Source organism: Anomaloglossus baeobatrachus, chromosome 1 (assembly GCF_048569485.1).
Source record: "Anomaloglossus baeobatrachus isolate aAnoBae1 chromosome 1, aAnoBae1.hap1, whole genome shotgun sequence".
Lineage (NCBI taxonomy): Eukaryota > Metazoa > Chordata > Amphibia > Anura > Aromobatidae > Anomaloglossus > Anomaloglossus baeobatrachus.
Window position 1 is genome coordinate 488670477 of NC_134353.1, and position 288358 is coordinate 488958834.

A 288358-nucleotide genomic window follows, 5' to 3' on the forward strand; every position below is an offset into this window, starting at 1 on the left:
ATGCATGCTTTAAAATCCCTGTAAAGTACTCCAACTGCATCCATTAAGCTTCTCCTCTGTATTTCTAAGCCTTTTGCCATCTCTAACGGCACCAGACAGGGGTGTCCCTTGTCCACCCTACTTTTTGCATTGTGTATTGAGCCCTTGGCGACTTCGGTTCGGCATAACCCAGACATCTCGGAGGTCCTTGTTGGGAGTTAATCATTTAATATCTCGCTCTTTGCTTTTTTCGATGTACTCCTTACACTTACTAATCTACATGTGTCCCTTCCAAACCTTATGCGCACCCTGGGGGAATATGGGAACCTCTCGGGGTATAAAATCAATTCCAGCAAAACAGAGGCAATGCCACTGAATCTCGACCCGGTGGCGCTAGATTATCTGCGATTGAATTTTAATTTCTGTTGGAAAATGGACATGGTCAGGTATCTGGTTTATTTGACATCTTCTTATGACTCCCTCTATAGTCTCAACTTTTCTACCCTTTTCCGTGAACTGAGGGCCCTTCTGAGCAAATGGATGCCCCTCCCCCTCTCTTGGATAGGGCGCATTGCGGAGGTAAAGATGAGCCTATTGCCCAAGCTATTATATTACTTTGAAACCCTTCCGGTCAGGGTCTCGGCGAAGGAATTGAAGGCCCTCCAGGCAGCTATCCTTAGGTTCATCTGGTCCAATAGACGTCACAGAGTAGCCAGGGAGGTGTTGACGGCGCATAGGAGTAGGGGTGGGTTGTCTGTCATGGATATTCTAAAATACTATTGGGCTACCCATCTTAGGAGGATCCCTTGTTTGGTGTCCCTCTGGGCATACAACAAGTGGACCGAGATAGAGAAACTTTGGCTGGCACACATACACCCAAATGCGCTCTTATGGCCCCCCAGCCCGATGTGACTCTTTCCGCCCTCTCCTGGGTCCTATGCAGTTCACGAGGGACCTTTGGTCATCCTGTGCGAGGAGATTTCCACTGGCGTCCCCTTGCTCCCCTTTTGGGTCCTTCATATATCAACCTTTGCTTCCAAATAGTTTACAATCGGGTATGGTTCATCCCTGGCTCAAGACGGGTCTATTCAGATTTGCAGATATCATAGATGCAAACACAATGCAGATCCACTCCTTTGAGTTTCTCAAGGATAAATTCTCCCTTACTGACCAAGAGTTTTTTCAATATCTGCAGATTAGAGACTTGGTCGGCTGTTTGTTTGGTAGGGCGGGGGACCTCCATCCCTACAGAATTTGAGAACATTTGTAGGAGGGGTACTGACACCAGGGGTCTGATCTCGGAAATCTATAGGCTGCTATCCAATCCACAGGGCGGGTCCAGAGGAAACTTTCCTTATATGCAGAAATGGGAGTCTATTGTGGGAAGGCATATTCTTCCTCAGGAGTGGTCAGTAATATGGAGTAATGCTGCCAAGACATCAATATGCACCCTATACAAAGAAAATATCTACAAAATATTGATGGTTTGGTACCATACACCGGACGTCCTCCACGGTTTAGACCAGTCATCATTGCTTGTTGCTGGAGGTGTGGGGGGAGCACGGGTACTACCCTACACATATTCTGGACCTGTCCGAAGATAATTCCTTTCTGGGAGCTGGTTAAGGAGCCAATCCACAAAGTTTTGTACACAGAGGTAGATCTGGACCATTTTATTTATATTATGGGCCTTGGGGTTAGGGGCATGGGAGGGGTGGCCTCTAAACTTCTGTCCAACATCCTCACAGCAGCCCGGTGCCTAATTGCAAGGAACTGGAGGCAGTCGAGGACCCCGTCACTCCAGAGCCTTAGGAACAGAATATTGGACGTCAGATGTATGGAGCACCTCACAGCATTACTAAACGCCACAGTGGAACGCTTCCAGGTGGTTTGGTCACTTTGGGACTACTACTGGTGTAGGCCTGTAGGACTAAGTCCCAATGGTTTTATAAACTACACCCGGCTTTCTGTCCCTTTCCTTTCTTCTCCTCCTTTCCCTTCTCACCTTCCTTAACCTCCCCTTCTTGTCTTGTCAATGTACGTCTAGAATTGTAGGTTATCGTTCATCTGTCTGAGAGCATTATAATTTGTATGGCACCCATCAGGCCATAGCAGCCTTATGCCTCAGACTTGAGCATCTTGCCAGGCTCTTCACATTTGATTGTGGGGTAGGCGCTACGGCACAGAAAGTTATCAAATTAGTTTTGTAATTCTTACATGGTCATTGTTTTGATAGGGTGCATTTTTAATGAGGATGTGATTTTTACCCTCTGTATGAAAAACTCCAATAAAAATTTTAAAGTTAAAAAAAATATATTTTATCTATTCCAAGATGGAATCAATAAAAACATTGTCTTTCCCTGAAAAAAAAAAAAGGCTTCAAACAGCTCCATTAACAGAAAAATAAAAATGTGATAGGTCTTGAAATATGGCGACACCACAAATAAAACTTTTTTTGTTCTTTTTTCACTAGTAAAATGATTTTAGTATTTCAATAATTGTATTGATGAGGATAAGCATATTGCAAGGACATTTTTTATTAAATGTATGCCGTAAAAACAATTTCCAAAAAACAATGTCAGAATTGCGTTGTTTTTTACACAATTACACCACGCTTAGAATTTTTTTTTTACCGTTTTCTAGTACACTATGTGGTCAAATGAGTGGACCCATGCAAAAGTAGAGCTTGTTCAGTAAAAAATAAGCCTTCATATATCTATGTGGACAAAAAATAAAAAAATTATGGCTCTGAGAAGAAAGGGAGGAAAAAGTGTTCAACACAAAAATGGAAATTGGCCACATTGGGAAGGGGTTAAACAGAATTTTGTTAGTGAAAATGTAATCTTTTGTTTTCACATGTAAATGTTATAAGATTCTGTGAATCACCTGAGGGTTAAAAGTGCACAACACATTACTTAAACAATTCCTTGGGTTCCAAAATGGGGTCACTTGTGGGCAGGGGTGGGATTCAAACTTTGCACAGGTTCTCTGTGTTAGGAAACTACACCCATTTAAAACATGCCCATTTGAATTTCACACACATTTTGTTAACCATGCCCATTTTCACACATTTTCCTCAACCACAAAATACCAGTAACAGCAGCTAAAAATAAAAGCAGTTTACCCTTCTTGTACTATTTATACCTTCATTTATAGTCTCATTGCCTCCTGTCAAGACCAAATTGTTCCAGTCACTGTCAGTCACTTCTTAGTATTTTGAGATTCTGTAAATTTTAAAAATTAGCACTAAAGGAACCCTGTTGAAATTGGAAAGGATGACATCTCTGGCATTAGTAGCCACAGGCCAAATATATGCAATATATCAATATACCCTGACCAGACCACATAATACCACCACACAGTGATTGAATAATACCACATACAAGCGAGAAATACAATTATATCATGACCAGACCACATATTACCACCACAAAGTGACTGAAAAGTACCACATACAAGACACAAATACCACCATTTCATGACCAGACTGTCATGATGACTTTGGGATAGCAGGGAACTGGGGATCCTAAGCTGTCCCTCAAGCTAGAGGGCCCTATGCTATCATTATTCTCAGGGATACTCTTAATGATGGAAAGGCCTGAGTCTCCTTCCTGGCCCTACTCCTGAATAGTCATGATCTTATTTCCCCTCTCTCAGGGAGGGACTAAACAGGGAAACCACAGAAAAAGACAGACAAGGGAAGATTTAAAGAAGCAAGCAGTTATTAAAGCAGTTATTAAAGGAGCAAGCAGACTAGCAGAGATTAACTCTTACTAACCTGCTTATAAATCAGCAAGCAGCAGGTTGATCTCTGAGTCTGCCTGTGTTGAGCCCAGACACCAGAGAAACCATTGGGCAGAGTGTTAGAATCTGCACTCTGAACAGAGTCCAATGCTGCCATGTCAGTCAGCAAAGTTTGTGCAAAACACAGACCACATATTACCACTAAATGTGACCAAATAATACCACATACAGGGGACAAATGTCGTCACATGGGACCAGACAACATATTAACACCACATAGTAAATTAATAATACCCTATACAATGGATAAATACCGCCAAACTATGACCACGCCACATATTACCACCACATAGTTACTGTATACTACAATACCAATCATCATTAAAGGTGTTGTCTGGTCTAAAGTGATAAGTTTGCAGTCACTCTATGTGACTGCAGAATTCTGAAATCTCCCAGCGCACACACTGTAATTTTAACAACAGGTTCCCCCGAACCAGAGAGAGCTGGCTGATTCCCACCCCTGCTTGTGGGGGTTTCAGTTGTTTTGGTGACTCAGGGGTTCTTCAAACAAGTCATGGTGTCCAAATTTGCACTCCAAAACTTAAATTGTGCTGTTTCCTTTCTGAGCCCTGCCATACACACAAGCATTAGTTTTCGACCACATGTCACTGCGTTCAGGAGAACTTATAGAACAAATTGTGGTATACGTTTTTTCCTTTTATCCCTTATGAAAATTGAAAATTTGATGCTAAAAGAGTATTTTACTGGAGAAAATATAATTTTTCGTTTTCACATCTAAATGTTATAAAGTTCCACAAATCAACAGTGGATTAAAAATACTTAACACTCCCCTAGATGAATTTCTTAAGGGGTCCAATTTCCAAAATGGAGTCACTTGTGGGAGGTTTCTGCTATTTGTGCACCTCTGGGGTGTTGCAAATGCATCATACAATCAACAATCTATTCCAGACAAATTTGCACTCCAAAAATCAAGTAGCGCTCTTACTTTTACAAGCCCTGTTGTGTGTCAAAACATTAGTTTTTGACCTCATAAGATATCCCTGTTTTAGGGTGAAATTGTGTATTATATTTTAGGGTCCATTTTCTTCTACTTCTTTTTGTGAAAATGAAAAATTAGCAGCTAAAGCAGTATTTTAGCGAAAAAAATATAGTGAAAATATTTTTTTCATTCCTTTTTGCTTCAATTCCTGTGCAGCATCTGAATAGTTAACCAAATTTTTAACAGCCGTTTAGAATAGCTTGAGTGGTGCAGTTTTTACAAAGGTATCAATTTCGGGGTTTACAATGTTTATGCTCCACTAATAACTTCAAAACTGAGTAGGCCTGCAAAAAATAGGATTTGTAAATTACCTTGAAGAAAATGAAAAGTTGCTGCTAAATTTTATTCATTCTAACTTCAAAACAAAATGACAAGACATTTAAAAATGAATGCTGACATAAAGTGTATACATGGGAAATGTTCTTTATCATCTATCTTGTGTGGTATAATAAGGTGAAAGGATAAGCATTCGCATTAGTTTATTTTTTATTATTGTCTGTCTGCACTCACATGGGTCAGTCATGCTCTATGGTCGTGCGCTGTGACTGAGCTGTAGCTAATAATATTATGACCCTTTAATATACTTGACCCTGTAGCAGAGCTGAATCGCCGTGGGACCTCGTGTGGATTACGTCCGACCTGCAGTGGTGTTTAGGGGTTTAATAAAGTGGTGAAAGAGGGTATTTTTTTCTATTTTATTCCAAATAAAGGAGTTTTCTCTGTGTTTGTGATTATTTCTTTTTACTTATAAGATTAGTGAAGGGGGGGACTCATAGACCCCTTCCCATCACTAATTTTGGGCTTGATGACAGTTGTGCACTGTTATTAACCTCTCATTACCTCAATTGCCCCCACACTAGTGCAATCAGGAAGAGCTGGGTAAAGCGCCAAGCTTGTCGCATCTAATGGATGCGACCATGTAGGGCGGCTGCAAGTTGCTATTTTTAGGCTGGGGGGGCGACGTAATAACCATAGGCCTCCCGAGTCTGAGAATACCAGCCCCCAGCTGTTGGGCTTTATCATGGCTGGGTATCAAAATTGGGGGGGGACTGCACGCCATTTATTTAAACACTGAAAGAAAAAAAAAAGAGCCGCCTGTGGTTCCTTTTATTTTGATACACAGGAAAGATAAGCGCAGGGCTGTGGGCTGCAGCCTGTAGCTGTGGGCTTTATCTGTGCTGTGTATCGTAATATGGGGGTACCATACATCAATTGTTTTATTTATTTTTATACCACAATACTGTTCCACAATCAGCACCTGTGATTGGAACCAATCACAGACGCCCGGCCGGTGGGCGGTGAAAGCAGTGCATATGGATGAGTAATGATGAGCGGCCCAGGAAGTGAAGCAGAGGTCACAGGAGCAGTGTGCAGCTGAGCCTTGGTAAGTATGAAGCGCTCACTTCATTCTTATTTTTTTTTATTTTTCCATGATTTTTTTTTTATTTATTGAGTGCTGGATCCGTTTTGAACACCCGGCCCAGGCCCGGCACCAAGGCACCTTTAACAGTCACGGTCTGCCCATCACTAATAATGAGCTCTCACATAGCCTCTTATATACATTATGAACCTCACATAGCCTCTTATATACATGAGTATCACATATACTTCATGAGCCCCAGACATCTAGTATATACAGTACAACAAAATTCCACACATACATGACTAATTTGTCAGAGCCATGTAATCAAAAACATTCAAGTGAGCATATAGAGCGGCAATATTCCAAATAACAATGATTGACAGGAGAACAGGAGTGTAGAACCACAAATAAAGTAGAAAAGCAATTAAGTGAAAAATTACAAAAATGTTTTTATTGATAAAATGCAAATACAGTGGAACCTTGGTTTACGAGAACAATCTGTTGTGGGAGTGTGCTTATAAACCAACTTGCACTGTGTTTGCGGCCATGTGACCGGTTTCGCAGTCACATGGTTTACACCATGTGACTTACTCACTATTTTCATGATGGTTACACATTTACTTCCTGGTGCTGCGGTTACGTGTCCGGAACTCCGGTCATGTGATCCCTGTATACCATTATAAAAACCCAGGATTGTGAGTGAGTGCTATGACCTCTGATGAAGCTGCACACATCTTTTAAATCTTAACACGCGAAACATACGTTAGGTCTTTTCTTTGGTCTTTCCTGTGACCTGTCAGTTTTTGTTACGATTAGACTCTGTGAGTATGCCTTTATGGGGTTGCCTAATGTTCTGATTTCTGGTCGGTCCATTTTACCTTATGTGCACAATGCATTGGGTATTTGTATTGCATTTTTGGTTATGTACATAGGGATGGGCGAACCCGAACTGTAAAGTTCGGGTCTGTGCCGAACACATGGTGTTCGTGCACACGACCCCGAACACGAGCTTTCTGGGACGTTCATGTTACAGTTCGGCTCCAGGGGCTGTTAAAAAAAAGCACGTTATTAAAAAAACATGATCATACTTACGCAACGTCCTGCAGACTCTGTCTCCCGGCACTTCTGCATCCGTCCGATCATTGCTGTTCCCCCCGGTGAGCACCTCTGGCTAAAAGGACCTGCCGTGACTGTGACGTCATACCCACGTGACCAGTCACATGTGAATGTTGTATTACCTCATTGGCTACAGACTGGTCACGTGAGTATGATGTCATCAAAGGTCCTGATGCGCCGTGATGCGAGTGTCATCGCATCACGGCGTACAATTTCCCGACAGCAGCGGGTCAGCTGCATGTATTTCCACAGCTGAGGCGCTCTTGTTGGGAGTGGGGTGATGCAATGCGAGACTGAACAAGTCATACCCTCACTGTCAGCGTCTGCTTCATCGGTCTGTCCAGAGCAATGTAGCAAACCTGACATGGCTCTCTGTGCTTCTCACTATTTATAGACACTGCCTGTGCACAAGATGAAGCAGAGTTGACTTTGCTCTTTGCTTCTCACTGTGTATAGACACTGTCTGTACAGAGTGATGAAGCTGACATGGCTCTACCTGCAGATTACGTTGGACTAAGGATTTTTTTATAATAAAGGTAGAGTCTCTAAATGTTTTTTTGTTTTATTTCTAATAAAAAAATGTCTCTGTGTTGTGTTTTTTTTACTGTTTCCTAGAAATTCATGGTGTCCATGTATAATTTGGCGTGACACCATGATTTCGGGCTCAGTACCATCTGAGAATACAAAGCTGGTATTAACCCCTGTATTACCCAGCGAGCCATCGCCATCACGGCCGCTGGACGAGCAGAGTAAAGCGTCTGGAAATGGCGCTAAGAAACAATGCGCCATTTCCAGGGGCTGCGGAGAATCCCAGCCCCCAGCTGCCTGGCTTTACCTGACTGGTGATCAAAATACAACGGGAGTCCACGCATTTTTTTTTTAAATTATTTTTTTAAATAAAAAAAAATTAATGGGCTTTCCTGTATTTTGATTGCCAGCCAAGGTAACGCCAGGCAGATAGGGGTGGCAGCCTGTAGCCATTTGCTTTATCTGTGCTGACAATTAAAAATACCATGGAGCGCTACGTCATTTTTTTTTATGATTTATTTATTTTTACAGTACTGTGATGTCAGGCAATCAAAATACTGGGAAGTCCATTTTTTTTTAGTTATTTAAATAAATGATTTAAAAAAAAAATGCGTGGGCTCCCACTTCATTTTTTGTATTGCTAGCTAAGAGTAATCCAAGCAGCTATTGGCTGCTGTCCCCCACTGCTTGATGTTACCTTCACTGGCAATGGAAAATCCAGGGAAGCCTTTTTGGTTTTTTTAAGTTTTTTGCCAAAAAAGTAAAAAAAAAAATGACGTGGGCTTCGCCATATTTTTGTATGTTAGCCAGGTACAGCAGGCAGGTATGGGCTGCCCCCAACCCCCAGCTGCCTATATGTACCTGGCTGGGAACCAAAAATATAGGGAAGCCCTTTTTTTATATATATTTCATGAATTTCATTCAGTCCTCAGCTGCCCCAGAAAATGGCGCTTTGATAGAAGCGCCATCTTCTGGTGCTGTATCCAACTCTTCCAGTGGCCCTGGTGATGGGTGGCATGCTGGGTAATAAGGGGTTAATACTAGCTTTGTTTTACTAGCTAGTATTAAGCCAGAGATTCTTAATGTCAGGCAAGTTTGACCCGGCCATTAAGAATCTCCAATAAAGGGTTAAAAAAAGACACCACACAGAGAAAAAATACTTTATCAGAAATAAATACACAGACACACTTAGAGACTCCATGTTTATTACTCCCTCTCACCCCTCCACGATCCTGGTCTTCTGTCTTCTTTCTCCTTCAACCCAAGCAGCTCTGCTACATCAGACAGCACTACATGGGAGGAAGACGCTGCTGCTCCCGTGCAGTCTAATCACTCAATGAGTGAGCATCGGCTGCGGGTTGGTAAGCGGTGACGTCACCGCTGCCACCGTTGCAATTGTAACCTGACAGGCGGGTTGCTATAGCAACGGTGATCTCTAATCATCTGATTCCCGGCGTTGCTATTCACCGGCTGTGGCAGCCAGTCCCTGCATGTGGGCTGACTCTGTGAAGAGCGCCGACATGCAGGGACAGAGAGCCAAGCATGTGCCCGAGTATCTCGTCGGTACACGGCACTCGCCGAGTATACTGAGTACTGAGATGTTCGGGTGAGCACCGCATACTGGCGAGATGCACTGACAGGACCTAGCATGACGTTATAGCCATGTGACCAGTCTTTAGCCAATGAGATAATACACACTGGTCACATGCTATGGCGTGACGGAAGGTCCTATCATCAGTGCTGGTTACCGGGAGAGTACAGTGATGATCAGAAGGAGAAGCGGCGGGATACAGAGTCTGCAGGATGTGTTGCAGGACCTGTAAGTATAATGGCAATGTTTATTATTAACTGTATTCTTTATTTTACAGCCCCCGAACTGTAAAGTCCAAGTTCGGTGTTCGAACGCAAGTTCGTGTTATATCAGAACCCGAACGCAAACTTTACAAAACGTTCGGGCGAGTCTCCCGAACACTGAACATCGGTGGGTTCGCCCATCCCTATAAATGTACATAAATGATTATTTATAATTCAATAATATTATGACCCTTTAATATACCTGACCCTTATGCCATGTGGTTGTGTGCAGTTCCAAGGATTATATTTTGACCAGCAATCAGACGGCATATGTATTTTAGGCACTCACTAACCTTTTTGTCTATTTTGAACAGTTTTGGATGGTCTGCTGTGTAACAATGTTATAATCTTTCAATTGCTGAACTTGGTCAATTCTATTCCTATATTCTTGGATCAACAATTATTGTGTTGATATTATTGTATTTGCATTTTATCAATAAAAATATTTTTGTAATTTTTCATTTAATTGTTTTTCTACTTAATTTGTGGTTCTACACTCCTGTTCTCCTGTCAATCATATAGTATATACAGTATGAGCCAATTCACATGAAAAAAAAACCAAAACACTAAATACTCACCTGTCTCAATCCATGGGATGGACTGGAACAGTCAGAAGGCCGGATGTAGCCTGCAGGCCACACTTTATCCAGACTTGCGCTAACATGAAGTACAATCTGTCACACAAAAAAAGTCTCAGAATCATTGGGATTTATAGAAGCATTCCAGATTTACTACCATATAAAGTGACACTGGGCAGATTTGAAAAATAAACCTTGATCATTAAGCTTAAAATTGGCTCTGCCATTAAGGGAGGCAGACTGTGCTTTAGATGCGGACTGAACGATCATTAATAGACTGCCATGGATCTTGAGTAGATGAATCATCTGAACAAAAATGATGGAGAATATAATATAATAACATAATGATTCCTACAAAAATAGTGGAGTCAAGAGCCCAGAAAATTATATAATAAAATTTCAAACTTGATTAGAATAAAACAATGAATAAATAGCAGTACGTGGATAAAATAGTGGTCACAATAGGGGGAAAGTAAGTACTTGATACGCTGCTGATTTTGCAAGTTTTCCCACCTACAAAAAATGGCGAGGTCTGTAATTTTTATCGTAGGTACACTTCAACTGTGACAGACAGAATAAAAAAAAAGCAAAAAACAAAACAGAAAATCACATTGTATGATTTATAAATAATTATTTTGCATTTTATTGCATGAAATAAGTATTTGATCACCTACCAACCAGCAAGAATTCTGGCTTTCACAGACCTGTTATTTTTCTTTAAGGTTATGTCCACAGGATCGTTGTCCACAGTATTTTGGACGCAACATGCTTTCCCTGTGTCCAAAACGCTGTGTTGTACAGTAGAAGCACAGTGGATGGGATTTAAAAAAATCCCATGCCCACTGTGCTTCTTTTTTTCTGCAGCGAAAACTGACGTGCTGCACTGCTTCTCGAGCTGCAGCATGTCAATTTATTCTTGTGCAGGCATGATTGTTCTCAGCGAGGAGAACACAGTGAAAGTCTGCAGCACCCAGAAGCCTGATCGTAAGCATAGACCGCCGCATTTTCCTGCAGAGAACTGTCTCATCTTTGCATGAAAGCCCATCGTGTGCACATACCCCAATGTGCCCTCCTACTCTGCACTCATTTCCTGTATCAATTGCACCTGTTTGAACTTATTACCTGTATAAAAGACACCTGTCCACACTCAATCAATTACACTCCAACCTCTTCCCCATGGCCAAGACCAAACAGCTGTCTAAGAACACCAGGAACAAAATTGTAGACCTAAACAAAGACGGGATGGGTTACAGGACAATAGGCAAGCAGCTTGGTAAGAAGGCAACAACTGTTGGTGTAATTATTAGAAAATGGAAGAAACACAAGATGGCTGTCAATCTTACTCAGTGTGGGGCTCCATGCAAGATCTCTCCTTGTGAGGTAAGAATGATTCTGAGAAAGGTCAGGAATCAGCCCAGAACTACATTGGAGATCTGGTCAATGACCTGAATAGAGCTGCGACCACAGTCTCAAAAATTACCATTAGTAAAACACTACGACATCATGGATTAAAATCCAGCAGGGCATTCAAAGTCCCCCTGCTCACAGCAGAACATGTCCAGGCCAGTTTGAAGTTCACCAATGACTATCTGGATGATACACAGGAGGCATGGGAGAAGATCGTGCTCATATGAGAACAAAATAGAACTTTTTGGTATCAACTCCACTCGCCATGTTTGGAGGAAGAAGAAGGATGAGTACAACCTCAAGAGCACTGTCCCAACCGTGAAGAATGGGGGTGGAAACATCATACTTTGGGGGTGCTTTTCTGCAAAGGGGAATGACGAAAGCACTGTATTGAAGGGAGGATGGATGTGGTCATGTATCGCAAGATTTTGGCCAACAACCTCCTTCCCTCAGTAAGAGCACTGAACATGTACTGAGCCTGATGAAGAAACCAGAGTAGTCTCAAAAGCTTACTATCTTTTCTGTTAGCCATTAAAAGCTTTCAACCACTGAGGAGTCTCAGTTCTTTTAAACATTGAACATGGGTCATGGCTGAGTCTTCCAGCATGACAATGACCCGAAACACAGCCACGGCAACTAAGGAGTGGCTCTGCAAGAAGCATTTCAAGGTCCTGAAGTGGTGTAGCCAGTTTCCACACCTGAACCCAATAGAAAATCTTTGGAGAGAGCTGAAACTCAATGTCGCCAAGCGGCAGTCCTGAAATCTGAAAAATCTGGAGAAGATCTGAATGGGGGATTGGGCCAAATCCCTGTTGCAGTGTGTGCAAACTTGGTCAGGAACTACAGGAGACGTCTGACCTCTGTAATTGCAAACAAAGGTTTCTCTACCAAATATTAAGTTCTGTTTTTCTATTCTATCAAATACTTATTTCATGCAATAAAATGAAAATTAATTATTTAAAAATCATACAATGTGATTTTCTGGATTTTATATTCTGTCTATCACAGTTGAACTTACCTACGATAAAAATTACAGACTTCATTCTTTGTAGGTGGGAAAACTTGCAAAGTCGGCAATGTATCAGATACTTTTTTTTACCACTGTATGCTCAAGCAAAATGGCAAAATGAAAGCAGAGAATACATCGAGTGGCAATCACATAGGACACAAATAAATCAATTGACACAAGTGCCAGAATTACGAGTGGGGAGACTTGTAAATATGTGAAGTACATATAGTACTTATACTGATGTGTGACATAATAATGACTACACAACTGCAAAGAAACAATCTCCAATTATACAAACGGAATTAAAAAGTCCATTATGGGCTTACCCTTTACTCTGTGTGCCATATGCAGTTCAAATTTGGAGAGAAAAGGGTTAATAGATCACGCTGCCTTATAAAAGAGTATCCATGTAGAAGAAATTATTTTATTTGTCTATGCGTTTCAAAGCTTTGAGGCCAGTGACTAGTTGTGAGGGATTTACTTCCCTTGGCTAGTCGTCCTCCTTAGCATGTTAGTATGCCCTGAATTTTTGGTCATGCGCACTACATGGGTTTGAAGCCAGGACTTATACACCCAGCTTCATAGTGCGCATGACCGAAAGTCCGGGATCATGCGCACTGAGCCGAAATCAGGATTTGGACATAATGGCAGCAGAGAGGTGAGTGCAACCATCCTCTGACGCTGCGCATTCATTGGCATGTCAGCACGCCCACAGGGGCATACTAACCTGCTATGGGGTCCGATCAGCCAAGGGAAGTAATGCCCTCATGACTTGTCTCTGGCCCCATTAGAATATCATATGGGATCTTTAGAAATACTTTTTCTAGAGAACTCTTAATCTATGCTAGTGTATATAGGGACAGTTAGGCAGGGATTAGCAATATGCACCGAGAAATGCTCGTGGCTATGGGTGCATATTGCACCTGACAGGTTCACTTTAAAATCCAACATGTCTGATTCCTCTTTCTTCTGACATCAGTCTGCGCCAACATATTCCGCAGCGCTTTACAATTCAAAAGGGACATGTACAGACAATTTGAGACAATACAAAAAATCCCCCAAAAAAACAAAAAAAACCCCAAAAATTAAGATACCAGGAGGAGTGAGGGCCCTGCTCGTAAGCTTACAGTCTATGAGGAAATAGGGGAGGCACAAAAGGTGAATGGTGGAGAAAAGCTTGTTATATATGGTCCGGCCATCGATTTAAAAGGGTTAGGGTTAGGCCCACCCCTGCATGTATAGCCAGCACACTGATGTCCTGTGAAACAAAATGTAAATGCCTTGTGTAATATCGCCACCAGGTAGCAGTGTTCGAGCACAGTTGTCCTGGCACCTGGGTGGACAGGGAGAAAGTAGTAGTAGGAGTAGGATAGGGATATATAAGAGAGAGATAATTGGGAGAGGGGAGGAGAGTCCCTGGGAAGCTGTACGAGTAGTAACCCCACCATGAAAATTCTGATCCTATGGGTCACCCCTGCAGCCGTGACACGCGGTATCTGGTCCAGATTGGTCAACCACATCCCCCAAGAAGAGGGGTTGAGTCCTACTGTCAGGGGTCTGGCATCCATTTCATCTAGCTGCTAATACTCAATGAATTCCTCAGTAACTGAAGGTTAGTGCGCCCTCTAGGAGAAGAGTATGGCTGGATGGGCTGGGCACGGGTGGGAGAGCCCTGTCTGTTGCGGACTGAGATGATGTGAAGATAATGGAAAATAAAGTTGGCTTGTTTTGAGAAAAGAAACTTTGACTGGACTTTATTTCCTGAGAATGTGAATGTGGTGTTGCCTGAAACTGATACGGAGTCCTCCTGTATGTGGTGCGGCGACGGGGAGGCGAGGGGTTGATTACAGGCGGTGCTGTGACCTGTTGTTCCCCTACACTCATGACTACTACAGCTGCCTGCCCCGTGCCCTCCACCACAAGCTATTGGGGGGAAAGCAAAGACAACCTCACCAACAGTAGATCGTCTGGTCCAAGAAATATTGGCAAATTCTGCCACCATAAATATAATGTTATCCAACAGATTGTACATATTGAAAAAAAATGTGTAGCCCCCTTTTTAAAAAAAATAAAAACAACAAAAAAACAAATTTGCACTTATTGCTATAAAGTAACAAATGAAGTAAAACTCATTTTACCCATCTTCTCTGGCAGATGTTTGGCACTGACAGTCACCGTCTGTACCAATGACATCTCATTTTACCCATCTTCTCAGGCAGATGTTTGCACTGACAGTCACCGGCTGTACCAATGACGTCTCATTTTACCCATCTTCTCAGGCAGATGTTTGACACTGCCAGTCACTGTCTGTACCAATGACCTCTCATGTTACCCATCTTCTCAGGCAGATGTTTGCACTGACAGTCACCGGCTGTACAAATGACGTCTCATTTTACCCATCTTCTCAGGCAGATGTTTGACACTGCCAGTCACCATCTGTACCAATGAAGTCTCATTTTACTCATCTTCTCAGGCAGATGTTTGCACTGACAGTCACCGGCTGTACCAATGACGTCTCATTTTACCCATCTTCTCAGGCAGATGTTGGACACTGACAGTCACCGGCTGTACCAATGACGTCTCATGATACCCATCTTCTCAGGCATATGTTGGACACTGACAGTCACCGGCTGTACCAATGACGTCTCATGATACCCATCTTCTCAGGTAGATGTTGGACACTGACAGTCACCGGCTGTACCAATGACGTCTCATGATACCCATCTTCTCAGTCAGATGTTGGACACGGACAGTCACCGGCTGTACCAATGATGTCTCATGATACCCATCTTCTCAGGCAGATGTTGGACACGGACAGTCACCGGCTGTACCAATGATGTCTCATGATATCCATCTTCTCAGGCAGATGTTGGACACTGACAGTCACCGGCTGTACCAATGACGTCTCATGATACCCATCTTCTCAGGCAGATGTTGGACACGGACAGTCACCGGCTGTACCAATGATGTCTCATGATACCCATCTTCTCAGGCAGATGTTGGACACGGACAGTCACCGGCTGTACCAATGATGTCTCATGATATCCATCTTCTCAGGCAGATGTTGGACACTGACAGTCACCGGCTGTACCAATGACGTCTCATGATACCCATCTTCTCAGGCAGATGTTGGACACGGACAGTCACCGGCTGTACCAATGATGTCTCATGATACCCATCTTCTCAGGCAGATGTTGGACACTGACAGTCACGAGTTTTACCAATGACTTGTCATCATTCCATTCATTGAACAGAAACAACAGAAACTAGAACAGGACTGAAGAAGTGTCTGCAAGGGAGCTGTATTATTATGTTTATTTTATTTTTAAATATACTGAGATTTTTTTTTTTTTTTGCAACAATTTAAGTGGCTGACAACCCCTTTAATAGCATTTATGATTAGTATACTGCTATCATTAATATTAAAATTGCAACACCAAGAAGGAAAAGTAGTACTGTGAAGGGGTCTTTCTCCTATATCACACAATCAACAGAGCGAGTGATGGATGAACAATCCAAAGCATATTTATTCCATGCAAATCAAACGGTCCATAACATAATCCACAAAACAGAGGGTAAAATTGTCCACTAATGGCATCAATGTCACAGGGATCAGTCACAATCCTCCAGCAGTCCTGGCCGCAACCTCAGCTTTTCCCTCCCAGACGATCAATCTTCTTACTTCAAGTTCTCAAACAGACTGCCTCATCCCCCCCAGGTAAACAAAGAGGATGGTGGATTCTAGGCCCCCTTCCCTCAGACCTAGGGACTACAGGGGGTGATTACCTAAAGACAATACTATGTACACACAAGCAATACAGACAATGGACAGTAAACCAAGCCTAAAATATGAATCTACACAATATGATATACAACCCCCCATATTCCACCATCACAAGTACAATTATTAAACTCACAGGATTATATAGACATGTTAATGATATGCAAGTGAAAAAATGGAAACAACATTTTTAAAACATATCAATCTATTCAGTATCGAGTATGAGTGCCACATGCAGAAATACACACATTCACACACCTTGGCTGCTATCAACAAGGTTATTAATGGTTGTCTCAGGAATGTTCTGCCACATTGACTGTACTTGGGCATGAAAATCATCACATATTTTATTAACCCATACACACCCGAGCGTCTTTTCACCTTCATGACCTGGCCAATTTTATAAATTCTGACCAGTGTCACTTCATGATATTATAGCAGGATAAGGCACAGCCACAGTGTAAGAGATGTTCAGGTGGACTTGTAGGTTTCTACACCATATGTCCAGAGAATTAGAAACAAGGCACTCTCAAATGGTGATACAAACGAAGAATTTATTCCATAAGTCTTAAAGCAACATGTGACGTTTCGACCAGGTGGCCTTCATCAGACAACTTGTTATTAAGACTGTCAGGGTAGTGGTAAAGGCAGTGGTGGACCTGGAGGTCATCATGGGTTGCCATGGCAATGACCGGTACCCCATGATCAAGTGGTGGGATTCCGATTGGTTGGGAGAGAGAGCACACTCCCCCTCACAGCCTTTTAAATTCTGTGATCACCATTGATGGCAACATTTAGGGCAGGGGCGGACGCTGACAGCTTGAGGCCCCTGTGCAAGAAATTGTAACTGGGCCCCGCCCCTCTTCTATGGCGGCATTATATATATATATCACTAAATCTCCATATACTACATCACTGCACCCCCCCATATACTACAACTGTAATATACTACATCACTACATCACCATATACTACAACTGTAATATACTACACCACTACACACCCATAAACTATACCCCTATATACATCACTACACCCCCCATATACTACACCTCTATATACTATACCACTATATACTACACCTATAATATACAGTAAACACAAAACCTTGTAAATAGAGTACATAGCCTGTCAAACTGGATAGATATTGCAACGCAAAAGAACACCAAAGTATTAGGCTAAAAAATTGGATTTTTATTAATATTAAATACACTTTAAAAGACAAAAAGCAAAAAAGGTAATTAAATTATAAATGAATAACACTGCATAAAATCCAGACCTGGTGCAAAACAAATATATATATATATCAAAGTTGATTTAATGGAGGGTGGATCTAGATGGCAGCAAGATAAGCCCTAAAAAACAGGCAAAAAAGGTCAAACATGCAAAAAAGCTAAAAAAGACCTTAGTAAAGTGCCCAATGCTGAAAAATATTGCACTACTTTAAACCAAAAAGAGTTTGGTATTTTGTGTTTGGGTCAAAAAACGAGAATCCCACCCAGTACATGGTGTAAACAGGTGGGTCCCGATAGAATGGAAAGACCAGTGCAATTACTAAATGCAAGCAAAGTATACATAGAAAGGGCAGAATTAGTCAAAAAGGATCCATTACCTCAGAGAGTAGAGCACCAGGACTGGCAACCTCAACATATGTTTCCAAATGGGTCTTCGTCAGGAGGTGTGGCTTATTAGTGTAACGCAGGTTTATTTATACAATTAAGTAACCAATCCAAAAGTCAAAGGGCTATCATATGACCCAAATCATTAGAAACCATCTGGGGCAGACAAAGGGTGTTGGGAAAAGAACCAATAGCAGCAGCTAATAATGCCTGCGTTTCATTGACAGCGGGGGTGAGCCGCAAACGTCATGTAGAAAAGGGAATCCCATTTAATCCGATCACGTCACTGGCGCATGCGCACTGGACCGCAAACCATAAAACAGGAAGTGCCGTGCTTCCCCCCCGCTGTCAATGAAACGCAGGCATTATTAGCTGCTGCTATTGGTTCTTTTCCCAACACCCTTTGTCTGCCCCAGATGGTTTCTAATGATTTGGGTCATATGATAGCCCTTTGACTTTTGGATTGGTTACTTAATTGTATAAATAAACCTGCGTTACACTAATAAGCCACACCTCCTGACGAAGACCCATTTGGAAACATATGTTGAGGTTGCCAGTCCTGGTGCTCTACTCTCTGAGGTAATGGATCCTTTTTGACTAATTCTGCCCTTTCTATGTATACTTTGCTTGCATTTAGTAATTGCACTGGTCTTTCCATTCTATCGGGACCCACCTGTTTACACCATGTACTGGGTGGGATTCTCGTTTTTTGACCCAAACACAAAATACCAAACTCTTTTTGGTTTAAAGTAGTGCAATATTTTTCAGCATTGGGCACTTTACTAAGGTCTTTTTTAGCTTTTTTGCATGTTTGACCTTTTTTGCCTGTTTTTTAGGGCTTATCTTGCTGCCATCTAGATCCACCCTCCATTAAATCAACTTTGATATATATATATTTGTTTTGCACCAGGTCTGGATTTTATGCAGTGTTATTCATTTATAATTTAATTACCTTTTTTGCTTTTTGTCTTTTAAAGTGTATTTAATATTAATAAAAATCCAATTTTTTAGCCTAATACTTTGGTGTTCTTTTGCGTTGCAACACCTATAATATACAGTACTACATTACTACACCCCCCGATATACTACATCTGTAATAAACTACATCACTAAACCCCCCATATACTACACCTTTAATAAACTACATCATTACACCCCCCATATACTACACCTGTAACAGTTTTGGGGGGAAAATAAGTGCGTCTTACAAACTGGAAAATACGGCATTTTTTTATTAAAGATTTGTCTGCGAGACAGATGCAGCCATCAAAAGAGCCACATCTGGCTCGCGAACCATAGGCTTCCGACCACTGATATAGAGAAACATTCGGAAGAGTCAAATCGTCTTTTATCATTAGTCGCTAGAAGCACTGAACATTTCTGTTTATCCATGATATGTACCTGCTCTAATAAATTAGTCACAGTTGGCATGAATTTGGGTGTGTGCAGTAAAGTTGATTTTTTTGTGGAGTCCATCCCTTTCTGCTTGCACCTCCATTATCTGATGGCTTAGTGCACTTGCATTTATAAATATCTATCTTCTTCAGCGATGAGTCCTGCTTTTACCTTGGAGGGAATAATAGCATTAAAAAAGCCATATTTCCAGCTCACCACTGTCGATTCAATGTTTCAGGAGATGACCACCTGATCCTGCACGGAAATCCCAGGTATAAAGATCCAATATAAACAGAAAATTCCAGTGGATCACAGTCAATGGGTGAAATAAAATTTCCACTTTATTTTCACATTAAAAAATTACAGACAGTATCCACAGAGATACAGGAAAAAATCATCCAACGCGTTTCGACATTACGCAGTGTTGTAAAGTTTTATTCATGAATAAGACTCTACGACACTGCGTTATGTCGAAACGCATTGTATTCATGAATAAGACTCTACGACACTGCGTTATGTCGAAACGCGTTGCATTAATGAATAAGACTCTACGACACTGTGTTATGTGGAAACGCATTGCATTCATGAATAAGACTCTACGACACTGCGTTATGTCGAAACGCGTTGCATTAATGAATAAGACTCTACGACACTGTGTTATGTCGAAACGCGTTGCATTAATGAATAAGACTCTACGACACTGTGTTATGTGGAAACGCATTGCATTCATGAATAAGACTCTACGACACTGCGTTATGTAGAAACGCATTGCATTCATGAATAAGACTCTACGACACTGCGTTATGTAGAAACGCATTGCATTCATGAATAAGACGCTTCGACGCTTTGTTATGTGGAAACACATTGCATTCATGAATAAGACTGTATAACGCTGTGTTATGTCGAAACGCATTGGATGATTTTTTTCCTGTATCTCTGTGGATACCGTTTGTAGTTTTTTAATGTGAAAATAGAATGATAGCATTGGTCTGGAGACAACGTAGGCAACATCATGAAGAGGCCTTCACATGGGAAGATTATACTGGTCCTTCTCCCACAATGATGGCGTTTGGTAAAATAATGTAGTCTTTTTTTCCGATATACTAATTGATTAATATTACTTTGATTTAATTGTTGAACCAGTGGCATGTTTGTTTCTCCACACTGACCAAGGGCCTTTATTCTACAGAATAAGGCTAGACCTCGTCTTCCTCGTACTACTGTGAGCAGCCTGCGTGTCTAAACGTGCTACCATGGCCTGCAGCATCTCATACTACTATGGCCTGCAGCATCTCCGGAGTTGTCTCCCATCAAGCACATCTGGGACCTCATTGGTCAGCAAAGGGAGCTGCCAGCAGCGGATCTTGATGATTAGCCCAAGTCCAGTCAGGATGGGAGAGCATTCCTCAGACAACCATTAATAGACTCATTGATAGCAGCCAAGATGTGTGTAGGTCTGTGTGTGGTGCTAATACGAATAAATCTAAATATATTGAAATTGTATCTTCCATATTTTCATCCATTGGAGATTTCCATAACAATTAGTAGTAGGCTATCAATCTTGTGGTCTTGTGTGGGATGGGGTGGTGAATATATATATATATATATATATATATATATATATACACACACATATAGATATATACACACATATAGATACACACACACACACACACACACACACTTATGTACACGTGTACATACACAGACACAGATAGGCTGAGCACTAGAAGGACACAATGTCGCACAATGACTCCAGGGTTAGATAGCAGTCCGCTGGCCACAATGTGGAGCTCACATAACAGGTGGTGATATAGGACTGCACACAATGATTCCCAGCACGTTTCGCCATCGCGGTGTTCTCCCTCCAGCCCGCAGCATCTCATCATCTGCTCAATACATCAGCAGCCGCACAAGGAGGAAATGAGCGAGGCGGGCGGGCCCTAGAAGCGGAGTATCCAGCGTGTGTCAGGCTCCTTGCTCCTGAGTGTCCCTTTGTCCCTCCTCTCCCTGCACAGCCCCGATGACAGCGGGGACCCCCGGACCCATGCCATCCTGATCCCGGCCCCAGCATGCCGGACACAGAGCCGGACAGAAGCAGGAAAGCCCAGCCAGAGGGGGAGAGGGCAGACCCGGCTGGCAGCCAGCATGGCACGGCTGGGGTCCTGGGTAAGACTGGGGTATTTGGGGACAGGGTATGCGGTGTATGCGGTGCTCCCATAGCAGATGACCAGGCATGTGTGAGGAGACTGGGCACAGCTTGGCCTCTCCGCAGTGCCCTGGCCATGCTTTGTGTGCACAGTCTGCTGATGGGCACTGCTAAATCCAGTGTTTGGGGTTCCGGGCTGAGGAGGCGGGAGGGTGAGATGTGACATTCAGGTGTACTGGCGGCTCACGAGGCTCCCTGTAAAGTCATGCTTTGTGTACGGTGTGTCCGTGACGTGCTCCGCAGTGTTACACGGCGTCTGCAGACACGGCTGTGTGCACCGGCTGGGACTTTATATTGTGTGTATGGCGCTGCAGTACCGGAGAGAGCTCCCTGCAGACTACATGGCAGGGCTGAGACAGGACACTGTATGGCCGGGCTGTGACAGGACTCTGTATGGTCGGGCTGTGACAGGAACACTGCATGGCCGGGCTGTGACAGGACACAACATGGTCCTGCAGAGGCAGAACACTGTATGGCCAGGTTGTGACAGGACATTTCATGGCTGGGCTGTGACAGAACACTATGGTCGGGCAGAGACAGGACACTACATGGGCTGTGACAGAACACTACATGGGCAGAGACAGGACACTACATGGGCTGTGACAGGACACTACATGGGCTGTGACAGGACACTACATGGGCTGTGACAGGACACTACATGGGCTGTGACAGGACACTACATGGGCTGTGACAGGACACTACATGGGCTGTGACAGGACACTACATGGTCCAGCTGAGACAGGACATTGCATGGCCGGGCTGTGACAGAACACTGTATGGTCGTGCAGAGACAGGACACTACATGGGCTGTGACAGGATACTACATGGGCTGTGACAGGACACTACATGGGCTGTGACAGGACACTACATGGTCCGGCTGAGACAGGACATTGCATGGCCGGGCTGTGACAGAACACTGTATGGTCGTGCAGAGACAGGACACTACATGGGCTGTGACAGGACACTACATGGGCTGTGACAGGACACTACATGGGCTGTGACAGGACACTACATGGTCCAGCTGAGACAGGACATTGCATGGCCGGGCTGTGACAGAATACTGTATGGTCGTGCAGAGACAGGACACTACATGGGCTGTGACAGGACAATACGTGGGCTGTGACAGGACACTACATGGGCTGTGACAGGACACTACATGGGCTGTGACAGGACACTACATGGGCTGTGACAGGACACTACATGGTCCGGCTGAGACAGGACATTGCATGGCCGGGCTGTGACAGAACACTGTATGGTCGTGCAGAGACAGGACACTACATGGGCTGTGACAGGATACTACATGGGCTGTGACAGGATACTACATGGGCTGTGACAGGATACTACATGGGCAGAGACAAGACACTACATGGGCTGTGACAGGACACTACATGGGCTGTGACAGGACACTACATGGGCTGTGACAGGACACTACATGGGCTGTGACAGGACACTACATGGGCTGTGACAGGACACTACATGGGCTGTGACAGGACACTACATGGGCTGTGACAGGACAGTACATGGTTCGGCTGAGACAGGACATTGCATAGCTGGGCTGAGGCAGAACACTGTATGGCCAGGCTGTAACAGGAACACTGCATGGCTCGGCTGTGATAGGACACTGTATGGTTGGGCTGAGGCAGAACACTGTATGGTCAGGCTGAGACAGGATACAACATGGCCGGGCTGGGGTACGACACTCTATGGCTGGGCTGGGGCACTACACTGTATGGCCGGGCTGAGGCAGAATACTGTATGGTCGGGCTAAGACAGGACACTACATGGGCTGAGACAGGACACTACATGGTTCGGCTGAGACAGGACACTGTATGGCTGGGCTGAGGTAGAACACAGCATGGCCCGGCTGTGACAGGACACTGTATGGCCAGGCTGAGGCAGAAAACTGCACTGCCAGGCTGAGACAGGATACCACATGGCCGGGCTGGGGCACAACACTGTATGGCCGGGCTGGGGCATGACACTGTATGGCCGGGCTGAGGCAGGACATTATATGGCTGGGATGAGGCAGGTCACTGTATGGCCGGGCTGAGGCAGAACACTCCATGGCAGGGCTGAGGCAGAACACTACATGGCAGGGCTGAGGCAGAACACTCCATGGCAGGGCTGAGGCAGAACACTACATGGCAGGGCTGAGGCAGAACACTCTATGGCAGTGCTGAGGCAGAACCCTACATGACTGGGTTGAGGCAGGACATTGCATGGCCGGACTGAGACAGGACACTGCATGGCTGGGCTGAGGCAGGACACTACATAGCCAGGCTGAGGCAGGACACTACATCACTACATGACCGGGCTGAGGCAGGACACTACATGACCGGGCTGAGGCAGAACACTACATGACCGGGCTGAGGCAGGACACTACATGACCGGACTGAGGCAGGACACTACATGGCCAGGCTGAGGTAGGACACTCCATGGCCAGGCTGAGGCAGGACGCTGCATGTCCAGGCTTTGGTAGGACACTACATGACCAGTCTGAGGCAGGACACTACATGGTAGGGCTGAGGCAGGCCATTGAAAGGCCAGGCTGAGGCAGGACATTGCAAGGTTGGGCTGAGGCAGAACATTATATGGCCGGGCTGAAGCATGACCCTGTATGGCCCTGTTGAGGCAGGACACTGCATGAGAGGGCTGAGGCATCACACTGCATGGCCGAGCTGAGGCAGGACACTGCATTGCTGGACTGAGGCAGGACACTGCATTGCTGGGCTGAGGCTGGACACTGCATTGCTGGGCTGAGGCAGGACACTGCATTGCTGGGCTGAGGCAGGACACTGCATGGCTGGGCTGAGGCAGGACACTACATGGCTGGGCTGAGGCAGGACACTGCAAGGCCAGGCTGATGCAGGATACTACATGGCCGGGCTGAGGCAGTACACTATATGGGCTGAGACAGGACAATACATAGCCAGGCTGAGGAAGGACACTACATGACCGAGCTGAGGGAGGCTACTGCAAGGCCGGGCTGAGGCAGGACACTACATGGTCAGACTGAGGCAAGACACTGTATGGCCTTGTTGAGACAGGACACTGCATGAACGGGCTGAGGCACCACACTACATGGCCAGACTGAGGCAGAACACTCTATGGCCGGGCTGATGCAGAACTCTGCATGGCCAGGCTGAGGTAGGACACTGTATGACCGGACTGAGGTAGGACACTACATGGATGAGCTAAGGCAAGACACTACAAGGCATTGCTGCGGCAGTAACTGTATGACTGGGCTGAGGCAGGACACTTCATGGACAGGCTGAGGCAGGACACATCATGGGCGGCTGAGGCAGGTCACTGCATGGCCGGGCTGAGGTATAACACTGTATGGCCGGACTGAGGCAGGATACTTCATGGGAAAGTATCACCAACAGTGGAGGAACATGCCCCAACAAACCTGTCTATCTAATCATAGGATCTATACACATGATCCACTCCGTTACAGATAGAATACCAGCTGCTTCTTCCCTAAATAGTTCATGCATAATTTGGAGGTGTGCTTTGGGTCATTGTCCTGTTGTAGGATGAAATTAGCTCCAATCAAGCGCTGTCCACAGGATATGACATGATGTTGCAAAATGGAGTGATAGCATTCCTTATTCAAAATCCCTTTTACCTTTTACAAATCTCCCACTTTACCAGCACCAAAGCAACCCCAGACCATTACATTACCTCCACCATGCTTGACAGATGGCGTCAGGCACTCTACCAGCATCTTTTCAGTAGTTCTGCGTCTCACAAATGTTCTTCTGTGTGATCCAAACACCTCAAACTTCGATTTGTCTGTCCGTAACACTTTTTTTCAATCTTCCTCTGTCCAATTGCCCATATTAATCTTTTCCTTTAATTAGCCAATATCAGATATGGCTTTTTCTTTGCCACTCTGCCCTGAAGGCCAGCATCCCAGAGTCGCCTCTTCATTGTAGACGTTGACACTGGCGTTTTGCGGGTACTATTTAATGAAGCTGCCAGTTGAGGATCTGTGAGGCGTCAGTTTCTCAAACTAGAGACTCTATTGTACTTGTCTTGTTGCTCAGTTGTGCAGTGGGGCCTCACATTTCTCTTTCTACTCTGGTTAGAGCCTGTTTGTGCTCTCCTCTGAAGGGAGTAGTAAACACCGTTGTAGGAAATCTTCAGTTTCTTGGCAATTTCTCACATGGAATATCCTTCATTTCTAAGAACAAGGATAGACTGTCGAATTTCACATGAAAATTCTCTTTTTCTGGCCATTTTGAGAGTTTAATGGAACCAACAAATGTAATGCTCCAGATTCTCAACTCAGTTTTATAGCTTCTCTAATCAATAAAACTGTTTTCAGCTGTGCTAACATACTTGCACAAAGGTTTTCAAGGGATTTCTAAACATCCATTAGCCTTTTAAAACTGTTAGCAAACACAATGTACCATTAGAACACTGGGTGGTGGTGGTTGGAAATTGGCCTCTATTCACCTATGTAGATATTGCATTAAAAACCAGACGTTTGAAGCTAGAATAGTCATTTACCACATTAACAATGTATAGAGTGTATTTCTGTTTAATGTTAGTGAAAAAAAATGTGCTTTTCTTTAAAAAATAAGGAAATATGTAAGTGACCCTGAACTTTTGAACTGTAGTGTATATACACACAGTCATGGCCAAAAGTGTTTGCAGTCTTGAAATTGTTCTGGAAAATTAAGTATTAATAATACACCCCCTACACTGCCACTCTCCATATTCACCCTCTACTCCGCCCCTCTCCATAATACACCCTCTACAACGCCCCTCTCCATAATATCTTTCCTACACTGCCCTTATGTATAATATCCCCACACACACTGCCCCTATGTATAAAATCCCCCCCACACACTGCCCCTCTGTATAATATCCCCACACACACTGCCCCTCTGTATAATATGTGCCCACTCACATACACACACTGCTGTTCTGTATAATATCCTTACACAAACTGCCCCTCTGTATAATATCCCTCACATACGCTGCTCCTCTGTATATTATCTCCCCACACACACTGCCCCTCTGTATAAAACCCTCACAAACACACTGCCCATCTGTATAATATTCACCCCAAACACGCTGCCCCTTTGTATAATATCCTCCCACATAGTGCCCCTCTATATAATATCACCCCACATACACTATCCCTCTGTATAATATCCCCCTACCACACACACACATACGGCCCTTCTGCATAATATACCCCTTAGACACACATTGCCCCTCTGTCATGAGCATGGTAGTGTTCACTCATCACTACTTTGTTATGAGTACCGAGCACCCGAGCATGGTAGTGTTCACTCATCACTACTTTGTTATGAGTACCGAGCACCCGAGCATGGTAGTGCTAGCTCATCACTACTCGTTACGAGTACCGAGCAGCCAAGCATGGTAGTGCTCACTCATCACTACTTGTTATGAGTACTGAGCAGTCGAGCATGGTAGGGCTCACTCATCACTACTGGCTACCCACTGGTGATTTTTGATTGTACAAAACAGATATAGAGAATTGCTCTCCACTTGTTAACTTTTGTTGAGTAATAGAGATTATCTTGGACAATGATGAACCCTTAAAAAAAACTTTAGTCACAATCTGATGTATTGGATTAATGTAGATGTAATGTAGACTCTTTGCTTCATGCGTCCGATGAGATATTCTACACTTCTACCAACTATTTGTACTGAAATGGGTGTTAGGTGGTACATAGAAACTCACCAGTATTGTAGTATTGCAGTTTTATTATTTACTTTCATGTGTGCATTTTCATTACATGTAACTAATGCAACATACTATGTAAGAATAATTATTTTTTGTATTTTTAAAGTGAAGGACAAAGAACTATCGGTTGATTCATTATAGTGTTTGTTTGAATTCTGGCGTAAAATATTTTAATAAGTCACAATACTATTGTGCAACTCAAAAGTGGCACAAAAATATTGCATTTGGGCCCTGATTCATCAGAACAATTTCCCCGAATTCTGACGTAAATTGCTTTAGAAAAGTCTCAATATTTTTGCCTAACTTATAGTTGCGCAAAACTTTTGTGACTTTAGTGTTCTCACAGCAGTTTGTACCATCTCCACTAAAGTGGGTGGAGTGTGACGCCACAGCTCGTCCTATTCTTGGTGAGCTGTGGCGTTAAGGGTACCTTACACACTGCGATATCGGTACCGATATCGCTAGCGAGCGTACCCGCCCCTGTTGGTTGTGTGTCACGGGCAGATCGCTGCCCGTGGCGCACAACATCACTAACACCCGTCACACGGACTTACCTTCCCTGCGACGTCGCGCTGGCCGACGATCCGCCTCCTTTCTATATCGTTAGCGATGTCGCAGTGTGTAAAGCACCCTTAAGAAGCACGCACCTTGTTAAGACCAGCATGAAAATTGCCAGCCTTGATGAATCAGCCCATGTCATGTCCCCAAACGCGATTGACGTACAGATATGGGGATAGCCGTCAGGTTAATAGTGTTCTGACGCTGCACTCGGACCCCACTGCGGGGAGGAAATTAGCTTTACTCCTTCCGGCAGGCTCGGGCTTTCAGTCAGGCTGTAACCACTGACAGCTAGCTCAGCAGTCAGTACTGGGGAAGTACTGTAGTTGCAACCTTTGCTCTTTATTAACTTAGCAGTGACTGAAACCATGCCAGCTGGATCCCTATGACTGAATGCTGGAGGCATCCAGGAGGAAAAAAAATAATTTCCTCCCGGCAGCTGAGCTTTCAATGCAGAGGCCACACAGCGCCAGACTGCTATTAAGCTGCAGATTAGCCCCATCTCTGCAGGCTAATAGCATTTTTTTTACATGACATGTTCCCGTTAACTGTCATCTACAGTGCCATAATAAGTAAAACAATAGAAATATGAGAAACGATAGTCCAAATGTATAACACCTCAGAGCGTGTATTAATATACTCAGTCAGTGTTTAAAATGGTAAACATTGGTCACAAAACTGGACTAGTTTCCTGTTCATGTGGCTTTAAGAATACAGTACTTTAGATAAACGCTTGCTACATTTTTGTTCCAGTTAAAAATAATCACTAGAACTGTATTCCATATGTAATGTCGTTGTCTCTACAGAGCGTGCAAAGCTCCATCTTGATGAATGAGATAGGGGCAGGACTTCCTAAAACAAATCTGCCATATGCAGGATTACTCTTCAGCTTTGTTCCCTATACTGCCATGACACAAATAGTCAATGATAGTTAGTTTGAACAGACCGGAACACAGCACTTGAATTCGGTCTTGAATACTTGTCTCTCAGAAGAAACAAAAGTTAAGGAAATGCGTGTACGATAATGGGGTTTGTGTGGGGTTACCTTTTTTTTAAGGAGACCCACATTGAGCTAACAGTGAGGTTTAGATGCAGAATGATTGGTTCTGTAGACATCTGGAGTTTGACATAAAGGAGTAGGCATGGATGGAGTATAATCTATCCTGCAACTGCTTCATATACTAAAGCCCGCTTTACACGCTACAATAAATCTTACGATGTGTCGGCAGGGTCACGTCGTAAGTGACGCACATCCGGCATCGTAAGTATGATTGTAGCGTGTAAAACCTCCGTGCAATTGCGATTGAACGAAAATCTGTTCATTGCATGCACGTCGTTCATTCCTCAAAAAATGAACGTGAGGTTGTGCAATGTTCCCGAGGCAGCACACATCGCAGTGTGTGATACCCCGGCAACATTGAACGACAGCTTACCTCCGTCCGCGGCTCCCGCCGACAATGCGGAAGGAAGGAGGTGGGCGGGATGTTTACGTCCCGCCATCTCCACCCCTCCGCTTCTATTGGCCGGCTGCCACGTGATGTCGATGTGACGCCGAACGTCCCTCCCACTCCAGGAAGTGGACGTTCGCCACCCACATCGAGGTCGTATGGTAGGTAAGTACGTGTGACGGGGGTGAATCGTCTGTGCGGCATGTTCAACAAATTGAACGTGCCGCACATACGATGAGGGCGTTGCAAATCGCATACGATATTGTATGTGAAATTGCAACGTGTAAAGCAGGCTTTAGATTGTTGCTTCCATGACTGGTATTTGACTAATTGCTTAAAGTACATTTACTTATATCATTTTCATTTAGTATATAAGCTTTTGGGGTGACAACAGTTGTTAATATTACAATAATATAGTATAATGGATACAGTCATTTTGCTGGCAAAAACCTTTTAAAGTGCCACAGTCAGTGTAAACAGAGGATTATTGTGCGCAAGTGATGTATGCTGTAATGTTTTGCATTATTTAGGTTGTATGCACACACGGAAAGATTGACTAATCCTGTGTAAAGCCTGCTTTACACCTTACGATATCACATACGATATCGTATGCGATCGTACCCGCCCCCATCGTATGTGCGGCACGTTCAATTTGTTGACCGTGTCGCACAAACGATCATTTCCCGTCACACGTACTTACCCTTCCATACGACCTTGATGTGGGTGGCGAACATCCACTTCCTGGAGTGGGAGGGACGTTTGGCGTCACACTGACGTCACACGGTAGCCGGCCAATGGAAGCGGAGGGGCGGAGATGAGCGGGACATAAACACCACCTACTTCCTTCCTCATTGCCGGCGATACGCAGGTAAGATCTGTTCATCGTTCCCGGGGTGTCACACACTGCGATATGTGCTGCCTCGGGAACATTGAACAACCCGACGTGCAATTTTTAGGAAATGAACGACGTGTATGCGATGAACGGTTTTACGTTCAATCGCAGTCACACGTAGCTGTCACACGCTACAACACCACTAACGATGCCGGATGTGCGTCACTTACAACGTGACCCCGCCGACACATCGTTAGATTTGTTGTAGTGTGTAAAGCCCGCTTAATAAACATTATAAACGAAGGGTGCATTTACACTGACTGATAATCGGGAATGAGTATTCCTAAGATTACTCTCATTTCCCAATTAGAAGGCAGGCAGGCTGCCGATGACCCGTCGAATGGGCAAAACACTTCTTGGGTGAAATTGTCTTTAAGCATGCTTAAGAAAACATTTTCGGCAGCACATTGTTCTGTGTAAGTGTCGCGGGCAGGGAGGATGCCGCCGCTGCTGCGCGCTCGCTAACGATCGGGTCCGGCGCTGCTGCGGTTGCTCGGTGACTCGAGCGGTGGGCCGGATCCGGGTACTCGAGCGGCGCTCCTCGCCCGTGAGTGAAAGGGGTGGTTGGTTTGGGGGATTTAGTCCGTGACGCCACCCACGGGGCGTGGTGAAGATGGGCACCACCGCTGCTGGTGACGGGGATCCCGGGAGCGATGGTAGGAAGCAGCTGGGATGTTGTTTTCCCCCTCCATGGGTAGGGGTCGGTGGTCCCGGGGCCCGATAATGTGACGGGGAGGCAGGGTTGGTGAGGTGCAGGGTTGGAGGGACAGCGCGGCGCGGTGCCGGATGGCATAGGTGTACTCACTCAGTAAGAGATGCACAAAGTCCTCGGTAAACCAAACGGCTGGATGGATGGGGTGTCTCTCCCCGGACAGGTGATGGCGGCTGTCTTTCCCTGCACCTTGATGTTCTCGTTTGACTACTATGGATCTCCAATGGTAGTCCACTCCCCGGTGGATGGATGCCGGAGGAGCCCGTTTGCCCACAGGCGCTGGCCCTTGGGTCTCTAGCCTTAGGCGGTAGCTGTATACCTTCATGGTGTGGACTGTTGCCTTCTATCGGGTCTTTGGTTGTTAGGAAACCCCTGGGATTCCGGTCATATTCGGATTTGACTATTGTCGGCGGCTCCAAGCCTGGTCGGGGTCCGATGGCCCTGCCTGTGTGTGCTGGCTTCACTTCGCTCCCCGGTCGGCGGGCCAACGCCTGACCCCGGTCCTATGGTTCCGCGTTGCTTCACCACTCCTGCAGACGGCCACCGCCGTCTGCCAACCTTGCTGTCAGTGCCTGGGCCACAAACCCAGACACCGAAGTGTTTACTCCTCTCACTTCCACCTCCTGGACTAAAACTGTCACTTTTCCCGCCTCCAGGCCTGTGAACTCCTCGGTGGGTGGGGCCAACCGCTTGGCTCCGCCCCACCTGGTGTGGACATCAGACACTGGAGGGAGGCAACAAGGGTTTTGTGTTTGGCTGGTGTCCCTGTCTAATGGGGGTGGGGGTGTTTGTGTGTTATCTGTGACGACCTGGCTAGTCCAGGGCGCCACATTCCCCCTTGGTGAAATGCAGACCGTCCGCGGGCTGCCCGTCCATCACTGGTTTTATTTTTTTTCAAAAACTGTAGAAATATAAATAACATGTAAACATTTAAACATATAAGCATTTTTGTGAGGACACGTCAACGTTACACATATAAACAAAAACATTTTTAATAATGACGGACGGACGGATGTCTTCCGATCTCCCACCCAAGCAACCTAGCCCTGATGCTGCCCCTAAGAAGTGGGCAGCACCCCTTGACCCCAGTCCAGGTTCAGGCTGCCCGAGCGGGAACGGGTACGCACCCAGCTGTCACTTCAGGGGACCCCACGTCCAGGGGGACCCCTGACCCCCGGAGGATGGCCACCGGTCCTGGTGGTGGCCAGGCCCCAGCCTGCTCTGCTGCGGGTCCTTCCTCCAATCTGCCTCTCCGGAGGCGGCAACGGTTTCCATCCCATAAAACTTATTTACATGCCCACCAGTTCGTGGGTGGCCTGCCAGTTATCGGCCATGTCCATGAGTAGTCTCTCATGCAGGTGGTACAAACACACAGAGTCCCTCCGGGGACAACTTGCGGGCAACGGCTGGGATAATCAGGTAGACAATCAGATGAAGGTCACGGTTGATTAATGTCATTCATTGAAACTGCTGAGGGTCCCAACGGGGGACAATTGCTTGCAACGGCGGACCGCTGCCACTACTTGAGGTCGTACTCCTCCAGGACCTCTTCTAGCTCCACGTCCGGACGGCTTGGTGGAGGAGGAGGGGGCTGGGGCCGCATCTGCTCACTGCGGCTCTTCCTCTGCTTGACGTCCAGGGTGAACCAGCCCCTCTCCCCGCAGTGGCGGGTGTAAGTCACCAGGTCTCCCGGCAACAGATCACGACCTAGATGGCCCGTGGGGAGGTGCGAATTTACATCGCGGCGGGCCACAAATACTTCGGCCTCCAGGCCCGGCTCGTAGATGAAGCCGAACCCTCTCCGCTGGTCAAACTGCCGGACTTGGCCCTCGTACACCGGGCCCCGCACCCGAAAGGTGGCATGGCGGAGTGCATCTTTCTCTCTGATCACCCTCGCCATCACTTCGGCCCTCTGCTGATCCCTGGCGGCAATTTCCCGGCCCGACGGGTTTGGTTACCTGTCCCAATAAGGGGCGTTGGCAGACCCCTGCGCCCGGGTCGGGCCCCGCTGGACCGCGCCCACACCGGCCACTACCGGTACTCTTTCGTGGGGGTCCTGCGGTGACGTGGCCTGTACTGCTGCTTTGCAGTGGCGGCCCGGCACAGCCTCAGCCGAGGCGGGGGATTCAGGGTCAGTTGGCCTCACCGGTTGGGCCTTCGGGCCGGCAGTGGCCGGTTCTTCCACATCCGGGCGGACTGCCGGAGCCGGGACGGTCTCGGGTGCGGCCACTTCCGGGGTCGACGGCTTCTCATCGTGGACGGCTACTTCCCGCGGGGCCTTCCATGGTAGCGGGAGGGACACAGGCCGTTCCCGAACAACGCCCCCAGGCAGGTCCTCTAGGGCGGACGGGTTGGATTCCGCTACCAGTGTTGGGGGTAGCGGACCGAGCGGAGGGGCAACGGCAACCGGTACGGATGGCGGGGGAGGCGGAGGGTGAGCGGGCGCAGGCCGGGCCCCTCAGCCGCAGCGGCCGGTCCTTCTCGGACACAGGTGCGTGGGTCGCTTACCCGCTCCTCCAACTCTGCCTCCACCTCGCGTCTCCGCACGGCCGCCGCCACCTCCTCCATCTCGGCCACCGAGCGCTCCATCAAGAACTGGACCTGGGCTTGAAGGCGGCAGCACATCTGTGCTGTCCGGGCTTCCACCCATGCCGCTGTTCCTGGCGTGGGCTCGGGGATTTCTGCGGTGCCGGACGGACGGGACATTGTGCGTGGCCGTGTTCCAGGAACCAATTGTTTGCAGAGTCCTGGCATCCCCGCTTTTATAGCCTCGGCTACATTAGGCAGACACACACCCGCCCCCCCTTGGTTCTCTTCAGCACTTCCGTTTGTTGGGGGCGGGGCTTCGCTTTCGCACCTTCCCTGCTCGGAGAAGACGCTCGAGCGGGAGATTTTCGCACCAAGATGGCGGCGCTTCAAAATTTTCGGCCGGACACCGCCGGCAGAGATCACAAGTCGCACTTCTACTGGTAAGTAGAGGGGTTCAATCCTGTTCGTTACGCCAAGTTGTCGCGGGTGGGAAGGATGCTGCCGCTGCTGCGCGCTCGCTAACGTTCGGGTCCGGCGCTGCTGCGGCTGCTCGGTGGCTCAAGCGGTGGGCCGGATCCGGGGACTCGAGTGGCGCCCCTCGCCCGTGAGTGAAAGGGGTGGTTGGTTTGGGGGATTTAGTCCGTGACGCCAAGATCAAGCGGACAGCTGGGGGCTGCATTCTCAGGCTGGGGAGGACCATGGTTTATTGGGGCCTCCCCAGTCTAAAAATAGTAGCCCGTAGCTGCCCCAGAATTGTCGCATCCGTTAGAGGGGTTAATGAGAGCTGGGTTTACGTCCATATTATTTTCACATTGAGTATTTGGTTGCGTATATTTCTGCACCAAATCTGCATCTTGTGGCAGAAAAACACATCGACACAACATGCAGTTTCAGTGCATTTTTTTGCCAGGAATTACAGATTTGGTGCAGAAGTGTTTGCAACCAAGTACTGAACATGTTCACATAACCTAATCCGATAATCCGCCATTGATTTCAATGAGTTCACCTGAGGTGAGGTCACAGAGTTCAGTGAGTTAACCTCAGGTCAGTTCACCTCAGGTCACACCTTGGGAACCCCAGCTGTGACCTCAGGTGAAGTCATTGAATTCAATGCCGGATTAACGGTTTAGTAAGATGTGATCTGAACCCGCTGATGTCACTGCTCTCACAGCTGCAGTTCTGTCAGTGTGTCCCTGACGCCAGAGTGCTCGGTCACGTTTTCTAATATGACCGCACACTGAGACCGCAGATGTAGCACAGCTGGCATCATTGCGGGACCTTGTGTGGATTACGTCAGACCTGCAGGGGTGTTTTGGGGGTTAATAAATTGGAGAAAAAGGGTTTTGTTTTTTTTTTTAGAAATGCAAAAGGATGTTTCAATTCTGTGGTGGCTGTGGGCTGCTATTTTTAGGCTGGGGAGGGCCCAATAACCATGGGCTTCCCAGCCTGAGAATACCACCCCTCGGCTGTGTACTTTATCTTGGATGGGTGTCATAAATGATGGGGACCCCACACCGGTTTTTTTTAAATTATTTATTTTAATAGTAAAAAAAAGCTACATGGGTCCCTCGTATTGGGATACACAGCTAAGATAACGCCCACAGCTGCAGCCTCCAGCTGTCTACTTTATCTGCACTGGTTATCAAAACACGAGGGACCCTGCACCATGTTTTGCAATTATTTATTTATTTTTACACTCCACTCTGAGAACCCCGACAGCTACTGTGAGGGCAACCAATCACAGACATCGGCACACCGGCAGTTTGACGACAACCAATCACAATTATTGGCAGAGAGGTGGGTGCGGGAAGCAGTGCATATGCATGAGGTAAAATCAGCGGACCCAGAAGCAGTGGAGACTCGGTAAGCATAATTGTTCTGTTTTAATCCCTATTTTGACTTTTTTTCTATTTTTTTTTTATCCAAGTGGCTGAACCAGTAACAAGGACTTCCCTGAGAAGTCAGAGTTCGGGGGCCTGGCACGGACACTAGGTGTCCGTCACGAACCCCGAACTTTACAGTTCAGGTTCGCCCACTACACAGCAACATTTAGCAGAGTCAGGGAGATAGAAGGGAGTCGGGCGAGGTAGCTACCAGCCAGCCAATCAGACAGTTATCCAAAGTGTATGGGTGTCACGGTTTCCCCTCCCCGTCCACATGGCTAGGGGGTGGAGCCTTCTCCCGGACCTCACTTCCGGAGCTGGGATGCTTTAAATACTGTCATCTCTGGTGAACCAGCACCAGCTATAAGCTTAGCGCTGCTATGCCTGTGAGTGCTGGTCCATGTAAGTGTGATCCTGATCCGTTCCCTCTCTGTGCCCTAAGCCTCTGTCTGTGTTCTGTCCCCTAGTCGTTCTGACATTCCTCTGTCCCACCTCCTTCCTTCCCACAATAGCCCCGGTTGTTCCCCCCCCCCTACCTCCCCACTCGGTCTGACCTCGGCCTGATCTCGACTCTTCCTCTGCTAGTTCCTCTGGTTATCAGTCTGCCTGTACTGTGTATGACCCGGCCCGTTTGACCATCCCCCACATGCCCCTCAGCTTCAGCTGTCCGGCTGATGCTGGCAGACACTGCATCAGCACACACTGGGAGTTCCCCTCCTTGCTCATTCAACTCCGTGTAGTGTCTTTCCCTAGAGGACCCCAGCTCCCCCTGCTGACAGCCTGACAATGGGGGCTTTAGTTAAATACTTGTTCAGCTGACATATATGGCCTCATTCAGATGGCTGTGTTTTCAGTCTCTGCGTTGTACATGTGCATGAATGCATTACCAGAGCCACCGTCAGTACATGAAAATAGCATTAGACTTACCATCAATACATAAATAGATCACCTGCACATACAAGTGTATCGCATGAACTTGTAACTCCCAGTATGTCCTTAACAATGGTATTTCACTCAGAACCAGATCCCCTACCGATCTGCTCAGAACTAAAGGGTCTAAAGCAAGGGTCAAGAACTTATTTGGCTGAGAGAGCCATGAACGCTACATATTTTAAAATGTAATTCCGTGAGACCCATACTCACCAGGGGGGAGCGGCGGTGGTGGATGCGGCTCAGAAGGTTCCAGGAGGTAGGGTAGGCAATGCTGCGGGCACGGAGTAGGGGGTCAGTATGCAGAGGGTCGGCAATACTGCTGCGGGCTCGTGGGGTGTCACGGTGGCGGGCGCCATTGATCTGCCGGCGGACTGCTTTGAATCTCTTGCAGTTGACGAGATCAACTTCAAGAAAATGGCAGCGGCGCGTGCACAGATTGACGCGATGGACTTCAAGAAAATGGCCGCAGAAATAAAATATGCACACGTCGCCTCCGTGGCCATTTCCTATAAGTTGATCTGGTCAACTGCGGGAGATTTGAAGCAGCCTACTGGCTACTACGGGCTCGCTACAGCGACACCCCACGAGCCCGCAGTATTGCCGACCCTGCGCCACCACTGCCGCCCCGGTAAGCCATATGCGGTTTGTAAGTTGCATACCCATTTTTTACCCAGTTTTGGGGGACAAAATGTGTGTCTTACAAACCGGAAAATACGGTATTTTTTTTTATTAAAGATTTGTCTGTGAGCCAGATGCAGCCAACAAAAGTGCCACATCTGTCTTGCGAGCCATAGGTTCCTGACGCCTGGCTTAAAACATATAAATAAGCTCTCAAAAGTTTAGTTACTTTCTAATGTGCATCTACAAAACGTGTCTAACACCCTGAAATAACATGGCACGTGTCATGTACATCAGACTCAATTTGACACAGAGTTTTGGTGTATTTTAGTAACTATACCCCACAGTGATTTTGCTACATTTGTACTGCTGCTACACATTATCCTGTTGTGGTATGATGTTACTCTGTTATCAGTAGAATTTTAGGAAACCTCATTCACACAGTATGACGTTCTTGGGGTATGCTGTGATTTTGCTGAAGACAGTTGATCATCTGTTTCCCAGAATTACCAATTACAATCACGTCTTCCTTTTTATATGATTATTCATGTTTTGAATGGAAATCCTCTTAATTACCATGGCCAGTCAGCCGAGAGGGCTCATAGTGCCAGGTCTAGCTTTTCATTCCAATTTTTCATTTAAGATAAGCCCTCTTTAGAGTGGTATTAAAAAGTGATGGCATATTAGTAACAGAGGCCATCATCTGTACGAGTCCAACATCTGGGACCGGAAAATTAGGTGGTCATTGCACTGGGCACTGTTGTCCCTTTCACTGTTTTTTCCTTTTTTTTTTCAGTTGACACCAGACATCAGTGGACAATCTGGTGGCTTCCAAAGGCATTACTGACATGAGTCATGCACGGCTCTGCCGTTCATGAGCTGGTGCATGCATCCTGCCTCCAGGAGGGGCATGTTTGCTCTGGCCGGGGGTCATGCCGCCATATCTTGGTGCTGCTGTCTCCGGGACGCCGCCAGTGATATTTCCGGCTCTGCTGTGTGCTCCGTTCCTGTGAGACGTTCTCTGTTTCTTGTCCTGCTACCCGGTATTGTTTATCCTGACCCCCGCTCCACTTGCCCGACCTTACTTCTATCCCTCTTGCCTGACCTGACCTGACCTCCGTCCCACCGAACTGACCTCCGTTTCTCCGGCCTGTCCTGACCTCCGTTCCTCTTACCCGACCTTTCCTCCATACCTCCCTGTCCTCCAGTCTCCTGTGTTCCCCACATCCTCCCCTGTGCTTACTTGCTCTCCTGGTATCCGACCTCAGCTCTGTTCTTTGACTTTGGCTTGTTTTCTCCTCGGTACCGAGTGACATCCTGGCTTAGACCCTGACTGATTGACTATCCCTGCTCTTGTGTTAGCGTCCTCTAGTGGGCTTCTATCTAACTACACTCAGGAGTTCTTTTCCTACCTAAGTCCTTGCGCCCCCTAGTGGTAGCTTGACATTTACATTATGGATTAGTAATACCAAAATGTGATTTCTTTAGACTATGAAATCCAAGAGCACACTTTGAGCTTTTGTTTTTCATATCTCAGTATTTTTAAGCCATAAGTTGGAGTGGAAAAGTATACTAGAAACACTTTTGTATTTTTTACCCACTCCTGGTTTTGGCTTACAAATACTCATGTAAAAACTCACCAAATACTCAACATGTGCACAGGGCCTAAAAAGTACGACCAGGTACATGAAGCTGAGCATCATCAATCATTCTTTTGCTATGATGGTTTTATTAGCGATGCTCCTGCCACTGTCTAATAATAATGTCACCACTGTTGAATTCTATGACAAGGACATATAGCAAATGTGTATATGCTTTAGTAATCAGGGGGAATTAATTGCCTGGGATTTGTAATCCAAGGTTTAAATACATTGAATGGTTTTTGATGTGTAAAAAAAATACCAGACTGTGCTTTAGGATATACGCACGTTCCGCTTTGAAGTGCTTGGATGTAATTTCACTGCTAGGATTCTGTCTCTTGGATATTTGGAGCAAATTGCTTTAGCTGTATGAGGATTTTGTTTTTTTTTAATAGTTGTAGGTTTTCCCATCACCTCATATGTTCATGATATTTAACAGCAGTTCCATTTTCTCATCAATTCCTATTTTTAAAGGTAAACAAGGAGCCCGGTAAATATTACCCTTACACAAGACGGAGCCGGCTTTCAATTTCAGGGGCATTCGATGTAATTGCAGCACGTTTTTCAAATCAATAAAAGGCCTCATGCACATGAACGTACTTCATTGATTCCAATTATGGTGTGACCATACATACCATGGTATCAACACGTGCAGTTCGCTAAGAAAAAAATTAAAGGTAACATACTCTATCATATGCATTTTGGACCAGTGCAGCACTGTGTCTGACTCTTGAAACAGTTACAGCCTCGCGTTTAGGCTCCGTTACACGCTACGATTTATCTGACGATATGTCGTCGGGGTCACGGTTTTCGTGACGCACTTCCGTCATCGTTAGCTACGTCGTTGCGTGTGACACCTACGAGCGACTCCAAATGATCTTAAAAATAGCGAAAATTGTTGATCGTTGACACGTTCAGTTTAAAAATATTGTTCGTCGTTTTGAACGCAGCAGACATATTGCTACGTTTGACACCCTGCCAACGACGAACAACATCGTTAGTGCGTCAATCATCAGCGACACAGGCGTGTTGTTACGAGCAATGCTCCACGCCTCCTCCACTCTGATTGGTGGTCCCAACTGCATTCTGAATTCGCAGCCATGGTTGATAAGGCGGACACAAAGTTTCATTGACGTCCTTTGTGGCTGCCCGCGGTCCTGTGTGCGTTTCATTACAGAGCTCTGCTGTCACGTGTGTGTTATTTCATTTTCGGCTACTATCTGTTGTCCTGGTTGATTGTATCTTTCGGGTAGGTTCATATTTGTTTTAAAATTAATTTTAGACCTTGTTTTTGTGCATACTTCCGGAGTTAAAAAACACTGAGCCCTATCCTGCATTGTTCACATGTTCATACACCTGTAAGCACATGTTGGCCGCATTTTTTTTTTTTTAAATTTAAAAAAAACAAACAAAAAACCATACCTTGGAGAAGACAGAAAGGCGTAAAGGATGCCACACAGACACCAAACAGATCACACATGCGGCACCAGTGGTTGCGTCACACGAGGCAGTTGCAAATGCGGCCTTTTATTTCACAGACAACCAATCACATAACAGAATACCAGAGGAGATTCTGACAGTATGGAAGTTGGGGCGTAGAGAGGGCGAGGCAATCACACGCCAAGGTGTATGCTATGGACAATTATACCCCTCTGTCGTTGCCGGAATCGTTGGGAGGAATGCTGTGTGACGGTGTCCACACGACCGCCTTGGTCAAACAATATACCGCTGAATGATGTAGCGTCGTTTGTGAGATGTGTACGTGTGACCGCTACAAAACGACCTATGAGCGATCTCGGCAAATCTTAGCAACGATCTGGGCGTGTCACATCGCTAACGAGATCGCTAGCGATATCGTTGTGTGTAAAGTGGCCTTTAGACTCATGCAAAGCATACAGTATGTCCATGATTTTTAACAGAAGCACACAGGTTATTCACTTGGGTACACATGGAATTTATAAGAGTAAATTTATTGTGCTCCCCCTATACGATATGTCAAGACCCGGAATGTGACTAACAGTCCGTAATCCAGAATCATAGGGGGTCATTGTGCTGCTGTGCAGGCTGCATGTTCCTTAATAGAGCTATTGTGACTCTTTACTAAATATTTACCGGATGTATGACTTGTACTATTAGCTGATGCCCAATATGATGTTCAATATATTGAGAAATATATGGTAAATGTAAGTGTTAAAATATTTGGTGTCTATACGGTTTTGGGAAAGAAACAAAATTTCTAGTCTTAGAAAGACACTGTATTATTTATATGGTTACATTGTGTTTGTTGCATTTGTTTTTGTTTTTTGTTTCTTTAAATAAATGTCTCAACATTGAAACTGCAGCATCAAAAAGAAAAAGTCATGTTATGATAGAAATCTCACAACTAGCTTCTTTTCAATCCTTTGTTTTCTTTGATTTACTGAAAGCTTTCCTTTATACATGTGTATTTTCAGCTCCTGACTGTTTTATTCAAACCTGCCATGGTGTGGGGTGGTGTAATGTATGGTTGCCAGACCCCTACAGTCTTTTTTAGGTATACTAACAGATTAGCATTCCATTGAATTGGTTGTATAACTGTTACGTCCCCACCGGAGTCCGCTCCATCGACTTGTACTTCGATCACAAGGCGACGTCGTGTTCCTGCCGTGGATAGTGCTAGTGATGGGAGAGGATTCGATGTCAGCGGCGCTGGTGGGACCAGCCTCCGCTCATCCACTGGGCTGGGTTTCCTTAGGATCTGCTGTACCACTGGCTGACTCTAGGTGGTGTGTGTCTTCCTGCTGAAGTTCCCATCATTCAGTTACAACCAATTGGAAGACACCACACCCTTCTTATTCCCCCTCCTGTGTGCTGACCACTGCCAGAGAAAGTTCTATACTCCTGGTTCCTGTTGTGTTCGTATAGTGATTCCTGTGTGCTGACCACTGCTTGTTTTCTGACTACCCTTCTGTCTGTTGTTTTTGTACCTTGCTGCCAGTCCCAGATTTGGCCTCTGCATTGTTTCCTCATTATGCCCTTGCCTTCCGATTCTGTTCCTGTATTGCATTTCCTGGTTTTAGACCCTTCCTGACTACCACGGACTACAGCCTACCACAGGTAGTGATCTCTGGGGCTCTGTGTAATTACAAATCCCTGTATAGGGGCTAAAGGGTTGCAGAGTTCTCGGGGTCCTACTTTGTGAGCGGCTTTTCTCTAGCCTCCCTTTACAGCCAGTCTGAGTCTGTGGCTCCAGGCAGGCGTTACAATAGCCAGTGGCCATTTCTCCAAATGGTCTCAGGAGCCGTTTTTCAACACGACAGTGCCTGGCAACATGTTGCTTGTGCTACTGTGAGATGGCCTTCACCATCTCCATACTTGTGTCCCATTGAGCACATCTGTGACATCAATAGTTGGCAATTGCAAGGGGAGCTGCTAGCAGCGGATCTTGATCATTTGCATGCCCAAGTGCATTTAGCATAACAGAACATTCTTGAGACAACCATTAATAACCTCATTGATAGCAGCCAAGGTGTGTGCGTGTGTGTATTTGTCACAAGGAGGCTATTGCAAACGTCGCAGACTCTCATGGCGGTGTCAGGATCTGTGGAAACGCCATATTCTTGCACTGTGCCTTCCAACTTTTCTGATGTCTGTGATCATCTCACGAAGACTTGGGCGTGGACCCATAGACTCGTAGTTCGTAGACAGGCTAGCAAGAGTTAAGGCCGCTTTACACGCTGCGACATCGCTATCGATTGCTAGCGATGTCGAGCGCGATAACACCCGCCCCCGTCGTCCATGCGATATTTGGTGATCGCTGCCGTAGTGAACATTATCACTACGGCAGCGTCACACACACATACCTTGTCAGCGACGTCGCTGTGACCGCCGAACAATCCCTCCCTCAAGGGGGAGATGCGTTCGGCGTCATAGCGATGTCACTGCTGTGTCACTAAGCGGCCGCCCAATAGAAGCTGAGGGGTGGAGATGAGCGGGACGTAACATCCCGCCCACCTCCTGCCTTCCGCATTGCCGGCGGGACGCAGGTAAGGAGATGTTCGTTGCTCCTGCGGTGTCACACATAGCGATGTGGGGTGCCGCAGGAACGAGGAACAACATCGCTACTTACCTGACAACGATTTTTTTGTAATTAAATGACCTCTCCAAAACCAACGATTTTTATCTTTTTTGCGATCGTTTTAGGTCGCTCCAGCCTGTCAAACGCTGCGATGTCGCTAACGACACCGGATGTGCGTCACAAACACCGCGACCCCGACAATATATCGTTAGCGATGTTGCAGCGTGTAAAGCACCCTTTAATCTCTGTTGGTCTGCTTGTTGGTCTCCTTTAGTCCCAAGCTATGGGAAAGCCAGTCCTATTCACTCCCCTCCTATATACTGTATGCTGGCTGGACACTTCCATTAGTGCCAGCTATCGCTTGTCTATACTGATCTGGAGAGGTGGTTGAATCCAGACTTACTGGTGGTTGTAGTGCATTATTGCTGTGAGCGGTTGTGGTGTTAACTCTTGTTGTTCTTTTGTTCCTGCCTTCTCTTGCCTGTTTCTGTTTTTCCCTGTCTGTTTAAATCTTGGTTTCTATGTCACTCCTGCCCCTTCCTTTCCTGAGGTGGGGGCAGGAGGGCGACAAATTAGCTCTGGTCAAGAGTATAGCCAGGTGCGAGACTCAGGCATCTCCACCATTAGGAATAACCCTGAGGACAGGGACAGCCTAGGGTCCCTTAGCATGAGGGACAGTATAGGAACCCCCTGTTCCTCGCTATCCTGCAGCCCCATTGTGACAGTATTTCTACACGTTGCGCTCATACTTATCGAAATGTTAGGAAAATTGGTTTCCATTTTCTCAGCATTTGCATAACATTAACATATCTGTCCATCCTGTGATTTCCATAATCCCACGACTTTCCTTATTTGTATTGCAGTTTCAGCATAGAGGAGTGTATTTATTTGGAAAAATATCATCACGACTCTGGGTGAAAATAAAAGACAAATTTTACGCATTTTGGATTGATTAACGGGAATTGAATGTGGCTTTACACAATAGATTCTAGTAAGGCTTTTGAGATTTGGTATCTGGCAGGTTTATATAGCACGGTCAGGAGCTGAAAATACACCTGTATAAAGGCAGGCTTTTAGAAAATGAAAGAAAACAAAGCTAGATGGAAAATGGCAGACTTTTATCAGCAGTTATCTCTCCTGTATATCCACGGCACTCGGGCTGACAGGTTGAGTACTGTTGTATCCATCTACTAATGCAATTGCTGATCGCATAATTTTTCTTTAACATGATATGTCAAGTAAGATCCCTTATGGGCTCATCTGTCCAGTCGTCATTAAAACATTAACTTCTGTATACCTGTATCTATTGAGTAGGATAAATGTTATATATCGCTGTTGAAAATTAACTTGTTTAAATGGTTATTATGGGTTCACTCTATTATGAGCTATTATTTTCCACGTTTACCTACTGAGGAAGCCTTTAAAAACACCAAATGAGTCTGACTTAAGCCAGCTTTACACGCTACAATGTATCTTACGATGTGTCGGCGCGGTCATGTCGTAAGTGACACACATCCGGCATCGTAAGGTACATTGCAGTGTGTAACAGCTACGTGCGATTTAACGGTAAAACATTCATCGCATGCACGTCGTTCATTCCTCATGAATTGCACGTCAGATTGTTCATCGTACCCGGGGTAGCGCACATCGCAGTGTGTGACACCCCGGGAACAATGAACAGATCTTACCTGCGTCTTGCGGCTACCGGCCAGCAATGCGGAGGGAAGGAGGTGGGCGGGATGTTTACGCTTCCGCTTCTATTGGCCGGCTGCCGCGTGACGTCGATGTGACGCCGAACATCCCTCCCACTCCAGGAAGTGGACGTTCGCCGCCCACATCGAGGTCGTATGGACGGGTAAGTACGTGTGACGAGGGTTAATCGTTTGTACGGCACATTCAACAAAATTGAACGTGCCACACATACGATGGGGGCGGGTCACATCGCATACGATATCGTATGCAGAATCGTAACATGTAAAGCAGGCCTTATTCATATTTCTGTTTTATTGTAAGAAATAAATACCCAAACTAGCCATATTAATGATTTACACTGGTAGTTCCATAGTAATGAAAAACCAGCAGTGTGGCAAAAACTCCAATTAAATCAAAGACGACAGGAGTATACTGTGCCAAATACAAAAAAATATATTTTATTGAGACAAAGACAGTGGTAAATACATACTCAGGTTAAAAAATACGACAAAAGTAGCAGCAAGATAAATTGAGTTATGGATGTAAAGACTCCTGCAGGGCACAAGGTGGAAATAGAAAATCTGCTATCAATAGCAAAGTGCTCAATAGTATGCCATGCCTATAAGGACAATGGTAAGCAAAAGTAAAAACCCCATATGTCTGCCCATAAGCAAGAGTAAGCAATCAAACGTACATACCCATCACAATGGAAGTCTAAGATTGCGTGCCCACGATCAGTGTTTAAAGCGTTTTGGACGTAGCAAGCTTCAGCTGTGTCCAAAATGCTGCGTTGTACAGTACAAGCATATTAAATGGGATTTCAAGAAATCCGGTGCCCACTGTGCTTGTTTTTTCCGCAGCAAACACTGACCTGCAGTGCGTCTTTCCAGACTGCTTCATGTCAATTGTTTGCTGCAGATTTGCATACACTCCCCGTAGGGAGAACACAAGGGAGAGACCGCAGTGCACTGAACCCTGATTGTGGGTACAAGCAGCTGCGGTCTCCTCCATTTTCCTGCGGAGGAGACTCATGGCCCTGCAGGTCAGGACCCTCTGCGTCCAGGACGCAGTGAGTCTTGATCGTGGCCACATACCCTAAATGAATGAAATGCTGCCACCACTGTATCACACACCCCAATGCATGTTTCGCATTAGATTTGTAAAGTCACCGCTATGGCCATCGCACCCATCATTGTGACACGACCAATTAAATGTCTGATGTCTAAATGAGCCTTTAGGGCTCATTCACATGTCGTTAATTTTTCTTGTACACAACAAATGGATGAGTTTATTCACTATTTTTTATCTGATTGGGATCAGTGTTTGGTTAGTATGAGTTTTTACTGTTACATTTTTTACTATTAAAGTTTTTAGCAGCATTTCTGTGATGGGGAAAAAAGAGGTTTCCCTACCTTTTCCCATCTACAAGCCTATGAAAACGGACAGCACTCGTGTGGCATCTGAGTACCGTGATTCTTTTTCATTGACTCATAGACTTGTGTTGGCAAGTTTGATTTGACACTCGGATCAAGATAAGACAACTGTCTTTTGTGTGAACCACTTGGTCTGCTGGAAAGAAATCACACATGTGATCTACCCTATAGAACAAGGAAGGGCAGTTAATTTTCCCGAGGGCACACATGAGAGACCATGACTGGTGTGCAGGGCCAAAGCAATAAGCTGAAATTCATTCTGCTCAATATTAATATATTCATTATAATAATTATTTTATATGAATTTTAATCGAATGATTCAATATTCAGAAGAATTAAGTATACTGACATTCCCCTATATACTGTATGAGTTCACACACAGACCCCTATACACAGTATGAGCCCCAACATTGCCCCTCTATATACAGTTTGAGATCAGACATGGCCTCTCTGTATACAGTGAGCCCTCACATAGCCCCTCATATACATTATGAGCCCCACAGAGCACCATATACTTTGAGCCCCCATATAGACTCCTATATAGATGAGCTCCACAGTCTCCTATACACATGAGCCCCACATAGCCTCCTATATACTTTATGACCTCCTAAATACATAAATAGCACTGAGAAAAATGGATATCTAAATGACATGTGGGTATAAAGCGGGCTTTAGACGCTGCGACATCGCCCGAGCGATCTCGTTGGGGTCACAGAATTTGTGACGCACATCCGGTCACTTTAGCGATGCCCTTGTGTGTGACACCTCTAAGTGATTTTGAATCGTCGCAAAAACGTTCAAAATCGCTCATCGGTGACATGGGGGTCCATTCTCAAATATCGCTGCTGATCAGTGTACGAAGTAGTTCGTCGCTCCTGCAGCAGCACACATCGCTGTGTGACACCGCAGGAACGAGGAACCTCACCTTACCTGCGGCCGCCCACAATGAGGAAGGAAGGAGGTAGGCGGGATGTTACGTCCCGCTAATCTCCGCCCCTCCGCTTCTATTGGGCGGCGGTTCAGTGACGCTGCTGTGACGTCGCTGTGATGCTGAACGAACTGCCCCCTTAGAAAGGAGGCGGTTCGCCGGTCACAGCGACGTCGGTAGGCAGGTAAGTAGTGTGACGGGTCCGCGCGATGTTGTGCGCCACGGGCAGCGATTTGCCCATGTCGCACAACCGATGGGGGCGGGTACGCACGCTAGCGATATCGGTCACGATATCGCAGCGTGTAAAGCGGCCTTAAGGGTGTGATCTCATTGTGCTTATAGTTCATCTGATCAGGTTCCTGTTCTATTTTAAAATATAAACCAGTGGGATGTTTTATACTATAGAAGCCTCATGATTCTCAATATCATGACATGGGTCTGTATATGCTGGTACCAAGGGCCCATGCATGTGGTGGTCAAATTATGGTATTGTGTGGTCCTAAATTCTGATGCAAACTCTGTAAAGGCTGAGTTCACGTGTCCTGTAATCATCTGTTAACACGGATCGTGCAGAGATTATTTGGGTAAAAAATTGTGCAAACACAACTTTTCTATCTGTTTTTAAAAAACTGATGTCTGCTGGATCCATATATTTAACATTGGAGTCTATGGAGAACGGATCCGTTAACGGATTGCTATTTAGCCATCCATTTTTCTTGTATTTGTAACGGATCCATTTTTTTTCTCACAGGAGTCGCTTCAAATGGAAGATAAATAGTAATCTGTTACTGCATCCGTTCTCCATAGACTCCCATATTAAGCAAAACTAATCTGGCAGGAATCATGTTGCCAACGGATCTCTGCAGGATCTGTTCTAACGGATGATTACTGAACATGTGACCGCGGCCTAAAAGGGCTCCTAAACTTTACATGCAATTTATAAAACTTGTATTATTTTGGGTGGAAGATGACCACTGGTCCAACTAAGGCACCTATTCCAAGGTGCCCTGTAAGGGCACAAACACATCAGCGGTATTCTGCCGCACTGCTGGATCCGGCATAAGGGCAGTACAGTACAATACAGTTCACAGACAGTGCGGCAAGCCCCGGTCACACGCTGTCACATGCTCCGGTCACATGACCGCATATGCCCGGAGCTTGCCAGTGAACTTTAATGTACTGTACTGTCCTTGTGCCGGATCTGCGAGTGCGGCAGGAAAACGCTGATGTGTTTCTGCCCTAACTTCTCCATCTTTTACCTGAACTCTACTCAGTATGTCCGGGGTGAGGTGTCTGCACAGGAATAATTATTACAATGATCTCACAGAACATGTTTAAGGCCTTGATTCCACTTGCGCATAGCTTGTGACGTGAGAGTATCAGAAGCGATATGCTAATGACCCTCTGCTGCGGGTGTCAGCCCAGGGTCATGTGACTGTGATGCGATCTTGCAATTGTATATTGTGTATCACAGCTGCGGAGAAGAGGGAGGGAGAACTTTCTCCCCATCTCCTCCGCTGCCTGTCTCTGCATACATCGCACTGCAGTCAGGTGACATGCGAGTGCAGTGCGATGTTTCACACGCTCCCATAGACTTGTATGGGGGTGCGTGAACCGGGAATCGCTGCCAAATGCAGCCTGCTGCGATTCATTCCGCATACCAATATGGCATGAGAAATAAATCGCAGATGGACCCTGACCCATAGTTTTGCACTGGTGTGAGTGCAGTCTAATGTTTTATCAGATTGCACTCGTCCATGCAAAACGCAAGTGGAACTGTACCCTCGTGCACACAATAGCATCCTACCTGGAGGATGTGACACTACAGACATGGTAAATGCAGTTTGTTATTGTATTTATTTATTTGTATTTGGTAGCTGCAGCGTTGATGAGAAGGGGGTATATGCAAAAAAGTGACTGCTATTCTGAGCCTAAAGTGCTGCCTGAGTGCTTTGTTGTCGTTTCAGCAACTGGGCAATTAGTCTAAGTGGAGTTTTCCTAGCATGAATAGTCTTTATAGATTTGATGTCTAGCTGAAAAAACATGAGGGGCCCAAACTCAGGACCTTGAAAAATTGATTTATAAACTGTTTGAAAATATGCACGGTGTGGACAAAAGTATTGGGACACCTACACACTTCACCTACAGGAGTTTTAATCACATGCCATTCCAAAGCGATAGCAATTAATACCGTATGAAGTTGTCCCCGCTTTGCAGCTCTTCTGAGAAGACTTTTTAAGGAAGGTGGTGAAATATCAGCATTTACTTGCACCATCACTGCAGGAGCTCGGCTTAGTTGCCAACTGAGCTCCTGCAGTAACAGCCAGGTCGGCTTGCATACAGCCCCTGGCTGATTAATCCTTTCGATCAATAGCGATTGCAGCATTTAGAAGGTTGGGGGAGGGAGGGGGCTCTTTCTATCACCCCCATGACGAATTCACAGGGAGCCAATGGTTGTCAGGATACCTTGATGTTGAGGAATGACCTCCTCGTGTGCCAAGTATTGTGGCCTGTTAGACCCAGCCATAGGCTGGGTCTAACAGTTGTTCTGTCAGTGTAATCTGACAGGTCTCATGAATTGTAATAGGTGTCTATCGCAATGCATGAGTCCAGCGATCAGAAGAATAAAAGTTAAAGTCCCATACAGGGACTGTATAAAAAAGTAAAAAAAAAAAAATTGCAAAAATTATTAACACCTCCCACGCACACAAAATAAAGAGCAAAATAATTACACCAATAAATAGAAATATTTATGGAAAAACAAACTAATAATGTACATATATTTGCTATTGCAGCTTCCAGAACAACACGATCTATAAAACTGTCACACTATTTAACCCCTATAGTGAATGCCGTAAAACAAAAGTGTCATAAACATTTTTCATCATACCTCCAAAACAAAACGCAATCAGATGTAGATAAAAATGATATACCGTAGTTAAAAACGTCATCTTGTCCTGCAAAAAACAAGCCTCCACACGGCTGTCAACGAAAAAAATAAAAGCAATTACTTTCAGAACACAGCGATGCAAATACAATACTTTTTCTATAAAATATATTGTTTAAAAGTGGCAAAACATAAAAAAAGATATAAATGTGCTATTGCTGTAATCCTACTGACTCAGGTTTTTGTTCATTCTGCCTCCCAAAAATCTGAATAGACAGCAGTCAAAAAATATTATGTGCCTGAAAATAGTACCAATAAAAACGTTAACTCATCCATCAAAAATCAAACCCTCACATGATAGCAGAAATATAGAAAAAATGATAGCTCTTAAAATGAGGTGATGCAGCTCTAAAGAAAAACAAAAAAAGAAGCTTTTTTTAGTGTGTGATAGTTGCCAAACATAAAAACCAATATAAATCTGGTGTCTCTGCAATCGCAGCGATCCAATGAATAAAGCCATCTAATCACTTATACCGCATGGTGGACAACGTAAAAAATAAATAAAACCAATTCTTAATTTGCTGTTGATTTGTTCATTCTGTCCCACAAAGATTGCAGTAAAGCCCGGTTCACAATTATCCTGAGCTCTATACTGAACTCTTACATGGGGGTGTAAATCTCTGAAATTCATGATTCAAACAGAACCCCCAATGGAACATTTACTATAATGAGGCAGATGGAGTCTCTTGGACTCTCTCTGTCCTATGATCCGTGTGTGCCCATCTTTTTAGGCGTGCATAAAAGTGCAGTCTACCATCTCTTGTGTGCACATCTTTAAAGTCGGACAGACGCCACACAGAGTCCAGAGTATCTCTGCTGCCTCACTAGTGAATGGATCCATTTGGGATTTCATCTGAATCTCATAGTTTGTACATTTAGATGCAAGTAAAATATATCTGTGTACCGTGTTAGCCAGTAGAGATAAAAAAATTGTTTAAAAGGTATCAACCACTGAGGATTTTTTTAGATTTAGATGGAAACCCAGATGTAAGTACTCAGTATACAGCATGTGATAAAAGTGAACTGATTCAAAATGTTTTGTACCCCAAAATGCCACCAATAAAAGATTAAAGTTTCTACTCAACCCACAACAAACAAGTCCCCACTCAGGTTTATCATCTGTTAACATAAATATAGAGGGCTTCCACGTTACTGGTAGCACCAAGGCTCTGGAAACATGCTACAGATCACCCTCTCAAATGAATTTCAGCAAAATCTGTGCCCTGAAATCCAAATGCAATCCTCCCTTCTGAGCCCCACATTGTGCCTAAAGAATATTTAGCATGTTTGGCATTCTGAAATGAGGAGAGTTCGCTGAATTTATGGGGTGAAGGTCTCCAGAAGCTGAAGTTGGGCACAATGTACAGACACTACGATGTACTGGGCACTACAATGGCAGATTTCCATTTTCAATCTGAAACATCCATTGCTGCTTGTTTCTTGAAAACACCCATAGAATCAAAATCATTACTACACCTGTAAATTAATTCCCAGAGGGGTGTAATTCCACATTGGGGTCACTTGAGGGGGTTTCTGTTCTTATGGCAGATAGGGGCTTTGTATATGGAGTCCATGAACTATTCTAAGAAACTCTGCGCTCCAAAAGTCAACTAGCGCTTTTTACTGCCCAAATCTCACCATATGTCCAACGGTACTGTACATTTACATATGGGGGATTGTATGTTCACTAGAAATTGTGTGGCAATAATGAAGTTATTTTTATTTATTTCTCTTTGTAAAAATGTAAAATCTGTGTCACTGGCAGTTTTGCTTAAATCTCGCCAAGTGTCATGGCGGCATCAGACGTTGGTCACAGAACAGATTCTGACACTCTACACTATGGTTTCTGTGGTGTTACTGAGTTACACAGGCAGGCTTGGGTGTTGGCCAGCTGTGTACTCATTAATGGTCAGGCTAGCAATAGTTAAATTTTGCTAGCCTGCTGTTTTCATCTGGGATCACATGTTGTTGGGAACCTATCACATTTACGCCGTGCTTTTTTAAGATGTTGGAATCTGTCTTCCCACGCCGACTATAGTCTTATGCTGTGTTAGTCTGTATGCTGTTGTGTCCCAGTCCTGCTGGTGATTGTGTTGCTTTGCGCCTGGTGTTGTTGTGAAAAAACCTGGGTTCTTGTTTCCTCCCTGCTCTTATTTTCCTCTTATGCCTTTATTGTCTTACACCTCTGTGTGAGTGTGCTGTGAGATAGAGTTTTGGTCTCCCCTGTTTGTCTATCTCTGTTGATGTTATGGGCTCGTGTAGAGTTAGTGTCATTCCCCTGATGATTCTCAAAGGAGAGGGAACGCGTCAGGAGACACCGTGTTTGGACAGCCTAGGGACATTTATGATTTAAGGTGTCAGCTGTCAGGGCAGGATTACTTTTGGACTGCCATTGCCAATGTAAGATAGGTCCATAACAGGGCATCAGAATCCTCCATCTGACTGTATCATTGGCAGGACTGGGATGAAGAATATTTTTCTCCTGGACCAGCATAACTGGTTAGATTTGTGTGATTATATTCTAATTGTAGTTGATATACTGTGTAGTGGAGTTTTGTTTGGGCTCAGTCCCACTCTATGGCGAGCATGATTTCACCATTGTGACTGGTGCTGCCTACATAAATACACTGGAGATGAAAATTAGAGATCAACACATAATTTCCTAAATGTTGAGGTCATTGTGTAGTCCTATGTGATTATATCCTAACATGAGTAAACTAGCAGTATATTAAGCTTATTTCATAAATTGAATTTATATTAAAGCACAAAATAAAAATGTAAATGAGATAAACAAAAAAGAACACGGATCAAAATTAAAGAACACTTTCAGATACCTGCAAGTTATTGGTGTTAATCTGGCACCTGGTGCTAATTTCCTTAATTATCTGACAAACCCTATTTAACTGGCAGCCTAACTTTCCAGTTTGCACTGACTTTGCAAAAATGATATGCCGTTCCAAAGTGACTGAAACCCTCCGGCAGCAGGTTGTCCGGATGAAGGCCAAAGAGCTGACCCTATCAGCCATAGAAAGAGAAGCTGGTTGTTTCAAGTCTGTAATTTTGAGAATATTGCATTTTTACAACATCACAAACTCTTTCAAGTCACCCAAGAAGGTTGGTCGCCCTCGAAAACCAAATGCAAGAGAGAACAAGATAATGCGTAAAATCTCCATGGGTAATCATTTTAACACTGCACTGTTCTGCACTGAACAGGGTAAGGATCTGTCTCATCATACAGCGTCACCACATTTAAGAGCATTTGGACTGAAAGCCCACTCAAGTGACCAAACCTCTCATGAGCAGAAAGAATCAAAAGGATAGACTCACCTTTGGTGAGGAGCATGTTGTGTGGACAGAGGAGAATTCAGAGGAGACTGAATTCAAACCTGAATTCAGTGCTTAAGAGGTGTGTCCCAATACCTTTCTCCATATAGTGTATATTAGGTAAATATGTTCCTTAAGAAACTTAGTTACTTTTATTGTCGCCTATTTCCCATAGAAAATATATGATATGATCTTGTTGTAAATTTGTTTGTATCCTGTGTATATATATATATATATATATATATATATATATATAATCCGAACAAGAAGGAGAGTCGTACTCCATAAAGATCTCCATGTTATTCCATCTTTATTTTATAAAAGCATGCAGGTACAGGCGGTGGGGAGGGTGAGAGAAGCCATTCAACGCCGGACGACGGCGTGCCGTTTCGCTAAATCTTAGCTTCCACGGGTCCAGTGCACTCCACTTCTTACTCTCGCATAACCCTACTATGTGTCCTAGAAGACAAGTGGAGATTGAAAGTTGCACTGGAATACCAATTTGTAGGTTATGGGAGCTGCATGGGGCAAGACTGGCAGACCTCTCATGAGCAGAAAGAATCAAAAGGCTAGACTCACCTTTGGTGAGAAGCATGTTGTGTGGACAGAGGAGACGTGGTCCACAGTTCATTTTAGTGATGATAACAAGTTTAAATTATTTGGGTCTTATGAGAAACATTATGTTTGTCAACAAACTGGGGAAAGACGGAACCCAAAGTGTATTAAGAAGTCAGTGAAAGGTAGTGGAGGAAGTGTCATATTTTGGGGAAAGTTTTCTGCTGCAAGAGTTGGACCTCTCATACAGAATAAATGCAAGTGTGTATCCGAAACTTCTTCAATAACACGTGGTTTCTTACTTGCGTTCATCACTCTATCACCAGCAATTTTCATGCAAGACAATGCCCCCTGTCACACAACAAAACGGGAAAAGCAGTTCCTTGAAGCAGAAAATATTGAAACAATGACATGGCCAGCCCAGAGTCCTGATCTAAACCCAATAGAAAACCTCTGAAAAATCCTTGGTGACAAAGTTATGGCCAAGAAACCCACAATAATCAAAGAACTGTGTAAGAGACTGGAAGAAGAGTGGACCAAAATCACACCAGAGCAGTGTGAGAGACTAGTGATGTCCTGTGTCCGCAGATGTACTGAAGTCATTCAAAACAAAGGCCTGTACACTTCCTACTGATTGGTGACTGTTATTACCTTTAGAAAATTTCTCTGTGCTACAGTCATTGCTGTTCTCGAATTATGATCATCACGTTTTGGGCACATTAAAGGTTTTATATTGATGAACTTTGGATCTTTTGTAAAACACTGTTCTAGTGGCATGGTGCACCCCTTACAAAAAAACCCTTCAAATATTGATCAATGTAGATTATATTATTTCTGATAAAAAGCATTGTTCTCTAATTTTGATCTCCATTGTATATTAATCTTTAAAAGAATGAGGTTTCGGAACCACTGCCCTTTCCCTATTTTAACCTCAGCCTCAATAGGTTATATTTTTTGTATTTGTATGTGCTGTTCATCTGTTAACATTTGTTAATTTTTAAACTAAAAATGAAACGTTGTTTTACATAATAGGTTCATCTTTGCTTTTCCCAAGTCCTGGATTTTTCTATATTTCTGCACACCTGTCTCTACTTCATATGTTGTTTCCTGCTCTGCTTTTTTGTTGGCCTTTCTGCATATCTTGATGTTCTAGTCCTTGATGATCCAAGTGTTGACTATCTGGGCTCGCTCCACTGCTTCATCCCTCTGGTCTGTGCTGCTCATTGTGAATTTAGCTTATAGAATTTACCTCACAAGGTGAACCTATAACAGTAAAAAATATCTTAGGATGCTGAAGCATTTCCTTTTGATGAAACTAAGGGGTACTTTGCACGCTACGACATCGCTAGCCGATTGTAGCGATGCCGAGCGCGATAGTACCCGCCCCGTCGCAGCTGCGATATCTTGTGATAGCTGCCGTAGCGAACATTATCGCTACGGCAGCTTCACACCCACTTACCTGCCCTGCGATGTCACTCTGGCCGGCGAACCGCCCCCTTCCTAAGGGGGCGGGTCGTGTGGCGTCACAGCGACGTCACACAGCAGGCGGCCAATAGAAGCGGAGGGGTGGAGATGAGTGGGACGTAAACATCCCGCCCACCTTCTTTCCGCATTGCAGCCGGGACGCAGGTAAGGAGATGTTCCTCGCTCCTGCGGCTTCACACACAGCGATGTGTGCTGCCGCAGGAACGAGGAACAACATCGTAACATCGGTCCTTCCGAAATTATGGAAATGACCGATGCTACACCGATCATATGATTTCGACGCTTTTGCGCTCGTTAATCGTAGTAAAAAGGATTCACATACTCCAATGTCGACAGCGACGCCGGATGTGCGTCACTTTCGAATTGACCCCACCGACATCGCACCTGCGATGTCGTAGTGTGCAAAGTACCCCTAAGGGTTCTATGCCAACTATTGAAGATCCACCCCTTAGGCATTATTCTTCCTCTACCAAATTTTACAGTTGGCATAATACTATCAGACAGGTTACATTCATCCATCAGACTGTCAGAGCAGCTTGATTCATTGTCACTCCACAGAATGTTTCCATTGCTCCAGAGTTCATTTGTGGGATGCTTTTCTCCACTCTATCTGATGATTTGTAGTATGTTTTGTGATGTAAGACTTGCATTCAGCTCTGTGCCTCAGCACACGGCACTCCTGTTCTGCAACTTTGTGACTTCAAAGTGGAGAGGGAGAAGGGGTTAAACCCGCGCAATCCGCCAGTAATCCAGAAAGGAGATGTTGATAAATTAAACAATCTTTTATTCCATGGGTCTACGCGTTTCAAGGTCTAAGACCTCTTCTTCAGGACCAGTAAATCAACACTGCATGTACAGAGAGATGAACCCTTTTATACATATGGTATCTACAAAGTACCGCCTCCCGGCACTTTGAAAAAAGTCAGAAAAAAAAAAAGAGGCTCTGCATGCATGATGCAGCACTTTCTGCAGACATAACAAAACTCTGTTAAATGTTCATAGAATGGTCATCATAATAGTTTACATGAAAAATAAACAATAATTGGATGAAAAATCAAGAAAAAAGAAATAAGAAATGAGAGGAATAGTATGAAAAAATGTCAATTTTCGGGACAAGAACTCCAAAGTAGCAGTCCCTAATTATAAGGTAAAATTCGACTTTTAGTGGTGAACGCCACCAGTGATTTATATATCTGTGTACCCATAAATATGTAACACAGGTAAATTATATTGACATCTAGGTGAAAGAAGAAAAAAAAATATATATAAATATATGTATGGCAAAACATATTTTATAGAAAAAAACAATAAAAAGTAATAGATAAGAAATAATGAAAAAATAAAATGCTGTGATATGTTGAATAAAAATTGTAAAGGAATTTTTTGCCCAGGAATAAAAATATAAATATAAAATTGTAAAAAAGTGATGTGAATCTTTATTATTTGTATTGTGGGTTAAAAAGCTTTTAAAATAGTAACTCCAAACAGTTAGGAGGAGGAGGACATATTTGTATTCATTATTCCTGGAGAGGCCCAAGCAAAAAAGGACTCTAGGTTATTATCGGGCATAAGCGTGGAAAAAGCATCTATACGCATGCTCCTGAACCTGCCATGAGGACACACAGAGTAGCGGTACGGAGTAAATGCCAGAACTGAGACCGTGGGAACAAAACTAAAGCACCTGCGCCATGGGTAAACCTGGTTCAAGGGGCCATGTGTATGTTTCAGAAAAGAGAGATAATGACAGATTAGTACAACAGTGTATAGAAATCATTAAAACCCTTTTGCCGCAAGAGCACCAGACCATGATAAAAATTGAAAACTAAAATTCTCACATACATAAAAAACTGATCACAATGTAATGATAGAATTAAATACACAGATCCATAAAAACTATAAAAACATATAAAAGGGATAATAAGGATAAGATAAAAAGAGGCAGGATGACCATCTCAAAATTTTTTAATACAAAATCAGTAGAAGAGGTCTGTCACTTCATTAAGTCCTATCGGTTTTAGTGTATTTAATCTATAAATCCAGAATGTCTCTTTTTTATTTAGAGCCTCAATTCTGTTAGGAGTATTATTAGGGATTTGTTCAATTGGTGTTATAGTGATGTCTGCCTTTTTACCATGTATTAACGTGCAATGTCGGGACAGACCATGCAAAAGGAACCCTTTCTTGATATTGTGTCTGTGGGAATTTAATCTATTATGTAGGGGCTGTCTGGTTCTCCCTACATATTTTTTTCCACATACACAATCAATAAGATAGACAACAAAATCAGAGTGGCATGTGAGGTGTCCCTTAATAGTGTATTTTTCTGGTTCTTCTGCTGGACCAAATGTCTTTCTTTTATGCGCAATGGATGTGCAGCATAGACAGTTTTTACTAAAACACTTTGAGACCCCGATTGAGCATTCCCTTTTGTTACAATTGATAGGGAGTCTCAGCCTACTGGGTGCCACAATATTCCTAATGGTGGGGGCTCTCCTGAAAGTAATGCCTGGAAAAGGTGGAAGGATGTTTTTAAGCACAGGGTCCTCCAAAAGGATCTCCCAGTGCTTAGTAAGGGTCTTTTTAATAACAGCGTTGTCATGGCTAAAAGTGGTGATAAAATTAGAGCTAAAATCAGAAGGACCACTATGCGGGAACATCTTTTTAGAGGTTAAAATCAGATCATCCTGTCTCATATGCTTGGTTTCTTTAAAAGCACGTGTTAAAAGTTTTTTGGGGTAAGTCTTTTCATTAAAACGGTCATATAAAACACCAGCTTGTATCTTAAAATCATCATCCAGTGTACAATTTTTTCTATGGGTACACAGATATATAAATCACTGGTGGCGTTCACCACTAAAAGTCGAATTTTACCTTATAATTAGGGACTGCTACTTTGGAGTTCTTGTCCCGAAAATTGACATTTTTTCATACTATTCCTCTCATTTCTTATTTCTTTTTTCTTGATTTTTCATCCAATTATTGTTTATTTTTCATGTAAACTATTATGATGACCAGTCTATGAACATTTAACAGAGTTTTGTTATGTCTGCAGAAAGTGCTGCATCATGCATGCAGAGCCTCTTTTTTTTTTTTTTTTTCTGACTTTTTTCAAAGTGCCGGGAGGCGGTACTTTGTGGATACCATATGTATAAAAGGGTTCATCTCTCTGTACATGCAGTGTTGATTTACTGGTCCTGAAGAAGAGGTCTTAGACCTTGAAATGCGTAGACCCATGGAATAAAAGATTGTTTAATTTATCAACATCTCCTTTCTGGATTACTGGCGGATTGCGCGGGTTTAACCCCTTCTCCCTCTCCACTTTGAAGTCTGAAACACGTGGGGCCGCTGCAGCTGCCATTATCTCATGCTATCTGTGGTGGTTGTGACCTCTCACAACCTCAATCGGTGAGTGCATTTACCATTTGCTAACCGTGTGTTTTATCTGGTAAAACCCTATCGGCGCTTCTCTTTTCTAGTTTATCTACTGCAACTTTGTAGCTGAGTTGCTGTGGTTCCTAAGTAGAGATATGCGGACCCGTGTATGTTTAGGTTCTCTAGATTCTGACGAACTTTAGTTAAAAATTTGTTCCAGGAACCAAACTTGATCTGAACTTGTTCCCTGAGCCCGAACCCTATGTAAGTCAGTGGGGACCCAAACTAACGAGCTCAAATCTAGTAACGAGTATAATGGAAGTCACTGATTGGGCAAATCGGCTCACCACCCACATACAGCCAGCCATAAACAGAGCATTTCCACGGGAGGGAGGACAGGAGGTTTGTTTTTTGGGGGGACACACACAGCAAACGTTTTTAGCCTCAGTGAGAGCCAGTCAGAGACTGCAAGCGTCTCTCACTGGGCCGGGCATAGAGCATACCAGAGCACCCCAATGCTCGATCTAGTGCAGTGTTTCTCAACTCCAGTCCTCAAGACCCACCAACAGATCATGTTTTCAGGTTTTCCTCAATGTTAGACAGGGAATAATTCCATCACCTGTGCAACATTAAGGAAATCGTGAAAACCTGATTGAAGAAAACCTGAAAACATGATCTGTTGGTGAGTCTTGAGGACTGGAGTTGAGAAACACTGATCTAGTGGTTAGCATGCAAACAGCATGCAAACTCGAACACAGACTTTTTTTTTAAAAAAAACATGTTTGTGTTCGAACCCCAACCTTTACAGTTCGGGTTTGCTTATCTCTATTTCTAAGCTCTTCCACTTTTCAATTATACAACTAACAGTTGATTGTTGAAATTTGGGATGGAAGAAATATCATAAAATGACTTTTAACAACAATAATATCCTTTTACATTACCACTTTCAAATTCACTGATCTGTTTTGAGCAAGCCATTCGTTCACAAATGTCTGCACTGGCAGACTGCAGGGCTAAGGCTAGATTTGTACATCTTTGGTATTAGGAATGAATGAAAAACCTGAATTCAGTGCTTAAGAGGTGTGTCCCAATACCTTTCTCCATATAGAAAAAGGCCAGCTCACCCAATGGAGACCGCTAAATATTTGATCGGTGCACGGAAGAGAAAACAGGATCCCTCTGCAGCAGGACGTAGTGTAGGAAATTATCCAGCATCCAGATCAGTAGATTGGTTAAAAATCAATTTTGCTTTATTCCAAACTTCATAAAAGCATAAAATTCTTCATCATGATGAAGAACGCATCACAAGACGTGTAAGGTGGACGCGTTTCGGGCAACTTCAAATCGAAATCCTTTCTTCCGCTGTTCAAATTAGTGGAAATTAGTGACTTTGATTTGTGTTACAATTCTACATATGCGTATGTGCATTTTCAGTTTTCAGAGCAAAAACTGAGTGGAAATTCCAAGTTTTTACAAAGTTTTGAAATTTGTAGAGTTTATGCTTTAAAAACTCCTTGACAAACCCTGTGTTCACATAATCTAATAGTCACCTGAACTTAAGTTTTTGGATAATTAAACTTTTTGTGGGCAGGTTTGGAAATGTGGAAAAGCTGTTGTGTTAACCCCTCCACCTGTGTTATCCGCCTTTGTCCATTATGAGAGTACATGCTGATGTCTCTTCATACACTGGAGATGTACTCTCATGGGATTTTCTCAGGTCTATTAAATATTTTTAGCATGAACAAACAACCATTGTATCAAAAGTAAACCTTTGAATTACTGAGGCCTATTTATCAAGGTCCTGTCACGTCCCCACCAGATTCTGCTCCTGCGACTTCTGCTCCGATCGCCAGACGACCCCATGTTCCCACCATGGATAGTGCTGGTGATGGGAGAGGAGTTGGTGCCCATGGCTCTGCGGAGCACAGGTTCCGCTCATCCACTAGGCTGGGTTTCCCTGGAACCTGCAGTACCACTGGCTGACTGTAGGTGGCGTGTGTCTTCCAGCTGATGTTGCCAACATTCACCTGCAGCCAATGGGAAGACACCACACCCTTCTTATTTCCCCTCCTGTCACATGACCACTGCCAGAGATAGTTCTGTACTCCGGGCTCATGTGCTGTTTGTATTGTGATTCCTGTGCGCTGACCTTTGCTTGTTGTTAACTACTCTCCTGCCTGTCGTTTTTGTACCCTGCTGCCAGTTCCGGATTTGACCTCTGCTTTGTCTCCTCACTACGCCTTTGCCTGCCGATTTTGTTCCTGTTTTGCATCTCCTGGTTTTTGACCCTGCCTGACGACCACGGACTACAGCCTGCCACAGGTAGTGATCTCTGGAGCTCTGTGTAATTCCAAATCCCTGTATAGGGGTTTAAGGTTTGCAGAGTTCTTGGGGTCCTGCTTTCTGAGCATCCTAACTCTAGACTCCCCTTACAGCCAGTCTGAGTCTGTGGCTACACTCAGGCATAACAGGTCCTTACTCCAAAATCTGGCATAAACACCTTAAAGAGATTAAACACTACTTGGACAACCCCTTCTCATTCCCCTTGTTCACTCCCATAAAAATAAACAGGCTTATACTCACCTCCGGTGTGGCCGCAGTTCCAGTGATGTCTAAAGCCGCCTTCTCGGGACTCACATGACATTAAGACACGCGTGCCCCATGACCAATCGTACTAATATGGATATGGCATGGATGGGACATGGTCACACCCAATTCTCAAATTTATCTGAAGCTATGCCATTAAGGGCCGTTTCACACATCCAGCATTTCGCCGGATTACCGGATCCGGCACACTCCAGTACAGTGTTAATACTGTACAATGGCATCGCAGCAAGCTTCGGTCACATGCTCTGGTCACATGCTGTCATGGAGGTTGGCGCGATGCCATTGTACTGTATTACACTGTACTGGAGTGTGCCGGAAATGGCCCTAAAGTGGCAGAACTTATTTCAGAAATGCATGTCAGTAATGTAATTGCTGCTTATGAATCAGGTTAGGATACTGCACTGAACACTTCATTAAGACCAGCATGCGCTATGCCATTCTTAATGAATCACCCCCGCTGAATGTTAGAATGGATTTAAAAAATGTTTTATTAAAGAGGTCCCCATTAAGCTGCATTTGCTATCCTGTGTGCATCTATGGTTAACGAGAAGACCTGTGTCTGTTATATACGTATTTAGTTTTTTTATGTTTAGCACGGACTGCACATACAGCCTTTATAGTCTGAGGGGCATGTTCACATGTCTATTTCCTTTCTCGCCTTTTCATTGGGGGACACAGACAGTGGGTTATATGTTGTCTCCAGGGGAGGCTTGACACTAGATTTAAAAAAAGAGTTAGCTCCTCCTCCCACAGCATATAACCCCAGCTAGGCGGGAACTAGCCCAGTTTGGTGTAAAAGCAGTAGGAAAAGGATAACCAAAACCACAAGGGCGGGAGCTGTGTCCCCCAATGAAAGGCTCCAAGAAAGACATTTTACGGTGAGTACACAAAAATGTCCTTTCCTTTCTCGCCGTTTCATTGGGGGACACAGACAGTGGGACGTCCCAAAGCAGTTCCTGGGTGGGAACTGAACTATTAACAGTGTATAACATCAGACTAAGAGCTGACTAACAACTGCAACAGCAGTGAACTCATATAAAAACACTGTCAGAACCGAGCAGTGGCCACTTATAAATGGGCCACTGCCGCCTGAAGAACTTGTCTTCCAAGAGCAGCATCCGCGGAGGCATGCATATGCACTCTGTAGAATTTAGTGAATGTGTGCACACTGGACCAGGTTGAGGGGGAACGGCACCTCGTGCCTTGTATGCCTCACAGATGGCAGTCCTGATCCATCGGGAAATCGTGGATTTAGATGCTGGGTTGCCCTTTTTGTGTCCTTCTGAGAGGACGAAAAGGGCATCGGACTTGCGCAACGGCGCTGTCCTGGAAATGTAAATCCGCAAAGCCCTGACAAGATCCAGATTGCGACCATGGAAAGACTAGAGCGTCGGAGCCTAACGCTAGCGGGTCTCTCGACCGCGATATGAAGGGACGTATCTTGGCATTCATTCGAGACGCCATGAGGTCCACATCCGGGAGCCCCCAACGAAGAGTGATCAGATGGAACACTTCATCGTGGAGGGACCATTCTCCCGCCGCTAGACCTTGCCTGCTGAGAAAGTCTGCGGCCCAGTTGTCTACCCCTGGGATATGGACAGCTGAGATGATGGGGATGTGCTTCTCTGCCCAACGAAGAATTTTGGATACCTCCTTCATCGCTGCCCTGCTGCGAGTTCCTCCCTGACGGTTGATGTAAGCCACGGCCGTGGCATTGTCTGACTGGATCCGAACAGGGAGGGCCAGTAATAAGGGTTGAAGATTCTGAAGGGCCAGAAATATGGCTCTGATCTCCAGAACATTTTTAAATCTAGTGTCAAGCCTCCCCTGGAGACAACATATAACCCACTGTCTGTGTCCCCCAATGAAAGGCTCCAAGAAAGACATTTTACGGTGAGTACACAAAAATGTCCTTTTTATTGTGGACTGATTTTGTGTATGTGTTTTTTTTATATCTATATGCACTCAGATGTGTTTGTTCTTGATCTTATTTGTGGATCAAACTTTCTCATGCAAAGGAATTGGTCCCCCCCCCCAACAAAATTATTCCACTTGGATGTCATCCTGCTGTTATTGTTTACTATGTAATGGGTTTGAGAGGTTTGGAAAGTTTTTTGTTTTTTTTTTTATTTATATTTTTGCATATGAGAAAAATGGAAACCACAGTAAATAATGGTAAAAATGGATAGACCGACCAAAATTTGATCAAAATTGGATCCAGCACAGTGATGAAAAATGGTTCATCTTTTTGAAGTACAGACAACCCCCCTGACGTCTGAATAAGGCTGCTTTCACACTACGTTTTATTAACATGCGTCATGAACGTTTTTTTGCTGTAAAAGTGGATCCTGTTTTTACAAAGAAAAACGCATGCAAACGCATGTGTTATTTTGCAGGATCCTGCCACTTGAAATTTATGGGCGGGCATTGAAGTCATGTAATTGGGAGTGAGGGGAACTAAACGTGATAGACTGGGAGCCGGCATCTGGAAGCTGCAGATGCTGGTAACCAAGGTAAACATCGGGTAACTAAGCGAAGTGCTTTGCTTGGATACCCGATTTTTACCTTGGTTACGAGCGTCCGTAGCTGCTAGGAGCCGGGCTGCCTGCTCCCTGCACACGTAACCAAGGTAAACATCGGGTAACTAAGAGAAGCGCTTTGCTTGGTTACCCGATATTTACCTTGGTTATGAGCGTCCGCCGCTCACAGGCAGGGGAGAGAGGGAGGGGGAGAGAGAGGGAGGGGGGGAGAGAGAGAGGGAGGGGGAGAGAGGGAGGGGGAGAGATAGAGGGGGAGAGAGAGGGAGGGGGATAGAGGGATGGGGAGAGAGAGACTGATCATGCCAGGCTGGTTTCTGGGTATGCTCAGTAGAGCAAGCAGGATCCTGTCTATCAGCATGCCAGCGTTCACATACGTTTGCATGCAGTATAGTCAGTATCCAGTGAAAAACAGTATTTGGACGCAGCTCAAAAACGCTACAAGTAGCGTTTTTGAAAAAAGTTAAAAAACTGCAATTTGAAAAAAGTTAAAAAACTGCAAGTCGCTGGATCCTCACTGTAACGCTCGCAAACGCATGTGAACGCATGTTGATGCGAGTCCATTGCAAATGCATTGAAATGAAAACGCATTTGCACTGGATCCATTTTTGCGTTAAAAAAAACGTTCATGACGCATGGTAAAAAAACGTAGTGTGAAAGCAGCCTAAGGCATAAAACGAGTGCATTAGGACTACACAGCTCTGCGGAGTAGTACTCTATCGCTGAGAGCTATGGACCTTTCCATGTTATTAGCCAGCATGATAAATATTATATTGAGAATCGTTTGCCTGAAACTTTATAAACCCATTAACCTAACTGTCTGTTAATTGTTTGTTCTAGACCATTAAATTCCCTGTGTATAAGCAGCAGGAGAGCTCTGGGGTATATAGAGCACTTCAGACTGACGGGAAATTAGCCCTGGAAACAGCGCTATGTTTCGATGTATTTTCTTCCTTTTTTACCCCATTCATAGGGTGTCTGGAGAAAGGTTGCTAAAATGACATGGTGCAAAAAGAACACTCCGGATAAACTGAAATTAAAGGTTCCTGTTATGGGTTATATTTAGCCTTTTTAGACACCCGTAGCATTTTTAACCCATGGATATCTTTTTGTGTTTTCTCATGCTGTTGTTATTTTTGCAAGGTGACATTCCACTAGAATAAGCCTACAGTGGATATTATATCTGATTATAGCAGTTACAAAAAATATGTTTTGTGATGTTGTGAATGATAATGAGATTTTTCCAAATAAGCCCATTAATGTGGACACGCTTATATGTGTATCATATGCTGCAATTACAAATGGAAAGTGTCTGGATTATTATCTTCAAACGCTGTGACCTAATTTATGACCTAGTAGGATATGAGCTTAGATGTGTAATTTTTCTTGGGAACGAGGGAGATTGGTAATCTGCGTGTGGCAGATTTCTGCCAGAGCTGGGGGCCTGCATGATGCAGCGAGGGAGAACCACAGCTCGTATGACCTTAATCCGAGAAACCAAGGTGAGTTAGGGGCTTCAGAGGAGGGGATGGGTTTCCGTGCTGATGAGCAGCGTAGGACCACAAGCAAAAAAACATAGATGGATTCTCAGTAAAAGTACAAAAATGTTACAAAATAAAATGAGAACATTGACACAATACATTGTAACATTAACTGAAGGGTAGAAATGAAGAGGCTCTTCTGACAGGTCTGGAGATATCAGTCAATTCCATATTAGATCTGAATGCATAAAACATTTACAGTGATCAAATGCCGTATGTGCACAGTGCATATTTTATTACATTCTCTTTGTACTACATGTGCTAAAGGAATGGTAAATGTGAAGTCTCTCTCCATGTTTGCAGTGCAGTCTATTAGGCCTGTAGTGTTCATGAAGGTAGTCTGGCCTGTAATCCAGAAAAATGTCTGCCCCCCATGATCACTGTGTTCTGATTCTTTATGCCATATGTATGTTAGAAGCTACAAACTTACACAAATATTTTAGAATGTCATAACTAGTAATGAGCATACAAGATAGGGCAGAGAAGGGGTTAATGCTGCACATCAGCCAAATGAAGACGTATAATGTTGATGAAGATGAGTATTCTTTTATTTCATAGGTCTACGCGTTTCGAGGTGAAACCTCTTCCTCAGGACCAGTGCATCAACAACAACATCTTTTTGGTGTTACACTATCAGCGCTTCTTATTTTCAGATCTATAACTAGTGATGAGTGAGCACTACCATGTTCGGGTGCTCGTTAGTCCTAATGAGCAAGCATTACCATGCTTTGGTACTTGGTACTCGTAACACGTAGTGATGAGCAGGGGCGCAACAACCGCAGACAGAGATTGCGACCGGGCCCGGCAGGGTTAGGGGCCTAGCACCCGTCCTGCAGAGAAGCAGCCGACTCCTCTCTGTGAGAGAGGAGCTGCGCTGTTCAGTGGCAGACCACGCGGCCGCTATGGGGCCCGTGAGTTATGGGGCCCCAGTGTCAGCAAAGGCACCGGGTCCCCCCTCGCCCGTCATCGCACACAGCAATGATGAAGGATGGAGCTGAGCACTCGCTCCATCCTTCCTTATTCTCCCCCTGTGCTTGCGCTCGACATCTCTGCCAATGGGCGCCAGAACCAGTAAGAGGCCCATGCTATGCTTCCCTGCAGCTCTCAGCTCTGCTCAGTGGTCTGCAAGAACTCTGCCCCTCCTTTGGCTAAGAGCGCAGGGGTGAAGATACCGGCACTCACCACTCAAGAGAGGATGGAGGCCGCAGCCAAAAAGGAGCTGATTCCTAAAGTTATGTGTGTGGAGCTGATTTCTGCAGGAGTGCAGAGCTGAGGGGCAGCAGGAAGATGGAGGCCGCACAGCTCCACATTCACAGCAGGAGAGGAAGAGTATGACAAACTCCACGAGTCATCAGCAGCTTATGAAGAAACGTAGAGGTGAGTATATACTTATTGGATTTGTCTGTTTGCTTTTACATACATACAAATGTTGCTTGTACTGTATATAATGGTGCATGCATGTGTCTGTGTATATATAGTATGTGTGCTTGTGTGTATATGTGCCTGTGTATATATAGTATGTGTGCTTGTGTGTATATGTGCCTGTGTATGTGTATATAGTATATGTACCTCTGTGCATAATAGTATGTGCATATGTGACTGTGTGTACTGTATATATATATTTTCTGTTGTAATGCCCTTAGTCTTGTGCTAGGGAAAACAATAAATTCATGGTCACTTATCTTCCTCAGGACCAGCAATTCCTCTTTGCTACTGCTCTGGTCTCTGTTTGCAGCAGTGATTTCATGACTAAAAGATGTGACTGCTGGAGCCAATCACTGATCTCAGCCGTCACACCAAGGTAGATGGCGTTAGTTGCGGAGCCCTTTGATTGGCTTAAGTGGTCACGTCTGACATTTCTCCTGCCTGTAAACATAGACGGAGCAGCAGAGAGACATCACTGGACCAGGTAAGAATGAGTAACTCTGATTTTATTATTTTTTCCCAGTGCAAGATGGTGAGCACAATAAAACTTAAAATGGTAAAATGGAATACCCCAACAGGCAGGGGGGAGGTGTGGGAGGGAGCGGGCATGGTGAATTCTTGCACTGGGGCCCTTTGCTCTCAGTGCCGACCCTGGAGGACTTGTTTATTTGTTTAATCAATAAGTACTTGGTGGCCAGAGGCCTATGGGAATGCATTAAACGGCATGGGGGCTGCATAATACAATATGAAAGAGACCTTATACATACTTTGGGGTTGCATTATAATACATGGAGGCCTAAGGAGTGCATTAAATGGTATGGAGGCTGCAAATTACAATATGAAAGACTAATAGGCTGCATTTTAAAACATGGAGGACTATGGAGCTGCATTATAAGACATTGAGGACTATGGGGCTGCATTATAATACATGGAGGCCTATGAAGTGCATTAAATGGTATATGGGTTGCACAATACAATATGAAGGAATATGGGGTGCATTGTAAAATATGGAGGGCTATGGGGGCTACATTATAATATATGGAGGACTATAGGGGCTGCATTATAATATATGGAGAACTGTGGGGTGAATTATAATACATGTAGGACTATGAGGGTGCATTATAATATATGAAAGATTATGTGAAACCCATTATACTATATGGAATGCTATGAGGGGCCATAATAGTATTTGGAGATCTGTATACAAAGGGGGACAAAGATACAACCATGGGATTGGAAAGTTGTGTGCTGAGGGAAAGAGGCTCCTTCCCTCAGCCCCCAGCTTTCCATTTCTCTGCTATGCATCTTTCCCTTAGCACGCAACTTTTCCATGCTCTGATATCATGGGAAAGCTGGGTGTTGAGGGAAAGATGTATAGCAGAGCATGTGACAGGTGGCTGCTGAGGACAAGATGGATATCAGAACATAGGAAAGCTGGGTGCTGATAGAAAGAGAGATTTCAAATCATGGGAAACCTTGGTACTAAGGGAAAGAGCAAACTGTCAGCCACACTATCACCTACCTCAAGTGTCAGCGTCATTATCCCATACCTCGAGTGTCGGGAGTGTTGGCGACATTATCCTGTACCCCGAGAGTCGATGTACGATTGGGGGGGGCCCAGATCAAAACTTTGCACAAGGGCCCATTAAACTCTAGTTACGCCACTGGTGATGAGCGAGCACTACCATACTGGATACTCTTAATGAATAGTGATGAGCAAGCACTACAATGCTTGGGTGCTCAATACTCATTGCGAGTAGTGATGATGAGAAAGCACTACCATGCTCAGGTGCTCGATGCTCATAACAAGTAGTGATGAGCGAGCACTACCATGCTCCGGTGCTAGGTACTCGTAACAAGTAGTGATGAGTGAGCACTACCATGCTTGATACTCATAATGAGTAGTGGTGAGCAAGCACTACCATGCTTGGGTGCTCGATACTCGTACTGAGTATTAATGATTAGCGAGCATTACCATGCTTGGGTGCTCGATAATCATAACAAGTCGTGATGATGAGCGTGCACTACCATACTCTGGCGCTCGATACTCCTAATGAGTAATGATGAGGAGCGAGCACTACCATGGTCGATTCTCATAAAGAATAGTGATAAGTCAGCATTACCATGTTAGGGTGCTCGATACTTGCAATGAGTAGTGATGAGCGAACACTACCATGCTCGGGTGGTTGGTACTCGTAACGAGTAGTAATGAGCGAGCACTACCATGCTTGGTATTCGTAACGAGTAGTGAAGAGTAAGCACTACCGTCCTCAGAACTCATAATGAATGAGTAGTGATGAGCGAGCACTACCATGCTAGGGTGCTCGTTACTCGTAACGAGCAGTTGAACGCTCAGATGGGAGTGATTCGAGTAGCAAGTATAATGGAAGTGAATGGGGAACTGAAGCACTTTTCTGGGAACTCTTCCAGAAAAATGCTCGAGTTGCTCATTGACTTCCCTTATATTCTGTCCCGAGCATCAACTGCTCATTATGAGTACTGAGCATGGTAGTGCGCGCTCATCACTACTTGTTACAAGTATTACTAGTGACTAGTCATAACTAGTCAATTTGTCGAAAACTTCATTCAGACTTCTGAGATTTCTCTAGTACACAAAAAATGGTCTGTTCTTGATCCGGTTTTCATCAGTTTTTGGTCAGTGTGTCAGTTTATATCATCAGTGTTTTTCTCATAATAATTAAATGGTTTCTCCTAAACATTGCAAGGTTAATCATGCACAGCACATGGACTGCACACTCATGCTGTGTGCTGTGTGTAATTTTTATGGACGCATATACTTGTATAGTTTTGATTCATGACACTGATAAAAAAATGGGTCTATCTCTGCGATTTATTTTGCAGACACTCCGTTTACAAAAAACACATGTTCCCCTAGACTATAATGGATGTGTTGTATCAGTGAAAAGCACATACATGAAAAATTAATGGCAAATGAGGCCTAAGAAAGATGAACAACCAAACAATAACTGCTTGTTCTTGATGTTAATTGAAATGAAAGTCCTCATTTGTTTAGTATTCATGTTGTGATGAAAATTGTATTACTACTAACATTCACATCACGTGAAATGGAAACTGTTTCTAATACATAATGTAGTGATTTGACAAGGTCAGAGGTTTTTTTTTTTGCAAAAGTCACTTTCTAGATGTTCTCCCTTTGGGAAACAAAGCTTTTGTTAATGCAATTCTGCAATTTTACTATCACATGGAGGCGATGCTATGAGTACCTCAGACACTTGCTCCTTTTATTCTGAAGTACTGTGCCATCACAGATAAAATATCATTTTAAAAGATGGCCAGGGACAATGCGTCTAGGTTGACTAGCTTCCCACCGCCCTGTTCCCAGTGACTGACAGGTCTTTCTCTGTGTTGTGTATGTATAGAGGCGGACCAGTTAGTCTAATGCCATGTGCACCCATTGAGTATATGATGACTTTTATCCTCAGTATTTGTAAGCGAAAACCAGGAGTGGAACAATTGGTGGAAAAGTATAAGCCTTGGTTCCATTTGCGCATAGCTTCCAATGCGAGAGTATCGGAAGCGATATGCTAAAGACCCTCTGCTGCAAGTGTGAGCCAAGGGTTATGCGACTGTGATCCTATCTTGCGGTTGCATCACAGCTGTGGAGAAGAGGGAGGGAGCACTTTCTCTCTCCTACGCTTCCTGTATCTGCATACATCGCACCCATAGACTTGTATGGGGGGCGCGTGAGCCGAGACTCGCTGCCAAACCCAGCATACTACGAGTCATTCCGTATGCCAATATAGCATGAGAAATCAATCGCAGATGGACACTGCACCATTGTTTTACACTGATGTGAGTGCAATCTATTGTTTTATCGGATTTCACTCGTCCGTGCAAAACGCAAGTAAACTTGAGGCCTAATAGAAACACAATAAACAAATAATAGAAACACGGGCACCACTTCTGTATTTTTCACCCACTCCTGGTTTTCTGACTTTTTTACCTCAGTATCTGTAAGCCAAAACTAGGAGTGGCACAGTCAGAGGAAAAGTATAGAAACATGAGCACCACTCCTGTATTTATTACCTACTCCTGGTTTGACTTTTTTACCTTTTGTATCTGTAAGCCAAAACCAGGAGTGGGACATTCAGAGGAAAAGTATAAAAGAAACACGGGCAGCACTTCAAAACGTAAATTGTTCTTTACCCGGCAATCATATTTTGAACTGGGAAACCAGTCAAGTAAATTATTGGTATATATGGTCAGGCAAAATAGCACGTTGAATGCAGTATTGGGTGTCGCATGTGTTTTTTGTCGCAAAAAAACGCATGTGTTTTTACCGCGTTTTGGTGCGTTTTTGGCTGCGTTTTTCTGCGTTTTTGATCTCTGCGTTTTTCTGCGTTTTTCCAATGCATTGCATGGGGGGGAAAACGCAGGAAAGTATTTACATGTCCATTATTTTTTTAAGCTCAAAAACGCAGGTAAAAAAAAAAAGTGTGCGAACAGCAAAAATGAAAACTCATAGACTTTGCTGGGGAAGCAAAGTCATGCAGTTTTGAGCCCAAAACCGCACAAAAACGCACCCGAAAAACGTGCAAAAACGCTGCGAAAAACGCACTGTGCGCACAAAGCCTTAGAGTTCCCTACGTTGAGTCAGTCACAGCGGTGGTTTTGGAAGCAGACATAACAATAGAAGAGATAACAGCAGCCATCTCTGATCTGGCCTTGGGCGCCTGGACCAGATGGCCTCCCCATAGAATTTTACAGTAAATACTGCGACGTTCTGGCCCCGGTTTTGCTAGAGGTTTTCTCGCATTTTTCAATGGGTGGGTCCTTGCCAATGTCTTTATATGAGGCAGACATAGTGGTATTGCGGAAGGAAATAAAAGACCCACTTGATTGCAGCTCCTACAGGCCTATATCGTTAGTCAATTTTGACTACAAGATTTTTTACAAAAATTCTGGCATCCCGACTCAATTCTGTTATATTAGACATCAGACTTGTCGCCCCTACCTGTAGTATCCAGTTTTAAATACCTAGGCATACATATCTAGAAGTATCACACACTAGACCTTCAAGTAAATGTACTCCCACTCCTGGAACATGTTAAACTTTGGGGCAAACTGCCACTCTCTGTAGTCGGTAGGATAAACCTGATAAAGATGATACTACTTCCTAAACTTAGCTACGTTCTACAACATAGCGCCATACCAGTGCCCATATCTTTCTTTTCCACATTGAACTCACCCACATCCTCCTTTATTTGGGGGAAGTCAAGGCCTAAACTTCGGCTCTCCACCCTGCAGACAGCCAAAGGGTTGGGGGGATGGCTTTACCAGAATTGTTTCTGCATTATTTGGCGCGGCAGCTCAAGACATTGGGATCCTGGATGCCAGACCGTTCACTGCCTAATTCGGAGGATCATTTGGCATATGCAGTCGGTGCAGACTGTCTGTTGGGCTTCTTGGAGTCGGATGGGTTGGGAGTACCGAGGCTATTGCCTGCCCTCAGGTTGGCACGATCGGTGTGGCGACAGGCTAAGAAGGTATTAAATTTTGAAGAGGCGGTGGCGGAACTCCCGCTGTGGAGGAATAGTCACTTCCCTACCCTGGTAGATCATCCATCAATGCAGTTCTGCGTCAACCATAATGTTCTTGTACTGGGGGATCTTTTAACCCTGGGTACTAACACTTTCAAATCTTTTGGGCAGGTTCAAGCTGACTATAATGTCCCGCAAGCTCAATTTTTTAGATACCTTCAACTCTGGACAGCGATCCAATCCCTCTTACAGAAATCGGGGCCTAACAAATTAATATCATCATTCCCAATGATAGGTATTTTGAAATCACAGGGACCCCGGGGTTTGATATCGGCACTATATACTTGCTTATTGTTGGAGGGGGTGGAGTCAGCCCTTTTACCAGTTCAGGGGAAATGGAAGCTTTTGATACCGTCCCTGCAGGATGAGGAATGGGAAGAGGTACTGGGGTCTTCAGCTACTGTGTCTCTATCTGCTAATAACAGGCTGACCCAATGCTATATTATTCATCAGGCATATCTTACACCCTCCAGACTGTTCAGGATGGGTTGTTCCCGTACGTCGGAGTGCCCAAGATGTCACCCCTCAGGAGCAGACTTTTTGCACATGATATGGAGCTGCTCAGTTATAGCCTCGTTTTGGCGGGAGGTGACTTCCTTACTCTCGTCAATATTATCGATGCCTGTACCGGATGACCCCCTGATGTGCCTGTTTGGGATATTAGAGGAGGAGTCATGGGACCACTATATGAAAATATTCCTTAGAGAAACATTATTTATGGCAAGGAAATTGATAGCCCTAAGATGGATGGGCGGCTTGGACCCAACTGTGCGATCTTGGGTAAAATTAGTCAATTCAATCCTACCTTATGAAAAGGTGGTGTACTTTACCAGAGGGCGCCCAAAAAAATTTAGTAAAATCTGGGATCTATGGAACTCCTCTCCCAGCACACCCACAGAAACTTGGGAGAGAGGTTAACGTAGCTAATGATTCTTTTTGCAATTTGAAGGAGTGACATTTTCCAGCAGCAAATAGTGATAATATAGTTATACTTTATTTTTGTCTGTTGTGTTATTTCCATGATCTTTTGTTATGGTTATCTCAGACCAATTCTGAATAAGCTGGCTGCATGTCTATCACCGATACGTTGATTGTTCTAATGGTAAAGTATATAGACGCTGTACTTTATAATTTGTTTATTGCTATGTACAATCAGTGGTATACCATGACTTGACTATTTTGTTAATAAAAGGAAGTTGAAAAAAAAACAAAACACGGGCACCACTCCTGTGTTTATTACCCACTCCTGGTTTTGTGAGATTTTCACCTCAGTATCTGTAAGGCTAAGTTCACATTTCCGTTGTTTTGTATCAGTCACATGCGTCGCTTGACGCATGTGACTGATGCGCTGTTCAACGCTGTACAACGGATGACAAAGAACAGAATTCTTTGTCGGATTCCGTTGTGTGCGGGGGGCGGAGTTCGGGGGCAGAGCCGAGCGGGGGGCGGGGCCAGGCGCTGAGGATGTCAGTGGAAGTGCTGCGGTCTGCATGGCTGGGGACAGGTGAGTGTATCTGTGAGTGAGTGTGTGTATGTGCATGTATGTATGTATGTATGTATGTATGTGTGTATGTATGTATGTATGTATGTGTGTGCACATGCAAAGTGCGGGAGGGGGCGGAGCTGAGCGGGGGGCGGGGCCAGGCGCTGAGGATGTCAGTAGAAGTGCTGCGGTCTGCATGGCTGGGGACAGGTGAGTGTATGTGTGAGTGAGTGTGTGTATGTGCATGTATGTATGTATGTATGTGTGTGTGTGCACATGCAAAGTGCGGGAGGGGGCGGAGCCGAGCAGGGGGCGGGGCCAGACGAGGGTGTCAGTGGCAGTGCTTGTCTGCATGGCTGGGGACAGGTGTGTGTGTGTGTGTGTGTACATACATGTGCGGAGTGCGGGAGGGGGCGGGGCCGAGCGGGGAAGTGTCGGCCTCCCTGCACACGTAACCAGCCTAAATATCGGGTAACAGCAAAGCACCCGATGTTTACCTTGGTTACCCGATATTTACCTTGGTTACGGGCCTACACCGCTTAGCGCTGGCTCCTTGCACCGTAACCAGGGTAAATATCGGGTAACCAACCAAAGCTGGTGACGTGTGCAGGGAGCCAGAGAGCATGCGCAGCGAAATCCGACGGATCTCGCTGCTCAAAAAACGTTACATGCTGCGTTCCCCCCGCCCGGCGGTCAGTCGTTCCACAACTGATCAGTCGGGCGGAGGGTGCAACGCAGCATCATCAGTCACAATCCGCTGCTCATACAAGTCTATGGGAGCAGCGGAATCCGCTAAACGGATTCCGCTGTTTACAAGAGCAGCGGATTGTGACTGATAGATTTTAGCGGAAATGTGAACTTAGCCTAAGCCAAAACCAGGAGTGACACAATCAGAGAAAAGTATAATAGAAACACTGCACCACTCCTGTATTTATTACCCACTCCTGGTTTTGTGAGTTTTTACCTCAGTATTTGTAAGCCAAAACCAGGAGTGGGACAATCAGAGGAAAAGTATAATAGAAACACGGGCACCACTTCTGTATTTATTACCCACTCCTGGTTTTGTGAGTTTTTACCTCAGTATTTGTAAGGGAAAACCAGGAGTGGGACAATCAGAGGAAAAGTATAATAAAGACATGGGCACCACTTCTGTATTTATTACCCACTCCTGGTTTTGCCTTACAAATACTGAGGTAAAAAACTCACTAAATACTGATCGTGACCTAAGACTGACACACTGACCAAATACTGATGAAACATGGATGCAAACCACTGATGAACAACAGTCTGTGTCTTTATCACGGACGTCTGAACGAGGCCTTATGCCTGTGTGAGGCAGGGCACTGTCATGGCTTTTCTCCTGGAATATATTCTAGTGACGTTGTCTTTATTATTTATTTTTAATCCCCTATGGATGGTTTAATATGCTGAGGTTTGTGGTAAAGTAAGAATTATCGATCACAATGAAGCAAATGTCCAATTTACAGTTGAGGTAATTGAGCCATCTGCCTCGTAGCGTACAAGACATCAGCTGTTTTCCGCTTTGCAAAATGCTGCTTGCATAGCTGAGTCTTCAGCTGCTTGGCACGGCGTTGGTTAAGTCTGGTGCTGTCCTGTGTGACTTTGTCAGAAGGATAGCGAGCACATTGTACCGCAGTCACATTACGCAGACTCCTCCCAGCAGCATGAATGGAACAATTCATAGTACAGAGAACTGACTCATGGACCAAGATGCACAGTTCTCCAATCAGGTGCAGGGATCTAGGTCCATTCACCACATGCAAAATTGCTAAGCTTGTTATGCAGGTATCCCCGGACCTGAACTCACTGCAACAGCCTTCCTGCAGGCAGTCGCCACACTGCGGTGCTCACTTATGAATACGCTCATCGCTGTATAGTCCTACTGCTTCTATCTATGTATGCATGAAAAATGTGTACATATGTCTATTTTACTATATTATAACCAAGTGCATGAAAAAACGGTATAATTCTCGTAACCCATCTGATGGTGGTTATGTTATATAGTATGTGGCGTCTCTGTGTGGCGCCCCTGACCTGGTCAGGCACCACTGAGTACTGCACCCATGCTGGGGACAGTACAATACAGGTAATCCAGAAGGCTGACCGAGGTGTGACTACACAGGCGCATAGTGATCAGGTCTCACACATGTACCTATGAGAGGACCCCTGGGGATCCCAGGAGGGGGAAAAGCCTTCACCTTCACTGGAAGAGTGGAGGGGGCCAAAAGCCTCCATCTCCTCTCAAGGGGTGTGGTAAGAGAATCTGGTTGCTAGGTGGCGTAGGCAGGCACAAAAGGGAAAAGAGAAGGAGGAGAAAAAGGAGTCAGCAGCAGAGTGTGGAGGAGTGAGGAGCAGGAAAGAAAAGCTCTGACAGGAGCAGCAGTGAAGGTCCCAGATGTGAGCCGGTTCAGAGCAGAGTCCAGGGAGCTCCGAGGAGAGCTGACCCCTTCCCCTGGGCTGCTGGAGTCTGACAGCGTCCGCGCAGTGGCTACCGACGGGGGAGAACGGTCACCTAGGAGTGCTACCCGAAACCCATCTCCAGCTAGAGAGAGAGCACAGAGTGGGAAGTAAGGAGACTGCTAGGGAGAACCAGGCCCAAACGGGCGGCAGATCCCGATGCGGGGATAGATCCACCTTTCCTTGCTAAACCTGCCGGTGTGGGGCCCTCAAAGCCCACACCACAACACCACAAAAGCCGCAGCCACGTAGCCACAGTTAGGGCCCATAGCTCACAGGAGGCAAGCAGCTGGAGTGATCTGGCCCAGGCAACAAGCAAACGGCAAACGAAGGGGAGAGAGGCTTCAGCAACTTCCCTGGGTGGCCCCCATAGGGACTAAAAGTCGGGGTCACCCCAAACCACCAAGGGCTAAGGAAGGCGAGTTGGTAGTCACCATCAGAAGTCAGCCTGAAGGATACCTGGTTCCCGCCTGGTTCATCCCAGCTACGCCCGGGTTACTCACCCTGCCACCTGAAGTGAGTAAAAACCCTGAAAGACATTCTGCCTGTGTGGAGTTATTCTGCGCCTTGTGGTTCTACACACCTACACAGGGCCCTGGGACTTGCCTCACTCTCAGGAGGCTATTCCAACTAACTGCACCCACCATCAGCCCCAGGCGTCCCTCAACCTGCAGTGGCGGTCCCCACTGACCGCAATACTGAGAGTGGCGTCACGACAAGTAGAAGATCTCCTACCTGTGACCAGATCCAGCCGAGTGGAGTCCCTGAAGGTAATGCACCGACACAACACCTGTGGGGCTTCACATCTGGCGTCACGAACAGGATAAGGACTAGACCTGTTCAGACAGGTGACCATGTGCCTGGGCGGTCCGCTTGAAAAATTGGAAGCGCCGCCATATTGCCACCATGAAAAGCGCGCTGAAAAACAACAGCAGCCCGCGCTGGGAGAAGTTACCGCCCACGAAGAGGTGTGGCTACCCAGAGATCCCCTGCAGAGTTCGGACCTCGCTTGTGAAGAGAGCGGAAGCGTCCAGAGACGTCGGGACAGAAAGGGAGCCAGAAGCCTGCTGCTGGAAGAGGCAGAGCAGAAACTGAAGAGCCTGCAACTGGAGGCAGCGACGAGTCCGCTACTGGGAAATCGTGCAGAAGAAGGCGCAGAGGAAATGGCGTCTGAACGCAGAGGCCCAGAACCAGGCTCCGCTGCCTGGTGGTATCGGGAGCTTGCCCAGTTCTGCGACCGACTGGAGACCCGGGTCGTGGAGCAGATCAGAGAAGAACGCATGGAACTTCTGGAGATGGCTGCCGCGGTTCAGGCCTATGAAGGGAGAGCCGCGCGCCGAGCGCCAGACCGAGTGGCAACGACTCAGACCCCGATGCTGCCACCGATGGGTGAGTCCAGTATTACCCCTGCCGGCCCGGATGCCCCGACCCCTGCTGCCACGCCCGCGGTCCCTGAAGAGGCGCCCGGCGCGGCGACGCTGAACCAGGCCGCAGCCACGCCAGGTGCGGCCCGCCAAGCCCAGGCCGCCGCAGCGATGCCCTGCTCGGCCCACCAAGACCCGGTCCCTGCAGCGATGCCCTGCCCGGCCCGCAAAGAACCGGCTGCCACCGCGACCCTCATCCACGCCGCAGGTGTGACGCTGACCCAGGCCGCCGCCTTGCTAGGCCCGGCCCGCCGAGACCCCACCGCAGCAGCAACGCTCGTCCGCGCCGCAAGTGAGGTGCTGAACCAGGCCGCAGCCCCGTCAGGTGCGGCCCGCCAAGCTCCGATCGAGGTAGCGACGCCCAGCCCAGCCTGCAAAGACCCCATCGCAGCTGCGACGTCGATCCAAGCTGCGCCAGAAACGCCCATCCAGGCCGCCGTCATGCCAGGCGCGGCCCGCCAAGACCAGGCCGCCGCCATGCCAGGCGCGGCCCGCCGAGACAAGATTGCATCACCATTTACCCCGGCCTGCAAGGCCAGAGCAGACACCGCTCCCCAGTCCAAAGAGGTCCCTGCTGGAAAGCCCACGCTGGGGGAGGACCCCGCATACTGGCAGCTGAAGGCTGACATGGAGGCCAAGTTTCCACAATGGTTGGTGGACCAGTACATACTCCCTCCGCATACCCCCAAGACGACTCCTGCAGCAATCATGCCAAAAAGATCCCTGCCTGGGCCTGCTGAAGAAAGTCCATCCCCAGCACTGCCACCAAAGGAGTGCTCAGAAGAACTAAGGGGGAGGGGAGGCCAGGAAGCTGAGGAGCTGACTCAGGAGCCACCAGCAGTGGATCCATGCCCAGAGCCGGAGATGTTGCCATATTCTCGCTGGGATGAAGAGGAAGATTTATCCAGCAACCTCACCTGGGAGCCTGCCAGCAGTGAAGCAGCCACCCAGCAGAATCAAGCCCGCAAGACACGGCGCCGTAGCCGAAACCAGTTGTCACCTGCTCCGCCATCCCCAGAGCAAAGAGATGACATAACGGCCAGAGACCTAGAAGAAAAACGGTTCCTGAGAAGAGCCAAAGCACAGGTCAGAGGACCCCTTTGTAGAGGAATTGTGGAAGACTTTAGCCTGAAGTCAGGATACGGGTTCATCGTTGCACCTGGTATCAAAGAAGGCATTTTTGTCAATAGGAGAGACGTCAGAGCTAATTTGCCCAGAGGACATCCTGGAAGGAACCTGCGTACAGGAGACTCCGTACAATTTACCATGCATCAAGGAGAAAGAGGCTGGTATGCGCTAGATGTAGCACCATGTCCTAAAGAAGAAGAAAGGAAAGACAGCGATAGAGAAAGACCAGACAAAGAACCCACTGATGAGACTACCACAGATGAAGAAAAAGGTCAAGGAAGCAACAGGTGCCGCAGCCCTACAGGCCCAAGCCCTGGTGAGGAGGAGTCTGCATAAGTTCAAGTAAAGCAAGTTACCAGTTTGAAAAGTTTGTTTTGCAACGTTACAAGTTTAAGAATGTGCCCACATAAACTGATGTGAGAAATAAACCTTAAGGCTATGAACTGGCTATAGCCACAAACTCTCGCAGTGTAAATAGTTACACCAGAGGGCACCACCACCACCAGAGTCAGCCTGTTTAGGGGCTTGGCTCGTCTGCAACCAGGGGGCACGTCCGTATATAGGGCCTTGGCTTACCTGCAACCAGAGAGCATGCCTGTTTATGGGGCCTGGCTCTCCACCACAAAGAGGGTACCTGGTCAGCACCAACTGTGGAGGCCGCCTCTACATCCTGCCAGAAGAGGCTGAAGGCGCGGATCCACCAGGCCAGGTATACCCTGAAGACCACCAGACCATGAAAGCCGCCTCTACATCCTGCCAGAAGTGGCTGAAGGCGCGGCCAACGTGAGAGGGTTTTGGGTGGGTTAACGGACTTGTGGGTGGAGGGTGGTGATGTATGGTACCTGGTGCTTTTAAAAATGTTTTACATGTTTTAATGTTTTATGCATTTTAAAATGTTGTCTTGCAGCCCGAGGACGTGCTGGTGATAACTAAGGGGGAATGTGGCGCCCCTGACCTGGTCAGGCACCACTGAGTACTGCACCCATGCTGGGGACAGTACAATACAGGTAATCCAGAAGGCTGACCGAGGTGTGACTACACAGGCGCATAGTGATCAGGTCTCACACATGTACCTATGAGAGGACCCCTGGGGATCCCAGGAGGGGGAAAAGCCTTCACCTTCACTGGAATAGTGGAGGGGGCCAAAAGACTCCATCTCCTCTCAAGGGGTGTGGTAAGAGAATCTGGTTGCTAGGTGGCGTAGGCAGGCACAAAAGGGAAAAGAGAAGGAGGAGAAAAAGGAGTCAGCAGCAGAGTGTGGAGGAGTGAGGAGCAGGAAAGAAAAGCTCTGACAGGAGCAGCAGTGAAGGTCCCAGATGTGAGCCGGTTCAGAGCAGAGTCCAGGGAGCTCCGAGGAGAGCTGACCCCTTCCCCTGGGCTGCTGGAGTCTGACAGCGTCCGCGCAGTGGCTACCGACGGGGGAGAACGGTCACCTAGGAGTGCTACCCGAAACCCATCTCCAGCTAGAGAGAGAGCACAGAGTGGGAAGTAAGGAGACTGCTAGGGAGAACCAGGCCCAAACGGGCGGCAGATCCCGATGCGGGGATAGATCCACCTTTCCTTGCTAAACCTGCCGGTGTGGGGCCCTCAAAGCCCACACCACAACACCACAAAAGCCGCAGCCACGTAGCCACAGTTAGGGCCCATAGCTCACAGGAGGCAAGCAGCTGGAGTGATCTGGCCCAGGCAACAAGCAAACGGCAAACGAAGGGGAGAGAGGCTTCAGCAACTTCCCTGGGTGGCCCCCATAGGGACTAAAAGTCGGGGTCACCCCAAACCACCAAGGGCTAAGGAAGGCGAGTTGGTAGTCACCATCAGAAGTCAGCCTGAAGGATACCTGGTTCCCGCCTGGTTCATCCCAGCTACGCCCGGGTTACTCACCCTGCCACCTGAAGTGAGTAAAAACCCTGAAAGACATTCTGCCTGTGTGGAGTTATTCTGCGCCTTGTGGTTCTACACACCTACACAGGGCCCTGGGACTTGCCTCACTCTCAGGAGGCTATTCCAACTAACTGCACCCACCATCAGCCCCAGGCGTCCCTCAACCTGCAGTGGCGGTCCCCACTGACCGCAATACTGAGAGTGGCGTCACGACAAGTAGAAGATCTCCTACCTGTGACCAGATCCAGCCGAGTGGAGTCCCTGAAGGTAATGCACCGACACAACACCTGTGGGGCTTCACATCTGCTGACTACTCCCAATGCGACTGGAGAACAGGAGGATCTTCCCAAAATATTTCTTAGGCTCAATGTAAAAGCTTTGACAACATTAACCCCAGTTTCACGGAATAAGCATAATAGATAGCTGTGCATACGCTTTCAGCATGAACGTACACAAGGGAGTAGGCACATTTTACATGGGCAGATAGACTGCTTAGACGGCACAGTGGCTCAGTGGTTAGCACTGCAGTCTTGCAGTGCTGGTTTCAAATCCCACCAAGGACAACATCTGCAAGGCGTTTGTATGTTCTCCCCGTGTTTGCGTGGGTTTCCTCCGGGGTCTCCGGTTTCCTCCCACACTCGAAAGACATACAGATAGGGACTCTAGATTGTGTGCCCCAATGGGGACAGTGTTGCCAATGTATGTAAAGCGCTGTGGAATTAATAGCGCTATATAAATGAATAAAATTATTATTATAACAAGTGCCAATCAATAATATTGCAGGTTGATTGTTACTCGAGTCCTTGCATTTCCAATGCACAATCATTATGTGCTTTATGTACTAACATTAATTTCCCACATTCATTCATTCGTTCATTATATAAAAGATAGAATCAATGTCCAACGTTGGATTTGACTAACATGATATGAATAGTGATAGGCGAACGTGCTCAGCACTGCTTGTTACTGGATCGAGTATTAGCGTGCTTGGGTACTCAAGGAGCTCAGCCGAGTGTCACGAGTGCTCGGATATTTAGTCCGTGAAACAACAACCAGAACGCACAGGCTTGCTTCACTGCATGATGTGAGCAGGTGCTCCTGGGAGACCCATTCACAGTCTCTGAATGGCTCTCCAGGGGAATAAGGCTGCTTTCACACATCCGGTTTTTCCTGTGCGGCAAAATCCGGCGCTTTGCAGAAAAAACGCAACCGTTTTTTTTTTCCACCGGTTGCGTTTTTTTTGCATAGACTTACATTAGTGCCGTATTGTGCCGCATGGGTTTGCGTTCCATCTGGTTTTTGCTGCAAGCCGCAGATTTAGCCGATGCGGCGGCCGGATGGAACGTTGCCTGGCACGGTTTTTTGTCCGGCAAAATAAAACACATCGCGCCGCATCCGGCCGATGCGGCGCGATTTGTAATGCATGCCTATGGACGCCGCATGTGGCGCCCTGCGGCAAAAACCGCATCCAGCCGCCACATGCGTTTTTTTCCACTGCGCATCCTCAGTAGCCTGCCGCAAGAGGCAAAAAACGGACGGGCCGCATGTTAAAAACTTATGCAAAGGATGCGGTTTTGTCGCCGCATCCATTGCATAGGTTTTAGAGCCGGATTGGCTGGCTCTGCTAAATCCGGAGGTGTGAAAGCAGCCTTAGGCCCTGTGCGCACTGGAAAATGGAATTTTCTCAAGAAAATTCCGCAGGTATTCAAAGATTACCACACCCGCGGTAAAAAACTGCGGCAAACCGCACCCGAAAACCGCATGCGGTTTGCCGCGGTTTTACCGCGGCATTGTTCGCGGTATTGCCGCGGTTTTGCCGTGTGCGGGTTGGTATGTGCTTTATTGCATTCAATGCAATAAAGCACATTGAAGAAAAAAAAAAAAAAGTCATTTCATTCTGAGATAGAGAAATAGACAGAAGAATAGATAGAAGAATAGATAGATAGACAGAGGGATAGATAGAAGGATAGATAGAGGGATAGATAGAGTCCCTGTGAGCACACTGCATTTCTCACGGTCGGCAGTGAGTTCACATTACCGGCCGTGGGAAATGCCGTGGAGTTACCTCTGCTGTCTCGCTGCGAGGCTGCATTCATTCAGCGCTGTGACAGTGTCAGTCGCGGCTGGATGTAAGCAGCGCAGGACCTGTGGATTACGTCGGAGCTTTGTTTCGGGAGGGGTTAATAAAAGGGTGAATGAGGCTTGTTTGTGTTTTATTTAAAATAAAGGATTTTTCTGTGTGTTTTTTCACTTTACTTACGGGTTGATCATGTCAGCTGTCTCATAGACGCTGCCATGATCAAGCCTGGAGTTAATGGCGGTGATCTGCCACCATTAACCCCTTGTATTACCTTGACTGCTACTGCTACATGGCAGCAAGAAGAGCCGGGGACACGCCGGTACTACCGCATAATGCATGCGACAGTCCCGGGGCAGCTGCGGCTGATATTCTCGGCTGCGGGAGAGGGAGTGAGGCGGGGGACATTAACCCTGCCCCTCTCCCTCCCCAGCCTGAGAATACCGGGCCACCGCGGTGTGCTTACCTCGGCTGGGCGGTAAATATGCTGCGGAGCCCACGTGCTTTGTTTTCTATATTTCCGTTTGCTTTCTATGTGTGTTCTATGTGTCTGTGTTCTATGTCTGTGATGTCTGTGTGTGTGTGTGATCTGTGTGTGTTTACTCTCTCCTCCGCTTCCTCTTCCTGTAATGACATCACTTCCCTGCAAAACCGCAGACAGGCGATGTACATTACCGGAGGTAAACCGCGAAATACCGCAGGGAATAACGCAGGAAAACGCAGTGAACCGCACAGAATTTGCTGCCTGCGTTATTCCCTGCGGGATTTCACGATTACATTGGAGTCAATGGAGTGAAATCCCGCAGTGATGTGCGGAAAAGAATTGACATGCAATTGTCTTTGCTGCGGGAATCCCGCAGCAAAACATGCAGCTGTCAAAATTCGCCTAGTGCGCACAGGATTTTTTTTTCCCATAAGTTTTGCTGGTGATTCACTGCAGAGATGTTATGAACATTTTCTGCAGTGAAACATGCAGCAAAACCGCAAAAAATCCGCGGCAAAATCCGGTAAGTGCGCACAGGGCCTCAAACAACATTCTTGGACGTAGTGTGACCAAAAACAAACCCCCACCATCCCTCCCCCTGAAAATGCTGTTTATGGCTGGCTGTATATGGGCAGAAACACGAACAGGCCAGTCTTTGACTTTCCATTACTCGCGTAACATATGGATGTACAGTATATCGCAAAGTGAGTACACCCCCACACATTTTTGTAAATATTTTATTATATCTTTTCATGGGACAACTCTGAAGATATGACACTTATGATACAATGTAAAGTAGTCAGTGTATATCTTGTATAACAGTGTAAATTTGGTGCCTTCTAAATAACTCAACACACAGCCATTAATGTCTAAACAGCTGGTAACAAAATTGAGTACACCCCTAAGTGAAAACGGACAAATTGTGCCCAATTAGCCATTTTACCTCCCTTATGTTTTGTGATGTCATGTAACTCATCAGTGTTACAAGGTCTCAGGTGTGAACGTGGAGCAGGTGTGTTAAAATTGGTGTTATCACTGACACTCTCTCATACTGGTCACTGGAAGTTCAACATGGCACCTCATGGCAAAGAATTCTCTGAGGATCTGAAAAAAATATTTGTTACGCTACATAATGATGGCCTAGGCTATAGGAAGATTGCCAACACCCTGAAACTGAGCTGCAGCACGGTGGCCAAGACCATACAGTGTTCTTACAAGACAGATTCAACTCAGAACAGGTCTTGCCATGGTCAACCAATGAGGTTGAGTGGATAGGATCAGCATCATATCCAGAGGTTGTCAAAATAGACATGTGAGTGCTGCCAGTATTGCTCCAGAGGTTAAATGAGTGAGGGGTCAGCCTGTCAGTGCTCAGCCCATACGCCGAACACTGCATCAAATTGGTAAACATGGCTGTCGTCCCAGAAGGAAGCCTCTTCTAAAGATGGTTCAGAACAAAGCCCGCAGTTTGCTGAAAACAAGCAGACTAAAGACATGGATTACTGCAAACATGTCCTGTTGTCTGATGAGACCAAGATAAACTTATTTGGTTCAGATGGTGCCAACAAGGTAAGGAGTACAAAGACAAGTGTGACTTGCCTGCAGTCAAGCATAGTGGTGAAAGTGTCATGGTTTGGGGCTGCATGAATGCTGTTGACTGTGGGGAGCTACAGTTGTTTGAGGGAACCATAAGTGCCAACATGTACTTTGACATACTGAAGCAGGACATGATCCCCTCCTTTTGGAAGGATAATGACCCCAAACACACCTCCAAGATGACTATTGTCTTGCTAAAGAAACTGAGGTTAAGAGTGCTGGCCTGGCCAAGCATGTCTCTGTCTCTAGACCTAAACCCTACTGTGCATCTGTGGGGCATCCTCAGATGGAAGGTGGAGAAGCACAAGGTGTCTCCACCAGCTCCGTGATGTGATCATGGAGGAGTGGAAGAGGATTCCAGTGGCTCCTGTGAAGGTCTAGGGAACTTCATGCCCACAAGAGGTAAGGCAGGGCTTAAATAGTGGTGGCCACACAAAATATTGACAGTCTGAGCACAATTTGGCCATTTTCACTAAGGGATATATTTGTTGCCAGTGGTTTTGACATTAACGGCTATGTGTTGAGGTATTTAGAGGGCACACCATATTTACACTGTTATACAAGCTGTACACTGACTACTTTACATTGTATCAAAGTGTCATATTCAGTATTGTCCAATGAAAATATATTGTAATATATTTACAAAAATGTGAGTGGTGTACTGACTTTTGTGACATACTGTAAATTGTGTGTCCTGTGGCAGTCTGGATTGACTTGAATGCATTATGTTGCATTTTCACTTTGGTCTACATTGGTATCTGTCCTGCTGCATTTGCTCTATTTCTTCTGTTGGAATAAGGATGATATCAATGTGTTTTGTGTTGAGTTGTCTTCCTCGAAACTCATTCTTCAATCCAGTGCATCTGCGTGAGATTAAGAGATTTGCAGTAAAAAAGCCTCTCTAATAGCTTCATATACTGTCGGCATTGTAAATCCTACATTTGTATAGTAAGTCCCTACATATAAATTAAGAGTTTTTGGCCATCATTCACACACATAGTGAACTGTAGATCTGTAGCAGTGTATTATACTCTATCATATTACATACAAGGCTACGTGTAAATTGTACTTTTCAGGCAACATTATTACTGGCTGGGCCCCTTGTTCTTTTTTCCCAAGCTTCCCTTGCCCACATAGACTAGTATACAATAATTCTCTGCATGTCAAAAACATAGAGAATGAAGATTGGGATATCAACTTTATAAGATCCAAAATGTATTTTATTAACGCCGAACCCTAACTCTGTTTTTTGATAAAGTCTGTGTTCGTTCACTCGTCTCTAGTGTTTGATGGTCCACAGATTTAGCAGCTCAACGAAAGGGTACTTTACATGCTGCGATATCGGTACCGATATCGCTAGCAAGCGTACCCGCCCCCGTCGGTTGTGCGTCACGGGCAAATCGCTGCCTGTGGCGCACAACATCGCTTACACGCGTCACACGGACTTACCTTACCTGCGACGTCACTCTGGCGGGCGATCCGCCTCCTTTCTAAGGGGGCGGTTCGTGCGGCATTACAGCGACGTCACACGGCAGCCGTCCAATAGCAGAGGAGCGGCGGATATGAGCCGCCGGAACATGCTGCCCACCTTCTTCCTTTCTCATTGCTGGTGGACGCAGGTAAGGAGATGTTCGTCGTTCCTGCGGTGTCACACATAGCGATGTGTGCTGCTGCAGGAATGACGAACAACATCGTACCTGCAGCAGCAACGATATTTGGAAAAGGAGCGACGTGTCAACGAGCAACGATTTTTTACGTTTTTGCGCTCTTTGATCATCGCTCCTTGGTGTCACACGCTGCAATGTCACTAACGATGCCGGATGTGCGTCACTAACGACGTGACCCCAACGATATATCGTTAGCGATGTCGCAGCGTGTAAAGCACCCTTAAGATGAATATTTAATCAGGTCAATGAAAGATTTTCTTGGAAATACATGAGCAAACAATTACAATCACATTGTCCTGAAGCTCTTGGAGAGCTACAAAATGGTTGGTTGCAACATGAGACTCAAGGCGCAGTTTCTGCATACCCATCTTGCTAACTTCCCTGAAAACCTTGGTGCAGTCAATAATGAGCAAGATGAACGATTCCACCAAGCTTTGAAGGTCACAGAGGGAGGGTATTAGGGTAGAATGGGTGGATTTATAATGGCTGGCTATTGTTAGAGCATCAGGCGAGATTATCCACAAATTGAGCACTCCAGTAAAAGCTAAAAGCATACATTTTTACCTTAAAGGGAACCTGTCAGCAGAAACTTCGCCCAAAAGCTAAAAGATTCCCCCTCTGCAGCTCCTGGACTACATTCTAGAAAGGTCCCTGTTATTATTGTGCCCCATGTGAGACCAAAATAAAGACTTTATAAAGTGGTACCTTTTTGTATTCAGATAGTGTAAATGTGACACGGGGGCGGGCTCTCTGACGTCCGTTATTCTGCCTCCTGGTCCTGTATGCCGCCCCCCATCGCTCCTTTCCATAGCTGATGCACCGCACACTGCTCCAGCCATCCCCGCGCATGCACAGTGCCAGTCTCACGGGATTGAGCAGTGTGACCGCTGGTGACGTGTGAGCAGGCAATGATTATGAGCGGGGCTGTGATTGTTATCAGCAAGTACCCGCCCATAATCTCGTGAGCACGCAAACCTCTCCAGCGGTCACACTGTGCTCAGGGTAGTGCTAGACTGTATGGGCTGCTTCCAGGGATGACGTTCTTTTGTCACGTGATAGGGGCATGTTCAAAATACTATCACGTGACAAAAGGGACTTCATCCCTGGAAGCAGCCCATACAGTCTAGCACTACCCTGAGCACAGTGTGACCGCTGGTGAGGTTTGCGCGCTCACGAGATTATGGGCGGGTACTTGCTGATAACAATCACAGCCCCGCTCATAATCACTTGCCTGCGCACACGTCACCAGCGGTCACACTGCTCAGTCCCGTGAGACTGGCACTGTGCATGCGCAGGGATGGCTGGAGCAGTGGGCGGTGCATCAGCTATGGAAAGGAGCGATGGGGGCGGCATACAGGACCAGGAGGCAGAATAACGGACGCCAGAGAGCCCGCCCCCGTGTCACATTTACAGTATCTGAATACAAAAAGGTACCACTTTATAAAGTCTTTATTTTGGTCTCACATGGGGCACAATAATAACAGAGACCTTTCTAGAATGCAGCCCAGGAGCTGCAGAGGGGGAATCTTTTAGCTTTTGGGCGAAATTTCTGCTGACAGGTTCCCTTTAACTGCTACCTAACTTTACTAATTGCACACAATTTCACTTACAATAACAACATATCCTTTTTATGAACAAAATAGCTTAAAATAATCATTACATTCAAGTTATTTTTTGCATTATTTTCCGTTGCATGTACATTTCGTATGGTTTCGTAAACAAAGGAATGATCTTGTTTAGCTTTAAAAGTATTTGTGAAAGAAAAACTGGGATCACTTTTGGACTCAGAAGCCAAAAGTAAGTCAAAAGCAAGTGTCAGACCTAACTCAACAATAATTGTGTTCCCCAGTGTAATATACAAGTGCATCTCAATAAATTAGAATATCATCAAAAGGTTAATTTATTTCAGTAATTCAATACAAAAATGGAAATGCATGTACTATATAGTATCATAGTTTCATTGTATCATAGTTTTTAAGGTTGAAGGGAGACTCTAAGTCCATCTAGTTCAACCCGTAGCCTAACATGTTGATCGAGAGGAAGGCAAAAAAAATCCAATGTGGCAAACAAGTTCCAATGGGGAAACAAATTCCTTCCTGACTCCACATACGGCAATCAGACTAGTTCCCTGGATCAACACCCTGTCATAAAATCTAATATACATAACTGGTAATATTAAATTTTTCAAGAAAGGCATCCAGGCTCTGCTTAAATGTTAGTAGTGAATCACTCATTACAACATCATGCGGCAGAGAGTTCCATAGTCTCACTGCTCATACAGTAAAGAATCCTCGTCTGTGATTATGATTAAACCTTTTTTCCTCAAGACGTAGCGGATGCCCCCGTGTTCCAGTCGCAGGCCTAGGTGTAAAAAGATCTTTGGAAAGGTCTCTGTACTGTCCCCTCATATATTTATACATTGTGATTAGATCCCCACTAAGCCTTCATTTTTCCAAACTAAATAACCCCAAGTTTAATAACCTGCCTTGGTATTGCAGCCCACCCATTCCTCTAATAATCTTGGTCGCTCTTCTCTGCACCCTCTCCAGTTCAGCTATGTCCTTCTTATATATCGGTGACCAGAATTGTACACAGTATTCTAAGTGCGGTCGCACTAGTGACTTGTACAGAGGTAGAACTATATTTTTTCCATGAACACTTATACCTCTTTTAATACATCCCATTATTTTATTAGCCCTGGCAGCAGTTGCTTGACACTGTCCACTAAAGTGAAGTTTACCATCCACCCATACACCCAAGTCTTTTTCTGTGTCTGTTTTACCCAGTGTTCTACAATTAAGTACATAATTATAAATTTTATTTCCTCTACCCAAGTGCATGACCTTACATTTATCTACATTAAACTTCAATTGCCACTTCTCAGCTCAATCCTCCAATTTACATAAATCTCACTGTAATATAAAATTATCCTCCTCTGTATTGATTACCCTGCAGAGTTTAGTATCATCTGATAAATATTGAAATTCTACTCCGCATGCCCCCAAGAAGGTCATTAAAAAAATATGTTGATAAGAAGAGGGCCCAATACTGACCCCTGTGGTACCCCACTATGAACTGAGACCCAGTCCGAGTATGTACCATTAATAACCACCCTTTGTTTCCTATCACTGAGCCAGTTTTTAACCCAGTTACACATATTTTCCCCTATCCCCATTATTCTCATTTTATGTACCAACCTTTTGTGTATCACCGTATCAAAAGCTTTTGAAAAGTCCATATACACAACATCCACTGCATTTCCCTGGTTTGAACTTACCTCTTCATAGAAGCTGATCAAATTAGTTTGACAGGATCGATCCCTCATAAACCCATGTTGATACTCTGTCATAAGGTTATTTTTCTTGAGATACTCCAGTATAGCATCTCTCAAGAAACCCTCAAGGATTTTACCAACCGTAGAGGTTAAACTTACCGGCCTATAATTTCCCGGCTCAGTTTTTAACCCCTTTTTGAATATTGGCACCACATTTGCTATGCGCCAGTCCTGCGGTACCGACCCTGTTATTAAGGAATCTGTGAAGATTAAAAATAATGGTCTATCTATCACAGAACTCAATTCCTGTAGTACTCTGGGGTGTATGGCATCTGGGCCCGGAGATTTTTCAACCTTAGTGATTTTGAGGCGGCGGCGTATTTCCTGCTGGGTTAAGCAGGTAATATTCAAGGGTGAATTTATGGTATCACTGGTCATGTCATCTGCCATGGCATTTTCTTGTATAAAAACCATAGAAAAAAAGTCATTCAGCAGGTTGGCTTTACCCTCATCCCCTTCCACCATTTCACCAAGACTATTTTTAAGGGGGCCAACACTATCACTTTTCTGTTTTTTACTGTTTATGTAGTTAAAGAATATTTTAGGATTATTTTTACTTTCTCTCGCAATGAGTCTCTCTGTCTCAAACTTAGCTAACTTAATTTGCTTTTTACATACTTTATTTAATTTTCTATAATTATATAATGCCTTATCACTGCCTACCCTCTTTAAATCTTTTAAGCCTTTCTGTTTTTCTTTTATTGCTTCCCTTACAGCTCTATTTAGCCATAGGGGTTTCCTCCTATTTCTAGCATGTTTGTTCCCATAGGGTATATTTTCTGCACAAGCCCTATTCAGGATGCTCATAAAAGTCTCCCATTTGCTTTGTGTACTTTTATTACTTAGTACATCATCCCAGTTTATTGCACTAAGATCATCTCTCAACCGTTTAAAATTTGCTTTCCTGAAGTTTAGTGTCCTTGTAGCCCCTCTACTATACATCTTACTAAAGAATACATGAAAACTTATTATTTTGTGATCACTATTCCCTAAGTAACCCGCAACTTCTATATTTGATATATTTGATATACAGTCTGGCCTATTGGTTAATACAAGGTCTAGTAGTGCTCCCCCTTTTGTGGGGTCCTGTACCATTTGTGAAAGGTAATTATCTTTCATTGTTATCAAAAATCTATTTCCTTTGCTGGAACTGCAAGTTTCTGTAACCCAATTTATATCTGGATAGTTAAAGTCCCCCATAATAATTACCTCTCCGAGACTTGCTGCTTTATCAATTTGCTTTATGAAGAGATTCTCTACCTCTTCCATAATATTCGGCGTCTTATAACACACCCCTATCCGTATTTTATTATTCATTCTCCCCCCCTTATCTCCACCCATAGGGACTCTACATTCTCAGTACCCTCACATATGTTGTCACGCAGGATGGGTTTTAAGGATGATTTTACATATAGACACACACCTCCCCCTCGCTTATTTGTACGGTCATTCCTGAATAGGCTATAACCCTGTAAATTAACAGCCCAGTCTTATAGAATCATTACAAACAGAGCAATCTATTTCATGTGTTTATTTCTGTTAATGTTTGATTATGGCTTACAGCCAATGAAAACTCAAAAGTCATTATCTCAGAAAATTAGAATATATATAAGACCAACTGAAAAATGACTTTAAACTCAGAAATGTTGGTCTACTGAGAAGTCTGTAAAGTAAATGCACTCAATACTTGGTCGGGGCTCCTTTGCATGAATAACTGCATCAATGTAGCATGGAGACAATCAGCTTGTGGCACTGCTGAGGTGTTAAGGAAGCTCAGGTTGCTTTGATAGCAGCCTTCAGCTCATCTGCATTGTCGGGCTGGTGTCTCTCATCTTCCTCTTGACAATACCCTATAGATTCTCTATGGGGTTTAGGTCATGTGAGATTGCTGGCCAATCAAGCACTGTGATACTGTGATTATTACACCAGGTATTGGTACTTTTGGCAGTGTGGAAAGGTGCCAAGTCCTGCTGGAAAATGAAATTTCCATATTCAAAAAGCTTGTTGGCAGAGGGAAGCATGAAGTGCTCTAAAATTTCCTGATAGATGGCTGCACTGACTTTGGTCTTGATAAACACAGTGGACCTACACCAGCAGATGGCATGGCTCCCCAAATCATCACCGATTGTGGAAACTTCACAATAGACCTCAATCAGCTTCGATTGTGGCCTCTCCACTCTTCCTCCAGACTCTGGGACCTTGATTTCCAAATGAAATGCAAACTTTACATTCATCTGAAAACAGCACCTTGGACCACTGAGCAACAGTCCAGTTCTTTTTCTCCTTTGCCCAGGTAAGACACTTCTGGCGTTGGCTATTGGTCATGAGTGGCTTGACACAAGGAATGCAACACTTGTAGCCCATATCCTGGATATGTCTGTGTGTGGCTGCTCTTGAAGCACTGACTCCAGCAGCAGTCCACTCTTTGTGAATCTCCCCCAAATTTTTGAATGGCCTTTTCTTAACAATCCTATCTAGGTTGTGGTTATCCCGATTGCTTGTGCACCTTTTTCTACCACACTTTTTTCTTCCACTCAACTTACCATTAATATGCTTGGATATAGCATTCTGTGAACAGCCAGCTTCTTTAGCAATGAGCTTTTGTGGCTTACCCTCCTTGTGAAGTGTGTCAATGACTACCTTTTGGACATCTGTTGAGTCAGCAGTCTTCCCCATGATTGTGTAGCCTACTGAACCAGACTAGGGGACCATTTTGAATGCTTAGGAAGCCTTTGCAGGTGTTTTGTGGTATTATTCTAATTTTCTGAGATAATGACTTTTGAGTTTTCATTAGCTGTAAGCCATAGTCTTCAACAGTAACAGAAATAAACATTTGAAATAGATCACTGTGTGTGTAATGACTCGATATAATATATGTTTCCTTTTTGTATTGAATTACTGAAATTAACTTTTTGATGATATTCTAATTTATTGAGATGCACTTGTGTTTATTAAAATTTATTCAGAAGAAATAAAGAATTAATCCACTGTGAAAAAATAACTGAGTCAATGGAGTTTGGGGAAAAAAATAACAGATCACATGTGCCTTAAATCTTATAGAAACAAAAATTCATGACTCCAGTGCACACCAAGCCTTATGTAACATGTAGTCAGTTTGAAACCAACACATCAAATCCACTGATTGCTCTCAGTGAGAGAAACAAAATTATAATTTTGTAGTTGTGATACCTTTTCATTTTAACCCTTTTAATTTAACTGGCTAACACAGTGCCAAAACTTTTTTCTTTTAACCATCAAATCCACTGAGACGTCTTTATCAAAGCTTGAGATGTAATTTATCTGCCCCATTGGTTTTTATGACTGGTGCCTATTATGCATTTATACCTGTCTAGGACAATTGAGGTTCTTCTAATTTACATATAAATTAACAACTTGTGCCCTATAAAATATTTCGCTGAGAACAATCATATAAGACTATAAGGTAAATATAGATGGTTGTTAATACCATAGCTGTAGATACATTTTTTTTTTAATACATTTTTATGTTTTTTCCCTATGGTATCTGGTACTATATATGGTCAAACCATCAAATACTCAGCCACATGGATTTTTGGGCATGTTGAGATAATATTTAGAAATAGCCGTGGTCTTCTTACTTCTGGGCCTCACAGACATAGCAATATTGGGGCTCTGTACAACAACAGAGTTTCTGAATCGAGACATTATAAAGAATGGATAGACTTCTATGGGTCCCTACTGTACATCTGTATGCCTACAATTTTGTCAAGAGTTTTTTGCTGTCAGATTTTATATGAATCTGATTATAAATGATGGTTTTCAAGGAAGTCAAAAAATGGAATTATAACTCCAGGGACATGGAGGCTTTGAGCCATAAAAATGAGCATATGCTTTACGAAATCAGGGTAACCTATTCACTTTCTCAGTCTATTGAACATTGTTGGAAGATACACTTCTATTCTAACAGATTGGTACAACCTCTGGGTGCCCTTTGGGTGTCCATACACTTTAGATAGGCCTTACTTGGCTGACAGCTAATAGGCTTGTTCCATTTTTGTGTTATTTTAAGCTATCATTTCGATAAATGTATAGTTGAGTGAAATGGTCCAGCAACAAAGCCCGGTTAATCTCCTCCTAGCCGCCAGTATCACATCATCATTGCACTAGCACACTTGACGTCATGAGAGGAAGTCCAGGAGGTAGGAGCAGGTTTCTAGTCTGGGGTCTACAGGTTACTAACAAAGCTGCTGGACTAGGATCCTATGATTTTTTTTTCAACTTTAGATACAATGGATTTCTTGCTATGTGTAAACAGTGGGTAATATGTGTAGGCACGAATGTCAATGATGATTTTAATCAATACAAGGGCACATCACTGAAAAGCAAACTGATCAGAATTTTCGTGTCCAGTTTTTTTTTATTTTTTTTAAAAATTATTTAGCTTGATAGGGTCTGTATGTGCTAAAAATGTCAAGAAAACTTTCATTGACTACTGCAGCATAAATATCCTTGTAAGTTGAGTATTGCATTTTATTTACATCTCCAATCCTTAGGTCATGACACAGGTATAAGTATATACAGCCTGTGTTATATAGCCGGCATCTACCGTACCTCAAACAGCGACCAGAAATAGCTCAGATCAATGCTGTTTATCACCTTAAAATCCTCTGTCAATGTCTGAGACAGAGAGATTTAAGTGGCACAATCCACCCACCAATGAGGTGCCAATGGGTTACCAAGGCAGATGAGTGAATGCAGGCTGGGTTTCATAGGAGACTATGATATATAGTATATAGTACAATACTGATCGTACAAGTGATCAAGCAATTGCAGGTTCAAGCCCTCCATAGGAACTAAAAAATGCAGTGAAAAATATAAAAATGTGAATTACTCCCCTTTTCCCAAGTTAAAAATTAAGAAATCTAAAAATGAAGCATATTTGGAGTCACAAAGTCATAATAGTCTGATATGAAAGTGTAAAAAAAATAGAAATGCTAAAATCGTATTTTTTAGGATGCCATATTTTTCTGCCTCTACCAAAAAATGCAATAAAAAGTCATCAAAATGTCTTCTGTAACCCAAAATGGTATAATTAACTAAATCAACATGCTAAAATAAAGAAGCTCTCACACAGGTCTAGAGGTCCATCAAAGAAAAATACAAACGTTATGGGAACCAGCTTATTTTTTTTTTTTATTAAACAAAGTTCCAATTTTTGAAGCCACTAAAATAATAATTGATAAAAGAAAACTTTATACCGTATTTTTCGGAATATAAGATGCACTTTTCCTCTCAAAAATTTTGGAGGAAAGTGAGGAGTTTGTCTTAAATTCTGAATGTAGCTTACTGAGGTGGTGGAGAGGGGTTGCAAGAGGCCGAGGGAATGCTGCAGCGGCTGTGCAGGGGGCTGTGGTGGCTGGGCTGGTGCTGCGGTGGCCGTGCGGGGTCTGCAGAGGCTGTGCGGGTTTTGTGGCGGTTGGTGCTGTGGCGGCCGTGCGGGTGCTGCGTTGGCTGGTGCGGGGCCTCCGCCAGGTGTGCAGGGTCTGTGGCAGCTGGTGCTGGGGCAGCTGTGCAAGGTCTCTGGCGGCTGGTGGGGTGGGTGGTGAGTATTTCAAATAATGCTACCCGGAGTCGGTGCATGCGCAGATGGAGCTCTTAGCTCAAGCTCTCATCTGCGCACATGCCGCCTCCGACCCATTGATCTCCCAGCAGCGGACTTAAGGAAAATGGCGCCCTGAGATGGCGCTTGCGCATATGAGATCTGGGCTTGTCATTGAGCCGAGAGCTGAATCTGAACTGACTCTAGGTGCTATTTTTTTGAAGCCCTCACTGTCCGCAGCAACATGAGCCCCAGCACAGCTGCACCAGCACAGCCTACAGTTTCTGGAACACCCACTACCCCTGCCTCCTGTGACTCCGTTCCACCACCACTGCCCCCTCCGATAAAACACCACCGGATTATAAAACGGACCCCATTTTTTTCCTCTGAATTTGTGGTGCGTCTTATAATCCAGTATGTCTTATAAACCGAAAAATACAGTAAGTACCTATGTACATTTAATATCACCATAATCTTTCTACCCTGGAGAAACGTTTTGTCAGGTTATTTTTATTACACAACGATCACTATAAACAAAATCCAAAAATTAATTTTGGAATTACGTTTATTTTCACCATCTCTCCCCTCATTTGGTATTTTTTTCAGTTTATTATACGGTAAAATGAATGTTGTGATTCAACCCTATAACTCTGTCTGCAAAAAATAAGCCCCCTCTTGGGTGGCTACGTCTACAGAAAAATTTAAAGTTATGGCTCTTGGAAGGAACTGCAAATATAAAAATTGACCATGGCAGAAGTTGTTCAAAATAATTTCCACCCAAAATTAAACTTGCATTATGACCAGTGATAATATATAATAATTATAAAATAGTCCAGAAGCAGAACTCCATAAAATGTTTTTAGTGGCCTCATATTTTTTTATGCTTTTCATTTTTTATATGTTTAATTTACAAGAATGTAGCACATGAGATTAGCCTAATTGGGTTTTCATTTGCTTTTGAGGTCAAAACTGCAGAAGATATCAAACTGTAATACTATGAAGTTTACTTCCATACATTTCATATTTAATTTCTACATGTACTGTATATTCTTTCATTTATACTTCTAAGTCCATTAACCCCTTAATGACCACGGGCCGTAACATTACGTCCTAAGCCATATAGGTGCAATCATCTGCGGCTGCTGCGGGCAGCCGGCGGCAATCCACGCACATGTCAGCTGACATGTGTGCCTCACAGGCATGGGTTGATCCACGATCCACTTGCGCCTGTTAACCCCTTAAATCGTGCTGTCAAAATGGGAGAGACCGATTTAAATGGCCGTCACGGTAAATCTTTACTCACCCGGCTCCATTGGCAATGCGGTGACGTGATCACTGTGAGCCGATGGTAGCACATGGTCATGTGATGACTCCTGTATCTCACATGACTCACTTCCTGTTTCATGCAGCCGAGTGCTGCCTGTAACAAGTAGTGAGTATTTCTGGTGATCAACAGAAATGAATGAGCAATCAGACTGCTTATCCTTATAGTCCCCGAGGGGAAGTAGTACAATAAAAAAAAGTAAAAGAAAAGTTTTAAAAAATATTGAAAATACCTAAAAGTTCAAATCACTCTCAATTCGCCCCATTGAAAATTAAAGGGTTAAAAAAAATGTAAAAAGATATACACATTTGGTATTGCTGTGTTCAGAAATGCCCGATCTATCAAATGATAAAATCAATTAATCTGATCAGTAAACGGCGTAGCGGTAAAAAAAATTCCAAACTCCAAAATTACGTTTTTTGGTCTCTGCAAATTTTGCACAAAATGCAATAACAGGCGATCAAAATGTAGTATCTGCGCAAAAATAGTATCATTAAAAATGTCAGTTTGAGACGCAAAAAACAAGCTATCATTGAGCCATAGAGCCCGAAAAATGAAAACGCTACGGGTCGTGGAAAATGGCGCAAAAAGTGCACCACTTTTTTTGGACAAACTTCTGAATTTTTTTTAGCCCCTTAGATAAAAGTAAACCTATACAGGTTTGGTATTTACAAACTCGCACCGACCTGAGGCATCACACCAACACATCACGTTTACCATATAATGAGCACGGTGAATATAATATCCCAAAAACAATCATGCAATCACACTTTTTTGCAGTTTTTCCACACTTGGAATTTTTTTGCTATTTTCCAGTACACTATATGATAAAACTTATGGTTTCATTTAAAAGTACAACTCGTCCCACAAAAACAAAGCCCTCATATGGCAAGATTGACGGAAAAATAAAAAAGTTACGGCTCTTGGAAGAATGGTAGCAAAAAAGAAATGAAAAACGGAAAATCGGCCGAGGGTGAAGGGGTTAAAGCTGTCCTGCAGTACCCGACAAGAACACTACATGGTGTGTGGTACTGTGGTCTATTAGCTCCATATGTTCTGCACTTATATCAGTTGACTTGTGGTAGTGTCAGGTGTTGGATTCCCAACAAACTGAACAATACTAAGGATAGGATCTTAATCCTGGGCAAACTTTATAAATATAAATTCTGCTTATCTGCAACCACCACTATATAATTTAACTGTATGTCTATACAGCAGATTTTGAGTTCTGTGTGCCTGACAAGTATTAATATACAGTATATATATTTTGAAATGAATGAGCTCAATAAAAAATGGAAAGTGATTAAAAGGTGGAGGTTCAATTTTTGGAATCATGTAATGGCATATTTAGAGTCATATGTTAAGTTTTTGTTGTATCCATGCATTATATAAATTTAAAAAATAGGAGATTTCAGTCAACATTAACCCCTTCACGACCGGCCAATTTTTCGCTTTCCGTTTTTTTTTTTTGCCATTCTTTTTCTGAGAGACGTAACTTTTTTATTTTTCAGTCAATATGGTCATGTGAGGGCTCATTTTTTGCGGAACAAGCTGTACTTTTAAATGAAACCATGTGTTTTACCATATAGTGTACTGGAAAACGGCAAAAAAATTCCAAATGCAGAAAAATTGCAAAAAAACTGTGATAGCACTATAGTTTTTGAGATATTTTATTCACTGTGTTCACTATATGGTAAAACTGATGTGAGGGTGTGATGCCTCAGGTCAGTGCGAGTTCGTAGACACTAAACATGTATAGGTTTACTTTTATATAAGGGGTTAAAAAAAAATCGGAAGTTTGTCCGAAAAAAGTGGCGCACGTTTTACGCCATATTCCGTGACCCGTAGCGTTCTCATTTTTCGGGATCTATGGCTCAGTGACGGCTTATTTTTTGCATCTCGAGCTGACGTTTTTTACGATACCATTTTTGCGCAGATGCAGATTTGATCGTCTCTTATTGCATTTTGCGCAAAAGTTGTGGCGACAAAAAAACATTTTGGCGTTTGGAATTTTTTTGCCGCTACGCCGTATACTGATCACATTAATTGATTTTATATTTTGATAGATCGGGCGTTTCTGAACACAGCGATACCAAATGTGTGTGTATTTTTTTTATTTTTTTTAACCCTTTAATTTTCAATGGGGCGAATGGGGGGTGATTTGAACTTCTAGGTTTTTTTTTTAATTTTTAACTTTTTTTTTTTTATTTTACTAGTCTCCCTAGAGGGCTATTGCGATCAGCAGTCCGATCGCTCTGAACTATCTGCTGATCACAGCTACATAGCTGTAAACAGCAGATACGCTCACTTTCTTTTTCACTGGGCCGCGGGCACAGCGAAAGTGAAAGCAATTCATGTGTAGTACAGGAGTCATCACACGACCCTGTGCTACCATGACAACTACCGGAAGTCACGTGATCGCGTCACGTAATGAGTGATGACTGGTACAGCACAAACTTGCATTGCACTGATGACTGAAAGTGAGTGGCTGCAGGGAGAAGATAACTTTATTTTCTCCCTGCAGCCGCCCGTCCAGAAACCAGCCAGGCATGATTTATATGCTACCTCCTCCAAATAGTACTGTTCTACTGATTCTAGAACAGTTTATTGTCTATGTCTCTCCATTCTAAACTTATGTCCCCAGTAATAAACATACAAAGTTTCCCTTTAAACAAATAGGTTTATATCACACAGCCTATCTACATGCACGTCTGTGTTTTGATTGTCCGACATCAGAAAAAAAGCTAACTTTTTTTCCAGAGGAAATAAATTTGAAACAAAGGGGATGAAATAAAAGAAAAAGAAAAAAAAATGTTCCCAAATCAGTGGCGTAGCTGTAATTGGAGAAGGTACTCAATGTAAATTAGAATATCCAGTGAAAGATCCTCACTAAGCATAGATCTGTACAAATTGTATACAGTAGGCCTATAGTGTTGCTCACCATTATTAGTACTCCTTCATTTTTTTCATAGACTGTATAATATCTGCATAAATAAATGGAAATGTATCAAACTTATATCCTTAGGATTTTTTAATTAGTGGTTCAAAGTAATACAACACTAAAACATTGTTTGTCAATTTGCATATGGCTATTTTAAAGAAGAAACAGAATAAACAGCATGTTCAGTAATAAAGGCACCCCTAATTAATACTTGGTTGCACACCCTTTGGCATTGATGACAGCCTCCAAACATTTCTTGTAGCCATCTATAAGCTTCTTGCTCTTCTCCGCTGGTATTTTCTCCCCTTCTCCCTTTGCAATTTGTTCAAGCTCTTGTTTGCAGGGTTCTTTTTCCCAATGGAAGATTTCAGCTCACCCCAAAGATTTTCAATGGGATTGAGATCAGGGTTTATTGCTGTCCATTTTAAACAGTCCATTTTTTTCCTTTTCAACCATTCCTGTGTATTTTTGGATGTGTGCTTTGGGTTGTCTTGCTGGAGGACCCATGATCTTCAACTCAAATCAAGTTTTCTTACACTGGATAGTACATTTTGCTCTAAAATCTCTTGATAATTCTGTGATTTCATGATTCCTGTGAAACGCTCAAGGCCTCCAGTACCAGATGCAGCAAAGCAAGCACACAGCAATTATGGATCCTCCGCCATGCTTAACTGTTGGTAGAGTGTTCTTTTACTTATAAGCTTCATTACACTGTCTGTAAACAAATGGTTGCTTTGCATTGCCAAACAAGTCTATTTTATTTTCGTCAGTCCACAGAACATTTTCCCTGAAAGATTGTGATTTGTCAAGGTACTCTTTGGCAAAGATCAGCCGTTCCTTTTTATGTCTTTTCTTCAGCAATAGTTGCTTCCTCAGCCCAGATAACTCAGCTTGGTTTAGTGTGTGGCGTATGGTCTTGTTGAAACCATGACCTCAGACTGTTTCAGGTTGGCCTTCAGGTCTTTAGATGTTTTGACGTGTTTTTTTCCACCATTCGCACCAACCTTCGCACACATCTCTTGTCTCTCTATTCCACCATTTGCACTAACCTTCAAAGACATTTCTTGTCAATTTTGTCTCTCCATTCCAAAGTTATGTCCCCAGTAGTAAACAAATGTTCCCTTCAACCAAGTAGGTTTATATCACACAATGCACGGCTGTGTTTTTTCGTTGGCCGACATCAGAAGAAAAGAAGCCTCTATAGTTCAGGATCACAAACATGGCTATTTTTTGGGTAAAGCCCGCTTTACACACTGCAATATATCTTACGATGTGTCGGCGAGGTCACGTCGTAAGTGACGCACATCCGGTATCGTAAGGTACATTGTAGTGTGTAACAGCTATGTGCGATTGCGAATGAACGGTAAAACGTTCATCGCACGCACATCGTTCATTTCTCTAGAATTTAACGTCAGATTGTTCATCGTACCTGGGGTAGCACACATCACGGTGTGTGACACCCCGGGAACGATGAACAGATCTTACCTACGTCCTGCGGCTCCCGGCCAGCAATGAGGAAGGAAGGAGGTGGGCGGGCGGGATGTTTACGTCCCGCTCATCTCCGCCCCTCCGCTTCTATTGGCCGGCTGCCGCGTGACATCGATGTGACGCCGAACGTCCCTCCCACTCCAGGAAGTCGACGTTCGCCCCCCACATCGAGATCGTATGGACGGGTAAGTATGTGTGACGGGGGTTAATCGTTTGTGCGGCACATTCAACAAAATTGAACGTGCTGCACATAGGATGGGGGCGGTTACGATCGCATACAATATCGTATGCAGAATCGTAACATGTAAAGCAGGCTTTAGTTCTTCAAATCTGCTAGTCATTGTGTGCACTCCTTGCATATGATACTGAACAGAAGCTACAGTGTATTCTGGTTTTGATGTGATGCTTTATGGCCCTGCATTAAAAAAAAAATCCATAAAAGGATTTCTGTCCAGGATACTTCTGAACATCTTAACCCTATTAATGTATGGCCAACTAACAATTCTATGCAAACACTCCATCCAGTTTTTCATACCTAGAATTTATTGGCCTTATGTTCAGTTAATACACTTCCCCTGAACAAGTAATATTGCATGTCACTTGCCAGAAGTTACCATTCAGGGTTACATTTTTACTAGCTGTCTAGCTGTGTGCTTTTGCTGTGTGTGTTAAATGTGATCAGAAGCAATCTTAGTAATGCCCCCACAGCATAACGCTATATGGAAGCTAGATCATTTACTCTGGACACCTGCATAGAAAACTAAATTAACCAGTATGTTATGAAATATATTTTCCAATTACAGTTCAAAAGATTGAGGTCACCCAGACAATTTTGTCTTTTCCATGAAAAATCATGCTTTTATTTATCAAATGAGTTGCATAATGAATAGAAAATATAGTCCAGTCATTGATGAGGTTAGAAACAATGATTTTTACTTGAAATAATAATTTTCAACTTCAAACTTTGCTTTCCTCACAGAATGCTACCTTTGCAGCAATTTCAGCTTTGCAGACCTTTGGCATTCTAGCTGTTAATTTGCGGAGGTAATCTGGAGATATTTCACCCCATGCTTAGAGAAGCCCCTCCCACAAGTTGGATTGGCTTGATGGGCACTTTTTGCATATCATATGGTCAAGCTGCTCCCACAACAGCTCAATAGGGTTGATATGTGGTGACTGGGCTGGCCACTCCATTACACATAGAATACCAGCTGCCTGCTTCTTCCCTAAATAGTTCATGCATAATTTGGAGGTGTCTTTTTGGTCATTGTCCTGTTGTAGGATGAAATTGGCTCCAATCAAGCGCTGTCCACAGGGTATGGCATGGCGTTGCACAAAGGAGTGATAGCTGTTATGATCCGGAACCATGGAAGACCACTATAAATCATTGGCAAAAGGTGACAAGAGCATTGGCAACTAATCTGGCTGCCATCCCCTTACTAACCATCAACACTAGAAGTAGCCGAGGGGTGAACTAACATCCTGTGCACCGCGAACCCAGCTGGAGAACTAGCTATCCTAAAGGAAGGAAAGATGAATAACTCTCTGCCTCAGAAAATAGATAAAGAATAGCAAGCCCGCCACATTCAAAGACTGCGGTGATATTGGAAAACACAATACACAGATGATAGGATTAGCAAAAGGTGAGGCCCTACTAACTAAATAGGACAGTATAGGAAAGGGACTGATGGCGGCCAGAGAAAAACCCTACAAAATTCCAAAAACCTGATAGTACAAAAATCCCTCAGATCACTAGATCTGAACTCTGTCCTATACCAGGCGCTCTTGTCATACCAATGAAAAGAAAGCAGGAACCATTACAAATTCAAGAAGCAACAAACACATGGACTTATAGGTGCAATACTCCAAACATAGCTGCAGGGAGCTTCCCAGCTAAGCAACTGAGAGGGAAGATCCCTGCATGCAAATAAACTGAAAACAACCACAGCAAATGACAAACTCAGATAAGAGCAAAAAGAACCAAACAACAAATAAAGAGCCAAATTTTTATCTGGGGTAGATGTGGTCTGGAGCAGGATGAAGCAGGCTGGTGAACAAAGAACAACTGACATCCGGCATAGCCTGCTAGCAGACCAGGGTATAGATAGGCAGAGAGTTAGCAATGGAAACACCCATTGCTCAACACACCTGGTCTCTGTCCAAACCATTCCTGGCCACAAGAGGGAGCCTCACAGCAGCAAAAGCATAACTGACATTCACAACAGATAGCCTTCCTTATTCAAAATCCCTTTTACCTTGTACAAATCTCCCACTTTACCAGCACCAAAGCAACCCCAGACCATCACATTACCTCCATCATGCTTGACAGATGGCATCAGGCACTCTACCAGCATCTTTCCAGTAGTTCTGCGTCTCACAATTGTTCTTCTGTGTGATCAAAACACCTCAAACTTTGATTCGTCTGTCCACAACACTTTTTTCCAATCTTCATCTGTCCAATGTCTGTGTTCTTTTGCCCATATTAATCTTTTCCTTTTATTAGCCAATATCAGATATCGCTTTTTCTTTGCCACTCTGCCCTGAAGGCCAGGATCCCGGAGTCGCCTCTTTACTGTAGACGTTGACACTGGCGTTTTGCGGGTACTAATTAATGAAGCTGCCAGTTGAGGACCTGTGAGGCGTCGATTTCTCAAACTAGAGACTCTATTGTACTTGTCTTATTGCTCAGTTGTGCAGCAGGGCCTCCCACTTCTCTTTCTACTTTGGTTAGAGCCTGTTTGTGTTCTCCTCTAAAGGGAGTAGTACACACCGTTGTAGGAAATCTTCAGTTTCTTGGCAATTTCCCACATGGAATATCCTTCATTTCTTAGAACAAGAATAGACTGTCGAGTTTCACATGAAATTTCTCTTTTTCTGGCCATTTTGCGAGTTTAATGGAACCAACAAATTTAATACTCCAGATTCTCAACTAGCTCAAAGGAAGGTCAGTTTTATAGCTTCTCTAATCAGCAAAACTGTTTTCAGCTGGGCTTACATACTTGCACAAGGGTTTTCAAGGGATTTGTAAACATCCATTAGCCTTCTAAAGGCCCCGTCACACTAAGCAACATCGCTAGCAACATCGCTGCTAACGAACAACTTTTGTGACGTTGCTAGCGATGTTGCTGTGTGTGACATCCAGCAACAACCTGGCCCCTGCTGTGAGGTCGTTGGTTGTTGCTGAATGTCCTGGGCCATTTTTTAGTTGTTGCTGTCCCGCTGTGAAGCGCAGATCGCTGTGTGTGACAGCGAGACAGAAACAACTAAATGTGCAGGCAGCAGGAGCCGGCTTCTGCAGAGGCTGGTAACCAATGTAAACATCGGGTAACCAAGAAGCCCTGTCCTTGGTTACCCGATATTTACCTTTGATACCAGCCTCCGCCGCTCTCACTGTCAGTGCCGGCTCCTGCTCTGTGCACATGTAGCTGCAGGACACATCGGGTTAATTAACCCGATGTGTGCTGTAGCTAGGAGAGCAGGGAGCCAGCACTAAGCATTGTGCGCTGCTCCCTGCTCTGTGCACATTTAGCTGCAGCACACATCGGGTAATTAACCCGATGTGTGCTGTAACTAGGAGAGCAGGGAGCCAGCGCTAAGCAGTGTGCGCTGCTCCCTGCTCTCTGCACGTGTAGCTGTGTGCGCTGGTAACCAAGGTAAATATCGGGTTGGTTACCCGATATTTACCTTAGTTACCAAGCGCAGCATCTTCCACACGGCGCTGGGGGCTGGTCACTGGTTGCTGGTGAGCTCACCAGCAACTCGTGTAGCCACGCTCCAGCGATCCCTGCCAGGTCAGGTTGCTGGTGGGATCGCTGGAGCGTCGCTTAGTGTGACATATCACCAGCAACCTCCTAGCAACTTACCAGCAATCCCTATCGTTGTTGGGATCGCTGGTAAGTTGCTTAGTGTGACTGGACCTTAACACACTTAGCAAACACAATGTATCTTTAGAACACTGGAGTGGTGGTTGTTGGATATTCACCTCTAAACACTTATGTAGATATTGTTTGAAGCTAGAATAGTCATTTACCACATTAACAATGTATAGAGTGTATTCTATTTAATTTATTGTTAGTGTCATTGAAAGAAAAATGTGCTTTTCTTTCAAAAATAAGGAAACATCTAAGTGACCCTAAACTTTTTAACTGTAGTGTATATCGGAAAAAAAGAGGTTCTCTGCATTGGACAGGTGCCTTGCTGCTGGAGCCTGTAGAGCAGGGTTGGGGAACCTTATCATGAGTTGGGGACCGTACAAAATTATGAAATAAAAAATTATTGTGCTATATTTGATCAGTGATTTAATTAACTCCCCCCTATTGTGATGGATAGAGCTGATTCTCTATGTTGTGAAGTCTGATGGTAAGTGGTATTGATGATACTATTCACAACTGCTTTTCTAGCTTTGGCATTGGTTTTGAGCGGTCAACTCTTTTCGATGACTTTTGTAAAGAACGTGCAACAGTAATTTCTGAACACATCTACGAGGGTCATTCATTAAAGATTTCCCCTGGCCCGCTTTTATTTATCGCAGGATGCTGACACTGCACATGTAATGATATAAGTCTGTATAGGTTATATGCCAATTTGCAACTCTGAACTGATAACGGTCTTGCTTTTACAGGTCCTAAAATGGTGTGAGGTGTATATAATGAGGAAATCCCAAATAATGCAGTAGGAAAACCAAAACATTATACCTACACAGCACACTCAAAAACCATGGGAAAACAGGAGAACAAAACAAGAGTATTGTGCAAAAATGGATAATTTTAATACAAAACGACTGGCACAATATAAAAGTCGGCAGCACACTTCACTGGGCATGTGTTTAACAACAGTTATAATATTATAAAACTTGTAGTAAGATATGCAATATAAAACTTGCTATCTGAATTATACTAGCTGCAGGTCACAACATCATTAAAGCAGAGGAATACTACAAACAAACCATAAACATGAATAAATAGTAAGGTATAACGGTTACAAAAGAGTAGTACTGCAAGTGCCAAGTTAACTGATATATATGTCAGTGATCATTGTAGATCCAGATAACACATGATCTTAGCAGCAGAACAGATCACAGACTATGGGCAGCATAAATGGTAGCATAAAGTTAGGCATACCCATAGTTAAAACACAGCCGGGTGATGACCAGCAGAGAGGTCCCCCTGGAGCAAGGACCCCAACGTACGTTTCACGATCTTAGGAGATTTTTGATCATGTCATCAGGGGGACGGAAGGTGGAATACAGAGCAGTCATCAAGTGGAAAGGTGTGAGCAGCCAGGGAACCCAGCGAGGGGATACATTATGCATATGAAGATGGTCTTGGATAATTTTTATCACGGACTCTACACTAATCTTAACATTTTGGGCTAGGTGGAAGTCGTTACTCTGCAATTTTCCAAAATGGCAGCCTTGACTTACTGTATGGTGTGTTCTTTGATAGCGGAGTGGAGTCAACCTGCAATTGGAGCCATTTCCATTGAAATTTGACCACATTTGAAATGATTATGTCAGTTCTTGACTACATCATATCATGGGAAATCGTCACCATGAACCACTCTCATCGAGCATCTCACTTGGTGTGCGGCCTTTCAAGTAAAGGAACTTGACTGCTCTGTATTCCACTGGGTCCATTATGACTTGTAAAAGAAAGATCGTTATCAGTTCAGAGTTGCAAGTTGGCACGTAACCTGTAGAGACTTTTTATCATTACACATGTAGAGCTTCAGCGTCCTGGGATAAATAGAAGTGGGTCAGGGGATATCTTTAATGAACACCCCTCGTATATTACACAACATGTCTCATCACAGTGGGAAATTCATCACTGCACATTTAACTTTTTCAGAACTCAAGCAGACAGAGGTCTGAAGTATACATCATATTGGAGACATTGAGAGTGCTGTATATACAGACATTGAAACTACTGTATATACATCACATATGAGACACTGAGGCTGCTGTAAATACATCACATAGGAGACATTGAAACTACTGTATACATCACATAGGAGACAATGAGGCTGCTATATATACATTACATAGGAGATGCTGAGACTGCTTTATATACTTCACATAGGAGCCGCTCAGAGTGCTCAATATACATCACATAGGAGACGCTGAAACTACTGTATATGTATCACATTGGATAAACTGGTACTGCTGTATATACATCATATAGGAGATGATGGGCCTGCAGCATGTACATCACAGGAGACACTGGGGCATATACATCACTGGAGACTCTGGGGCATATACATCACTGGAGACTCTGGGGCATATACATCACTGGAGACAATGGGCCATATACATTACAGAACAAACCAAAGAATATATATAATCACACGACACACTAGAGCATAAACCTTACATGAGAGGCTCGGGCACATATACCACTGCTGGGCATATATATCAGTTTCCCCACCCCTGTTGTAGAGGAAAGTGGGAGAAAGTTGTACCGTGGGCAAGTAAAGCATGATACAATTCTCATTGTAATCTCTTGGCTAGTTTGGTAATGTACGGTAATATTCAGTCTTGCTGCAGCCTCTAAAAAGATACTTTTTTTTACCGCAATGGAAAACTTAAATATCTCAAAATACCATAATAACACATCTGTACATTTAAATTGCGTCGTAAACCAAATGTCACAGACGTCAGTGAAATTGGCAGTTTTTATGTATCTTGTAAACATCTTCTAGTATTCTGATCTGTGAAGAATTTTCTTTGATTTGCAGTTGCATTCACCATGTGCTAGTAATCAGTAGAGAGTGAAAGCTCTGCTGCCAGTTGTCACACGAGGTATGTTTGTAGCAGGCAATATTGGAAAGTGTTAGCTGTGTGTATGCCAGGCATCCATCATCATCACCCTAACGATACTTTTATCGTCTGAGCCACACATCTGGGTAGTTTCTTGTCAACAGATAGTTGCTAAATGGATATGATGGGTTTTGGTCATCTGACCTGTATAACTGTGAAGAGATCCCGCTATCGGGAGCAGCATCCTTGTCAGTGATTTGATCATGTTGAGCAAGAACCAGTACAGAATAGCTGATAGCTAGTTAGCTACTGAAAGACTAAGGCTGGTTTCACACTACGTCTTTTTAACATCCGTTGAAAACGTTTTTTTAGCGGACAAGCGGATCCAGTGCAAATGCGTTTTCATTTCAATGCATTTGCAATGGACTCGCGTTAACATCCGTTCACCTGCGTTTGCCTGCGTTATAGTGAGGATCCAGTGACTTGCAGTTTTTTAACATGTTTCAAAAACGCTACTTGTAGCGTTTTTGAGCTCCGTCCAAATACTGCAAATTGCTGGATCCTGACTAAACAGCACGTGAACGCAGGTGAACGCTGGCGTGCTGATAGACAGGATCCTGCTTTTGTACTGAGCATGCCCAGAAAGTACTGAGCATGCCCAGAACCAGTCTCGTGTGATCTGTCTCTCCTCCTCCCTCACCCTCTCTCTCTATCTATGTCTTCCCCCCTTCCTCTCCTCCCTCTCTCCCCCACCTGAGAGCTGCGGACACTCGTAACCAAGGTAAATATCGCGTAACCACTTCTCTTAGTTACCCGATGTTTACGTTGGTTACGTGTGCAGGCAGCCCTGCTCCTAGCAGCTGCAGACACTCGTAACCAAGATAAATATCGGGTATCCAAGGCCGATGTTTACCTTGGTTACCAGCGTCTGCAGCTGTCAGAAGCCTCCTCCCAGTCTAGTTCCCCTCACTCCCGATCACATGACTCCAATGCCCGCCCCTAAACATCCAGTGCAGGATCCTGCAAAATAACAGATGCGTTTGCATACGTTATTTGCTGTAAAAGCAGGATCCGTACTTCCGCTAAAATAACGTTTTCAACGGATGTTAAAAAGACGTAGTGTGAAACCAGCCTAATGAGAATCCCTGCACATCCTTCGCACAAGGCGCTAATGCAGTAGATTATCTGTCTTTAAAATCCACTGTGTTCTACAGCACCAGCATTGTGCATGAGCTTTTTAGAAATCCTGAGCACGTGATGTGGAGAATTTCTGCAGTGTAAATTGACCAGCACTGTGGATTAAAATTCCCTGGCAAGTCAATTTAGCTGCAGATGTTACCCTGGATTTCACACTTTGCGGTGCAATATGTAGTCTCAGCATTTGCACAGTTGGAACTTCAGTGATATTTACACAATATAGAGCAGGGGTCTCAAACTCGGCTGGGTGTATGGGCTGCAGAGAGGAAAAAAAAATATTTGGGGGGGGGGCGCATTCTTTGCAGGACAAAGTGACATTTTTATTGGTACCATATATTTTTTTTACACACCTTTGAATCACTGATTTTGAACATTTTTCACTTGTTTATTATAGCAAATGTGTACATTCTTTGTTTAAATATAAAAAAAAAATAATTTTGATGGTAAAAAAAAATGTCATGCCTTATTTTGAGGTTTTTTTTTTTTACCATTTTATCCCTTTCTTGTAACTAATAGTGTTACAATTAGCACTATATAGAAATTTTGGCCAACATCTTTTAGTCATGTTCCCCATCTTGTTGTAATGTGCCCATCCTTGTCCCCTTGTAGTATTGTGCCCTATCCTAGTCCCCATCCTACAGTAATGTGCTCCATCCTTGTCCCCATCCTATAGTAATGTTCCCCATCCTTGTCCCCATCTTGTAGTAATGTGCCTCATCCTTGTCCCCATCCTATAGTAATGTTTCCCATCCCTGTCCCCATCTTATCGTTATATCCCCATCCTATAGTAATGTGACAACCTTGTCCCCATCCTATAGTAATGTCCCCAGCCTTGTCCCCATCCTATAGTAATGTTTCCCATCCTTGTACCCTTGTAGTAATGTCCCTATCCTGTAGTACTGTGCCCATCCTAGTCCCCATCCTATAGTAATGTCCCCAGCATTGTCCCCATTCTATAGTAATGTCCCCATCCAATAGTATTGTGCCCATACTTGTAATGTCCCCATCCTTTAGTAATGTCCCCATCCTATAGTCATGTGCCCACCTTGTCCCTATTCTTTAGTAATGTGCCCATCCTGTCGGTCATGTGATCGGCACAGCAGAGTGACATCAGCTCTGCGTGCCTGATCACAGCGGCAGCAGGGAGACACCGGGAGACATGCTGGAGGAGGTAAGTAAAGAGTTTTTTATTTTACAAATCTAACACGGGGGGCATGTGCCATCAAAGGGTGGCGCAGGCACATATAATATGCGCCGCTCCCTCAGCCCATCACCGCGGTGTGGTTTCAGCACCACGGTGATGGACAGTGGCAGTGCATATTATATGAGCGGGAGCAGGAGATCTCCCGCTGCCTCCTGCAGCCTTCACCAGCCTCCACCAGCCTGCCTCAGCCTCCACCAGCCTGCCTCAGCCTCCAGCACCGTTCCAGAGCTGCCCCCACCTCCCCTGGGCCCTGCAGTATATGATCTGTATATTCGGATTATAAGACGCACTCCCTACTTTCCCCCAAAATTTGGGGGAACAAAAGTGCGTGTTATAAAGCGAAAAATATGGTAGGCGTTAGAGACCCTGCCATCAGATCATGCTCACTGACAGGTTTATTACTAACTCATTTTGCAGTCTGATATGTCCAACATTTTTAATTAAAAAAAGCGAATTTCAGCAAAAAATACATAAATATAAAAAGGCTTTCCAAAGGCATCCATATCCTTTAAAAAGGTGTTCCACTCCTGCACAAACTTTCACCAAGCAGAGTAGCTAATATACACACTGGTAAAGAGGAATTCTTAAATTGCTTTAATTAGTTAGCATGAAAATAAGAAAGTTGGCAATTAATTTGCTATTTCTATCTGCTGTCATTCTACTGCAATGACAGCTTTTATCTTTTATAGTGTCCAGTTAGTTTCCATGGAGCCTGATCTCTAGTGCCTGGCCAAGAGTGCTAAGTAGGTACATTCCAGCAGAGAGGTGAACTCTTACTATACCAGTCAACTCTCTCCAGTCCATTGATTTTTATAAAGCAATTTGATGCTCTTCTCCCTCCTCGTCTCTCATCTTCTGAAGAGAAATGCAGTTATAAATCAAAAGCTCAGAAGCTTTCATAGCAGATTTCCTAATCTGGCCTCTGTGTTCTCCTTGTGCTGTCCAGAGCTGTGTGCTTATTCAAATGCCTTGTTATCCCTATGTGTAAATACAGTGATAACAGTGTAGACTGAAAACAAACCACTGGTAGCTGAATATGTTATAGCAGAACTTGTGCAGAGCTTCATAGTCCTACTAATACTACAGTCCATTCAGTAGAACTGTAACTTAAAGGGAATTTGTCAGCAGATTTTTGCTAGTTCATTTGAGAGCAGCATGATGTAGGCAAGGAGAGTATCACTTAGATTACTGGCTGCAGCCGTTCTGAGACAATCTGAATTTTTAGCTTTAATCATGTACAGTCCAGAGAGCTGTCCCGCCCACACCAGGCGACTGTACATTGACAGTGAGGTGTCAATTACTGCAGAGGGCGTGTCGGACTGCTGTGCGCATGAGTCTCTAGTCTTGTAATGATAAGGGTCCATCTGCTTAAACAAGCACAGCAAATAAACAAAAGATCGGACTGTGACAAGACTGGCATCCCTGAATTTTCTGTTAATCCCTATAGCTTTCTGGCTTCAGCTTACATATAAAAAAACCTGCTGACAGATTCCCTTTAAGGAGCAGAGCCCACCATGCCAGAAACAAGGAAGTAAAGAAACTGTAAGAGATTGCATTGCTCTGAACTGCTCAAGAAACAACTTGAGAATACCCCTTTTAAGATCTATCTTATGGTAGTCGATTCGAGCTGCACTCATGATGTAAGATATGCACATATAAGATCTCAGAATAGGGGAATATATCATTTTTTATTTTTTTATTCTGCAGTGGCTTACCATTTATGTAAGAAATTATTGTGAAATTATTGTGAAAAATAACATCACATGACAAGGATATTGAACAACAACATCAATATCAAACGATAATATCATGTGATAACAATATCCAACGTAGAGTCTAGAGGAAGGTCAGCGAAGAAAGCACAGAGACACAAGTGTATGAAAATAAACTATTTTATATCCTGAACCAAATGTGCAGTATAAAATAATAAAACAAATAATCATTAATAAAATAATTACAATATTATAACAGACAGATACATTCCTTGAGCTTACCGTCATTTCATAGTTATCAGAAAGGAACCCTTCAAGTAGTGCCTCCTGGTTATGCCGCCATGGTGCCGACCTCATCTCCTTGCAATGTCTTCCACTTAGTATGGCCTTTCTCTCCCACAAACCCAATCCCTCAATACCTCTCCTGCTGTCTCTCCTCATTCCATTGCCCTTCTGTAACACTTGGGTTATATCCCATTAGAAAATTCAGCTATCCATTTCCCCACCAACCTGGAGACTCCATGTCTCACATTGTGAACAAAGAACTGTATTATCAATCTGTTCTTTTATTACAATATGTTTACAACGTATAACTACATCCTGATTGTTCTTCGTGTGCTCATTGTACAAATCACAGACCTGTTGGCCAGTTGGTATCACCCCCTAAAAGTTGTAATAGAGATGTAATAGACTGGGGAACTTCTTGCAGACTCGGGCGCCCTTATAGTTCAAGATAATGCAAACATTGATATGATGAGGATCCTGATTACCACGTAAGGCCATCTTGCCATCTTAGAAATTGACCAAAGGCCTACATTTTAACTACAGAATTCAAAATTATATATGCCCAGATTTTGATAATTTCTCTCTGCATATATTACAACGTGACCATAAGTATGTGATTTGCATATATGTTGTCAAGTGTAGAGATTAGCGGACCTGAACTTTAAAGTTTAGGGTTCGTACCGAACACAGACTTTAGAAAAAAAAAATCAGTGTAAGGCTATGTGCTCACGAGACAATGTACCCGGCGATATTTCCACAGGTACGTCCGCAGGTTTCCCGCTGCTGCTGACCGGAATCCCAGCACATACCGCACCATTGATACAGCACTCCCCAAATCCTATAGGATAACACGGAGAGTGTCTGTACTTGCTAAAACTTGCAAATTTATCTAGAAAATCCAGATAAATCCGCAGGTTTTCCGCTGCAGAATCCGCGGGTACGTTGTTCCGGGGCCACATAGCCATAGATTTTGGAGTTTGGATGCTTTATGTATGCAAACCACTCATGTGAGCATCACTATTCTCTGGTACGCTCGGTACTCAGCCCACTGTGAGCCGCTTGCAGTGTTTAAATGGCTCATACTGGGGGTAACAACAGCATTCTTGGATGTAATGTGCACAAAAATAATTAAATGGAAAAAACCTACCCTCACGCTCGCGGAAGTGCTTTGTTATGACTGGCTTATGTGGGCGGAAAGCTAAACTGCCCAATTAGTAGCTTCTATTTCAGTTCAGGTGAAGTCCGGATCCAGAATAGAACTTTAGGCTGAGGCCACACTGGGATTACTGCAAGTGCTTGTATGACACTTGGCACATGCTTTCAGCACAGCGGGAGCCGAGTGTCATGCGACTGTGGTCCGATAGTGCGATCAGCCACAGCTACAAAGGGGAGGGCTGACGCTGTGGACGAGAGGGAGAGATTTATCTCCCTATCTCCTCCGTTGTCGGCTGATGTGAGAATCACATTGCTCTCAAGTTACATTGGTGTAATGCGAGAGCAAGGCGACGTTTCGCCCATAGACTTGAATGGGTGCGAGTGGAACAAGATGGCATTCCACTCGCAGCATACTGCAACTCTTTTCTCAGTCCAATTAGGGTTGAAAAAACAATCACTCATGGGAGCTGCCCCATAGAATAATATTGGTCCGAGTGGAATGCGATTTTTTTATCGCATTCCACTCGCTCCGAATTACTCGCCGTGTGTGCTGACCCTTATATAAAGTCCAGTTGAACCCACAGAACCCGAACTTCCATGGGTCCGCTCATCCCTAGTCAAGTGCCATTTAGATTTTTAGCCACTTCTCTCAATGAAGCGGATTAGAATATTCTTTTGAGTTGGGGTGTAACGATGGGTAAGCAAATTGCATACAGTGGTACCTTGCTTAACGAGAACAATCCGTTCTGGGAGTGTGCTTGTTAATCAAGGTATTCGTTCAGCAGAGCAAGATCTCCCATAGGAAATCATTGCAATGCTGACGATCCGTTCCACAACTTCTAAAATGTCCCATCCTGGTCCCCTATTCTATCATTCCACACATGCACAAACATGCACAACCACACACAAACACACATGCACGCACGCACATGGACATATGATATGCTCACCTTACCTTCCGTTCCATCGCCGGTCTGCTGGGACTTGCTGTTCTCTGGTACGGGGCCGGGCTGTGTAACGCGTTACCATAACGACGAGGCAGGAAGTTCCCGGCCAGATCGCTGACGTCAAAGGCAGAGCCGCTTGCCTCTGATTGGCCAGCGCTCTGCCTTTCATTAGCGATGAGAGGAAGTTCCTCCCTCGTCGCTATGGATGCAGATACACAGCGTGGACTGGAGCGGAGCGGCGCACTACAGCACCCAGGAGGCCGGCGATGAAACGAAAGGTAAACATATTATGTTATATTATATGCTCACCTAACCTTCCGTTCCATCGCTGGCCTCCTGGGTCTTGTAGTTCGCCGCGAGGACGCCGCGATGTACCCGGGAACTACAAGAACCATGAGACCGGCGGTGGAACGGAAGGTGAGGTGAGCATAATACTGTATGTATGTGTGTGCGTGCATGTGTGTTTGTGTGTGTGTGAGTACATGTGTGTGTTTGTGTGGACTGCAAGTGCGGGTCAGAGTGTGGTGGATGGACGAAACCGGAAGTGTGAGCGGTGAGAATTTCGCTCGTACAGCAAAGCTTTCTCGTAAAGCGGGTTACAAATTTACAGAAAGCTTTGCTTGTTAAGCGAAATTCTCGTTAAGAGGGTTACTCGTTATGCGAGGTACCACTGTACTTCCAGTCATGGGATCATTGTCGAAAATCGGCTATCAGAGCTAAATCCTAACAATGTGTATATTACACACTGCAAGAGCAAACTTAGATGTCCAAGAAACACAGTCTGTGTCTGAATGAGGCCAAGCTGCCCTTCTTGCTGAAAGTTAGTCCTAGTGTGGGAAATCCTGTTTAAGCATAGTCGTTCCTAGTCATTTTTTACAGCTAAACTTAAAGAACCTGCTACCCTGCTGTCATTTTGATTTGACTGTATATACTCTAGTATGGCATTTTAGCCTGGCTAAGTAGCTATCACTGTCTCGCTCTATTTGCTGCACAGTGAATGTAATATTTTTCATTTGTTTGTTCCTTTTGAGGCCAGGTATAAATAGAGAAGCATAAAAAACAGTGGTATAGAAATATTAGCTTAGGTGGCAAAGTGTAAACAGTATCTATATCTTATAGTTTTGTGCTAAAAAAAAATTACTTAACCCAAATGGAAATTTGCCAAAAAAAAAGTGCATTCTTTTATTAGTTCTACATAGTTGGTATCCATTCAGGAGCTTATTTTCATGTAGAGATCAGATGTCGTATGAGTAACTGTTTATTGCTGTGGTTAGATGAGCCCAGTGCCAGATTCTAGGCTTGAATATGATTATATCTTGTCCTGGACACGTTTGGGGTGTGTATGCCCTGAATAATGAATTTAATGTAAAGTGTAAGTTTATAGTTAAATTATAGTTTATATTTACTTACAAAATTAATCTCTACAAGAAATAAGTGCTTATAAACCCTGTAAATGCACCTACCGAGTTGTAGATTGTCCTATAATTCTGAGCTGGATTCTCAATTCTGCTTGCTTCAGAGCTGAGGTTTCCAAGTATATTTTGCTTTAAACTGAGCTTGCTTTGTCGATTTTCTCTTTTTTTTTTTTTACTCTGTGAAGTGTAATAGGAAGCTGATGTATTAAAAGATAACTAGTAGCCTGCATTTTAGAAGCCCAGATAAAATGTTACTGCTCTCTGGAAACAAACTTGTTAAAACACTGTTTATCTTTGCAGATTTCAGAATTTTTTTCTTCCCACTCAGGTTAAAAAAAAAAAATAAAAAATTATATATATATATATATATATATATATATATATATATATATATATATATATATATATATATATATATATACATACAATGAATATGGAAAGTATTCAAACCCCTATAAATTTTTCACTCTGTGTTTCATTGCAGCCGTTTGGTAACTTCAAAAAAGTTCATTTTTTTATGTGCACTCTGCACCCCATCTTGACAGAAAAAAAACAGAACTGTAGAACTTTTTGCAAATTTATTAAATAAGAAAAACTGAAATATCACATGGTCATAAGTAAAAGATCACTCAGGAACACTGTAAATGTGGAACCATTACTGCACTACTGGAGATACAACACAGGAGAAATAAAATATACTTATCCTGGATGTGTGTCGTTTCTCCAGCAGCGCAGTAGCGGTTCCACATTTACAGTGTTCCCGAGTGACCTTTGACTTCTTCAGCACGTGGACTCTGCAGCAGCTGGTTACAGGCTTTACTTCTGGTTGTGTGATACACAACCCAATAAGGTGAGCACATTCCTTAATTATTTTGATTCTTCTTGTTACCGGGTAAGACCCTATTGCACTCTTTTGCCTTCAGCTTTTCATACATGGTCATAAGTATTCAGACTCTTTGCTCAGACACTCATATTGAGGTCACATGCTGTCCATTTCCTTGTGATCCTTCTTGAGATGGTTCTACTCCTTCATTGGAGTCCAGCTGTGTTTAATTAAACTGATAGTACTTAATTTGGAAAGGCACACGCCTGTCTATATAAGACCTCATTGCTCACAGTGCATGTCAGACCAAATGAGAATCATGAGGTCAAAGGAACTGCCCAAGGAGCTCAGAGACAGAATTGTGGCAAGGCACAGATCCGTCCAAGGTTACAAAGTATTTCTGCAGTACTCAAGGATCCTAAGAGCACAGTGGCCAAAATAATCCTTAAATAGAAGACGTTTGGCACCACCAGAACTCTTCCTAGGCCAAACTGAGCAATCGTGGGAGAAGAGCCTTAGTGAGACAGGTAAAGAAGAACCCCAAGATCACTGTAGCTGATCTCCAGAGATGCAGTAGGTAGATGGGAGAAAGTTCCACAAAGTCAACTATCACTGCAGCCCTCCACCAGTCTGGCCTTTATGCCAGAATGGCCCGACAAAAGCTTCTCCTGAGTGCAAGACATATGAAAGCCCACATAGAGTTTGCAAAAAAAAAAACACATGAAGGACTCCAGACTATGAGAGATAAGATTCTCTGGTCTGATGAGATGAAGACAGAACTTTTTGGTCATAATTCTGAGCGGTATGTTGTGAAAACCAGGCAACAGAGAGTGAGAGTTTGAAGGGGTCTGAATACTCTCTGTACCCACTGTATATATATATATATATATATATATATATATATATATATATATATATATATATATATATATATATATATATATATATATATATATGGAATCATCTTGCCAGGATGAAACTCAAAAAGGAATGGTAGGATTGCATATTTTTTTCACTATTCTTCGGCACTAAAACATTTATTTTCCATTTTCCAATACATTGGTAAAATAATTGTTATAATTCAAAACTACAAAAAGGTACAAAAACAAAAATTTATCATGGCGGGATATGCATTGAAGAGAAGCTTTCTGCAGTTTTAGCATGTTACACTGGAGTAGCAAAGCTAAAATAAAAAACAGTTTTTATTGTTCTATTTCTCCTCTTCTTTATTGAGATATTAGCTTGTAAAGTTTAGGTTATAGATACCAGAGATTTTTCTCTAGTGGTGGAGAAGGGATACTTTTGTCTTTGTATGATGTTTAACCAATTATAAACAGTAGGTGTCATAGAATCATAGAATGGTAGAGTTGGAAGGGACCTCAAGGGCCATCAGGTCCAACCTTCTGCAAGTGCAAGCTTTCCTAAATCATCCCAGCTATTTGTTTATCCAGTTTCCGCTTGAAGATTTCCATTGATGGAGAGCTCACCACCTCCTGTAGTCGCCTGTTCCACTCCCTGACTGCCTTCACTGTCCGAAAGTTTTCCCTAATGTCTAATCTGAATCTCCTTCCTTTAAGTTTTGTTCCATTGCTTCTTGTACTTCCTTGTGCTAATGAGAATAGGAGGTTCCCTCTGCACTATGACTTCCTTTCAGATATTTGTAGACCTCTATTAAGTCTCCTCTCAGCCCTCTCTTTTTTCAAACTAAACATTCCTAGTTCTTAAAACCACCTTAAAATTAAAAGTTATGTTATGCAGGGGGAAAAAAATACGCCCTGCTTTCAGCGATGATCTATGCTATTACTGTGTTGTATAGATCATAAAGTCGAAAATATAGCATAATTGAGTATGATTATAAACACTTATGTAACAGCTTTCCTTTCACAGTGCTGTTAGCGCTGCCACTCTCTTCACACTAATACTGTATTGAGAGTATAGTAGATCTGGCCATGTTTATATTCACACTCAGCTCTGCTACATTCTCCCTTCTGCCACACTGTCTGCTGGGAAAGGAGATCTTGAAGTGTTTGTAATCACAGTTACCGCTGATCTATACTATACTGCAGAGATTAGGGCTATGATTGGTTGAGAAAAATCTGTGGTTGTGCCCCAATGGGCTTATCATAAACCATAAACTAACTTTACAGGCTAATAACTCCGCAACACAGATGAGAAATAAAAAATTAAAAAGCCCGTGATGTGGCCAGTTTGACTATAGTGTTCTATAGGGACCATATTAGGCATCCATGTAACATGAATCCCAAATATGGACTTGTGCATGACCCTGATACTGTGGTATATTGCTCAATTCAGAGCTGTATATAGGCATTCCTTCACCAGGGCAAAGAGTTTAATGTACTAGTCAGCATCTCTGCCCCCTACTCCCAGTACCTGGTGCAAATACCCTGATTGCTTCCCCTCAGCTCAAGTTTTGCCAGTGTCAGTTAAAATGTGCACTTCGTTAGAGTTACTATGAGTAAGAGAATTATTACTAATTAGGCTAAAAGGGTTCATATCAATTAGATAGTTTTAATGATCAGTTACAGCATCGCTCGGGTATAAATCATTTTCTTTGACAGTAAATAATACTATGTCTGTGGTTGCCAGACAGGATTATTGACTAACACTACTCTTGTAGGAAGGCTTTAAGAAATAATACTTTGAATTGATACTTAGTATTAGTAGACACTTGGCTAGCCTTCAGACTGAATCTGAGCTGAGATTAACCATTAAACTGCTGAGAAAGGGCTAGATGTGCTACTCTATATATATATCCGACATCTTCTTGAGAAGCGCTATCAAGTTCCGTTGACCTTTGCGTTGTCCTGACATCATACCTGTTTATGGTTTCCAGGTTCTGCTCTTGGGATGATCTTTGCAAAGTAATATGCAGTTTTATTATTCTGTATTCTAAGTAGATTCTACCTGCCTAAAATTCACCACAATATGCTTCCCTATATAAGTACTGAATATAATAATGACATATTATAATGCCCAATATACACCAAAACATATTGTACAGCATATTTAATAACCATTTAGGACAAAATACAATAATCTACTATAATCAAGAGGAGGGGGCCTTTATTGCCTTCCTCTATCCCTCTGGCTATTGCGATGTCGTCGGGGTCAAATCGAAAGTGACGCACATCCGGCGCCAGTAACGACGTCGCAACGTGTAAAGCCTAGATGCACCGATAAACGTTCGCAAAAGCGTCGTAAATCGGTGATCTGTGTATTGTCGATCATTTTCATAATTTCGCTGCAGCGACAGGTACGATGTTGTTCCTCGTTCCTGCGGCAGCACACATCGCTGTGTCTGAAGCCGCAGGAGCGAGGAACATTTCCTTACCTGCGTCCCGCCTGCAATGAGGAAGGAAGGAGGTGGGCGGGATGTTTACGTCCCACTCATCTCCGCCCCTCCACTTCTATAGGCCGCCTGCCGTGTGACGTCGCTGTGACGCCTCACGACCCGCCCCCTTAGGAAGGAGGCGGGTCGCCGGCCAGAGCGACGTCGCAGGGCAGGTAAGTGCGTGTGAAGCTGCCGTAGCGATAATGTTCGCTACGGCAGCTATCACAAGATATCGCATCTGCAACGAGGGCGGGGACTATTGCGCTCGGCATCGCTACAATCGGCTAGCGATGTCGCAGCGTGCAAAGTACCCCTTAGAGACTATTACATTTTTTTTGCGACGTTTGGGTAGTAGCCTAATGTACCTTTTTATGTTCAATCTATTTTTATTAAAGTTGATTTTCATTATTACAAAAATAATCGGGCTTGAAAATTGGAAACATTTACAGAAAGGTCCATGACCTAAAAAAACAAACAATGGTAGTATATCAGTTTGATGAACACGTAAGTAACAAAGGACACGAGTCACATCCAAACAATCAGGACCAAACAAAAAGTTCAACATGGTCTTGTCCGGGTGAATCTGTCCATGGTAAGAAATGAAGTGTCAATTACAAACCATTTGATTAAAGCATTTCACTAAAACAAAAAAAATGTACATGCCTTCAAGGAAGGTTAATAACTTCAGGAAGAAAATAGATATACATAAGAGGAAAGAGCAGCGAGATATAAAAGAAAGGAAAGAGAGGAAAAAAAAGGAATGTGAGAGGATGTGGGGGGGGGAAGGTGGGGAAGGAAGTCAGGCGGGGAAGTGCGACCAAGGAAGAAAGAAATCTGTGGCTCACTCGTTTCATATCGCAAATCCAAACGGGAGCGGATGTTGTTTGCAGCACTACTCAGGGGCCTACTGAAAGATCTTGTGAAAGTCAGGGGAATCATGAAAAAGAACCCACGCACTCCAAGTCTTAGGCTATGTGCCCACGCTGCGGTAAATGCGCGGAATTTGCTGCGGATTTTTCGCGTAAATTCCACAGATTTTTCAAAAATCTGCAGCACAGCTACTCCCCAGCCATTTCTATGGCATTTGGGAACTGCTGTGCCCACGCTGCGGATTTTTCCGCAGCGGAAATAATGCGGATTTCCCTGCGGAAAAATCAGCAGCATGTCAATTATTCCTGCAGATTTCTCCGCAGAGTCCCATATACTTACCTGCCTTGATAGCAGACACCCGAGTCACTTTCTCCGTCCGGTGTACAGCAGCGCGGTGGATCCAGGTACAGGAAGGAAGAGGTGGGCGGGGCCTGCATGAGCTCCGGTCATGTGACAGCCGGAGCTAGTTCAGGCTCGCCCACCTTCTCCTGCAGACGATGACAGAGTGACACGGCCGCCGGAAAGCGAGGTGCTGCATGATGGAGGTAAGTATGAACACCCGATCACTGCAGCACTTGTTCTGCATTGAGGATGCAGTGCCGAAGCCATGGTACTGTATCCTCAATGCAGAATGCCCGCACCATATCTGCAGGACATTCCGCAGCATGGAAACAGACAAAAGTTGTGGTGCGGTTTCCTGGGAGCTCCTGCGGAATGTCCTGCGGATATACCCGCAGGACTCTGTCCCCGTGGGCACATAGCCTTACAAAACTTATCCCCGCACCCGGATTGGTCCGCAGAGAGCTCCTCCATTCCATATATGTCAACCATTTCAGAATACCACTCCTCGAATCATAGGGATGGGGTTGTTTTCCAATGTCTTGGAATAACGTTGCGAGCAGCTGTTAGGCAGAATCTAAGAAGGTCTCTTTTGTGATACATTATAGAGTGTGGCAGGATAGAGAGAAGGGTGATTTTAGGGGAGTCCATCACCCCTCTTCCAGTAATAAGGTGGTAATTGTCGAAAACCTTGTCCCAAAAGGGTTTTATCAGCTGACACTCCCACCAAATGTGTAGCATAGTACCCTTCTCCAGGTTACATCTCCAACACACTTGGGAAACCTCTGGGACGATTGCATGGAGCTTAGACGGGTATTGGTACCATCTCCTTAGGATTTTAAAAAAAATTCCTGGGCAGAGCAAGCAATTGACATTTTGTGAGTGAATAAGAAACCTTTCGCCCAATCCTCCTGTGAGATGGTTTCCCCCAAGTCCCGCTCCCAAGCCAGTTGGTAATTTCTTTTTTTGGCAGCACCTAGTCTGATGAGGACATTTTATAGAAATGAAATTGTGTGTTTCGGTGAAGCTTGCCTCAGGAACATTTCCTCTAATGTACCTTTTTAAGGTGTGTGGAGAAGCATGTTATGGTGACAGATCCACTATAACATATGTGAAATGCATTGATTATTCTGTGTCTTATGTCCCTACAGATAAGCTTTTTGGAAAGCGCCTACTCCAAGCTGGCCGGTATATCACATCCCACAAGTCCTGGATGAGGACAGTGCCCACTGAAAATTGTGACGTGGTTATGACCTTCCCAGGTAATCTGTGTTATTTCGGGAATGGAAAAGACTCTTCAGATTTTGTGTTATACCATGCCTGATGAAGAGACCTGAGTAGTCTCGAAAGCTTGCAATTATTACCATCTTTTCAGTTAGCCATTAAAAGGTATCAACCACTGAGGACTCTCAGTTCTTTTAAACAATTTTTTTTATTTCGGGAATAGTAACCCTAGTGTGAGTTATTCTGTGCACACTAAAGTTCTTCTTAGTTATTGTGTTCTGTTTTTACAAAAAAGTTAGAGGTTGTCCACTACTTAAACATTGATGGCCTATCCTCAGGATAGGTCATCAAAGTCTTTTCGGCTGGGTCCGACACCCCGTACTGCCGCCGATCACCTGTACTCTGTGCTGGCGGCAGCAGCCGGTGGCCAGAAATGCTAAGTTCTGGAGCTGCTGTATCTTCTGATAGCAGCCGGAGCTTGGTATTGCACATCTGCCTCCCGTTCAAATCAATACTGGGCAGATATACAGAAGATGGAGCAGCTCTGGAACTAAGCATTTCCGGCCACCTGCTGCTGCCACCGGCACATAGTATAGCTGATCAGCGGGGGTGCCCAATATCAGGTCACAGACTATCAGACAATGATGACCTATCCTAAAGATAGACCATTAATGTTTAAGTAGTGGACAAACCCTTTAACTTTTTGATCATTGGTCCTATCAAGTTCAATTAGTTGTTCCTGATAGCAAATTTAATTATCTTTTATTATTGTTAGAAACTTGTTTTATTTTGTGGTCAGATAAACAGCATATATGATTTACAGATGAGGACATGCATGTTATAAAACAAAGAGACCAATTACAAATTGTGTAATTGGCGTCATCTTCACATGTTGTGCTCTATTATCTATTATTTTTGTAATTTCTTCCTATACCAGATACCACTGATGACCATACCCTGCTCTGGCTGCTGAATCATGTACGACTGGGAATACCAGAGCTAATAATGCAAATTCGCCATCATCGACATACAAGAATCTATGCCTTCTTTGTCACAGCCACATATGAGAAGTAAGTGTCTACCAAAAAGAAGGGTCTCCACATGAGCAAAGTACATTTTAATACATCTTGGAAAAATAATAAATTCCATAATTGGATGTGTTAAAAAAATGTTCTTGTGCCCTTGCTATATATTATCTTTTTTGCTTTTACCGACCATGCAGCTCAGCACCAGTTCATGGTCAGCACATACCACAGCTCTTGGTCAGTGGAGAAAGTATAAATCACTTATGACAAGTAACTATACAGACAACACAGCAGGGGCTCACAACTGCTGCTCCCTGAAGTACACATTTTCCTATCTGCTTTATAACTGGAACAGACACGGCCTCTGAGCTCATCAGAAATTAAGACAGTGAGGTAGGAGCTCCAGCAGCCACAGAGTTGGTATTGTCACTGACTTGACTTATGATGAGCTCAGAGAATTGATGACATGGCAGAAACACTCACTCCTGTGATAAAACAGGCAGGAAAATGTGTTACCTCAGAAGGCAGCAGCTGCTGTTTCATCTGTATACTCATTTATCATTGACTTATGCTTCCTCCCCAACCAGAAGCTCTGGTATGTTTCGACCATGATCTTGAGCAGCTCTACATGGTTGGACATAGCCATTACACAGTGCAGGGGCAAATTTATGAGATTATCTCAACACAGCAACATTTTTTTAATCACATCCAATTGTGGAACTTATTATTATTCCAAATGTTTTGTTTTTTTTGTTGGTGGGACAACTCCTCCAAGTATAGAATTTGAGATAAATCTACAACAGTTTGATCTTTAGTAGGAGCAGTCATAGTAAATATTTGTTCATTTCTTAGTTGCATGTCAAATTGGAGACAATATATATAGTGTATGTAAGGCCCCTTCACACATTCGTGTCTCCGGTACGTGCAAGGTCCATTTTCACACATACCAGAGACACTGGCACACGTAGACCTATTAAAATCAATAGGTCTGCGCACACGTGCATGTTTTCACATGGACCATGCGTCCATGTGGAGCATACATGTGTCCATGTGCTCCACACGTAGAAATGTTCATTTTTCTCCAGCAGCACGGGTGTCACACGAACCGCACGGATGTGATCCATGTGACATCAGTGTGACATGTACTGGAGAAAACATGTTTCTGTGAAATAAAATGATTTTCTATACTCACCTTCTCCAGCGCTGCTGTCTCTGCCTCTGCTGTCACTTGTTTCCAACCTCCGCTCAGTATGCTCATCGGATATTCACTGCATCGAGGACCGGCAGCAGCGGGGAGTCAGCAGGGCCGGAGACCGCAGATCGGAAGACATCAGCACCACGGACAGCAGCGCCAGGGACAGGTGAGCAGAAAGTTCCTGCTCTCCGTGTGTTATCATGGATAGCACACGGAGAACACTCATTTGCCAAAATCACGGCACACGGAGGGCCATACGCACCTTTTACATGTTTGTGCAAAACGTGTGTGGTTTCTCACGGACGCATGAAAGAGGCCTAAGGATGATTATATCTTAAGACAGATGCAAGGAATGCAGTTACCACAAAGCAACAACTTACAGCCCACTCCTCAGACAAAAGTGAGTGGCAGATGATTAAATAAAACCCTTCTTGTGTGTAGTATTGCTATCTTGCCTTATCTAAGCAGCTGTACAACAAAGCAGTCAATAACTAGCCCAATCACTAATAATAATGAGATGACTTTGTTTATTCTGTTTGGGTCTGTACAACAAAGCTAACAAGAGAACAACAGAAAATAAAAGCGTTGATCATTACAATGGTACTTGTCAAGGGAGGGCATATATTTCACACAGCATGTGAACATTCAGTTCTGGAAGTTAAAGGGAACCTGTCATCAGAAATTTTGTAATAAACCTAAAAGATTCCCCCTTTGCAGCTCCTGGGCTGCATTCTAGTAAGGTTCCTATTGTTCTTGTGCCCCCTTTCAGACCAAAATAAAGACTTTATAAAATGGTACCTTTTTACCTTTTTGTATTCAAATCTTGATAATGGTACACGGGGGCGGGCTCTCTGGTGTCCGTTATTCTGCCTCCTGCCGCTTTAGGCCGTCCCCCATCGTGCAATTTCATACCTCAGGAGGCCGCCCAGACTATGTACGTCGGTAGCTCCTCTCCGCGTCTCCTCCTGATCGTTGGTGTCCTGCTCCGCTCCTCCCATCTATTTCCTGATCCAGGGCAAGATGGGAAAGAGGTGACGTGAGGTAAGCTGGCCAGCGCTTGCGCAGACTGGTGGAGGCGGCGGTGAAAGCGCGAGCACGAGATTATGGGCGGGTACTTGCTGATGAAAATCACAGCGCCGCCCATAATCTCGTGCCTGCGCAACACATCACCAGCGGTCACACTGTGCACATTGCACAGTCCCACTAGAGTGGCACGGCGCATGCGCGAAACCTCGGACGCACTGGGCGGCCTCCTGAGGTATGAAATTGCGCGATGGGGATGGCCTAAAGCGACAGGGGGCAGAATAACGGACACCAGACAGCCCGCCCCCGTGTACCATTATCAAGATTTGAATACAAAAAGGTACCACTTTATAAAGTCTTTAATTTGGTCTGAAAGGGGGCACAAGAACAATAGGAACATTGCTAAAATACAGCCCAGGAGCTGCAAAGGGGGAATCTTTTAGGTTTAGTACAAAATTTCTGATGACAGGTTCCCTTTAATGTACTGAAAACATAAAAATCTGGGTATCTTTGACAACGCACCAGTTTGTGATGGAATGGATCAGAGCATCTCTGCAGAAAAATTGCTGGTATTATGGGGATGTCTCTAGTTTACCGTGAGTATCACCAAAGTGGTCTAAGGAAGTAAATTTATTGAACTGTAAACAGGGTCAGAGGCACCTAGGGATTATTTGATGTGTCTGGAAGACTAGTCCTAATCCCACAGAAGAGCTGCTGTAGCTGAAATTGCCATAACCGAAGTAACTGATGGCTGTGATAGGCTTCAGAATACAAACACCTTCAAAAGTGCCTAGATTGGGTATATGAGCATTGGAACTGGATCATGAAGCAATGGCAGAAGGTGACATGGTTGAATCATGTTTTCTTTTTACATCATATGTAAAGCATGGTCTTGTGTAATAGGAAACAAAGTCTACAGATTTACTTGTATTATGTATAATGTAATGTATATAATTTTTGTTTACAAGGATTTTTATGACTATTGCTTTACTTTGACAGTAGAATAGAGAGCATAGAACATTGTGTCTAATTTTACAGGGAACTGTTCCAGTTTGACATAATGATAACTTACTCGCTATATACTGAAAGGGCATGCAACTTTCTAATTTACCGCATTGTATTTCAAATCCTCACTGTTTCCAAGGTCTGTGCTTCGGTAACTAAAACATTCTCGTAAATAGAGTCAAACAAAAGTTGAAAATCTGTACAGATCAAAGATGCTTCAAAGCTACATTATTTTTTAACTTCTGTTAAAGGGGTATTCACAAGATATTTAAGTTATATACACTACAGTTCAAAAGTTTAGGGTCACTTAAATATTTCCTTATTTTTGAAAGGAAAGCACATTTTTTTTTTCAATTAAGCTAACATTAAATCAAACAGAAAATAGACTATACATTGCTAATGTGGTAAATAACTATTCTAGCTTCAAATGGCTGGTTTTTAACCCCTTCACGACCGGCCAACTTTGCGCTTTCTGGGATTTTTTTTTTTTCGCCATTCTTCTTCCAAGAGACTAATTTTTTTATTTTTCAGTCAATATAGTCATGTGAGGGCTCTTTTTTTGCGGAACGAGCTGTACTTTTAAAGGAAACCATGAGTTTTAACATATTGTGTACTGGAAAATGGCAAAAAAATTACAAATGCGGAAAAATTACAAAGAAGTGCAATAGCACTATTGTTTTTGAGATATTTTATTCACTGTGTTCACTATATGGTATAACTGATGTGTGGGTGTGATGCCTCAGGTCAGTGCGAGTTCGTAGACACCAAACTTGAATAAGTTTACTTTTATCTGAGGTGTTAACCCCTTCACGACCATGGACGGATATATCCGTCATGGAGCGTGTCCCGTTTAGCCCCGCCCCCTGCCGCGGGCAGGCGGCGGCGGTCGGCACACATATCAGCTGTTTTCAACAGCTGACATGTGTGCCTGCTAGCCGCGGGTGGAATCGCTTCCATCCGCGGCCATTAACCCCTTAAATCTTGCTGCCAAAGTCTGGCAGCAAGATCTAAATGCGCGCGGCCATGTTTTTTACTTACCGCCGCCCCCACCTGAAGTCACGTGCGTGATCACGTGACTATCGGTGGTTGCCATCGTAGCACAGGGTCATGTGATGACGCCTGCAGCTATGATGTTTAACTTTCGTTTTCCCTCGGCACGGAACAGAGGGAAAAAGAAAGTGACTGTATCTGCTGTTTACAGCTGTATAGCTGTGATCAGCAGATAGATAATAGCAATCGGATTGCTGATCGCTATAGCCCCCTAGGGGGGGCTAGTAAAATAAAAGAAAAAGTAAAAAAAAGTTTTAAAAAATTAAAAAAACCCTAAAAGTTCAAATCACCCCCCTTTCCCCCCATTGAAAATTAAAGGGTTAAAAAATAAATAAATATACACATTTGGTATCGCCGCGTTCAGAAATGCCCGATCTATCAAAATATAAAATCAATTAATATGATTGGTAAACGGCGTAGTGGCAAAAAAATTCCAAACACCAAAATTACGTTTTTTGGTCGCCGCAAGTTTTACGCAAAATGCAATAACAGGCGATCAAAACGTAGCATCTGCGCAAAAATGGTACCATTAGAAACGTCAGCTCGAGAAGCGAAAAATAAGCCATCACTGAGCCATAGATCCAAAAAATAAGAACGCTACGTGTTTCGGAAAATGGCGCAAAACGTGCGCCACTTTTATTGGACAAACTTGTGAATTTTTTTTAACCCCTTAGATACAAGTAAACCTATACATGTTTGGTGTCTACAAACTCGCACTGACCTCAGGCATCATACCCACACATCAGTTTTACCATATAGTGAACACCGTGAATAAAACATCCCAAAAACTATTGTGCCATCACACTTTTTTTGCAATTATTCCGCATTTGGAATTTTTTTGCTGTTTTCCAGTACACCATATGGTAAAACTTATGGTTTCATTTAAAAGTACAACTTGTCCCGCAAAAAACAAGCCCTCATATGGCAAGATTGACGGAAAAATAAAAAAGTTACGGCTCTCAGAAGAAGGGGAGCATAAAACAAAAACGCAAAAACGAAAAGTGCCCCGGGGCTGAAGGGGTTGAAAAAAAATCTGAAGTTTGTCTGAAAAAAGTGGCGTACGTTTTATGCCATATTCTGTGACCCGTAGCGTTCTCATGTTTCGGGATCTATGGCACAGTGATGGCTTATTTGTTTGTGTCTCAGGCTGACATTTTTAATGGTACCATTTTTGCACAGTTGCTATGTTTTGATCGCATGTTATTGCATTTAGTGCAAAATTTATGACAACCAGAAAACGTAATTTTGGTGTTTGGAATTTTTTTGCCGCTACGCTGTTTACCGATCAGATTAATTGATTTTATATCTTGATAGATCGGGCATTTCTGAATGCGGCGATACCAAATGTGTGTATATATATATTTTTTTTTTTAAATTTTTTAAAACTTTTTTACTTTTTTTTTTTATTTTACTAGATCCTCTAGGGGACTATATGGATCAGCTGTCTGATCGCTCTTCCATATCTGCTGATCACAGCTACACAGCTGTAAACACCAGATATACTCATTTCCTGTCTCACCCAGCTCTCGGCTGTGTGAGGCAGGAAGTGAGTCATGTGAGCTACAGGAGTCATCACATGACTCTGTGCTACCATGACAACCACCGGACGTCAGGTCATCATGTCACGTGACTTCCGGTATTGGCGGTGAATAAATGTTTACTGCCCGTCGCGATTATAATGGCACTGTCACGTCTTGACAGCGCCATTTAAGGGGTTAAAAGGCAGAGGCGGATAACGATTCCACTCGTGCCTGGCAGGCACAAATCTCAGCTGTAAAAATCAGCTGATATGTGTGCCGATCACTGCAAGCTGCTTGCAGCAGACCACGGGCAGTAACACTATGACTGCTAGGACGTAAGATTACTGCTCGCGGTCGTTAAGTGGTTAATGCAGTATCTACATAGGTGTATAGAGGCCCATTTCCAACAACAATGGTACATTGTGTTTGCTAACTGTGATTTCCTACAACGGTGTGTAGTACTCCCTTCAGAGGAGAGCACAAACATGCTCTAACCAGAGTAGAAAGAGAAGTGGGAGGCCCCGCTGCACAACTGAGCAATAAGACAAGTATATTAGAGTCTCTAGTTTGAGAAATCGATGCCTCACAGGTCCTTAACTGGCAGCTTCTTTAAATAGTACACGCAAAACGCCAGTGTCAACGTTACAGTCAAGAGGTGACTCCGGGATGCTGGCCTTCAGGGAAGAGTGGCAAAGAAAAAGCCATATCTGAGACTGGCAAATAAAAGGAAAAGATTAACATGGGCAAAAGAACACAGACATTGGACAGAGGAAGATTGGAAAAAAGTGTTACGGACAGACGAATCGAAGTTTGAGGTGTTTGGATCACACAGAAGAACATTTGTGTGACGCAGAACTACTGAAAAGATGCTGTAAGAGTGCCTGACGCCATCTGTCAAGCATGGTGGAGGTAATGTGATGGTCTGGGGTTGCTTTGGTGCTGGTAAAGCGGGAGATTTGTACAATGTAAAAGGGATTTTGAATAAGGAAGGCTATCACTCCATTGTGCAACACCATGCCATACCCTGTGAACAGCACTTGATTGGAGCCAATTTCATCCTACAACAGGACAATGACCCAAAGCACACCTCCAAATTATGCATGAACTATTTAGGGAAGAAGCAGGCAGCTGGTATTCTGTCTGTAATGGAGTTGCCAGCCCAGTCACCAGATCTCAACCCTATTGAGCCTATTGGGGGAGCAGCTTGACCGTATGGTACGCACAAAGTGCCCATCAAGCCAATCCAACTTGTGGGAGGGGGGAAGCATGGGGTGAAATATCTCCAGATTACTTCAGCAAATTAACAGCTAGAATGCCAAAGGTCTGCAAAGCTGGAATTGCTGCAAAGGTAGCAAAGTTTGAAGGAGAAAATTATTATTTCAAGTAAAAATCATTATTTCTAACCTAGCCAATATCTGTCAATATATTTTCTATTCATTATGCAACTCATTAGATAAATAAAAGTATAGACACAAAGGCTCTGATGTGTCAAAGAAGTCTGGCTTAAATTACTATGAAAATTCGCAAGATTTTTCTGAAGCATGGAGCTGCTCAAAAATTGAGCTGCTTTTGTCATTTTTACGCCAGTTTCTCCCAACTCCTCCAAAATTTGAGCAATTATGGGGGCACGACTGTCACGGGTGTGTCATGCTTGACAGACAGTCCTATGGTGTCTGGCTGTAGAAGGTTACAGCATTTGGCTACACAAACTGCTCCCTGACATTCTCTTCTTCTCTTCTTTGGGTTAATCCCTTTCCATTTAGGACTCTGTGGATTTCCTCACCTTTCAGCTGTTAATCATCAGCACTTCCCTTGGTGTCCTTAAATACTCTCACCCCCCCTTGGTCTTTGCTGGTGATACTTATATTCTTATACAGGCCTTGGATGCAAGCAGTTGGCTTGTATCCATCTGAAGAAACATAGTTGTCCGTTGCTGTACATCTCCCTGAGTCATCCTGGAGATAATTTGTTCATGTGCTTTCCCCTGTGTGTGCTCCCTGTGTCTTCTTTAAAGCTTAGTGGGGTTGGCTAAGTACTCATCCTATCCGATCCCTACCAGGGCCCAGTTCTAGGGTTAGTCAACGTCAGGTATCCTGCTCCATGCATAGGTGCAAAACCTATCTAGGGTGGTCAGGAGAGCCAGAGGCCAGTGGAAGGTTTGGTCAGAAGGTCACCATGTCCGCCTTCCCTAGACACAGGGTTTCCCTTCCCTGTCACCGTACGCGTGGTACGTCCCCATACCTGGCGTAACATCGGCAGGGCGTGATGCCACAGTGCTTCTAATTCTTCATGATGAGCTTTGGATTACTTATTCCAGAAATCTTACTTCAGACAATGACTGGAGTAAGATTTTGGTGTGGTGCACACCACTGATCAGACGCTCCTGATTCAGTAAGAGGCGTGGACCTTTTAATGAATCTGGCGCGTCTGACTCCAACACACCCCATCATCAAGACTAACAGATAAATCTGGTGTTCTGTAACCAGCAAGTGTCTTGAAGAAGCAATTTTCAGCAGCCTGGAATTTATATACTTGTTTTACAAGACATTCAAACAAATCACAGATTTACAGTTTACTGATCTATTAGCTGGGTTTACACATTACATAATTGCCGTGCTGTTGCGTAAGATTAGTTGAGCTATGGTATACGCCCTACAATTGTGTAACAATTGCAGACGAAGACTGTTTTAACCAGCCCTATTGAGAAATTGCATAAAAAATGCATCTGAGTAATGACATGTTTTGAATTCTCACTTTCAGCATGCTCTATCCATTGTGTAGTTTACCAACTATAATCCAGTGGGTGAATTCCATAGTGAAATCACCACACAGATTTGCAGTTTAGTTCCAGTCTGTACATTTTCCATTTTATGCTTAGGGTACATGCACAGAAAACAGTCCTGTTTTTCCACGGATGCATCCGTGTGACATCCACATCCGTTCCCTTCCATTCTGTATATGGTCCGGGTGCCATCCGTGTGCCTTCCTTTTTTTTTGCAGACCGCAAAAAACGGAAGGAGGGTTACATACAGTCAAAAGCTAGAAAGATGGATAGCTGGTTAGATAGATAGATCGATAGATAAGAAAGACATATTTCATGTGGCACTTAAATGTGTTTAGCCTTGTACTTAGCCAAAAAATAAATAAATAATTTAAAAAAATTATGTGGGGTCCCCCCCAAATTGGATCACCAGCCAAGGTAAAGTGGACAGCTGTGGTCTGGTATTCTCAGACTAGGGAGGTCCACAGTTATTGGACCTTCCCGAACCTAAACATAACAGGCCGCGGACGCCCCAGAAGTGGCGCATTCATTAGATGCCCCAATCCTGGCGCTTCGCCCCAGCACATCCCATTGCCCTTGTGCGGTGGCAAACGGGGTAAAATATGGGGTTGATACCAGCTGTGTAATGTCACCTGGCATCAAGCCCTGACATTAGTGATGTCACGGCAGAAACCCTACATCACTAACCCAGTCAGTAACAAAAAAGATAGATGACAAACTAATTTTTATTTGAGAAAACACTCCCCAACATATTACCTCTTTCACCAATTGATTGGAAAGAAAAAACAAATCCAGGTCCGGCTTAATCCAATAAGGGGGTCCCACGACGATCCATACCCACTGTCCGAGTCAATGAAGAACAGAATGTTCCACATTGGCTGGGAGAGCAGTGCAGTGACTGGAGCTAACATCATTAGGTCAGGCCAGGTCACAGCAGTGGATGACAAGCGCCGACGTCATGAGGTTAGCTAGGTACATTACCTGTGGTGATGAACTCCGCTGAAGTTGTGACGTCAGTGCTCGTCACTGAGTTCAATAACTGCTGCGTTGTCATGTGAAGTATTTCGAGCTGCCCGTGATGTCATCACTAGTCACAACCTCAGGTTACTCGCGAGACTTGAGGTGATATCACTGCAAGTATGGAAGTCAGTGACGTGTGTTGACGACACGAGTTCAGCGGACTTCATCTTCACAGGTAATTAACTTTTCTAACCTCCTGATGGCAGCTCTCGTCGTCCCCGCAGCTGCTTGCACACAGCTGCGCGAACAGATGCTGACACATTGCTGTGTGTGCAGTTGCGGCGCTGGTGGGGGGAGTGCAGGGGAACCGATAGACGGAAGCCACACGGAAGTGCTTCTGTGTGGCTTCTGGGAATTTTGCAGACCCATTACTTGTATTGTTTCACGGTCCGCATTTGCGGAACAAAATAGGACGTTCCATAATAACGGAACAGACATACGAACACCGATGTGTTTTTTGTAGGAACTGATGCACCCAGAAGTGCTTCTGTGTGCCATCCGATCCTACACAAAACACATTGAAAAGATGGTCCTGTCTGTATATCCACAAAAAAGAAGGAACTGACCAGGACAGACGGAACGGTCCTCTGAATGAGATCCAGTTTGTTCTGTATTCTGCAGTTTTTTTGTCTCTGACCATTACAATTTCTTCTGCCTATGGAGTGGTAAAAGTCATATAGTATAAAAGTTGGAGCAGAGTAAAAGTAAAGTAATTACCATGTGGTTCCTCCTTTTCAAGAGTATTTTAATTTGACATTTTCATGTATTGTGGCTCTACTTTTCTTTTATTGATCTTATGTTACGTTGTGCTATGTTACTTTTTGACTTTCACCACTGTTTTCAGAAATTGTTGGCGGCATCTTGGAACCTGATGACAAACTCAACATCTTGTTCCCTGTCTGATTGAAGATGTCATTTTTATGCAAAGCATACAGTGTTCTTGCAAGTACTACATCTCCAACGTTTCTCCGTGCTAGCTTATGATCGCATTAGGTCAGGCTTACCAAGTGCAGTTTGTGAAAAAAGTAATCATTCCTTTGGATCCATTCCAGGCATGGCTACTGTAATTGGGATAAAAATAATTCAAAACTGCACCAAAGTGAATTTGACCTAATTATTAAGGGGACTAAAGTATAAGACGTTACTTATCTGGTTCTGAGGACCATTTCTATAAGGTGAAGTATCTACAATAATCAGAAATAAAGAGTCTACTACAATTCCAAAATTCATTCTTACATCGAAATAATGAAATGTAACAATGCAATGAGTATATAATACACACCACTCGGGCAAAGATCGCACCATGTTGCTGCTACATCGCACCATAATGTAAGTGGATGACCACGCTGTGACTAGTAATTCACAATGCTAGGTGGGAGAAACAGCGCAATGGGTTTTATCTAAGAGAAAAAGAAATGTAGATGATCATTTGTGCTCAACTCAAGGGAAGAAGAAAGGCATATAAATGACCGCTGCTGTAGATCCATTGTAGATCCACAGGCTGAAAGAGCTGATAAGCAGGAGAGAGGGATGATTAGTGGTTAATCCACACTGCCAATCAATAATGATGCTGTGTGTTATTCACAAAACGTGCATTATTGATTCAACGTGTTTCGAAGCTGCCTGGCTTCTTCATCAGTAAAATGAAAAACCACATTTGATTTTTCATTTTCATGATGAAGAAGCCAGGCAGCTTTGAAACGCATTGAATCATTAAACCACGTTTTTTTAATAGCACACAGTATCATTAGTGACTTGCAGCTCTGATTTAACAACTAATCATCCTGGTCTTCTTGCAATTTACAATGGCATACTATGCAGAAAATCCAAAGGCAACTTGCTGGTCACAATGCAAGCACATGACGGTATACTTATGTGTCCACCAAACTCCAAGCTAATTGTTTGGACCAATACATCAAATTGAAAGGGGCTGTTTTCCTTGTTACAAATCAAGTAGCCACACACAGTACTTTTTCTGCTCATAATTGGCTATATCTATCTGCGTTTGTAGCAATTTGTCTCACGTATTTAATAATGAGGAATTTACTTTTTTACTGCCATTGAAATTTGACCCCCTCTGTATTGCAGTTTACTCCGCGGTGCGGAGGAGATTGGACTTCGTAAGCCAGTGAAAGCAGAGTTTGGAGGTGGAACCCGTGTTTTCTCCTGTGAAGAGGACTACATTTATCAGAATATTGAAAATGAGCTACATTTTTTCACATCTCAGGTACATTCTTGCCATGTATTTAGATGGTGATACTGTAGAACAGTAGATAGTGACATGTCTGTCCTTTGATATTTATTTACATCATGTTCAAATATACCGTATTTTTTCGTTTTTTAAGACGCACCGGATTATAAGACGCACCCCAAATTCAGATAAAAAAAAGGTGAAAAAAAATGTGGTCCGTCTTATAATCCGGTGGTGTCTTACCGGAGGGGGCTGCAGTGGTGGTGGAGCGGAGTCAGAGGAGGCAGGGGCGGTGGGTGTCCCAGAAACTGTCAGCTGTGCTGGGGCTCGGGATGCGGGCGGTGAGGGCTTCAATGCAATAGCGCCCAGAGTCGGCGCAGATTGAGCTCTTGTCTCAATGGCAAGCCAAGATCTCATCTGCGCAAGCACCACCTCCGGGCGCCATTTTTCTTAAGTCTGATGCTGGGAGATCAATGGGCCGGAGGAAGCGCGTGCGCAGATGAGAGCTTTAGCTGAGGTCTCCATAGCTCCATCTGCGCACGTGCTGACTTCGGGCGGCATTATTTGAAGTCCTCACCGCCCACCCCACAGATCCCTTCCAGCCACCGGAGACCTCTCTCAGCTCCCCCAGCACCAGCCTCTGGAGACCTTGCACAGCCACCGGAGACCCCACACAGGCCACCGCAGACCCCGCACAGCTGCCCCAGCACCAGCCGCCGCAGACCCCGCACAGCCCCCCCAGCACCAGCTGCCACAGAACCCACATAGCCGCCACAGCACAGTGCATAGCCGCCGCAGCATTCCCCTGGACTCGTGCGAACCCTCTCCACCACACCAGTAAGCTACATTCAGATTATAAGACGCACCCCTCACTTTCCTCCCAAATTTTTGGGAGGAAAAGTGCATCTTATAATTTCGAAAAATACAGTAACCAAAACTGTGTAAGTTTAGGGCCAGACAAATCCGTGAGCCCGATGAACAATGAGACCAGAAATGTATTACTAGATTTATTTTTCTTTGATATCTCCAAAATGTCAGTCTTTTCTGATCTTCAAAATTTCACAGCTGGTCCTGTATTTGTTTTTTTATACATGAGTTGCTGATTTAATAGCTACATTTTCTGTTTATTTCTCCAAGCAGCTTAAAAAGTTCTTAATTATCTTGGGTCTACAGTCCCTATGCAATTTATGGCCCTGATTCATCACGATTGGCATTGTTCACGCTGGTCCCGGTTAGGAGGGGTGCTAGAGTCAGACACTGCACTGCTGATTCATTAAGAACTGCATGCCTCTTAATGAATCCGTTGTGTTGCACAGGTGGCATGCGCTTCCATGTGCACTTTGATGTGCGCTTCTCCACAAATCTTACTCAACAATTTGTGGCTTAAGCGGGCTTTACGCGCTACGAGATCGCTACAGCGATCTCGTTGGGGTCACGGATTTTGTGACGCACATCCGGCCGCTGTAGCTCGTTGTGTGTGACTCCTAGGAGCGATTTTGGATCATTGCAAAAACGTCCAAAATCGCTCCTCGTTGACATGGGGGTCCTCTCCCAAATATCGCTGCTGTCGCTGGGGCGAAGTTGATCCTCGTCCCTGCGGCAGTACACATCGCTACGTGTGACGCCGCAGGAACGAGGAACCTCTCCTTACCTGCCACACGCCAGCAATGAGGAAGTAAGAAGGTGGGCGGGATGTTCGTCCCGCTCATCTCCGCCCCTCCGCTTTGATTGGGCGGCCGCTTAGTGACGTCGCTGTGACGCCGATCGAACCGCCCCCTTAGAAAGGAGGCGGTTCGCCGGTCACAGTGACGTCGCCGAGCAGATAAGTACGTGTGACGCTGCCGTACCGATAATGTTTGCTACGGCAGCGATCTTCACATATCGGCATAACGCTAGGGGCGGGTGCTATCACGCTCGCCATCGCTAGCATCGACTAGCGATGTCGCAGCGTGTAAAGCCACCCTTAGGGAATGCCACCACTCGTCATGAGTAGGGGATGCCATGCCCCCATTCCGCCCCAGCTGCCCTACTTTGTTGAAGCTGGGTGAAAATAGCGTGAAAATAGCATGATAACGCCACAATTTCAAAGCTTTACACACCAGAATTGTGTCATATAAGCTTTGATGAATAAGACCAGGATCCAACTCTTAAGATCGCTTCATCCTCTTGTTCAGTCATTATATATGAAGTTACTTTTTATTTTAATAATTACTATTCTTTTCAGTGTAACTATAAATGTTGTAACAAATTTTCATACTTCCATGAAGTGAAAAAAGGATAATTTTGTGTAGCTTATTGCATCAATGTATGTGGAATTGTTACTCTACACTAGATAAATTACTGAGCTTGTTCTGTAGAGCGGTTGCAGTGTTATTGACTATGCATTCCTGCAAGATGTTAGGAAATCTATCACTCTAAAATTCTGTTCATCTGTTCATATCTTTGTCTTTCCATCGCACCATGATCACCAACGGCGCCCAAAGGACCGCACTGACTTCAAACGGGTTCCACCAAATTAGGATTGGATGCTGTGAGCATAGCCTGAGTGCTACAGTAACATTCACATTATCTTTCCTTTCATTTTTAAGGAACGTCAGAGCATCATCCGGTACTGGATGGAGAACCTCAGAGCAAAACAAGGGGAATCTTTGCACAATATCCACTTCCTGGAGGGCCAACCAATCAGTGAGTGAGCGCCTCTACTCTTCTGCTTGGTGTAAAGCTGGCCATATTGTCGGCCAAACGTTTGTTCTACTGGCAGCTATCTCTCCTGATCCACCATACTCAAGACCAGGCTGAGCGCTCATATATTTTAAAAGGCGAGAGAAGAGAATGTCTCTGCCAGACATTATTTCTCTGGCATCACAACTGTTGCAAAACAGAACCACATATCTTTCAGGAGTGATTGAGGCATGATATCCAGCATACCTGCTCCATGCCTTTCAGGAGATATATCCTGCATTGGCGAATATAGCACACACAATACTGTATTGTTTATGCATTGTGTTCAAAATAGGATAAAACCCGTTTTTTTTATTGGCTATCCATCTAATTCTATGGGGATTCTCTGTTCCTGCTGATGGGGTTGGAACTTTTCAAATATTTACATTTTCCAACACTACACTAAATTAAAGGGATTGTCTGTTGTTTTTTAGAAAGTTCCTCAAAAATAAGCTCATCAGAAGTTATCCTATTGGTGATTACCAGTTGCAAATTGCAAGCAAATGTGGTAGCTTATGCTGAGGTTTTCTGGGTCCACTGGCACAGACAGGGAAGATAGTTGCGAGATACCGCTGCCCGCCAACTGAAATTCTAAAGATAAATCCTTATCCTTAACCTGAGCCAGCACTACCATGCTCGGGTTCTCTATACTCGTAACAACTAGTGATGAGGAAGTACTACCGTGCTCGGTGTTTGTAACAATCAGTTATGCAGATGGGTGCGATTCGAGGACCCGAGTATAACAGAAGTCCAATGGGGAACGCAAGCATTTTTCAGGAAAATCTTCCAGAAATATGCTTGAGTTTTCCATTTATTTCCATGATGCTCAGTATTCAAGTCTTGCCCATCCAAGCATTAACTGTTTGTTACAAGTACCGAGCACCTGAGCATGGTGGTGCTCGCTCATCACTAATTGTTACGAGTACCGAGCACCTGAGCATGGTATTGCTCACTCATCACTACTAGTTATAAGTACCTGAGCATGGTTGAGCTCACTTATCACTACTTGTTATGAGTACCAAGCACCTGAGGATGGTAGTGTTCATTCATTACTACTCGGTACGAGTACAGAGCACCTGAGCATTGTAGTGCTTGCTCATCACTATTCATTACGAGTACCAAGAACCCAAGTATGCTAGTGCCCACTCATCAATACTTGTTTCGAGTACCGAGCACCCAGGCATGTTAGTGCTCATTCATCACTATTGATTACGAGTACTGAGCACCCGAACATGGTAGTGCTTGCTCATCACTACTTGTGACAAATACCGAGCACCCTAGCATGGTAGTACTCGCTCATCACTTCTCGTTACAACTATCGAGCACCCGAGCATGGTAGTGCTCGCTCATCACTACTTGTTACAATTACCTGAGCATGGTAGTGCTCACTCATCACTACTCATTACGAGTACCAAACCCCCAAGCATGGTAGTGCTTGCTCATCACTACTCGTAGTATTGAGCACCGAGCATGGTAGTACTCACTCATCACTAATGCTTATCAATGTGCACTGAGTTCTGCCTAATTTCTTCACCCTGGTGTTATTTATAGTGGATATGCATGCATGTCTTGGACAAATAGGGTAGGTTGTGTGTTATTATAACTTTTGTATTTCTTCACTCCTTGACTTCCCCTATTAATGTATGTTCCTCTGAATTTGGGGAAACAGTGTTATATTTATGGCTGTATTTATTTAGTGAATATAGTAACCCCAGCACCCCTAGATACATGTAAAATTAGTTGCCCCTTTCAACAAATATTTGGGATGTATAACTGAAGAACAAGATGCATATATGTGGTATATAATATATAGTCTGCCATTGCTGCTGGCTGTGTGCAGCGTGTTATGTGAGGACCTGTTGTTCCTTAGGGCTTTCAGTCACAGTTTCTGAATTACAGATCCACTTTATGCTACTAAATGGAGTGACCATGTAGGCAGCACAGCAGTAGCCACATTCACGGCTGACTTTCTGCCATGAAACAACAGTTTTCATTTTATATAAATATCTTTTATTCATACAATCCTTTAAGCTTGTACTTTTTCTTTTATGAATAGTGCATGAGTTAACCGCTATTTGTACTAGTTCCGGGAAAATATGAAAAAAAACCCACGAATATCAGCTTAGGTAAATTAGTTTTCTTATGAAAGGCATTTATGCCATGTCATTTTAAATACCAGAAGTCTGATTATCCTACAGCTAAATCAAGATCACTCGCCAGCAATAGGAATGATTGTGGGAACGTTGTCTAAGGGTACCTTCACACTTTAGCGATGCAGCAGCGATCCGACCAGCGATCTGACCTGGTCAGGATCGCTGCTGCATCGCTACATGGTCGCTGGTGAGCTGTCAAACAGGCAGATCTCACCAGCGACCAGTGACCAGCCCCCAGCCAGCAGCGACGTGCAAGCGACGCTGCGCTTGCACGGAGCCGGCGTCTGGAAGCTGCGGACACTGGTAACTAAGGTAAACATCGGGTATGGTTACCCGATGTTTACCTTAGTTACCAGCTCACACCGCTTAACTTAGCGTGTGCAGGGAGCAGGATCCGGCACTGGCAGCGTGAGAGCTGCGGAGGCTGGTAACGAAGGTAAATATTGGGTAACCACCTTGGTTACCCGATGTTTACCTTGGTTACAGCTTACCGCAGGCTGTCAGACGCCGGCTCCTGCTCCCTTCACATTCAGGATTGTTGGTCTCCCGCTGTCACACACAGCGATGTGTGCTTATCAGCAGGAGAGCAACAATAAAAAAACGAACCAGCACTGTGTGTAACGAGCAGCGATCTCACAGCAGGGGACAGATCGCTGCTCAGTGTCACACACAGCGAGATCGCTAATGAGGTCACAAAAAACGTGACTCAGCAGCGATCTCAGTAGCGATCTCGCTGTGTGTGAAGTACCCCTAAGGCCATGTGCCCACGGGAGAACGTACTTGCGGATTTTGCTGTGGAAAACCCGCGGATTTTCTAGATTTTCCAGATAAATCCTCAGGTTTACGCAACTACAGACACTTCCCATGTTATCCTATGGGATTTGGGGAGTGCTGTATCAATGCTGCGGTATTTGCGGCTGTGAAAAATGCTGCGGATTTCCCACAGCCGCACGTAATTGCATGTCCATTATTCATGCGGAAATATCTGCGGAATTCCTGCCTTTCCACTATGGAGATACAAGGCGGGAAATCCGCAGGAATTCTGCACTGTTTCGCAGGTTTACCGCAACAATTCCGCCAGAAATCCGCAATAACAGATAGCTGCTGATTCCGGGGAGTTGCTGCGTGACCCTGCGGAAGTACCTGCTGAAAACTCCACAGGTACGTTCTCCCGTGGGCACATGGCCTTAATAGTCTCATTTGCACACAGCTCAGATTATGCTGTTCTTCTCTTTCTATACATCTCATGGACATTAGATGAGTATGCCTCTGCAATAGCAACCATTCTGTAAATATGAACCCGTGAAAACCCAATTCTTCCACCAGTGGGGGTCCCGCCATTCTCACCTTGACAGATCCAACAGTTGTGACATTATAACTTCATCTCATAAATTACTTTATTCGCAAAGGTTAGTACAAATGACTGCATTTTATGATTAATCTGTGTCTGATTGTCTCCTATTTTAGTCCCTGAGCTTGCAGCCCGCGGAGTTATCCAGCAGGTTTTCCCTGTGCATGAACAGAGAATATTGAGCCGGCTCATGAAGTCCTGGGTCCAGGCAGTGTGTGAGAGACAGCCCCTAGGTAAGGGGTCACTTGATGATGTTTGTGCCTATTATTCTGTTCTCACTTGCCCACAAGACACTGTATAAATTGATCATATGTACTGTATAATGTGTCCATTCTGCTGCATTTTCCATTATTCTCAGGGGGTCATTGCTTAGCCTCTCGCTTACACTCAGTAGCACTTATAATTTGAGCTCTCTAATTACATGGATAGCGCCGGCGAGCACTTTTGCGCCGTACATACTTTTTGATGAGCTTTAAACAGTTAAAGCAATAGGAATTGATAGAAGTCTTGATTCTACAATGTAAAACTTCTCCGTACCATCCATACCCATAGGAAGATAATGAATATTCCCAGAACAAAGACTTGCCTTGTTTACACCTACTGACTGGATGTTAGAGATATTTGGCATTTGTTATGGTGGGTTACCAACACTAGCTCGTGTGATCCCTTATGCATGGGAGAAAAGGGTTATAAAAGTTGTACAAAGGATTGTTGTGTCTCGTGGCTATATTTATAGTTTTATGGCACTTAGCTTGCTCAATACAGCAAAAGATAATTGAAATTCTCATACATGCACAGCTTACAACAAACACTATATGGCCAAAAGTATTGGGACCCCTACACATCACATCCACAGGAGCTTTTATGACATTCCACTCTATATTCATATGTACCAATATGGAGGGGTCACATCTTTTGCAGCTAAAAGAGTTTCTACTCTTCTGAGGAGACTTTACATAAGATTTTGGAGCGTCTGTGGGAATTTTTGCCCATTCATTCAGAAGATCATTTGTGAGGTCAGACACTGATGTTGGATAAAAGAGTCTGACTTGTAATCTTCATACTAGCTCCGGTATTTGATAAGGTTGAGATCAGAGCAGGCCAGTCAAGTTCTTACACTTGAAGATTATCCAACCACATGTTTATGGACCTCCTTTCTGTACTCAGGCACAGTCATGCTGGAGCAGAAAAGGGCCATTCCCAAACTTGGAAACATACAGGTGTCCAACATGTGATGGTTTGTTGGAACATTAATGTTCTTTTCACTGGAACTAATGCATCTAATTGTGCTTGGTGATGTAAGGCATAATGCATCTGCTCAGCCATGTATATTTGTGTCATGAAGCTCCCTGACTAATCATATTAGGCTATGTTAACACTAGAAAAAGGATTGTTCTGAAGAAATTTCTTGAGAGTGAAGGATTAGCGCACCTGCGTTAAAAAACGCACCAATAACGCACCGAAAAACGTGTGCGTTTTTATTGCGTTTTGATGCGTTTTTGGTGCGTTTTTTTGAAGGTGGTCCCTGCGTTTTTTAATGCTTTAACAGCAATAAATAATATAGATAATCGATAGATAGATAGATAGATGGATAGATAGATGGATAGATGGATAGATAGATAGATAGATAGATAGATAGAGAGATAGATGAATAGATAAATAGATAGATAGATAATGGATAGATAGATAGATAGATAGATAATGGATAGATAGATAGATAGATAATGGATAGCTAGATAGATATATAGATAGATATATAGATAGATGGATAGATAATGGATAGACAGATAGATAGATAATGGATAGATAGAAAGATGGATAGATGAATAGATAAATAGATAGATAGATAATGGATAGATAGAAAGATGGATAGATGAATAGATAGATTGATAGATAGATAGATAATGGATAGATAGAAAGATGGATAGATGAATAGATAGATTGATAGATAATGGATAGATAGATAGATGGATAGACAGATAGATAGATAAATAAATAGATAGATAATGGATAGATAGATAGAAAGATGGATAGATGAATAGATAGATTGATAGATAGATAGATAATCAATAGATAGAGGACAGATCAATCAATAAACAGATAGAGTTCCTGTGAGGACACACTGCAGTTCTCGCGAGCGGTAATGTGTTCACATTACCGACCGTGAGAAATGACCTGTCGTTACCCCTGCAGCATCGCTCACTGAACGACGCTGCATTGAGTATGTGTCAGACGCGGCTGGATGCAAGCATCGTGGGACCTCGGTGGATTACGCCGGAGCTGTGTGTTAAGGAGGGGTAATAAAGTGGTGAAAAAAGGGGCTTTTTTGTGTTTTATTTAAAATAAAGTATTTTTCGGTGTGTGTGTGTGTGTGTGTGTATTCACTTTACTTATAGTTTAATCATGGGCGTATCTCATAGACGCTGCCATGATTAAGCTAGGACTTAGGGGCAGCTATGCGTTGCCATTAACTCGTTATTACCCCGATTGCCACCGCATGACGGCAATCTGGAAGAGATGGTAACACGCCGGGACTGTCACATAATGGATTCTCGGGGCAGCTGCAGGCTGATATTCTTGGCTGCAGGAGGGGGTGGGGGGGCATTAACCATGGCCCTCACCCTCCCCAGCCTGAGAATACCGGGCCGCCGCTGTGTATTTGCCTTGGCTGGACAATAAAAAATACGGGGGAGTCCACATTTTTTGTTTTTTATTTTTAATATCTACATTTAATTCTATGTGCATTCTGTGTCTGTGTGAGTGTGATGTGTGTGTGTGTACTCTCTGCTCAGCTTCCTCTTCCTGTCGTAATGACATCACTTCCCTGAAAAATGCAGGGCAGTGATGAACATTATGTCCTGAAAAACGCAAAATACTGCAGGGAATAACGCAGCAAAACGCAATGAAACACACAGAATTTGCTACCTGCGTTATTCCCTGCGTGATTTCACGATTACATTACAGTCAATGGAGTGAATAACGCAGTTAGCTGCAGAAAAGAAGTGCTCATTCGTTTTCTCAAGAAAATAGATTAATTAGAAAAGTAGATTTCTGAAAGAATTTTCTTGAGAAAAAAACGCAGTGTGCACACAGCTATTTTTTTCCATAGGTTTTGCTCTGGAATGTCTGCAGAAAGGTTACAACCATTTTCTCCATAAATTTCTGCAGTAAAAATGCACAAAAAAGTGGGTAAAAACGCAGTGTGCGCACAGGGCCTTAAACTACTGTAATAACCCTACCTAAAATCCATTACTTGTCCCACTACGTATGTCACCCCAAACTATTAACCCACTACATATGGAAAAAAAAAATTATATTTAGTTAATGTATATTTTCTAAATATACATTAACTAAACATAAGAGAAGGGGGTATAGGAATTCCAGACCTTTATGGGTATTAAATTACCAACTTAATTAAGCAAAGTCAATATTGGATTAAAGAAGCATACTCATTTCCCTGGATGGACCTAGAACTTTCATTTAATTATTGTCCCCTTAAAAATCTTATTATCTCCCATATATCGAACCCTTCTTTAAATTTCCCTGATCCTCCCACCTTAAGAGCAACAATACAAGCCTGTAAATACCTAACACGTAAATCACCCTAAATAAATACACCCAAATTAAAAATGTTTCAATTAAATTCCTAGCTACCCTTTCAAATTTAGAAATCCCGACAACATGGTACACTTTAAAACTAAATAAAATAAGCGACATCCATTTCGTCCCCTTTTTCAACTTAAAAATTAAATATAAAATTCACGATACTGATTTTAAAATGTTATTATCTATTAGAGAAACCCTGCGTAATCTACTGAAAAATAAGAACCCTTTACCTGAACTTATGGATCCCCTTTTCTGAAACCCAACCAACAGTGCAGTCTGGAGTAGTACTAAGTTAAATCATCATTATTATTATTATTATTATTATTATTTATTTATAGAGCACCATTAATTCCATGGTGCTGTACATGAGAAGGGGGTTACATACAAAATACGTATACAAGTTACAGTAGACAGACTAGTACAGAGGGAAGAGGGCCCTACCCTTGCGGGCTTACATTCTATAGGATTATGGGGAGGAGACAATAGGTGGGGTGTAGGTCAGGCGGCGGCTCCGCACGGTGGTCGGGCGGCAGCTCCGCACGGTGGTCGGGCGGCAGCTCCGCACGGTGGTCGGGCGGCAGCTCCGCACGGTGGTCGGGCGGCAGCTCCGCACGGTGGTCGAGCGGCAGCTCCGCACGGTGGTCGGGCGGCAGCGAGTTCATTGTAGATTGTAGGCATTTCTGAACAGATGAGTTTTCAGGTTCCGTTTGAAGTTTGCAAGGGTAGGGGATAGTCTGACGTGTTGAGGCAGCGAGTTCCAGGAGACTGGGGATGCTCGGGAGAAGTCTTGGAGTTGGTTGCGTGAGGAGCGAATGAGAGAGGAGGAGAGGAGGAGATCTTGGGAGGACCGGAGGTGACGTGTTGGAGTGTAGTGGGAGAGTAGTTCGGAGATGTACGGAGGGGAAAGATTATGCACAGCTTTGTAGGTCAGTGTTAGAAGTTTGAATTGGATACGGTGGAAGATTGGAAGCCAGTGGAGGGACATGCAGAGGGGAGAAGCGGGGTGGTATTGAGGAGAGAGGTGGATAAGTCGGGCAGCAGAGTTAAGGATGGACTGGAGAGGGGCGAGCGTGTTGGCAGGGAGGCCACAGAGGAGGATGTTACAGTGGTCGAGGCGGGAGATTATCATATAATAAAAGATACCAAATTTGAAAAAAACAACTATATTCTTGCTTGGGAAAAGGAACCTAAGCAACAAATCGCAGAAGAAATGTGGCAAGAAAGCTTAAAGCAACAAACTCTTCTAGTTCTGGTGCGACTCTTCTAGTGACACATACAAAAATACTAATGAGGTGGTACTATACTCCATCAAGAATTCACCAATTTAAAACATAAGAAGCCCCCTGTCACTACGTTTTTACTTCCCCATCTGACAGCAGCATGTAATTAGTGATAGGAACATGGTTTGACTACATGGCAGCAGGTTTACTTGTCCTCTAGTGATAATCTCCTGCTGATTATTTTTATTTTTTTTTTAAATTAAAACTAAAGAAAGAAGCCTAGTGAGTGATACATCACTGGAAACAAAGTCTCTGGAAACAAAGTCTATATCATGCTATTCTCAGATTTGGTGTCGAAAATCTGTTCACATATTCCCTTTATAAAATGTTAGTGTTTTTTTATATGACTATTCATTTGAAAAAAATCTTCACCCTAGAAGCTAAAGCTCATAGTAGGCTGGCACTTTGTCGTGTAGTTTGGGACAGGGTCCAATAAGAATGGTCAGTTTTGTGTCCGTTCTTTTATACTTTAGTATCTTAGGCCTAGATAAGACTTGATGTCCACACTATATCCATACATATAAGGTTCTCTATGTACTTAAATTGTCTCTTGCAGGGAGGGCTGTAACTAGAGATGGGTGAACGGGCAGATGTTCAGGTTCGGCGGGTCCGGCAGGACTTCAAAAAAGAAAAAAAGGAAGATGTGTGGTTTGGGACCCACTTGAACCCGAAGATGAGCCCAGTCGCCGAACCCCATATAAGTCTTTGGGACCCAAACATTAGTGTTATATAATAGTGTTAGTGTGGGCTAGGGGGTTTTAAAGCAGGAGAATTATACTTACCGAGTTTCCCGCACAGCTATAACACTACTTCTGGGTCCGCTCATTAGCTCTCATGTATATTCACTGCCCCCCACCCACCCTCTGTGACCACATCTATGAGTGGTTGCAGACAGTCTGGCGGCGTGCTGGTGTGCCGCCCCCACGACAGCCGACGGGCTGGTTGGATCCGGATCCTCAGTGGCTCAAGGGGTCTCCGGCCTCTCGAAATAAAAAGGTTTTTTTTTTATATGGTGGATTGGATAGTGTTCGTGACGCCACCCACGGTGTGTGGTAAGGCAGGATACCACTCCTGCTGCGTTTTGAGAGGGAGCGCCCGGGAGCGATGGGCTGGCAACTTAAGGTGTTAACCCCTCCGTGGGCAGGGGGAAGGTGTCCCGGGGCTCGGTGATAAGAATTGATGGGGACCCGTGGGGGCAAAGGGGTACAACGTATTCACACAGTCCAAATACGCTGACACAGACACCAGGTAAACCAAAGTCCTGGAATATCCTGCTGCTGCTGTTGTTAGAGCACGCTGGGTCTGTGCCTTTTTGGCGTTGCTGGTTGGTCAGTGTTTAACTCTTTGTGGATCCCTTTGCCTATGACTACTCAGGTCCCGCTTACCTGCGTGGCACAAGGCCGCCAAACTGCCCTCCTTGGCAGTACCGTGCCCCTTGCCACTACCCCCTGCGAAAGGGTTCCAGCTCCTTCTGGCCAGGCCAACGTCTGGCACCTGAGACGGGTGCAGGAGCCCAGCTCTGCAGCGTGACCTCTCACTGTCACTGCTGAACTTCAACTCTCTACTCACTAACTGACACTTCTGGCCCTCCTTCTACCATCCCTCCATCTGGGTTTCCCTATTCCCCTCAGGCTGCCCAATGGGTGTTTGGTGGATGTGGTGCAGAGTGTTCCCCGGGATTTGTGTATACCTGTTGTTAGCAACACCAAATGGACAGGACCCGTAACCAAGGAGGAGTGGCTACCATGCAGAAGGGCAGGTTGCATGGCACCCTTGTGATGACCTGATAGGCCAGGGCGTCACATTGGCATCTGTGATTGGTTGTGGAGTGTTAAAATAAATAAATAATTGTAAAAAATGATGTAAGTGTCAGGCTGCCATCAGGGGGAGCTGGAGCCCTGCAGGGAAAGAGACTACACAGAGCTGAATAAGCAAGGAGGTGGACACATAGTGTGCGCTGGTGCAGTGCCTCACAGCATCAGCCGGACAGCAGAAGCCGCGAGGCGTGCGGGGGATGGCCGGGCAGGTCTGGACATACACAGTACGGGGAAAAGGAAGACCGGAGGAATGAGCAGAGGTGGGGTCGAGGTCAGTGCCAGAGGAAGCAACCGAGTGGGAAGGCAGGAGATGAGCGAACAACCGGGCTATTGTGGGAAGGAAGGAAGTGGGACAGTGGAATGGAGGAATGACTAGGAGACGGAACACAGACAGAGAACGAAAGCACAGAGAGGGGACAGATCAGGATCACACTTACATGTTCCAGCAATCACAGGCAAAGGAGCGCTAAGCTTATAGCCAGTGCTGGTTCACCGTAGACGACAGTATTTAAGGCATCTAAGCTCCGGAAGTGAGGCCCGAGAGAAGGCTCCGCCCCCTAGCCATGTGGACGGGGAGGTAAAACTGTAAAACTGTAAAACTGCAGCCGCCTGGAATTGTTACATCCATTAAATGCGCCAATGCCGGTGCTTTACCCTGCTCATCTCGATTGCCCTGGTGCAGTGGCAATCCGGGTAATATAAGAAGTTAATAACAGCTGTGAATTGTCAAATTATCACAGCTTTTATCAAGCTCAAGATTAGTAATGGGGAGGAGTCTATGTGCCCCCCCCATTACTAACCCTGTAAATAAACACAAAACACATAGAAAAATCCTTTATTTAAAAAAGGAAAACAAAAAACACTCTCTTTCTCCAATTTATTAACCCCCAAAACATCTCTGCAGGTCTGACATAATCCACATGAGGTCCCACGACAATCTCAACTCATCTGGGGCTTAGAAAATGTGACCGACCACTACAGCGTCAGGCACACACTGATGGAGCCTCAACTATGAGTGGTGATTTCACTGAGTTCACCTGAGGTCACAGCTGGAGGTTCCCATGGTATCCCATAGGTGTACTGACCTGAGGTGAACTCAGTTACCTCAGTTACCTCACCTGCCAGATTACCGGATTAGGCAATTTGTGCACATTGCATATTTGGTTTCAAACATTTCTGCATCAAATCTGCATCTTCTGGCAAAAAAACACACTGAAACTGTTACGGGTGAGTCACGGGTGACAGACAGTCCTGTGGTGTCCGGCTATAGAAGGTTGCAGCGTTTGGCTGCACAAACTCCTCTCTGACCTTCTATTATTCCTGCTTGGTGTATATGGTATCTTATGTATAGCCTCTGCTTGGAGTTTATCCTTTTTTCTTTAGAACCCTGCAAAGTTCCTTACATTTTCAGTGGTCTTTCATCAGCACTTCTTTGTCCTTAAATTCCCTTCTGATCTGTGCTGGTGATAAGTCTAATGCTTTTAATAAGTCTTCAGTGCAAGCAGTCAGCTTGGATTCAATTGGAAAATCTTTGTTGTTGCAGTTCCTCTCCTTAGGTCATCTGGAGATAATTAATTTCTTCACTCCCCCTGTTTGTATTCCCTCTGTGTTCTTTAGAGCTTAGTGGGGTTGACCAAGTGCTCATCCTATCCATTTATTACCTAGGACCTATTTGAGGGTCATCCAGGGTCAGGTATCCGGCTTGGCGCTTAGGTGCGGAACCTATCTAGGGTGGTGAGGGAAGCCAGAGGCCAGCAATAGATTTGGTCAGGGAGTCACCATCTGCCCCTTCCTTAGACACAGGGTTTCCCTTCCCTTTCCTTCTGCTGTTCGCTTGGTACTTCCCTGTATCTAGAGCAATAGAAACTGCATTAAAACGCATGCAGTTATGGTGCATTTTTTTAGCCAGGAGATGCAGCTTTGGTGCAGAAATGTCTGTACTCAAATACTCAATGTGCACAAATTGCCTAATCCGGTAATCCGGCATTTAGTTCAATGACTTCACCTGAGGTGAGGTCACTGAGTTCAATGACTTCACCTCAGGTCGGTTCACTTGAGGTCACAGCTGGGGTACCGTGGGAACCCCAGCTGTGACATCAGGTGAGCTCACTGAAGTTACCGCTCACAGCTGCTGCTAAGTCAGTGTATCCCTGATGGCGCAGTGCTAGGTCACGTTTCCTAATATGACCCCACACTGGAACCTCAGATATAGCAGAGCCGGGATCGTCGTGTGAAGTTCTGTGGATTATGACAGACCTGCAGGGTGTTTCGGGGCTTAATAAAATGGAGAAAGATTTTTTTGTTTGTTTTAATAGGATTTTCATTTGTGGTTTTTTTTTTTTTTACTTCCAGGATTAGTAATGAGGGGGTGTCATAGACCTCTCCCCATTACTAAGTTTGGGCTTGATGACAGCTGAAATATTTTGACAAGTCACAGCTGTCATTAACCCTTTATATTACGAGATTGCCACTACACCAGAGCAATTGGGATAAGCCAGGTAAGTTGCTGGCATTGGCGAATCTAATGGATGCAACAATTCTGGGGTGGTCCCCAGCTGTCCGTTTTATCTTGGCTTGGTATCAAAATTAAAGGGGGATGGCACGGCGTTTTTTAAATTTATTTATTTCAATAATTAAAAAGCGCCACATGGGTCTCTCGTATTTTGATACACAGCCAAGATAACGCACACAGCTGGAGACTGCAGCCTATAGCTGACTACTTTATCTGCACTGAGTTTATTTATATTTTTCCACTCAACAACCAATCACAGACGACAGTAGTCTGAATGCAACCAATCCCAGACCCTGTTACAGAGGGTGGGCGGGGGAAGCAGTGAATATGCATGAGAGCTAATGAGTTGACTTGGAACTAGTGTGTCAGTCTCACGGAGACTTGGTAAATATAATTTTCCTGTTTTAATCTCTATTTGCTTCCTTTTAACTTTTTTTTTTTTTAATTCTTATCCAGTTGTCTGAACCAGAACAGTAACATAGACTTCCCTAAAGGGCAATTTACATGCTGCGACATCGCTAACGATATATTGTCGGGGTTACGGTGTTTGTGACGCACATCCGGCGTCGTTAGCGACATCGCAGCGTGTGACACCTAGGCGCGACCTTAAAAGATCGCAAAAGAGTTAAAAATCATTGGTCTGTAACACGTCGTTCATTTACCAAAAATCACTGTCTGGTCAGTAGCGAGGTTGTTCGTCGTTCCTGCGGCACCACAGATCGCTATGTGTGACACCGCAGGAACGACGAACATCTCCACCCCTCCGCTTCTATTGGGCGGCCGCTTAGTGACGCAGCAGTGACATCGCTATGACGCCGAACGCATCTCCCCCTTGAGGGAGGGATTGTTCGGCGGTCACAGCGACATCGCTGAAAAGGTATGTGCGTGTGACGCTGCCATAGCGATAATGTTCGCTACGGCAGCAATCACCAAATGTCGCATGAACGACGGGGGTGGGTGCTATCGCGCACGACATCGCTAGCTATCGCTGGCGATGTCGCAGCATGTAAAGCACCCTTAAGAAGCCTGTGTTCGGGATCCATGCACGGACCCCAAACTTTGCAGTTTGGGTTCACCCATCACTAGCTGTAACCCATCCCTTCCTGTAGAATGTAATAGTCTATGACATTTGTCCAGCAATTTACATCTTTTCATTGCAGCTACCATAAAGTGCTGCTGTAATGTAAAGACCATGCTGGACAAAAGTGCATGTCTGCAATATAGTCACCCCAAGAAACATTTAAAAATATATATAAATAAGATTTAAATAACAGCAGCATAAAAAAATATATTTTTTAATTAATTATCCCAATAACTTGTGAATTGGTAGGGGTTGATCACTCCTTTCCGCCTTTCCGATGAGGCATTTTATTACCGTTTATTTAGAGCTGTGGGTCCCTGTGGTTTGTTTTTCACCAACATAGAACTTTTAATGATGGGAATAATCTTTTATAAGAATAATAACCCTATTATTTCTTTTCTAACACAGCCCTCCAAACAAACAGGTCAAAAGGCCCCAAATATGACAAAATATAAATCTTTATTACATGAATGGTATATAAGTTAAAAATTGATCACATAAGAAAGGCGACATTTCTATCGTGTTATTAAGTCTCATTGTTATTATGGCTATTACACAACCCTATCTTTACACCAAGTATCAAAATTCCAAAGGGTATCAGAATTAGTTGTTTTAGTTAATAATTCATCCAAATTAATACCAGTTATAGAAAAAAGGGAGGAGGCAAAAAAGGCCAGATCATTAACACAAAGTGACCAGTGCATAGATAAGCAAATCTATATCCACATTGGAATATACACAGTGAGCAAAATATATTGTTAAAGCACACCAATCACCAGGATTTTCGAATATAACATAAAGCTAGTGCTATACTGGCACTATCAGGGTGATTCTATACATGCCTTTAGTTGTCAGCTAGGATGTATAGGTTTTGAAACAAAAGTAAGTAAAGTTTGTAAAATAAGCAGCTTTTTTGAGTGACCGCAGCTGAGGATCAGCTAATAGCTGGGGTGGGTATTCATAGTGAATCTCGCCCCCCTGCCTGTTGTTCCTCCCCCTATCTGTTATTTACACTAATTCTATTGTAGAATTGTTTTACTAAGTGCTAGAAGGGCGTGTGCTGATGTCATACCCAAGTGCCCAGAAGGGGCGGTGCCTGCCAAGATAGCTGATACCAGGAACCAACTTTTTCTGTTGGATGAGGCCCCGCCCCTTCTGGTCACATGGGAATGACATCAGCACAGGTCCTTTTAGTCAGTCAGTAAAACAATTCTATAATAAAATAAGCATAAATAACAGATAGGGGGAGAAACAACAGGTAGGGGGGCGGGAATCACTATGAATATCCACCTCAGCTATCAGCTGATCAGCAGCTGCTGCCACTCAAAAGGCTGCTCATTTTTAGTTCCAATTTAAATGTGTCTTACAAACCGGAAAATACAGTATTTTTTTATTAAAGGTTTGCATCTGTGAGCCAGATGCAGCCATCAAAAGAGCCACATCTGGTTCACGAGCCATAGGTTCCCGACCCCTGGTCAAGGATCTAGGGTTTAGGAATGGCAGCACATAAAATTTGAGTCAACTATCTGCCTGAACATGATTTGAGTGTTAAAAAAAAAAAGGAAAAAAAAAACAGATAATGGAGAATAATAATGCTGAGTGTTGTTAATAAAACGATAAAGTGAAGAATTTGCAGTTTTGGTGAGGCTATAGTAAAACCCAATAATTATTATTTATTTCTCTTGAGAAACATGTTACAAAAAGTAAATGTTAAAACCATTTTTTTTTAAGTATATGTATAAAAAATACTAAAGAAAGAAATACCCATAATAAGAAATACCCCGAAAATAGTAAAAACAAGTATTTAACTGCACAATGCGTAAATATCTCACTTGTTGCCTAAATAAAATAGTTTAAAGGTAACCTGTCATGTAAAAAAAATACTACTAACTTGCAAATATGGGGTGATTTTCTGCAAGTTAATAGCGTCCAAAAAATGCACAGTTGCCATAGTAAAAATCCAGCTACCAGGAGGAAATTACCTTTACTTTCCCCGACATCCTCTGGCTTTCAGTCATAGAGGTGCACCTGGCGTGACTTCAGTCACCAATTAGTACATTGTGAGCAGTGGCTGTAACCACAGACCAAGCCACCACTCAATATGAACTGCGCAGTTTATTTCCTCCCATTAGCCGATCTTTCAGTACGCGTGGCTATTGAACACTATTAAACTACAGATTAACCCCAGATCTGCAAATTAATGGCTTTTTCATGACAGATTCCCTCTCAAATGTCCACTATCTAAGGTGTCCCAGCTCTGTAAAGTTCATTATTTCCTTTTTGCATACTTGATTTAAAGGAGAGTTCCATTACATTGATATTGATGACCTATTCTCGGGATTGCTTACGAAGATCTGATATTGATGACCTAACAACCGACACCTCCGCCTATCAGCTGTTTGCAACAGCCTGATAGATATAGTGTATGGAGCGGAGCACAGTTCAAATGAATACAGTTCTTTTGAGGGACCTGAGAGAAGCCACTAAACGTTAGCAGAAACATTTTCAGAAGTGAAGAAGGAATGATCATGGCACACAAACTACTGATAGCTCATTAACCAAGACTGGTACACAAAAGCCTTTACGTTGTTATATATTAATCATCTGTGTTGCTTTAATATCCGGTGCAATATACCACCACAGAGATGTGTAATCTGTCAATTGCTCCCTGCGATTACTTGCGTGAAACCCATACTGATCAGTCTCTGGTTCACTAGGATTGTAGTAGACTTGGACAGTATGTCAGAGTTATTTGATGACTATCCTAGTGTGTCTAGTTTCTGGTTGTAGAAGTAAGGTCACTAATGTAAGCACATACATATCTAGTCCTCCACACATACATTATTCAACTGTTCTAGAGTAGAAGCATACCAGTGTTGGCAATGTTAGTTTTAGCTTTTGTAAATTTTCTTTCCAGATGAGATTTGTGATTATTTTGGGGTGAAGATTGCCATGTATTTCTCATGGCTTGGCTTCTACACCTCATCACTGGTTTATCCTGCTGTCTTCGGCATGATGCTTTGGTTCTTCACTGAATCAGACCAGGTAAGTCATCTCTTTGAGACATAAAATAGTAATCAACTTTACACAATTCTAGCATTATCTTTTGTATATTTTTGTTGGCTGAAGGGTTGTTTGCAATCACTTGTGAAATTTAATAAGCAGATTATGAGCTATTGCTAATGACTACTAGAATTGGTTTTCTATCACAAAGGGAATTGAAACTCTAGAATTTAAATGTCACAATGTCCCTGACGTGACAGAAATTCGTACAACAGTGGCATACTGACACTGGGATCAATGATCTTGACTCCAAATCTAGTTTAGTGATGTCTTCTGTCTAAGCACAAACAACTTGGAGTGTTACTGAGGTCTTCAAGGAGAAGCGACTCCCTGATATGTAGCTGTATTTATTAATTTAGTTGGTATCTTGGTGACTTGTCCATTATTTTTAAAAAAAGTCCTTCGCATTTCAGCCATCCGTGACTCAGACCGGAATAGCCATGCTTTTGTTTTTTTATAATTTCCCTTTATTTGTTAGGCTTAAGATATGACTATCAATAAAACTTAATGTTGGTATTTTGACTTTTTCTTGTCTTACTTAGACCAGTCGTGATATCTGCTGTGTGGTCTTTGCACTCTTCAATGTAGTATGGGCTACACTGTTTCTAGAAGGTTGGAAACGCAGAGGCGCAGAGCTGGCCTACAAATGGGGAACATTAGATACCCCTGCAGAATTCATTGAGGAGCCACGACCACAGTTCAGGGTAAGTGCGAACCATACAATGACAGGCTGTACTAGAATACTGTGGTGTCAGGACTAATGATGGGAGAATAGTGAGATATTCCGGTTTGGATTATACTTGCTGAATACCGAGTACTATTCCGGTATTCTTCACGAATAACAAACCTAATGCAAGTCAGTGGGGAACCCGGGTGCTTTTCTGGGAAATCTTCAAGAAAAATGCTCAGGTTCCCCATTGACTTGCATTAGGTTTATTATTCGTGCTGAATCCTGGAATAGTATTTGGTATTCGGAATTATCTGAACAGGAATATTTCACTATTCGCTCACCACTAGCTAGGACCCTTTAGCAGGATATGTTGTAGACTTCTTCTATATTATCCTTTACCTGTTTTCAATGGCAGCTTTTCCTTTATTCTCAATCTTGCATAGGGTGTCAAGAGGATCAGTCCAGTGACCAATTGTGAGGAGTTTTACTATCCTCCATGGAAGCGTCTCCTTTTCCAGTCCTGTGTCAGTCTGCCTGTCTGCATGTCCTGTCTCTGCTTCGTCTTTGTTGTGATGCTTGCTTGCTTTGAGCTGCAGGTAAGTGAATCTTAAAGTCCTTTAGTCAATCAGTCATTTCTCTCTCAAGAGAGCTCCGTGACTAGCCATTCTGTAACATCTTATAAGGGGCATTGAATTCTTACACTGCAGTTACTTGCAAACAATTTTACCTACCAAGAGCATACATATACTGGTTACTTGATTTATTGGTCTATGGGAAAGATTGGAGCCCAATGCAGGCTTAGAAGGCATACTAGGTGTATTTGTCCCACAACCGGTGAGCCGTAGAGAGTAGAAAAAATGGACTAGGATGCTGCTACACCCACCTTCAATTTTGCAGAGAAAAGGTTAATATTGCCATCACAATAGGCTGACGGTAAAGAACTTTTATATGTCTCTTTTATTTTACACACTTTTAAAAAAGAAACATTGTAGATACTACCATTTGAGTCCAGATACTCTCATATTATGGTATATATCGGGAGGAGAAATACATATCACGGAAAAACAGTCATAATATTGTGACCGCTGTTTTAGTCATTTTAGAGACCCAATAATTATCAATTTCATTGTTCACTAAGGAGGATGGTGAGGGCTGGGTGCTGCATGATGTGACTTTGTGGTTAAGATGTTGACAGAACAGTCATACTGCAAAATAAATTGATTAAAAAAAAAGAGGCACGAATGGGAATAAAAAATTAATAGTACAGTGGAACTTTGGATTACGAGCATAATTGGTTTTGGGAGTTTGCTCTTAAACCAAGTTACTCTTATATCAAAGCGAATTTTCCCATAGGAAATAATTGAAACACAGACAATTCATTCCACAACCCAAAAATATTTACTGTCTTTATACAAACTTATTACAGTAATACAAAATAATGTAATGTATTCATATAAAATGATTACAGTACACTAATACAAAATACTGTACAGTGCAGTAAAAAACATATAAACCAAATTAAACTGCACTTAAGCTTACAATAAAATTGTTGGTGTGCGAGAGGTACAGTATAAGCTGTACTGGTTATTAATAAGAAAGTACAATACTGTATCCACAAATGCAAATTAATAGAAATGCTATATAGTATATTCTGTACTGTACAGTGGTATACTGTGTACAATATACAGTACATATGTATAGAAAGTTACCTCCAGAGCGTGTCAGAGTGTGGTGAAAGGACGGAACCGAAAGTGTGTATGGTGAGTATTTGCCCTTCTTGCAAAGCATTGCTCTTAAACCAAGTTACACATTTGTAAAAAGCTTTGCTTGTCTTGCAAAATCCTCTCACACCAAGTTACTCTTAAACCAAGGTTCCACTGTATTAGGAAAGTAAAGGGGATGGCTAGAAGTCGGCTGTCATAAGAGTCTAGAGAAAAAGTATATCGATCAATGTAAACATTGTGCTCAACCCTATTTTTTACATTTCACATAAGTTCATTCTCCTTTGTTATTTACCATTGCTCAAATACAATTCTTGTCATTTGACCGTTTCATAAAACCAATCCTCCAACTGGATGTTGTTAACCAATGATGGCCATGGGGAAAGCAAATACGAGGGGCTGCTGATAAGTCTTTGGCTTTGTGATTTGTTTTTGTTTCTATGGTAACGAATGTTACATCACATGAAAGCTTTATGTGTCTAATATATGTTTTCAAAATTTTGTGTTTGTTGCTTATGGCAACAATGTTCTACGCATGTGGGAAAACAAAATGGCGGAGTCTAATGCAATATTCACGGCAACTGAGAGCAGAGGAGGGATAAAATTCTTGTTTCTGCAAGGAATGTCCGTGAAGGATATTCATGGTGATATGCTGCAGACGTTGGTGGATCAATGCCCTTCATATTCCACAGTTAAGAACTGGGTTGCCAAATGTAAAACGGGCCACTTCAGCACCAATGATGAGGAATGTCCTGGACAACCGAGAGTGGTTGTTGTTCTGGAGATCGTCGATGCTGTGCACAACCTCATACTGGAGAATCGATGAATCTCATCTAAGGCAATAGCAGACATCATGGAGCTTTCCCGTGAACATGTTTGTGTCATTATCCATGAACATTTAGAAATAAGGAAGCTATCTGCAAAGTGGGTCACCAAATGTTTAACAACAGATCAGAGAAGCGAGTGAAAACTTCCCAGTCCATTTGTCAGTGTTTCCGGACTGATAAGAACTTCTTGGATCGACTGGTCACTATGGATGAGACCTGGATTTATTGGTATGCCCTGAAAACAAGGAGCAGTCAAAAGAGTGGAGGCACATTGGTTCTCCTGGTCCAAAGAAGTTCAGGGTGCAAAAATCAACCACTAAGGTGATGGCGTCTGTGTTCTGGGATAAGGAGGGTGTGCTGCTAGTGGACTACCTTCAAAAGGATTCCACCATCAATGCAAAGTATTACATTAAACTTTTGGACCAATTGAAGGCAGCTCTGAAGGCCAAAAGGCACGGCAAGCTGTCCAAATTCCTGCAAGACAATGCCTCCGCTCACACTGCACAAGTGACCACGGCTAAACTGGCACAGCTGGGCTTCCAGCTGGTTGACCACCCACCTTATTCACCAGATCTAGCTCTGTCTGACTATCATCTGTTTCCAAACCTGAAGAAACACCTCAAGGGTACCAGATTTCACACCAATTCTGATGCCATGGCTGCTACGGATGTCTGGTTTGAGGCACAAACAAAATCCTTCTTTTTGCTAGGCTTACAGAACTTGCAATACCAATGTAAGAAGTGTGTTGACATCAGTGGAGAGTATGTGGAATAAATGTAAAGTTTCATCATCCTCTCTCGTTTCTTTCTGGGTAAAGCCAAAGACTTAAGGCCCAGTCACACTAAACAACTTACCAGCGATCCCAACAACGATACAACCTGATAGGGATCGCTGGTAAGTTGCTAGGAGGTCGCTGGTGAGATGTCACACTAAGCAACGCTCCAGCGATCCCACCAGCAACCTGACCTGGCAGGGATCGCTGGAGCGTCGCTACACGTGGAAGCATGCTGCGCTTGGTAACTAAGGTAAATTTCGGGTAACCAACCCGATATTTACCTTGGTTACCAGTGCACACCGCTTAGTGCTAGCTCCCTGCACACCTAGCCACAGTACACATCGGGTTAATTACCCGATGTGTACTCTGCTACATGTGCAGGCAGCAGGGAGCCGGCTTCTGCGGACGCTGGTAACCACGGTAAACATCGGATAACCAAGAAGCCCTTCCCTTGGTTACCCGATATTTACCTTCGTTACCAGCGTCCGCCGCTCTCACACTGCCAGTGCCGGCTCCCTGTTCCCTGCACTCCTAGCCACAGTACACATCGGGTTAATTACCCGATGTGTACTGTGGCTACGTGTGCAGAGAGCAGGGAGCCGGCACTGACAGCTGAGAGCGGCGGACGCTGGTAACGAAGGTAAATATCGGGTAACCAAGGGAAGGGCTTCTTGGTTACCCGCTGTTTACCGTGGTTACCAGCGTCCGCAGAAACCGTCTCCTGCTGCCTGCACATTTAGTTGCTGCTCTGTCGTTGTCGCGATGTGTGCTTCACACCGGGAGAGCAACAACTAAAAAATGGTCCAGGACATTCAGCAACAACCAGCGACCTCACAGCAGGGGCCAGGTTGTTGCTGGATGTCACACACAGCAACATCGCTAGCAAGTTGTGCCTCATCAGCGATGTTGCTAGCGATGTTGCTTAGTGTGACGGTACCCTTATCAGCAGCCCCTCATATATTTTCCTCACCTTACAAAGGCAGTCAGATAGTTCAACTAGATTACCTATCTCTTCCATGAATAATACCCTTCACTACATGCATTAGCTACTAAATAAGGATCTAGAACTTTTTGAAGTTCTGTCATAATTTTTGCCCTCTCTACTCTTTGTAAAGTCTTCACAAATCGGACTATGCTTAATGTTCTTTTGCAGGAGTTCGTACTCAGTATCAGAGAGCTCCCAAGACTTGTACGCTTCTTTCCCAAGATTCTTTTGGCTGTTATTGTTAGTTCATGTGACGAGGTGTACCGGAAGATTGCGTACTGGTTAAATGATATGGGTACGTGTTATTAATGTGCTTGTTACTGACTCGTCTTACTAGTCTTCGCATCATATTATTTCTTTATAGTTTATTAATTTTATTTTTTATATATGACTTGGGTTGCCACTTTCTATTTTATCAGTTTTATATTTAATCTTCAAATCTGTGAGGCCTAGCACGTGCCGAGAAAACAAAGTTCTGACAGCTAGGATTTGTATGTATCAGATCTGTTGTTTTCTCAGAGATTAGTGCCACATATGTCTGGAAGCCATTCATTTCCTCTTCTGTACATGTATACAGACGTGGCGGACACAAATTTTTGTTATCGTACAGTTTGCTGCTTCAGTGTTTTTAAATGTTAGTCAAATGTTTCTCTGGTTACTGAAGAACAATTATAAGCATTTCAAAAGTTTTAAAAATGTTATTGACAACTACAGTGGAACCTTGGTTTACGAGCCCAATCCGTTCTAGGAGTGTGCTTGTACACCAAGTTACTCGTCTAGCAAAGCAAAATTTCCCATAGGAAATAATGGAAGCTCACACAATTCATTCCACAATTTGTTCAATTTCACATCCTGGTCCCCTATTGTGCCATTACACACAAACTCACACACACACACACACACACACACATACACACATATATTATGCTCACCTTACCATTTGTTCCTTCGCCGGCCTCACGGTTCTTGTAGTCCACAGGTACAGGATGTGTATTGGGTAACCATCGCTTTCAGCGTTTAAGCAGCAGACGTTATACGCAGAAGCCGCTTGCCTCTGATTGGCCAGTGCGCTGACGTCAAAGGCATGAGCTGCTTGCCTCTGATTGGTCAGCTGCCTTTGAAAAGCGGCTGACAGAGGAAGTTCCTCCATCGTTACAACAGTAACCGGATACACATACTGTACCTGCGGACTACAAGAACCAGGAGGCTGGCGAGGGAACGGAAGGTAAGGTGAGCATTATTATTATTATTATTTATTATTATTTATTATTATAGCGCCATCAATTCCATGGCACTTTACATGTGAAAGGGGTATACATAATAGGGACAAGTACAATAATCATAAACAGTACAAGACACAGACAGGTACAGGAGGAGAGAGGTCCCTGCTTGCGAGGGCTCACAGTCTACAAGAGATAGATGAGGATACAGTAGGTTAGGGTAGAGCTGATTGTGCGGGGCTGTATCATAACATAATATGTGTGTGTGCTTGTGTGCGTGTGTGTTTGTGTGTGTATGTTTGTGCGTGTTTGTGTGTGTTTGTACAGACTGCAAGAGCGGGTCAGAGCATGGTGAAAGTACGGAACCGGAAGTATGTGCGGTGAGTATGTGCTCATACAGCAAAGATTGCTCGTAAACTGAGTTACAAATTTACAGCAAGCTTTGCTCGTATAGCGAAATACTCGCACACCAAGTTACTCGTAATCTGAAGTTCCACTGTATATCAGGTTTATGTAAAAACTCAGTATTGATAGTGATGGGCGAACGTGCTCGGTACTGCTTGTTACTCGATCGAGCATGAGCGTGCTTGGGTACTCACGGAACTCTGCTGAGTATCGCGGGTGCTCGGATGTTTCATCCGTGAAACTATTACCACCACGCACAGGCTTGCTTCACTGTATAATGTGTGCAGGCACCCCAGGGAGAGCCAGTCGTAGTCTCTGAAAGGCTCTCCCGGAGGATAAAACAATGTTCTCAGATGTAGTGTGAACAACAACATAAAAAACGCCCTCTCTCCCTCTAGAAATGATCTCTGTATGGGTGGCTGTAAATGAGCAGAAACACGAAAAAGCCAATCAATACTTTTTATAATGTTTCCTACTCGCATTGAGCTTGTCTGATTTCACACACCAGACCCCTTTAAAGCATCTAGTCTGCTCTTGTAATTCAGTCAGCATGACAGCGTGCCCTGTCCTCGTTAACAGATCACTGAAATGATGTAAACATGTAATTTTGTAGCGGGAATAAAAATGTTTGTTTTATTTTCGTGACAGTTAATGACTTTGCAATGTTTTGCAATTCATCTGATCACACTTCAGGACAATCTAGAGTTAATCCAAGTTGCATCTCTAAAACTGAAGAAGCAAACTTTTTGAAAATGATAATTTAGGCCAAAACCTTTGTCCACAAATATCCAATTGCTTAGCTGTCTGTTAGCAGCCCATCTGTTTGCTCATATCTATGACCAGCTTTATTTATTTTCTTTATGCTTTTTATTTGTATGCATATTTTCCATTTCCTATGTGTATTCACCTTCTTTTCACTTTCTATGTCCTTTATAGAGAATTACCGTTTACAGAGTGCCTATGAGAAACATCTAATCATCAAAATTGTTTTAGTAAGTACCGTTCCAAACAGGTGGGTTGTCGAAAAGATTGGGCACAAATGTTAAAAGTTGTAATGTTTCAGATAACAAACATGCTCCTGTGAAAGACTAGAGATGAGCAGACCCATGGAAGTTTGGGTCAACGGGTGCAGCTGGACTTTTGAAACAGTTCAGTTTGGGACCCAGAGTTGACCTGAACCCCAATAGAAGTCACTAATTGGGCAGTTCGGGTCTCTGCACACATGCCGCCAGCCAAAAAGCAGAAAACTTCTGGGGGAGGGTGAGCATTTTACATATTTTTTTTTAATTTGGTGCACACCACATCTAATCACACTGTTGTTACCCCGAGTGAGAGCTGATCAAATACTTCAAGCGGCTCGCACTGTCCTGAGCTCCAAGTGTACCTGAGCTCAGCAGTGATCACACGAGTGATCAGCATACGTAAAGCACCCGCTCTCCGAACTCGAACTCTGGGGTTTTTTTTTGTTAAGTCTTTGTTTGGTACGAATACCTAACACTGAACCCTGGGTTCGCTCATCTCTATGAACACATTTAGCAAAGTCCAGCAATACCACCATAGCACATGTTACTACTCTAGTTTCATGACTCAGCATTGATAATCATTTATCTTATATTGTACGACCGCGCCACACATTTTGCCACACACATTTTGTGCTGAACATTTTTTGTGCCAATGAACAGTTGTGGCAACGAGCCATTATTTAAACTTTGCTATAACTGTACAGCTATGGCAAAAATTAAGAGACCGCAGCAAAATTGTCAGTTTTTCTGATTTTTCTCTTTATGGGTATATTTTTGAGTAATAAAATCTATTTTTTTTTTATTGTATAAACTACTGACAACATGTCTCCGAATTTCCAAGCAATCAATTTTGTATTTATTTTCTGAAAATGAGAAATATTCAAAATAACAAAAAAATGCATTGCTTTCAGATCTCAAATAATGCAAAGAAAACAAGATCATAATCATTTAGAAACAACAATACTAATAATGTTTTACCTCAGGAAGAGTTCAGAAATCAATATTTTGTGGAATAACTATGATTGTTAATCACAGCTTTCATGCTTTCCACCAGTCTTTCACACTGCTTTTGGGTGACCTTATGCCATTCCTGGTGCAAAAATGTAAACAGTTATTCTTTGTTTGATGGCTTGTGACTATCCATCTTCCTCTTGATTACATTCCAGAGGTTTTCAATGGAGTTCAGGTCTGGCGATTTGGCTGGCCATGACAAGGTTTTGATGTGGTGGTCCTTAATTCACACATTGATTGACCTAGCTGTGTGGCATGGCGCATTGTCCTGCTGGAAAAACCAGTCCTCAGAGTTGGGGAACATTGCCTGAGCAGAAGGAAGCAACTGTTTTTTCAGGATAACCTTGTATGTGGCTTGATTCATACGTCCTTCACAAAGTTTAATCTGCTTAATTCAGGCCTTGCTGAAGCATCCCCAGATCATCACTGATCCTCCACCAAATTTCACAATGGGTGCAAGATACTGTGGCTTGTACACCTTCCAGGTCTCCGTCTAACCATTAGACGACCAGGTGTTGGGCACAGCTGAAAATTAGACTCATCAGAGAAGATTACTTTACTCTAGAAATTGGGCAGATTAAACTTTACCAGACACCAATGTGGCAGTCTTTCTCGGAGCAAAAAAAAATCTGATTCTTTTTCATATCATAGATAAACCCTTTTAGACCAAGTTTGTTCTTCGAAACATATTACAAGCTGTTTTTTTCCCCCTATTTATTTAGTTCCAGTTTGTAAATTCCTACCTGAGTCTTTTCTACATTGGTTTCTACCTCAAGGACATGGAGCGACTCAAGGAGGTGAGGGGGAGCATCCTTCCCTGGTTTTCCTTTTTTTGTATGCATTTCTAGTTATTACAATGTTGGTCTTGTGATGATGACATTTGTACCATTGCTTCTTAACATTTTTTATAAATAAAAAGGCTGTATTCCCACTGATTTGTGTGCACTAACATAACATGTTTTACCCGATAAAACATGTTTTAGCTTTACTATTAAATTAAAGCCAAGATCCATTGTATGGCCTGGCCTGGGGTTGAATAGATATGCTATATATACACACATACAGAGTGCAGTCCATAAGTCTTTGCATAGCGACATGGTTTGTAAGTTTGGCTCTTTATTTCATCCCATTGGACTTGTGCTGATAAGAGTGATTATTGTCACCTATTCTGTTTGATTGTTTCTTTGGTTGTTCGTGCATACTCCACTTCTTTCTTCATCAAGCCATTTTACAGGTTTCTTTCTGCTTTCATCATGTTTAAGGTCACTGTTTGATGGGGACGGACATGCATGCCTGGGAAATGAAATGGCTTAAAGGATAAGTTCAGTGTTCATGATTTTTTTCTAGAAATATCCTGCTAGTATAATAATTACTGTACTGTAGGATGTCCATCTCTGGCTGTAAGTCTTCTCCCTTTACAGTGGATGCTGAGTCTTGCTCCTCTTATGTTGCTGCTCAGGACTGTAAATTGTACAGTCAGCTTAACCCCTTCACGACCAATGACGGATATATCCGTCATGGATCGTGTGAGGTTAATCCCCGCCCCCTGCCGTGGGCAGGTCGCAGCGATCCGCGCACATATCAGCTGTTTTCAACAGTTGACATGTGTGCCTGCATGTTACGAGTGGAATCGCATTCCACCCGCAACATTTAACCCCTTACATCACGCTGCCAAAGTCTGGCAGCGAGATGTATATGCGCGCGGCCATTACTTTTACTTACCGCCGCCCCCACCGGAAGTCACGTGCGTGATCACGTGATATTTCGGTGCTTGCCATGGTAGCACAGTTTCATGTGATGACTCCTGTTGCTGACATGAATTGCTTTCGGTTTCACTCAGCTCGGAGCCGAGTGAGGCAGAAAGTGAGCAAATCTGCTGTTTACAGCTGTATAGCTGTGATCAGCAGACAGGGCAGAGTGATCGGATGGTGATCCATATAGCCCCCTAGGGGGACTAGTAAAATAAAAAAAAAGTAAAAAAAAAGTTTTAAAAAAAACAAAAAACCTAAAAGTTCAAATCGCCCCCCTTTCGCCCCATTGAAAATTAAAGGGTTAAAAAATAAAAAATATACACATATATTGTATCGCTGCGTTCAGAAATGCCCGATCTATCAAACTGTACAATCAATTAATCTGATCAGTAAACGGCGTAGCGGCAAGAAAATTCCAACCGCCAAAATTTCGTTTTTTGCGCAAAATGCAATGATAGGCGATCAAAAGGTACCATCTGCACAAAAATGGTACCACTAGAAACGCCAGCTCAAGACGCAAAAAATAAGCTGTCACTGAGCCATAGATCCCGAAAATTGAGAACGCTACAGGTTTCGTAAAATGGCGCAAAACGTGCGCCACTTTTATTGGACAAAATTGTGATTTTTTTTTTAACCCCTTAGATACAAGTAAACCTATACATGTTTGGTGTCTACAAACTCGCACCGACCTCAGGCATTGCAGCGACACACAAGTTTTACCATATAGTGAACATGGTGAATAAAATATCCCAAAAACTATTGTGCGATCACACTTTTTTTGCAGTTTTTCCACACTTGGAATTTTTTTGCTGTTTTCCAGTACACTATATGGTAAAACTTATGGTTTCATTTAAAAGTACAACTTGTCAAGCCCTTATATGGCAAGATTGACAGAAAAATAAAAAAGTTACGGCTCTCGGAAGAAGGGGAGCAAAAATAAAAACACAAAAACGGAAAACGCTCTGGGGCGGGGTTAAATGCAGTAGCCCCCCTGCCTCCTCCTTCATATTGCAGACTCAATGGCAGTTAATCATCTGGTTTCAATCAATGCTGTGTTCTGTGAAGTAGCAGGAGGATCAAAACTCAGATATTCTCCCTCTTTAGAGTCCTTTACTCTCAGGCTTGCAGCCAGGTATGTGCATTGTCTGCATGCATGTGGTGAATTGCTTTCAATTCATTGTGCTGCCTACGTCTTGATCAACAGTGACCGGATTAAAACAGAATCACATGTTACAGGGTTTATACTCAAACCTTCCCTTGATCACTTAAAAAGGGTTGTTCACTTGTTATACTTTAAGTTGATACAGCATACCAGAGAGACAGTTCACTGCTACAGCCAATCACTGACCATGACGGTAAAAAATGTGACCAAAATGCAATCGGTGATTGGCTGCAGCCAGTGACTGTACTGGCAGAAGATGATGTTCTGAGACTAGCTCCATACATCCTTTTTCAGTTAACAGACATATACGTGCAGTAACTAATCACTAGCCAGTGATAGCATGCAGCTGTCAGGTACCCGTTCAACTGGAAAAGGTAGCACAGACATCAGTAGGAACCCGGCAAAAGGGTAGAGGACATCTATAAGTTGAGTATACATTGAAATATTAGTTCAAAGTGTGCTGGACTATTGAAAAAAAAAAAAAATTGGAAAAGCTATAGTAACGCAAATGTATTTTATCAGAGAAATGAAACCATGTGTCTCATAGAATAAAAAGAATTATGTAGTACACAGAATAAGACAGATGCCAAAATTTACCATAATAAAGAACAAATCTTCAGATATCCCTGCAAGCCTTGGGCCTTGGGTCCCAGCAGCTTTGCTTCTAGCTTTTGCATTACATAGCCCATTATGTCCTATGCTGTGAAAGTCCCCTTCACACAACTGCTGATGGCGGGCAGACACCGGAAATATTTTCCTATGTCGAGCACAAGCCAGAAGTATGTTGGTAAGATAGATATATATATATATACTAGAAGGTGGCCCGATTCTACGCATCGGGTATTCTAGAATTTACGTATTGTGTAGTTCATGTATGATTTTTGTTATATATATAGATGTTGTTGTGTGTAGTTACCAAGTGTTTGTGTAGGGCGCTGTACATGTTCTGAGTGTCTCGGGGGGTGAGAGCGGTGTTGTATGTGTGTTGCGTGTGTTGCGTTGTTTGTGGAGCGCTGTGTGTCTGTAGCGTTGTGTGTGTGTGTGTGTTGTGCGGTTTGTGTGGGTGTGGTGTGTTTTGGGGGGAGGTATGTTTTGAGCAATGTGTGTGTTGTGCAGTATGTGCGTATATTTGTGTGTGCAGCGTTGTCTGTGTGTGTGGGTGTCTGTGTAGGGCGTTGTTTGTGATTCCTAGTGTGTGTGTGTTGTGCAGTGCGCGTGTGTGTGTGTGTTGGGGGGAGGTGTGCACCTCCCATCGTGCTCCATCCCCCATGCTGCGCACCCCCCATCGTGCTGCATCCCCCATGCTGCGCACTCCCAAACGTGCTCCATCCGCCATGCTGCGCACTCCCAAACGTGGTCCATCCGCCATGCTGCGCACTCCCAAACGTGCTCCATCCGCCATACTGCGCACTCCCCATCGTGCTGCATCCCCCATGCTGCGCACTCCCAAACGTGCTCCATCCGCCATGCTGCGCACTCCCCATCGTGCTCTATCCGCCATGCTGCACACTCCCAAACGTGCTCCATCCGCCATGCTGCGCACTCCCAAACGTGCTCCATCCGCCATGCTGCGCACCCCCTATCATGCTCCATCCGCCATGCTGCGCACTCCCAAACGTGCTCCACCCGCCATGCTGCGCACTCCCAAACGTGCTCCATCCGCCATGCTGCGCACTCCCAAACGTGCTCCATCCGCCATGCTGCGCACTCCCAAACGTGGTCCATCCGCCATGCTGCGCACTCCGAAACGTGCTCCATCCGCCATGCTGCGCACTCCCAAACGTGCTCTATCCGCCATACTGCGCACTCCCCATCGTGCACCATCCGGCATGCTGCGCACTCCCAAACGTGCTCCATCCGCCATGCTGCGCACTCCCAAACGTGCTCCATCCGCCATGCTGCGCACTTCCAAACGTGCTCCATCCGCCATGCTGCGCACTCCCAAACGTGCTCCATCCGCCATGCTGCGCGCTCCCAAACGTGGTCCATCCGCCATGCTGCGCACTCCCAAACGTGCTCCATCCGCCATGCTGCGCACTCCGAAACGTGCTCCATCCGCCATACTGCGCACTCCCAAACGTGCTCCATCCGCCATACTGTGCACTCCCCATCGTGCTCTATCCGCCATGCTGCACACTCCCAAACGTGCTCCATCCGCCATGCTGCGCACTCCCAAACGTGCTCCATCCGCCATGCTGCGCACCCCCTATCATGCTCCATCCGCCATGCTGCGCACTCCCAAACGTGCTCCACCCGCCATGCTGTGCACTCCCAAACGTGCTCCATCCGCCATGCTGCGCACTCCCAAACGTGCTCCATCCGCCATGCTGCGCACTCCCAAACGTGGTCCATCCGCCATGCTGCGCACTCCCAAACGTGCCCCATCCGCCATGCTGCGCACTCCCAAACGTGCTCCATCCGCCATACTGCGCACTCCCCATCGTGCACCATCCGGCATGCTGCGCACTCCCAAACGTGCTCCATCCGCCATGCTGCGCACTCCCAAACGTGCTCCATCCGCCATGCTGCGCACTTCCAAACGTGCTCCATCCGCCATGCTGCGCACTCCCAAACGTGCTCCATCCGCCATGCTGCGCGCTCCCAAACGTGGTCCATCCGCCATGCTGCGCACTCCCAAACGTGCTCCATCCGCCATGCTGCGCACTCCGAAACGTGCTCCAACCGCCATACTGCGCACTCCCAAACGTGCTCCATCCGCCATACTGCGCACTCCCCATCGTGCACCATCCGGCATGCTGCGCACTCCCAAACATGCTCCATCCGTCATGCTGCGCACTCCCAAACGTGCTCCATCCGTCATGCTGCGCACTCCCAAACGTGCTCCATCCGCCATGCTGCGCACTCCCAAACGTGCTCCATCCGCCATGCTGCGCACCCCCCATCATGCTCCATCCGCTTAGGAGTGCGCAGCATGCCGGATGGTGCACGATGGGGAGTGCGCAGTATGGCGGATGGAGCACGTTTGGGAGTGCGCAGCATGGCGGATGGAGCACGTTTGGGAGTGCGCAGCATGGCGGATGGACCACGTTTGGGAGTGCGCAGCATGGCGGATGGACCACGTTTGGGAGTGCGCAGCATGGCGGATGGACCACGTTTGGGAGTGCGCAGCATGGGGGATGCAGCACGATGGGGAGTGCGCAGTATGGCGGATGGAGCACGTTTGCTCAGCCTCTCTCCTTCCAGCCTCCCTCAGCATCAGCCCCCCCCTCCCAGCCTTCCCCAAGATCAGCCTCTCTGCTCCCAGCCTCCTCCAGCACGCCGTGCTCCTCTGCCGACACTCACCCACACCCGATCGCATCCACTCACCCACACAACCGATCGCATCCACTCACCCACACAACCGATCGCATACACTCACACACACACCCAATCGCATACACTCACACACACCCGATCGCATACACTCACACACACCCGATCGCATACACTCACACACACACCCGATCGCATACACTCACACACACCCGATCGCATACACTCACACACACCCGATCGCATACACTCACACACACACCCGATCGCATACACTCACACACACCCGATCGCATACACTCACACACACCCGATCGCATACACTCACACACACAGACACTGACGATATTGCACATACGCGCTGATACTCACAACATCCGGGGATATCACATGCTTCTGGCCATGTGATCCTCCGTCAGGTCCTGGAAGCTCACAGCACAATATCGCCGCCGAGAAGCAAGCGATATCCCAGGATGTTGTGAGTATGTGGATGCGATGTGATGTGTGTATGTGAGTGAGTGTGATCTGATTTGTGTGTGTGTGTGTGCTGTTATGTTATGTATGTTCTGCAGCTGCAGGACCTTGATGTGTGGATGCGATGTGATGTGTGTGTGATGTGTGTGTGAGGTGTGTGTGAGAGTGAGTGGGAGCCGGTGTACACTGGTAACTATGATACACATCGGGTAACTAAGGGACCTTAGTTACCCGATGTGTATAATGGTTACCAGCTTTCACGGCCTCCGTGAAGATCCCAGCATCGCAAGGTTATGTCTGGCGCTGCTGGGATCCTGACGGAGCCGGTGTAGAAGCAAGCGATATCCCAGCATGTTGTGATGTGTGAGGTGTGTGTGAGAGTGAGTGTGAGAGTGAGTGTGATCTGATGTGTGTGTGTTCTCACCTGGGAATCGGAGCCCCGTGTCAGTTGGGCCACAGCGAGCGTGCATTGCGTGAGGGGGCGGGGCCTGCAGAGAGCCGGGGCGAGAGGCCAATCCGTGTGGGGGGGCGGGGCCATGGCGAGCCCAGCGGCCAATCAGCTTTGTGTCACCGTAAGGACACAATTTCGGAGCATGACAGACAGACAGACAGATAGACAGACAGACAGACAGACAGAATAAGGCAATTATATATATAGATATATATACTGTATACATATATAATGTTATATACACTACTCACATATTTGGCTTTCGGGTGAAATTTTAGGATGATCCTACAATGTACTCTAACCTTTTCAGGTGATCTTAATGTGACTTTCTCTAACCTTTTGACTGCACATGTCCAACTGTTCATGTTTCACTACTTTTTGCACAATTTGCTGCTCTCTAACAAGGATCTTAATAGCAAAATTCACAACAGGTGATCCATGAATCACCCATTAAATTTCGGGGTTCAATTAGAATTGATAAACAGTCCTTCTCATCATGCTGCTCACATTTTGACATCATGAGACCAAGGTGACATCTAACAATTTATGAACAGTACCTCGCTATTGCGATGCTTCAAGCACGAAGTTCTCAGACAGAAGTGGCAACTGAGCTGACAGTGTCAGAGTGTCATCAACAGGTTGCAACACAGCTTTAGAGTGACTGGAAAAGACACAGAAAGGCATAGAAGCTGATATCTTTTGTACACATTTCAAACTGATGACCGTTTCATTGTGAACAGTGCTCTTCAGAACCGGATGATGAATGCCACACAATTCCAGGCACATATAATGGAAATGTAAGGCACCCAAGTGTCACATCAGAACATTCAAAACCATTTACAATAGCGTGGTATGCATGTTAGACGAACGTCAAGAGTACCTGAGCACACCACCAAGCACAGGTGTCATCATCTTGCTGGCCGAGGGACCAGTGGGCCTCAGTGCTGTTCACTGATGAAAGTTTTTTCACGCTGATGAGAAATGATGACCGCCAATGATGTTGGCCATGTCAAGGAGACTATACATCAGCCACTGTAGTCAACAGACTAGCCTTTTGGTGGTGGTGGTGGTGGTGGTGGTGTTACAGTATGGGCAGTTGTGTCTAGTCCATACAGAACTTCCCTACACTTTGTTAATGGTACAGTGACAAGCCCATACTACTTGATCAACATCATTAATTCATCAATGTGCCTCTGCATGAACAATACAGGCCTAAATTTATCTTCATGGACAACAATGCACCTGCTCATCTTGGTGGCATCATTAAGCAATGGCTACTGAAGACTGGGGTACTTCAAACAGAGTGGCCTCCACTTTCTCCAGATCTGAATCCCATAGAAAACCTATGGAATCAACTAAGTCGCCGTGTAGAGGCTCCTAACTGTACCCTAGAACCTTAAAGACCTGGGGGCCGCCCTACAAGAAGAGTGGAATGTCATGCCTGAGCAGACAGTAACTTGATTTGTGAACAGCATGAGACGTCATTGTTAAGCTCTAATTCAGAGGTCCCCAACTTTTTGACCTTGAGAGCTCTGAAAGAGGGTTGCGCACCACACTCAGCTCTCACCCCACTGACCATAATGACACAAAGAGACCCCATTAGAGGTTTACTGACAGTCAAAGCTTCTCCAGAGAAATCTCACCAAGGCATTAATATCAAGATCTAAGGGTTCCTACCTTACCCGCATTCAGATCTGCTTTACTGTTGGGGGCTACTCACAAAAGTCACCATCTGGGGAGCTGCCCTTTATAGCTGTTTGCTTGACCAAGTGCTTATGCACCAAGCTGAAAACAGGCCCGTTAGCCACTTGTGGCTCATGAGCCTCAGGTTGGGGACCCCTGTTGTAATTGATGCTCAAGGCCACATGACAAGTTATTGAAACTGACATTTTTGGGGGGTATACCCACCACTGTTGTTGGCTTTTTCATTCATTTCATTCTTATACTTAAATGCTCTACTTTTTATGATAAAATATCACTGTAGAGTGAACTTATTACATTTTGTGAGTAGTGTATATATTTTAAACACCAAGATATATCATTTTAAGGGTTGTTTTGTCTGAATTTGATGATAGAATATGTTAGGAATCAGAAGTGCCCAAACACATTTGATGTTGGTCGACACGTAAGGCTAAAAGCTAATTTTTCCGACTCACCCTTGCACATGCACATTTTACTTGGCAAAAAGTACATATATTTTCAATGAATAGAGAGGAAAAGGTGCTAACAAACAATTCCGGCTTCATCTTAAACCAGGAGAACAGAGGAATTGGGCATTGAAATTACACATGCCCGGTCCATCTTTCCCTAACATCATCTGGTGGTCAGAGGCCCCCATACACATTAAATGGTTGACCGGACCTGCTGGAATCAACTGCTTTGGCTGGCTTTGTGTATGGGGGCTTTTCATTTACAGTGGTGTTATATTAAACCTCTAAGTTACTGTAATAGCACTATGTTATTCCAGTCTCTCCAAACCTTGCACACTCCAATATGTAGTTTGTTTTTCTGGTATCTGAAAGGATCTACAACTCCAAAGTGTACAACCCAGATCTTGTTAGTACATACTTTCCAGTTTGAAAATTAAAAAATAGATACCCCAACATGTGATTTTGCTTTAACCCTTTCATTTCTGTTATTTTATATTTTTCATTGTTTATTCTCCTTTTTTTCCCCTTTCTCTCTCCTTTTCCTTATGTTTTCCTTCACCCTTACACCTTCCCTTTCCAACCTCCCTGCAGCTCCTGCTCGTTTTCTCTCTACCCCACAGCTTCACCCGTCAGATTAAAGATGCCCTTCTCCCTTTCCTCACCCTAAAGTTTCACCTGTTCCTCATCGTCCTCAGGGGGCTTCTCAGATCAGCCTGGCGGTTCATCAAGTCTAAAGTATGAAATGGGTGGTGGAGTAGTGATCCATCACCTGCTTCTAATGTTACACTGTTTAATAAACTTGATTTAGGAATAGGCAAATTGTTTTGACATTGCTAGTTTTGTGTTAGTGAAGCAATGGTAATAGTGCTAGGTGAGTCATAATATGGAAAATTTCACAATGAATTTCTTATGTTTTGAAGGAAAGCTCTACCTATTGTTCCATTAACTTACATTCTGCAGTGCATTTTAGGGGTTCCAATGTCATACAGATAGAGTAACATAATTGTCAGATTCCAGCAGACTTATGGATTGCACAACACATTATCTAACTAAAGATGTATAATTAAACTGCAAAGTTTCCATCTAAAGGGGTATTCAGACCATTGATCTCTTTGGTGTAAATAGAATATCTTGAAAGAGTGGATCACAGAGTAAAGGCCTCATGCTTATCTAAACCTCTCCACTTTTCTTGTCTGCCACTGGCATAAGGACCACCAAGGAATACAAGTACCCCACCAATAAGTCATATGAATTTCACTGGTGAGAAAAACTCTTTCAAAACTTTCCTAGCGACAACCATTTTTTGGAGACACACCCTTCTGAACTGCTGAATTGACAGAGTAATCAGGTGTATGTGCTTATGGCAACTGCTGTAAATGGAAGCGAATTGACAAAGCAATGTTGGAGATTGTTATAATCATGAGTAAATGATGGATGGAATCAGGGCTGGCTCCAGGTTTTTGTGGGCCCCGGGCGAAAGAGTTTCAGTGGGCCCCATCTAAACACAGGCATGCACATACAGATACATACACATACAGGCATATGTACATATACTGTACATATTTAAAGAGAAATTCAGAAAAACACATATAAACAAATTTCTGACACACACAGGCACACATCATACACACAGACACATTAGAGGTATTATTAATATGGGGAAGCCAGCAGCAGCCTCACTCACCTCCCCCGCTTATCTCCCGTTCAGATCCTCCAGGGCATGTGTCTGTGCTGCACAGATTGTTGGCCGTCACTAACAGACATGGCTGCATACAGACACTGCTGTATATACATCATAGGAGAGGCTGGGGACATACACATTACTGGGGGGGCATACACATTACTGAGAAGGGCAATGGGGGGCAGCTCCAAAGGGGGGGATACAGCTCTGAGGGGTATACAGCATTGGGGTGGAGGGGGACATACAGCTCTGGGTGGTATACACTACTCGGGTGGAAGGGACATAGAGCTCTGGGGGGTATACAGCACTGGGGTAGAAGGGACATAGAGCTCTGGGGGATATACAGCACTGGGGTGGAAGGGACATAGACCTCTGGGTGGGGTATACAGCACTGGGGTGGAGGGGACATATAGCTCTGGGGGGTATAGAAGTATGCAGCCCCCACATTCCTCCATATAACATAATGCATATTGCTCCACATAATTTAATGCAGGCGCATATTAATCCTTATAATGCACCCGCATATTCCTGCATAGTGTTATGCAGCCCTCATAGTCCTCCATATAGAATAATGCACCAAATATTCATCCATATAATATAATGTACCAAATATTCATCCATATAATATAATGCACCAAATATTCATCGATATAATATAATGCACCAAATAATTATCCATATAATATAATGCTCCCCACATTGCACCACATAATATAATGCAGCCCCCATGTAGCAGCCCCCATGTAGCAGCACTATGCAGCCCCATGTAGCAGCACTATGCAGCCCCATGTAGCAGTATTAAGCAGCCCCATGTAGCAGCATTATACAGCCCCATGTAGCAGTATTAAGCAGCCCCATGTAGCAGCATTAACAGCCCCATGTAACAGCACTATGCAGCCCCATGTAGCAGCACTATGCACCCCATGTAGCAGCATTATGTAGCCCCATGTAGCAGCATTATACAGCCCCATGCAGCAGCATTATGTAGCCTCATGTAGCAGCATTATGCAGCCCCATAGTCGTCTGGCCACCATGATCAATACATACTCACTTCCTCCTTGTTCCCCCCGCTGCTCCGGTCTCCTCTGCGTCCACTGTTCTGCCGCTCTGACAGCTCAGGACACAGGTGCGCACAGTAATGACGTCATCACGCTCCTCTGTACTGAGCTGTCAGAGGCAGAGCGTAGACCGACGCTGCAGGAGAATGATGAGAGAGTGCGCCACTCCCTCTATCATCATTGCTTTCAATTGTATTGGCATCTGCGATGCCGATACAATTGAAAGTGCGATCCTCAGCGGGAAGGGGGGGGCCATGGGAGGTAAGGGAGGCCGGTGCAGCGCTGGCATTGGGCCTCTCCTCTCTGACTCACGGGTTCCAAAGCGGCCGTGTGGCCTGCCGCCATTGGCAGTACGCCACCCTGCCGTCTGCGAGTGGGCCACCTCGGCGGTGGATGGAGTACAGTTGGCTTCTCCAGAGACTAGTTTGTGAAAGCGGAGACGTATGCAGAGCTTTATCTGTGTGTTTTTAGAGGCTTGTAGTCCCCATACACATCAGGTTAACACTGGTCAAACTCACCAGTTATCTAATGTATATGAGGGTCTCCCAACTCTCCCACGACAGACAATGTCAGAGGAAAGAAGGATCTAGTGCTTGGATTTCCAAAGACTTATCCTTTTGTTCTCAGGGAGATAAGCCACTCTCATAAAAGTCTGGCAGCGGCTCTCTCATATGGAATACAGGAGTGCTTTTCAGCAAGATGGGGACTTGAGAGAGATGGCTGTTAGAGATGAACAAACCTGTGGAAATTCGGGTTCTCTGTGCTCGGCGGGACTTTTGGTTTGGGACCTGGACCTTACCCAATCTTGACCACAAACCCCATATGTCAATGTGGACCTGAAGTTCTGTGCTATAAAATGGCTATTAAATGGTTGTAGTAAGGGCTAGGGGACTGCAAAATTGCCTTGCAAATATGTTTGATATATAATAATTTTTTAAATAGAAGGGATCCCACAACATTTTTTTAAAATGATTTAAATAAATAATTAAAAAAAAATGCATGAGCTCCACCCTATTTTTGATAACCAATCAAAGTAAAGCAGACAGCTAGGGGCTGGTATTATCAGGGTGAGAAGGACCATGATTATTTGGCCCTTACCAGACTAAACATTCTAGTCCGCAGCCGCACCAAAAGCAGCGCATCTGTTAGATGCGCCAATTCTGGCACTTTGCCCAGATCTTCCCGATTGCCCTTGTGCAGAGGCAATCAGGGTAATACTTTTGGGGTTGATGTCTGCTGTGAATTGACAGCTGACAACAAGCCCAGGGGCTAGTAATGGATAGGTGTCTATCAGACAGACCTATTACTAATCCAGCAAAAGTAGAGCTCAAAAAGACACCAACACAGGATAAAAAAAAGTTTATTTAAATAAAGACTTCCCCACACTGCATCATTCACCAATTTCTTACTTCAAAATAAATCCTGGACTTTCGAACACAATCCAATCGTGGATAAAGACTCACCCTGCGCTCTTTTTAAGCAATTTATTACTTCAAAATAAATCCTGGAAGTTCTGACATAATCCAAAGAGTAATGTCCAACACCACCCATCGATTCCTATAGAGCTTCGTTCTGAGAACTTTCTCAGAACAACGTTCCAGAGGTCACTGCCGTCAGCGGCTGGACTGGAATTCCGTGCCTGCCACTGACCCGCTGTGACCTCCGAAGCCTCTTTCTGAGAACGTTTTTAGAAGCAGGCCCCATAGCTCATTCCTAGTCAGCAGTATGTGCGTAATTTCTCATGCTTATGACTGGCAGTGACCTATGGAGTGTCGTTCTGAGAAAGTTCTCGAAGCAAAGCTTCATAGGAATCAATGACCAGTGACCTATTTATTATTTTCATAAATAATTTTAAAACACAGCATATAATTCCCTCTATTTTTAATAACCAGCCAAGGTAAAGCAGACAGCGTAGAGTTGCAGCCCATCACTGTCTGATTTACCTACTGTATGCTGGTTATCAAAAATAGGCGGGAGCCTACTTAATTTTTTTTTTAATCTTTATTGTTCACAACAGCGCACAGTCATCTTTTCCCCATGCACTAAAGCTTGTTGATTGGCTGCACTGCAGCCTTTCAACAAACATTATTAAAGGGAACCTGTCAGGTCACTTATGCATTCTAACCCAGAAGCAGGGTGATGTGTGGCCTAGTAACCCCTTCCTACCCATCCCTGTGTTGTAATAGTGTGTAATATGAATGTATAAAAATATGTTTTATTACTTCCGTGTTCCCTATGTAAATGATCAGAGGCTCTAGCTCCCTGGGCGTCAATTGTCCTGTGGGCGTTTGCATGGTTTGTGTGGTATCACGCCTCTTGTGAGCGTGATACTATGAATTACATGAGCGACGTCACCGTCAGCTCCTTGAGATCCCGCGTGTGCGCGCTTACCATTACCGCAGCCTTGTTATCCAGGTGCTCGCTTCTCGGCTCCAGATGTGCACTGCACATGCTCAGAAGACTCCTGCGGTTCAGACCATGCGCAGAGCGCGTCTGAAGCCGAGAAGTGAGCACCCGGATAACAAGGCTGCAGGAATGGTAAATGTGCACGCGTGGGATCTCAAGGATCGACGGGGATGTCGCTCATGTAAATCCATGGTACAACGGCCACAGGGGTGTGATACCACGGAAACCATGCAAATGCCAACGGGGCGATGCGACGCCCAGGGGACTAGAGCCCCTTCTCATTTACATAGGGATCATGTAATTAATAAAATATATTTTTATTCATTCATATTACACAATATTACAACACAGGGATGGGTAGGAAGGGGTTACTAGGCCACACATCACCCCTGCTTCTAGGTTAGACACATAAATTACCTGATAGGTTCCCTTTAACATGTGAACAGTATCCGAATACCAAACTCGGACAATGATTTTTTTTTTAGAGTTCATGTTTGAATCTTAACCCACGGACACCCAGTGTCTGGTACGAACCCCGAACTTTACCGTTGCGATTCGCTCATCCCTAATGGCTATCTATTGTATGTGGTTGGCTCAACTTTTCTTAGGGTGCATTTATATTGTTTAATTAATTATTGTGAATGAGTGAACCTAGGAACTCTTGTTTCCCAATAAACAGCAAGTATATAGAGAAAGCCAATTTTCTGATGAACAAGTAAAACACTTTTAAGTCAGGCCCCTTTACACACTGAGACTTTCTAGCGATCCCACCAGCGATCCCAACCTGGCCGGGATCGCTACAAAGTTTCTGGTGAGTCGCTGGTGAGCTGTGAAACAGGCATAACTGGCCAACGACGCAGCAGCGATACGGACCTGCAGAACGATCTAGCTAGTCATTGGGGACGTGTCAAAGCATCTTTTTGAAAGGGAAGTCGCTAACGAAGTCGTTGTAAGGCCGGAGTCACACTTGCGAGAGACTCGCACTAGTCTTGTATCACATCACCTGGCATGGCCACACACTCTCCTGACAGGACCGGGTCGGCTGTATGTATTTCTATGCAGCTGAGACACTCCTGTCCGGAGAGTGTGCGGCCATGCCGGGTGAAGCACTGCAAGACTCGCGCGAGTCTCTCGCAAGTGTAACTCCGGCCTTTCGGTGTCAAACACACTGATGCATGCTTCGCAGTGGGAAACAAAGGACCAAAAATGGTCCTGAAAGATTTGTAGCAATCAGCGACCTCACAGCAGGGGCCAAGTTGCTGATATGTTTCACACACTGCAATGTCGCTGGGGAGGTCGCTATTACGTCACAAAACCGGTGACATTACAGCGATGTCGTTAGTGATGTTGCAGTGTGTAAGGCCTCTGCCACACTCCCGTGAAAATCACGCACGTGCCGAGAGACACGTATTTCCCCTGCGTGTTGCGTGCAGGTAAGTACGTGTCTCTGGTACGTGCGGGCTACGTGTGTTCTACGTGTGCTCTCCGCGATAGCACACGTAAAATCGGTAATTTACATACTCACCTGGTCCTTCCTGCTGTCCGCGCTGCTGTCCAGGGTGCTGATCTTCGGCTAAAGCCCTCCCGTCTCCCCGCTGCTGCTGCTGCCAGGCAGTGAAGTGAATATTAAATGAGAATAATGAGCGGCGGTCGGCAGCAAGAGGCAGCAGCGGCAGAGACAGGAGGGCTGGAGAAGGTGAGTTAGAAGGTGAGTTAATGTTTTGGGTTTTTTTTCACTGACACTTGTGTTTTCTCCGGCACGTGTCACACGGGACCGCATCCACACTACACCCGTGTGGTACGGGTGCGGGCCGTGTGACACCCGTGCTGCCGGAGAAAACACTGACATGTCAGCGCTTTGAAAAACGCACACACATACAAATGAACACGGACACACGTTCCGTGTGGTTTTACGTGTGTATGCCTGCTACAATAGGGTAGCATTGCTTAACGTGTCTCCATGCCGCCGGTACGTGTAAAAAATGACAAACACGTGCCGGCGGCACGAATGTGTGTCGCAGGCCTAAAGGGGCCTGTACAGGTCTAGAAGGTCGATTAGATCAGATAGCCATTGATATCATCCTTTAAATATCTCAGGTTTATAAGGGGACTTCAATATAAGGCTGAAGATACAGGAGATGCTGTTGATTCTCATATCCAGATATGACATTATCACCATGCCTATACATATGCATCCTTTATATACAGTATGTGTGTGTAAATGCTGAGTGTTTTTAGTTTATTTTTGTTTGTGCCGTGTATTATATTTGATCTAATAACTATTTGGCCTTGTACACGTGAAGCTCATTTTCTGTACAGGGGGAGATGAAACAAGAATGGAAACACTTCCTTGAAAAGAATAACAAAGATTTTTGGCAGGGTTTTCTATTCTTAGCTGGTGATTTGCAATAATCTCAGCACTTGATTTACAAGCTACATAGGATAAAATGGGATTTTGTGAGTCTTTTTAGTAGGTGGCTAGGGTTTATCATTGCCTCAAGGAGTCTGGAAACACTTTATGGTTATATTAAGGAATTGCACCAAGGATAAGGCATGTAAGGCTTTGTAAATCATGTTTTTTATGTGCTCCATTACAATCTGATTGAAATCAGCCTAACTTTCAACACTTTGGGTGATCCTATACTTTATTCATCTAGATGTATCTGTTTCCTGAACAGAATGTCAATGCTGCTTTAGACCAGGAGTGTACCGTTTTTTATGGTCTGAAAGTCACATTGACATGCCGAACCACTCTCAAAGTCCAAACTTAAAGGGGTTTTCCTACATAGAGAAAGTGTACATCCAACATACTGTATACTGTCCAATCATTTTGATATTTTACTGAAAGTGCTTTTCTTTGATGGTCACCACAATGGCAACCAAGAGACTCCATTATGTGGTGTGAACGAAGCCCAATAAGCACTAATGAAGTCATGGTTTCTGTTATCAGTGGGAACCATGACACAGGCATGAATAGAGCCTTTAATGTGTTGCTATTCTCATTGTCTCTACATTATCCTGCTTTCAGATTAGGTGGCAAAAACCTGGTGACTGATTCCTTTTAACTATGTAGTATGGGTAATCACATTAAGGCCTGCGACACACATCCGTGCCGCCGGCACGTGTTTGTAATTTTTTGCACGTACCGGCGGCACGGAGACACGTTAAGCAATGCTACCCTATTGTAGCAGGCACACGTAAAACCACACGGAACGTGTGCCGTGTGCGTTTGTATGTGTGTGCGTTTTTCTAAGCGCTGACATGTCAGTGTTTTCTCCGGCAGCACGGGTGTCACATTGCCCGCACCCGTACCACACGGGTGTAGTGTGGATGCGGTCCCGTGTGACACGCGCTGGAGAAAACACACGTGTCAGTTAAAAAAAACAAAACATTTACTCACCTTCTCCAGAGCTCCTGTCTCTGCCACTGCTGTCTTTTGCTGCCAACCGCCGCTCATTATTCTCATTTAATATTCACTTCAGCCTGGCCTGGCAGCAGCAGCAGCAGGGAGACGGGAGGGCTGGAGACCGAAGATCAGCACCACGGACAGCAGCGCGGACAGCAGGAAGGACCACGTGAGTATGTAAATTACCGGTTCTACGTGTGCTATCGCGGATAGCACACGTAGAACACACGTGGCCCGCACGTACTAGAGACACGTACTTACATGCACGCAACACGCAGGGAAAATAAGTGTCTCTCGGCAAGTGCGTGATTTTCACGTGAGTATGGCAGAGGCCAAACAGTCTGTAGGCTGATGGCCAAGTGTAAAGGGGAAAGCCATGCCGAAGATGGCTAGTAGTGTCAAGGTCAAAATGACGATGATGATGAGACTCAAAGGATCTCTCGATATCCGGCTGCTGTTTCTAATTAAAAATGTCATGTGTGCACACGAGAATAAATAACTGCACAGCAAGTCAGTTATATCTATCTCCATGACTGGCTCTTGACCAAGTGTGTTTTTTATTGTTTGAAAGAAACTCTAGACCAAACAGTAAGGGGGTGTAAACAAAAGTTTTAGTCCAATCAAGTATCGCAGGGCAGGGCTTCATGACGTAGAGAGATCTACACATCCTTCTTGGATTGGTCAGTCCAAACTCCAGGAATTTTCCTTTGTCCATCTGTCTTGGGTGTAGAACAGGAAATAGCAGCCATCTTCAAGCTATATATATATATTTATATATATAGATATATATATATATATATATATATATATATATCTATATATATAAATATATATATATATATATATCCTAGTATATACTGAGTCTAAGGAAAATACACTGAATATGCAATATACGTATATACATGTTAGTAAGAAACAAAAGCATTCACAAATATGTGTGTTAGTTCACATCTACTGAACTATATAACTGAGTCTATGAAATGGCTGAATTAAGTATTTTTGGATACTCAATTCTTTATCCTCAACAGTAGTGCTACATACATGTGAGAGATTGTTCTATGGTAGCTATGAGTGGGCCACAAATATACAAATTGCTATACAAATTACTGTAGGACACCATTACCATCAAACCTGTTGCCTTATTTAGATTGTGCAGCTATCAATCTTGTTGCCTCACTGTGAGTAAAGCTGTTTAAGGCTACTTTCACACATCAGTTTTTTTCCATCAGGCACAATCCGGAAAAAACGGATAAAACGGATCCGGCACCGGATCAGTTTTATCCCCATTGATTTGTATTAGTGCCGGATTGTGCCTGATGGCCTTGCGTTGCATCCGGATCCATAATTGGCTAATGCGGCGGCCGATGGAACGTCTCTTGTAACGTTTTTTGTCTCTGACAAAAAAACGCATCGCACCGGGTGCGGCGCCGTGCGGCATGGTGCATAATGAAAGTCTGTGCACGCCGAATCCGGTGGCATGCATCAAATGCCGGAAGCATGTACCGGATTCGGTTTTTACTTCTGTGCATGCCCAGAAGTGATATAAATTCATTGCTTGTCAGAAAATCTCTCTCTCTCTCTGGCCTAAGAAAATCAGTGCGAGTTGAGTGTGATAAAACATCACATTCCACTCGGACCAATTCTAGCCAGTGTGTCTGCGCACATGAGCGATTATTTTTTCAGTCCTAATCGGACCGAGAAAACAATCGCAGCATGCTGCGATTGTAAGGCGAAACTCTTTTCTCTCGCCCCCATTCAAGTGAATGGGGCGAGAGAAAAATCACACTGCACTCGCGGTACACCAGTGTACCATGCGTGCAGAGCGAGAATCGCAATAGCCGGCTACAGAGGAGAGAGGGAGAGAAATCCCACCTTTCCCTCCTCCGTGCCAGCCCGCCCCTCCGCAGCGCTGACCCGCCCCCCGTAGCTAAGGTCCGCTCGCACGGTCGGACCACAGTCGCAGGGATACTAGCATGACACTCGGCTCCTGCTGTGCTGCCAGCGCGAGCCGAGTGTCATGCGAGCATGGCAGTAGTGCCCCGTGTGGCCCCAGCCTCTCTCTCTCTCAGGCGGGCTTCTCACTTGCGATTTTCTCGCAGTAGTGCAATGCGAGAAATTCTCGCATTGCACTCAGACACATGTTAAACAATGAGGAAGCTCCCATCTGCTATTTTTTTCTCAGTCCAAATCGGACTGAGAAAAAAATCGCAGCATGCTGTGTTTTGGACAGTTTCTCGCGCGAGTCTCTCCAATGCAACTCTAGAAGAGATTGACCCACATTGTGAGACCTCACTCATTTCCAGTGTTTTGAGAAACATGCGATTAATGTCAGTCGGTCTCTCCCTCTCGGTCTCTATTCTCTCTCTGTCAGTCTGTCTCTCTCTCTGTTGGTCTCTCTCTCTGTCCATGTCAGTCTATCCCTCTTCCCCCCTCTTTGATACTCACCGATCACCGGCGCGGCGCTGCACGGCGTTCAGACTGCTCCGGCGGCCTCTCCTCTTTGAAAAAGCCGGCCGCTCATTATTCAATCTCATATTCCCTGCTTTCCCCGCCCACTGGCGCCTATGATTGGATGCAGTCAGACACGCCCCACCGCTGAGTGACAGCTGTTTCACTGCAACCAATCACAGCTGCCGGTGGGCGGATCTATATAATGCAGTAAAAAAAAAAATAATAATTTATAAAAAACAGCGTGTGGTTCCCCCCAATTTTAATACCAGCCAGGGTAAAGCCACACGGCTGCAGGCTGGTATTCTCAGGATGGGGAGCCCCACGTTATGGGAAGCCCCCCACCCTAACAATATCAGCCAGCAGCCGCCCGGAATAGCCGCATCCATTAGATGCGACTGTCCCAGGACTGTACCTGGCCATCCCGAATTGCCCTGGTGCGGTGGCAATCGAGGTAATAAGGAGTTAATGGCAGCAGCCCATAGCTGCCACTAAGTCCTAGATTAATCATGGCAAGCGTCTCGCCGAGATACCTTCCATGATTAACCTGTAAGATTAAGAAAATGAAGACATACACACAAAAATCCTTTATTTGAAAGAAATAACAAAAAAAACAACCTCTTTCACCACTTTATTCAAGACCCCAAATACCCTTCCATGTCCGACGTAATCCACAGAGGTCCCTCGACGCTGTCAGCTCTGCTACATCGGAAGCTGACAGAGAGCGGTCACAGACCACGACCGCTCTCTGTGAGCTCCCCGTAGTGACTGAAGGGAGTCGCGCTATCAGCAATGACATCACAAAGGTTACCCGCGGCCAAAGATCTCAGCGGGAGGACTTCAGCTGTGGCCACGGGTAACCTCAGTGACGGCACCGCTGATAGCGCCGATCACTTAAGTCACTCAGGGGATTTGCAGTCATCGTTGAGACCTTCACCGGTGGCCGAAAATCAGGCCATGCCACACAGACAGAGCCGCGGGATGACAATGAAGTCGGGTGACGTTCATCCGACTTCATTCTGATCGTGCGGCTCTATCTGTGTCTGCTGTCAGCGGCCATTCAGCTCTGCTACATGGCTCTGTCTGTGTCTGCTGTCAGCGGCTATTCAACTCTGCTACATGGCTCTGTCTGTGGCTGCTGTCAGTGGCCATGTACAGTTAGGTCCAGAAATATTTGGACAGTGACACAATTTTCGCGAGTTGGGCTCTGCATGCCACCACATTGGATTTGAAATGAAACCTCTACAACAGAATTCAAGTGCAGAGTGTAACGTTTAATTTGAAGGTTTGAACAAAAATATCTGATAGAAATTGTAGGAATTGTACACATTTCTTTACAAACACTCCACATTTTAGGAGGTCAAAAGTAATTGGACAAATAAATCAAACCCAAACAAAATATTTTTATTTTCAATATTTTGTTGCGAATCCTTTGGAGGCAATCACTGCCTTAAGTCTGGAACCCATGGACATCACCAAACGCTGGGTTTCCTCCTTCTTAATGCTTTGCCAGGCCTTTACAGCCGCAGCCTTCAGGTCTTGCTTGTTTGTGGGTCTTTCCGTCTTAAGTCTGGATTTGAGCAAGTGAAATGCATGCTCAATTGGGTTAAGATCTGGTGATTGACTTGGCCATTGCAGAATGTTCCACTTTTTTGCACTCATGAACTCCTGGGTAGCTTTGGCTGTATGCTTGGGGTCATTGTCCATCTGTACTATGAAGCGCCGTCCGATCAACTTTGCGCCATTTGGCTGAATCTGGGCTGAAAGTATATCCCTGTACACTTCAGAATTCATCCGGCTACTCTTGTCTGCTGTTATGTCATCAATAAACACAAGTGACCCAGTGCCATTGAAAGCCATGCATGCCCATGCCATCACGTTGCCTCCACCATGTTTTACAGAGGATGTGGTGTGCCTTGGATTATGTGCCGTTCCCTTTCTTCTCCAAACTTTTTTCTTCCCATCATTCTGGTACAGGTTGATCTTTGTCTCATCTGTCCATAGAATACTTTTCCAGAACTGAGCTGGCTTCATGAGGTGTTTTTCAGCAAATTTAACTCTGGCCTGTCTATTTTTGGAATTGATGAATGGTTTGCATCTAGATGTGAACCCTTTGTATTTACTTTCATGGAGTCTTCGCTTTACTGTTGACTTAGAGACAGATACACCTACTTCACTGAGAGTGTTCTGGACTTCAGTTGATGTTGTGAACGGGTTCTTCTTCACCAAAGAAAGTATGCGGCGATCATCCACCACTGTTGTCATCCGTGGACGCCCAGGCCTTTTTGAGTTCCCAAGCTCACCAGTCAATTCCTTTTTTCTCAGAATGTACCCAACTGTTGATTTTGCTACTCCAAGCATGTCTGCTATCTCTCTGATGGATTTTTTCTTTTTTTTCAGCCTCAGGATGTTCTGCTTCACCTCAATTGAGAGTTCCTTAGACCGCATGTTGTCTGGTCACAGCAACAGCTTCCAAATGCAAAACCACACACCTGTAATCAACCCCAGACCTTTTAACTACTTCATTGATTACAGGTTAACGAGGGAGACACCTTCAGAGTTATTGCAGCCCTTAGAGTCCCTTGTCCAATTACTTTTGGTCCCTTGAAAAAGAGGAGGCTATGCATTACAGAGCTATGATTCCTAAACCCTTTCTCCGATTTGGATGTGAAAACTCTCATATTGCAGCTGGGAGTGTGCACTTTCAGCCCATATTATATATATAATTGTATTTCTGAACATGTTTTTGTAAACAGCTAAAATAACAAAACTTGTGTCACTGTCCAAATATTTCTGGCCCTGACTGTAGCAGAGCTGAATGGCAGATGACAGCTGCTGAGAAAAAAAAAGGATCACGCACGGATCACACACGCATTACACACGCTTTGCTAGCCTGGAAACAATTAAAAAAAAGCATCGCACTTGCATTGCACACTGACCTATCATGAACTAAAATCGGCAAGTCGGACCGATTTTACACGCATAAGTGTGTTTCCAGCCTCACACTCACTCACTCACTGACTCACTCACTCACGCTCACCCACTCACCGATCACCATCGCGGCGCTGCAGGGCTGTCACACTGCTGGCGGCTTCTCCTGATTTGAAAATGACGCGGCCGCCCATTATTCAATCTCGTATTCACTGCTTTCCCCGCCCACTGGTGCCTATGATTGGTTGCAGTCAGACACGCACCCACGCTGAGTGACAGCTGTCTCACTGCAACCAATCACAGCCGCCGGTGGGCGGGTCTATATATTGCAGTAAAATAAATAAATAAATAAATTTAAAAAAACGCGTGCGGTCCCCCTCAATTTTGATACCAGCCAAGATAAAGCCACACGGCTGAAGGCTGGTATTCTCAGGATGGGGAGCTCAACGTTATGGGGAGCTCAACGGTATGTGCGGTGATGATGCGTGCAGGAGTGCCGGTGTATGTGCGGTGATGATACGTGCGGGAGTGCCGGTGTATGTGCAGTGATGATGCGTGCGGGAGTGCCGGTGTATGTGCGGTGATGATGCGTGCGGGAGTGCCGGTGTATGTGCAGTGATGATGCGTGCGGGAGTGCCGGTGTATGTGCGGTGATGATGCGTGCGGGAGTGCCGGTATATGTGCAGTGATGATGCGTGCGGGAGTGCCGGTGTATGTGCAGTGATGATGCGTGCGGGAGTGCCGGTGTATGTGCGGTGATGATGCGTGCGGGAGTGCCGGTATATGTGCGGTGATGATGCGTGCGGGAGTGCCAGTATATGTGCGGTGATGATGCGTGCGGGAGTACCGGTGTATGTGCAGTGATGATGCGTGCGGGAGTGCCGGTGAATGTGCGGTGATGATACGTGCGGGAGTGCCGGTTTATGTGCAGTGATGATGCGTGCGGGAGTGCCGGTGTATGTGCAGTGATGATGCGTGCGGGAGTGCTGGTATATGTGCGGTGATGATGCGTGCGGGAGTGCCGGTGTATGTGCAGTGATGATGCATGCGGGAGTGCCGGTATATGTGCAGTGATGATGCGTGCGGGAGTTCCGGTATATGTGCGGTGATGATGCATGCGGGAGTGCCAGTGTATGTGCGGTGATGATGCGTGCGGGAGTGCCGGTGTATGTGCAGTGATGATGTGTGCGGGAGTGCCGGTGTATGTGCAGTGATGGTGCGTGCGGGAGTGCCGGTGTATGTGCGGTAATGATACGTGTAGGAGTGTCGGTGTATGTGCGTTGATGATGCGTGCGGGAGTGCCGGTGTATGTGCAGTGATGGTGCGTGTGGGAGTGCCGGTGTATGTGCGGTGATGATACGTGCGGGAGTGCCGGTGTATGTGCAGTGATGATGCGTGCGGAAGTGCCGGTGTATGTGCAGTGATGATGCGTGCGGGAGTGCCGGTGTATGTGCAGTGATGATACGTGCTGGAGTGCCGGTGTATGTGCGTTGATGATGCGTGCGGGAGTGCCGGTGTATGTGCAGTGATGATGCGTGCGGGAGTGCCGGTGTATGTGCAGTGATGATACGTGCTGGAGTGCCGGTGTATGTGCAGTGATGATGCGTGTGGGAGTGCCGGTGTATGTGCAGTGATGATACGTGCTGGAGTGCCGGTGTATGTGCAGTGATGATGCGTGCGGGAGTGCCGGTGTATGTGCAGTGATGATACGTGCTGGAGTGCCTGCGTGTGCAATGATGATGGGGTCTCTCTCTCTCAGCTTTAATAAAAAAAAAAAAAACGGATCCGTTTTTTTTACCAGATCCGTTGCATCAGTTTTTACACACTCTGATATGGATCCGTTGCATCAGGCACAAACCGGATTGTGCCTGATTGCAAAAAACTGATGTGTGAAATTAGCCTTAATGACATCTTTGCATCATGTGCATGCCTTCTACCACCGCCATCTGAGTGGAGAATCACTCCACAAAAAGGGCACACTACCACCACATACAACATGTGCTGCAGAGTATCAGCTTCAGTGATCCCCCTAGGGTAAATAGTTAATGTCTTTTGCCATGCTGAAATCTTAACAGTTTATAGTCAATATTCCAGCAAAGCATATATATGCAAATGAATGTACAGAAACAGTGGAAAGATTGACTTTCTATCTCAGCAGAGCTTTAGTAGGGATGCAATAAAATGACAACTTTACCTGCTAATTTCCCCTTTAAGCTGGGTTTACACACTGCAACATCTCAAACGACATCGCTGTAACGTCACCGGTTTTGTGACGCAATAGTGATGTTGTTTGCGATGTTGCAGTGTGTGAATCCTATCAGCGACCTGGCCCCTGCTGTGAAGTTGTAATCGTTACAAATCGTTCAGGACCATTCCTAGGTCCTTTGTTTCCCGCTGTGCAGCATGAAGTTACAGTGTGTGAAGCCTTTTCAGCGACTTTGTTAGCAACTTCCCTTTCAAAAGGCTGCTTATCAACGTCCCCAACAACCAGCTAGGTCGCTCTGCAGGTCCGGATCGCTGTTGAGTTGTTGGCCAGGTTTGCCTGTTTGAACGCTCACCAGAGACTTAGCAGAGACTTAGGGAGGTCGCTATTGCGTCACCAAACCGGTGACGTTACAGCGATGTCCTTTGCGATGTTGCAGCGTGTAAACCCAGCTTTACTCCAGCTCCACTGTTCCAGTGGTCCTATCAGTGATTGTGAACTATCCAGAAGTACAGACATTCATACACATGTGGCTGCTACAGCCAATCACTGACCTCAGCATTGATGGTGGCCTAATCAGTGCTGCTGAGTCTAATGATCATTTTCGGACAGTTCATAATGACTGATAAGGCACTGGAGCGGCGGTGCACAAGAGGCAAGAATCAGCAGGTGAGATTATTTTTGTGCATTTTTTTTTTTTTTTTTTAAATCTTGGATAATTCTTTTAAAGAGAGTCTGTACCCCAAGACAAATTTAATCTAAGCACGCAGTTGTAGGTGACTTAAGGGTACTTTACACACTGCGACATCGCTAGCGATCTCATTAGCGATGTGACACGCCAGATCGCAGATGTGACCGGTGATAAAGAAATTACCTACAGTGCCTACAAGTAGTATTCAACCCCCTGCAGATTTAGCAGGTTTACACATTCGGAATTGACTTGGCATTGTGACATTTGGACTGTAGATCAGCCTGGAAGTGTGAAATGCACTGCAGCAAAAAAGAATGTTATTTCTTTTTTTTTTTTTTAAATTGAGAAAAGTTTATTCAGAGGGTCATTTATTATTCAACCCCTCAAACCACCAGAATTCTGTTTGGTTCCCCTAAAGTATTAAGAAGTATTTCAGGCACAAAGAACAATGAGCTTCACATGTTTGGATTAATTATCTCTTTTTCCAGCCTTTTCTGACTAATTAAGACCCTCCCCAAACTTGTGAACAGCACTCATACTTGGTCAACATGGGAAAGACAAAGGAGCATTCCAAGGCCATCAGAGACAAGATCGTGGAGGGTCACAAGGCTGGCAAGGGGTACAAAACCCTTTCCAAGGAGTTGGGCCTACCTGTCTCCACTGTTGGGAGCATCATCTGGAAGTGGAAGGCTTATAGAACTACTGTTAGCCTTCCACGGCCTGGGCAGCCTTTGAAAGTTTCCACCCGTGCCGAGGCCAGGCTTGTCCGAAGAGTCAAGGCTAACCCAAGGACAACAAGGAAGGAGCTCCGGGAAGATCTCATGGCAGTGGGGACATTGGTTTCAGTCAATACCATAAGTAACGTACTCCACCGCAATGGTCTCCGTTCCAGACGAGCCCGTAAGGTACCTATACTTTCAAAGCGTCATGTCAAGGCTCATCTACAGTTTGCTCATGATCACTTGGAGGACTCTGAGACAGACTGGTTCAAGGTTCTCTGGTCTGATGAGACCAAGATCGAGATCTTTGGTGCCAACCACACACGTGACGTTTGGAGACTGGATGGCACTGCATACGACCCCAAGAATACCATCCCTACAGTCAAGCATGGTGGTGGCAGCATCATGCTGCGGGGCTGTTTCTCAGCCAAGGGGCCTGGCCATCTGGTCCGCATCCATGGGAAGATGGATAGCACGGCCTACCTGGAGATTTTAGCCAAGAACCTCCGCTCCTCCATCAAGGATCTTAAGATGGGTCGTTATTTCATCTTCCAACAAGACAACGACCCAAAGCACACAGCCAAGAAAACCAAGGCCTGGTTCAAGAGGGAAAAAATCAAGGTGTTGCAGTGGCCTAGTCAGTCTCCTGACCTTAACCCAATTGAAAACTTGTGGAAGGAGCTCAAGATTAAAGTCTACATGAGACACCCAAAGAACCTAGATAACTTGGAGAAGATCTGCATGCAGGAGTGGGCCAAGATAACTCCAGAGACCTGTGCCGGCCTGATCAGGTCTTATAAAAGACGATTATTAGCTGTAATTGCAAACAAGGGTTATTCCACAAAATATTAAACCTAGGGGTTGAATAATAATTGACCCACACTTTTATGTTGAAAATTTATTAAAATTTAACTGAGCAACATAACTTGTTGGTTTGTAAGATTTATGCATCTGTTAATAAATCCTGCTGTTGTTTGAAGTTTGCAGGCTCTAACTTATTTGCATCTTATCAAACCTGCTAAATCTGCAGGGGGTTGAATACTACTTGTAGGCACTGTATGTGCGATCTCGGAAGAACGCATCTGCGATCTGGCGTGTCACATCGCTAATGAGATTGCTAGCGATGTCGCAGTGTGTAAAGTACCCTTTAGTCCCTTTGCAAATCATATCTTTTCTGTATAAAGTGGTCCACTACGTAAGATGGACTCCATCAATTTCATCTTTCCTTACATCATGGCCTCCTGATAACCCCACAAGTGGGAAATGCGTTGAGACGGGGCATGATTTGCTCTGCACCTACCCAGGATAAGTACCCTTTTTTATCCTGCCTAGAAACTTCTAGTTTAATGATTCTTTTGGTTGTGTCAAAGTGGTAGTCTTAACAAATGCAATTGAGGGTCAGCCACCATTGAATGGGGGCACAAATTAATTTAGGATGAAAAACCTTCGTTGGTAGGCAGAATTATCAGTTTTGTGAGGGTTAGCCTAGGGGAAGTGCAGTTTTACCCAGTGTGTTCACGTTGATATGTGTTGTGCTCTCTGGGGATTGACAGCGCTCCAGCTGTGTTTCCAGAGAAAGCTGGTGTCTACCTCTCTGGGTATTGACAGCGCTCCAGCTGTTGCCAGAGAAAGCTGGTGTCTACCTCTCTGGGGATTGACAGCGCTCCAGCTGTGTTTCCAGAGAAATCTGGTGTCTACCTCTCTTGGTGATTGACAGCACTACAGCTGTGTTTCCAGAGAAAGCTGGTGTCTCCCTCTCTTGGTGATTGACAGCACTATAGCTGTGTTTCCAGAGAAAGCTAGTGTCTCCCTCTCGTTGTGATTGACAGCACTATAGCTGTGTTTCCAGACAAAGCTGGTGTCTACCTCTCTTGGTGATTGACAGCACTACAGCTGTGTTTCCAGAGAAAGCTGGTGTCTACCTCTCTGGTGATTGACAGCATCACAGCTGTGTTTCCAGAGAAAGCTAGTGTCTCCCTCTCTGGGTATTGACAGCGCTCCAGCTGTTTTGCCAGAGAAAGCTGGTGTCTACCTCTCTGGGGTTTGACAGTGCTCCGGCTGTGTTTCCAGAGAAAGCTGGTGTCTACCTCTCTGGGGATTGACAGCGCTCCAGCTGTGTTTCCAGAGAAAGCTGGTGTCTACCTCTCTGGGGATTGACAGCGCTCCAGCTGTGTTTCCAGACAAAGCTGGTGTCTCCCTCTCTGGGTATTGACAGCACTCCAGCTATGTTTCCAGAGAAAGCTGGTGTCTATCTTTCTGGGGTTTGACAGCGCTCCAGCTGTGTTTCCAGAGAAAGCTGGTGTCTACCTCTCTGGGGATTGACAGCACTCCAGCTATGTTTCCAGACAAAGCTGGTGTCTACCTCTCTGGGTATTGACAGCGCTCCAGCTGTGTTTCCAGAGAAAGCTGGTGTCTACCTCTCTGGGTATTGACAGCGCTCCAGCTGTGTTTCCAGACAAAGCTGGTGTCTACCTCTCTGGGTATTGACAGCGCTCCAGCTGTGTTTCCAGACAAAGCTGGTGTCTACCTCTCTGGGTATTGACAGCGCTCCAGCTGTGTTTCCAGACAAAGCTGGTGTCTACCTCTCTGGGTATTGGCAGCGCTCCAGCTGTGTTTCCAGAGAAAGCTGGTGTTTACCTCTCTGGGGATTGACAGCACTCCAGCTGTGTTTCCAGAGAAATTTGGTGTCCCTCTCTCTGGGGTTTGACAGCATTCCAACAGTGGCTCCAGAAAAAACTGGTGTCTGTGTTCACTGACCACTGGAATTCCTACACTAGACACACACACACACACACCACTTTCTCATGCAGCCACTCCACTGCTGTAGAGAGTTATCTGAGGACTCTGATCTAGGAACGTCTAATGTTAAGTGAGCACAAGTGTTAGCTTTCTCCTGAGTCAGTTAAACCTGTGCTATCAGTTACCAAGGAGAGACAGACACAAAGATTTCTTGAAATAGTGATGGCTCTGACTAAACCGGCGCCATGAGTCAACAGAGAGAGCAGTGTGAGTTTCCCACTTCCGGTGGCAAAACGGTGCACTAAATCTATTCAACTATGCTGAGGGTGCACCAAGCACTGAATATAGCATATGGTAATAAGCAGCATTCTTTGCATGATGCGGGGACAGATTTATCCTATGAAGGGATGGATTCTTTCATCGGGCCAAGTCCCTTATATGAGTATTTGCATAGTTTAAATTGTATTTTGGAGATGGCAGACTCTATTTAATCTGTTTAGAGAGAACCTATTAGCACAATTTTGTAATATAAAGTAAAAACATTGCTGTAATGGTGCTGTAATACTGATTAAATTGATACCTTTGGTAATGAATTCCCCTTTGTTGTTCTTCTTTAATGACCATTTGAAGTTTTTTGCTAAATAGATTTCGGTGAACAGGGGCTGGACTGTACACTGGGTCTTCTCCTCCCTGTCTGTGATTCCCCCTGGCTTCAGTCTGGGAATTACAGGTCACTGCTGAGACCTCAAACAGAAGATGCAGGTCATTCACAGACCGGAAGCAGGTGGAGGAGCTGGGGAATCACAGACAGGGAGATGTCCCACTGTACAGTCCAGCCACTGTGCACCTAAATCTAATTAACAGAAAACTTAAAATGGTGATTAAAGAAGAACCACAAAGCAAATTTCTTCCCCAAGGGTATTAATTTATTCTGCATTACAGCACCATTACAGCCATGTCTTTACTTTACATTACAAAATCGTGCTGACAGGTTCCCATTAAGCCCCTATTCAACATTCACCATTTGGTTAATTCATATACAGTATGTGACCATAATTGTGTAGCTATCTTCAGATGCCTATATCTATAGCGTAAAATCATTCTGTGTATTAGAATGTTTTATTGATAAGTAGTTTTTCTCTGTCTCTTGATCTTGCAACTGCGATTTGACCGAGTCTAGTTTGTGTTAAAGGGAATCTGTCACTAGGTTTTTGCCATGTAATCTGAGAGCAGTATGATGTAGAGACAAAGACCTAGATTCCAGTGATGCCACTTACAGGGCTACAAAGTCAGTTTTCATAAAATCACAGGGTTTTTTTTCATCAGGAGATTATCACCAGAAGTCTAGTAAACCTGCTGCCACATAGTCCTCAGCATTCATGATCTCTTTATAACCCCATCCCTTCCACTGATTATCAGCCTTCTACCTAAGTACAGTGTACAGAGCAAGCTGCCAATCAGTGGTGTAGGATCTTATATATACAACTCCACATTCAGAGAACTGGTAGATCTACAGTAGATAAAACAGTGATTTTATCAAAACTAAAGCAAGCAGCTCAGTAAGGCCTAAAACACACTTCCGCGCTGGTGATCGGGGAGCGGTATGAGCCGGGGGAAGAAAAAAAACGAGCGCCAATGTAAGTATGACTGAGAACAGCAGGAAAAAAGGTAAGTATACTGAATTTAATTTAAAAAAAACCCAAAAAATAAGATCGCTAGTGTAAAAACGCACACGCACAAAACGTGCTGAACACGGACATACTCCGTGTGCGGTACGTGCAGGCACGGACCTATAGACTAAAGCGGGTCCATGCCTGCGTGCTGCCGGCCAAAAACGGACATGTCGTCCGTGTAGAAAAGCGCACACACGTACTTACCACACGGTCACACGTTCCGTGTGATTTTACGTGTGTGTGCCATCTACCATTGAATAACATGGGTCTCTGTGTGTACGTGTCTCCGGTACGTGCAAATACGTACCGCACATGTACAAATTATACGGATGTGTGTTGCGGGTCTAAGTGATAGATCACTGGAGTCAGGGTCTCTTTTCCTAAATTATGCTGCTCTTTAATGGGGTAGCACAAACCTGGTGACAGATTCCCCTTAATAATGTGAGGCACGCATACATTATTCACAGAGTGAACGGTAACAACCAGGTTTGCATTTATTCATACATTGACAGGTAGAAATGTACAATGCACAGGGGAATGTCTTTAGGACTATTTTATGGGGAATACAAATTTGTAGTAAAATATCTGTTAGGCCTCTTTCACACATACGTGCTTCCGGTACGTGTTTGGTCAGTTTCCGCACGTACCGGAGACACGTACACACGTAGACCTAAGTATTCTAATGGATTTGGATACACGTATGTACGCACGGAACGTGTGTCCGTTCTGTACATACGTGTGTCCGTGTGTTTCTCACGGCAACTTGTCCGTTTTCTCTCCGGCATCACGGATGTCACATGGAATGCAAATGGGTCACACATAACACATACGGACCACACGGATGTGTTCCGTGTGACACGCACCAGAGAAAAGACATGTCTGCGAGAAAAAAAAAACATTACTCACCTTCTCCTGCCCTCCTGTCTCTGCCGTTGCTGTCATTTGCTGCCGACCGCCGCTCATTATGCTAATTGAATATTCACTTCACTGCGGCCGGAAGCAGCAGCAGCAGCGGGGAGTCGGCAGGACCGGAGACCGAAGATCAGCACCACGGACAGCGAAGCCAGGGACAGATGAGCAGAAAGTTCTCGTTCTCCGTGTGTTATCACGGATAACACACGGAGAACACACGTAGGCAATAAACACGGCTCACGGAGGGCAAAACGCACCTCTGACACGTCCGTGAAAAACGTGCCTGGTTGTTCACGAACGTGTGAAAGAGGCCTTAAAAGAAGTTGCAGATCTTATTTAAAGGGAATCTGTCAGCAGGTATTGGCTATGTAATCTAACAACAGCAGGGGATAAAGACTATCACTGTAGTGATGTGTCATTTATTAGGCAGTGTGCTGTTGTTTTATCACCAGGAGATTATCACTGCTGGGACTACAGCTCACATTCCCCCTCCTCCTGATAAGTAGTTCAATGTCATTAGACAACCTACAGAGAGAGCTGCGGTGTGGGTGGGGTTAGCTTTCTGACCTCTGCTACATCTAAAAACTCTGATCATGTCACAACTGCTGCACCCAGTGATCTAAGTGATATATAGCTGTAATCAAGGTCTCTTTCCTTTAGTATGCTGCTCTCAGGTGAGGTACCAAAAACCTGGTGACAGATTCCCTTTAAGGTATAGAGCCCTTTTTAACAAAGTGTATAGCACTAGATACTTTGTTGATTTCACCAATGTCACCTTTATGAGTTAGAAAAAAAGTAGGCATTTTTTATAGGATTATTTAGTACCGAGGACTAGCTTGGATGCACAACTATAATAGCATCTACTCTACACAGAGAGGCCTTTTAATTTTTAGACAATCATGTATAAGTGGTGCCTACAATCATGGTTATTCAATAGGGACTAATGAATACAAAAATGACAATGTGACATTGACTCTTGTTCATACTTATCAACTATTACACTGCTCTACATCAATTGTCCTGACTACAAGATAATGTGATCTGTATGAATTTTGGTATGTTGAATCAAAAAATCACATCCGTTTCCTCTAGTCACATCCAATGTTTCCGCAAAATGCTATTTATTAATGAACTCTTACAGCAATAATGTAACATTATACAGTCATATGAAAAAGTTTGGGCACCCCTATTAATGTTAACCTTTTTTCTTTATAACAATTTGGGTTTTTGCAACAGCTATTTCAGTTTCATATATCTAATAACTGATGGCCTGAGTAATATTTCTTGATTGAAATGAGGTTTATTGTACTAACAGAAAATGTGCAATCCGCATTTAAACAAAATTTGACCGGTGCAAAAGTATGGGCACCCTTATCAATTTCTTGATTTGAACACAACTAACTACTTTTTACTGACTTACTAAAGCATTAAATTGGTTTTGTAACTCATTGAGCTTTGAATTTCATAGGCAGGTGTATCCAATCATGAGAAAAGGTATTTAAGGCTGCGACTTACAAGTTGTTCTCCTATTTGAATCTCCTATGATGAGTGGCATCATGGGCTCCTCGAAACAACTCTCAAATGATCTGAAAACAAAGATTATTCAACATGGTTGTTCAGGGGAAGGAAACAAAAAGTTGTCTCAGAGATTTAAACTATCAGTTTCCACTGTGAGGAACATAGTAAGGAAATGGAAGAACACAGGTACAGTCCTTGTTAAGCCCAGAAGTGGCAGGCCAAGAAAAATATCAGAAACGCAGAGAAGAAGAATGGTGAGAACAGTCAAGGACACTCCACAGACCACCTCCAAAGACCTGCAGCATCATCTTGCTGCAGATGGTGTTAATGTGCATCAGCCAACAATACAGTACACTTTGCACAAGGAGAAGCTGTATGGGAGAGTGATGCGAAAGAAGCCGTTTCTGCAAGCACGCCACAAACAGTCGCCTGAGGTATACAAAAGAACATTTGGACAAGCCAGTTACATTTTGGAAGAAGGTCCTGTGGACTGATGAAACAAAGATTGAGTTGTTTGGTCATACAAAAAGGCGTTATCCATGGAGGCAAAAAAACACGGCATTCCAAGAAAAGCACTTGCTACCCCCAGTAAAATTTGGTGGAGGTTCCATCATGCTTTGGGGCTGTGTGGCCAATGCCGGCACCGGGAATCTTGTTAAAGTTGAGGGTCGTATGGATTCAACTCAGTATCAGCAGATTCTTGACAATAATGTGCAAGAATCAGTGACGAAGTTGAAGTTACGCAGGGGACGGATATTTCAGCAAGACAGTGATCCAAAACACCGCTCCAAATCTACTCAGGCATTCATGCAGAGGAACAATTACAATGTTCTGGAATGGCCATCCCAGTCCCCAGACCTGAATATCATTGAACATCTGTGGGATGATTTGAAGCGTGCTGTCCATGCTTGGCGACCATCAAACTTAACTGAACTGGAATTGTTTTGTAAACAGGAATGGTCAAATATACCTTCATCCAGGATCCAGGAACTCATTAAAAGCTACAGGAAGCGACTAGAGGCTGTTATTTTTGCAAAAGGAGGATCTACAAAATATTAATGTCACTTTTATGTTGAGGTTCCCATACTTTTGCACCGGTCAAATTTTGCTTAAATGCGGATTGCACATTTTCTATTAGTACAATAAACCTCATTTCAATCCAGAAATATTACTCAGTCCATCAGTTATTAGATATATGAAACTGAAATAGCTGTTGCAAAAACCCAAATTATTATAAAGAAAAAAGGTTAACATTAATAGGGGTGCCCAAACTTTTTCATATGACTGTATATAGTGTTGAGCGAGTAGTTAACTATTCGTACTCGCTATGCTGTTAGCGAGTACTGTCCGCTACTCGCATATTCGTTACGAGTAGCTGGCACAATGTAAGTCAATGGGAAATACTAGCCAAGTAGCGAGTGACCTGAAAGCCGTACTATTCGCTACTCGCACGGAAAGTACGGCTTTCGGGTTACTCGCTACTTAGCGAGTATTTTTCATTGACTTACATTGCGCCCGCTACTCATAACGAATATGCGAGTAGCGTACAGTACTCGCTAGCAGCATAGCGAGTACGAATAGTTAACTACTCGCTCAACACTAATTATATATAATAATATTGTAATTATATTATTTAGATATGCTGAATACTCAAAAATAAATGCTAGATATGCAATTGGTATAAGTAATAGTAAGACTGCTTAATAAGCAATTAAAAACTGCCGACTTCAGAATTTTACATTTATATAAGCGGCATGAAAACCAACGGCAGCATTCAGTCTTTCAAGAGGCTTACAACTAGGAGCAAATTTTACTACATTAAAAAGGTTTTTGTTGAATATGTCATCCATCACTTGAACTGTTTATTGAGAGTACAAGAATGATCCTGATATATTCTGTTACATTCATGGTTGTTTTACAACACCCAACTATTAACTACGAGGGGCTGCTGATAAGTCTTTGGCTTTGTGATCTTTTTTGTTTCTATGGTAACGAATGTTACATCACATGAAAGGCTTATGTGTCTAATATATGTTTTCAAAATTTTGTGTTTGTTGCTTATGGCAACAGTTTTTTACGCACGCGGGAAAACAAGTTGGCAAAGTCTAATGCGATATTCACAGCAACTGAGAGCAGAGGAGGGATAAAATTCTTGTTTCTGCAAGGAAAGTCCGCAAAGGATATTCATGGCGATATGTCGCAGATATTGGGGGATCAATGCCCTTTACTTTCCACAGTTAAGAACTGGATTGACAAATTTAAAACGGGCCACTTCAGCACCAATGATGAGGAATGTCCTGGATGACCGAGAGTGGTTGTTGTTCCGAAGATCATTGATGCTGTGCACAACCTCATTCTGAGAATCGACGAATTTCATCTAAAGCAATAGCAGACATCATGGGGATTTCCGTGAAATCCCCATGTTTGTGTCATTATCCATGAACATTTGGAGATGAGGAAGTTTTCTGCAAAGTGGGTTTCCAAATGTTTGACAACAGATCAGAAAAGCATGCGAGTGAAAACTTCCCGGTCAATTTATCAGCGTTTCTGGACTGATGAGAACTTCCTGGTTTGACTGGTCACTATGTATGAGACCTGGATTTATTTGTATGACCTTGAAAACAAGGAGCAGTCAAGAGTGGAAACACAGTGGTTCTCCTCATCCAGGGTGCAAAAATCAGCCACTAAGGTTGATGGCATCTGTGTTCTGTGATAAGGAGGGCGTGCTGCTAGTGGACTACCTTCAAAAGAGTTCCACCATCAATGCAAGGTATTACATTGAACTTTTAGACTAATTGATGGCAGCTCTGAAGGCCAAAAAGCGCGGCACGCTGTCCAAAGGAATCTTGTTCCTGCAAGACAACGCCTCCATTCACACTGCACAAGCGACCACGGCAAAACTGGCAGAGATGGGCTTCCAACTGGTTGCCCACCCACCTTATTCACTAGATCTAGCTCCTCCGACTATCATCTGTTTCCATACCCGAAGAAACACCTCAAGGGTACCAAATATCACACCATTTCTGATGCCATGGCTGCTACGGATGCCTGGTGTGAGGCACAACCAAAATTCTACTTTTTGCTAGGCTCATAGAACTTGGAATACCGATGTAAGAAGTGTATTCACATCAGTGGAAAGTGTGCGGAATAAATTTAAAGTTTCATCATCCTATCTCGTTTCTTTCTGGGTAAAGCCAAAACCTTATCAGTAGCCCCTTGTATTACAGTATATGACAAATGTGAATATATCCCTCATATTTTTGCCGTATTGCAAGATAGTGACCTCAAACACACCTCCAAGCCAACCACTGTCTCCCTAAGAAACTGAGAATAAAGGTGCTAGACCTAAACCCCATTGAGCATATGTGGGGCATCCTCAAACAGAAGGTCTCTATCATCCACCAGCTTCGTAATGTCATCATGGAGGAGTGGAAGAGGAATAGAGTCGCTCTAGTGAACTCCCAAGGGAGTTAAGGCAGTGCTTGAAAATAATAGTGGCCACACAAAATATTGACACCTTGGGCACAATTTGTCCATTTTCACTTGGGGGTGTACTTACTTTTTACCAGCAGTTTAGACACTAATGGCGGTGTGTTCAGTTATTTAGAGAGAACATCATATTTACACTGTTATACAAGCTGTACACTGACTACTTTACATAGTATCAAAGTGTCATATCTTCAGTGTTGTCCCATGAAAAGATATAATAAAATATTTACAATAATGTGAGGAGTGTACTTACTTTTGTGATATAATGTATGTCATAACTATTCCAGAGCATCCAATAAGAGAATATTTTTCCCAATTAAACTTTACACAATTATTGCTCTCTTGGTTAGACAAAATACATGAAAACTAATATATTACGTACTAGTGCTTCTTCAGCATTTCTTATTGCCCCTAACAGTTGAATTTAAAACCTTTTTAATCAAACATTTCTCATTTGTGATTTATTTTTCCATATTGCATATTTGTTTTACTTCCTATCTGTAATCAGCACCTTTCATGTGGGTAAACCAGCAAAAATATTTAGTTCAGCAGAAAATATATTTTTCAAATGTAGACCAGTGTTATTAGTGGTTTGATCTTCCACGCAAACAATTTTTCTCATTCATAAGACATTGGTTGCGTGGTTATTTGAACGCTGGATTCCTACAATAAATGTACACCAAGCAAAAATTGATATTTTATTGTACTGATGCATTCTTTAAGAATTAGCAGGTTTTTTTGGAGACTCTGAAGTAACTTTTTACCTATGTGTTCTTCCCCATAGATGCTGGCCACACTCCTGGTCATACGTCAGTTCCTACAGAATGTGAAGGAAGTCGCGCAACCCCACTTGTACCAGAAAGTGCAGCAAGGAGAAATTAACCCAAGATCTATTTTGCTCTTTGTACGGTATGCACTAAGAAGACTTGTGCAAAAGTATGCACTCCCTCAGCGGCCTGCAAGGACTCCAGGAGATCCTCTAGAGCCTGGCTTTGGGAATCGGAAAAAATGTTTAAATGGAGGTTGTGGTGTGCCAGAGGAGGAAGAGGATGGAGTCTCTGAGGAAGATGATTTTGAAGAAGAAAGCATTATGGATTGTGGGCTGAAACTGAAGAGGGTTAGCTTTTTAGAAAAAGAGGAAAAGCGTATGGAAGAGTGCATTTTGTCTCAGCAGGATGACGATATTGGATTTCTACAGGAAGGGAGTCCTACACTTATGGAGAAAGGCAGCGACCCAGCATCAGTTTTCCAGTTGGGGGATGATGATGAAGATGAACGAGAAATCACTGCGGAACTGCAAGATATGGTAGAACAAGAAACTGCTGTAAAGATGAGACCACATAGGAGAAAAAAGAAAAGACTTATTGTGGAACAAGAGTTGGCCAGAGAAGGGTATGAAGAGGATGAAGAAAGTGTAAGAAAGCAGAAGAGAGATTCATGGATGGACCCACCAGAAGACCATTATCCTACAAAGCTGACACAAGCCGAGGTTGAAAGTTGTATGAAGAAATATGAGGTGAGATCACTAAAGATTGACCATACATGTAAGATATTTCTCATCGGATCAAGCTAAACTTGGTGAGAACACCTAAGAATGTGGTGGTGTTATACATGACAGTATAGGCAGATGTTCCAATGGTCTGCAGATAATTGTTTCTTATGTATGGCCTGCTTTTAATGAATTATATTATAAGCTACCCAAGTACTAATTATAGGGAACCACGCAAACTGTTATACACAATGACATGATATACCCTTATAACTTTTCATAAACTGGGCTGGCCAAAAAAATGTCTGAAAAAACACTGGTGCCAGGTAGTGCTGCTGAACCCCACAACCACTATTGGTATTACATAGCTGTGTGCACTGCTGTACTCCTTAGAAGTTGTGGTCAGTAGCTATCGCAGCATCTAGGCGGTTAGACAAAAGGATAAAGCTCCCTCTATCACCCTAAACGCATTCTACATCACGATCAAAGCAGATCAGTGTGATGTAAATGTATATCATTGTGTAAGTGAAATGCAGTGGCATGTAAAAGTCTGGGCACCCCTGATCAAAATACTGTTTAACAGTTAAGCAAGTTGAAGATGACATGATCTCTAAAAGGCATAAATTTATAGATGACTCATTTCCTTTGTATTTTAGGCAAAAAAAAAAAATACACATATATATATATATATATATATATATATATATATATATATATATATATATATATATATATATATATATATATATATATATATATTGATCTTTTAAATTTTTATGGGCTCATTCTAATGTTTGGCCACCCTGCATGTTTAGTATAGCACCCTCAAGTTACGAACGCTTTTTGCAGCCAGCCAAGAGTCTTTTGAACCTTGTTTTGTTTTCCCAACAATATTAATTCTAATTCCTCCATCTTGTCTGTGAAGCTTTTTGCATTAGTGTACTTGCACATTATGTACGCCTTTGTCTTTATTTTTGCTTAGTGTATTGATGGTCCTACCCTCATGCCACCCCCAATATCATTACCTATGGTCAAGTCACTATATGCACTCTTCTCCTGTACACTACCGTATTTTTCGGACTATAAGACGCACCTGACCATAAGACGCACCCTGGTTTTAGAGGAGGAAAATAGGAAAATAAAATTTTAACCAAAAAATATGGTCATGACACACTGTTATGGGGCGAGGATCTGCTGCTGACATTGTTATGGGGGTAATGTCCCCAAATTCTCTACTAAGGTACCCCATTCTGATAAGGATCCTCCTGCCTTGTATATGATCCTGCTCATATACCCCCCATCCTGCTAATAATATACCCCTCATCCATCCTGCTCATGATATACCCCCATCCATCCTGCTCATGATATGCCCCCATCCATCCTGCTCATGATATGCCCCCATCCATCCTGCTCATGATATGCCCCCATCCATCCTGCTCATGAAATGCCCCCATCCATCCTGCTCATGATATGCCCCCATCCATCCTGCTCATGAAATGCCCCCATCCATCCTGCTCATAAAATGCCCCCATCCATCCTGCTCATGAAATGCCCCCATCCATCCTGCTCATGAAATGCCCCCATCCATCCTGCTCATGAAATGCCCCCATCCATCCTGCTCAAGATATGCCCCATCCATCCTGCTCAAGATATGCCCCCATCCATCCTGCTCATGAAATGCCCCCATCCATCCTGCTCATGATATGCCCCCATCCATCCTGCTCATGATATGCCCCCATCCATCCTGCTCATGAAATGCCCCCATCCATCCTGCTCATGAAATGCCCCCATCCATCCTGCTCATGAAATGCCCCCATCCATCCTGCTCATAAAATGCCCCTATCCATCCTGCTCATGAAATGCCCCCATCCATCCTGCTCATGAAATACCCCCATCCATCCTGCTCAAGATATGCCCCCATCCATCCTGCTCAAGATATGCCCCCATCCATCCTGCTCATGAAATGCCCCCATCCATCCTGCTCATGAAATGCCCCCATCCATCCTGCTCATGAAATGCCCCCATCCATCCTGCTCATGAAATGCCCCCATCCATCCTGCTCATGAAATGCCCCCATCCATCCTGCTCATGAAATGCCCCCATCCATCCTGCTCATGAAATGCCCCCATCCATCCTGCTCATGAAATGCCCCCATCCATCCTGCTCATGAAATGCCCCCATCCATCCTGCTCATGAAATGCCCCCATCCATCCTGCTCATGAAATGCCCCCATCCATCCTGCTCATGATATACCCCCATCCATCCTGCTCATGATATGCCCCATCCATCCTGCTCATGAAATACCCCCATCCATCCTGCTCATGATATACCCCCATCCATCCTGCTCATGAAATGCCCCCATCCATCCTGCTCATGAAATGCCCCCATCCATCCTGCTCATGATATGCCCCCATCCATCCTGCTTATGATATGCCCCATCCATCCTGCTCATGAAATGCCCCCATCCATCCTGCTCATGATATGCCTCATCCATCCTGCTCATGAAATACCCCCATCCATCCTGCTCATGAAATGCCCCCATCCATCCTGCTCATGAAATGCCCCCATCCATCCTGCTCATGATATACCCCCATCCATCCTGCTCATGATATGCCCCCATCCATCCTGCTCATGGAATGCCCCCATCCATCCTGCTCATGAAATACCCCCATCCATCCTGCTTATGATATGCCCCATCCATCCTGCTCATGAAATGCCCCCATCCATCCTGCTCATGATATGCCTCATCCATCCTGCTCATGAAATACCCCCATCCATCCTGCTCATGAAATGCCCCCATCCATCCTGCTCATGAAATGCCCCCATCCATCCTGCTCATGAAATGCCCCCATCCATCCTGCTCATGAAATGCCCCCATCCATCCTGCTCATGAAATACCCCCATCCATCCTGCTCATGATATGCCCCATCCATCCTGCTCATGAAATACCCCCATCCATCCTGCTCATGAAATGCCCCCATCCATCCTGCTCATGAAATGCCCCCATCCATCCTGCTCATGAAATGCCCCCATCCATCCTGCTCATGAAATACCCCCATCCATCCTGCTCATGATATGCCCCATCCATCCTGCTCATGAAATGCCCCCATCCATCCTGCTCATGATATGCCTCATCCATCCTGCTCATGATATACCCCCATCCATCCTGCTCATGAAATGCCCCCATCCATCCTGCTCATGAAATACCCCCATCCATCCTGCTCATGAAATGCCCCCATCCATCCTGCTCATGAAATGCCCCCATCCATCCTGCTCATGAAATGCCCCCATCCATCCTGCTCATGATATGCCCCATCCATCCTGCTCATGAAATGCCCCCATCCATCCTGCTCATGAAATACCCCCATCCATCCTGCTCATGAAATGCCCCCATCTATCCTGCTCATGAAATACCCCCATCCATCCTGCTCATGAAATGCCCCCATCCATCCTGCTCATGAAATGCCCCCATCCATCCTGCTCATGAAATACCCCCATCCATCCTGCTCATGAAATGCCCCCATCCATCCTGCTCATGAAATGCCCCCATCCATCCTGCTCATGAAATGCCCCCATCCAACCTGCTCATGAAATGCCCCCATCCATCCTGCTCATGAAATGCCCCCATCCATCCTGCTCATGAAATGCCCCATCCATCCTGCTCATGATATGCCCCCATCCATCCTGCTCATGAAATACCCCCATCCATCCTGCTCATGAAATGCCCCCATCCATCCTGCTCATGATATGCCTCATCCATCCTGCTCATGAAATACCCCCATCCATCCTGCTCATGAAATGCCCCCATCCATCCTGCTCATGAAATGCCCCCATCCATCCTGCTCATGAAATACCCCCATCCATCCTGCTCATGAAATGCCCCCATCCATCCTCCTCATGAAATGCCCCCATCCATCCTGCTCATGAAATGCCCCCATCCATCCTGCTCATGAAATGCCCCCATCCATCCTGCTCATGAAATGCCCCCATCCATCCTGCTCATGAAACGCCCCATCCATCCTGCTCATGAAATGCCCCCATCCATCCTGCTCATGAAATTCCCCCATCCATCCTGCTCATGATATGCCCCCATCCATCCTGCTCATGATATGCCCCCATCCATCCTGCTCATGATATGCCTCATCCATCCTGCTCATGAAATGCCCCCATCCATCCTGCTCATGATATGCCCCATCCATCCTGCTCATGAAATGCCCCCATCCATCCTGCTCATGAAATACCCCCATCCATCCTGCTCATGAAATGCCCCCATCCATCCTGCTCATGAAATACCCCCATCCATCCTGCTCATGAAATGCCCCCATCCATCCTGCTCATGAAATGCCCCCATCCATCCTGCTCATGAAATACCCCCATCCATCCTGCTCATGAAATGCCCCCATCCATCCTGCTCATGAAATGCCCCCATCCATCCTGCTCATGAAATGCCCCCATCCAACCTGCTCATGAAATGCCCCCATCCATCCTGCTCATGAAATGCCCCCATCCATCCTGCTCATGAAATGCCCCATCCATCCTGCTCATGATATGCCCCCATCCATCCTGCTCATGAAATACCCCCATCCATCCTGCTCATGAAATGCCCCCATCCATCCTGCTCATGATATGCCTCATCCATCCTGCTCATGAAATACCCCCATCCATCCTGCTCATGAAATGCCCCCATCCATCCTGCTCATGAAATGCCCCCATCCATCCTGCTCATGAAATACCCCCATCCATCCTGCTCATGAAATGCCCCCATCCATCCTCCTCATGAAATGCCCCCATCCATCCTGCTCATGAAATGCCCCCATCCATCCTGCTCATGAAATACCCCCATCCATCCTGCTCATGAAATGCCCCCATCCATCCTGCTCATGAAATGCCTCATCCATCCTGCTCATGAAATACCCCCATCCATCCTGCTCATGAAATACCCCCATCCATCCTGCTCATGAAATGCCCCCATCCATCCTGCTCATGAAATGCCCCCATCCATTCTGCTCATGAAATGCCCCCATCCTGGTAAATGGCGTGTATCCTGTGGCACAGGAAAAAAAAAATAAACGTTTATACTTACCCTTCCTCACTCCCTGAAGCACCGATCTCTGTCTCAGCTGCAGCGCCGCTGTGAGGAGCCGTCACCGGTGTCTGCAGCATCGCGTCTTCCTGTCTGTGCCGGCGGTAAGCTGATCGATTCTGGTGGATATTAGCGGCGCGCGCAGCGATGACGTCATCGCGGTGCGCGCCACTAGTGTCCAGATCAGCTGACCGCCGGCAAAGACAGGAAGACACGATGCTGCAGGGGGGCGGCTCCACACACGGTAACGGGTGAGTACACTGATTCACTGCACCCCACGCTGATAATGATGCACGGGAGGCAGTGAATACAGCCGCACATGATCACTCCAGGCTGTAGTTGCCAGGGGCGATCACGGCCGGCTGCTAATTATGCACGCACCCCCCCCGCCCATCACCCCGCCCACCTGTCAGCGCCGGTTTCGCTGAGAGATGATGGGCGGGAGGATGGGCGTGCATATGTAATGAGCGGGCCCACGTGGTCACGGCAGGCTGTTACAGCCTGCTCGTGCCGCCGATGACCCGCTCCACCGCGGCACCCTCATTCCCCGCAGCCGTATAGTCAGACCATAAGACGCACCCCCCACTTTCCAACAACATTTGGGGGGAAAAAGTGCGTCTTATGGTCCGAAAAATACGGTAATTGCCTTCCTCTCTAGTTTTAACACTCCTCCACCCACCTAGCCTTTTTTCCCCAGCATATCTGCACCCTTCCAATTGAGGTGCAGCCCATCCCTAATCTAGAGCCTGTAGCCAACGTCATCCCAATTCTACAGAAACCCTAAACCCTCCTTCCTACAACAATTCTTGAGGCACTTATTTACCTCCCTAATCTCCCGCTGCCTCTCTGGCGTGGTACGTGGTACAGGCAGTATTTCAGAAAATACCAACTTTGAGGTGCTTGTTGTAACCCCTTACCACCGAAACCTGTTTTCACCTTCATGAACAGGCCAAATTTTACAAACTTACCAATGTCACTTTATGTGGTAATGACTAGGTAACACTTGGATCCTGGTGATTCTGAGATTGTTTTTTCATGAAATATTGTACTTCATGGTAGTGCTAAATTTACGTTCAAATTTTTTATATTTATTTGTGAAAATATTGGAATTTTCGCGAAAATGTTATAGTTTTCAAACTTTTACATTTTTATGCCCTTAAACCAGATAGTTATGTCACATAAAATAGTTACTAAATAATATTTCCCACATGTCTACTTTACACCAGCGCAATTTATGAAACATTTTTTTCGTTAGGAAGTTAGAAGGGTTCAAAGTTCATCAGCAGTTTCTCATTTGCTGATATTTGTAAACGTAGCAAAAAAATTAAAAAAAAAGAAAAAACCCGTAAATATGTACTATTGCCCAGTGTAAATTATTAAATTAAACAACTTAGGAATTACCTTACTTTTTTCGCCCCCAAAAAAATGAATAAAAGTTAGTACTTTTTATGTACACCAAAATGGTGCCAGTGATAAATATAACGCATCTTGCAAAAAAACAGGCTTACATTGAGCGAAAAAGTCAAACTATTTGTCAAGCAAGAAAATATTTATTAAAATAGGTTGCATAATGAATGGGGTAAATTCTCAGGTGTAGAAGTGACTAAGGCTAACTGTCACGCTTTACTAGTGGGGGCACTGAGAAACATTGAAGAAGCTGTTTCTAGATGCATTTAGCAGACTACCGTCTAGATTTCGCAAAAACAATAGAATAGTCAGAAGGCCGAGTCAGTACCAGGACGTCAAGTCAACACCAGAGGAGAAGCAAATTGTGGTCAAGTGCTTAGCCAGAGGTTGGGAACCAGGAAGTAATGCCAATGTAAGAAGGAAGAAGCGGAGCCAAAGTCAGGTACAACAAAGCAAGGTCAGAGGCCATGAGATCAGAGCTACAATCAGGGATGGGATAGTCACGGGATGGGACCGGGAAGTCAGGAGAAGCTGAGCAGACAGACGGTACAGGGAGATGCAGGAACAGGAGAGACAGGGGATGGGACCAGGAAGTCAAGAGGCAGACAGATGGTACAGGGAGGGTTCAGGTCAGGATGGTAGCTGGGGGATAGGATTGATCAAAGAACACTCACGGGAGCCAGATTAACGTGCTGCAGAGCAGGAACTATTACTGGCAGAATTCCCGTAAGAGCAGCACAAAGATATAGCGGCCTGACCACGGAGACGAGGCAGATTGGAATTAGCCCCTCCCATGACCTGTGACCCTGGGGAGAGATACATGCAATGGCTCAGTGGTGCCGGAACCTGGCAAAGATCATGACAGTTATCTATCAGAATCTTTTACCCACCCTTCCCAACTATTACTGTAACTGTGTAACCTTTTAAAAGATAAGCCAGTCAATCCCATTAAAACCCCCAAAGAGCAGCTCCAGCAACAAGAATTTGCGTTTTGAAGTTCAATCTGAAAGTACATTGGGGCGCGACAATGCACTTACAGCTGCTTAGTCTCCTCTGTATTTCTTACTCAGCAGCACCTTATCTTGGAAGTTTAATATGTCATTTGGCCTGATACACTGGCCACTATCATGTCAATCAGCCATTGGAAGGTGCTACTGGCTGGTGATTACAGCAGAGGATAAGGCGCTGTAAGTGCATCTTCAGACTGAACTTCAAAATGCAAATTCACATTGCTAAGGTATCAATGTGACTTATTTTTAAACAGTCATATTAATGATTTGGAGGAGGGGGTGAGTTAACTTTTTGACAAATTCCATTTAGCCTGGGGTCATACTGGCGTATAGCATCTGATGCGAGAGAATCGGATGCGATATTCTAATGACACTCAGCTCAAACTCTGCCGGTTCTTTCGCATGCAGGAATTGGAGCAAAGGTGAGGACAAGATGAAGAGATTAATTTCTCCATCTTCTCCATTATCTATCTCTGCATATATAGTGCACTGCACTTGGATGTCATCCATTTGTAGTCGATGTATCACACGCATGCTATAGACTTGTGTGGGTGTGTTACCCGATTTGGGGAGGCTGTCGCAGCATGCTGCAATTGTTTAATCATGCCGGATAGCACCTGACTGTGTTATATACTCATTTAAGTGAGCCCTTAAGTATGTGTGTTTCTAGTATTGTATGATTCTCTATTACACATTGCATTCTACCAATCACAGTCTAAAGGCCGCTTTACACGCTGCGACATCGCTCAAGCGATCTCGTTGGGGTCACGGAATTTGTGACACACATCCGGTCGCTTTAGCGATGTCTTTGCGTGTGACACCTATGAGCGATTTTGAATTGTCGCAAAAACGATCAAAATCGCTCATCGGTGACATGCCCCCCCTATTCTCGAATATCGCTGCTGCTCGGTGTACGAAGTAGTTCGTCACTCCTGCATCAGCACACATCGCTATGTGTGACACCGTAGGAACGAGGAACCTCACCTTACCTGCGGCCGGCCGCAATGAGGAAGGAAGGAGGTGGGCGGGATGTTATGTTCCGCTCATCTCCGCCCCTCCGCTTCTATTGGGCGGCGGTTCGGTGTCACTGCTGTGACGCTGAACGAACCACCCCCTTAGAAAGGAGGCGGTTCGCCAGTCACAGCGACGTCGCAGAGGAGGTATGTGCATGTGACGCTGCCGTAGCGATAATGTTCGCTACGGCAGCGATCACACGATATCGCATGTATGATGAGGCGGGTGCTTTCACGCTCGACATCGCTAGCAATTGCTAGCGATGTCGTAGCATGTAAAGCGGCCTTTAGGCCTCTTTCACACATCCGTGCAAAACACACATGTTTTTCACGGTCCGTGGTGTAGGTGCATATGTGTGGTCGGGTGTCCATGTATGTGTTCAGCGTGTGCTGTCAGTGTGACATCCGCATAGCACACTGACAGCATGAACTTTTATACTTACCTGTCCATGGTGCTGCTGTGTCCAGCACTGCAGCTGCTTCTGGTCCGAGATGCAGTGAATATGCAATGAGCATAATGAGCGGGGGTCAAAAGCAAGTGACAGCAGTGCTGGAGACATCAGCGGTGGAGACAGGTGATTATAGAAAATCATTTTATTTCTGTTGTACATGTCACACTGATATCACACGGATCACAGCAGTGTCCGTGTTACACCCTGCTGGAGAACAGCGGACATGTTGTCATGTGGAGCACACTGACAAACAGTCGATGTGAAAACATGGATGTGTACGCAGACCCATTACTTTTAATGGGTCTACGTGTGTCCGTGTCTCCGGTACGTGTGAAAATGGACCTCACGCATACCGGACACACAGGCGTGTGAAGAGGGCCTTAGGCTGTGTGCACACGTGGCGTTTTTTACCGCGGAAACGCTGCGTTTAGAACCGCAGCGTTTCAGTGGCAAATTGCATGCGTTCAGCTTTCCCAGCAAAGTGTATGAGAAGCCGAAAAATCAGTGCACACGCTGCGTTTCTAAACGCAGCGTTTTGGATGCCAAAAATCGGTGCGGAAAGAAAAGCAGCATGTCACTTCTTTTGTGCGGTGTGGCTGCGTTCTCTCCCCCATTAAATCAATGATGTGGGGTCAGAACGCAGCCACACCGCAGTGAGCTGCTTTTTTGTTGCGGTCCGCGGGCTTTGTCGGCATGCCAGAACGCAGGCATTTACCTGGAAGTGAGGTCAAGAGGTTTCCTGTTGACCTCACTTCCTGGCAAAGTCCTGGAAAGCCCCCGGTGTCACCAAAGTGCCCACCCCGACCCCCCTCCCGAAAATCCAACATGGCTGCGCGCACAGTAGCGCACCGGCCGCCCTGCTCCTATGATTTCTGTCGCATGTGCCTTGAGACATGCGACAGAAAAATGCCCCCCAGGCCCTGCCAGGTCACCCCCTATTCCCCCGGTATTCCCCCTTACCTGTCCGGTCGCAGCGCTGATCCCCCGCGGCCCCCTCCTCCTTCACAGTGCACGCTGGCCGGTCACATATGCAGAGCAGCTGACAGCCAGCACTGTGTTCAGAGAGCTGTGCTGGCTGCTCGCACTCTGCAGCTGTGACCCGGGGAGAGTGGGTGCAGATTCTTTGCACCCACTCTCCTCAAATGGAGGGTCTGCCCTCCTAGAAAATGGGGGATACGTTCCCTGAACGTGCCCCCATATTCTAGAAGGTCCAGAGGCGACGTGGGACGTCCAAATGGATTTCTGCGGACCCATTTTTTTCAAATTTTTTTATTAAATTGGAGAACAAGGGAATGATTTGGGGAGTGTTTTTTCTAATAAAAAATGTTTTGTCATTTTTTTTTGCTTTTGTTTCCTGTCAATTAGTTATGTCTGGTATCTGATAGACGCCGTGACATCACTAATTGCTGGGCTTGATGCCAGGTGACATTACAAATCTGGTATCAACCCCATTTATTACCCCGTTTGCCAATGCACCAGGGCGCGGGATGAGTTGGGGCGAAGCGCCAGGATTGGCGCATCTAATGGATGCGCCACTTCTGGGGCGGCTGCGGCCTGCTATTTTTAGGCTGGGAAGAGTCCAATAACCATGGCTCTTCCCACCCTGAGAATACCAGACCCCAGCTGTCAGCTTCACCTTGGCTGGTGATCTAATTTGGGGGGACCCCACGTTATTTTTTTTTTTAATTCTTTATTTATAAATTAAAAAAAAAACCTGGGGAGCCCTCCAAATTGATCACCAGCCAAGATGAAGCTGCCAGCTGTGGTTTGCAGGCTACAGCTGTCTGCTTTACCCTGACTGGCTATCAAAAATAGGGGGGACCCCACGCCATTTTTTTCATTGTTTTGGTTTTTTTTTGGATAAATACTAAGCTAGGCACCCTTTAGTGCCACATGAAAGGTACTAAAGGTGCCAGCTTAGAATATGCAGGCGGGGGTGGGACGTTATATATATTTGACATCCATTCATCCATTGACGCTTTTTAGGCTGTGTGTCCACAATCAGGGTTTGCAGCGTTATGGGCGCTGAGTGTTTTCCCTGCGTCCATAACGCTGCGTTGTGCAGTAGAAGCACAGTGGAAGGATTTTTGGAGATCCCATGCCCACTGTGCTTCTTTTCTCCGCAGCATAAACTGACCGGTGGCGTGGCTTCCCGAGTCTCAGCATGTCAATTTATGCTGCGGAGACGAGAGTGTTCTCTGCAGGTAGGAATAGAGCTAAAGTCCACAGCAGCCTGAACCCAAATCGTGGGCATGGGCAGCTGCAGGAAGGCTGGCACTGTGTACTAGACGCCGTGTCGCTGGATCATGGCCACATAGCCATAGGCCTCTTTCACACGTCAGTGATTCTGGTACGTTTGTGCTTTTTTTTAAACGTACCAGAATCCCTGACATACGCAGACCCATTATAATGAATGGGTCTGCTCACACGTCAGTGATTTTTCACTGCACGTGTCTCCGTGCGGCGTACCGGCGTGTCCGTGATTGCCGCACGGAGACATGTCCATTTTTTTCTGGCATCACTGATGTTCCACGGACCACGCAGTGGTGTGGTCCGTGAAACACGTGCCAGAAAAAAACGTGCTTTTAAAATAAAAATCATTTTAACTCACCCGGCGTCCAGCGATGTCCTCTGCAGCCCGTGCAGCTTGCTGCTTCAGAGCCGGCTCATTATTGTCGCGCATATTCATGATGCACTACACAGCCGACCCGGAAGCAGCTGCTGCGGGGGTCAGCACCAGCCGGATGCTGCACCGCGGGAGCGATCAGCACCATGGAGAGCGGGAGCGGGCGCAGGTGAGATGATTACTGAGTGCAATCACGGGCCACGGAGAACGGAGCCCGGATTGCACTTAGACAACCCACGTGTGCCGTGTTTCACGGCACACGGAGGGACATGTGCATGTTTTACACGCCAGTGAAAAACGTCTGTGTTTTTCACTGACGTGTGAAACGGGCCTAAAAGTGAGAATATTGTTGCTACAGCAACATTTTGGGTGAAGTAGCTGTGGATTCAAAATGCTTAATATACTCCTGAATAAAATCCTTGAGGGGTGCAGATTCCAAAATGGGGTCACTTGTGGGGGTTTTCTGACGTATAGGTACCCAAGGGGCCCTGCTAATGTGACATGGTGCGCGAAGTTTATTTCAACTTTTCCAAAACTCAAATGGTGCTCCTTCCATTCCAAGCCCTCCCATTTATCCAAACAGAATGTGGGGAAGGAAATGACATCACAGGTTTTTTTTCCAAAGGTCTGTGTTCAACCAACTTTATTAACACTGACAAGTCTTAAAAAAACGCACCTAAAAAAACGCATGAAAAACGCATGCGTTTTCGATGCGTTTTTCTCAAAAAGCATTGTTTACAATTCTCCCCTCTGCCAGAGGGTGCGTTTTTTTCCGCGCTGAAAAAAAAGCAACATGTGCACATAGCCTTACAGTTGGCAGAATTTCTGACTTCTGCAGTGATGAACTCACATTGAACCTCCATATGGTATGGTGATGCCCTCTAGTGGTGGCCGTCTTTCTAAACCCACTTACAATTTTCGTTTTGAATACTGAATTTTGAGCTAAACACAGGAATGGATAAAAAAAGTGAGAAGACAAATAGTTCTTTCCCGGCTTATTTTTATTGTGTTAGTTTTTGACTGCTATATTTTTGGTCATGTTTTATATGTATTTATATGCTCTTCAGGTGTTCTATGATGTTACTTGCTAATTATACCTGTGCTTTTCATAGGATACCTTCCAGGACTATCAGGAAATGTTTGTGCAGTTTGGCTATGTGGTCCTCTTCTCGTCTGCTTTCCCCCTCGCTGCAGTATGTGCCCTTGTAAATAACATCATTGAGATTCGCAGTGATGCCTTTAAGCTGTGCAGTGGACTTCAGAGACCATTTGGCCGTCGTGTGGATGGTATAGGACAGTGGCAAGTAAGGAGCTGGTGGGTGTGGACAGCAGTGAGAGATTTCTAAAGAAAGGGGTTTGATGTCCTAGAATGGGGAAGTTGATGTGTGATGGAAGCCTGCTAATTTCTGCTAATTACTCAGTGGGTTGTAAATATTCTCTAAAGCATGAAGGTGCACAAATAAAGCCTTTTGGACAAGACATAATAACTGCGTACTCAGAAGTAAGATTTGTGTCCTTTTCTTGCAGAATGTGATGGAAGCAATGGGCGTCATTGCCATTATAGTGAACTGTTACCTGATTGGACAGTGTGGACAGCTTCAAAGATTAATACCATGGCTGGGTCCGGAATCAGCTATTATATTTATTGTTGTACTAGAGGTATGTGACTATATCTTATGTACATAATGGGAATAGGAAAGGTAGAGCACAAATATGTAATGCCCCTTTAAAAAGAAGGTTTTGCCATGGCGTCTTGTCAACATATTCATATAGTGTCTCACAATTTATTTTCCAATTTGTATAATATCATATATTGTATTATATTGTTCTATATCTCTGACAACATGTAAATGCAGACAAAATTTACAAACTACATGTAGATGATGAGGATTGAGCCCTAGATATTAATACTTGCGATGTTTGCCATACTGGGTAAGAAAAAGGCATACAAAATGACCTTGACTTCCCCAGCAGTATGATGTCCCCCCCCATGCACTCACACATTGAGACCTACATAGTGACCATCCCCCATACAGTTATCTCCCAAAACAGTATGACACCCCCAAAGTGTGATGATGCCTCACAGTATGATGCTCCTAGTTACCGCTCATCCACAGTATGATGACCCTACATCCTCCCACACAGGATGACGCTCCTCACATAGTATGATGCCTCTGCAATGTCCCCCACCCACAGTACCATACCTCTACAGTCTCATCATAAAATACAATCCAATCACAGTCTTCCCCCCTCAGAATAGTATAATGCCCCACAGCCCCCCCCCCGCACTATAATATCCCCATAATATGATGACTCACAACAGTTTCCTTACACATATTATGTTGCCCCTTATAGTTTTTCTTTACATATTATGAAGTCCCACAATTACCCACAAGTACTGATTGAAAAAATGTAAAAAAAAACCCTGCTCACTCACCCCTTTCGTGCATCGCACTGCTACACTGTACAATGTGTGCATAGTGATCCTCTGCGTAACAGCGGCGATCTAGTAATGTCATCACACTTACTTCACAGAGACTAAAGGTACCGTCACACTAAGCAACGCTCCAGCGATCCCATCAGCGATCTGACCTGGCAGGGATTGCTGGAGCGTTGCTACATGGTCGCTGGTGAGCTGTCAAACAAGCAGATCTCCACAGCGATCAGAGATCAGCCTCCAGCCACCAGTGACTCGTGTAACGATGCTGTGCTTCGTAACCATGGAACACATCGGGTTACTAAGCACAGCGCTTTGCTCATAGTTACCCGATGTGTACCTTGGCTACATGTGCAGGGAGCTGGCTTCTAGAAGCTGCGGATGCTGGTAACCAAGGTAAATATCGGGTAACCAAGCAAAGCCTTTGCTTGGTTACCCGATGTGTACCTTGGTTACCAGCATCCGCGGAAGCCGTCTCCCTGTTCCCTGCACATTCAGATCATTGCTCTCTCACTGTTAAACATAGCGATGTGTGGTTCACAGCGGGAGAGCAACGACCAAAAAATGGTCCAGGACATTCAGCAACAACCGGCGACCTCACGGCAGGGGCCAGGTCATTGCTGGATGTCACACACAGCGACATCGCTAGCAAGATCGCTGTTGCATCACAAAAACCATGACTCGGCAGCGATGACGCTAGCTATGACACTTAGTGAGACGTGGCCTTAATACATACAGGCTGAATGGTGGAGCATATGGCTGACAGCTCCCTGTTCCATCATTGTTTTCAACTGTATCTGGATCTTGAGGATGCAGATATCACTGAAATTGAGACACGGAGGGGATGTGTGTGATGCTATTGAGCACTGGGCTCCCCCAACTAATGGCCCTTATAACAGCCCCTCGGTCTATAATGTATTATTAGGCATCCACTACACTTGTTAAAACACTGTTGCTTTGTTTCCATTTTGCAGCATTTTGCACTGCTTCTAAAGTATATAATACATGTGGTGATCCCAGACATTCCTGGGTGGGTGGCTGAGGAGATGGCAAAATTGGAATACCAAAGGAGAGAAGCATTTAAGGTACAAATAGAGCTCTTATTTTTATCATCATTATTTTATATTTCCAACAATAAATGTCTGATAGATGTGGGTGAAGCCTTTGTGACTTGCATCAATTTTGAGAATGAGCGTCCGTCACTCACCGACGTGGATAGAGCGATAGCTACACATGTGCAGCTATCTCCATTCACTTCTATGGAAGTTCCCGAAAATCAGCATGTCTGTCATTTGTGCTGACAAATTTTCATACAGTGATTATCATGAATGCCATGTCTGCTACATGCCCATAGAGGCAGCAAACCAAGTCAACCAGTCTCACCTTATATATTGCAATATGCATGAGTGTAAGAGTCATTTGTTAGAGATTACTTTTACATACCTACAGATTCAGGGTACCAATTCCATTCCCTTATAAAATACACTTATCTCTTTGCTATATTGAAAACTGTCTCTGGGCTTTATTACTTTATATTTTTAATGTCCACAACTGGACAAATACTCTTAAGGTCAGGCTAGTGACATACAGACAACGAATGTCTGTCTATCGCAGGGGTTTCAAACATGCCGTCTGCGGGCCGCATGTGACCCTTGAGGCTGCTTCTTGCAGCTCGCAGGCACCGTAGACCCCTTGACGATTGCAGCCCGGTCTAGGGGGCTACTGTGACATCAGAGCTTCATTTTATTTGAATGTGGGTCCTTGGATGTGGACACTACTATAAGATGTGGACCAGCATGGGGACATACTATGAAGGGAGAGACCAGGATGGGGACATTACAACAAGATACAACCAGGATGGAGCACGTTGCTACAAGATGGGACCATGATGGGGACATTACTACAAGAAGGGAACCAAGATGGAGACATTACTACAAGATGTGGACCAGCATGGGGACATTACCACGAAGGGAGACTTGGTTGGGGACATTATTACATGATGGGCCCATGATGGGAACATTACTACAAGAAGGTAACCAGGATGAGGACATTAATACAAGAAGGGGACCAGAATGGGGACTTTACTACAAGAAGGGGACTACGGTGGAGACATTACTACAAGAAGGGGACCAGGGTGGAGACATTACTACAAGAAGGGGACCAGGGTGGAGACATTACTACAAGAAGGGGACTACGGTGGAGACATTACTACAAGAAGGGGACCAGGGTGGAGACATTACTACAAGACGGGGACCAGGACGGGGAACATTACTACACAATGAGGATGAGAATCAGGACCAGTATGGTGGATATGACCACAAGATAGGGACCATGATGGGGGACATTACTACAAGATGAGGACTAGGATGGGGACAATACTACAAGATGAGAACCAGGATGGGGAAATTACTACACAATGAAGATGAGAATGGGGACCAGTATGGGAATATAACCACAAGATAGGGACCAGGATGGAAGACATTAATACAAGATGAGGATCAGGATGGTGAAATTACTACAAAATGAGGACCAGGATGGGGGATATAACTACAACATAAGCATCTGCATGGGAACATTACTACAAGGTATTGGGCAGAATTACTATATGGTGCTAAGACACTACTACTGTTTGGGGCCAATTTGGGGGAAACAAATTGTGAAAATGTAAAAAGAAAAATAAAGCATAATAAAATATTTTGCACCAAAAATGCAGTTTTATGCGCTAAAGTAAACAAAAAAAATGCACATTTATTATTGCCACATCCGTAATTAATCAAGCTATAAAACTGTACCATAACCCATCCGATGAACGCAATTTAAATAATAAAAAACACTCGAAAAATGTTCAAAAAGATGTATAGAAAAAAATATGGTATCACTAAAAATGTCACATTCTGCAAAGAATGCTGCCACTCAAATTCTTCAATTTTTTTATGTGTGGCCCATATATCCAGCCGAGTTTGAGACACCTGGTCTATAGCATACCCATTTTTGTTGACTTAGCCACAAAACAGTCTGAATACAAACTACAAATAATATAGTGCACATATCTTCTGTAAAACTGAGTAGATGAAAAAAACCACTTGTTGACTATCTGTCAGTAATACATAGTTGTACTCTGTTTTACTTGTGTTACATAGTCCATTGAGTATCTCTTTCATTCTTAACAGAAACATGAACGTCAGGCCCAGCATCGGTATCAGCAGCAGCAGCGCAGGAAGCGAGAGGAAGAAGAGAGACAACGTCATGCTGATTATCATGCACGAAAAGAACGGGAGAGAGGGGGAGAGGAGGGAAGATCTGGTCAGGACTCTCAAACACATGAGAAGAACTCGAGTAAAACTAAGCCATGTGGTTCCCAAGGAGGGAACACTCATGACAAACCGAAGAGGCCCAGCTCCCTGCTGGCCAGCAATAATGTGCTCAAACTCAAGCAAATTATACCCCTGCAAAGTAAATTCTTGTCAGGGACCAATGCCAAATCCCCACAGTCTCCTCCTGGGGGAGATACCAAAATACCTAGCTTCCTGAGTTTCAAATTCTTGAAATCTCCTGAGACACGTAGAGAGGCAGCTCCAGAGAGAGCCCATTCTCCAACCAAACCTTTCCATCCTGGGAAGCTATTTAACTTTGGTAAAGGAGAAGGGCAAATGGGAGGCAATGGTTTGGGAGCACCTATTTCAATGCAGCCTCGTGGGGCAACAGCTGTAATAGCCTCAGCAGATGGGACAGTTCCTGGAAAGTCTCAGCTAAATGGAGTAACAGAAGACATGCCTGTGGATGATGCTGATGACCAGGGGAGGGCACATAAACAGTGAGCTCCTTTGACCTTATCACTGCCTCCAGCCCTTTAACAGTCTAAGGGCATGGAAGCACTGCAAGAGGTGGGTTACCCTTCTGAGAATGTCCTGAGTGCTTATCAGAGAGGATTTCAATGGTCTGGAGATGCCATCTTGCATAATGAGCTACACTGGTGCAATATGTTATAGCCACATGTACCACCTTGTGACAGAAGGTTCTGCATTGTGGAATGCTGAGTATTGCTATACATTTCAGCCTTACTGGATAAGAACTTTCTGTACTGTGTTATGATGCTGAGTATCCATATACACCTACATCATGTTGAACAAGCGGATTTCATTATTCCGACATGCTGCGTGTACCATGATGATGATGATGCGTCTCATACACGTATTGAGTGTTCTCATCATTATGATGTCATGGCGAACACTGTACCATATTATATCCAATACAAAACTGAGCCCATAATAGTGAAATTCTGAGGTGTATAATGACGCAGAGTGTATCTTTACCGAACATTTCCTACTGATCAGACAGAACTTGCTGCATGGCAATAGTTATGGAAGGGAGAAGGTGCATTAGAGGTATTACAGCTGGTATCCTCTCCTGCAGTGCCTTATTGCAGGCCAATCTGGCTGTGGAGAGGATTGACCTTGTCTCCACAACTGCTCCTCTCCATCTCTCTATGTAATACCTCTGCTACCATTTTCAATTCTGTAGCTCATTTGCTGATCTAGAGGCCATTTGTACATTTTAGTAAAAAAAAAAAAAGAAATGCGCCAACCATAAGTATGTAAAGTTTCTATGTAAAGGTTTTATCATGTCACAATATGACAGTCATAGGATGGGTGAAAGACCAGAACCATACAGTGAGTGAAGGGGGTCCACAGCGCCTCCATAACGCACTTTCTTCCTCTGTTATGTGACGGTTTTATTTATTCAAATCTTGTATAACTCATCTGGCGACATTTACAAAAAGGAGGCAGTTTCACTTTTCATACTTCCTTTTCTGTTCTGCAACAAGGGGCTTGCTTTGTGCTCATAAGTGTGTCCCATACTGAACAGCGGGGCACTTTGTAGTATTCATCTTCTAAGGGTGGAAGAATCTGTAATGCAGGCGTTGAGACAAGGTGTCCTCACTATTGGCCTGCTTCAACATTGTCCAAGTCCTATTTGTTCGCCTATCCGTTGAAACGTGCAAAAAAACTGTAGGGGACAGCAAGTACATGAACGTCACAGATATTAATCTGTAGGTTAAAGTTAAGGCTATTTACTTGTTTCTATAAGAGACCTTGTCACATTATCATCTACTGTTATTCTTTACTTTTTAGCACTAACTGCATAAAAAACATTGCACTTTTCCAATCAGGCCTTGTACAGTCATTAAAGCAATAGAGCTATGAGTTTTGCTCCTGCTGGCATAGACATGGCGCATATGCTGTATTCCCAACACAAGACGGAATAAGTACACAACTCGGAAGGTCACTAATCATTCATCCAATTTGCCTTAATGTTTTGCTGTTGTCACATACATCAGTAGAGGTTTTGGATTGGCTCTTTATAATTACTTTTTAAATATGCAATATCTAATGTGTATGGGGGTGGTCCCACTTTCCCAAAAATAAAGCAGTCAAGAGAAAGAAGGGTTGAGCATTTTGCATTGCAATATGTTCCAATCTTTGTTCTCATAAGAAATAACCTGTTGCCAGAGTAGTCCAGGAGCGATTTATTGTTCGAGAACACATACAAGCTCAGCCTAGTCATAACTTGCATATATATGGTGGATGCCTGACCACTATCTAAGGCAGGGGTCCCCAACCTGTGGCTCAGAAGCCACATGTGGCTCGCAGGCCTGTGATATGTGGCTCACAGCTGTCTGCCAGCTTATTGCATTATCACCAGGTCTATCAAACAGCTATGAAGAGCAGGTCTCCCGGTGGGGACTTGTGTGAGAAGCCCCACACAGAAGAGCAGATCTGGATACCCACATACTGACCTTGGGGGTTTAGAGATAATTTAAATATGGTAGGCTGAAGATAGGATGATACTACCTGTCAGAGGTGGTCCTTGAAGCTGGAGGTGACAGCGTGGTGGGAATGCTTAATGCAAGAATACTGAACTGAGGTATTGTGGGAACCCCTGAGTTTTCTTATACTGCCTTGGTGGGACTTTTGTGGAAAAGCTTTGGCTGTCATTAATTACTTGGGTGTGGATAGAAGCTGGATATGGATTGTGACCCTCTCTTAGAGCTGAATGTGGCTTGTGACCCTCTCTCAGAGCTGGATATGGCTTGTGACCCTCTCTTAGAGCTGAATGTTGCTTGTGACCCTCTTCTCAGAGCTGAATGTGGCTCCCAACCCTCTCTCAGAGCTGAATGTGGCTCGCGACCCTCTCTTAGAGCTGAATGTGGCTCGCGACCCTCTCTCAGAGCTGAATGTGGCTCGTGACCCTCAGAGCTGCATGTGGCTCGCAACACTTTCTCAGAGCTGAATGTGGCTCGTGACCCTTTCTCAGAGCTGAATGTGGCTCGCGACTCTCACAGAGTTGAATGTTTCCTACCCTCTCTAAAGCCTGCTTTACACGAGACAATAGATTGTGCGATAGCACAATCGATCGTACCCGCCCCCGTCGTTTTTGCGTCACGGGCAATTAGTTGCCCATGGCACACAAAACTCGTTTAACCCCCATCACACGTACTTACCTTCTGGACGACCTCGCTGTGGGCGACAAACGTCCACTTCCTGGAGTGGGCAGGACGTTCGGCGTCACAGTGACGTCACACGGCAGGCGGCCAATAGAAGCGGAGGGGCGGAGATGAGCGTAATGTAAACATCCCGCCCACCTCCTTCCTTCCATTAAGCCGTCGGGTGCCGCGGGAGGCAGGTAAAGCTGTTGTTCATCGTTCCCGTGGTGTCACACGGAGCAACGTGTGATGCCACGGAAACGATGACCTACCGCCGCCATTTTAATTAAACAATTTTATGAAACCTAGCGACGTGTACACGACTCACGATTTGTGAGCGATACTGCGTCGCTAGGAGGTGTCACACGAAACCACGTCGTGTGGTATGCCGGATGTGCGTCACGAAAACCGTGACCCCAACGACATATGGCACAATCTATCGTCTCGTGTAAAGTCCGCTTAAAAGCTGAATGTGACTCTCTATGCCAGAAAGGTTGGGGGGATCACTGATCTAAGGTGTATGACCACCTTAAGCCATATGTGTGTTGCACTGTTCATCATCCCGAGTGTGGGTATTAGTTCACTAATCCTAGGACATGAACTATGTGCATCCTAGTGGGCTCACTATATTACGCTGCAATCATTTTTGTAGGTCAATGTCTCAGAGTTTATAGTAGAATATAGCCATGGGATAGGACATAGAAACTGGGATTGCCAAAGATCAAGGATACGCTCACACTAACATATAGCTAGTGTATAACTCGGATGAGTGCTATTTGATGTTATATAGAATAGCACTAGCTCCAATGTTATACTATGGGGTAGTGGCGGCCAGCACTTTTTTCTCATGCCAAATCAGCATGAGAAATAATTGCTGCATGCTGCGATTGACAGTGCATATCGGACAGCACGCATTCATTCAAGTCAATGAGTGAATGCAAAATATTGGACTGCACTCTGAGGTCGTCCATGTGCACGCTGATATACGCTAAGACAGACAATTGGAGAAGATGGAGACACCTTCTCTGCACCTGAGATCCGATTCTCGCATGCGAGAGAATCAGATCACAATAAAATGTCACTCGGCTCACGCTCGCAGCATAATTTGAGCTAAGTGTCGTTTACACAATCCTTCTGATTCTCTCGCATGAGAGATTATACGCTAGTGTGCGCGTACCTTAAAAGGGAGTTCACATACCACCTTGGTCTTAAGGTTTCTGTTTCCATTCCTTTGTAGGCATAAGATGGATGTTTGAAGGAAAGCTTTTTACTTCCATATTTCACATCTAATATTAGGATAAATTACAGTTTACTTATGACCATTTTGTCAAATCCTGTTGTAACCTTTTAGTTTATAGATAATATAAAATATATAAAATACTTACAATTAACATCAGAATCCGTGACGCCGGCGATATATCGTTAGACTTTAGGCTAGAGCTCAGACCATGTTGTTCTATTATTTAAGGGTGCTGTCTCTCCATGCAACCCCTATTTAATTAGAAGCCAGATTAATTCCATGGGCACAGCTTCTCTAACATTTGGCGCTAGCTTTTATCGTGAAATTAAGCCGAGCCTTGCTCCTGGTTGTTAGCAAGCAATGATTGGTCGTCCATTTAAGGAGTTGTCATGAAATTTCTAACAAATTATTTATTCACGCTCACATTGAGGTTGTTCCCAAGGGGAGAACCATCCTTTATTACACACATAAAGCAGAATAGACAGGCATAGTCTATATCCGATAGCCTTCTGATCGTGGGGAAGTGAGGGAATCTGTGACATCTGACCGAAACCACGGCCACAGGATGGCTGTCATGGACAGGCTAGAAGCTAGCCGCCCACTCGGCTGAATCCCAAGAACCCTGGAACCCTTTAACCCCTGCACAGGGATCTGGAATTACAAAAAGGTCCAGGAGATCGCTGCCTACGGAAAGCTGCAGTCCAGAGAAGAGTGGTCATCAGGCAGGGTCAAAACCAGGAGGTACAAAAATGGAACAAAAATTGCAAGCAGGATCGTAGTCAGAAAACCGAGCCAAGGTCAAACCGGAGATGGGAGTGGAGTACAAAATACGTCAGTCAGCAGAGTAGTTAAAACACAGGGATCAGAAGTTCAGGAGCAGGGTGCCAACCAGAGACAAGCAGTATACTACAAGACTATATCTGGTGGCGACCAGCAGACAGGTGGGGGAATAAGAAGGATGTGGTGCCTTCTCATAGGCTGTAGCTGAAAGGTTGTAACTTCAGCTAGAAGACACACGCCACCACAGTCAGCCAGTGATACTGCAGGCCCCAGGGAAACCCAGCTTAGTGGATGGGCGGAGCCTGCGCCCACCAGCCACTAGCACTGACTCCTCCCCTATCAGCATTGCTCACAGCGGAAATACGGCGGCACATGGTGATCAAAGCAGAAGTCGCAGGAGCGGACTCTGGTAGAGACGTGACAGAATCTTAGCAGTGAGATGCTTTGTGTTGATGATGAAACCACTGGAATAGAGGGGCTACCATTCACTTGGTAGTAGCCATGGATCAAATATGTTGCATGTTTGACATGCGCTATGCTCTAATAATCTCTTTACTGCCTATTCATCAGGTTATTCACAGATATCCACAATACCCATTCATTGTAGTTTAGTATATACTCATCATTGTACCACCAAAAGGTAACAAGACCGATGCCCAATCTCAAGACTGATAGGAGTCTCAGTAGCCAGACATATCTATGGCTGATTTTAAGTAAAGAGCCAAGAAAACTTGGTATACGAATAATATATCTCACCAAGGTAAATGAGAAGAATCTCTTTATGACTGAGGGAAAATGTAGCAATAACATCACCTTAATGTGTATTTTAAAGCATTTTTGGGGGGAAAGGTGACTGAATCTAACCTCCAGTCCATATAAATTATGCATTGTATAGAAGCGGAAGGTTTTCCCTTCTACAAGCAAAACATTATTCATAATGATCATGAAAGTTGTATCATCTGTCGGTTGTCCCATGTTTTTCATTACCTATTTCATAAAACATTTGATCAGAATTGGCCGAAGTGCTCTCTATAGCTCCAACAGGTAGACTCTTTTAGAAACAGGCAACTTTTGGGGCATAATGAACAATGTGGTCCAGTCAGGGTTCAGTGTCTCTTTACAACCTACTTATCTAATGTTTGTTATATATGCATAGTCTCTAAAGTCATGGGATATGGAAAGGACCAGGTTAAGGTAGTCCTAGAATAATGTGACAGGGGAGCTCAGGTGTAGGTATAGTTTTATGGGATGTATACAGGAACTTACCCTCAAACCCCTGGTAATCTGAGATGGAGATGTGTAGAGGAATGAATAGAAATGTGTATAAGTTATGGTAAGCATGGCAGTTGACATATTGAAGAATTATGGTATGTATGGAAAGAAGCATTCCCCTAAATTGGCAAATTTTTCTATGTTTTTTTGGTGTAGTGGCATTGGAAAAAAAATGTGTGGGGTAAAAATAGATCGTAATTTACAAGTCTGCTTCAGTGCAATGGATTTCCAAACATTTGGCACATAAAGTGGCAGAAAAAGGGTGTTCTATATCTTTCAGTAGATGTCTTCTGTGTTTCAGAACATGGAGGTTCCAAAACTGTCATAAGACTTTGGACTCACTTCTTGTCATTGGAGCGGAGTCCCCATATTAAATTTTTAGGACATATGTTTGAGCTTTACATTTACATACATAGATATTTTGGAGGTTACATAAAAATTTTTACCATTTGGAAAAAATAACACCCTTACATTCCTCATTGTGGTACGTGCATGCCAATGAATGAATTTGGCATATTTTATCAGTGGTGTGCATCTCTATGTGCTTCGCCAGAAATGTTACTCCAGTGAGGGACTGTAGTAGCATCTCTAGCATAGAAAAAGCTACTGCTTTCAATGAATTTAATGGGCAGGGGTTGCCTTGCCCTGCCCTTCCCTCGCTCCTCCCCAGCTGCATACATTTTGACAAAGCTCATGGGGCGTACCCAGGATCAAAACTAGGGGGGGGCAAGCCATGGTCGTTCAGGTTGTAAAATATTAGAACGGAAAAGGTGAATGAAACGAAAATTTTAAGAGAATTAAATATAATTATAGCAGTGCTTTATTAGTTATTACCTTTTTTCCTTGAAGAATTTCTGATGGACGCTCATCAAGCACAACCCAGTCAGTCTGTCCTCTCCCATTGTACTTCTGAGCCAGGTCTTTACCCTTCGAAGGGTACTAAAAGATCGTTCAACAGTAGCTGTCTCTAATATACATCTCATATACAGCCCCCCATAGGGCTCCCATCTCATATACAGCCCCCCATAGGACTCCCATCTCATATACAGCCCCCCATAGGACTCTCATCTCATATACAGCACCCCTATAGGGCTCCCATGTCATATACAGCCCCTCATAGGGCTCCCATATCATATACAGCCCCTCCATAGGGCTCACATGATAGGAGCCCTATGGGGGGCTGAATCTCATATAAGGCCCCCCCATAGGGCTCCCATATTCAGCCCCCATCATATACAACAGCTCCCCAGACTGTCTGATTTAATATTTACATTTTTTTTTACTTGTGGCAGCAGCTCAGACTCCCAGCAGTCTTCCCTGCTTGTGACTGTGCTGGCCGCTCTGCACTGCAGGACTCGACACAACGGGGCGCAGAGTGATGATGTCAATGTCATCACTCCAGTCCATTCCCCGCTGTGCTGATTTGCAGTGCCGAGCGGCCGGCATGCACTGAGGACAGGATTTTACAGCCCCTACTAGGAGCGGCTGCGGGAGCAGCGTTCAGCCTGCCCTGTGGTACTAGTGGGTGGCGGGTGCCGATGCACCATGCCGCCCTGTCCTCTCCTCACCACCCGCGCTGTCTGAAGCACCCGCTACCTGACAGAGACAGGTCAAAATAAGGTGCATGCCCCTGCTTCTAGGGGGGGAAGCTGCCCCCCCCTGACCCTCGCTGGGTACGCCCATGACAGAGCTGCTTGAAATTGGTACTGAAAGGTTAAAATTTTTTGTGGAACTCCACAATGAGCAAAAATGTTGAGACTATTCAAAGTATTGTACCCTCGCTTTTGCAAATACACTTTGATAATAAGGAAAAAAAGATACCTTTAGTAAAGCCACTTCAAAGCGAGAAAATAGATGCTTCACAAAGAATACCACTTTAGTTTTCCTGAAGTGTCCTCTGCTTGAAAAACTAAGTGGATACGCAGGCACCTTAAGGACATACCTTAGAATCCATTTTTTCAGAGTGATCATCACTAAGGGTTTTCATTGTTGGTTTGTACTAGAAACTGTGAACCTAGCCCATTGCAGACATCCACTTTTTAGTGTGATACCCAAACATTTTGTCATTTTCCGGATTCAAACTTAGAGCACCATATACTCATCTATGTTCAGCAGAACCCTTAGAGGTGTTTTGACCTCTTTGCATTACTGCAGTCTGAAAAGGTCACAAGGCCATTACATATAGGGTTTACACTAGGATTTGGAGCCCCATTTCTCCTATAAAGAATCTATCTCATGACAGACAAAAATGGTACTAAACTGAGCGCATTGGCCATAGGGGCATTCTATTCGATAGGTTTCCATTACGGTGTCTGTCATATCATTAAACGGAAGAAAAAAGTGCAGTGCGAAAAATGATGGAACTAATTGGCGGCTCCATTATACACGTGAAGCCTTGGTGCTTCAGTTATGCACTACTGTTCCATAAGAAATTGTGACAAAAATAAAGTTGCAGGTAATATTTCTAAACTGCTGCACTCATTTTACAATTGCAATCTGTGGGAGTAAAGAGATACATTAAAAATGCAAACATAATTAGGTCTTCATACAGTTCCATTCACTGGTAACATCTGGCTTTAACAAACTGCTGATGAAAAATGTAGTCCTAATTGGACACCATTGTCAGCCAGGTGGAAATATGCATGTAAATACGAGGCGATTTCATCCATGCAGTATAATTGTGGAAAATCAATGCAGTGTCAGCAATAACATGAAAGTTCTACTTTGTATTTTTCACTTTTGTATTTGGGCGGTTATGGTATGTTCACAAAATTGCTTGGCAGACTGGGCGCTTCTGTGTTTGGACGAGTCTGGCAAGATCGTCCACTCCATCCTACGGCCAACAGCCATCTAAGCTGTATGGGGGACTTGAGGATCAACAGGAGCCTTAGCGGTTGGACCTCCCATTGATCATAATGTAAGCTAGATGCCATAAGCAGACGTAGGATTGCTTTTTTAAGCTAGCCAGAAATGAAAAAAACTTCCATTTGACCCAAAAATAGTTCTAATCTGCAACATTGTCAGGATACTTGATGTACTATTACGTAAATGCATTTACATTAGTGCATTAAGCGGTTTTGTTATTTGTTAGGTAAGTATGTGCAAAATAAGCTAAAAATTCACATCTTTTCATTCCCAGAGAAGAGTAATAGGGCTATCATCTATTGTAGGGTCAGGAACCTTTTTGGCTGAGAGAGCCATGAACGCCACATATTTTAAAATGTAATTCTGTGAGAGCTATACTCACCAGGGGAGAGCGGCGGTGGTGGAGTGGCTCAGAAGGTCCCAGGAGGTAGGGTAGGCAATACTGCGGGCACGGAGGAGGGGATGTCATGACTCAGGACGGTCAGTGTTCAGAGGGTCGGCAATACTGCTGCGGGCCTGTGAGATGTCACGGTGGCGGGTGCCATTGATTTTACTGCGGGCTCGGAGGAGGGGGTGTCGCGACTCAGGAGGGTCAGTGTGTGAAGGATCGGCAATACTGCTGTGGGCTCGTGGGGTGTCACGGCGGCGGGTGCCATTGATCTGCCAGCATGCTGCTTTGAATCCCCCGCAGTTGACGAGATTAACTTCAAGAAAATTGCCGCAGTGCATGCGCAGCCATTTTCTTGAAGTCGATCTCATCAACTGTGGGAGATTCAAAGCAGCCCACAGATCAATGGCGCCTGCCGCTGTGACACACCACGAGCCCACATTATTGCCGACCCTGCACCACCATTGCCGCCCCGGTAAGCCATATGCAGTTTGTAAGAGGCACCTCCATTTTTTCCCCAGTTTTGGGCAAAAAAGTGCGTCTTACAAACTGAAAGATTTGTATGCAAGGCCAGTTTCAGCCATCAAAAGAGACACATCTGGCTTGCGAGCCATAGGTTCCCGACCGCTGATCTATTGGGTATTTATGACTATGTGTCCCAGATTGGATAACTCCTATAAGCCTTCCATGGCTCAGTGATTATAGTCTCGTAGACCTGATCCTAACAATTTGGGGATGTGTACTCCATGTGCCACATGGCAGCTTAATGACGTACCTAAGCAAATCCATCTTGTTCCAGGACACAACAGTGTGCATGCCTCTGTATAGAGACTTAGGAGAAAAAGGGGGCTATAAAGAAGTATTTCTATAAAAATAATGAATTTAAATAATTCCAAACACAATATATAAGTTAAGAATATTGAAAAGAGAGCAATTTAAACATTTTTGTACCTTCATGAATAATATATCTCGATAAATATATATTACATGCTTTGAAAATGCATTTTTTTTTCTTAATCACAAAAAACAAAATAATGTGTATGTACAAAAAATACTATGATACAAACAATCTAGTGATGAAAAACTGTGCAAGGGAAGTATTGGGTAGAAAACCCAAAATTCAGAACGTGCACAAAAGGCTAATTAATACGTTCTGCATAGTATATACAGTGAAATATGACTAAAAACAACTGTTAAATATTAAACTATTTATAAAAATTAAAAACAGCAATCAATTCATATAAAAAAGATACTGTACCAGCTCTCCATTTCGCAGTAGATGTGGGTGAATGATTGCCAGGAGTGTGCTGCTAAGCTCCACCATAATACAGACAGTCATCAGGTCTACTTTTAGGTGCAGATTAGGTTTACATTTTTATTTTCTCTTGAATTCTTTTCTTTAGAAAAATTATTAACTTTCACAAAATGTCAAGGGGCAAAGTGGAAAAAAGGAATTCCGACTTCTCATAGGACTTGGGACAAGTAGTGAAATCCTTGGAACTGAGGAAACTATAGAGCTCGAGTCTTGACCATAGACTTGATTAGCCTTGTGTTGATAAGTTGCTTTGGTTAGTGAATCCCTGCTTAAGTAGGGATCTAAAGAGTTGGGCCATATTTGACCCTGGTAGTCAGCAGTAATGCAGCGCTATTGTGGCATTTTTCATGAAGAACTGTGTTTCTTGTCAGGCAGCTGAAGCTGGTGCTTTCTATGTTGTTACCTTCTAAGTTGTGTCCATTCATCACCACCCACCACCAACTTCTATGACATGACCTGTATGGCTGTCTTCTATTTCTCCACCAGTCCCCGTAAGCAGGCATGTGTTGTTAAGGCAGCCATTTCCTCCCCCATTGTCTTGTGTAGTAGGTACCTATTATTGTGCTTGACTTATATCATAACTGATGCCTCCACCATTTTACCTGGAAGGCTTCTCTGTGTTTCAGTTTATGATGCAATCTTAGAGTTAAATTAAAAAGCAAAGAATCTATGCAAGGAAAAAGTAATATCGTGTTACTACTAAAACGTAAAATTCTCTTAAAACGTTTGTTAAATCATGGAACCATTTTTAGTCTTCAATAAGTGTGGAGGTATCAAAACAATTAAAGTTGTATCCAAGAAGTTGAACCATAAGGTCTCATTCAGACATTCGTATGTCACAGATGGAACATGTACCCATTGTAATCTATGGGGCTGTCATCTGTTTTGTTGTATTGTGTGTAGAGTTGAGCGAGCACCTAACTATTCGAACCCGCTTTACTTAGTCTAATACTCGCATATTCATTCCGAATAGCATGTGCAATGCAAGTCAATGGGGAAGAACTCGAATTCCGCACTATTTGCTACTCGTACGAATAGTACAGCATTCAGGTTACTCGTTACTTTGCGAGTTTTTCCCATTGACTTGCATTGCACATGCTATTCGGAATGAATACGCGAGTATTAGACAGTAGTCGTTATGAGTATGGCGAGTACAAATAGTTAGGTACTCGCTCAACTCTAATCGTGTGTCCTCCCCAAAAAATTCACGGAGATATTTTTTTTTAAGTGCTTTGGATGAAAAATTGCAATATAATTCTATGTATCCGTGAAAATGAAGGACAGCACAGATATTGTATCCGTGAGCAGTCTGTATGATGTCCATGATTAACACTGTAATGTATAGGAGAAGCTTTGTAGTGGATTTTTCCATACGTGAAAATCACTGATGAAATACTCGTGGTAATTACTGACACACTGACCAAACAATGACGATACTAGGTCTGGTTCTTTTGTTTACCCGAAAAATCACTGACATCCAAATGAGGCCTATGTTTGTGTGCTGATGTGCTGCAAATTATTTATTTTAGACTTTCTTTTTTTTGCACAGAAATGCCAAATCTGCATATGTGAACAAGGTCAAACGTGTTTCATAGTCATATCACTTAGACTTGGGCTTATCATTTTGGCCCAGGTAAATTATGGTAAAACTGTGCACTAAGTGACCTTGTGTACTAAAAAATGTGTTGTATTTAAAGAGTACCAACCACCAGGATTTTCGTATATAAGCAAAAGCCAGTGCTATACTGGCACTATCATGCTGATTCTATACATACCTTTAGTTGTGAGAGCGGATGTATACTTTCTGAAATATTGGCAAGTAAAGTTTGTGAAATACACTGTTATTTGATTGATAGCAGCTGCTAAATATCTAATAGGTGGGTCCAGTTTTGCTATTTATTCCCACCCCCGTGTACCTGACTGGTCTTCCTACCTCCTGTCTCTGTTATTACAGGGGGAGAAGGGAGGGAGGAAGGACAGGCAAGCAGACAGGGGTGAGAATACCCGACCCATCTATTAGATGTTCTGTAGCTGCTATCAATCAAATAACAGTGCATTTCACAAACTTTACTTGCCGATATTTCAGAAAGTATACATCCGCTCTCACAACTAAAGGTATGTATAGAATCTGCATGATAGCGCCAGTATAGCCGTGACTTTAGTTTATATAGGAAAATCCTGCTGGTTGGTCCTCTTTAACAAAGAACAGTGCTGGACCCTATGTGTATTTTAAAAAAAAAACAATCAATCTAGAGTGTTCATAACGTGGCCCGATTATTTTATTGTCCATACCAGCCAGAGTCCGGTGTGCATTTTAAAGACTTATATTTTTACCGGTCCATAAAATACATAATTGAGCCTGGAGGCTTCTGACCTGGGCCTCAATCACTGTAGCAAATCTCAGCTCCAACAGTATAGGATCCCTACTGGAGAAAATCAGTCATAGATTAAAGGTCTACCTCCTGATGGGATCGGGAAGCTTCAATAATAATAATTTATTTTTTTTTTAAAAAAATGCAATGTTTTTTGCTCATAGTCCCAAAATACCACCCCTCTTTTTGTTAAGCCACACCCCTTGCAATTAAAGCCACACCCACTTATCGGGGTGCAGAATTTGTCTAAAATGCATACTAATTGTGCAATTCATGAAAGACTGTTGTTTGGCACAAATTGCACCAGAATTCTGGCACATTTAGCTTAATAAATCCTCCAGTCTTGCGAAAAATTTGGTTGTGTCAAAGGAAGACCCCAATGAACGTGTGTAATAAGCCATAGTGCGCAGACTAGTTCTCAATATTGATCTACACTAATGTCCTTGTCATTAGTACACATTGGTCCAAGGTGATGTTAACATATAAATGTGTTGTTGCCACAATGTATCAGTCTCGTGTATAATAAATGCAAGTTCATTGAAAGGTAAGGCAGTGGAGCGCCTCAGTGTGGATACAATGTACTTTCGATTTCTTGTAATTGTGCAGTAGTATGGACTGGACACAAGGTGGCGCTGCATTTCAAATCGTAAATGTCCATGTAAAGATGAATTAGAATTTTAATGAAAATAATGAGATTTAATGACATCAAGTAGAAAAGTTACAAATGTTCCATAATTGTTCTTTTTGCTGCAGCAATGCATTGAATTAACCTTTTCATTGGTCTTATAATTAAGCATTAGATACCGTTGATCAGATTACAAACCTTTTCTCTACTATAGGCCTGCAGAGCTTTGCGTGATATCCTTTATACATCTCCCATAGTGGAGACCCTGAACACATACTCAGCTTAACTTCTTTTAAAGAAACAGCCTGGGATAGGGGATATTTATTTCTTTAATTTATTTTCTCATATTTTTGTAAAATCAGCAGAAATGCAATAAAATTATATTTCAACAAACTTCCATTTGTAACGTTTTTCTTCCTGGCCTCTGCATTATATACAGCAAAGCAGCCGTGCTGAGCCATTGTACGGATGCTGCCATGGTTTGTGGTGAGGGCATGTTTAAAGTCTGTATATACAGTCATCAACATTGCAATTGCAATAAGATGGAAAATTTTTGGAGCTATAGAAATTACAGGATGGATAGTCATGTTAAAGACATGTAAAAAAATGAAAAAACATCTCTATATATTCCGAATTTAGTATGGAAGCCATGAGCAGAAAGCCACATATTTACACACCATGACATGTTATTGAGGTTATTACTGGTTGTCTGAGAAATGGTCTGCCCCACTGAATGCACTTGGGCAGACAATTCATCAAGATCTAGTGATGAGCAAGCATTATCATGCTCGGGTGCTCGGTAGTCATAATGAGCAGTGATGAGCAAGCACTACCATTCTCAGGTGCTTGGTACTCATAACAAGTAGGGTATGAGTGAGCACTACCATGCTCGGGTGCTCAGTACTCGTAACGAGCAGTGATAAGCGATCACAATCATGCTCAGGTGCTCGTTACTTGTAACGAGTAAGGTATGAATGAGCACTGCCATGCTCTAGTGCTCAGTACTTGTAAAGGGGGCTTTACACGCTGCGACATCGCTAACGATATATTGTCGGGGTCACGGTGTTTGTGACGCACATCCAGCGTCTTTAGCGACATTGCAGCGTGTGACAGGAGCGATGATCAACGATCGCAAAAATCGTTGATCGTTGAAACATTGCTCCTTTTCATAATATCGTTGGTGGTGCATGCCGCTGGTTGTTCGTCGTTCCTGCGGCACCACACATCGCTGTATTTGACACCGCAGGAGCGACTAACATCATCCTACCTGCGTCCACCAGAAAAGAAGGAAGGAAGGAGGTGGACGGCCGTTTTGTGACGCCGCTATGACGTGGCTGTGACGTCGAACGTACCTCCGCCTTGAAGGAGGCATTGTTCGGCAGCAACAGCGATGTCGCTGAACAGGTATGTGCGTGTGACGCTGCTGCAGCGATATTGTTCGCTACGGCAGCGATCACCACATGTCGCACGTATGACGGGGGCGGGTGCTATCGATCGCAACATCGCTATCAATCGCTAGTGCTGTCGCAGCGTGTAAAGCACCCTTTTCGAGCAGTGATGAGCGAGCACTACCATGTTCGGATGCTTGTAACGAGTAGTAATGAGCAAGCACTACCATGGTCAGTTGCTTGATACTTGTAACGAGTAGTGATGAGTGATCACTACCATGCTCTGTACTCGTAATGAGTAGTGATGAGCGAGCACTACCGTAATGAGTAGTGATGAGCATGCACTACCATGCCTCATTGAGAGGTACAATTTTTGCATATAAGCGCTATCCGTTTTTTTCAAGGATAGCACTTGTACCTGTGATAGTCTGAGGTCACATGTCCGTGATCTTCACAAACCTTGTAAAAAATCAAAAAGACACGTCTGATTGTCATCCGACGGTTGGATCAAAATCTGCAAAGCAAGTCTAAAGGTCAGTAAAAAAATCAGAAATCAGATCACAGCATGTCAGAATGGATTGTTTTTCCACATATAAGAAAAACTGTTGACATTCGGAACACACTCATCAAAGTATGATCCAAAAATTGGCCCATTTTTCTCGCATGTAGAAAAATCAAGTCTGAATGAGGCCAACAGATTTTGACAGATCTATTATGCCACAGTGATTGAACTATTGGCTGCCAAATAGCATGCCAGACATTTAATCTTTAAGAAACAAAAAATGGATGTGCTTTGCTAGAACGGAAGAGCATAACAGTTTATTCATAGCCTCCACTACATAAGTATTGTTGCTAGGCTTAAAGAATCTAATTCACACAGATAAATTGTTAGAGTATGATTCATACATATACTTCAAGACAAAGAACAGTAACAGCAGAGGAAAGCCCAAAAGTGCTCTATCACCAATTGTATGCGGCAAGTGCGAGAACACCTACAAGTTGCAGAAAATGTGGTCCATGCGTTAAATGGACCAGATCCACACAGAGGAGAGCAGAAAGGATTTCCAGTTTTATTTTATTTTTTTTTACAATATGTATCCTCTTTTTGACATAAAATATATTGCAATCACACGGACCCTGCCTATTGTCATGTAAGGATGTCATTATCAAGATACCCAAGCACTGCAGGCAAGGGATTCCTCTGTCTCACAGGGCACATTACCATGGGTTAATGTTAAACACTGGTAAGAACATGTTCACATGAGAAATTTTTCAAATGAAAAATTCATGGCTTTCCAACAGAGAGGATAATTTTAAGGGGTGGTCCAAGTAGACAAACACTGTTTTCCTCTAGTGAGATAATAACACTTATTTCACCTCCAGCGGTGTTGGCATTAACCCTCCAGGGACTAGTCTGACATTATTTCACACAATTGCAGTGGCCTCATCACTATCCTCTCCTTCGGACCTGATTGATATCCAGAGGAGGTGAGAGAGAGGGCAAGTGCTGACACACTGGTGTTATTTTACTAGGAAAAAACATTCTGACTGAGAAGTACTTGTACAACCACTTTAATATTGCAGGGGAAAATGTGTAAGCTCGAGGCCTTGGTTGAGAAATGGCAATTGAAGTTTAAAGTATTTGGCACCTAATAATTTTTGCTAAACCCAGTGGATGTTATTAGATATATTTCATTTTTCAATGGGGGCACAAAAAGAGCACGTTGCCAAAATAACAGGTTTTTCAGTGTGTAACATGTAATAATACAATTCAGATTGCCTGGTTTAACCTCCTGCTTGATTACAAAGTTTTGGAAGATTACAGCACAGATTGGTAGGATCAGTGCAGCTGAGGTTTAGTCACATTACAGACACTTCCATCAGCTTTTCTCCAGCTGTACTCTGCCTCTTCCCCCACTCTACCTGTTCCGAGCTGCGTCAGTAATCATACATATATCTATTGCAATCAAAGTAACTTTTGACCATAACAGTGTGACTCATCTCCAGACAGACAGTGTGGGTGAGGGACAAGAAGCAAAGCTGACAGTGCTATGAGTTGAGGGCTGATAAAAGGGTCAGCTAAACTCAGCTGTCCTGCCCCTTCCCACGGTAATCTTTTCTGAAAGTTGTGAGTAATCTGTGCTCTAAATTTTCTAGGACCTTATAATCATGCAGGAGGTTAGACCAGGAGACCAGAGCTGTATCTTTACATCTCACCAGTAGCATCAAGTTACGTAAATATATTTATGTCTAAATTTTAAGAGAATTTTTTGTTTAATTGTAACTGGAGTTCACATTTTATTTTGGAAACACTATATGGATGATGTTTTTATGCTTTGGGGCTGATAAGAAACTGAATAAACATCCTTAATTGATTTTCTTAACTCTTGTCCCAAATTAATCTAATTTTCATTAAAAAAAAGACCCCAATATTTCAATGTTAAAGTTTCTAAAAAATCTGATAGTAGTTTTGGCACTACTTTATTTTCTAAACCAACAGACCATAATAATACACTTAGGTTCATAGTTATCATGCTCCACAAACCTTTAAAAGGATTATTAAAGGACAGTTTATTAGAACAAAACAAATTTGTAGCTGTAACATATACCAAAACAAAGGGGAAATGTTTGATCGCTTTAAAAAGAGCGGACATCCTAAAGAATGGGTTAAAAAAAATTGGTGATGTGATTAGGGAAATTAGGCCCCAAAAATAAAAATGACATAAATAGTAACCAGATTATGTTCCTATCAACATATGAAACCATTCAGCGCTTATTAAAAAAAAAAATGTTTACAACTATTGGGATATTCTTACGAATGATTTCAAGAAATACAAAACCTTATTTAACCCCCGAGCCTGCTTTTCACCTTAATGACGAGGCAATTTTTTTCAATTCTGACCAGTGTCACTTTGACATGTTATAAATCTGGAACACTTCAACGGATCCCGGTGATTCTAAGAATGTTTTTAGTAACATTTTGTACTTCAAGATAGTGGTAAATGTAAGGCAATATATTTTGCATTTGTTTGTGAAAATATCGGAAATTTAGAGAAAAAACCCGAGAGTTACGTCACACTAAATAGTTAATAAATAACATTTACTACATGCCTACTGCATCAGTGCAATTTTTTAAATACCATTTTTTTTGTTAGAAAATTAGAAGGTTTCAAATTTTATCAGCAATTTCTCATTTTTCCAACAAAAATTACAAAATAATTTTTTTAGGGACCACATCACATTTGAAATGACTTTGAGAGGTCTAGGTGACAGAAAATACCCCAAAGTGACACCGTTCTAAAAACTGCACCTCTAAAACGTCTCAAAACCACATCCAATACGTTTATTAACCCTTTAGATGCTTCACAGGAATGAAAGCGATGCGGATGTGAAAAATTAAAATTTAACTTTTTCGCAGAAAAATGATAATTTTTTTCCCCAAATTTTGCATTTTCACAAGGATAACAAGGGAAATGCACCATACAATTTGTTGTGCACTTTCCGCTCAGTACTCTGACACCCTACTGATTGGGTGCTTGGCAGGGTTCGAAAGGGAAGGAGTGCCATTTGACTTTTTTAATCAAAAATTAGCTGGAATAGTTAGCGTTTAGACAGCCCCTGATGTGCCTCAACAGTGAAGCTCCCCCACAAGTGACCCCATTTTGGAAAACAGCCCTGTCAAAGAATTTATCTAGATGTTTGGTGTGCAACTTGAACCCTAAGTTGCTTCACAGAATTTTTCAACATTTAGCTGTGAAAATGAAAAAATACATTTTTACCACAAAAATGTTGCTTTAACCTCAAATCTTTAATTTTCACAAGGGTAAAAGGACAAAATGCACCATACAATTTATTGTGCAATTTCTCCTGTGTATGCCAATACCCCACATCTGGTGGAAATCTACTGTTTTGGCGCACTGCAAGGCTTGTAAGGGAAGGAGCGCCATTTGATTTTTTATTTTTTTGTTTACTTCGTTTTATTAACAACATCATCGTATCATACATGGTACAGCTGGCATTTGCAATGTTACAGTAACTCGGTACATGGACAATGATATTCTAAGCATAATAGTGAACAGTCATGTAGTGTCCATAATGCCTGCTGCACCTAAAACAAATTAGTATTATTATCCATATGCCTTATCATTTACATATACAATCAATTTTATATTGAGCACATGAACAACTCTATCAATCAGTATGATCATATCTTGAAACCAAGATAGAAAATAAGAAAGAACAACAACAACAGCCACATTGCATTGCAATACTTCAATATACCGATGGATAGTATTCCACATCCTGACATCCAAAGGGAACCACCAGCATCAGCGTGGCCTCCCCTAGGCCTCCGTAAGTGTATCTGGTGAGGAATTCCAAGCACCCCAAATTTTGTTACATTTTTCCTGGCACTTTCTGTTATAATATACCACCCGCTCATAGGGTATGGTTGCATTAACTAGCTTAACCCAGGACCGTACAGTTGGATCCGAGCCTCCCATCCATCTCAAAGCTATCAATTTCCTAGCCATAAACAAGGCCTCCCTAAGAAATATTTTCATGTAGTAATCCCATGACTCTTCCTCCGTTACTCCAAACAGACACACCAGGGGGTCGCACAAAACAGGAATCGACACAACCAACGATAACAGGGAAGTCACTCCCTGCCAGAACGAGGATATGATTGGGCAGCTCCATATCATAAGTATACAATTTACGCCTGAGAGATGACATCGTGGGCATTCCGACGTACGAGAGCGACCCATATTAAACAGGCGAGTGGGTGTGAGATATGCCTGATGGACAATGTAGCACTGAATCAACTTATTGTTAACCGATGGGGATACTGTAGTCGGGGATTCCAGTATTTCTTCCCACTCCTCCCCCTGTAGAGAGTGAATTAGAAGTTTCCATCTGTCCTGGGCTGGCAAAGAACCCGACTCCACCCCCACCGACAACAGGTAAGTATATATAGCCGATATTAGACCCCAAGGTCCCTATGATTTTAGAATGCCTATCATAGGAAGTGATGATATCGGCCTCCTCGTTCCAATTTTCTGCATAGGAGATTGAATCGCTGTGCGAACCTGAAGGTATCTAAAGAATTGAGATCTTGGGATGCCGTATTCAGCTTGAATTTGTTCAAAGGATTTAAAGGTGTTGGTTCCCGGGGTAAAAAAATCTCCCAGTACAAGAACATTGTAAGTGGCTCAGAATTGTGCTGAGGGGTGATCTCTCAGAGTGGGGAAGTGAGTGTTCCCCCATAATGGAGTTCTGCCACCACCCCCTCGAAACGCACCACCCTCTTGGCTTGCTGCCAAACTAATCTCGCCAACCTGAGAATAGGTAACTGCTTCGGTATCCTCGGTCCGTCTAACTCCAGGAAGCCCAGTAAACAATTGGCCCAAACTGCATATGCCAGATGGCTCTTAGAGTTTGGCAGCTGACAATTAGGCATCCAGGTCCCCAGTGCCTTAAGCTGTCCCGCCAGGTAGTACAAAAAGAACTCTGGTAAGGCTATCCCCCTAGTCTTTTAGACCTCTGCAAGATGGAAAGCCTAAGTTTAGGTCTGGATTTCCCCCATATGAAGGCGGTGGTGAGTGAATTCAGTGTTGAAAAGAAGTATTTGGGCACTGGTCCCGCACTATGTTGTAATGTGTAGCTAAGCTTTGGAAGAAATATCATTTTTATTAAATTTATCCTGCCAACCACCAATAAAGGTGTCACGCTCCCGGTGTACCGGCACCACTTCTTACCCACTGATCCGGTCTCGGTGTCACGACACCGCTCCTTACCCACTGATCCGGTCCACGTGCTCACCGATGGCTGACGCTGCTCCCGCTCGTGCTCCTCTGCGTCCTGTCCCCGGTCTCCTGTGTTTGCCTCTGGCCCCTAGGCTCATGCATGTGTATAGGGCGGGGCCACGCCCACTCACCTTGTCTTATAGGCCCAGCACTCCTGAAACAGGATATGGCTGATGCAGGTGCAGGGTATATAAGACTTCCCTTTCCATGTGGGCGGCGCCTGATCAACGTGTTACTTTAGCTAGGTGTTCAGGTCTCCTAGTGCCTTGTCGCTCTTTAACCTTGTCTCTTCCGCAGAGCCAATCCTGCCACCTCTACCTGGTCTTGACTGCGGATTACTCTGGAAGTCTCCTGGTGACTGTCAGCTCTGCTTCTTTCACCTCCTTCCATCAGCCTGAACCCGTCTCCGATTCCCGACTTCACCTGGTGACCTCAGTCTTCACGTCCAGCAGGGTCCGGACTCCGCCTGCTGTTCTACCCGGCACCGGAACCTGGTTCCCGTCTTCCGCCCTGCCTCCGGAGTTCCGTGGACCCAGAGATATCCGTATACCAGTTCCCTGAAAGACGCTGATCCTGTACCACTAGTGCTCCGGCTACCGTGCATCTAGGCCCTCTGGTGGGGTGATCGGACAGTCCCTGTACAGGGGTTAGCTCCGGGTTGCCTCACTAGGGGAGTCCGGTGCACGGCCCAGAGGATCCACCACCAGGACGTTACAAAAGGTAATTTAGTCCATGAGTTATATTTAAGTTTTGCGTGTTCCAAGAGTGGTAATATATTCGTCTGAAGGTCTAGTGTGTGGTCCTTCTGTATGTATATGCCTAGGTACTTAAAACTAGTTACAACCGGCAAAGGTGACATACCCTCCACCAAGATCCCAGGCCCCTGTGTTAATGGCATCAGTGGTGACTTGTCCCAGTTAATGTGCAGTCCAGAAAACTCCTTAAATTTATCTATAGCATCTATAACCATCGGTAGGGTCTTCCGCACCTGATCCATAAAGACAACCATGTCATCCGCATACAATCCTATTTTACCTGTATGATCAGCTATAGTAATTCCAGTGATAGATGGATGAGAGCGAATTCTAATTGCCAGAGCTTTGATGACAAGTGCACAATGGACACTCTTGTCTTGTGCCTCATCCCAAGGAAAAAGTTGTAGACATAACATTATTGACTATTACCCTGGCTGTTGGGGATCTATACAACATATGAATCCAATTGCTGAACTTAGGACCAAAAGCGAATCACTGGAGGCAGGCAGACAGAAATGGCCACTCCACCGAGTCAAATTCCTTGGCCGCGCCCACTCGTTTTCCTGGACCAGCATACTGTATTGCACTATGGATTGGCCCATCTTATATTTATAGAGGTGTTTTTCCCAGGCATAAATCCGGTTTGGTCTGGGTTCACTATATCCAGTATAACTGAATTGAGCCTGGACGCCAGTATCTTGGTAAAGATCTTATAATCTACATTGACCAGAGATATCAGGCGGTATGAGCCACAGTCCAGTGGGTCTTTTCCTTCCTCAGCACAATTATATGTGCTTCATATAAAGAGGCAGATAGTCACCAATTGAAAAGTGTGAAAAAACATCTAAGCGAATCGGGGCCAAGGCGTCACAATATTTACCATAGAATTCTATGGGAAGGCCATCTGGACCAGGAGACTTCCCCCTAGCCATGTCCGAAAGGGCTGTGATTACTTCTTCTATTGTAATGTCCGCCTACAGAAACTCTTGCTGTGATCTGTTTAAAGTAGGGAACTCCAAGTCCGATAAGTATGCCAAACAATCTTGGACTCCATGAACACTTCTAGAGCTGTATAAAATTTTATAATACGCATAAAAGCGTTTTGAAATATCTTCAGGGGATGTAACCACTGAGCCGTCAAAGTAGCCACCTTTTGCTTTCATTACTTCTTTGCACACTCTTGGCATTCTCTTGATGAGCTTCAAGAGGTAGTCACTAGAAATGGTTTTCCAACAGTCTTGAAGGAGTTCCCAGAGATGCTTAGCACTTGTTGGCCCTTTTGCCTTCACTCTGTGCTCCAGATCACCCCAAACCATCTCGATTGAGTTTAGGTGTGGTGACTGTGGAGACCAGGTCATCTGGCGTAGCACCCCATCACTCTCCTTCTTAGTCAAATAGCCCTTACACAGCCTGGAGGTGTGTTTGGGGTCATTGTCCTATTGAAAAATAAATGATGGTCTAACTAAATGCAAACTGGATGGAATAGCATGCCACTGCAAGATGCTGTGGTAGCCATGCTGGTTCAGTATACCTTCAATTTTGAATAAATCCCCCAACAGTGTCACCAGCAAAGCACCCCCACACCATCACACCTCCTCCTCTATGCTTCACGGTGGGAACCAGCCATGTAGAGTCCATCCGTTCACCTTTTCTACAAAGACACGGTGGTTGGATCCAAAGATCTCAAATTTGGACTCATCAGACCAAAGCACAGATTTCCACTGGTCTAATGTCCATTCCTTGTGTTCTTTAGCCCAAGCAAGTCTCTTCTGCTTGTTGCCTGTCCTTAGCAGTGGTTTCCTAGCAGCTATTTTACCATGAAGGCCTGCTGCACAAAGTCTCCTCTTAACAGTTATTCTAGAGATGAGAAGGTGTGTCCAAACTTTTGTTCTGTACTGTATATCCTGCCTCCAAGTCTCTAAGCCTCTTCGCTATTATATCATCCTCTACCTTAGTCATCCTCTTAAGATGTGTTATAGTTGAAGTTAAACACCCCCGAAGATAGGCCTTGAGAGTATCCCACACCAAGTTATTATTTCAGGGCTTGGGGTGAGTTACTAGAAAATCCTCTAGTTGTGTCAGGGTCCTATCACTCTGATCAATTAGCTTGAGCCAAAAGGGATTTAACCTCCAAAGGGGTTTGCGAACATTCTGGTCAAATTTAAGAGTGAGGATCACCGGGCAGTGGTCTGATATACCCCTGACCCCGTGTACTACGTCGTATACATACCCAAGTCGCCACATTACTCGATCCAAAAATATAATCTAACCGGGACAGCGTGCGTCTTGTAGAAGAGTGACAGGTGTATTCCCGGGTATTGGAATGTCGTAATCGCCAGAGGTCAATCCACCCACCTCCCTCCGCACATTGCTGCAAATTAGTCCAGTTAGAGGTCGAGTACTGTCCCCCTCCGTCCACCCGAAATCTATCTAACTCCTCATCAACCACAAGGTTAAAATTCCCCATGCATAAAACATACACATCCGGGTAATTAAGGGCAAAAGTCAGTGCTTGTTTAAGTCAAAAAACTGTGGAGAGAAAAGCGCACATAGGGTCTTATCTGGCAAACAATGCAGGTTATCCTTTCTTGCTTTGTTAAATGAAAATACTTGGGGTTTGAATTTTACACCAATTGTCCATGATGAGACAATTCATTTTCTAGATCTGACACTTTATCATCAAAACAGCCGTATTTTCACTAAGACTTATTTTAAACAGGTGGATACCAATAGCTACATAAATTTTAATAGCGAACACTATGATAAATGGTTGCTCAATATACCGGTAAATCAATATAAAAGGATAAGGAGAAATTGCACAACAGATGAGGATTTCTCTGATCAGGTTGCCATTTTAAAAGAGCGTTTCTTAGAGAAAGAATATTCCCGTAACTTAATCAAAAAAGCCTTCACTACCACAAGATTTTTAGAACAAAAGGATCTGCTTGCTTCTAAAAGAATTTGCCAACCCAGTAATAAAGCAGACGGCGTGAGCTCGATTGCCAATAATTTTGCCCTCAATTTTATTACGACTTACAGCAGTGACAACTTCAGGATTAAAAAAATGTTTTCAAAACACTGGGATATACTTTTAAATGACCCCATTTTAATGGGTATTTTACCCTCTCAACCGGGTTTCACTTTTAGGAGAGCTCCCACTATTAAGAATATTTTAGCCCCCAGTAGACTCAAAGATACTAGGGGTTTTAATACTACAACCCCTATAATAGGGTCGTTTAGATGCAATGCAAAAAACTGTCTCTGCTGCAAGATCATTGGCCATAATAAGACATCTTTTTGTTCGCATGTGGGTGCTGAGTTTTTTCCTATTAAGGAATATATGACTTGCCAGACAGACCATGTCGTTTACCTATTGGATTGTATCTGCGGCAAGCAGTATGTGGGGAGGACTTGCCAGGCATTGCACAATAGGTTAAATTCTCATCGGCATAACGTCAAGATTGGATATATGTTGCACAGTTTATCTAGACATTGTGCTATGTTTCACAATAAGATGATGTCCTGTACGATCACCCCTATTGAACATATTCCTTCAGACATACCAAACAGATTAGAATTATTAAGCAAGAAAGAGACTTTTTGGATCCATAAGCTCAACACTCTAAAACCGCATGGGCTCAATGAATTGACCGACCTTTTTTATTGATCCCTACTTGCCATCCTAAATTATTGGATTTTTTTAGTGTTTTTATATGGAATAAATCCCCAACAAATAATTTTTAGATATATATTATATATTTTTTTCCATATTATCTAATGTGGTCTGCACAATATGAAGTATTTATACACCCGGTTTTATCCTAATGTAATAATGACATTTTTAGATTTTTATATTTCTCTCCATTTTATTAAGATACCCCAAAAATTCCTTCCCCCTTCCCCAGCTTTTTATTATAAGGTGGGATTGTATGTGGTGTTTTTATACATATCTTTTTATATATATCCTTTCATTTGTTGGTTGTGATAATTAATTAATTTGGCTTCAGCGTGTTTCTTTTAATTCTTTTAATTTTGATGGTTTTTATTCTTTATATTTTTTCGTCATTATTTTTATCATATTTACTGTATGTATCTCTTTATTCAAATGTAATACCATCAGACACTGTTTTTTGCTCTTGGTTTGATGAATATAAAATTTGATCCTTTCATTTGATTCACTTTCTAGAAACTACCTCTTCTATTTCTTTCATATTTGATCTACTCCTTTTTCACTCACTGCATTTTGTTCCGGCTCGTTTTCTATGCCGACATGAACTCCTTTCACCCCGCTCTGACGGCTCCTTCAGGCGCACGCATGCGCAGATAACTTTTTCCCACGCTTTGAACTCACTTCACCCCTTTCAGCACTTCTTATAGCACAGTGGAGTTTTTTTCCCTATGCCCGTGTGTCCCATTCTTCTTTTACATGTTTCGGACCTCACAAAAAACCCTTTTTTTTCCACTGCTGGATCATCTCCAGATTTATTTTTCCTGCACCTTTTTGCAGATTGTGTTGTCAGCGCCTTGACACTACATTTTTATGTGTTTTTAGGCGCAAGTTTATAAATAAAGCACATTTTTCTTATATTTGTTTTATTAAAGCAATTTTTTTTACAGACATATGTTTACACCTTCTCTGTTTTAACCCCTTCTAACTCTCTCCTTTTCCGTTTTCCTCTTTTTTCCACTTTTCCAACTTTTTTCTCCACTTCCTCCTGTTTTCCTTACACGTGACGTTCAGTCACTCCCTGGCCGACGTCATCTGTGTATACGTGGAGCCTCTTTTTCAGCAATATATATGTATCCCCAAGTAGCAATTGGTATCATGCTGTTTTTTCCTTTGTCCTGATGAAGAAGGCGGACATGCCTTTGAAACGCGTTGACTTGTCCTAAATAAAGAAAATATAGCAAAGAATCCATCACATCGTCTGGCTTCATGGTTTTAGCGCAGTGTTAAACCCGACCTTCTCATCCATTCATGATTCCCTAGTGCTTGTTTAAGAACAGAGGTGTGAGCTGGTGGAGGATTGTAAATACATAATAGACCATAATCTCTAGAGTCTATGGACGCATATGCGAACACAAATCGCCTCTCTGGATCACGTCTAACCAACTTCGCCTCCCACCGAATGGACTTATGGACCAAGAGAGAGACACCTCTAGAGTAGCTGGTGTGGAACGCATGTGTTAGCCACTGTACCCATGTTTTTTTTTTTTACCAGTCTAGCCATGTCCCTTGTGAGGTGAGTCTAGCCCTGGAATGTTTGATTTGAGAAAATACCTTGATACTTCGGGACCTTTTCGGGAAGTCTCATAAAACATTTCAAATACCAATGGGGATGCCACCACAGAACATAATGTTCTGGTATAGGTGGCATAAGGGCGCACGAGTCAGGGCTCCCATTTCACAGGAACAAATTCCCGGCCAATTCCTCCATCACTTGAGGCACGGGGAGGTGCCACCTGCCTCCGAAGGGGGTATCAAACAGTGGGGGGAGGAAGAAGATCGCCAAGGGGCTCAGGAGATGTCGCCTAGCAAAACAATCTCGGCACTTCTGCCCTTTAGCCTCTGGGTGCAATTGGAGCCAATCCTTGGCCTCAGCAGGTGCAGTAAAAAACAGGGACGACCCCTCATGTACTATGTGGAGCCGGGCAGGATATAGCATAGAATAGATGATATTCCGCTCCCTTAATTTCTTCTTCACATCCATGAAGTGGGCCCTCTGTTTCTGGAGGTCCACCGAAAAGTCCGGGAAGATCAAGAGCGTGGTGTTGTATTTGAGTGGGCCCTTCTGCCAGGCCAGACGAAGAGCCGCATCTCTATCTCTACAGTTGAGCAGCCTCAGCAGAAAGGGTCACGGTGGCGCGCCTGGCAGAGAAGGCCTCGTTGGAACTCTATGCGACTTCTCCACCACAAAGGTCGAGGAGAACTCATCATCAAGGGTAGCTTTCAGCCACTCTTCCAAGAAACATTCAGGGTGCTGACCTTCAGAGTGCTACGGTAAGCCTATGATCCTTATATTATTTCGGCGCATGCGGTTCTCTAGATCATCTGCTTTCTCGCGCCATGTATTCATAGATCTGGCCACTGTGGTCACTTTTGCTGTTAGTGGCGTTATTTTATCCTCCAGTTCAGATACTCGTGTCTCGACCTCTGCAGTCCGGGCCCTCAGGGTCTGCATATCCTGACGCAGGAAGCCAACCTCAGAGTGTACTTCCTCAATCTTCCCTGTAAGGGAGCTTTTACATGTAGAAATCGCCTGCAGCAGCTGTTCATATACCTGTCTCAGGGTTAGGTCATCATTATCCTCAGCCCCTTCATCCGACAGTGCTTGGCCCTTAGAAGAGGTATTTCTCTTGGCTTTAGGAGTGTCCGCCGGGCCACCCCTAGTGAACTCCTTAAGTATATCAATTGCTCCACTTTGCTTAGGGGGACTCATATTGATGCGCTGGGAACTTGCTGGTTCTGCACCTCACTCTTGCCGTACCCCCACACGTCTGATCCCGTGCCTGTATAATGTATGTCCAGCAGTAGGTCTGTCTCCACTTTCTCGCCTAACCCAGACAGCCAGGGAGCAGCCACTCATATGTGGGGTATTAATAATGGGGAGTCTCACCTAGTCCCTTTATGCGACATTACTATTTTACTACTCTGATTACTGATGTAATCCACTGCAGGCCAGACGAAGAGCCGCATCTCTATCTCTACAGTTGAGCAGCCTCGACAGAAAAGGTCACGATGGCGCGCCTGGCAGAGAAGGCCTCGTTGGAACTCTATGCGACTTCTCCACCACAAAGGTCGAGGAGAACTCATCATCAAGGGTAGATTTCAGCCACTCTTCCAAGAAACGTTCAGGGTGCTGACCTTCCGAGTGCTACGGTAAACCTATGATCCTTATATTATTTCGGCGCATGCGGTTCTCTAGATCATCTGCTTTCTCGTGCCATGCATTCATAGATCCGGCCACTGTGGTCACTTTTGCGGTTAGTGGCATTATTTTATTCTCCAGTTCAGAGACTCGTGTCTCGACCTCTGCAGTATGGGCCCTTAGGGTCTGCATATCCTGACGCAGGAGGCCAACCTCAGAGTGTACTTCCACAATCTTCCCTGTAAGGGAGCTTTTACATGTGGCTTTAGGAGTGTCCGCCGGGCCACCCCTAGTGAACTCCTTAAGTATATCAATAGCTCCACTTTGCTTAGGGGGACTCATATTGATGTGCTGGGTACTTGCTGGTTCTGCACCCCACTCTTGCCGTACCCCCACACGTCTGATCCCGTGCCTCTATAATGTATGTCCAGCAGTAGGTCTGTCTCCACTTTCTCGCCTAGCCCAGACAGCCAGGGAGCACCCACTCATATGTGGGGTATTAATAATGGGGAACAGCAGGAAAAGAGGGATGGGACTCAGCACCAATTCTGTATGATAAAACTTGGAACCTTTATTTCAAAAATTAAAACGATCACAGGTCATCCAGAAAAAAACGCCATGCGGCTTGCCATGCGTCTTGACGCGTTTCGGACGGAAAGGGGGGATTAAAACCAGTCCTTAATCATAAGCCATGTTATATATGAAGCAAGAGGTATATAGCACTTCATGAGTAGAAAAAAACAAATCAGGAAACGGGAAGGGTGTTCCCTCAAAAGATGCAAATGAGGAGAGCAAAGGAAAAAAAGAAAAAAAAAAGGCATGATCCCATTAACCCCTGCAGTAACATATGATATAGTGGGGGAGAATATAGCAGATGGGAAGTATGTAAGCAGAGATAAATGCATAGGTATTAAAAATAAATAAATAAATATATAGTTGTTGAAAGTAGAAATCAAAATATTACGCATGTTATAAGCTATGAATAGTTAAAATAAAACATGTTTATGATGAGTATTCATTTCGTGACACTATGGATAATCATTATATTGTGTCATATTAATGTATGTCCAATATAATCGTCATTATATATTGGGTGGGTTGTGACACATAATCAGAGTCAACCCAATGTATGGTTAACAGAAAATGAAGGGTAATAAGTAGTCATTAATTAAATGATCCCCTATTTATTTGTTTATTCGTGGTTATTAGCTAGCTAGTCTATATATATTAAAATGTTAAGGGGAAAAAAAAAAGGGAAAGAGGGGGGGAAGGAAATGGAAAAAATGAATGAAAGAATGAAAAAAATGAGAAGAAATGTGGGACACACGCATGTGCAAACATGCATGCATGAGAAATTATCAAGAGTCTGCAAAATAACAGTATTGTCATGAGCATGCATGCATGTAGGCAGATGCGTGAAAGGGGAAAACAAGCATGATCAAACGGTAATGTACATGTCGGAAAATCACATAATATAACGTAAGTCCGAACGGTAATTGAGTCCCTTAGGGTGCCTGGAATCCAGGCTTGCACTGACGAGGGGCAAGCACCCCGAAACACCGTGTCTGCAAATTGGGATTCTGATCTGGCTTATATATCCTGAGTCATATTGCAAAGGATTGTCGAAAATCCACTTGTGACTTTTAGGATCGCTACTTCCAATAGGTGGCGCTGTGCTAGAGTTTGTCTCCTTTACTGGAGAGACAATTTGGAATCCAGGCGTAATATCGACTTGGCTTTGGTGTGGAGGAGGTCACGGAACCAATCCCCTCCTCTCGGTGGTCTCTTCACCTCTTCAGAATTGTAGTCCCTACTTGACTGAAGTTTGTGTCAGAGTTGCTCCTACTTCAACACCAAGAGGTGCTCGCCCCCCAGATGGTTGTCCTAGTGACCAGGAAAGTCACATGCATCGTGATGGCCACCCCTCAGCCTACCCTAGTCCAGTCTCAAGTGGGAAGGTACCTAAGCTGTATGCAAGGTGAAATGTGGAAACACCGGTGATTAACCCCTCCTTACCCGAGATGAATACTGCACCTTAAGTGAGGTACAGTACCCTGTGTCGACTGAAGCTTCAGGGGCACCGAATGTGCAAAGTAGGCTAGTTGTATCTTGGTGATTCTTGCCATGACATGTCCGGCTTGATTTGTTCCAAGATTGATTTGTTTGTTCTTCTTGTCATCCATGGAAATGATAACATCCTTTTCCAGCACCACATTTCAAAGGCGTTGATTCTTCTTCTGTCTTGTTTCTTTATCGTCCAGATTTCACATTCATATGTTACTACAGAAAAGACCAGACTATATACAAGCCAAGTCTTCATCACCAGTGAAATGTTCCTTGATATGAGGACCTTGTCCAGGGATTTAATTGTTGATTTGCCCATAGGTATTCTCCTATTGACTTCCAGTGTAGTTACGGTATTTGAGTGATTAGTGATCTGAGTAGCTTAAAGTCCTTTACAACTTCCAGATTGTGTGCGTCCATCTCAAATGTGTCCAAGTCGTACCTGTCAGTAGTCAATACCTTTGTCTTCTTTGTATTGAGCAGAGAAACCTCCAAAGGACAACCATAATTAGCGCAATGGGCAGAAAAACAGTGCAACTGCAACCATTACTGCCAACTCAATCAAAGCTATAAGAAACCGGAGGAAAAGGAGTTCGATGGTGCAAAAATTAATTTATCCAAGAAAGTGACACATAGATAAAAACAGACATAAGGGGAAACAGATGGCCATGCAACAATGATATATCAATATAAGCCAAAGCACATAAGGGTACTAGTATAGCACATGAGAGACAGTAGAGAGTACACAAAAAGCCTCGTGTTTGCATCAATATATTAAGTTAAATAATACCATCATAGAGGATACTCCTACAGAAAGACTAACATAAAGTGCAAATGTGCCTAGTCAAGGTGCCATGTGCAGGCCAGAGATAAAGTGACTAGTGAATGGCCAGGGGTTTAGCCTACAGAGAATCCCCCCATCATCCTACCTACGTACGTTTCGCAAGCTGTAGAAATCACCCACAGCCGGGCTTCTTCAGGGAAGGAGAGGGGTCTCCTTTTTATCTATTATCTATGTTTATCTATGTGTCACTTTCTTGAATAAATTAATTTTTGCACAATCGAACTCCTTTTCCTCCGGTTTCTTACTTCTTTGTATTAAGTAGGAGTCCCATGTTTGAGTTTTCCATCTTGACACTCCATAATAAGTCCTTCATTCCATCTATGCTTGTTGCTATCAATGTTCTACTGTCTGCATATTTGACAGTGTTGATTCGTCCAGCAATTTTGATTCCGTTAGGATCCCCTATAGAAATCCTTCCTTGCTGCAAATACAGAGGCCTGTGGGTCAGTCAGGAAAAAAAAAAAAAAAAAAAAAAAAAGGAGTACATTTTCTATCACAGTTGGTATCCAGACGTTTGCAGAAGGGAGCGTCAGTATCACTGGCAAGTGACCAATTACTTGCAGCAAAATGGTATGACACTACATGTGGACACCACTTTGATGGGCAGAGGCAGAGGTGCCACCTGAGACAAGCAGAAACACAGCGAGAAAAACAGTGCGAGTGGAGTGCGATAAAACATCGCATTCCCCTCGGACCAATTCTAGCCTGTGTGTCAGCACACATGAGCGATTATTTTCTTAGCCCTAATCGGACTGAGAAAACAATCGCAGCATGCTGCGATTGTAAAGCAAGACTCTTTCTCTCGTACCCATTCAAGTGAATGGGGCGAGAGAAAAATCGCACTGCACTCGCGGTACTCCGGTGTACCGCTAGTGCAGTGCGAGAATGGCAATAGCCGGCTACGCAGGAGAGAGGGAGAGAAATCCCTCAGTCCCCTCCTGAGTGCCGGCCCGCCCCCCGCAGCTGAGGTCTGCTCGCACGAACGGGCCTCAGTCGCAAGGACACACGCATGACACTCGGCTCTGCTGTACTGCCAGCACGAGCAGAGTGTCATGCAAGGGGATCGCAGTAGTCCCCGTGTGGCCCCAGCCTAACACTCTCACTGCTTCTCCTCACTGCTGGGGATATCTCTTGTAATCCTGGTCCTCCTCACCACATCCCTATTGTCACGTCAAACCCTCATCCACAACCTATCACAAATTTCCGCAACCTCTTTAACCTCATACCCATCCACCCGGCCCCCGCTCCGCCAGACCCACTAACAGGAGCTCTATGGCACGCTCGCTCTGTCTGCATCAAACTATCTTACATTCATGATCTTTTCATCACTAATAAACTTTCCTTCCTCACCATCACTGAAACCTGGCTCACCACCTCTGACACAGCCTCTCCTGCTGCACTTTCTTATGCTGGTCGCCAACTCTCCCAAACCCCCCTGCCCCAGCAACAAGCATGGTGGAGGAGTTGGTTTGCTCCTGTCCGACCAATGCTCCTTTACACCAATTCCACTACCACCCTCTGTTACTCTCCCATCTTTTGAGGTGCACTCCGTACGAATCTACTCCCCTTCCAACCTACAACTGGCCATCATTTACCGCCCTCCAGGGCCAGCCACTGCCTTTTTTTGACCATTTCACCACCTGGCTACTACCCTTCCTTTCCATCGACATCCCCACCATCATCATGGGTGATTTCAATATCCCCATTGACACTTTCCACTCATCTGTCTCCAAACTTCTAACATTCGCTTCCTCCTTCGGCCTCACCCAATGGTCTTCTGCAGCTACTCACAAAGATGGCCACACGCTGGACCTCATCTTCACTCGCCTCTGTTCCCTATCTAACCTCTCTAACTCACCTCTCCCCCTGTCTGACCACAACCTACTCACATTCTCTTCCCTCTCTTCTCCAAGTATGCAACCCCCCCTCCACAAACTTTCACACCCTCGCAAAAATATCAAACACCTTGATTTACACGCACATTCTCAGTCCCTTCTCCCTCTCACAGACATTGCATTTCTAGATGATGCAGATGCTGCTGCAACTTTATACAACATTACAATCTCTGCAGCTCTCGAATCAGCTGCTCCGCTCACACACACCAAAACCCGCACAATCAACAGGCAACCCTGGCACACGAGTCAGACTAAAGAACTGATACGGGCTTCCAGAATTGCTGAGCGCAGATGGAAGAAGTCTCATTCCACTGAGCACTTCATTGTATATAAAGAGTCCCTCACCACTTTCAAGTCCACACTCACTGATGCAAAACAAACCTACTTCTCATCCCTCATATCCTCTCTCTCTCTCACAACCCTAAACAGCTATTCAACACTTTCAATTCTCTCCACCGTCCTCCAGCACCACCTCCCTCTCCTCTCATCTCAGCTGAAGACTTTGCCTCTTTCTTCAAGCAGAAGATTGACAACATCAGAGCAAGCTTTGGCCCACAATCACCACGGCCCCTCATCATAGCTACTCAGCCCCCTTCCTCCAAATCCAGCTTCTCCACCATGACAGAAAACAATCTTTCCACTCTACTCTCAAAATCACATCTAACCACCTGTGCACCAGACCCGCTCCCATCGCACCTCATCCCCAACATCACCGCAGTCCTCATCCCAGCCCTAACCCATCTCTTCAACCTATCACTAACAAGTGGTGTATTCCCCTCATGCTTTAAACATGCCTCCTTTACACCCATCCTCAAAAAGCCCTTCCTTGACCCATACTCTGTGCCAAACTATCGCCCCATATCCCTTCTCCCCTATGCCTCAAAACTACTGGAACAGCATGTCCATCTTGAACTGTCCTCATACCTCTCATCCTGCTCCCTCTTTGACCAGCTACAATCTGGCTTCCGACCACATCACTCTATTGAAACTGCCCTAACCAAAGTCTCCAATAATCTACTATACGCCAATGCCAAGCGACACTACTCTATCCTCCTACTGGACCTGTCCTCTGCCTTCGACACAGTAGACCATTCCCTCCTACTACAGATTCTCTCATTTCTGGGCATCACAGACTTGGCCCTATCTTGGATCTCCTCATTCCTAACCGACTGAACTTTCAGCGTCTCCCATTCTCATACCACTTCCTCATCTCGCCGCCTATCTGTCGGTGTCCCCCAAGGCTCAGTTCTTGGACCCCTGCTGTTCTCCATCTACACCTTTGGCCTGGGACAGCTCATAGAGTCCCACGGCTTTCAGTATCATCTCTATGCCGATGACACACAGATCTACCTCTCTGGACCTGACCTCATCTCCTCCAACAAGCCTTTCCATCAAACTTGATGGTTGCTCACTCTCCCCAGTTTCACAAGCTCGTTGCAATGGAGTAACCCTCGACTCTGCTCTATCCTTCAAGCCACAAATCCAAGCCCTCTTCACATCATGCAGACTACAACTCAAAAATATCTCCTGGATCCGTGTTTTCCTTAACCAAGAATCAGCAAAACCAGTGCATGCCCTCATGATCTCCCGCCTCGACTACTGCAACCTCCTGCTCTCTGGCCTCCCTTCCAACACTCTTGCACCCCTCCAATCTATCCTAAACTCTGCGGCCCGCTTAATCCACCTCTCCCCTCGCTATTCCCCAGCCTCGCCACTCTGCCAATCCCTTCCCTGGCTTCCAATCGCCCAACGGCTCCAGTTCAAAACATTAATCATGACATACAAAGCCATCCACAACCTGTCTCCTCCTTACATCTGTGACCTAGTCTCCCGGTACCTATCTGCACGCAACCTCAGATCCTCACAAGATCTCCTTCTCTATTCTTCTCTTATCTCCTCTTCCCACAATCGCGTACAAGATTTCTCCCGTGCCTCCCCCATACTCTGGAACGCTCTACCTCAGCATATCAGGCTCTCCCCTACTGTGGAAAGCATCAAGAGGAACCTCAAGACCCACCTCTTCCAACAAGCCTACAACCTACAATAGCCCTCAGTCCAGTACACCACTGTGCACCCAGCTCTGTCCTTACCTATTGTACCATCACCCATTCCCTGTAGACTGTGAGCCCTCGCGGGCAGGGTCCTTTCTCCTCCTATACCAGTCTGTTTTGTACTGTTAATGATTGTTGTACGTATACTCTTTCACTTGTAAAGCGCCATTGAATAAATGGCGCTATAATAATAAATAATAATAATTTGTCCCTCATAAGGATTGATGCAGCTAAACAGACGTTGTATGACCAGTCTGGTTGCAAGATAAACCTGTCCTTCTAGCCCTGCTAGTGTTCTTTCATCTTTGGAACAAACTGAGGTTTGCCACATCGTTGGCTGCGTTTTCCTCCACATTATGCCCTTCACTCCAGTAGTTTATGCTTCCTGCTATAATGTACGCAATTACAGTACAACAGTTTTGCCAGGAAGAGTAAGTTTATAAATCAGTAAATGTGTTTTTAGGAGTATGCCATCCTTTGTAAAAATTCTTGGAAGGATTTTGTTTTTTGATAGATCAATGTCTCTGTAAGCTTTGAATGGGTCATGTACACTGTAATTCCATCAATTTTACCCAAAAGACAAATGGTGCACCATCTATTAGAGGCACCGCCATGTGTCCAGTACTCACATTGGTGCGATATTGGATGTGTTTCAGAACACTGTAAAATTAGTCCCTGAGGAAGGCATCGCTTGAACCGCGCGTCGGGGTATTATGGCATACAGGACCTGTGACCATTTCCTAAGGTATAGGATCTTCTCAAATACCTCATTCTATCAGATACACTGAAAGATATCTTGCATGTTGCACTTTATGGGAGTACCTTTTACTTATTCTTACGGACACGTTAATACATCTATTTATTAGAAATTTGGTCATATCACTAAGCACTTTATTGTTGTGTAATACCGCAGCTGAACACCAGGGTATTTTCTTGTCTTTATTTGATTTTATATTTCACTTCTGTCTATGGTAATTTTAACATGTAGATTAATAAAATTCAGTTTTTAATACTAATATTTTGTCACTATCCCCTTTACTTTGGATCTTAGCGGGTGCTTATTAGGGTTTTTTTTTAATTTGCTTTATTATGATGCACTATTGTGACTTTATATGGAATTTTTGATTACCCACTCTAAAATTAGTGTAATAAAATTTGCAGTGTGAACCTCACAGCAGGTAGTCTTGTTCTATGGCGCTCGCTGTGAGCGTGAGATGTAGCAGTGCTGGAAGCGTCGTGGGACCTCGTGTGGATTACGTCGGACCTGGAGGGGTGTATGGGGGGGATTAACAAAGTGGTGAAAAAGGGTTTTTTTTTTGTCTTATTTCGAATAAAGGATTTTTGGGGTGTTTGTTTTTATTTCTTTTCACTTACAGATTAGTGATGGGGGTGTCTCATAGACGCCTGCCATTACTAATCTAGGACTTAACGGCAGCTATGGGCTGCCATTAATTTCTTATTACGCCGATTGCCATTAGACCAGGGCAAGCAGGAAAAGATGGATAAAGTGCCGGGACTGTCACATCTAATGGATGCGGCAATTCCGGGCGGCTGCTGGTTGATATTTTTAGGCTGGGGAAAGTCTAATAACCATGGGCCTCCCCAGACTGAGAATACCAGCCCCCAGCTGTAGGGCTTTATCTTGGCTTAGTATCAAAATTGGGAGGGACCACTTGCCATTTTTTTTTTAAATTATTTATTTTACTGTACGATATAGACTCGCCCACGCCCCACGCCGAGTGACAGCTGTCTGACTGCAACCAATCAGAAAAGCCAGTGGTCAGGAGAAGCAGTGAATATGCATGAGCCTAATGAGCCGGAGCAGTGAATATGTATGAGCCTAATGAGAGGGTAAGGAAGAAGAATGAGAGGCAGCAGGAGCAGTGTGACATCCATGCCGGTAATTGGGGATTAATTATGAAGCGCTGGGAGAGAGAGAGAGAGAGAGAGAGAATATGGGTACAGATCCACTTGCGTTTTGCACGGACAAGTGCAATGAAATAAAACATCGGATTGCACTTCTATCAGTGCAAAACTATTTGGCAGTGTTCATCTGCAATTGATTTCTCATGCCATTGCAGCATGCAGAATGAATCGCAGCGAGCGTCAGCAAGTCTCAGTTCAAACACCCCCATACAAGTCTATGGGAGTGTGTTAAACATTACAATGCACTACCATGCAATCCGAGTGCATTGTGATATACGAAGAGACAGGGTGGGAAGAAGATAGGGAGAAAGTGCTCCATTGCTCTTCTCCACAACTGTGATACGATCACATCACTGTGGCATAACCCTCATCTCACACTCGCAGCAGAGGGTGACTAGCATATCACTTCTGATGCTCTCGCATCGGAAGCTATACGCAAGTGGAACCGTACCCTAAGTGGCATAATCCTGTGACATGCTTATTCCCAGAAACCATATGTTGAGTCAGAAATGCATGCAGGCATATTCTCCAGGCTCTCCTCATTCAGTTCATCACTGTCCTATCCATTTCAGCCTTTTCCTAAGGCCCCCCGGACCTCATTGTTGGGTCCAGCAGAAAATTACTTGCATTTCCCATTGACTTACATTGTACTCGCTATTCAGAACGAATACGCGAGTATTACAAAGTATCCATTACGACTATAGCGAATATGAATACTACGGTATTTGCTCATCTCTAGTATCAAACTATTCATTCCCTAAATAAATAGATTAGAGGGTATAATTTAATATAAAAAAAAAAAATTTGAGGGGGAGAGAGGTCTCTGTTTTTGAGGCACAGTGGATACAGAAATATACAGTGCCTTGCGAAAGTATTCGGCTCCCTTGAAGTTTTCAACGTTTTCAAACATTTCAGGCTTCAAACATTAACATTTTTATGTTTATGTTACGGTGAAGAATCAACAAGTGGGACACAATTGTGAAGTTGAACGAAATTTACTGCTTATTTTAAACTTTTTTAAAAAATAAATAACTGAAAAGTGAGGCGTGCAATATTATTCATCCCCTTTACTTTCAGTGCAGCAAGCTCACTCCAGAAGAACATTGAGGATCTCTGAATGATCCAATGTTGTCCTGAATGACTGATGATGATAAATATAATCCACCTGTGTGTAATCAAGTCTCCGTATAAATGCACCTGCTCTGTAATAATCTCAGTGTTCTGTTTAAAGTGCAGATAGCATCTTGAAGACCAAGGAACACAACAGGCAGGTCTGTGATACTGTTGTGGAGATGATTAAAGCCAGATTTGGTTAGAAAAAGATTTCCAAAACTTTAAACATCCCAAGGAGCACTGTGCAAGCGATCATGCTAAAATGGAAGGAGTATCATACTACTGCAAATCTACCAAGAACCGGCCGTCCATCCAAACATTCATCTCAAACAAGGAGAAGACTGATCAGAGATGCAGCCAAGACGTCTATTATCACTCTGGATGAACTGCAGAGATCTACAGCTGAGGTGGGAGAGTCTGTCTGTAGGACAACAATCAGTCGTACACTGCACAAATGTGAGTGGCAAGGAGAAAACAATTTCTCAAAGATATCCATAAAAAGTGTCGTTTAAAGTTTGCCACAAGCCACCTGAGTGTAATAATTATAGTGGATAACGCAGGAATCTATTTGCTTGGAGCAAAGACACAACTGAACCCGGTTTATAGGTGATAAAGTTTGTATTGTAACACACGGTGACTAGCAAACAAGTCCAGAGGAAAAAACAATCAAGTCCATAAACCCACAGTGAAAATGTCAAATTAAGCCTTTAAGGAAAGTCTCTTGAAAACCTCACGGGATAATGTGGTTTAGCAATGCAGTCGTTGAAGCTCCATAAGGAAGTCTCTGAAAGTCCGAAGTGAGATGCAGAGCAGTATAAAATGTTCAAAAACCAAAAGGCAGAGCAGTTTCTAGTGTCCAGAACAGTCCCGTGCTCTGCTATTGCATCAATTTCATGGTGGAAGCAACAAAGCAGTATACAATGATCAGGAAACAAATGCAGAGCAGTTAAGTAAGCCAGCTTATGTGACAGCAAAGCAGGTCAGGTTAGAACCACAGCAGGGGCAAGGCATCAACAGCAGGTGAGCAGAACCTCTGAAGAGCAGCAACAGGAGTTTCACACAGGATTTGCTGAAGTAACTTGAGATGCCACTAAGAGTAGGAAACCAGGCAGAATACTCAAGCAGAGGACTGGAGGCTGGACTGGGATTATACAGGCAAGAGGACACAGTACACATGGAGAAGAATGAAGCAGGGAACACCATCTTGGAAAAAAGCAAAAAGGATAATCAGAAAAACCAGAGCCCTGACACTGGGAGACACACCAAACATGAGGAAGAAGGTGCTCTGGTCAGATGAAACAAAAATAAAACTATTTGGGCACAATGCCAAACGATATGTTTGGCGTAAAAGCAACACAGCCCATAACCCTGAACACACCATCCCCACTGTCAAACATGGTGGTTGCAGCATCATGGTTTTGGCCTGCTTTTCTTCAGCAGGGACAGGGAAGATGGATGGAGCCAAATGCAGGACCATTCTTGAAGTAAACCTATTGGAGTCTGCGAAAGACCTGAGACTGGGATGGAGATTTGTCTTCCAACAAGACAATGATCCCAAACATAAAAGCAAAATCTACAATGGAATGGTTCACAAATAAACGTATCCAGGTGTTAGAACGGCCAAATCGAAGTCCAGACCTGAATCCAATCGAGAATCTGTGGAAAGAGCTGAAAACTGCTGTTCACAAATGCTATTCATCCAACCTCACTCAGCTCCAGCTGTTTGCAAAGGAAGAATGGGCAAGAATTTCAGTCTCTCGATGTACAAAACTGATAGAGACATACCCCAAGTGACTTGCAGCTGTAATCGCAGCAAAAGGTGGAGCTACAAAGTGTGAACTTAAATGGGACGAATAATATTGCACGACCCACTTTTCAGTTTTTTAAAAAAGGTTAAAATAGGCAATATATTTTGTTCAACTTCACAATTGTGTCCCACTTGTTGATTCTTCACCAGAACATTAACATTTTTTAGCTTTATGTTTGAAACCTGAAATGTGGGAAAAGGTTGAAAAATTCAAGGGGCCGAATACTTTGGCAAGGCCCTGTATAATTATATATACAGTGGAACCTTGGTTAACGAGAACCATCAGGTCTGGGAGTGTGCTTGTTAACCAAGTTACTCATCTAGCTAAGCAATATTTCCCATAGGAAATCATTGCAATGCAGATAAATCGTTCCAAATGTCCCATCCTGGTCCCCTATTGTGCTATTCCACACATGCACAAACACACACATATTATGCGCACCTTACCTTCCGTTTCATCGCCAGCCTCCTGGATCTTGCAGTTCGCCGGTACTGGATGTGTATCGGGAGCCATCTCAATGAGGAGAGGAACTTCCGCTGCCAGAACGCTGAAGTCAAAGGCAGGAGCCGCTTGCCTCTGATTGGTCAGCGCGCTGCCTTTGAGTAGCGGCTGTCAGCGGAAGTTCCTCCCTTGTCGTGATGGTTACCGATACACATCCTGTAGCGGCGAACTACAAGAACCATGAGGCCGGCCATGGAATGGAAGGTAAGGTGAGCATAATAGGTGTGTGTGCACGCATGTTTGTGCGGATTGCAAGAGCGGGTTAGAACATGGTGGGTGTACAGAACCGGAAGTGTTACAAAATTTACAGCAAGCTTTGCTCGTTAAGCGGAATACTCGCTCGATGTTTCACTGATTGATTTTTATATATCTATATCAATTATAAAAAAAAATAATAATATAGAGCCAAATTTGTTTTCCAAAATTCAAATATACCTTCTCCTATTCCAAGCCCTGAAGTTTGTCCAAACAGAACTTTCTGACTACATGTGGAGTATTGCCACACTCATAAAAAAGTGGGTAACAAACTGTGGTGTCCACTTTATTAGGTTACCTTTTGTAAAAATGAGAAATTACGGGCTAAGCAACATTTTATTGTGGGGGGGGGATGAACATTTTCAATATGTCGACTTAATGTTATCAAATTCTGCCAATTACCTGTGGGTTTAAAATTCTCAATATACCTCTGGATAATGTCCTTGAGGTGTGCATTTTCCAAAATGGGGTCACTTGTGGGGGATTTCTGAAGTTTTAGTACCTTAGAGGCTCTGCAAATGCAACATGGTGCCTGCAATTATTTCAGCCAAATTTGTGTTTCAAAATTCAAATATTGCTCCTTTCCTTACATGTCCGACTGTTTGTTCAAACAGAGGTTTGATGTGGAATATCAGCGAGCTCAGAAGAAATTGGGTAACAAGTTTTGGGGTTTATAGTGTAGTTTCAACCCTTGGAAAAGTGAAACAATTGGGGGCTTAAGCAACATTTTAGATGTATTTTCTTTTATTGTTCTACTTTGCATTAATTCCTGTGTAGCACCTGAAGAGTTAAAATTTTCCTGACAGCAGTTGAAGCATTTAGGCGTGCAGTCTTTAAAATGGTGTCACCTTTGGGGAGTTACCAATATAATGGCCCCTCAAATTTCATTTAAATCAAATTAGATCCCTAAAGAAACTATTTTTTAAAAGAAGTTTACAAAACCTAAGAAAGAAAAAAAAAAAAATTTGCTGCTAAAAATTTAACCCTTCTAACATCCAACAAAATAAAAATGTAACAATGACCCAGCCAAAGTAGTAGACACATGAAAAAGGTTTATGAATTAAATTTTTACAATATGACTGACTGGGTTAAAATAAAAATGTAAGTTTTGAAAATTGCATTTTTCTTCAAAATTTGAACAATATTTCTGATATTTTCACAAATAAATGTGGGGGGGGGGGAGAGAAAAAAAAAGTTATAAATCTATGAGTTACTGGGAACTGTTGAATTTAAAAAGTTTCACCATATAAAGTGATGCTGGTCAGAGTTCTAAAATTTGGCTTGGTCATTAAAGGCAAAGTTAGCTTAGTCACTAAAGGGGTTAATGCTGGGATACATTCTCTTGGGCCCCCTTCACACGTCAGTGATTCTGGTACATATGTTGCCGTTTTAGTTTTTACGCGCACCAGAATCACAGACATACTTAGACCCATTAAAATCAACGGGTCTGTGCACACATCAGTGATTTCTCATTGACGTGTTTCCGTGCAGTGTACACATGTATCTATATACTCCGCACAGAGACAAGACCGATTTTTCTGGCATCACTGATGTCCCACAGACCACGCAATGGTGTGATCCGTGAAACACGTACCGTGTTTCCCCGAAAGTAGGACCCCCCCGAAAGTAAGACAGGGTGGGGGTTACGGGGGGGTCCTTCAATGTAAGGCCTCCCCCGAATGTAAGGCAGGGTTGGGGGGCCAGTGTGACATGTAAGGCCCTTACCTTTGGGCCGCCGCTGTCCCCCATTGGGTCCCCAGGCTCCAGAGGTGTCCTCAGGTGCAGCTGGGCGGGTCCAGCGCTCATGGGGTTAACTCGCCGTGTTAACCCCGCAATCCGCCCAGCTCATTGGCCGCCCCTGCTCCCTACGTCACCGCCGGCCCCCGGCTCGAGCGCTGATTGGCCCAGCAGCTCGGGCTGTAATTGGCCGCCCCAGCCCCACGTCACCGCTGTTTCCCTGCTGATTGGCACAGCGTTCCCTGCAGCACAGGCCTTCCGCACCGCAGAGGAAAACGTCCACCATTTAAAAACCAAGTAGGGAAACATGTACTGTATAAGGTATGGGGCTGTGTGCAGTGGGATACGGCACAGCCCCATACCCCATAACAGTGCCGTATCCCACTGCACACAGCCCCATACCCCATAACAGTACCGTATCCCACTGCACTGTTATGGGGTATGGGGCTATGTGCATTGGGATACGGCACAGCCCCATAACAGTGCCGTGTCCCACTGCACACAGCCCCATACCCCATAACAGTGCCGTATCCCACTGCACACAGCCCCATACCCCATAACAGTGCCGTATCCCACTGCACACAGCCCCATACCCCATAACAGTGCCGTATCCCACTGCACACAGCCCCATACCCCATAACAGTGCCGTATCCCACTGCACTGTTATGGGGTATGGGGCTGTGTGCAGTGGGATACGGCACAGCCCTATACCCCATAACATTAAAATTGTCATTTTTTTTCGGCTAATGTAAGACCTCCCCTGAAAGTAAGACAGGGTGGGACTTTTTGGGGTAAAATTAATGTAAGACAGGGTCTTACTTTCGGGGAAACACGGTAGCAGAAAAAACACAGACATTAAAAATAAAAGCTTTTTAAAACTCACCCATCTCCAGCGCTGCGGTCTCCGGCCACTGCTCTCTGCTGCTTCAAGGCCGGATAATTATGCTCATACATATGCACTGCACAGCTCTGAAGTAACAGCTGTGGTGGACAGCAGCGGCCGGAGACAGCATTGCGGGAGATATCAGTGTGTCGCCCTGGACAAGCCAGGGGACACAGGTAACAACACACACACCCCCCACCCCCAGCAGTTCACAGCAGACATCCCCAAAGTGACCTGCTTTCTGCCTCGGGCTCAGACTGACACACCAGGTGGGCGGAGTCAGGAGATGGAGACGCCCACCCAGGAGTGAGCTGGCCTGAGGCAGGGAACAAGCCCAGTCAAGTCCTAGGAGAGGAAGAGAGAAGGTCTGCAGAGAGGCAGACATAGCCAAGGGCCTAGCTTGGAGCCTAGGGCCTCGTATAGAGAGTCCGGCAGACGGTAGTGGCCGTCTGCAGGGAGCCGGGGAGACAGCTGGTGGAACCGCAGGTAGCCGGGGCTGGGCGGTGGCCCACCGGTACTGAACCGGGGAGCCAGCTGGAAGCCGGAACACAGGAGGAGGGTGCACTGAGGCGAAAGAAAAGGACTTATCCCACTAAACTGGGTCAGGGGAGAAACAACAACAGCAACCGTCTGAGGGACCCGTCCAACCAGCCGTTTGTTTACCGAGAACTGTGTCGTGTTTACTGGCTGAGTGAGTACCTCCGTGCCGTGCGGCACAGCGCTGCCCCTGCACCTCCACAGGCCCCATAGCCCGCCTGTCCACCATCCCCAACTCCATCACTGGGCCCCGGGATCACCAACCCCTACCCACGGAGGGGCAACACAACAACTGGCTGCACCATACCATCACTCCCGGGATCCCCCAGCCAGAGCAGCGGTGGTGTACACTCAATCACCACAACCGTGGGTGGCGTCACGGACAATAAACAATCCCCACACCCAAACCCCCTTTCACTCACGGGCGAGGAGCGCCGCTAGAGTCCCCGGGATCCGGCCCATCGCTCGAGCCACCGAGCAGCGGCAGCCGGACCCGAGCAGTGGGAGAGCGCGGCGTCCCCTCCTCCGCCTGCGACATCAGCACCAAGGACAGCAGTCCCGGGTACAAAACCCCTCTATTTACAATACAGATTTTGTAAGATCTCATTCACCATTCCAGAATCTATAATACACAGCATCTTCTGTGTCTGGGGAAGAACCACTATAGAACTGCATATATATCACGTGTGCAGAATAACAGGAATTATACTAAATGGTTTTTCCCTTTGGTGCCTTGTCTGTTGCTGGTTTTTGAATTTTACAGAATCAATAAAAAGACCCCGTTTCTCCCACGTAATTAGCATATAACGATCTGTCAGGTGAACCTTTGAGGAGTTTCACAACTCAAAGAGTCTCATGGAACAGAAATGAAAAGTGTGAATAGGCTTTAGAAAAAAAATAAAATATATGTATAGATAGTACTAAAAAGTAATTTTTCTACAGGTGGGATGTGCTTACTTTTAGAGGTAAAATTACTAACCCAAAGAGACTTTCTAAAATATTCTTACACATGTAGTGGTCTCTATCTTGGTCACATTCATGCTACATAGCCACAGAAATAAAACTGAGTAGCACTTGTCACAGTCTGTTCTCTGTTGTAGAGTTTTATGGGTCAGAACCTCCTTTTATCTTGTGGGACTCTGTTGATTAAATGGATTCCCTTTCCTTTGGGGAGGAGAGGGTTAATGTCAATTTACCTTCCAGCAGCTCCTGGTAATGTGTTTCCGGTTGGGACCATGCCCAGGTCCTGTAAATACCCTCTCTTTCCTCCAGCCGAAGGGTGCCAGTTATTTTCACCATTCCGTAGCTTGGCCAGGAGGAGAAAGGAGCTGGTGAAACCCTCTCTATGACTTTCTTTGTGGGATGCAGCATTGGTGCTTGCTGCAGCATTTCAAGGTCTGCTGCTTGTAGGTATGGATATTACCCAGTAGTCGGTTCCTCCCCTCCCCTCCCCTCCCTTTATGTTGTTTCCCCTCGTGCACTTTTGGTGGCTACTTTATATGTGGTTGCAGTGTGTACGAGCTGTAGTAGTTGTTACCCCTTGTTTTGTCTTGGTCGGTGAGGTTCTAGACTTTTGTTCTTGACCCTTCTCTCCCCCCCATATTTTCCGCTTTTTGTTGCTATTTTTATATTTAGTGTAGGGACCTACAAGCACGAGGGTTGTAGGCTTACGTTTTATGGCCATAAATACCAACAAAAACCTAATATTTTTTTGTACAGGATGCAGTCAGGCCCCTTTTTGTTGGGCCTTGCATTGTAGAGTGTCTGTCCGTGCATGATACACAGGTGGGGAACAGCTTGGCAGCCCACTTGATATAATGGTATGGGCGTCACCTAATAGGCTTTGGATTTGTGACTTATCTGCATGTGTGAACAGCGCTCTATGCAAGCCACTAGTGTGCAGTTTAAACATCTAGCAATCGCTCCCCTCCATTCCATGGAGGTGTGTGTGTGTGATTTGCTCCTCCTGCACCTGTGATGCTTCCACTTTAGTGGGGGTTTAGCTGTATCCTGGTGGAGTACTAGTTTTCGGCCTGGGCGATGTACAAACTGCAGCCCATCTTGCTGTAAGTAATACTTCTAACCCCTCCCCCCCTCCCACCCAAATGGAGTGTGGTGGAGGGGGGGGGGGGGGGTAGTGTCTTATCAGGGACAAGGAGTTTGTGAGGTCCAGGACCCCAATCTAGGCACTACCTTCAAGGGTGTCTCTGGGTGTTAGGGCAAGCGCAAGGGCTCCGGCTTTAGGGCCGATATGGGTTGCCCTGTGTTCCCCTGAGCACCCATGACCGCACATCATCAATACATTGAGTGACATAAGTATTGAACACGTCACCAATTTTCTAGGTGTATTTTAAAAAGGTGCTATTGGCAAGAATTTCTCAACAGATGTCCGCAACACTCCACACAGGCAAATAAATCAAACCATAGATGTCCATAAACTAAGTTGTGTAATGAGATATTACAGGGGAAAAACTATTGAACACATGAAGAGGTTCAAAAGTCCATAGAACATCGTGACACCAGCTGAAATCCATCTGTAATTACAAAGCAATCCTTCCAGTACAAGCCCAAGCGTATGACTCGGACTAATGAAATGCGAGAAAATCTTGCATTGCACTGGGACCAATGTTATTAAAAGAGGGAGACCAGATGGCAGCTTTTTTTCTCATCCAGATCCTGGATAAGCGAAAAGTCGCAGCATGCTGCGATTGTCAGTGAGAGACGTGTCACTCGCACTCATACAAATCTATGGGTGCAAGTGAAATATGGACTGCACTTGTATCCAAGTGCAGTGCGATAATCGCAGTTAAAAAGAATATCGGGTGCTTCAACTGATGGCCTATTAGAAAAAAAAAAAAAAAGTCTCATTACAGAGGTGCCACACAAGAAACATCTCGTGTTAGGTTACATCAGTAAGGTCTCACAACCTTTGCAACCTTGTTGTTTCAAAACATACTGACTGCATTGGTTACAGAAAAATTTCTAAATTACTGAAGGTTCCAGTGAGCACTGTTGGGGCCATAATCCGGATGTGTAAAGAACATAATTTCACCACAAACCGGCCACGACAGGTGCTCCCTGCAAAATTTCACACAGAGGATTGAAAAGAATTATAGGGCGAGTTGTCCACAAGTTATATATAAAAAAACACAACACACACAACACCACCACACACAGAACTATAGAATGACCTGGAATCAACAGGTACAAATTGTTTCAAAGAAAACAAGTTAGGCTGCTTTCACACTATGTTTTTTTTAACATGCCTCATGAACTTTTTTTGCTGTAAAAGTGGATCCTGTTTTTACAAAGAAAAACGCATGCAAACGCAAGTGTTATTTTACAGGATCATGTCACTTGAAGTTTATGGGCGGGCATTGAAGTCATGTGATCGGGAGTGAGGGGAACTGAACGTGAGACTGGGAGCCGGCATCTGGAAGCTGCGGACACTGGTAACCAAGGTAAACATCGGGTAACTAAGCGAAGTGCTTTGCTTGGATACCCGATATTTACCTTGGTTACAAGTGTCAACAGCTACTAGAAGCGGGCTGCCTGCTCCCTGCACATGTAACCAAGGTAAACATCAGGTAACTAAGCAAAGCACTTTGCTTGGTGACCCGATATTTACCTTGGTTGGGTGGGGGAGAGCGGGAGGGGGAGAGACTGATCACGCCAGGCTGGTTTCTGGGCATGCTCAGTAGAGCAAGCAGGATCCTGACTATCAGAATGCCAGAGTTTACATGCGTTTGCGTGCAGTATAGTCAGGATCCAGTGAAAAACAGTATTTGGACACAGCTCAAAAACGCTACAAGTAGTGTTTTTGAAGAAAAAAAAGTTAAAAAACTGCAAGTCGCGGGATCCTCACTATAACGCACGCAAACGCATGTGAACGCATGTTGTCGCGAGTCCATTGCAAAGGCATTGAAATAAACGCTTGTGCACTGGATCAGTTTTTGCGTTAAAAAAAAAAAAAGTTTATGACGCATGTTAAAAAAAACCAAAACGTAGTGTGAAAGCAGCCTAATGCATTCAATCTTCATGCCATGCATGCACACTCACCATGTCGGACTCCACTGCTGAACCAAAAAGAGTGTTCAAGCACACTTAAAGTTTAAAATCTTTAGACAAGCATGTGAAATATAGGAAGAATATAGTCTGGTCAGATGAGACCAAATTTCAACTCTTTAGAGGCCATAACACACTATATTTGCAGGTCAAAAAGACACTGGACATCGCTCCAAAAAGAAAATACCAACAGTGAAGTTTGAAGGTGGCATCAAGGTGTGCTCCTGTTTTTTCAGCATACAGGACTGGCAAACTTCATATAATTGAAGGGAGGATGGACAAATGTACAGAGACATACTTGATAAAAATCTGAACTTCATCTACCAGGATGATGACTATAAAAGAGTGAGTATTTCAGCAAGACAATGATACCAAACACTCAGGCAAGGAAACGCAACTGGTTTCAGAGACAGAAAATAAAGCTTCTAGAATGGCCCAGTCAAATCACCTGACATGAATCCAATAAATTAAATAAAAATCCATGGAACCCATGAAACCTTCAGGATTTGAGGAGTGACTTTATCGAAGAATGAACCAAAAATCACACGTGAGCAATGCAAGTGACTAGTTCCTCTATACAGGAGGCGTCTTGAAGCCACTTTTGTATGACGTATTCCATTAATTTCAGTAAGTGTGTTCATTTTTTTCGAGTGTCATTTCTCATTATTACACAATTAAAGTTAAGGACATCTGTGGCTTTATTTCTTTACTTGTTGGGATTGGATGGGTTGTAACAGACATCTAGGGAGAAACTCATGTCAATAGCACCTTTAGAAATAGATTTACTATATTTTTCGGATTATAAAACACGTACTTTTCCTCCCACAAATTTGGGAGGAAAATGAGGGGTGCGTTTTAAAATCCGAATATAGCTTACCAGGAGGTGGAGAATTGGTGCGGGGGCTGTACGGGTGGCTGGCTGTGTGTGCTGGATGTGTGGAGCAGGGCGTTGCATGTCCCAGATGCTCTGGCTTCAAATGATGGCGCCTGAAGTTGGCACGTGTGCCGATGGAGCTCTTGGCTCAAGATCTTGTCATTGAGCTGGGAGATCAATCTGCGCACGTGCTGCTCTGGGCGCCATTTCATTGAAGCCTGCACCGCCAACAAAGCATCTGGGACACCCGCCGCATCAGCCTTCTCCACGCTGCCAGGACAGCCCCTGCCCCCTATGCCTCCGCTCCACCACTGCTGCCACCCCTCCTCCAGTAAGACAACACCAGAGTATAAGACAGAACCCATTTTTTTCTCTCTACATTTGTGGTGCACCTTATAATCCATTGCGTCTTCCGAAGCAAAAAATAAGCTACTTAGAAAATTGGTGATGTGTTAAATACTTATGTCACCCAATGTGCATATTACTGAATAGGTATAAACACAACATGGACTGACAATACAGGTTCTCTGCTTCAGAGACTTTATTGGAAGGCCACAGGATTATTCCTTACCACAGGGCATAACTGGGCTATCTACTGTGCAACAGAATTTTCTAGGCAACAATTCTAATCAGGAAGCACTAGTTGAGCTTGATAGGCAACTGAGATAACGGCTTCAGAATTAGCAAAAATATTTTGGATGGCCACGTCATGTTACCGATACAGGACACCCCCCTTAGTTGTTCCTTTTAAAATATCATAAAGTAAAAAGAAAAAATATAGCATAAAAAAAACCCAAAAAAAACAGGTCAGCTGAGTTGAGGTTGGTTAGCGCTGATTTAATTTGCGGCTCCTGCTGGGATGTGGATAAGCCAGGTTTTGGTGGCCATTCATGTAAGTGTTATGATTGGTTAACAGTCTAGATGACATCTATTTTCTGATTGGTTATGAACACCGGTGTAGAAACAGAAGGGCTCTTTGTAGATGTAGTGCTGGGAGGTACAACGGTTACACACGTCCAATGCCTCACAGAGAGTATGTTATTCATGCAGGTACCTCTAGAACGGACTATTTCTATTTATTATGGCACACCAGTCACTGGCACAGAATTTCACCGAGTAGTGCAACTACAAGACACTCCGAACAGAACAACCCAACACTGACATGGTTGTGGTCTCCAGGTAGTGGGTGTCCTCCCAGAGGCTTGATATGCACAAAAAAAAGCATGCACAACAAAAACCCAAAACACATTTTCAGTGTCAAGTCATCTTCAGCTCAAAACTTTATCCATCCGAGCCTTTGCCGCACTGGATCACAGTATTCCAGCAAGTCTAAAGCAGAGTCCGGCATAAACTGGGCAAATTCATTCAAAAAACATACACACACCAGTGTAGGGAGCTGGAAAAAAAACCAAAAAAACAAAAAATGGTTAAAAAGGAAAAAGGCGGGCAGGATTTGATTTCTTTAGCATCCATCTCTTCCTAGATGAGTTTCAGCACAGCATAAATAAAATCTTCAAGAAATAAATACAAATTTGACTCCTGTGAGATCAGAAGAGAAATAGATTGTATCCATAAGGAAGGCTGTGATACCTCCACCCACATAGGAAGCTAATCCTGTGCTGTGAGGGAGGAAACAATGGCGGAGTGGGGTGTAAGGTCGGTCAAGAAGTTTCTCAGTGGTGCTTATGTGTCTTCATTCATTTCTTGGCTGTCGGACCGGGCAATCTTTCGTGGGGGCGCAGATGTTTCTCCTATTTCTAATTGGTCTTGGTCTCTTTTCTTTGCTGCATTCTGTAAACAGACAATAAATGGAAGTCACTGCGTTAGTTTTAAAAGCATGGAGATGATGTGGTTACTACTGATGAGCGAGCACTACCATGTTCAGTACTGGAAACGACCAGTTTTAAGCTCAAATGGGCTTGAGTCGAGTATAATGGAAGTGAATGGGAAAGTCAAGCAGTTTTCTATAAGAGCTGCTGGAAAAATGCTCCACTTCCCAATTGACTATACTCTGCACATAAGTCAAGCCCATCCAACTGCTCGTTAAGAGTACCAAGCGTGGCAGTACTCGCTCATCAGTAGTGGTTACTAGGTCAAAAGCATCTTCCAACACATCATACATAAAGAAAGGTTTCCCACCGGCCTTTTGAGTTAGGTTTGGGTTTGGGTTCACAATACTATGGTTAGCACCACAGGTATCTGCTGCTTTCTGAAGCCAATAACAGTACAACATGCTGGGCAATTCTTTCCTGTAGAGTAAAAAGAGTGGAAACCCAGCAGACCTATTGTAAAGTCAGTGGAATCAGTCACGACTTGAGCGAGTACCTAACTATTCGCACTCCCTATACTCATAATGAATACTTTCGAATACTCGCGTATGCATTCTGAATAGTGTGTGCAATGCAACTCAATGGGGAATAACTCAAAGTAACGAGTAACCTCAATTCCGCACTATGTGCTACTTGCACGAATAGTATGGCATTCAGGTTACTCGTTACTTTGAGTTTTTCTCTATTGACTTGCATTGCACATGCTAGTCAGAAAGAATACGAGTGTATTAGACACTATTCGTTATGAGTATAGGGAGTGCGAATAGTTAGGTACTCGCTCAACTCTAGTCACAACACAACTAAGGGCAATTTCACAAGCTGTGTGTGGGGCACATAATTCGGTCGCATAATACAGAACAAGCTAAGTAGATAGATTCCCACAAGTCTTAGCTATACATTGCAGGAAAGTTATGGTCAGCAATGGTCACGAGTTGCAGATATAAAGTCTGCAGTGTGATAATTCAGCATAGATCTCAGTTCCATTGGAAAAGGTGAAATCTGTGGCAAATCAGCAGCCTATTCTACATGTAACAAGTCCTCGGCTTACCCCAACAATGTGTGCTACAAAGCTTTAATCAAGTGTTTGCACAGCATATTACACATAACTAAGAGTAATCTGCACATTTCACACAGGGTAAATTCATGCTAGCCCCATGGCTTCTCCAAGTACTGCATTCAAAAACACAGTAGAAATGGTCCATATGAGGAGTAGAGTTGAGCGCGGTTCGTGGTTCTCCAGTTCTAGGCTCGAGTGATTTTTGGGCTGTTCGAGATCGAACTAGAACTCGAGCTTTTTGCTAAAAGCTCGATAGTTCTAGATACGTTCGAGAACGGTTCTAGCAGCAAAAAGCAGGGCTTTTTACAGCTACAGTGAGCAGGAGCCATCGCTGGCAGCCTGCCACAAGCTGGTAACCAAGATAAACATCGGGTATCCAAGCAAAGCGCTTTGGTTAGTAACCCGATGTTTATCTTAGTTACGTGCAGGAAGCCCACACTTTCCCGCTCAGCTCGCTCCACCCCCTCCTGCCCGCGGCATGTACACACACACACACATCCACCCCCCCCCGCCCCCTCTCCCCCGCCCGCCCGCCCGCCCGCCCGCTCGCTCGGCTTACCTGCGGTGATGAAGTCCCGCCATCCCGACCTCAGCGCTGTCACTGTCCTCCATGGCCGCCGCTTGTCACATCACCTCTCGCTTCCGACCCGAGACTGACTTGCGGTGACGTCACGGACCTCTCGCGATACTTGATGTGAAGCCGACGGTCATTGACCTCAGTGACAGGGGCTGTCAGTGTGCTGGAGATCAGCGCAGGTAATGTACCTCACTGACAGCAGCACTTGTCACCCCCCTGCAGTGACCTGGGCTGACCCATTGATGTTAGCTCAGGTCACTGCACTGCTCTCCCAGCCAATGGGGAACATCCTGCTCTTCATTGACTGGGACAGTGTGGATCGTCATGGCAACCCCTTGGATTACACCAGACCTGGATTTGTTTTTCAATCTAATAAATTGGTTAAAGAGGGAATGTATTGGGGAGTGTTTTTTCAAATAAAAATGTGTTTGTCGTCTATTTTTTTTTTATTACTGACTGGGTTGGTGATGTCGGGTATCTGATAGACGCCTGACCTCACCAACCCCAGGGCTTGATGCCAGGTGACATTACACATCTGGTATTAACCCCAAATATTACCCCGTTTGCCACCGCACCAGGGCGCGGGATGAGCTGGGGCGAAGCACCAGGATTGGCGCATCTAATGGATGCGCCACTTCTGGGGCGGCTGCGGCCTGCTATTTTTGGGCTGGGGAGATTCCAATAACCATGGACCTCCCTAGTCTGAGAATATCAGGCCCCAGCTGTCTGCTTTACCTTGGCTGGTGATCCAATTTTGGGGGACCCCTACGTGTTTTTTTTTTTAATTATTTATTTAATTTAAAATAACAGCGTGGGGTGCCCTCAGTTTTGGATTACCAGCCAAGGTGAGGTTGCCAGCTGTGGTCTGCAGGCTGCAGCCGTCTGCTTTACCCTAGCTGGCTACAAAACTAGGGGGAACCCTATGTCATTTTTTTCATTTTTTTGGCTAAATACAAAGCTAAGCACCCCTTAGTGCCACATGAAAGGTACCAAAGGGTGTTCCACCACTTTTTCTCCACTTTTTCTCCACTTTTTCTCCACTTTTTCTCCACTTTTTCTCCTCTTAATCTCCACTTTTTCTCTACTTTTTCTATGGTCGGTCTACCCATTAGCTCTGCCATGCATAGTGTAGCTCTACACCTACTGCACATGTTACTTTATGATTGACATCTCTTTCGTACCAGAGCTGTCCAAGTCTACTCTGACCCCATATTTGTCATTACTATATTGTCCTTGTACTGTATTATGACATTTGTATCATGTGTTTCATTTCTTGCTGTGTTGCAATTTTTTTGCTGCATCCCAATTGTACCTCTACATTGTTCGAGTTTATGTTATTGTTCTCTCACTCTTATGTGATACTGATTATTGTCATTTTTCATGATTACATGCAGATAAGTCCAATCTGACGAAGGCTCAGGCCGAAACGTCATTTGTAACTTGTTTTGGACAAAAACATATATGCTCATGAAAAAATTTTTTTCTTAATACGGACCAATATAGAGTGATTTTGCATTACTATCCGTTGTGACTTACTGACTTAGTCTGGGAGATATAGAGTGCCGAGGTTACTCACTAATTTTATCTATTATTACCTCTGAGCACCTATATACCAGTGAGCAGAGCTTCCTCTACAGTAGTTCTCCTGATTAGGCATGCCCTTACCTCATGAGCAGGGCATTGCAGCTTTGGTAGCAACCATTACGACATGGACTCTGCTGCTGTGGACCCGGGGAGAGTGAGTGCAGATTCATTGCACCCACACTCCTCACATGAAGGGTCCGCACTCCTAGAAAATGGGGGATACGTTCCCTGAGTGTCTCCCCCCCATATTCTAGACGGTCCAGAGTCGTCGTGGGACCCCTTTATTTTTTTTCTTACAATAAATTGGTGAAAGAGGAAATGTTTTGGGGACTGTTTTTTCAAATAAATTTCTTTTGTCGATTTTTTTTTTTTTTTGTTAGTACTGACAGTTTATGATGTTGGGTATCTAATAGACGCCATGACATCACAAACTGCTGGGCTTGATCTCAGGTGACTTTACAGCTAGTATCAACCCGATTTATTACCCCGTTTGCCACTGCACCAGGGCACGGGATGAGCTGGGGTGAAGCGCCAGGATTGGCGCATCTAGTGGATGCGCCACGTCTGGGGTGCCTGCGGCCTGCTATTTTTAGGCTGTGAAGGCCCAATAACTATGGACCTTCCCACCCTGAGAATACCAGACCACAGCTGTCCGCTTTACCTTGGCTGGTGATCCAATTTGGGGGGTCCCCTACTTTTATTGTGTAATTATTAATATTTATAAAATAATTATAAAAAAGAGCCTGAGGGGACCTCCACATTGGATCCCCAACCACGGTAAAGCTGCCAGCTGTGGTTTTCAGGCTACAGCCGTCTGCTTTACCCTAGCTGGCTATCAAAAATGGGGGGACCCAACGTAATTTTTTTTTTTTAACTATTTTTTAAATAGAAAAAATTAATGGGCTTCCCTGTATTTTGATTGCCAACCAAGGTAACGGCAGGCAGATGGGGGTGGCAACCCATAGCTGTCTGCTTTATCTGCGCTGAGAATCAAAAATACCGCGGAGCGCTACGTCATTTTTTTAAAGATTTATTTTTACAGCACTGTGATGTCCAGCAATCAAAATACAGGGAAGCCCATTTTATTTTTAGTTATTTAAATAAATAATTAAAAAAAATATATGTTAGCTCCCACTGCATTTTTTGTATTGCTAGCTAAGGGTAATCCAAGCAGCTACTGGCTGCTAACCCCCACTGCTTGGTGTTACCTTCACTGGCAATGGAAAATCCAGGGAAGCATTTTTTTTTTTTTTTGCCAAAAAGCTACAAAAAAAGGACGTGAGCTTCGCCATATTTTTGTATGCTAGCCAGGTATAGCAGGCAGGTGCTGGAAGAGTTGGATACAGCGCCAGAAGATGGCGCTTCTATGAAAATGCCATTTTCTGAGGTGGCTGCAGACTGCAATTCGCAGCAGTGGGGCCCAGAAAGCTCAGGCCAACCGGTGGTGCGGATTCCAATCCCAGCTGCCTAGTTGTACCTGGCTGGACACAAAAATGGGGCAAAGCCTACGTCATTTGTTTTCTAATTATTTCATGAAATTCATGAAATAATAAAAAAAGGGCTTCCCCTTTATTTTTGGTTCCCAGCCGGGTACAAATAGGCAACTGGGGGTTGGGGGCAGCCGTACCTGCCTGCTGTACCTGGCTAGCATACAAAAATATGGCGAAGCCACATAAGTTTTTTGCCCCCTGAAAAAATTCTGCATACAGTCCTGGATGGAGTATGCTGAGCCTTGTAGTTCTGCAGCTGCTGTCTGTCTGTATGGAGAAGAGCAGACAGCAGCTGCAGAACTACAAGGCTCAGCATACTCCATCCAGGACTGTATGCAGAAGTTTTTTGCCCACCAAAAAAATGACGTGGGCTTCGCCATATTTTTGTATGCTAGCCAGGTACAGCTGGCAGCCACGGGCTGCCTCCAACCCCCAGTTGCCTATTTGTACCCGGCTGGGAACCAAAAATATAGGGAAGCCCGTTTTTTTTAATTATTTCACTTATTTCATGAAATAATTAAAAAACAAATGACGTGGGCTTCGCCCTATTTTTGTGTCCAGCCGGGTACAACTAGGCAGCTGGGGATTGGAATCCGCAGCACAGGTTAGCCCGAGGTTTGTGGGCGCCTCTGCTGCGGATTTCAGTCCGCAGCCGTCCCAGAAAATGGCGCTCTCATAGAAGCGCCATCATCTGGCGCTGTATCCAACTCTTCCAACAGCCCTGGAGCCGGGTGGCTTGTTGGGTAATCATGAGTTAATACTGGCTTTGTTTTACCAGCCAGTATTAAGCCAGAGATTCTTAATGTCAGGCACGTTTGACCCGGCCATTAAGAATCTCCAATAAAGGGTTAAAAAAAGACACCACACAGAGAAAAAATACTTTAATAGAAATAAATACACAGACACATTAGAGACTCCATCTTTATTACCCCCTGTCAGCCCTCCACGATCCTGCTCTTCTGTCTTCTTTCTTTCTAGTGTAGTAGTAGTGACGATTGTAGTGAGGGGCATCACTTGGGGCTGGGGAACCTCCATCCTAACTACAATGCTCACTACAATCGGGAAGCAGCGTGCAGCCTTCACTCCGTGAGTGATCACTGCTGGCTGCTAGCGGTAACGCTGACAGACGCGTTACCATAGCAACGGTGCTCCCGGAGCCGCGGTTAGCGGTGACGTCACCGCTAACTGCGTTGCTATGGCAACGGTGATCTCCGTTAATGACCGGCTGTGTCAGCCGGTCCCTAACGGAACGGGGAGTCGACCGTGTGCTAGAGCATGTCGCCGGTACACGGCGATACACATATGTGCACCGTGTACCGGAGAGATGCACTCGCAGGTCCTACATGACGTGTCATAGTCATGTGACCAGTCTGTAGCCAATGAGATAATAGCCACGTGACTGGTCACATGGCTATTTTGACGTCACGATAGGTCCTGCTTCTCTGCTGGCAGTGCAGGTCACCGGGAGGATTCAGCGATCATCGGATGGAATAGCGGCAGGAGACAGAGTGCAGAAGGGATCGCGAGGACCGGTAAGTGTTATGGCAATGTTTATTAACTGTTTGTGTACATTTATAATGCATTTTTATGTGTTTGTGATTGCCTCCCATTATAGCCTATACGTTCGAGTTCGGTTCGTCGAACGTTCGACGAACCGAACTCGAACGGGACCCCCGTTCGGCGAACCGGCTTCGAGCCGAACCGGGACCGGTTCGCTCATCTCTAATGAGGAGTACATACAAGTGCATCTCAATAAATTCGAATATGATCAAAAAGTTAATTTCATTCATTAAATACAAAAAGGAAAAACACATATTATATAGAGTCATTACACACAGAGTGATTACAAGAGTTTATTTCTGTTAATGTTGATGATTATGGCTTACAGCTAATGAACACCCAAAAGTCATTATCTCAGAAAATTAGAATAATTACCACAAAACACCTGAAAGGCTTCCTAAGTATTTAAAAATGGTCCCTTAGTCTGGTTCATTAGGCTACACAATCATGGGGAAGAATGCTGACTTGACAGATGTCCAAAAAGCAGTCATTAAACGCACTTCACAAGGACAGTGGCCACAAAAAGTCATTGCTAAAGAAGCTGGCTGTAAACACAGTGCTGTACCCAAGGATATTAAATGGAAAGTTGAGTGGAAGGAAAAAGTGTGGTAGAAAAAGGTGCACAAGCAGCCTTGGCAGGATTGTTAAGAAAAGGCCATGCAAAAATTTGGGGAGATTCATAAGGAGTGGGCTGGTGCTGGAGTCAGTGCTTAAAGAGTCACCACACGCAGATGTATCCAGGACATGGGCTACAACGATCGTATTCCTCGTGTCAAGCCACTCATGACCAATAGACAACGCCAGAAGCATCTTACCTGGGCCAAGGAGAAAAAGAACTGGACTGTTGCTCAGTGGTCAAAAGGTGTCATTTTCAGATTAAAGTAAATTTTGCATTTCATTTGGAAATAAAAGATCCCAGAGTCTGGAGGAAGAGTGCAGAGGCTACAATCCAAGCTGCTGAGGGCTAGTATGACGTTTCCACTATCAGTGATGGTTTGGGGAGCCATGTCATCTGCTGATGTAGAGGTCCACTGTGATTTATCAAGACAAAAGTCAGCTTAGCCGTCTATCAGGAAATTTTAGAGCACTTCATGCTTCCCTCTGCCGACAAGCTTTTTGGAGATGGAAATGTCATTTTCCAGCAGGACTTGGCACCTGTCCACACTGGTTATTAAACCAGGTATTGGTACTTCTGGCACAGTATCACTGTGCTTTATTGGCCAGCAAACTCGCCTGACCTAAACCCCATAGAGGCTCTATGGGGTATTGTCAAAAGGAAGATGAGAGACATGAGACCCAAGAATGCAGATGAGCTGAAGGCTGCTATCAAAGAAGCCTGGCCTTCCATAACACCTTAGCAGTGCCACAAGCTGATCGCCTCCATGCCACCCTGCACTGATGCAGTAATTCATGCAAAAGGATCCCGACCAAGTATTGAGGGCATTTACTGTACAGACTTCAGTAGACCAACATTTCTGAGCTTAAAGTACATTTTTCAGTTGGTCTTACATAATATTCCAATTTTCTGAGATAATGACTTTTGGGTTTTCATTGGCTGTAAGCCATAATCAAACATTAACAGAAATAAACACTTGAAATAAATCACTCTGTGTGTAATGACTATATAATATACGTATTTCACTTTTTGTATTTAATTATTTAAATAAATTAACTGTTTGATGATATTCTAAGTTATTGAGATGCACTTGTACTTCTATGTCAAGAACCCGAGTGATCTCGCTGAAGGAAAGAGCTGTATGCAAACTTTGTTACATGCATGAACATATGCAAACAATGATATTAAAAGAGGAATTATATTGAAGAGGATCATCTTTATAAAGTCCAGAATGGAATTGGATAAAGAAATTGCAATACACACAAGGGTGGTGAGATAGATGGCATGAGACCGCATAGTCAAATGATTGCTTTCACTGTTCCTGAACTCTAATCCTCAAGAGCCACTGACAGATCATGTTCTCAGGACCTCCTTAGTATTGCATCTGTGCTAATGCCATCACCTCCTGTACAATACTAAGGAATTATGAAGAGATGATGTATTGGTGTGCCTTGAGGAACACTGCTGTAGACGAGACGTCACCGTTGAAGCACCATCCATGAAAATCTGGCCTATAGGACATTTTTCTAGGAAAGCAGACATTCCTTTTAAGTCTACTGATCAACACCCCTATCAGAAGTGTCTTAGTATAACTCATCTGTATGAGGAAGTTTACACTTTTTTTTGTCTAAAAGAGAAGCTTTCCTGCCAGGAAGTACCGTGTTTTTCGGATTATAAGACCTACTTTTCCTCCCAAAAATTTGGAAGGAAAAGGAGGGGTGCATCATACAGTCTGAATGTAGCTTACCAGGAGATGGTAGAAAGGGGTAGCAGGAGGCAGGGTCCACGCTGCTGCGGGTGGTGAGGCAGGGGCCATCCTGAAAATGTCGGAGGTGCGGGCTTCAAATAAAGGGTGCCTTGAGTCAGCACGTGCGCAGAAGGAGCTCTCGGCTCAAGATCTCATTTGCGTACGCGCCGCTTTTGCCCATTCATCTCACAGCAGAAAACTTAAAAAACAAAATAGCACCCACAATTGGCGCATGCACAGAGGAAATTTCTGCTGGTCATTGAGCTGATCGCTCAATCTGAGCATGCGCCAACTCCGGGTGCCATTTCCTTGAAGCCCACATCGCCAATGGTTTCTGTATGTTGTCTACCACACAGCGCCCGCTGCAAGTATCTGGGACACCTGATGCACCGCCCACAGCATTGCCCTGCTTCCAGGGATCTTGCTCCACCACCGCTGCCGGCACTCCCCCCCTTCCCCCTTACCCCAAAGTAAGACACCACCAGATTATAAGACGGACCTCATTTTTTTTAATCTTTTTCTCTAAATTTGGGGTGCGTTTTATAATCCAGCACGTCTTAATAAACTGAAAAATACGATAAATCACCAAACAGGAGAAGAGAGCATTTCAAGCTGTCCAAACAGCGGCATAGATTCTAGCTCTTATTCAGAGAAGAAAGCTCTTACCTTCTTGCCCCATTGCTGATGTAGATAACGCAAAAGTATATTTGTTTTCTCTGTAACTATGACTGAAGGGAGAGAAAAAAAAAATAAAAAAAATAAAAAAGTTAAAAAACCATCACGTGACAAGAATCTAGCCAAACAAAAATAAATAAAAAATAAAAAAAAAAAAAAAAAACAAAAACCCACTTACTTTGGTCAGAAGGGTACTCTCTTGTAGGCAGGTAAACTGAGGGCCGTCTATTCTGCAAGAAAATTCCTCAAATGTTACATTAAGCAGCGTAGAAAAGGATGCTCAGGTATTCTTACAGTAGCAGTTAATCATTTCCAAACACCATTTACGAATTGACGAATTGCACGTCGGGTTGTTCAATGTTCCCGAGGCAGCACACATCGCAGTGTGTGACACCCCGGGAACATTGAACAGATCTTACCTGCCTTCCGCCGGCAATGCGGAGGGAAGGAGGTGGGAGGGATGTTTACGTCCCGCTCATCTCCGCCCCTATTGGCCGGCTGCCGCGTGACGTCGATGTGACGCCAAACGTCCCTCCCACTCCAGGAAGTGGACGTTCGCCGCCCACATCAAGGTCGTATGGACGGGTAAGTGCGTGTGACGGGGGTTAATCGTTTGTGCGGCAAGTTCAACAAATTGAACGTGCCACACATACGATGGGGGCGTTGCAAATCGCATAAGATATCGTATGCGAAATTGCAACGTGTAAAGCAGGCTTAAGTTACAGAATTGCAATGTATCTGTAAGAATCGGATGCCACCATGCTATGGGCATTCGATATTCGTCCCGCACACATATAGACTTGAATGGGTGAGACTGGAATGGATGATTCCAGAGTAAAACTGAGCATGCTGCAATATTTATTTTCTCCACTGATAGTTAAAAAAAAAAAAAAAAAAAAGTGGCATAAAACGCAATCAAAAAGTTATATGTGAATAGCAAAGGTATAACTGAACACGTCATCTTGATCCACAAAAAACAAGCCCCCACTCAGGCGAGTCAGTAGAAAAATAAAAAAAGCGCCATTCTGAGGGCTCTAGCGCTTTTTATTTTTCTACTGTGTCAGCCTGAGTCAGTAAAAAAAGCAAAATTGCTGAGCGCAAAAATATGCATCAAAAAATTATTATGTCAATGTCAAAACCAGTGGGGAAACAAATATAATCCCAGTGTGTACATAGACAGATATCCACCAAATATCAATAGAAAGGAGAAAAAAAAAAAAAAAAAAGTGGACCGAAGTGCATGGAATTAAAACATTTTTATTAGATACATTTTTTAAAAAAAGTTAAAATGGGACAAAAACATAAATAAGCTTTGAAGACATTAAATACAATGAGCAATGAATATAGTGGGCACAACATAAAAGAAAAGGAACCATATAGATCAGTAAGCGAAAGAATTTTTGTACTTAAAGGGAATCACCAGGATTTTCCTATATACCCTAAAGCCAGTGCTATACTGGCACTATCAGGCTGAGTCTATACATACCTGTAGTGGTCAGCTCAGATGTATAGGCTTTGAAACGCAAGTAAAGTTAATAAAATTAGCAGCTTATGGAGTGACAGCAGCTGAGGATCAGATAATAACGCCTGTTATTTATGCTAATTCTATTATACAATGGATTTACTTTTTGACTAGGAAGGACCTGTGCTGATGTCATACCCATGTGATCAGAAGGGCAGGGCATGATCCAACAAAGCTGATACTAGGAAGTAACATTTCTGTTGGCTGAGGCCACGCCCCTTCTGGTCACATGGGTATGACATCAGCACAGGACCTTCTAGTCAAAAAGTAAATCGATTCTTTAACTCCTTCACAACCGGCCGATTTTTCGCTTTCCGTTTTTTTTTTCCGCCATAACATAACATAACATAACTTTTTTTATTTTTCAGTCAATCTTGCCATGTGAGGGCTCATTTTTTTGCGGAACAAGCTGTACTTTTAAATGAAACCATAAGTTTTACCATATAATGTACTGGAAAATGGCAAACAAATTCCAAATGCAGAAATATTGCTAAAAAATTGCAATAGCACTTTTTTTGAGATATTTTATTCACTATATGGTAAAACTGATGTGTAGGTGTGATGCCTCAGGTCTGTGAGTTTGTAGATACCAAACATGTATAGGTTTACTTTTATATAAGGGGGTACACACAAAAAAAAAAAAATTCCAAAAAAAGTGGCGCACGTTTTACGCCATATTCCGTGACCCTTAGCGTTCTTATTTTTCGGGATCTATGGCTCAGTGACTGCTTATTTTTTCCGTCTCGAGCTGACGTTTTTAACAGTACCATTTTTGCGCAGATGCTACGCTTTGATCGCCTGTTATTGCATTTTGCGCAAAATTTGTGGCGAACAGAAAAGCGTAATTTTGGTGTGTGCATTTTTTTTGCCGCTACGCCGTTTACTGATCAGGTTAATTGATTTTATATTTTGATAGATCGGGCGTTTCTGAACGCGGCGATACAAAATGTGTGTATATTTTTTTAACCCTTTAATTTTCAATGGGGGGAAAATTTTTTTTTTTATTTTACCAGTGCCCCTAGGGGGCTATATGGATCAACAATCCGATCGCTCTGCCATATCTGCTGATCACAGCTGTACAGCTGTAAACCGCAGATATGCTCATTTTCTACTTCACTCGGCTCCGGGCCGAGTGAAACCGAAAGTAATTCATGTGAGCTACAGGAGTCATCACATGACCCTGTGCTACCATGACAACCACCGCAAGTCACGTGATCACGTCACATGACTTCCGGTATCTGGGTTAAACAGCACGAACAGATAACGATTCTGCTCGTGCCTAGCAGGCACACATCTCAGCTGTGAAAATGAGCTGAGATGTGCGCCGATCGCGGCAAGCTGCAGACTGCGGGAAGTAACACTATGACAGCTAGGACGTAATATTACTGCCCGCAATCATTAAGGGGTTAATAGGATTAGCATAAATAACAGGGGGAGGGGATAACTATGAATATCCAACCCAACTATTATCTGATCCTCAGCTGCTGTCACTCCATAAGCTGCTAATTTTATAAACTTTCCGTTCTTGGATTTTAAAACCTATACATCCGAGCTGACCACTACAGGTGTGTATAGAATCAGCCTGATAGTGCCAGTATAGCACTGGCTTTAGGTTATATACGAAAATCCTGGTGATTGGTGCGCTTTAAACAAGTCACAGAAATTAAGAGAGCATATTGCTATATCTCATAGGAAACCCCAATTGGAAAAAACAGAGAAATATGTATATAAAACTGTATTATGGACATGTGTCATTGTTAATGATTGTAAATCAAAGGGGTTCACAGAGAGAAGACCAGTGGGGTACGGTGTCTGCATTCAGAGCTCCCAATATTAAAGAAGTAGAGCATCTGGATATCAGAGAAAAATGATCATAGTAAATAAACAGCCAGTGTAATCCGGACAAAAAGGGTTAAGTATTACCAGGAAGATTAATGCAGATCACAGAATTACCCAAACTGGAAACCTCAACGTACGTTTTGCTTGCTTTATCAAGGGGCATATGGCGCTGCAAAAACAAAGTTTCTATAAAGTCACTTTTAGAGTACAGAAGCAGCTAAACTATATATATATATATATATATATAAAGCTAACCATAAAAATAAAGCTCTCAGTTATACCACACTGAGTGGTGTTGGAAAAAAAATAAAAAAAAAAAAATGAAATTCTGCAATTTTCTTTGTATTTACAACATTCATTTTGCCATAAATTTGACCTGGCAGTGGGATTCTCCAGGTCAGTACGATTACTTAGACACCAAACATGTACAGTTTTCGCTTCATTTAAGTGGTGGTGGGGGGGGATTAACATATTGCTTGTGTAGCAACTTACGGACACGGATCTAAATTTATTTCCCATTTTGACAGATCAGCCTTTTATGAATACAGCTAAACCAAATGTGTATTTTTTATTGTTGTAAAAAAGGTGGTGATTTTAACTTTTGTTTACATATTTTTTTATTTTAAATATTTTATTGCATTTAATAGCCCCTAAGGGGACTTGAACCTGCAATGATCGATCACTTGTTCTATATACAGCAATGCCACAGCATTGAAGAAAGCACAGTCTCCTATGAACGTCAACCATGGGCTGTTCACAGGAGTGCTGTGATGACAGACACTGGGTCTTCACAGCCTTCCCCTGGCTATCATGACAACGCATCGGCATCCAGTGATCGCTCTAAATGGCAAGGAGTCCGCAAAAGGTTAAATCGCTCATGTTCATATTGCACTTCTCGCAAGGGCACTCTTTAAATTTTTGCCTCAGGTAGCAGGAAAGCCAGAATCGGCACTAACAGCCAAACTTGGTGACACTGTATATCCACAAGTCAAGATCACTTTGCAGTCACCAGCAAAATACGTCTGCACTGATCTTGAGCTTCATCCTCCCTTATCCTTTTGCCAACGCCCAGAAGGTGAGGGAAGGAATGACATCAAGAATGTGAGCAGATTCTAACCACTTTTAGGCTAAGACCGCACTTTGCGTTTCCACCTGCGTTTCAGCTGCTTTTTAGGTCCGTTTTGAGAAGCACCTTTTTCTTGCCATAAGGCATGCGTTTTGATTTTCCAGCAAAGTCTATGGAAAATGGTGATTTTCAGACCGCACTTTGTGTTTTAAAACGCTGCGTTTAATTTGCATATTTTGTGGCAAAAACCATGCGTTCAAAGAAGCAGCATGTCACTTGTTTTTGCCATTTTGGGTGCGTTTTGCTAACATTGAAGTCTGAGAAATGGCAAAAAACAAGATTCCTTCAAATTCCTGCGTTTTACCTGCTTTTTATGTGCAGAAAACATGCTTTTTTGACTACCAAAACGCATGCTTTTTGGACATCAAAATAATGATTTGATATGTCCCTTTACACACACAGTCCGACAATTAAATGTGATAAAAATATGCATTTATTGCTATATTAGCGATAAAATGTATATTACCCCTATAATTTTATGAAAAATATCCATTTTCATTATTTTTTCCATTAATATAGATTTTATCTTTTTTTTTTCTATTTTTTTCCATTCTGTATGACTGTTTAAACTTTATTTAGCAGTGTCTTGTTCAAAACGCATCTGTGAAAACGCAGGTGAAAGAGCATGCAGAAAGCACTGAAAACGCATCTAAAACGCGGTAAATACGCATGCGTTTTCAGCGCTAAAGTTCTGAAAAAGGCAACTTTGGTCAAATCAATTAAAGGGAACCTGTCAGCAGAAATGTCCCCTAAAACCTAACAGATTCCCCCTCTGCAGCTCCTGGGCTGCATTCTATAAAGGTCCCTGTTATGATTGTGCCCACTTTCTGACCGAAAAAAAGTGTTTATAAAGTTGTACCTTTTTGGCTTCTGATTCTGTAAATCCGTCACGGGGGCGGGCTGCCTGATGGCCGTTATTCTGCCCCCTGGTCCTGTATGCCGCCCCCATCGCTGATTTCAATACTTCTGGACGCCGCCCACTGCTCCAGCCATCCCCGCGCATGCCCAGTGCCCATCTCTCGGGGATGAGCACTGTGCCCAGCGTCACCGCTGGTGACGTGCACGCAGGGTTAAGATTATGGGCGGTGCTGTGATGTTTATTCCTAAGCAACCGCCCATAATCGCGGGACCGCGCTTTCCCCCTGGGCCTGCTTCTTTCTGCGCAAGCGCGCTGCTGCTGACCTCACTTCGCCTCCTTCCCATCTTGCCCCGAGGCAGGAAATAGATGGGAAGAGCGCGGAGCAGTGACTACACCGAAAGCGCGGTCCCGCGATTATGGGCGGTTGCTTAGGAATAAACATCACAGCACCGCCCATAATCTTAACCCTGCGTGCACGTCACCAGCGGTGACGCTGGGCACAGTGCTCATCCCCGAGAGATGGGCACTGGACATGCGCGGGGATGGCTGGAGCAGTGGGCGGCGTCCAGAAGTATTGAAATCAGCGATGGGGGCGGCATACAGGACCAGGGGGCAGAATAACGGCCATCAGGCAGCCCGCCCCCGTGACGGATTTACAGAATCAGAAGCCAAAAAGGTACAACTTTATAAACACTTTTTTTCGGTCAGAAAGTGGGCACAATCATAACAGGGACCTTTATAGAATGCAGCCCAGGAGCTGCAGAGGGGGAATCTGTTAGGTTTTAGGGGACATTTCTGCTGACAGGTTCCCTTTAAGCCCAAAACGTGCGTTTAGAACTGCAAGCAGGTGAACGCAAAGTGCGGTCTCAGCCTTACTGCTGTTGTAATGTGAGCTAGCAGTACACTAGGTGTCATAACGGCATATTAAGCCAGACAGCATATCACTGCTAATCTATCATAGCGGTAAATCCTTATGGCAAGTTCTGTCTTACCGAGTAGAGGCGCACACACACACACACACACACACACTATAGAACAACCCCCCCAAAATGCAAAGGTAAAATTATGAGCATCACATGTCCTATGGAAAGTTACTTACTGAGGCTTTACACACAGAATCTGCATGAAATCTGCTAAAGTTGCTCTCATTGTACACGGGTAGGCCTTTTAAAAAGTCCGCCTAAAGCAAGAAAAGAAAAAGTGAGTCTTATAAATCGAGGCACATAAGGGCTACGGTCCATTATTTGCTGCTCACAGGTTAGTTATGGCAAAGATTTCGTCAGTGGAATACGGTGGATTCAATGCATGCAAATAGGTGTGGCCAGAACATTGCATGTCATGGTGCGGAGCACATTTATCACACAGGTTACATTCCTGAAGGCCCTGGGAAACTTGTAGGTTATTCTCTTTGCATTCCACCAGTCACAACATTTTTTTTCTTTCTCGCTCAGCATAGCTGTGAGAGCTTTACTTCACATAGGTTCCATTTTGCATACATAAAGGAGGATTTTATGTAGATGTTTACTTTGCAACACAAATTCAGACAGGCGGCAATTCTGCAGTGTGCACAGATCATAACCAATGTGACAAGTTTATAGATAAAATACTTACAGTTGTGACAATACCAAACATGTCTTTCTATATTTTAGGGATTTTATTGTAAAACGCCACGTGTGGGTCTCAGCACTTTTCTTCAATCCTCCCTTTTTTTTTTCCTCTCAAATACTATAAAAGGATTATTAATTTCTGACAACTGACAAATCAATACCATTACACCAGGACCGGCGTCAGCACCTGGGCAAATGCCAGGGTCCTCAACCGCCGCGGAGGCCCACTCGCCACTGTCAGTGATCAGTTGTGCGGTCCCTGGGCCGAGTTCTGGGGACCGAAGTTCATCTGTGGGCGGAGCTAGCACGCCTTTCACTCCTGTCCCACAGAGGAAGAGAGAGGAGCAGCAGCACCAGGAAGCAGGTCCATAACTGCATGTGCAAACCCCTCCCCTTAGATGTATGGGGCCCCAGACCAGTATGGGCCAGCCCCCCAGACCAGTATGGGCCAGCCCCCCAGACCAGTATGGGCCAGCCCCCCAGACCAGTATGGGCCAGCCCCCCAGACCAGTATGGGCCAGCCCCCCAGACCAGTATGCGCCAGCCCCCCAGACCAGTATGCGCCAGCCCCCCAGACCAGTATGCGCCAGCCCCCCAGACCAGTATGCGCCAGCCCCCCAGACCAGTATGCGCCAGCCCCCCAGAAACGTCTATGCTCCCAGCCTCTAATGTCACGTGTATATATATAGCAGTGTCAGTGTGTACTGTGCGTGGCTAGGTCTGTTAAAGTGACGGACATCACACAGCACAGTCTGCACAGCCACATGCCCAGGAGGAGCTGTACGGAGACAAGCGGGGGGAGGTGAGTGAGGCTGCCGGCTTACCCATTTTAAAAATCTGTAATAAACGAACGTACGTGTGTCTGTGTATTAAAGTATGTATGTATTACTGTATGTGTATATCTGTGTATGTGCGTGTCCGTCTGTGCATGGGGCCCACTGAGACTTTTTCGCCCACGGCCAACGAAAACCTTGAGCCGGCTCTGCGTAATACACTTGTGGTACTAAATCGCTATGCCCTGACAACTGCCAGCGTATGACGTATTGGTCAAACTAGCCTTCAATAGACCCCAGGTATGTCTCTCGATCCTGGGATCATTCTCAGCCTCTACCTCGGCATGTTACAGTCTGTACTATGTATTAAAGCTTTGTGATCACGTGATTGGAAGATTAGCATATACATTATACGTAAAAATAATGTGGTCACAACTCTCAATTATTGACTTTCAGGTCTATCATTAATCCCATTCCCACAGATGTATAAAATCCAACCATTGCCAGTCTGCTTGTACAGACATTTGTGAAAGGCTGGTTCATGCCAAAGACCTCACTGAATGAGCGTGGTTCTGTACTTGGATCCCACAATAGTAAACATGGCATTTCTTACATATTCCAAGGGTATATCAAACTTTTTTCTTTCATGTGCCTCATCACTAACAGGCCGGAAGTAGCTGCATACTAGCCAGTTGTGCTTTGTGCTGTTCTTTGCTGGCATAGACCGCTTCTACCGGCGATACCGTGGCTTCATCAACAGAGCGGAGGCTTATCTGCTCTTCTCTGGAGATGCGGTGGGACAGCTGATATTCTGATTTACAGCTGGCTTCTTGCTGCCAATGAGCATTGTGTCAGCGGTCTTACCACGTCTCCAGAGCA

At 44.3% G+C, this 288358-nt stretch overlaps 2 protein-coding genes across 3 annotated transcripts in view; one reads left to right on the plus strand and one right to left on the minus strand.

Annotated features, from left to right (window-relative positions):
- Nucleotides 1-21203: 21203 nt before the first annotated feature.
- Nucleotides 21204-231989, plus strand: ANO8 (anoctamin 8). 2 transcript variants are annotated; one of them, XM_075315516.1, is made up of 18 exons: nucleotides 21204-21602; nucleotides 122153-122263; nucleotides 123163-123295; nucleotides 134934-135072; nucleotides 137625-137721; nucleotides 141378-141494; nucleotides 154475-154602; nucleotides 155163-155324; nucleotides 155734-155886; nucleotides 159767-159893; nucleotides 162160-162215; nucleotides 163979-164053; nucleotides 173109-173252; nucleotides 201176-201907; nucleotides 214584-214775; nucleotides 214999-215130; nucleotides 216883-216993; nucleotides 219079-231989. In XM_075315516.1, the coding sequence occupies exons 1-18, from the start codon at nucleotides 21506-21508 to the stop codon at nucleotides 219724-219726; spliced, it is 3354 nt and encodes a 1117-aa protein (XP_075171631.1). In that variant the 5' UTR covers nucleotides 21204-21505; the 3' UTR covers nucleotides 219727-231989. The 2 variants fall into 2 exon arrangements, with proteins under 2 accessions (XP_075171631.1, XP_075171640.1); XM_075315525.1 differs by lacking the exon at nucleotides 173109-173252 and having other exon boundaries at nucleotides 21206-21602.
- Nucleotides 231990-269131: 37142 nt separating this feature from the next.
- DDA1 (DET1 and DDB1 associated 1) overlaps nucleotides 269132-288358 on the minus strand; it is a 21228-nt gene continuing 2001 nt past the window's right edge. The window contains exons 2-5 of the mRNA XM_075338454.1: nucleotides 286199-286279; nucleotides 279932-279983; nucleotides 279745-279806; nucleotides 269132-270409 (exon numbers count right to left, since the gene is read on the minus strand). Coding sequence (XP_075194569.1) covers nucleotides 270302-270409; nucleotides 279745-279806; nucleotides 279932-279983; nucleotides 286199-286279 — 303 coding nt within the window. The 3' untranslated portion in view covers nucleotides 269132-270301. The remainder of the gene's footprint in view (nucleotides 270410-279744; nucleotides 279807-279931; nucleotides 279984-286198; nucleotides 286280-288358) is intronic.

Coding starts and splice junctions, on each gene's coding strand:
- ANO8 (XM_075315516.1), top strand. CDS start 21,506: ATGCCGGACACAGAGCCGGACAGAAGCAGGAAAGCCCAGCCAGAGGGG. Junction 154,603..155,162: donor TCTTCACTGAATCAGACCAG/GTAAGTCATCTC, acceptor TGTCTTACTTAG/ACCAGTCGTGATATCTGCTG. Junction 155,887..159,766: donor TTGCTTGCTTTGAGCTGCAG/GTAAGTGAATCT, acceptor GTTCTTTTGCAG/GAGTTCGTACTCAGTATCAG.